This window comes from Lutra lutra, chromosome X (assembly GCF_902655055.1).
Source record: "Lutra lutra chromosome X, mLutLut1.2, whole genome shotgun sequence".
In the NCBI taxonomy this organism is placed as follows: Eukaryota; Metazoa; Chordata; class Mammalia; order Carnivora; family Mustelidae; genus Lutra; species Lutra lutra.
The window spans coordinates 84468614-84678993 of NC_062296.1; the positions used below are offsets into that span (position 1 = coordinate 84468614).

General features: G+C 43.6%; 1 protein-coding gene across 30 annotated transcripts; it reads left to right on the plus strand.

Moving 5' to 3' along the window:
• Window positions 1-62702: 62702 nt before the first annotated feature.
• ADGRG2 (adhesion G protein-coupled receptor G2) lies at window positions 62703-206433 on the plus strand. 30 transcript variants are annotated; one of them, XM_047715275.1, is made up of 32 exons: window positions 62833-63056; window positions 117816-117967; window positions 118134-118180; window positions 131827-131945; window positions 153584-153622; window positions 158255-158290; window positions 160868-160915; window positions 161021-161044; window positions 163096-163134; window positions 165103-165144; window positions 167621-167674; window positions 171132-171184; window positions 172026-172081; window positions 174977-175016; window positions 175510-175547; window positions 176815-176909; window positions 177417-177483; window positions 183859-183964; window positions 184064-184247; window positions 185980-186151; window positions 186351-186507; window positions 187404-187547; window positions 188557-188679; window positions 189331-189376; window positions 189497-189600; window positions 191162-191283; window positions 192832-193100; window positions 195765-195864; window positions 196419-196702; window positions 198873-198974; window positions 200779-200931; window positions 204682-206433. In XM_047715275.1, exons 4-32 carry the CDS (start codon window positions 131828-131830, stop codon window positions 204864-204866), a joined length of 3000 nt encoding a protein of 999 aa, XP_047571231.1. In that variant the 5' UTR covers window positions 62833-63056; window positions 117816-117967; window positions 118134-118180; window position 131827; the 3' UTR covers window positions 204867-206433. The 30 variants fall into 30 exon arrangements, with proteins under 30 accessions (XP_047571212.1, XP_047571216.1, XP_047571217.1 ...); XM_047715251.1 differs by lacking the exon at window positions 62833-63056 and adding exons at window positions 67498-67655; window positions 69334-69472 and having other exon boundaries at window positions 183859-184247; XM_047715247.1 differs by lacking the exon at window positions 62833-63056 and adding an exon at window positions 62713-62817 and having other exon boundaries at window positions 183859-184247.
• Window positions 206434-210380: the final 3947 nt, after the last annotated feature.

A 210380-nucleotide genomic window follows, 5' to 3' on the forward strand; every position in this document is an offset into this window, starting at 1 on the left:
TCTACCTTCTTCCACCTCCTCTTTATTGCCTTTAAGGTTCAAGACCTTCATCTTGATGGCTTTCCACTTCCAACTGTGTAGAAAATGAATTGGAACCATTTGGAAGATTCTGAAAGCTTCTTACTGCAAACACTGAACATAAAGATCCAAAAAGGTATAGGAACATTCATTTCCCAGATTAAGAATGTTACTGGTATATTGAAAAAAAGAAAAAAAAAAAAAACCCAAAACCCTCTTCCATTATCTCGCCTTTAGTCCAGTTAGCACATATAAGTCATTCTATTCTAGAAGACTCTGGTATCCATTGCTCACAGAGGGAACAATCCAGAAAAGAAATGCAAAAGGGACATTTATAGCACCTTCTGTGAAATTTCAGGACTAATTTCAGAACTACAGTAGTAAAGATCATTATAAGGCTCATGCATTAAAGCCTTGGGCTTGGAGGTTTTTCACTTCATTTTATGACCAGTAAAGATGTTTTTTGAGTAGCAAAGGAAAAATCATGTTACCTCCAAAGTGATTTCAAGGGGAAAAAGATCTTCCCCGAGCAATGGGGCTGAAATGTCAAGGGGTCAAACACGTTCATCAAGCACTTATTGCTATTTTGAACTTTCCTAAACTATTTGCTTCGATGTATCCTCTAGCATTTTTCAGAGAGGTCAAGGGTTTAAGAGGCCCTGTGGTTTAAGCTAACATTTCTTGGTTTACAAACAGATCTCATGTCAAAGGTTGAGTGTGCTCTAGCTGAACATAAAAGGGCCACATCTGTTCGGCTACCTAGTGATTTCACTCGCAGCATCCAGCCAATTGGGATATTATTACAGTGCTCCCGAAGTAAGAATCTGATTATAACCTGACTCTATTTTCTCTTGATAGCAATTAATACTCTGAAAATAGAATGAGTACCAATAAAGTGACACTGGAACCATTCAGACAGGCCACAAACTCTGCTTTAATGGCAAAAGGTATTGAGAATCATTTCTAGTTTTGGTACACATCTCCGCATAACTAAATACCATCTAACTATCAGATTTCTCCACCAGTGTCTTGATGTCTGTCTGTATTTATTTATTTATTTATTTATTTCTCTTTCTTACTTTCTCTTTCTTTCTTTCTTTCTTTTTCTTTTCTTTCCTTCCTTCTTTCAATATTTTATTTATATATTTGACACACAGAGAGAGAGATCATAAGTAGGCAGAGAGGCAGGCGGCGGGGGGGGGGAAGCAGGCTCCCCACTGAGCAGACAGCCTGATATGGGGCTCAATCCCAGGGTTCTGGGATCATGACCTGAGCCGAAGGCAGACGCTTAACCCACTGAGCCACCCAGGTGCCCTTGATGCCTCTTTTTTGTTGTTGTTGTTGTTTTTGTTTTAAGATGTATTTATTTATTTATGTATGAGAGAGAGAGACAGAGACAATGTGTATGCACAGGATAGAGGGGCAGAGAGAGGGGGAGACAAAGAATCTCAAGCAGACTCCCTGCTGAGTACAGAGCCCAAAGTGGGGCTCGACCTCAGGACCCTGAGAAAATGACCTCAACCAAAATCAAGAGTCTGATGCTTAACTGGCTGACCCATCCAGGCACCCCAATATCTGTTTCTAAAATGAGCCCTGCACCTTGAATTTGGCAGACACAGATACTTTACTTAATCAAAACAGTGAAAGATTTTTACCCTAATGTATTCATTTTAGAAAAGCTACTGCCCAAAGCACTCTGGACTTGTGCGCACAACTGTGACTGGAATAGATAGGGCACAACTCCTAACCCTTGTAATATGCTTTTTTTTTTTTTTTTTTTTTTTTTATTTGACAGAGAGAGATCACAAGCAGGCAGAGAGGCAGGCAGAGAGAGAGGAGGAAGCAGGTTCTCCGCTGAGCAGAGAGCCCGATGCGGGGCTCGATCCCAGGACCCTGAGATCATGACCTGAGCCGAAGGCAGCGGCTTAACCCGCTGAGCCACCCAGGCGCCCCTTGTAATATGCTCTTGATCAATATTTGAATACATGGGAAAAAAAGAAAAAGAGTGCTTTTAGACTGGACTAGGGTAGCAATTTGCATGCACACAGGCACACACACACACACACACACACACACATAACGGCGATGCAAACTTTTTTTGGCCATTGTGGGAATGAACCAGAATTCTTTGAGATATAAAGCCAAGGGGAACCTGGGTGGCTCAGTGGGTTGAGCCTCTGCCTTCAGCTCAGGTCATGGTCTCAGGGTCCTGGGATCCAGCCCCACATCAGGCTCTCTGCTCAGCGGGGAGCCTGCTTCCCCCCCTCTCTCTGTCTGCCTCTCTGCCTACTTGTGATCTCTGTCAAATAAATAAATAAAATCTTTTTAAAAAAGATATAAAACCAAGTTCTAAATAGGGACACCTCAGGTGATATTTAATTATTACGACAGCACTTCAAAAACCCCGGTGGCTTTCTGAATCTACAGGAGCACTGTCCTCATCCGTCCTCATCATGAGGCACAAACGCTTGATCTCTGGTATAAAATCTTTGAGGGCAGACACCTTGTCTTGCATCATCTTTTAAGTTTTCACAGCACCTAATTTGGGGCAGTGGCACTGAGTACACTTGAACATTGGTTGACCTGGACCTCACACGGTTTTAGAAAATCAGACACTAAAAATAAAATCCAGGGTTGTAGTATATTAGTGTAGTACACAGCAATCATCAATGTGGGGTATTCAGCTTTGCAAAGCATTTTTTAAACATTTTTTTAAAGATTTTATTTATTTATTTGACAGAGATCACAAGTAGGCAGAGAGAGAGAGGAAGAGAAGCAGGCCCCCCGCTGAGCAGAGAGCCCGATGTGGGGCTAGATCCCAGGACCCCGGGATCGTGACCTGAGCCAAAGGCAGAGGTTTTAACCCACTGAGCCACCCAGGTGCCCCTGCAAAGCATTTTCATAACTTCTGTTCTCACTCAAGCCCTCCTGGGCTGGGAGGGTGGATAAAAACAATACATTTGCTAAAAACAAAACAAAACAACAACAAAAAACAATACATTTGCTATCCTCTGATGTTGTAGGCACACGTGACTGTGTTGTCACACCACCAAGCCATGGGACTGACTTAAAGCAGACAACTGATCAGCTGGTTTCAGAACCACAGTGGTAGGGAGAACCCAGTGGTAGGTTATGCGGCAATGATCCATATTGGGCATTTTGCAGTTAATCGAGCTGAATGGGACTAAAACAACAGGTAACTTTCATCAAGCAGTTTTACTGTGTCAGCTAGTATTCTTTCAGACTCCCTTTAAAGTCTTTATTATACCCATTTTTCAGGTGAGCAAACTGAGGTTAAATGACTTACGTCATCTTAAGTCAAGGTCAGATAGTTAGAGATGAAGCAATGTTAGGGTCTGAAACCAGGTGATGTGGTACCTCAAGTTTCTCTATCTAAGGTAAAGTAGCAGAAAGAGAGCTACTACTTTTTGTTTTCTAATAAAAGTAAGGGAAATGGTGAACTATGAAATTACAATTCAAAGAAAGTCAGGTACACCTGGATGGCTCAGTCCGTTAAGCGTCTGACTCTTCAGCCCAGGTCTTGACCTCAGTGTTATAAGTTCGAGCCCTGCATTAGGCTCCACGCTGGGTGTGGAACCTGTTTAAAAACAAAAATAAAAATGAAACAAAAAGAGTCACCTACAGATCTCCCGTATTAGAGTAATGAAAAAACTAAATGTTCTAGATCTGCCAAGACACTGGAATGACTTAGGTGAAAATTGTGAAGTTGTATTATTTCTGTCTTGGGTCTACAAGATCTTGGCAAAGAAACGTAATCCAAGAGAGAGATTCAGTGGGAACCATTTGCTTTTCCCTCTCTGCAGACCCCACATTCTTTAAGTGACAAGAAAGATCTAAAAGGGAGCGGACTCCACAAAACTAAATAGTGGATGTCAATCTGAATGTGGCCAGTCTTCTGGAATCGCCTGAAACTCTCCAATGAATAGGAATGGGAATTTTCTTCTTGCCTGCTAGTCCTCCACCAGCTGATGCCTTATCCCCAGTCTCTCTTAGTCAGTGTGCTTCTAGGAGCTGGATGGAGCACCCTTAAAGAAATGGGGTTCCTCTACCTCACTACTTCCGATTATTAATATTAATCAACAAATTTGGGAAGGTTTCTGTAATCTGTAAAACATGGGCCAATTATAAGAGAGAAACTGAGAGAAAGACAGAGAGAGTGAGAGAGAGAGAAGATATGAAGTGACCTTGAAGGTCCTTGGGAGTGTACCGCCATTAGAAAGGCTTTTAAAAACCAATCACTAATTCAATATGATTAATTCTTTTAAAGCAGCTTGTAGAGTGTTTCCTGAGCAGCACTGGAGGTCACTTCAAACGAAGTAAATAAACCACAGCTCTTGTGCTGACATCTTAAAGAGAAAAAAACAATTGCTAAAAATGTCCATCCAATTTCCAGTACTTATTCCAGTCATTAGAAACAGGGAATGTGTTTATTGATCTAAAGTTGCTCAAACAGTATTTTCTTTATTCAAACGGATTTAGCCCGAGGGAAATTCAAGAGTTTGTCTCACAAGAGAGAAAGAGGAGGAGAGAAGGATTCTTCAGGTGAGAAGCTGTTGTGTCTCAACCCTAGGAGCAGCCCGCTTCAAAGGGATAACCGGTGTTCTAATTGCAGCCAAGCTAGTTTGCCTCTAATCATGATTAGTGCAGTTTTAGGTCCTTGAGACTCAAAGTAGATCTGGAATTTGCAACACCAGCATCATCTGGACACGCGTCCTAAACGTAGACTCTCAGGCCACACCCCAGACCTAAATGAATCAGAATCTGCATTTTAACAAGACGTTCCACGATCCTCCTCCATATTAGTGTTCGAGAAGCTCTGGTGGAGGCAAACACGAATGGTTATTGACACATTTGATAGAGAAGAGAGCTGGTTAAGCAAAGGAGAAAATGCTACGTGATGAAAGCACCATTCTTCAAAGATGTATTGGCGGTGATAAACTTGCCCGCAGTCCACTAATCCAGCCTTGAAGTAGAAACCCAGGGGGCTCTATGGCCACAGGGTCCAATGGATGAACACAAAAGCTGCGTGTGAGCTTGTTAAGTGATATCCAAAATGCCAAGTGGAGGCGGACTTCAAAGGACAAATCTTAATCTAATTATTATACAGAAATGATTTAAAAGCATTTTTAACGGCTACGGTTACCAGCCACACGGAGCTTGCCAAGGCGGTAGGAACCCTAAGGACTACGATGGATTTGGTCTCGGAGGGACAGAGTTTGGGGAAATTCAGCTAGAGTAAACAGCGAGTTTCTGTCAGCCTAGGCAAAGATGCCATCTCAGAAGACTGATGTGACACATCTGGACCAGCTTTGGCAGCCACAGTGCGAAACTGTTCTGGGGGGGGGGGAGGCTGTGTGAAAACGTTCACACCCACAGCATAATTGGGATAATTTCCCTCCACTCGTCTTTGTTTGGTATCAAGTGGCCCCATTTCATTTCTCTCTTTCGAGAGTTTTGTTCAACTGCCCTGTAAGAGAAAAATTGTTCTTCCCACCTTGCCGTGTGCGCTCCCCTCCAACACCCAATTGCTTATTTCGAGGCTTTATCTGGAATTGGCGAGAAGGGACTCCTCCCGCAGGATGAAGCAGGGCAGGCACTGGCTGAGGCTGCAGAAATAATGGGCAAAAAATTGACAAAGGAGGAGCGCCAGGTGGCTCTGTCCGTTAAGCGTGGGGCTCTTGATGCCACCGAGGGGTCGTGGGCGCAGGGTCGGGGGATGGAGCTCAGCGTCTGCCCAGCGAGGCGTCTGCGGAGATCTTCTCCCTCTGCCCCGCCCCCTGCCTGCTCACGCATGCGCACACGCGTGCTCTCCTCTCGAATCTTTTAAAAAATAATAAAAATAAAAATAGACAAAGGACCCATATCTCTAACCCTTCAGTTGACCATACAGGCTTGCCAACTAGAAAATCCTCCACAGGGGACCCCTTTTGCCTCCGGCAAACTCAGCCCAAATCTCTGCAGCAAATTCACTTTAAATTTTTTTATGAAAGAGAAAGCGTGCGTGTTTTAAAACCAAGGGGGAAAAATAAATATTTTCCTTCCCTGAAGCAAATGCACATTTTATTCTTTGTAAAACACTGAGCACTTCCATTTAAAAATCCCTGACTATAGTGACACTTTGCTTGTCTTTTCAGGCCATCTTAGAACAAGGGTTTAAAATAAAACGGACTACGCGAGGCAATACTTTTTTTAAATGCTGAAACTGGTGTCTAGTTTTGCGGGGTTGATGGAGACGGGCTTGGGCTTGAGAAATACAAACCTAACTTTCATTCTAGTCGAGGGACAACCTCGAAGAGGCAAACAAAAACTGCCTCAAGGTAATTCATTGGCGCCAACCTGGGATCTTCCTGGTGCAAAGGGTTACCGTCCATTTACCTGCTGGAGTGCCGTTTGCATTTGAGGAGCAAAGAAGTGATAGTGTTACCATGTTTGCAAAACTATGAGGGAAACGCAGATAAATAATTTATAGCCACCTTCACAGCAAAGAGCACATTTGTGGGAGCATCTGGAGGCTGCTGTTTGCACAGTCAGTTAACAATTCACAAGGTATGGTAGGTTGCCTCCGGGAGGGTCCCCAGGGATCCCCCGATATTGTGCAATCCATTTCCCTGGAGTGGTGGCCTGCCTGAGCAGTGACTTGCTTCTGACGAACAGAGTAGTGCTCAATGGATGATGACTTGAGACTTGGTGGTAAAGGGCAGTGAGGCCTCTCTCTCTGCTTCCTCCCTCTCCCCCTCTCTCCCTCATTCACCATCACCATTACCATCATCTGCTGGCTCTGGGGCTGCCAGGTGTGAGCGGCCCTGTGGAGAGGTCTGCGCAACTGGCCAACTGCCTGGTAAGTGTTTTTGGAAGAGGCTTCTCTGGCCTCCTCAAGTCTCAGATGCCTGTTGTCCCAGCTGACAACCCGAGGGTAGCCTTGTTGAGAGACCATGAGCCAGAACCATGCAGCCAAACCATCCATTTGCGGATTCTTTACTCACAGGAACTGTGAGATAATAAATGTTCACTGTTTTAAGATGCTAACTTTTGGGGTGACTGGCTACACAGAGGTGCATAACTAACACATAGGGGTATTAGGCTTTTTCTAGATGATTCAGCTTGTTATTTATTGAGAAACTAGCACAGGCCAGACACTGCCTAAGCAGAGGTTAAAGATCCACTGAACATAAGAAACCTATATTAAGGTACTCTTTGTTTCTGGGCACTATATACAAGCATACAGAGAAGGATTTTACCCTTGGAAATGCGTGTTCGTGGTAGTCATCTTTGGAAATTCAACCTACCACCTATGGTTACTACTATCAATTTGCTATTTATATATTCATGGCTCAATAAATACTCGTAGATTGAATGCTTCTCTATAAATTGTGCGCACTTATGTGCTTTGAAAATGGAGATGACACTACAGGCCTCTGTCCCTGCCGTGGACTGAATACTTGTGTCTCTACGCCCCCCCCCACCCTCCCCGATTGATAGAGTGAAACCTAACTGCCAAGATGATGCTATAAGGAGACAGGGCCATGGGAGGCAATTAGGTCACAAGGGTGGGAGCCCTGGTGCATGGGATTAATGCCATTATAATAGAAACCCCAGAGAGCTCCTTAACCTCTTCTACCGTGGGAGGGCACAGGGAGAAGACAGCCATTATGACCTACGAAGTGGGTTCTCACCAGATACCAAATCTGCTGGCACCTTGATGTCAGACTTCCCAGCCTCCAGAACTGTACGAAATAAATTCCTGCTGTTTATAAGCCACCCCGTCTAGACTATTGTGTTATAGCAGCCTGAATGGATCAAGACACTCCTTTACCTCATATAGCCACTCAATCACTAGATCTTTCCAAATTCTCCTTTCTGAACATCATTCATGTTCTTTCCTCTTTGCCGTCTCTTTTCCACTGTTTTGAATCAGACCATATCACGAGCAGCAGTGCCTTACTTTCTTGGTACCCCTGCCTCTAGTCTTGCTGCCTTCCCCTCACACTCTCCCCACACTGCCAACGAAGGCATTTTTCTAATATTCAAATCCTATTCTGTTTTCATCCTTCTTAGAACCACTAGATAGTTCTTAAGTTTTTGTATGGATTTGTGAGAGCTCCCTGTCCTGATATCTGCTTTTATCTCCCACCATTTCTCCTGTTGCCCTTTATACTCCAGGAATATGGAATGATTTATAATTTCCTGAATGTGTTCATCAGGCCTCTTTTGTGTTTTAGTCCATGCTATTTCTATTGCCTAGAACATTGGTTTGTCTACTGTTAGTGGAGAACGCTCATTCCCTACTACTGAGTTTCCTTTCCATGTGAAGGGACTTTTTTAAAAATATATTTTGTTTATTTATTTGAGAGAGACACAAGCTGGGGGTGAGGCAGAAGGACAGGGAAGAGCAGGGAGCAGGGGGCCCGACATGGGGCTCGATCCCAGACCCTGAGATCATGACCTGAGCCAAAGTCAGATGCTTAACAGACTGAGCCACCCAGGCGCCCCTCCGTGTAAAGGAACTTCTATTAGTATAACACTCCTGTGCTCTCTCCACCCCTGGGGTTGGGGAGGAGTTATTTACCTGATTAATGAGTTTGGGAAGGATGAATTGAACTGACCCTAGCCAATCTGGCCTTTTTTTTTTTTTAAAGATTCTATTTATTTATTTGATAGAGATCACAAGTACACAGAGAGGCAGGCAGAGAGAGAGGGGGAAGCAGGCTCCCTTTTGAGCAGAAAGCCCGATGCCGGGCTCCATCTCAGGACCCTGAGATCATGCCCTGAGCTGAAGGCAGAGGCTTAACCCACTGAGCCACCCAGGTGCCCCCAATCAGGCCATTCTTTAGTGGTCAGGTTCCTTTGCTTCTAGCTGAGAAAAGTAGGAAGGTGAAATATACATCACTGCCACCACAACTTAGCTACTACATGGCCTATTATAATGAAAGCAAGTCTTGGGACACCTAAGTGGCTCTGTCTGTTAAGTGTCTGCCTTTGACTCAGGTCATGATCTCAGGGTGGTGGAATCTAGCCCCGAGTTGGGCTCCCTGCTGGGCGGGGAATCTGTTCTCCCTTTTCCTCCACTTGTGCTCTCTCTCTCTCAAACAAATAAATAAAATCTTTATTTAAAAAAAGTCTTACACCAAATCCTAGCAGATGTATATGTATCAGCGAGTAGACACAAAAACAGTCATGCCTCATGTTCTTGTAAACTTGTGTGGAAGTTCCATTCTCGGTCCTTACACATTCCAACAAGCACCTCACAGGAAAGACTCACTCTTAAGATGAATACAACAAAATTCTGATGATGGGACTGGCCAGTCCTACGGTTTATCTCCAACTGAGTTCTCTGTGAAAAGGTGGGCGTAGAACCAAGGAGGCTTTAGACCCACGGTACTGTTCTAACAATATCAGACTGCTCGGCTTGCCAGATTCTTTTTTTTTTTTTTTTTTAAAGATTTTATTTATTTATTTGACAGAGAGAGATCACAAGTAGGCAGAGGCAGGCAGAGAGAGAGGAAGGGAAGCAGGCTTCCTGCTGAGCAGCGAGCCCGATGCGGGACTCGATCCCAGGACTCTGGGATCATGACCTGAGCCGAAGGCAGCGGCCTAACCCACTGAGCCACCCAGGCGCCCATCGGCTTGCCAGATTCTTATACCTCATTTGTGCAAAAGCAGAAAAGCAGTTGGGCCAGTATCATCTTTCTAATCTGTCATATAAATATCTACAATCAGTCATTTCATCGATGAAAAATTATTTCTAATGTATTTGTTAACAAATCCTCTGGATATAGCTTTAGATAACAATATTTGTAGTACTTAAACCTGTTCGGAATGTGCATTCCTGATTAGGTGTTTAAATGTAACCAGCCACCTCTAGGGATTACAGTTCATTTATGCATCTCTCTGTTTATACCATATAGGCAATAATGGACATGCTTCATCCAATCACTACTTCTTGGAAGCAAGCTGCTCCCAGGGAGCCCCCATTCTCTTCCAGACTCCAGAGGCAAGCTCTGTCCCTGCAGCGGGCAGGGTCTGCCTTGGTCCAGGGATGCTGGGTGGGTGGGTCCGTCTAATTCTGGGATTCAGCATTGGGAAGGCTGCTTGTTGGCAAGTGTAAGCCACATTCTCCAACATCCATTGTGCCAGGGATAAAGTTAATATTTTGGTCTTTAACTGCCAACTTCTTTGTCTTACTTTACAAGGAATTCAGATCTCAAGTTGGGGAAAATTATTGACTGGGCCCTTTCAAACACTCTAACTCCAAACTGACGCGCTCCTGGCCCCCTCTGAGAAGCCTTTCATGAGTCCTCCGGGGAAACCTATGAATTCCTGCCTATAGACTTTCTTCTACCTCCATTACACCTGAAAAAGCAGGCCCTGCCTCCACATTTCTGTATCCCCAGCGTCTGACAGAAACCTGCTACAGGGTAGGTACTCAGTGAATGTTTGTTTAATGAATGAGTCATTGTTAGCGGCTCCTCAAGGGGCTTTTTAAGAGGATTGGTCAATGGCTGTGACCTCATTAACAACCTGCTTGAAACAACTGAGATAGCCAACCTCCGATGATTCAGACAAACACAAAGAATTTCCTAGAAACAATGTCTCCCACAACTTTAGGCTTTGCTGATTTAACGTTTGTTTCCATACTTGTCTTTTCCATTATTCATTTAATAACAACTATATATATTTTTTCACCTGCAAAAGGTAGATACAGCATGTGAACTTAACCATTTATTCAATTGTGCCTGGGGCCTGGATGAGGATGAGGCCAGAGAGGCACTCACCTCAGGAGGGAAATTTAAGGGAGAGGGGAGGAGACACCAAAAAATTCAATAATCAAGAAAAATAGTATTTTAATGTAATAATCTTAAGAAATCAAATTAACGCAAAAAAATCCATGATGATTACTAAAATATTTGTTTGTTTACTTATTTACTTTATTTTTTTTAGAGATTGCAAGTGCATGAGTGGGGAGTGGTGTGGAAGGGGCAGAGGCAGAGGGAGAGAAAGAATCTTAAGCAGGCTCCCCGCCAACTACAGAGCCAGATGTAGGGCTCGGTCTCACAACCTTGAGATCATGACCTGAGTTGAAATCAAGAGTCAGACCGTCATCCAACTGAGCCACATAGGCGTCCTAAAATAACAATATTTTAAAGACTGGATCACTACCTCTGACCTTTCCTTTTGCCTCAGGCTCCAACATTGCTCGGCAGGGCATTGCTACTGACCTTGATTTTAATTTTTCAAAAAACATTGCATTAAAGTATTATCCACCTTGATTGTTGAGGCTTTTTTTTTTTTTTTTTTTTTTTGAGCCCTCTTAAATTTTGCACTGTGGGTGAGTGCCTCCATCTCCTCACCTAAGCCCTGGTCCTGTCACATACATTGAGTGAATGTCTGTCCTTTGCTAGATACACACTGTCAGGACATAGCAGCCTTTTCCTTCAAGGAGCTCACAGCTTCGTTTGGAAAAACAAGAGAGTAAGCAGAAATTAATTCGGACTGTGTGAAAGTGTTGGGACAGAGCTACACAATGAAAGCAATGAGATCAGATGCGATCATACGTACAAAAATCCCAGCATTTCATCCCAAGCCAGATGCCCTGGGTTCAAGCCCTGAGTCTGCCGGCTATAACTAGCCACGTAATCTTGCACAACCTATCCTCGAACTTCCCTGTCCTTTGCTTTCCTCATTTGTAAGAGCGAGAATAATAATCATGCCTACTTCCTAGGGTTGTGGGGACGAACTAAGCTAAGCCACCTTGAGTCCTGAGAATGGAACCTGGCATGTGATAAAAAGTCAACCTTATTAGCTATAACTGGAAAAGGCTCGTTTTGCAGCATGGAGAAGCTGTAACAGATAAAAATGAAAGCACAATCTCTTCTAGACAAGCTGGTAGGGATTATGGTGATTTTTGTCTTTGTCTGACTGATCACTTCCTGTCCCAAACCACTTTTCGTTAGTGCCAGGTGAGCAGGAAAAGCTCCTTTCATCTTTGGCACTTCTTTCAAATTCAGTAGACTGTGACTGGATAATTTGGAAAGTTGATGGACAATTCCTGGCTCAAGTACAAATATACAAGTCCTCATCATTTTTTTCCCTGAGCCTTTGATACAAAGAACAACAGGTGGATGCTGTAATATTCCTCTCTTAGAATATACAAGGAGAGGCATCTGGGTGGCTCAGTGGGTTAAGCCTCTGCCTTCGGCTCAGGTCATGATCTCAGGGTCCTGGGATCGAGCCCCGCATCGGGCTCTCTGCTCAGCGGGGGGCCTACTTCCCCCCACCCCCGCCGCCCCACGCCTGCCTCTCTGCCTACTTGTGATCTCTCTCTGTCAAATAAATGAATAAAATCTCTAAAAAAAAAAAAAAAGAATATACAAGGAGTCTTTTATTCACATTGTTTCAGAGGGAGACTGATATGAGCCCTTTGAGGTGGGTAGAAGTGGCTTTCTAGCACCTTACGAAATCCTGTGAACAGAAGCACACAGTGAAACTGGGAAGAACACTTCTGCTTTTTATTGAACTGAAGAAGTACAAGAAGATAATTTGCTTTTTCAGCTTATCAAGACTCCACAACCTCTAGTTTGGGCCAACTGGATGTTCTGAGGGGGTCTAAAAGGGCACAATTTCTGCTTCCCAAATTTTTCACTATAAACCTGTCTACTCTGGTGTTATAAAAAGGTCCCACTATCTAAAAAGTACTTCTGTTTTCCCAATTATCTAGAAATCTAAATATGGACTGAGTGATAGATAAGGTTTATGAATTGTTATTCATTTTATCAACTGTGTAATAGCATTGTGGGGTATAAGACAATCTTTTCCTTCCTTCCTTCCTTTTGAGATGCACATTAAAGTGAAAGGACGCGAGATTTGCTTTAGAGAAAACGGTGGAAAAAAGAAAAGGTGTGGGGTACTGGATAAAACAAGAATAGCAAAATATTGGTTGTTGAATCTGGGGTAAGTACAAAGTGGCCACTTGTAGTCTCCAGTTGTATGTAGTTTTGAAATTTTTCCCAATAAAAAGCACATTTTTCTGTTTTTAGGCACTGGTTTTCAATCTTGCCTTGGCCAGCTGGGCAACAGGCTGGCACTCTCTTCCTCAAAGGTATAAGGTGTTTTCTCCTGACTGTGGAGGACAGGTGTGGCTGAGATAAGGACCCCTCCGCCCAGGAAGCGACCAGCGGGGCCCTAGGCAGAGGGCGGGGCTCTCGGAGTGGCCAGTATTCCTGCACGGGTAACCTACCACCCCCCCACCCCCCCAGCAGTCTTATCTATCTACCCTAGGGTGCTGTTCAGATCATCACCTCGTCTTTGAGAACCCAGTGGAGAAAAAACACCGGTTCCAGATTGTTCCCATTAAGATGTAAATATCTCCTGGGAGCGGTTAACTCAGGGAGCTATTATGAACACTTAACACCTCAGGTGTTTCAGTAATGAGCTCTGGTGACTCTGACAGCTCAGTGACACCTCCCTCAGCTGCTGAGTGAGTTTTAGACCCTGGCTGAGACAGGGAGACGGACAGAGGGCGGTAAGGCCCGAGAGGGGGTAGGGGATGGGGGTGGGGGAGCCAGGAAGCCGGTTGCTGGGCTCCAGAATGAGGAGGTCTGAAAGGAAGAGGGAAGAAAGAAGCTCAGAAGTTAGAGCCTGGTGGTGGTGGTGGGAGGATTCATGGGCAGGGGTGTCCCCGGGAAACCCAAAAGGAAAAAGTCACACCTCTGATCTGCCTCAGAAGCAAGCTTCTTCTAGGCACCACATAGCTCTGTGGTGTAATAGTTCCACACGTAGAAGGGATTTGTTGCAAACCTGCCTAAGGCTTCTTTATATACACCTGAAATTAACCAAGTTGTAAAAGAACTGTGCTCAGGGGAATAGTTACTTTGAATCAATACCCCAGGTGAATTTTTACCCCTTTGTCATAATTTCACTGAGACCCACGGGTGGTGGGAGGCACACCAGCTCTGGACTGATCTCCTTTAGAGATTTTTCTTTTGATATAAGGAAGGAATACACTTCTAGCCCTTCAAGCCCCAGTTGTTTTTTTTATTTCAGTAATTCACTACTGAGCTGGATCCTAACTGATTCAGAATTCTACCAAGACTGGGAAGATCCTGGGGTTGAGTCCAGCTCTAAGGCTGCACCAGACACTTTTTTTTTTTTAAAGATTTTATTTATTTATTTGACAGAGAGAAATCACAAGTAGGCAGAGAGGCAGGCAGAGAGAGAGGAGGAAGCAGGCTCCCCGCTGAGCAGAAAGCCCGATGCGGGACTCGAACCCAGGACCTGGGATCATGACCTGAGCCGAAGGCAGCGGCTTATCCCACTGAGCCACCCAGGCGCCCCTGCACCAGACACTTTGAAGTGAGCCAGGGAAGCTGAGGTCTTTCTAAGCCAAAGGACACAAACAAAGTCCACAAAGTCTCCGGAATTGGAATGAGCCCAAAAGGAGCAAACGGAACGTTGGGGGGTAAGCTAAGAGTCCCTTCTATACCTTGCCTTATTAAGCATGGTGCATGAAGGTAGTTTGCCTTAAAGGTAGAGAGGGTAGGAAAGAGATTAGAAGGTAGGATTGTAAAGACTTTATGACCAATTAGGCCTCAGAGGTGAGGAGAAGGAAGAGTGAAGGAAGGATCACCCTAGATTTCTGGCTTGGGAACCTGGATGGATAATGCACCATTTTGAGGGAGGGCACTCAGGGGAGAGAGAAATTTAGAGAGAAGATAATGTTGGGAGAGGTAAGTTTTGGACCTGTTGGGTTAACGTGCTCGGGAGACCCAAGTGGAGATGTTCATTAAGCTGTTGGGTCTAGAATCCACCAAAAAAAAGAGCAGGACTAGAAAAGTCAATCCAGATTAGTCCGTCATGGCTAGGATTTGGTGGCCAGGGTGTGTTGAGGTTGATTAGGAGATTGTGTGGGATGAGAAGACCCCAGCTGACAGATTACCAATATCTAAGTATAGGAAAAAAGACAAGAAGAAGAATGGGAAGAAGTGGCAAGAGAAGAGGACAGAAGACAAGTGGGATGGTATGTTCTAGAATCCAAGGGAAAAAAGAATTTCAAAAAGAGTCACAAGTAATGTGAGACAACCCACAAAAATGTCTAATATAGCAAATGCTGTTCACACCAAGCCTATATTCCCATAGCCCTTACTAGTATAAGCAGCTGCACTTCCAAGTACCAGACCTGCATCCCTTTGATTCTGGACTTTTTCCGGCTTCCAGAGCCCGCTCTGCCCACCGACAGCAGGCTGGGAGTGCCAGGGAGTTAAGGCACACCGCTCCCCCTAAGCGACCTTCCACCCATGATTGACAGAAGTTGGTGTATGACTTACTCCATCATCTTGACCCGTGGGTGACAGAACTCTGAGATGCATGTTCTATGCCATTTCCCAGAGTTCCCTGGAGGGAGAGTAAACTCTGGTTGCCCATAGCACTAACTGGTGTGATAACGCACACTCTTGTTGAAGCCCTTCCCTTATATTTTCACTTCTTCGCTCCTTTACCTATATTTCCTGGGCTCATCTCCCAAATAAACTACTCATGCTGAAATTCTTGTCTCAGAATTTGCTGCCAGGGAACCCAAAATAAGATATCTAGAAAGATAAGGCCTGAGAAACATCCACTGGATCAGACTGTCCATTTGATTGGTGACTTGAATGAGGTATTTGCAAAGGAATAGAGGGGGACCTGATGCCGCATTTCAGGGAGGTAAGAAATGAATGGGAGAAGAAAGGTGAAGAAAGCAAGCCAGAAGCTAAGTTACCAACAGAAGACGCATAGTCATGACATTGTTTCAGTTCAATATGATTTCATCCCCCTCCCTAACAGGACCCTCGTAGTTTGGGGGCTGTCCTTTCTCCCACTCTGTCTTGTATTGGAGAGCGGTCGTGCCTGGCTGCCCCAGTAGAAGTTAACAGGCCAGCCCCCTCACCCTGATGGAGGCTAGACCTAGGCTAGATCATGGGATACCCTCACCCAGGTCTTTGAAACCTCAAGAATTTGAAGACTGGTTAGGGACCACTCAGTGTTAACCAGGGTTTTCCAAGCCTTCTTTTTGTCTCCCAAATCCTTGCAACAAATTAACTTTTGTTCAAGATTGCCAGAGGCAGTCTCCACGGCCAAGAATCCGGATTAATACAAGAGGGCTCTAAAATTTGGCACAGTGAGAGCAATTTGTTCCTACTCCGATTTTTTCTTTTTTTATGATTTATAATTTTATGATTTATAATTTATAATCTAAAGCTAGTTTTGTTGTACTTTAGTGTTTTTCTCTTTTTTCCAGCTTTATTGAGAGATGATTGACATGTAATGTTGTGTGAATATATATTGTGAAATGATGATCACAATAAGGTTAGTTAACACAACCGTCACCTCTCCCAATTACCTTTTGTGTTGTCTGTGTGTGTGTGTCTGTGTGTGGTGAGAATATTTATGATTTACTCTTAGCAACTTTTAAGTATATAATACAGTATTATTAACTATAGTCACTAGGCTCTGATTAGAGCCCCAGAAATTATTTATCTTATACCTGTAAGTTTGTACCCCTTGACCAACATCTCCTCATTTCTCCCACCCTCCGTAGCCCTTGGCAACCACCATGCTATACTGTTTCTGTGAGGTCAGCTTTTTTAGATTCCACGTGTAAGTGAAGTCATACAGTATGTGTCTTTCATTGTCTGATACATTTCACTTAGCATAATGCCCTCAAGGTCCATCCATGTTGTCACAAATCGTAGTATTTCATATATATATATATATATATATATATATATATATATATATATATATAAAATCACATCTTCTTTACGCATTCACCATCCATCAGTGGACACTTAGGTTATTTCCATGTCTTGGTTATTATTAACAATGTTGCCTGAACATGGGGTGCAGATATCTCTTTGAGATAGTGATTTAATTTCCTTTAGATAGATACCCAAATGTCAGATTGCTGGGTCATAGGGTAGTTACTTTTTTTTTTTTTTAAATATCTTGATGATCCTCCATATTGTTTGCCATAGTGGCTCTATGAATTTACATTCCTACCAGTATTGCAAGAGGGTTCCCTCTTCATATCCTGGAAACACTGTTATCTCTGGTCTTTTTGATAATAGTCATTCTGACATGTGTGAGGTAATATCTCATTGTGGCTTTGATTTGCATTTCCCAGATGATTTGTGATGTTGAGCATCTTTTCATGTACCTGTCTTCTTTGGGAAAATATCTGTTTGGGTATTTTGCCCATTTTAAAATCAGATTATTTGTTTTTTTTATGCAATTGAGTTGTATGAATTCCTTATATATTTTGCATGTTGACCCCTTATCAGATATTTTGCAAATATTTTCTCCCCTTCCACAGGTTGTCTTACCATTTTGTTGCTTCTTTCTTTCTTTCTTTTTTTTTTTTTAAGATTTTATTTATTTGGGGCGCCTGAGTGGCTCAGTGGGTTAAAGCCTCTGCCTCCAGCTCAGGTCCTGATCCCAGGGTCCTGGGATCGAGCCCCGCATCTGGCTCTCTGCTCAGCAGGGAGCCTGCTTCCTCCTCTCTCTCTCTACACCTGCCTCTCTGCCTACTTGTGATCTCTGTCTTTCAAAGAAATAAATAAAATCTTTAAAAAAAAGGATTTTATTTATTTATTTAACAGAGAGAGAGATCTCAAATAGGTGGAGAGGCAGGCAGAGAGAGAGAGGAAGGGAAGCAGGCCCCCTGCCAAGCAGAGAGCCCAATGCGGGGCTCGATCCCAAGACCCTGAGATCATGACTTGAGCCGAAGGCAGAAGCTTAACCCACTGAGCCACCCAGGCGCCCCTATTTCTTTTGCTGTGCAGAAGTTTTATAGTTTGATATAGTCCCACTTGTTTATTTTTGTTTTTTATCCTGTTGTTTTGTTGCCTATACTTTTGGTGTTCTATCCAAAAGATTCCTTGCTAAGGCCAATGTCAAGGAGCTTTTCTCCTATGTTTTCTTCTAGGAGTTTTGTGGTTTCAGGTCTTACATTTAAGTCCTTAATCCATTTTAAATTAGTTTTTGTGTATGGCATAAGATAGGGGTATAATTTCATTCTTTTGCATGTGAATATCCAGTTTTTCCAACACCACTTATTAAAGAGACTACTCAGATTTTTTTTCTTTTTCTTTTTTTAAAGATTTTATTTATTTATTTGACAGAGAGAGAGAAAAAGAGAGAGTACAAGCAGGCTAAGTGTCAGGCAGAGGGAGAGGGTGAAGCAGACTTCCCACTGAGCAGGGAGCCCGATGTGGAACTCAATCCCAGGACACAGCGATCATGACCTGAGCTGAAGGCAGACACTTAACGACTGAGCTACCCAGGCCCCCTTCTATTTAATTTTTCATATGATGGTTGAAGTTCATGGAACCGACTTCATAATCCACTACTGGACTCCAGTGTGCCATTTGAAAACACTGAATGAGGAACTGTACGAAGCCATGTGGTTTGAGAGTTGGAGTGAAGAGGGGTGATGTGGGAGTGCCAGGCTTCAGACACAGGCAGAGATGAAGGCTGTATCAGTCCTCTCGGGCTGCTGTAACAAAGTACCACAGACTGGGTAGCTTAAACGACAGGAATTTATTTTCTCACAGTTCTGGAGGCTGAAAGTCCACATCAAGGTGCCAACGGGGTTGTTTCCTGCCAAGACCTTTCTCCTTGGCTTGCAGATGACTGCCATCTTGCTGTCTATTCATAGGGTTGCCCATCTGGTACCTCTTCCTCTTATAATGATACCGGTCATAAGGGAGGAGGGCCCCACCCTAACAGCATCATTTAAACTTAATCACCTCCTTAAAGACCTTAACTACAGTTTAATATGGTCACATTCTGAGGTACAAGTGGTTGGGATTTTAACAGGCATTAACTGGGGACCCAATTCAACGCATAACAGAGAGAGGACAGGAGGGCATGAGCCTCGATGGTCTTCAAGGCGTAGGGTAATGGTGAGGCTGTGAGTGTTGGAGGAGGAGGGTGGCTCTTGTTGGCGGCACTCAGAGTTTGGGGGCCCCTCTTCTCTCCCACTCTTGGAGATTTAAAGGCCAGCAATGTACTTGCCCTTGGCTTATCAATATCTGGTCTCCATTTCAAGCTGGAAGTGTTTTGTTGTAGTGTTGTTTTAAGATGGTAGAAGCATGAATGTGTTTATGTGCTGGCGTAAGGAGCCTATGAGAATTTTAAAAAATTGATTTTTTTGAAGGATTTTAATGATTTTATTAACACAAATGTGATATGCACAGAAGTTGTCTGTTTATTTGTTTTCTTCACTGCGCTGCTGGCGTTGGGACTGGTGACTCGGATGGACAGCTGGGCTACTCTTTCCACAATGGCTTTGTGGTTCTTACAGGAGACACTGTGAGCAATCTCTGCACAGTTAGATTTGTCACACACCAGTGGCACCTCAAGCTCCTTGACATGGTGGACTAGGGACTTCCAGAAGCCACTGGGCCTCATGTGCTTTGCTTTCTTGTCACTCCCATAACCACTTTTGGGCATCGAGATCTGGCCCTTGACTCTTTTGCATACCCTGTTGTCGATGCCTCTTGTTTTCACTTGTTGCACTTGATTTTGACACATTGGTCACGGTGGTGCCAGATAACTTCTTGGTCCTCTTGTATATATATATATATTTTTTTAAAGATTTATTTATTTATTTGACAGACAGAGATCACAAGTAGGCAGAGAGGCAGGCAGAGAGAGAGGAAGGGAAGCAGGCTCCCCGCTGAGCAGAGAGCCCGATGCGGGGCTTGATCCCAGGACCCTGGGATCATGACCTGAGCGGAAGGCAGAGGCTTTAACCCACTGAGCCACCCAGGCGCCCCTTGGGACTCTTTTTTAACGATCTTGGGCTTCACCAGCGGTCTGAGGGCAGCCATGATGCTGAATAGGAGACGGCTGCCATCTCTGTAGGCAGCGCCAAGGAAGACAAAAATTACTTTTCTTTGTTAGCTATTCAAGCTACAGCAAATGAAACAATTTGGGGATTGGGAGATGAAGGGAAACAAAAATTCAGGGAGGAGAAATTGTACCATAAAGCTGGAGATGCTGATGGCTGTGCCCCAAACCTTTTGGTTCTTATATATTTAATAAGTACCTATGAGATACAGTGTACCTTTATGTTTAGGCAGAGGGGAAGAAGTGAATGCAATTAAAACCATAATTGTGGGTGCCTGGGTGGCTCAGTGGGTTAAAGCCTCTGCCTTCAGCTCAGGTCGTGATCCCAGGGTCCTGGGATTGAGCCCCGCATCAGGCTCTCTGCTCAGCACGGAGCCTGCTTCCCTTCCTCTCTCTCTGCCTGCCTCTCTGCCTACTTGTGATCTCTGTCTGTCAAATAAATAAATAAAATCCTTTAAAAAAAAAAACCATAATTGCAATAATAGTTGAATGGAAAAAGCATGCATTATTTTGACTTTGTGCAAAGCAACAATACAAAACTTAATATGCGCGTAGTAATGGTTTTTAGACTAAAGAAAAAATGAGAGCATAAATATGTTACAAATAAATTACTGCTTTAGAGTGAAAAGAAGTTGATTAGGTTCAAGTAGCAGATTCTGAATTTAGACTCTAAATGTATACGCTTGCTTATACTCATATCTAACAAAATCCTCACAGTTGTACTTGGCTTATAGATCAATATTTGATTCAAGGTTCACTTCCAAATGCGAACTGAAAGTTCTTTTGCAACTGGACAGGGAGGCTGTCTAGTCTCAATAAGCTATTTTGAGAACATTTGAAGACCAGAACAGCATTTTCTTTGCAAACATTAATTTGCCACATCATACAAAATTATTCCTCTTGGACCACCTGTATCAGGATGGTACCATCTCAGTTTTCCAGATACGAAACAGCTCAATTCTCTCTCTGAGGCTGCGTAAAAGCACCAGTGGCCCAAGCTGGTGCCAAATTAAGCAGTCCACTGGTTCTCATCCAACACAGCTAAACCAGATGGGCCACTTCAGTGACTTCCAGGCCAATTCCATCTATTTTTCAACCCACATTTAATAGATTTGTGCATTGCCTGCCTTTTAGGAGGGAGAAAAAGAGCACATTTTAAATACCTCCCTTTTGTAAGTATAAAATAATACCTCCAAGTTCATAGAAAATGGAAAAGAAATAAAAATGAAATATAGGGCATTCATAACCCTGCTTTAAGGCTCTGACATATTTTTTTTTCCAAAATCTGGAAGGCATTTTTTTAAAAGATTTTATTTATTTATTTGACAGACAGAGATCACCAAGTAGGCAGAGAGGCAGGCAGAGAGAGGAGGAAGCAGGCTCCCTGCTGAGCAGAGAGCCCTATGCGGGGCTCAATCCCAGGACCCCGGGATCATGACCTGAGCCAAAGCAGAGGCTTTAACCCACTCTAATGAAAATCGTCTTCTGTATACACAGATTTTTTTCATCCTTCATTACTTGATTAAGATTATATCCAACACGATTCCTATTCTACTTTAAACTCTTCCCAAGCATTACTTTCATGGCTACTAGATATTTCTTTGTATGAATCCAGTAGAAAGAGGGAGACAGCTCCCTCTTTCTTAAGCTGAGAAGGTAGTCCAAAAACAAGCCGAGGTAGATGAGTGATATGTCAAAAGGCCAAGCTGGTCATCAGGACAAGAGCCCAAGAGAAGGTCCAAAGCTGGTGGTTGATAAGCCATGGTGAAGAATGTCAGGGAGGAAAGACTTTGTTCTACTTCTCTCAGAATCTCTCTCTCTCTCTTTTTTTTTTTTTTAAGATTTTTAATTATTTGTCAGAGAGAGAGAGATTGAGCACAAACACAAATTGAGAAATTGAATGGCAGGCAAAGGGAGAAGCAGGCTCCCCGCTGACCAAGGAGCCCAATGGAGGGCTCCATCCCAGGACCCCAGGATCCCGACCAAAGCCAAAGATAGATGCTTAACCGACTGAGCCACCCAGGCACCCCTTCTCTCTTGGAATCTCAAGCTATGTTGCTGAAGCCACTTTATCACACCAAATGCTTTCTTCTCTAGGATCAATTATTTTTCAGGGGCCTTATGATCTCTCCCTACAAGCTGGCTTATGTTGGCATCCTCTTTCTCCCTACCAAGTCTTCCTGTATAATCTAAACTCCAGCTGTGGGCTTGAGTTAATGCTTTTTCTGCTCCAGTACCCATGTGTATGAGTAAATTCAGACCTATACTCCAAGGATGGGAACATGCCACATATTTGCATTTCTATTCTGGCCCAGCCAGGGCCTCTGCTGCCATGATTTAGCTGTTCTCCTGGAAAGGGAGTTTAGAGCATTTCATGATTATAAATAATACTGTAATAGCATCTTTTTTTTAAAGATTTTATTTATTTATTTGAAAGAGAATGAGTGAGACAGAGCATGAGAGAGGAGAAGGTCAGAGGGAGAAGCAGACTCCCCAAGGAGCTGGGACCCCAATGCGGGACTTGATCCTGGTAGTCCGGGATCATGACCTGAGCCGAAGGCAGTCGCTCAACCAACTGAGCCACCCAGGCGCCCCTGTAATAGCATCTTTTTGCATTAATCTCTGGTAGTCACCCACATCTCAGGTAATTTCTTTCAGGAAGATTCCTAAAAGTGGAATCGCACAGTCCAAAGGTATAAACTTTATTTTTTTTTAGACAGATAGAGGGAGAGTGCACATGCACATGAGCAGGGGTTAGGGGAGTGGGGCAGAGAGAGAGAGGGAGAGAATCTTAAGCAGACCCCCATGCCCAGCTCAGAGCCTGCTCCAGGGCTCGATCTCACCACCCTGAGATCATGACCTGAGCTGAAATCAAGAGTTGGACACTTAACCAACTGAGCCACCAAGGCACCCCAAAGGTATAAACATCTTAAAGGGTCTTGATACATAACACTAATTGCTTTCCACCAAGGTGGTTCCAGCATTCACTCCCACCTGCCACATGGGACAGAAGAAAAGGCACATCTTGGGAATACGTTCCTGTGTTTCTTAGGGTAGGAAGTGTGGAGGCTGTACTGACTGCTGGAGGTACAGGCAGAAGCCTTGGTTTAAATTCTGACTTGCCAACTATGTGACCTTGGTGGGTCACTCACTAAGACCTGGTTTCTTCATATGTTTACCAGGACTTATGACACCTTCCCAAAGATGATTGGAATGAATATGTGAGAAACTGCACATAGAAGGCTTAATTGACATCCCCTTTCATCTCCGCTTGGAGACTAGTCCTGGAACAGAATGAGAGTTTAGAATTTAATGGCCAATAATGGTCTAATGGACAACCTTTCCCAGCCACTTTCACCAGAACTAGGTAAGTGAGAACAGTTCTCTTCCTTCCTTTCCTCTTTTTTTCTTTGTGACTGACCAGGCATGGAGGCTGGAAGTGGGGGCTTACCCAGAACCCCCAGACAACACGGCCCCAACACTGCCGGCCCTGCTTCCCAGATGTGGAGGGCCTTGCCAACCCACCTTGGTAGAATAATAAGCCACATGGCGAATGCAAAACTTTGGACTAATATTTCTATTTTACAAATGGTTCCACAGTTTTGAATTCAGCTGAACACCACACTTGCCAACAATAGCAGAGTAAGAATACAATTCAGCACCTCATTAATCCCAACATTATTACGTGTGTGGTTTTCATTTCACATTAATATTTATTTATCTCGAAAGAAAGCCAGGACCAAGTTAGGCATGTTATAGTCATCCAGCCTTAAGGTCAGGAAGGTACTGGGGGAAGGGAAGAGACAGGAGTTTCTGGGGGAAGCAAAGACTACAGCTGACTTTAGTCCATGTCTTGTTGGGTAACACTCATTGATCATTTTTTAAGGCCTTAAAAAATTAGGTGAATTTTTGGACCAACTAAATTAAAATTATGAGCTGCTTGAACAAATTTAGAGTAGCCTCTGAGCCTTCGAATCTACCTACCTATTCATTCCCAACAAGTACAACTTCAAATCATGATAGCTTGTTAGTAGCATCTTAGCTCTAGAGTGGATATCAGGCACAACCTCCTGGTTTTTCAGATAAGGAAGCTGAGGCTCAGAGAAGTTTCCTGACTTGTTCAATGTCACCTGAGCTCTTAAAGGCAGAGCCAGGCTACAGCTGAGGCCTGTTACGTTGCTCAGTCCAACATAACACACTCCTTCCTTCTGTCTCTGCATCTGTGAAATATTTATTATTACAGTTCCTATTGTGACTTCAAAACAGAAGAGCGATTGGAAAATCAGGGGTTTAATTTTCCTGGAATTAAAGTTAATTCCAGTATAAGAAACTGCAGTAGGGCTCACTCAGTAGAACATGCAACTCTTGATCCCATGTTGGGTGTATAGCCTACAAGAAGGGAAAAAAAAAGGAAGGAAGGAAGGAAGGAAGGAAGGAAGGAAAAATAAAAGAAGGAAGGAAGGAAGGAACTACAGTAGGGCATTCACATGCAACGTTTCCTTCTAACGGGACTGATAGGAGCCCTGTATCTGGAATGAGAGAACTGGGGGAGGGGAGGGAAAGCTGTTGCTAATCTATTTACAGAAAATGTGTAAATACAAAAAGTACTTTGAAGTTCTTTTAAGTAGGATAAAGATACAAATATAATACCCAGCTGACTGTTCTCACCTTCCCTTAAGCTTTCGGATTCTACAAATATTTAGAATCTGCGAGCAGGATAGGTCAGCAGAGCCCCCTACACATTTAAGGGTTTGTGGGTCAAAGGCTAGGAAGGGGTATGGGCCAGATAATGAGAGGGGTATGGATTTTGTTGTTCCTACTCAGAACATGGGGTAATAGTAGAGGATTTCGAGCAGGGGGAGCAATACATCTGTCCATTGCTTTAGGAGGAAGGAAGATCTAAGAGCAATGTGTGGTAACAAAGGGGGAGAAGAGATTGCAAGCCCGAACCAGTTGGCAGATGTATAAAACCATCAAAGAGAGAAGCAGGAAAGACCTCACCCGACTTGCAGAACTAGGAATTATCTTAGTTTGGGATCCTTCCAGAAGCAGACCCGGAGGATTCAAGTACAAATAGTTTCTTTGAGAGGTGATCCCAGGGAACACTGGTTGAGGAGAGGAGAAACAGGGAAAGAAACAAAGACAGTAATGGGTGTGTTAGCAAGCCAGTTTCTAGTGTGGGTGACTAGAGGTCAATCAAAGTGTGAAACTCTGGAAGACAGAAGAGAGCATGCATCAGAGTTTTACCCTCAAGGAACCAGAAAGGTGAAGGATTTACTCACCAATTCCCCAACCGCCCTTGCTTTAGAACTGCTTCCAGAAACACTAACTGGGGCTTGCCTTGCCTATAAGCCCAATGTACTCCAACAAAAAAGATGCTCTCAGGAACAGAGTCACTGGAATCCATGGGGGAAGGGTCAATGTCAAGGGAACATGGGTAGAGCACTAACAGTCTGATATGCAGACACTTGTTTCTCTCTGGAGCTACTCAAGCAGTCCTGGATCCTGTCAACAGGACTTAGTACTCTACGAGTAACTGGGTGGGAAGACCTCTGACCCTACCTCTGAGCACCTTGTGCATTGTTGCCTGTGCCTGATTAGAGTTTTTAACCAATGCCCCTTTTAAAATTCTCCTCCACAGTACAGATTTACTTGAGGAACTAATGATGAGTGTGCTATGCATCTTTTAGGCAATTATATTTTTAAAACACTTCTCTAATGAGATTACAGAAGACTGGGAATTATAGTAATGAAAGTATTAGGCATGTGATACCCAAGGTAGGAAAGAAAAACATATGAACTCAACTTGTCTTAACTTACTTCAGTGAAGCTGGCAACAAGCAAGCTATCCATCTCCATCATTTACTAGAATTAATTCGAAGTCCGTCTAGGGTTCTATCCAGAATAGACATTTGCCAGGACTTCAAATTGGAAGCCATTTTGAAATTAAAACCAGCATGACATATTTTCTTTTCAGAACTACATGACTCAAAATTGAAGAAATTTGAGGAATTTCTGGAAAATTCCATAATGGGTTAGTGACGATTTCCTTCAAGAAGAGAGAAGCAGGGCGCCTGGGTGGCTCAGTGGGTTAAGCCGCTGCCTTCGGCTCAGGTCATGATCTCAGGGTCCTGGGATCGAGTCCCACATCGGGCTCTCTGCTCAGCAGGGAGCCTGCTTTCTCCTCTCTCTCTGCCTGCCTCTCTGCCTGCTTGTGATCTCTGTCTGTCAAATAAATAAATAAAATCTTTAAAAAAAAAAAAAAGAAGAGAGAAGCAACTTTCTTAGGGAAATGATAAGTTGCTTACATTTGCAAACCTTAAAACTGATCTTTTTGTCCTCTTTCAGTTAGTTTATTAAGGGGATAAGGGTGGGAAAGTGCTAACGGCTCCCAGGATAGATTTTTGAGTGCTGAGGTCCACCCAGTGAACTCCAGAGCCAAGTAACCAACCCTTGAAAATACATTTACATCATGGAAGTAGAAACGCCAAACCCCAGATGGCCTTCATGGGAAGGAATAAACGTAAAGCCCAGGATGAAAACGTGGCATCTCTGGGTGAGACAGCTTTTCCTTCATTTTCCTTTGCCCCTTTGCTTTGATCACAGACCCTTGCATACCTCAGGATTTGGTCTAGAAGGCAGGAGGCAGCTCCAGTTACTTGTACACCCAGTTGGAGGTGCTGAGGGGCTGACCCAGATCTGGGCGAATCCATTTCCTTGAAACTAGTGGATATTCATGGACCCCCTAGTAAGAGCAGGGAACCAAGTCAGAGCTTATGCAGTTTGTAAATATGTCTGCCCTGGAAGACCTTAGAATCTGGTAGGGGAAATTAGACTCACAGATAAGAGGAGGATTAAATGCTTCCCCCCTGCTTCAATTTCCCTTCATACTTCTAATGGTTTAAACGATCATAACAACAATTATAACAGGAACCCATTTGCAGAACACGCTCAGTAGTCTAGACTCTATGAGGTAATTATTATTACTATCCTATTTTAGAGATGTAGAAACCAAGGCATTGGCTCAAGTTCACACAGCCAGTTAGTGGTGGAGCTGGGATTCAAATCCAAGCAATCTGGGGTCAGAGTCCACATTCTTAACAACTGTACTATCTACCACACAGCAATTTTTAAATATTAAATTGTTCGTGTACACAGCTGTTTCCCAGTTACTCCAGAAAATTCTATGAGGTAAGAGACTTGTGTTTTTATTCTTGTGTTCTAGCACTTGGCACAGAGTCTGGTCCTGGAAGATTCTCGATAAATACTTATTGAATGAATGAATGAATGATCTGGAAACACAGGTGAGACTGTGGCTGTTTAGAGAAGGAAAAAAATGACATTTATTCACAGGTATGAAGGAAGGCGGTGCGGAAGAAGTAGCATTTAGTCTACCTCAACTGGTCGGTAGGACCCAGGGTGGTGGAGAGATGTTTTTCAATTCTATGAGGAAAATGCAGACCTTTGGTCACTTGGGAAGTAACTGGCTGGTTGGAGGGTCCGAGGCGTGTGACCTAACAGGCCTGCTCACAGGAAGGAATGGAGATCCCATTGCCAAGTGCCTAGAGTCATGGGTCCATCTGTCATGTTGGACGTAGAGATTTCTTTAAAAAAAAAAAAAAAAAAAAGCCTGGTTTAGGGATTTACAACTCTGTAAGGTTGATACATGGGGTGGGGGGACTATTGGGGTTCCGCATGGTTGTTTACCACTCGGGTGCTAAATGTGGATTGTGTGAGCTCCTGTGGAGAGCTGACTCTCTCAGTGTTAAATGGCTGGCCGTGTGTGCATAGGAAGCAGCAGGGAAAGGAACTGGAAAATCCCAGGCACAGAACATAGGCTACCTAGTTTGAATTCCCTATTTGATGACATCCCAGCTTGGCAGGATCTGTAAACCCAGGCGGGGTAGCTGAAGAGAACTAGAGGCACTTACCCAGAATCTTAAAATCTTCACCTCCACGGCCCCACTGTCCGACAGCATCCTCCCTCCCCCGCCATCCACAGCAACCCTTTCAGACCTTCACAGCACCCTTTGAGTCATCTACACCGGTAGGTGACATCCCACACAGCTCAGGGAATACAGACGCCCAGCAGAAAGCCCTCTCCTTCGCGCTTCCCGCCCAAGTCCCACACATTCCCTCTCTCCCTCCCTCCCAGCCTTCCCTCCATTTCTGACAGGGGATGTCCACCTTCCATCCACCTGGGCAGGGGTACCCCTCCTTCCAGTGCTTCAGTCACCGGATTCTCCTGAATTTCCAACCCCCACAGCTCCCCCTGCCTTTTCTTGTCTAGGGTTAAACACTTTCCAATCAAACCCTCTTATCAATCCCTTTCTTATCTCACCACCTGCCCATTTGTTTCCTTCTCACCTCCCATCCATTATTCAAATCACTGTGATTTTTCTTCAGTTCCCCAGCAAGCACTCACCCTAAGGCAGTGAAGGGCCTCCTGGCCAAACCCAATTCACACCACCGCACTGGCAACTGCCTCCTTTTCAGAGCTCTCCTCCCTTGACTCTCCTCCTGTCCCTCCAGATCTTTGCTTGCTCTTTCTTTGTCTTCTTCATGGGCTTCCTGTGGTGGCCTCCTCTCTCCTTAAATATTGCTGTTCCCGAGGGCCCTGCCCCCAATCTTTCCTTCACTCTCCTCCTCTCACTTCTGCTCCTTTCTCTGCATGCCCCCGCCCCTGACTTCCTCACTCCTCCTCTCCACTTTCCTCTATTCCTCCCTCTCTCCACCCAGTCTTTTCTCCATAGATCTTGAGTCCATTCCCAAGATTTCAACTACCAGCCATATTTATTTTTTGTTTTGTTCTGTTTTGTTTTGTCTTTAACTACCACCCATATTTAAGGGGCCCGCTCTCTGGAAATCTATATTCTCCTGCCTGGAACACTCTCCTGAAGTCCAGACCCATGGAGTCCAGATCCATCTGGACGTTCTCCATGGATATACCCATGCTCAGCATGTCTGACACTGAACTGAACTTCCACAAAATTCTCTCTCTCCTCCTCAGTCTCCCTTCTTGAGGAATAGTGCTAGTGCCCAGCCAGTACCCCAGGCCAGAAAACCCAGAAACCTGGCAGTCTTTCTTGATGACTCCCTCTCTTTCCCACCTACGTACATTGAGCCACCAATGTCTAGAGGGTCTACCGGTCCCCTCTGTCATTTTGACCCCCACTCTCCATAGCTTCTTTTCTGGCCTGGATCCCAGCATTGATCATCGAGCCGGCTGTCAAGGACTCTTGGAAATGGACATCTGGTTATATCATTCCTCTGCTTTCTATCTTTATGTGGTCCCAAATGGCCCTCACGATGAAATCCAAACCTCTCACTATGACCTCTGAGGCTTCTCTTCTCTGCCCAGCCCAAAGAGGCCACACTTGCCTGCTTCCCTCCTCACTCCCCTGCCATTGTTTCTACCTGAAATGTTCTCACTCCTTTTCTTCCTCACTTCCCATTCTTCAAACTTGATATCCTCTGGGAAGTCTTCTCCAGCCTTTCTCTCCTTCCCCCCTTCCCAATTAGGCCAGGGGCTCCCCCATCCTGCCTACAGCATCCATGCCCATTTCCAGGGTGATACTCAGCACCCCGCACAGTTCCCTTGTCTGTCCTCCACCATCGGTCTATGTGTAACTTGACTTTCTTAACTTGTGTACTGTAGCAGCAAGTACAATACTTGACACATACCCCATTGTTAGATCCATGCAAGAAAAATCCCAGACACCGTGCTTGGACACCACTGTCAGGAGGAATCCAGGGCTCAGCCTGGCACAGCACGCTCTGTGACCGAAAACATTTACTCTCATGACTCATCCTGTTCAGGCTCCGGGGAAATGCTTCTGCACACCTCTCACCCCACGTCCTTCATATAAAAGGCATCTGTGTCCCACCGCTGGAAGAGTTCGTGGTTGTGCAGCAATCTACCTAGAAAAACAGCTATAGCATTGGAGTACAGAGAAGATTTCAGTTGTGGAAGTGTTTGAATAAGAGAAAACGCAAGTCAATCCATTCACGTTTTCGTCACCTGGAATGAATGTACTAGATCCTTTCGTAACGAGGTATCTCTCCCAGTACTCATCCCAGGCATCCACTTTTCCCCTTCCCTTCTTGTTACAAGTTGGAGTTCCAAAGATACTCATGAATTACTGGTTGTACACAGTGGCTGGCAGACATTTTGCAATATTGAACAATTCATTAGTCTTAACTTTGTGTGTGTGTGTGCGTGTGTGCGTGTGTGTATAGACAGATGAAAAATGTGTGAAGCATGAATCATACTGAGTCCTTATATTGGCAAGGCTGAATTGCACTTTCTTTGTGGAGCACTCTGTTCTTTAGAAAAACCATTATTTTATCATTATCCTCAAATCACTTAGTTGCAATGACTTCTAAATAATTCCATTCATGTGCTGGTTTGTTATTAGTACATTTTTTTTAAAGATTTTATTTATTTATTTGACAGAGAGAGATCACAAGTAGACGGAGAGGCAGGCAGAGAGAGAGAGAGAGGAGGAAGCAGGCTTCTTGCTGAGCAGAGAGCCCGATGTGGGACTCGATCCCAGGACCCTGAGATCATGACCTGAGCCGAAGGCAGCGGCTTAACCCATTGAGCCACCCAGGTGCCCCATTATTAGTACATTTAAAAAAAAAATCTTATTTATTTATTTGACAGAGAGAGAGACAGCGAGAGAGAACACAAGCAGGAAGAGTGGGAGAGGGAGAAGCAGGCTTCCTGCTGAGTGGCAGGAAGCCCGATGTGGGGCTCAATGAGGGGCTTGGTGCAGGGCTTGATCCCAGGACCCGGGGATCATGACCTGAGCCGAAGGCAGATGCTTAACTGAGCCACCCAGGCGCCCCTTGTTGTTAGTACATTGTAATGTGCATGTGGTTAGTGTGCAATGTGTTGATATTAATAAATTCAAGAGTTTTTAGAGAATGGAGAAACAATAAAATCTGGTAAGTTTCTTAATGTTCTTTTAAAACATCTTCAACATGAATCTTTTTGAATCTGAAAGAAAACAAAGAAACAATTTCAATAATGAACTACGGCTTGCTACATCTTCTAGTAGTGACGAAAATCACAAACAGCCTGAAACATCCTTTGATATTGTGCAAGAATCCCAAGTTCAAAGTAAATAATTTGTAATTCTACAATTAAAAACCAGCTTGACGGGACGCCTGGGTAGCTCAGTTGGTTAAGCATCTGCCTTAGGCGCAGATCATGATCACAGGGATAGAGTCCAGCTTCCAACCACTTCTCTCTCTGCCTGCCGCACTCACACCCTCCCCCCCCTCGGCTTGTGCTCTCTCTCTGTGGCAAATAAATAAATAAAATCTTCAAAACAAAAAAAAAAACAGCTTGACTATTTCAACAAAAAATACCAGTAGCCTATTATTTCTAATGACATAAATGTTAGATGCAAATGGACTCAAAGTTGTATCGCTAAAATCTGAAAGCGCCAAACATGTGTTTTTGTCAAAATGGCAATCATGCTCTATTTAAACTCATGGTTCAGGGAAAAAGTTCGTCATTATCAATGAGGAAAATTTCGAAATAATATCAAGAATTATTCCCTAAGTAAAGCTTTTGAAATAGTAAAAGTGTCCCCCAAATATTCTATCAAAATATCAAAACAGCAAATGAAAAACATCTGGGAAACACCATGAGAATTTTAAACAATGTCACTGTGTAGTTAAAAGTAATCAAGCTTTTTCAGGAAGGAAACTTTTATGAGAACCTCAAGGAAAGAATAATATTGATATGAGCATATCAATGCAATCAAGGCTCCAAGCTCTTCTTATTATAAAACTGATCTAGTAAAATGAGGAAATAATTCTCAAGAAAACATATGAAACAGAGACACAAATCTCAATAATCATCTAAGAAAAAAAATCATCTAAGATTCTCCAACTATTTTGCATAAAAGCATTTTAATAATGTATTTAAATTATGAAATTCAAGTCTGAATAGAGTTTAATGTGTTTTGTTGATATTATAGAACCAAAAGGAGTAATAATATTAAACTCTATTGTTGGTGCTTCGAAGAATGATTTAAATGACAACTATTTACCAAAAAGAGCTTATTGCCTGATAAAAAGAAAGGAGCTTCAGCTAGAATTTTAAGAAACTTTCTGGATATTTTAATTTGGAAGTAAGTCACTGCATTCAGTTATCTTTGAATGTTGCAATAAAAACATAAATCGGTAAAATCTGGCTGATTTTGTATGGCCTACGAACTACAGAAGAAAAATATTTTGTAACACATGAAAATCACATAAAATTCAAATTCCAGTGTTTATAAATAAGGTTTTATTGGAACCCAGCCACACCCATTTATTTACATGTTATCCAAGGCTGTTTTCCCCGCTACAAAGCAGAGCTGAATATTTACTACTGACGCTCTGTGTCCTGCAAAGCCTAAAATATTTATCATTTGGCTCAGTACAGAAGAAGCTTAACAACCTCTGAAGCAGAACATTTAAAATCCTTTCTCCATAAATTTTATAATGTACTACCATACCAAAAATAATAATTGAAAAGAATTAAATGAAATAGCTGAAAATCTGGGGTGCCTGGCTGGCTCAGTTGGTGAAGTGTGCTACTCTTAATCTCAGGGTTGTGAGTTCAAGCCCCATGTTGGATATAGAGATTACTTAAAAATAAAAATTGGGGGGGTGCCTGGGTGGCTCAGTGGGTTGGAGCCTCTGCCTTCAGCTCAGGTCATGATCCCAGGGTCCTGGGATCGAGCCCCACATCGGGCTCTCTGCTCAGCGGGGAAGCCTGCTTCCGCCTCTCTCTCTGCCTGCTTCTCTGCCTACGTGTGATCTCTGTCTGTCAAAAATAAATAAATAAATAAAAATTAAAAAAAATAATAAAAAAATAAAAATTGGGGGTGCCTGGGTGACTCAGTCCTTTAAGTGTCTGCCTTTGGTTCTGGTCATGGTCCTGGGGTTCTGGGATCGAGTCCTGCATTGGGCTCCCCACTCAGTGGGGAGCCTGCTTGTGTTCTCTGTCTCTCTCTCTCTCTCTGTGTCAAATAGATAAATAAATTCCTTAAAAATAAATAATAAAAATAAAAATTGGGGCACCTGGGTGGCTCAGTCAGTTAAGCATCCAACTCTTAATTTTAGCTCAGATCATGATCTCAGTGTCGTGAGATCAAGCCCCTCAGTGTGTCGGGCTCCTGGCTTAGCAGGGAGTCTGCTTTAAGATTCTGTCTCTCCCTCTCCCTTTGCCTCCCCACTCCATGTTCCTGTTTTCTCTCTCTTTAAAATAAAACCAAAGCTTTAAAAATAAATAAATTTTAAAAATTAAAATTAATATATAGATTTTTTTTAATCAGCTGAAAATCTGGAAATTGAAGTAATGAACATGAGAATATTTGGATCTCCTGAAGCAGTCTGTAGGATTAGAAGCTGTAAAAGCAGTTTGGGGACAATATCTAGCCTTGTACAGTCACTTTCATAGAAATTATTAAATAGGATTAATTAAATATTTGGAAAATATAACATTTTTAAGAGATTTGGCTTAATCAATGGTATTCTTCCTAAGATGTCAATAACTTTTATCAGCTCTCCAAGAAAGAAATATTTTTATATTAAAGCTGGCAGATTAATATGATGAAGGCAAAAAGTTACTGAGTATATAAAACAAAATAAATCAGGGGCGCCTGGGTGGCTCAGTGGGTTAAAGCCTCTGACTTGAGCTCAGGTCATGATCTCAAGGTCCTGGGATGGAGTCCTGCATTGGGCTCTCTGCTCAGCAGGGAGCCTGCTTCCTCCCTCTCTCTCCCTGCCTGCCTCTCGCCTACTTGTGATCTCTGTCTGTCAAATAAATAAATAAATAAAATCTTTTTTAAAAAAATTATTTAAAAATTGATTTGTTGCTCAATGACAAACACAAAGGAAAAAAACACATAATATTGAAATCAAAAATTTGACCAAACGATGTTTGTGAATGTCTTTGGATTGAAGGAGAACAAAATTTTTAAAAATAAAACAACCAGGGCGCCTGGGTGGCTCAGTGGGTTAAGCCTCTGCCTTCGGCTCAGGTCATGATCTCAGGGTCCTGGGATCGAGCCCCACATCGGGCTCTCTGCTTAGCAGAGAGCCTGCTTCCCCCTCTCTCTCCGCCTGCCTCTCTGCCTACTTGTGATCTCTGTCAACTAAATAAAGTCTTCAAAAAATAAAAAAGAATAAAACAACCAATTTTATATAAAATTACAATAAGTGATTTTCAGTACTCAGTCATGAAGATAAGAAAGACGCTGAATCTACAAAATTCTCGAACAGAACAATAAGAGCCAGGAAGTCTTCCAATGTCAATGCTATAGGTTCAGCATAAGCTGGAAGAAGCATCAGCACTATGAAAAATATGATATTAAGATAAATTATCTATGAATTGAGACTACAAGCTACCTAATGACTCTCAAGTTAATGGCGTAGCTGTTAGCAGAATTTGATGTTTCTCCCTGCACCAAATCACCACTCCCTTGGAGGCACTATTTGGCAGTAACAGACCATGTGAAACAAAAGATGACATAAAGATTTTCTAAAACTCAACAAATAACAGAAACTGTTAAAACTATTTGACAAATGATTTTTTTTAAAGATTTATTTATTTGAGAAAGAGTGAGCGAGGGAGCACTGGATCGACAGAGGGGCAGAGAGAGAGAATCTCTAACAGACTCCCCACTTCCTGCAGAGCCCGACACTGGAGCTCCCTCTCGCCACCCCGAGATCACCATCGGAGCCAAAATCAAGAGCCAGATGCTCAACCAACCAAGCCCCTCAGGTGCCCCTTGATGAATGATTTAGAAAGCAGTTTTATAATATATAAACATATAGAGTTAGAGAATAAAAGGATTATATGCAGTTAATTTTTTATTAATATATAGTATGTATCAATATATCCAAATGTCTCTATCTCCATCTACAGATGTTGTATTTCTGTATCTGCATCTCTATATTACATACCTGTTGTTAAGTATTCTGACCATTGCCCTTGGGCATGACTCACATTTCACGCTGGTGTTCTGTCCTGGCTTCACCTTTTGGATGGCACACATGGAATTGACTTCCCAGCTCTGACCTTGGCTCCAGGCAGGAACTATTCTGGTTCTCCCCAGCAGCTGGCTGCACTGCCTCAGACTGCCTTGAATCACACCCCTTTTAGTTCAGCCCAGGCCTGGGGAAGCTTCCTTCCCTGGCACAGCCAGTGGCGAGCATTCCCACTTATCTTGCCTCTGTCAGTCTCAGCACGGCCTGGGTAGTTCAAGGGAGACCGTTCACTCTCGTTCTGCATCTATCAAAACTTGCTGCCCGGGAAGCAGCCAGACTCCTGGCCAATATGCTCTTTTCCCTAGGGTCATTTTTATTTCATGTCTTGACTTCAGTTGCAGAAGGAAAAGCTTTCTTCCTTTGCAGAAGAATTTCAGGCATCAGAGGCAGCTGGGGAAGAATTTTGGGAGCTGAAGAATTTCGAATGCTAATGTTTTATGAGTCCTTCTGCAAATCAAAAGAGAAAAAACTTGGACTTTTAACATACGATTTTTCCAGAGGGGGAAAGAAAAGTTCCCCTGCCTTCTTTTTTATCCCCTGCCTTCTGTTTTATCACTGAATGGATCATGTGAGTACACAGGCTTAGATGAGATGAAGTTACTGTCTGATACATCACTTATGTTATAAGATATAAAGTTATGAAGTTTAATAGCAAAAGACAACTCATGGATGCCTGGGCGGTTCGGTTGATTAAGCCTCTGCCTTTGGCTCAGGTCATGATCTCTGGATCCTGGGATCCAGTCCTGCATTTGGCTCCCCGCTCAGCTGGGAGCCTACTTCTCCCTCTCTCTCTGCCCCTCCCTCTGCTTGTGCTCTTGCACACGTGCTCTCGCCCTATAAAACAAAAAGATAAAATATTAAGGAAAAAAAAAGAGAGCTTAAAAAGAGATCTGTGTAAGCCAGTTCTCAGAATCACATTCAAGAGGTCTTAGATCTTTTTTTTTTTTTTAATTAAGCTCTATCCCAACATGGGGTTCAAACTCAGAACCCTAAGATCAAGAGTTGCGTGCTGTACCCACTGAGCCAGCCAGGCACCGCATGAGGTTTTAAATCTTTTTTTAAGATTTTATTTATTCATTTGCCAGAGAGAGACACAGTGAGAAAGGGAACAGAAGCAGGGGGACTGGGAGAGGGAGAAGCAGGCTTCCCACAGAACAGGGAGCCCCATGTGGGTCTTGATCCCAGGACCCCAGAATCATGACCTGAGCAGAAGAGAGATGCTTAATGAGCCACCCATGTGCCCCAGGAGGTTTTAAATCCTAACATCCATTGATCAACTGAATTTGATGATGAATTTGATGCTACCTCTATGCCAGGCATTGTATTAAGAATTACACACTCGGGGCGCCTGGGTGGCTCAGTGGGTTAAGTCTCTGCCTTCGGCTCAGGTCATGATCTCAGGGTCCTGGGATCGAGCCCCGCATCAGGCTCTCGCACAGCAGGGAGCCTGCTTCCTCCTCTCTCTCTGCCTGCCTCTCTGCCTACTTGTGATCTCTCTCTGTCGAATAAAGAAAAATCTTTATTTAAAAAGAAAAAAAAAGAATTACACAAGCACTGGAGTGGAATGCCGCTGCCTCCCTTGCCAATGACAGCCTCTGTCAGTCATCCCCTCGCCCGACTCCAGCTCTCACGGGGAGCTGGAAACACCACTTGTTTCTCCTCTTCTTTCCAGCCCAGGAGTCCTAAGAGCTTCCCACTGCTGCTGGTCTCTGTGTGTCCTGACATCTCTTGCTGGTTCCTTCAACCCTGTCCACACTTATATAAATGCGTCTTCCTTGAATTATCTCCACAGATTCCAGCCCAGTGTGCTTTCTGTTTCCTGCTGGAACTCTGACTAATACATTAAATCTGCCAAAGATCCTGGTCCATTTGATTTCTTTACTTAATACCTTCTTCTAAATGCTATGTTTTTGTTTGTTTTGAAATGGCTGTTTGGCTTTGCTTGAAGAGAACTAACTGGTCTTTGGCACAAAGTTACCTGTTTCTCAGGTGGGCATGGATTCACTTGACCTTCAAGTGTAGAAACCGTCTCCTATAGCCATATACACATATTTAGGGATCTCAACCCTCTTCATGGGATTACTACTTCTTATTCACAAAGGTGTAATTAAAAAGTCTCAAGGTCTGGTGTTCCGTGTGACACAACACACATTATAGTAACTGGCAAGCTATTTTTATCCCTTTATTTATTTATTTTTTTTTTAAAGATTTTATTTATTTGACAGAGAGAGATCACAAGTAGACAGAGAGGCAGGCAGAGAGAGAGAGGGAAGCAGGCCTCTTGCTGAGCAGAGAGCCCGATGCGGGACTCGATCCCAGGACCCTGAGATCATGACCTGAGCCGAAGGCAGCGGCTTAACCCACTGAGCCACCCAGGCGCCCCTTCTTTATTTTATTTTTTTAAGATTTTATTTATTTGGGGCACCTGGTGGCTCAGTCGGTTAAGCGGCTGGCTGCCTTCGGCTCAGGTATTGATCCCAGGGTCCTGGGATCAAGCCCCACATTGGGCTCCCTGCTCAGTGGGAAGCCTGCTTCTCCTTCTCCCTCTCTCTGCCTGCCACTCCCCCGCTTGTGTGCTTTCTCTCTCTGTCAAATAAATAAAATCTTAAAAAAAAAAAAGATTTTATTTATTTGTCAGAGAGACAGAGAGCAGAAGCAGGGGGAGTGGCAGGCAGAGCTGGGGGAGGGGGGAGCAGGCTCCCCACTGAGCAAGGAGCCCAGAACCCTGAGAACATGACCTGAGTCGAAGGCAGCCACTTAACAGACTGAGCCTCTCAGTTGTCCCAATTTTTATCCCGTTAAACCAAAATAAACATTTGGGGGCATTTCTGGAAAATGTGATTAGGCAACTTACAGCAAAATGCTGGTCGTGGCTTTAGCAAGGTCTGTGTGGAGAAGAACTTTCTTTATTGGCAGCTCAAAGGGTTCAACAGCTCAGTTGCATTCTTGGGAAAACGTGACTATTTATGATATAATTTCATATAATATATGGATAAATGTTCTTCTTCTTAAAAAAAATTTTTTTAAGTAATCTCTACTCTCTATGTGGGGCTTGAACTCCCGACCCAGAGAATAAAATCACATGCTATAAGGTCTGAGGCCTGCCAGGTGCCCCAGGGATAAATGTTCTTGGGTTTAGGCAAATTAATATGATTTTAAAGTAAGAGCAGATATTGGAAATAGAGACTCAAGTTGCAGCTTCACACTGGCTCCCAATTTCTTAGAGGTTAAGTAGGAAAATATATTTAGAAGCTTGTCCTGGTATCTGTCAATATCCTTAGGCATAACTTGATATCAAATGATGTGTAAGACAACCACACATAATAGATTTTAAATATCACATAAACGTAATCCAATTTTCCTTTTCCCAACCCTCATGATTCATATTTTCTTAGCCACTGGAATTCTTACGTATAGTTTCCAAGTTGATAGGGTTGTCTTTTTCTTAATGGTAGTGTGACTAAGCAGAGATAGTTTGTGGGTAGAACTCTGTTGCTCCAGGCGCCAGCTTACCACCTGGACATGCTCGGCCCTGGGAATGCACATGTGAAGATAGCTGTGACTTTATCAAAGTCCAATTCTAGGTTCTAATTTCCTCAGCTCAAGCCCAGGAAACAAATAGATAACACAGGTTGCAAAAAGGCATAAGTCTGTGTTGTATTTTTAGAAAAGTATGGGATTTTTATCCAAACCAATCAACTTGTTAATTAAATATCTATATACTTATTTTAGAGTATTCTTTTTTATTTTTTGCACTTAATCATTTAAATAAATGATTGCCTAAGACAGTAGCATTTTAGGGGCGCCTGGTGGCTCAGTGGGTTAAAGCCTCTGCCTTCGGCTCAGGTCATGATCCCAGGGTCCTGGGATCGAGCCCCGAATCAGGCTCTCTGCTCAACAGGGAGCAGCCCCCTCCGCACCCCCCCACCTCTCTGCCTACTTGTGATCTCTGTCTGTCAAATAAATAAATAAAATCTTAAAAAAAAAAAGTAGGATTTTAAATGTTATCTTACAGGTCAAAGAACATTGCAGAGTTGCTAAGGTAGAAAATAATTACAGGGGCGCCTGGGTGGCTCAGTGGGTTAAGGCCGCTGCCTTCAGCTCTGGTCATGATCCCAGGGTCCTGGGATTGAGCCCCGCATCAGGCTCTCTGCTCAGCGGGGGGCCTGCTTTCCTTCCTCTCTCTCTCTGCCTGCCTCTCTGCCTACTTGTGATCTCTGTCTGCCAAATAAATAAATAAAATCTTAAAAAAAAGGAAAATAATTATAAAACACAGCTGTTAATTTTATAGATATTAGATTACATTAGAGAGGGGATCTCAAAGTCCCAAAGAAAATCTAAGACCTCAAAATCCTATCTGCTGATTTCTGCCTGAAACTTTGGGATAGAATCTCCTTTTAGGTTAAACTCTCAATGCCTATTGAAATGCAAATACCATCATGGGAAGGTGGTAGTTTGTACTAGATTTGGCTGCAAGTAACAGAAAACCCAAAATAGCAGTGCTCAAACACAGTTTACTTTTACCTCATATATAATACTTTTTGAAGGAGGTAGTTCATTTTTTTTAAAGATTTTTAAATTTATTCATTAAAGAGAGAGAGAGCACAAGCAGGGGGTCAGGGTCAGAGGGAGAGGGAGAAGCAGACTCCCTGCTAAGCGGGGAGCTAGACTTGGGGCTCCATCCCGGGACTCTGGGATCATGACCTGAGCTTAACCAACTGAGCCACCCAGGAGCCTAAAGTAGGTAGTTCAATGTTGGGAAGGAAGTCCCGTGGTCATCAAGAACCCAGTCTCCTTTAGTCTTTTTACTTCACCATCTTAAGCACATGCATTCTGCCTCCAAGTTCCACTCAGGGTCCAAGATGGCTGCTGGAGCTCAAGCCTTATATGCACCTGCGTGGCTCAGTTGGCTCAAGCATCTGCCTTCAGCTCAGGTCATGATCCCCTGCTCCACAGGAAGTCTGCTTCTCCCTCTCCCTCTGCTGCTCCCCCTGCTTGTGCTTTCTCTCTGGCTCTCTCTCAAGTAAATAAATAAATCTTTAAAAAATAAAAAAGATAAAATTCACAAAGCATACAGTTCACCTATTAAAGTGTAAAAGTCCTTGTTTTTACATATTCACAGAATTATGCAACTGGTCACCATTATAAATTTTAGAACATATCATCACGGTAAAAACTAAACTGCAAGCCCACTAGCAATTAGTTCCCATTTTCCCTCCCTGCTTCTCTCAGCCCTAAGCAACCACTAATCTACTTTCTGTCTCTACAGATTTGCCTATTCTAGACATTTTGGATAAATGAAAATATGCAATATATAGTATGTAGCCTTTTACGACTGACTTTCTTCACTTAGCGTCATGTTTTCAGGGATCATCCATGTTGTAGCATGTCCTAGTCCCCTGTACCTTTTCATGGCCAAGTAATGCTTTATCCACTCATTTTGTTTATCCACTCATCAGTTGATGGACATCCAGGCCCTTTCTACTTTTGGGTTATTATTAATAATGCTGCTATAAACATTCATGTGCAAGTTATTGTGTGGATTTATGTTTTCATTTCTCTTAGGTGTATACAAAAGAGTAAAACTGCCTGATCATATGATAACTCTATGTGAAACGTTTTGAGAAACTGCTGCACTAGTTTTCCAAAACAGCTGCGCCATTTGCCATTCCCACCGGTGGTATAGGAGGGTTCCAGTTACTCGATATTCTACTCACAGTTATTATTATCTATCCTATTAAGTTCAGCCATCCTATGTGAGTGTGAAATGGTATCTCACTGGGGTTTCAATTTCCATTTCCTTGGTGACTAAGGATGATGGACAAATTTTTATGTGCTTATCATTGGTCATTTGTGTATCTTTGGAAAGATGTCTACTCAGATCATTGGCCCATTTTTTAATTGGGTTATCTTTTTATTATTGGGTTTAAGAGTTTTCTACATTTGGGGTGCCTGGGTGGCTCAGTGGGTTAAAACCTCTGCCTTCGGCTCAGGTCATGATCCCAGGGTCCTGGGATCAAGCCCCACATCAGGCTCTCTGCTAAGCGGGGACCCTCCCTCCCCCTCGCTCTCTGCTTGCCTCTCTGCCTGCTTGTGATCTCTGTCAAATAAATAAATTTAAAAAAAAAAAAGTTTTCTGGGGCGCCTGGGTGGCTCAGTGGGTTAAAGCCTCTGCCTTCGGCTCAGGTCATGATCCCAGGGTCCTGGGATCGAGCCCCATATCGGGCTCTCTGCTCAGCCGGGAGCCTGCTTCCTCCTTTCTCTCTCTCTGCCTGCCTCTCTGCCTACTTGTGATCTCTGTCTGTCAAATAAATAAATAAAATCTTTAAAAAAAAAAAAGTTTTCTGTATCTTCTAGATACAAATCTCTTGTCAGATTGAGGGGACCAGGATTTGCCACCCCAAAATATGCATTTTTAACATACTGATTATTTGGGGCTGATTATTTTTGAGAGACTGCAGACCTAGGAGAACATCTGGAGTCAGAGTGGAAGTTGCCTTTTTTTCTTTTTTCAAAGATTTTATTTATTTATTTGACAGAGAGAGCGCTCGAGTGAGAGTGCAGAAACTGGGGGTGGGGGGCGGCAGGCAGAGGGAGAGGGAGAAGCAGGCTCCCTGCTGAGCAGAGAGCCCAATTGGGGGTTGTGGATCCAGGGACTCTGGGATCCTGACCTGAATGGAAGGTGGACACTTAACTGACTGAGCCACCCTGGGGCCCTGGAAATTGCCCTTTTATAAGAAACATTTACATGTATAAGGGAAATCTCCATCTGTAAGGGTGTTTCCTTCTCTGTACCAGGAAGAGAAGGATGACTAAATCTCTAGAAACTCTTATCAGTGGACAAGGTAAGGACTTGGGTCTGCATAACAACCTTACCCTCCTTTACTGTGCTTTTCCTGGTCACCTCCCATTACCAGGTATTCCCACTGACAGCCCTCCCCCACCAACATCTTTTGTCTTTAGCTGAAGATGTTATTTATTTTAAGGTGGTTGCTCCAGCCATTTCTAGGAGTTACTCAGTTGTCTTGGGTTTCTCCTATGTGTACAGGAGGCATAAATGTTATTAAATGTCTGTTTGTTTTTCTCCTGTTAATCTATTTTTTATTACAGAGGGGTCTCAGCCCTCTGTAGAAGGGTAGAGGGAAAATTATTTTTCCTCCCCTACACAAATATTTTCTATTGCTCTGTACGTTGTCTTATTATTTTCTTTCTTTCCTTTTTTTAAAGATTTTTTTATTTGTATTTGAGAGAGAGAGAGAGAGCACGAGCAGGGAGAGAAGCAGAGGGAGAAGCAGGCTCCCCATAGAGCAGGGAGCACAATGAGGGACTCGATCCCAGGACTCTTGGATCATGACCTGAGCTGAAGGCAGACACTTAACTGACTGAGCCACCCAGATGCTCCTCAATTTGTTCTTCTGTTGCTTTTGCTTTTAGTATCATAACTAAGAGCCATTGCTTAATCCAAGATCAGAAAGATTTAGGCCTATGAATTCTTCACGAGTTTTATAGTTTTTGCTCTTATATTTATGTCTTCCATCGTTTTCAGTTTAGTTTTTGTATATGGTGCAGAGTAGGGATACAACTTAATTCTTTTGCGTGTGGGTATCCAGCAGTCTTGGCACCACTGATTGAGAAGACTATTCCTTTTTTTTTTTTTTTTAAGATTTTATTTATTTATTTGACAGAGGTCACAAGTAGGCAGAGAGGCAGACCCAGGTGGGAAGGGAGCAGGCTCCCTGCTGAGCAGAGAGCCCAATGTGGGGCTCGATCCCAGGACCCTGGGAGCACGACCTGAGTTGAAGGCAGAGGCTTAACCCACTGAGCCACCCAGGTGCCCCCATTTTATTTATTTTTTTAAAGGCAAAGTTCTTTTTTTTTAAAGGTTTATTTATTTATTTATTTGAGAAAGAGAAATCACTTGAGAAGGGGGAGGAGCAGAGGAGAAGAGAGAGAGAGAATCTTAAGCAGACTCCCCACTGACCGTGGAGCAGATGTGGAGCTTGATCCCATGACCCTGAGATCATAACCTGAGCCGAAATCAAGTCACATGCTTGACAGACTGAGCCACCCAGAGGCCCCAAACCTTTTTTTTTTTTTTTTAAGATTTTACTTTATTTTTGTATTTCTTTCTTCTTTGTTATTGTTCTTTGGTATGTTTTAAGTAAACTCTACCCCAGATATTGGGCTCAAGCTCAATCTCATGATCCTGAAATTGAGTTTCATGCTGTATTGACTGAGCCAGCCAGGCGCCCCATATCCTAAAATCTTTTTAACTGGTTTATGGGTTCTAGCAGATTATAGAGGATTATTTGGAATTTTCTATATGTACGGTCATGTTTCTATAAATAGAGGTGGTTTACTACCTCTTTCCTGGTCTGGCTGCCTTTTATTTTTATTTATTCATTTATTTTGCCTAAATTTCCATGGCTAGAACCTCCAGCGCAATGTTGAAGTATTGAGAGCAGACATCCTTGTCTTGTGCCTGATTTTAGGGGAAGCCATTAAGTATAATGTTAACTGTGGATTTTCCACAGATGCTCTTTATCAGACTGAGAACATTGCTTTATATTCCTAGTTTGTTGAATCCTTGTATCATGAAGAGGTGTTGAATGATTTTGATGATTTTTTGCCTCTTTTGAGATGATTATGTGATTATTTGTCATTATTTTATTAATATACTGGGTTAGAATAATTAATTTTTTAAAAAAGATTTTATTTATTTGACAGAGAGCACAAGCAGGGGAACAGTAGGCAGAGGGAGAGGGAGAAGCAGGCTCCCCACTGAGCAAGGAGCCTGACATGGGGCTCCATCCCAGGACCCTGAGATCATGACCTGAGTTGAAGGCAGACCCCTAACCAACTGGGTCATCCAGGTAACCCAGAGTAATTAATTTTTGCATGTTAATGAACCTGTGTTCCTGTGATAAACTGCTCCTTGTTGTGGTAATATAATACTTTTTATATGTTGCTGGATTTGTATTTTTTGATTTTTACATCTATTTATGATAGTAGTCTGTACATTTTTTTTCCTTATGATATCTTAGTTTAATTTTGTTATCAGGGTAATTCTGGCTTCATATAATGAGTTTGGGAATTTTTTGGAAGAGTGTGTGAAGAATTGGTATCAGTTCCTCTCTCAGTTCTTGGTAGAATTCACCAGTGAAACCATCTGGTTCTGGATTTTTCTTTGTGGGTAGGGTTTTTGTGTTTGATTTTTTGTTTCATTTTGTTTTACTTATTCAGCCTCATGTTGTGAGTGAGTGGCTTACATTTTTTTATTTCTTCTTTAAGCTGAAATGTAATTGACATCTACTTCTTGAGTCAGTTTAAGCAGTTTGTGTCTTTCTACAAATTTGTCCATTTTACTTAAGTTATTAATTTGTTGGTATATAATTGTTGGTAGTATTCTTTTATAATCATCCTTATTTATTTAAAGTCGATATAATGTCCCCTCTTTTATTTCTGATTTCCTTAATTTAATTTAATTTTAATTATTTTTAGCAATTTGATTTTTTTTTATTTTTATAGATTTTTAAATTTTATTTTTTATAAACATATATTTTTATCCCCAGGGGTACAGGTCTGTGAATCGCCAGGTTTACACACTTCACAGCACTCACCATAGCACATACCCTCCCCAATGTCCATAATCCCACCCCCCCCTCCCAGCCTCCCTCCCCCCATCAACCCTCAGTTTGTTTTGTGAGATTAAGAGTCACTTATGGTTTGTCTCCCTCCCAATCCCATCTTGTTTCATTTAAGGGGGTAAGAGAAGAGCAATTTGATTTTTTTAAAAGATTTTATTTCTTTATTTGACAGAGAGAGAGAGACAGGGAGAGAGGAACACAAGTAGGGAGAGTGGGAGAGGGAGAAGCAGGCTTCCCGCTGAGCAGGGAGCCCGATGTGGGGCTCAATCGCAGGCCCCTAGGGTCATGACCTCAGCTGAAGGCAGATGCTTAATGACTGAGCCACCCAGGAGCCCCATGATTTCAGTAATTTGAGTCTCTTTTTTTTCTTGGTCTATATAACTAAAGATTAGTCAACTTTTGTTGATCTTGTCAAAGAACAAACTTTTATTTTCTCTATTGTTCTTCTATTTTATTAAGTCATGCCCTAATAATTGTTATTTTAATGTTTTCTTTTATAGATGAAAAAACTGTGACTCTAAGAGACAAAGAGCTTTGTCCTAAAATATTAACTCATGGTGCCCCTGAGTGGCTCAGTCAGTTGGGTGTCTGCCTTCAGTTCAGGTCATGATCCCAGGGTCCTGGGATGGAGCCCCAAATTGGGGTCCCTGCTTGGCTCCCTGCTTCTCCCTCTCCCTCTGCTGCTCCTCCTGCTTGTGCTCTCTGGATCTCTCTCTCTCTCTCTGTCAAATAAACACAGAAAATCTTAAAAAAAAAAAAAAAAAAGAAAAGAAATTAACTCATACATTTCATCCTTCCTTTTAAACATAAGTCTTAAGCTTTGGAAGAATAAAATGCATCAAGTATCAAGGTTCAAGATGCACCATTAAGGGTTTTCATGTAACTCTGTCCACCAGAGTTAATTAACCTTGTATGAATGAGTGTGTTAGAGAGTAACTAGTTGGTCACTAAAACTAGATCCTCTTCCTCCTGGGTGCCTAGGTAGAATACATTCCCCAGCCTTCTTGCAGTTAGGCGGCCATATAACGCTAGCCTAGCCAATAAAATGCAAGCTAAAAGACAAATGCACCATTCAGACCTGTCCCAGAAATACACAATCTCTTTTCTCCTTTCCTACCATCTGCAGGGTGGATGTTGCCCTCAGGGCATTCTTGAAAGTCCCAGATTGAAGATGGTAGAGTCTTTCTTACTGGTTGTGTCTACTTTATTCAACAATACTCAAGAGACATGTAACCACGTTCCTTGGGGATTTTTGTTATAAAGAAAGAATTGAAACTTTCTAGAATTCAATCTAGAATTAGATGACTCTAAACACTGTAGATGCAAAGTCCTCATACTTGAGTCTGCTGTAGCTGCTGTGTGCCTGAATCTTTAAAATCTGCATGGTGTTTTAGGAGGTTTAAAGGGCTGTCATATGTTATCTCATTTAATCCTAAAAACAGCCTTAGAATATAACACCAATGAAAATGGCAAATGTGTATGTGCTGGTCACCTTCTTATCCCCAGCATCTCCCACAGTATCTGGCACATTACATACTCAGTAAATACTTGCTGAGTGAATGGATAGGCAAACTTGAGTAGGCTGAGAGCATGGAAAGAGAGGTTTACAAGAGCCCATCAGCAATTTAAACTATAGTTCTTATGTCTAGAGCAATACTGAATGTAAAACATTAGTGCCTGGTACATGTAAGTATTCAATAATATAAATTATTTATATATACAATATGTATGTGTTACATGTATCATACATTCCATGTTATATATGATAATATTAAATAGTTTAATATAGTATAATTTTACTAAATTATTTACATAAATATATGTTTCTCATCATAATTGGCATCAGAATAACTTTAGAATTTGACTGTATAGCTAGAGTAAGCCTGACAAATACACAGAATCCAGGAAGAGGCATTTCAGTGTTTCATCCTTCTGAGCTAGGATAACATTTGGTAGAAGAGTGAAGCTGTAACTAGATTGGGTAAATCCAATCAGATGCATCTCAGATTTTGTATGACTTATCAGATGAAAAAGGTAAAAGCAGTTACAAACGTAAGTAAACCTTGACTTGAATTTACTCAGGGGATTCTGAGAGCAAAACTAACCACACTTATGGGATCTGAACTTGGAGTTGCCCACTGAGATAGCCACTATGAAAAACTATGTGTGTAGCAGGAGGCACTGTAAGGCAGCTTGGGTTGTAAGAAAGATGCCTCTGAATGTCTGTAGATCCAGTTCTCACATTCTGATCAAATCTCAGCCAACTGAGAAGGTAACCTCAAAATTCACTTGGGGAGTAACTCCAAATCGCTTGTGACCATGTAATTCTCTTCTTCTTTTTCGTTCTTTTTTTTAAAGATTTTATTTATTTATTTGATGGACAAAGATCACAAATAGGCAGAGAGGCAGGCAGAGAGAGGAGGAAGCAGGCTCCCTGCTGAACAGAGAGCCCGATGTGGGGCTCGATCCCAGGACCCCGGGATCATGGCCTGAGCCGAAGGCAGAGGCTTCAACCCACTGAGCCACCCAGGTGCTCCTCTTCTTCTTTTTCTTCTTCTCTTAAATGGGAGTATAGTTGATATGTAATGTGTTATTAGTTTCAGGTGTACAGCATAGTGATTCAACAAGTTTATAGGTCACGCTGTGCTCACCACAAGGGTAGCTCCCACCTGTCCTCAGGCAACATTATTACAAAACCATTGACGATAGTCCCTGTGCCGTACCTTTCATCTCCGTGGCTTATTCATTCCATAACTGGAAGCCTGTACCTCCCACTCCCCTTCACCCCTTCTGTCCATCCCCCCACCTCTGGCAACAATCAGATTGCTCTCTGTATTTGTGGGTTTGTTTTTGCCTTTTCTTTGTTTATTCATTTGTTTTGTTTTTTTACATTCCACATTTAAATAAAATCATGTGGTATTTGCCTGTCTCTGACTTATTTCACTCAGCCTAATACCCTCTAGGTCCATCTGTGTTGTCACAAATGGCAAAATCTCATTCTTTGTAAAGGCTGAGTACTATTCCCTTGTGTGTGTGTGTGTGTGTGTGTGTGTGTGTGTGTGTGTGTATGCCACAGTTCTTTATCCATTCAACGATTGATGGACACTTGGTTGGGTTCATACTTGTATCCTTTTTTTTTTTTAAGATTTTATCTATTTATTTGAGAGAGAGACAGCGAGAGAGAGCATGAGAGGGGAGAAGGCCAGAGGGAGAAGCAGACTCCCTGAGGAGCTGGGAGCCGCATGTGGGACTCGATCCAGGGGTTCCCGGATCATGACCTGAGCCGAAGGCAGTCGCCCAACCAACTGAGCCACCCAGGCGTCCCATACTTGTATCCTTATATACTTGTCTCCTCGCCTTTAACCCAGGGTATCTCCCCCTTGGCACTATTGATACTTTGTACTGTGGGACTCTTCCTTGTGAGGGACTATCCTACACATTGTAGGATTATTTAGCAACATTCCTACTCCCTACCCACTAGATGCCAGCAGAACTTCTCCTCCATCTCAGTTGTCACCAAAAAGATATATATATTTCTGGACATCGGCAAATGTGCCCTGGGAGGCAAAAATCACCCTTTACTGAGAACCACTGCTTTAACCCTAAGAAGATTTATGGTTAAGTATAGGGATAGATGAATAAATCAAACCCATAGTATTAGTATTTTGGCATTATGTGTGGGAATTCTCCGTATGTATCTACTTGGCAATGTTTAAGGTAATTTTGAATATTTAATTATCTAATAGATTAGCTTTTATGTTTCTAATTTAAAGTATGTACAGGAGAAATTGATTTAGGCTTGAGACTATCAGCTTACCAAGTTTGCAAACAGTGTTAGTGATGAGGTGGTGGAATACAGGTGAGGTTCGGTGGGGTGGAGTCTGGAGCTGATGACCAAGAAAGAATTCTCAAGATGTATTTGGTGCAAAATGGTGGTTTATTAAAACATGGGAGCAGGACCCATAGGCAGAAAGAGCTGCTGCCCCAGGGTTGTGAGAAGTAGCTGATTATATACTTGGGAGTTGGGGAAGATAAGGAAAAAGATTTTTGTATGCTAAAGAAGGCTCACAGGATACAGGAGGCCTTGCTATTGTCAAGTTAGGTTGTTTACCCCCTTGTAAGGCATTAACAGTAAGATGGTTGGGAGCTTCCAGGAGGAACAGTACAGGCAGCTCACATCAAGTATCTGTCAATGGGCTGCAGATTATAAGGTCATTAAACTGTATCTATGTTCTTTTCTGGAAGGAAGGCCCTTGACAGAATGCTTTGTTCTTGTAAATTGCTAAGATTTGGGTAAACTGAGGGAGTCCCATGTCTTGTAGGATTGTGATCTCTATAAGTTAACTATTTATTGGGGTGCCTGGGTGGCTCAGTGGGTTAAGCCTCTGCTGTGAGCTCAGGTCATGATCTCAGGGTCCTGAGATTGAGCCCCAAGTTGGGCTCTCTGCTCAGCAGGGAACCTGCTTCCACCCACCCCTGCCTCTCTGCCTACTTGTGATCTCTTTCTCTCTGTCAAATAAATAAATAAATAAATAAAATCTTTTTTTTTTTTTTCTCAAAAAGTTAACTATTTGTTTTTCCTTTAAGACACCCAGGAGTGCCTGAGGAATGTCACATATATCCCATCTCGGGGGTAGGAGGTTGTGGGATGTCAGCTTCTGCTTTGTCCTCAGCTTGCCTTCTGTTCCCTCATCATTAGAACATTTGAAAGGACTTACTTAGAAGTTTTTTTTATTACATTTCTTAGAATCAGTGGCATTCATGAGGAGCTTGTTTGGTAGGAAACAACTGATTCACTTAAACAGAAAATAAAATATGTTAGATGTATAAAATTAGTTTAAAAGTATTTAAAAGGACTTCATTAACGAATTGTATAAGTCCCTGTAAAATTATTGATAAAACTCCGTTATATTTATAAAGAAAACAAGATTTGTAAGTTTAACTTAAAAGCTTAAGAAAGGGGCACCTGGGCGGCTCAGTGGGTTAAAGCCTCTGCCTTTGGCTCAGGTCAAGATCCCAGGGTCCTGGGATCAAGCCCCACATCAGGCTCTCTGCTCAGCAGGGAACCTGCTTCCTCCTCCCTCTCTGCCTACCTCTCTGCCTACTTGTGATCAGTCTGTCAAATAAATAAATATTTAAAAGCTTAAGAAAGATGTTTTTAAAGTTTTAAATTTTGTTAATTTAATGTGAATGGACTATGAGTTCCAAGAACCAAATTAGCCTCTGAATAATATTTTCTGTGTGCAAAAGCCATCCTTGAGGACACAAAAAAACTTCACACTGACAGCAAGAAGTTAGTTGCCTCATAAGGGGTGTGACGGATGCTTTTACACATGGTCCCTGGTGGCTCTGAGGAACAGTCTTATGTCCTTGCAAGGACCTATTTAGAAACTGTCCCTGCTCCCCTTCCGCCAGGGGATTTACTTGGAGACAAGTCCCAGAAACCAGCTTCCGGTAACAAAGCCCAGATACAAAGGTAGGTCAGGCCAGGTGGAGTCCGATCAGTGATGGGGAATGCATACTGTCTCCCTGGTTACCAAGGATTTTGGGCCCCACCCTTTGGGCGCTAATCCCAATCAAGGTGTAATAGGCTGGTTCAAATGTTTACTAGGGTAAATTGTAACTCAATTGGTCACCTAGCATAACTGTGGAGTTTCCTGTGTGTGTTACAATCTCATTGGCCACCTGTGCGTGGCCAGGCCCGACCGCATGGCCTTTGCCCTTAAAAGTTAGTCTGTGAAACAGAGAAGGGTCGCCCTCTCTTGTAAGAGGTGCGTCCCCAAACATTCGGTTAGATTCTTGATGCTTGGTCGAAATAAAGTTTTGCTTGACCTTCGCTTTATATCAGTCTCGCTCCTTTAATCACGGACCCATTACTGGGGCATAACATATGGGGGCTCATCCGGGATTAAACGACGAGAACTGAGCCAGCATCAGAATTTCTGGGAAAAGCCTCGAGGTAAGATCTCACAGATTTTACTCAGTGGGATCTGCCGATCTCCAGATGCTCTGTGAGATTGGTCGGTCTGTCTTGGTGGAGCTCCGGGTATAGCCCACTGGGGTGAAGCTGGACGCGGCCATGCTCCCCAGGGCTGGAGAGGATGTGGGGACGCCCCTTCCCTCCACTGGTAGATCGCCAGGGGGTTTGAGTCCCCCTAGACAGTCAGGGGGTTCGAGTCCCACTAGGCAGTCAAGGGGTTTGGGTCCCCCTAGGCGGTCACCTAGGCGGTCAGGGGGTTCGAGTCCCCCTAGGCAGCCAGGGGGTTCGAGTCCCCCCAGGTGGTCACCGGGGGTTCGAGTCACCCTAGGCAGCCAGGGTTCAAGTCCCCCTGGACGGCCAGAAGTTCAAAAAGTCCCCACTGGTGGCAGGTTCTGGGTGAGAACTGCTGGGCCCGCGGTTGTCTTTGTCTTGTCTTTTTGTTTTCTGCTGTGCTGTTTGTTGTGTTTGATGGAATGGGGCAAACAGAGAGTAAGGGGACTCTGACTCTTAATGGCTATAACTGGAGCCAACTGGGGGTAGTCTAACTCAAGACGGAGACTTTAAGGAATATTCCCAAGCAGCTGCCGAAACAACTTTGTTTCAGGGACATTCCTTGCCCTCTCTGGCCCAACAGAGACTGCCTAGCCCCTCCCCCTTGCTGGCGGGAAAGCATGGTGTGGGCTTCTCTCTTGGAGCTGGTGAGCCCTGGAACTGGGAACCCTTCCTCTGCCTTCTGGTGGCACCTTGTTCTGTTCTTCACTGTCGGGAAACAAGAAGAGCACCCCCTGGACCTAACACCCCCACGAACTCCGGATCTTCCCACCCGGGTCTCAGGTAAATATTCGAAGTGGAGTGGGCCCAGGTGGAACGTAAATCAGTATTTGAACTAAGTTAAGTTTGTTGAGTTAATTAGGATAAACATGTCTTTTGAGTTAACAGTAGTAAATATGAAACTTCAGAGTTTTTACTTAAGGTCAAAAAAATCTGTGTTGAAATCTGTTAGCAAAGAGATGACTAGAACTGATGGCTAATTGTCTGTCTCAAAATTTTAATGGGTAATTGTTAAAGTAGCTTTCAAAGTCTTTGCTAACCTGAAACTTCAACCAAATGGGATAAAATGCTAGAGCGCTGGTTGCTGGAACTAGGTTTGTGCTTTTGAAACCGGTTGGTAAACATGTTTTGTGCTTAACTGATTGATAAATTTGCCATCTAAAGAATTCTGTTGTAACAGTTCACAATTGGTTTATATTTAATCTTCAGTAGAGGTTAAGGTATTTCTAAGAGTACAAAACTCTGCTAAGTGTAATTAAGGCTGATGGAAATAAGGGAAACAACTCTGTAGAAAAGTAGGAAATGTGTTAAAAAGGAGAGAAAAATACTAGATGCCTGATCCTGTTTGAATAAGAAAGAAAAGGAGAGAAAAATACCAGATGCCTGATCCTGTTTGAATAAGAAAGAAAAACAGGCCCAGGGCCACTGTCTGAGCTAGATCCATTCCTAAAGAATGGAAGGGGAGACCCCATAGGGGGAGGTGTCCAACCTGTTTAAATCTGAAGAGTGCCTGATCGTGTGAATGTGTCTGTATGGCTCCACCGCTTCGGCTACGGAGTCTGAGTGGGCTGCACCCTGAGTCTCGCGGGGCGTCATATGGCATAACGGTCATCTACTCCACGGAATAGTCTGGTCCGGGGTTTATACGGACAGACCTTAGCTAAGACGCTCCTAAGTTCCCATGAGGGATGCGAGCAGGACAGCATCTCAAAGATCCCCCTCCCTTTGTCTGCGACATCATTCATGATGGGAGAGAAACCCAGAAAACTCATATCTTAAGACTGCATGCTTAAAAATAAAAAATAAAAAATAAAGGAAAGACACTGGTATAGAAAAGCTGGTTTTCTCTCTGTTTAAAAGGGTAAAGTTTTCTTCAGTTAATTGAAATGTAAATGGTTTTCTCTTTGCCTGCCCAGAGTTGTAAATGAGATCTCTTTGGCTCCTAAGGCTTCCTTGATATGCTAAGTTACCCACGGAGTACTGCTAAACCAATGACAAACCTTGGGTTACATTTTGTAGCTACTCTAGAGGTTCTATACAGTTCCTAGTGTTTAATGTTTTGATAAGGGTCATCACTTGATTTTTAACCATATCTATTCTGAGTTTTTGTCATTTGTAACTGTTTTAATTCTCTTGTAAGATGAATTCCGCCTTAAAGGAAATTCATATGGGAAGACTTTGATATGTTAAAATCCTGGGAACTGAAATGGGTAAAGATTTACGGAAGTAAAGGCTACATTCAGACTAAACCAGAATTAGTAACATGGGACTAGATGAATTGAAAGGTTGTAATGTTGTGTCTCTTAATGTTTTAAACATGACTGGTTCTGTAATGTTTGCTCCTCTAGACTAGGGAAACTTTTTCTTAAGTTACCTGTAACTTATAGAGATGTAAAGGTGTTCATTTGTAAACGAATCAAGACATTCAACTTTTCTCTCTATCTGAACCCTCTGAAACCAAAAGGGCTCAATAAGTATTCTTTCTTCCTTGGCAATCAGTCATTTGCATAAGTTCAATAAGAATATGTTCTCCTTGTAACAGGACAGCATTGGAAACACTGGTTATTTTACCAAGGCTTTGACTGGAACGTCATATTTGAAAAGACTCAGATATGAGCTTAAAGGAGCTAAGGTTGACTTTATAAAACCTGGAGCCGTAAAGCCCCTTGGCCTGTTGGCCTGATACCTTGCTTACAGAGTTCCCAGCAGCCTGACCAGGTGAGTAAAGAATGTCACTCCCTGGTAGGAGGAGGAGCCTCAGATTACTTTGGGTACCTCAGGGAGAGGAATTCGCCCAAATCGACAGGTATTGCAGGCATGTCTGATGGCAAGTACGTGGCTTGGCTTCTGGCCCGGAGAGGCTACTAAAAGTTCAACCCAGAGATTCCTTATAAAAAGTTCCAGCAAAGCAGATTCTAAAAGATCTATATGATTACTCACTGTTCTTGCTGAGCTTATGTAAATAATTAGGCCAAGTTTGTTAAAACTGGACTTGTTTCCCAAATGAGTTAGTCCTGATTTGGCTATCTCTGGAAATGAGGGTTATTTTAGAGAGAAAAATTATGTTTTAATAACATGGCTTTATGGGTGTTAAATTCTAGATTAGATTGTTATTACATGTTTGTTTACCTAAGCTAGACAATTTAAGGTAAACTTCAGAAAAGTTGCACGATAACTTGTGTAAACGATCTTGCTTTTGCCAGTCAGCCCGCCCCAGATATAAGGAGGAAACTTCGGAAAATTGAAGGATTTGAAAGGAAGAATCTGACTGAGTTAGTGGGAATAGTAGAGATAGCCGCTGAGGACTATGGGTCTTGCTTGCAGGGGACGAGAGCTCTGTTACAGACTCTGCAGGGAAAAGGGTATCAGGTGTCAGCAATGAAAACACAGCTTTGTCAGAGCCACACCACTTACTTAGGCTTTGGTCTCCATGAGGGAGTTTCTTGGGACGTTGGGCTACTGCAGGCTGTGGATACCGCCGTTTGCAGAGATGGCGCGACCTCTCTACGAACTGACTAAGGGAGGACTCACTATGGTAGAGTGGACAGCTGAGGCAGAAGGAGCATTTCGGGAATTACAAACAGCCTTACTGAGTGCCCCAGCATTGGCCATCCCAGATGTTACTAAGCCCTTCCACTTGTATGTGGATGGAAAGACAGGAATGACTGAAGGAGTTTTGACTCAGGCTCTGGGGCCTTGGCAAAGGCCAATAGCCTATCTTAGCAAGAAACTAGATCCAGTAGCGGCTGGGTTCCCCCCTTGCCTCGCGTAATTGCTGCCACGGCCTTCCTGGTCAAGGATCCGAGTATATTTACAGAAGTGGATTAAATTAGACTATAAAGGAGATTGGGCTAAGACTAGAAGAAAATTAGTAAGCCAAATACATCAGGGCACTCATTTGGGGACATGCAAGTTTAAAGAGCTTATGGGCAAGCAGTTCTAGGTTTCTAAATTTGGGCGTATGGCTCAAGATGTGGTTGATAGATGTGTTCAATGTCAGTTGGTAAATGCGGGAAAAACTAAAATGGGAAGAGGGAAAAGAGATAGAGGTTTGGGTTACCTCTTGCGATTGGGTCAGACAATGACCCTGCATTTGTGAGTTCAGTCTCACAGGTATTGGCCAAGGCCATGGGCACTAACTGGAAACTACATTGTGCCTACAGGCCCCGGAGCTCGGGGCAAGTAGAAAGAATGAATTGGACTCTTGAAGAGACCTTGACAAAGTTAATTCTGGAGACTGGCGGTGGATGGGTAGATCTTCCCTTTGCCCTCCTCAGGGCGTGATGTACACCCTACTTAAATAAGGTGACCCCATTTAAAATAATGTTCGGGAGACACCCCCCTCTGCCCTCGATTACAAGAGGTTGCTCTAGCAGAAATGACTGATCAGTCTGTATTCCAGTCACTGCAGGCATTACAGTCTGTCTTAAAGGGAGCCCATGCAGGGATCCGGACTGTCCACACTGGGCTGGAGACGGAGGTGGAGCCACATCCTCGCCAACCCAGGGACTTAGTTTGGATGCGCTGCTGCCAAGTGGGAGGCATGGAGCCTCGCTGGAAGGGACCGTTTACTGTCATCCTGACCACCCCCACGGCAATAAAAGTAGATGGCGTCAGGACCTGGATTCATGCGGGTCACGTCAAATGAGCCGAGGACGAGAACGCCCCCCCAAAGGTGGATGCCGCTGTCCATGGACCCCGCCGATCATGGACTAAAACTGAGACTCAAAAAACAATGAGTTCATTAAATTCATAGTTGGCCCTGTTGTTAAGATATAGGCGGGAGGTATAAGCAATTGCGAATAAAAAAGGGGGGGGGGTTAACTTACTGTTTCTGATAAAAGGAGGAGGGGGGCTCTGCATAACCTTAGGAGAGAAATACTGTTTCTGGGTAAATCATACTGGAGTCATTAAAACAGTCTAGCAGCGGTTAAAAGGAGGGTATACAACTGGCTAAAAAGTCAAAGATTTGACTAGTCTCCAAAGAAAAGGGGGGAATGTAAGGACCTATTCAGAAACTGTCCCTGCTCCCCTTCCCCCAGGGGATTTACTTGGAGACAAGTCCCGGAAACCAGCTTCAGGTAAGGAAGCCCAGATACAAAGGTGGGTCAGGCCAGGTGGAGACATCCAATTAGGAAAGCACCTCCCTAACCACCCAAAATTGTGGGCCCTGCCTTTTGGGTGCCAATTCTGACCAGAGTGATAGGCTAGTTCAAATAACTACTATAGGGTGAATTGTAATTCAATTGGCCACCTGTGTGTGGCCAGGCTCAACCACATGGCCTTTACTCTATAAAAGTTAGTCTGTGAGACTGGGAGGGGTCGCCTCTTTGCAAGAGACGGCCCTGGCTGGTCAGTTTGATTCTCGATGCTTGGCGCGAAATAAAGCTTTGCTTGACCTTCGCTTTGTATCAGTCTCGTCCTTTTGTCCACAGACCCTTTCACACAGGATCACCAATTTTGGAGATTCTGGGTTCCCTAAGAAAAGTTGACAATATTCATGAAATGATTCATCCATTCACTCAAACAAAATTTGTTCATCACCTGCCATGTGCTAGGTCCCAGATCCTGAGAATACAGCGATGAACATGATAGAGACAGCAGTTACATCTGAGAAAGGTGCTGCCCATCCTAACGCTCTAGATCTTAACTTCAAGAGAAAGCACGTGACATAGGCTTAGCCAATCATAACACTTCATCCTCCTTACCATACAGTGGTCCAAGCCAGGCCAATGAGAACCTGTCCCTGGCGTTATTATCTGCCAAACCGGAAGTTCTCTTTCTTCTCTGTGATTGTTACCTGGGCTGATGATACGCTGGAAGGGTCTAGCCATGCCTCATGCCGCTTAGTATGGAAGAAGTCCTGTGCAGAAAGATGAGATTGGAACTAACTATTGAGAGATGGAGAGAACGAAAGGGAAAGAGAGAGGGGCAGGGAAATCTGATGACATAATTTGAATTCCTGAATGCAGAATCCACTCCACCTCTGTCTTTCCCAGATATGTGAGCTGATAGATTCCCTTTTCTTTTTCATTTTTTTCCCTTTTCTTACTTAAGCTAATTTGAGTCAAGTTTCTGTCATTTGCAACCAAGAGAGCCCTGACTCAGACTTACAGACTCATTATATGAGCAAGTACATAAACCTCACAGTTCGTCTAATACTGTGACTCTCAGAGTGGGGTCCCTGAGCCAGAACCTTGGGGCCACTGACAACAGGTTAGAGATACAAATCCTGGAATTCTACCCCCCAACCTCCTCAATCAGTAAGTGTGAAGGGAGAGTCCAGCCATCAGTTTTAATAGGCCATCCAGATAATTTTGATCCGTACTGAAATCTGAAAAACTCTGTCCTGATACGTCTCTTTCCATGAGATGGGAAAACAGAAACTCAGAAATGGGAGGTAACTTGCTAAAGATTATCAAACTATTTAAAAGTGGCCTCAGACCCTCATAGTAATCCAAGGGCTATAGGGTTTGGAAAAGGAAGGTCACTTGGAGTTTTGGGGGAAGTAACACATGGATTGGCAAATAGGAGGGGGAAAATATTTTGGGTCAAATAATACAGTACGGTTGGAAACACTTGCTTTGTCTTTCCACAGGAGTTTGGAGAATATTTTACTCATCTTGGCTCCCCAGCTGAGCCAACAACAATGTGTTAAAGCTCCATGGCCAATGGCAGGAATCCAGGAGAGTCCTTTTTATGTGCCAGCAAAGAGGAATTTCTTAGAAAAGCTAGAGAAATTATGCTACTATCACATTTCGCGTTGTGGAGTGAGGGAATGAAGAAGTTGAAGCAAAAAACAAGGGACGACAGTTTTTCCCCAGTCCCACCTCTCCAGATGGGAGAAAAGGGTTTTATCGTTATTCTGGCCAGGGAAGAAGTTCCTCGGAGGGAAACTGGGCACCTAACCTGGTGACTTGGAGAACAACTTGCGTTTCTTGAACTTTCTTTTTCAGGTGGAGGGAGAGATCAGCAGCGTTCCACAGTGTCCCTGGAAACTCTATTTAGTACCTTACTTTCCGATGATTTGTCCAGCCTGCCCTGGGGACTTGGTCTATCCAGAGGCAAACCTAAGAGAAGAAAGGCCTTGGCACCAATGTTTCTGAAGCCTTTCTTAGTCTCTCCTTTGCTACTCGTGAGTAGACAGATGGTCATAGAAGGTAGCAGAGCAAAGGATCAAGGGAGGTTGCTGGTACTACCAATTGTAGAGAGGACAAGCTTTTATAGTCACTATATACTTTTCCTTTGGTACATCTACTCGGGCAAGGCCAATGCCCTCTAGGAAGATACCTGTTAAAAAAACCAACCATCACCTCCTCTCATATAAACCCGTGATTCACACATTCATTCCTCCATCTGTTCGCTTGTTTATTCATTATTTGTTGGATGCAACCACGTGCCAGGCAGAGGTCTAGGCACTGGAGACACAGCAACAGAAATAGTAACAAGCCCAGATGAAACATCCTTGACCTTATGGAGGTTGCTTTCTGTTTTTTGGGGGGAGACAGTTAATAACACAAGAAAGTAACATAAGTTGGTTGGCAGGGCACCTGGGTGGCTCAGTGGGTTAAGCCTCTGCCTTCGGCTCAGGTCATGATCTCAGGGTTCTGGGATCGAGTCCCTCATCGGGCTCTCTGCTCAGCAGGGAGCCTGCCTCTCTGCCTACTTGTGATCTCTCTCTCTGTGTCAAATAAATAAATGAAATCTTAAAAAAAAAAAAGAAGTTGGTTGGCAATTAGGGCTATGGAGAAAAAAATAAAGCAGGGAAAAAGCAGAGAGAGAGAGTGAGAGAGCTGGGTGTGGTGAAAGAGGAAATTAAAAAAATGTAAATAAATAAGTCAGGGAAGGCCTCACTGGAATCCAGTGTGGCCCTTGTCATCAGTCCTCGGGCAAGACCTCTTGAAGCTGGAAAAGACTCTGAGAAAAAGATTCAAACTATTAATTAAGAAATAACGCAAGGGGCTCCTGGGTGGCTCAGTGGATTAAAGCCTCTGCCTTCAGCTCAGGTCATGATCTTAGGGTCCTGGGATTGAGCCCCACATCGGGCTCTCCACTCAGCGAGGAGCCTGCTTCCCTTCTTCTCTCTTTCTGCCTGCTTCTCTGCCTACTTGTGATCTCTGTCAAATAAATAAAATCTTTAAAAAAAAAAAAGAAAAAAAAAGAAAAGAAATAACGGTGAGCGGCACCTGGCTGCTTCTGTCCATGGAGCATGTGATTCTTGATCTTAGGGTTGTAAGTTCAAGCCCCACGTTGGGTGTAGAGATGACTTGAGAATCTTAAAAAGAAAAGAAAGAAAAGAAATAACTACTGATAACTACTGTTGTATAGACAAATGTCACCAAATATTCCATACAGTTAGGCTGGAGTCCTAGGACTAATACTGGTCAATGAATTATGAGCATCAATGACATGATCACTTCTGGGCTGTGGCATTTAAAAGCCCAGGTGCCTCCTTTCCCCTCTTCTTCCCTGCCTCTGCCATCTTGGTGACACATGTTCCTGACGGTTTCCTTTGAAGATGGAGGAGGGTATCCTGTCCTGCCTCAGACTTCACATGAGGGAGAAATACACCTTTATGAAGTTAAGCCATCAAATTTAGGGTTGTCACTGCAGCCCGGCCTAACTTCACCTAACAAACACATCTACTACACCCAGATTCAGGGGTGAACACTCTAGGAGAAAAAGGAAATACCAGGGCATGCTCTTAAGGAACTTCTATTCCAACTGGCAACTATAACTGCAACTTAGCTTCAAAGTTCAAGGCCATGAGTCATCAGAGCTTAATGAATGGTGCAAACAATGAGGATTTGGGAATTCAGGGGAGGAAGGACAGCTCAAGCTGCCTGGCACCCTGGGGATGGGCAAATAATTGTAGAATCCATAGAAGGGAGGGCAGAGGAGGCTTTGAAGAACTTGCTCTTGAGAGAAGAGTAGGATTCAAAGAAACAGAGCATGAGGAAAGACAATTTGGGGGAGAAGTAGAGCAAGTGAAAAGAAAAAGTTATGGAAATGGGGCAAGGCACATTCTAGGTGGAGTGTGCAGGGATTCTGATCAGAACTGAGGATTCACATAGAAGACTAAGGTTGAGGAAAGATCCCAACTGGGCTATGAATGACCAGTGAAGGATTCTGAGCTGGATTCTGCAGATGGTAGGGAATGCTGCGGACTGGTCTAAGAAGTCATTTGGACTGTTCACAGTTGAGACAAAGGGGAGTCTGTTAGGATGTTCCATACACTGCATGTAGCTATGGGAGGTCTGAAACAGGGAAAGGGGGTGTAGTGCCTTCTTCAGAGTGAGGTCCATGGACAAGCAGCATCAGCATTGCTTAGTAGAAGTGCAAACTCTCAGGTCCCACCCCAGACCTACTGAAATAGAATTTGCATTTTAACAAAATCCTCAAGCGATGCTTGCACATTAAAGTTGGAGGAACAATTGTTTGGCAGACAGCAGCTGATGGTCCGCCCTCAACCCATTCTTCTCTTCGCCTAGTTTCTTTTAGGCATTCATCCGTCCTCCATGCAGCTCATGTGATTCAGGGTACATGGATCCTACCCCCAGCTGTAGAGTTAGTCTTGTGGATCTACCCCTCCGTTCTCTAAGTGTGGTTCCCGGCATCATTTGGGAACTTGTTAGAAATGTACAATCAGAGAAGTAAATTCTCAGGCCCATCCAAGATTACTGAATCAGAAATCCTGGGGCTGTCAGCCCTGCAATCTGTATTTTGGTAAGCTCTCCAGGTGATTCTGATTCAGGCTTATATTTGAGAACCGCTTGTCCTCACCAGTCATGCTGATCATATTCCCGACGAGAGCGATTGGTTCCTGAATTCAGGCTTAAGCCGATCAGTTTCTCGCGTTCTCCGGGCAGCTGAATCAGTCCAGAGATAGTCATATGACCTAAGCTGGCTCCATCGGACTAAAGAGAAGGCTATTTATGTTGTTGTTTTGTTTTTTGTTTTTGTTTTTTCCTCTCCTTCCTTCCCTTACGCCTCCTGATGGGCACAGGCGAGGTAGCCCGTTGCCGCCTTTGCTGCTGACTGCCAGCATACAACCACGAGAGAAACCAGGCTGAGGGCAGAGCTCAAAGGATCACAGCGAAGAGGAGCCAGAATCCTTGCACTGTGCATCTGATCTTCCTGTTTCCTGAAATAACACCTTTTCTTTTGGTTTAGTCTAGTTGGATTTGTGGTTTCTTGTACTTACGGCCAAAAACGTTATAACTACAGGTAAGGTCAAGGAAGTATGGGGCCAATGGGCATACCAAAAATATTCTAGGATGAAGGATGTATTTACTTACAATTTTTACAATTTACTTACAATTTTTTTTTTCACTAAGTTCCCCAAAACTAGATCCAGGTAGATTAACTGTTGTAACTTGTGAACAGCAACTTAGGACAAATAAAATGGAGGATTACTTCATCCAGAGGATCTCCAACTGGCGAATTGGCTACAAATAAATAGTTATTTTAATTTTAATTTTTAATTTTTAATTTTTTAAAAAATATTTTATTTATTTATTTGACAGACAGAGATCACAAGTAGGCAGAGAGGTAGGCAGAGGGGAGGAGGAAGCAGGCTCCCCGCTGAGCAAAGAGTCCGACTCGGGGCTCGATCCCAGGACCCTGGGATCATGACCTGAGTCGAAGGCAGAGGCTTTAACCCACTGAGCCCCTGAGGTGCCCCCAAACAGTTATTTTTAAATGGGAGGGGGACTTATGGTGTCTTCTTAGGTGAAATGAAAAAAAAAAAAAGGAGTAATATACAAGATGAGCCTGAAACATACCGTGGTTCCAGAAAGGAAGGAAGTGCTCAAAAAAGGAATGGACACAGGAGCCGACCTGAAAGAACTGGCAAGTGATCGACAAGCCAAGAGAGTTTGACAACAAAATGGTAACATTGGATTATAACCCAAAGGCTAAAATAATTATCTATGAGTCCATAGTGATATAAATAAATTGAATAATTGAATACATAAAGTAACAGGAGAGAAGGCATAGCTCTTCCCTATAGAAGAATCCCAGTGAATGCATGTAGAAGCTATGGGGGAAAGAGGAAGCTACCATGAGCACACCACAGTGGTCACTCTCGCGAACATGACCCACAGATGGATGCTAACATTAATAAGAGAAGGTTTGAGGAGAAACAGGGTATTGGCACAGTCTCAAAGTATCTTCCCCAAGAGGGAACATGGACATGTAAGACAGACTAGGGGGCTCTAGGGGTGTGTCTGTCCTGAGTTTTCTCCTGAAATATGCCCTGTGGTTTCAGAGACAGGTAAACCAGAGACTCGGTTTAAATTGCGTGGCTGGCAGGCACCTTGCTGGCTCAGGCTTGATCTCGGGCTTGGGGGTTCGAGCCCCACGTTGGGTGTAGGGATAACTTAAAAATAAAACTGTTAAGAAAGAAAGAAATTGCACAGCCAGGACCTCATGCGTTCTTCCAAGAAACAAACAGGGCCATCTTTGTTCAGAGAACTTTAGTCACGGCTGAGCTGAAGGTGGCCTGGCCCAGAGACTTGTTCCCTGTGTCACTTTGGAAGAGATGGGCTCATTTCCACCCCCTTCCACGATCTCTACCCCAAGGCCCCGGATTGATCATTGTCGCCAGGGTTGTGGTGAGTTACACAAGCTAATGCCAGCGTGCAGATCTACTGGGGTGCGTTTAGTTTCCTCTTGATTCTGGGATTATTTGTGTTGGCACGGGGCCATGCTCAGCTCTTCCCAAGTTGGGACACATTCTCAGAAAGGGCTGGTCCCACCATCCTCATCTTGCTAGAGGCCAAAGTCTGGTTTCATTTTTCATTAAACTGCTATTTGTAACTTTCATCAAACAGAATGACAACATGTCCAACTGTCTTCATTCAGTATTTTCACAGGAGAGAGCCTTTTGCCTCCCATGAGAACATGTGATTTATTTATCTCCTCCATTGTGCAATTGGTTCACCATCATGACAACTAACGCAATGTTCTAGAGAAAAATTTTGCTGTATCACATGGTGACATCACTCACATCGGCAGTGATTGGCTTTTCACCTAGATCCACCAAAGCCTACACTACAGGGATGGAATGGTGGGACCAGGGGCTTCTCTGCTTTGACTGTGAGTGCCTAGGGGGCTGGGATCACGTCTTGCTCACCTTCATCTGCCCAGGGGTCAGCCATGGTAGGTATGGTAGTATTTCTACCTCCCCACTTCCTGAGTCCTTAAGGGACTACATGCCCGGCCTTTTGTGCCTGGGGTCAGCTCTGAGAACGGTTCCAGCTGATGAGTAGGGAGCAGAAGCGTTGCAGATCAAGCCTGGGCTGAAGCTTGTGGTCCAGGCACTCTTACCCTTCTAACTGAGCAAGCAGGAACATTTAAGAGAAGGCCCCTCGGTCAGCCTGGGTCCCTGAGCGACTGTGGTAAGTGGAGCTCTCCCTTCTAACTTATAATGAACACGCAGCATGAGTAAGACATAAACGGTTGTTGTGTGAACTGTGGAGATTTTGAGTTGTTTGTTACTGCAGCAAAACGTAGGCTATGCTCACTGACACTATAGGCCTAAAATAGATATTTGTTACTGAATGGATAAATGATTTAAGCCAGAAAGGCCTTCTGAACAGTGGTAGCTCTAGAATTTCTAGAAAGGAGAAATTCAGTCCTGGTAATCAGGTGACACTTGTGTGGGAAGTAGGGGCCATGTTGGCTAGAGGACTTTTCATGTTTCGTTCATATAATACACTGGTTTTGTTAGATGCCTTTTATTTGGGGTGTTGGAATGTTGATGAGGTTATGAGGAGCCCAAAATACCCCAAAGCAGTCCTTGGCACTATCACTAGAGTTTAGACTGAACTTGTCACCTCCTATGTGTTTTACAGATGGGGAAACTGAGACCTAGACTCAGTGTGGTGTCGTTTCCCGATTCTCTATCTAGTGCTTTTTTTTTTTTAAGATTTTATTTATTTATTTGACAGAAAGAGATCACAAGTAGGCAGAGACGCAGGCAGAGAGAGAGGAGGCTCCCCAGAGAGCAGAGAGCCCGATGCGGGGCTCGATCCCAGGACCCCGGGATCATGATCTGAGCCGAAGGCAGAGACTTAACCCACTGAGCCACCCAGGTGCCCCTCTACCTAGTGCTTTTCCCACCCCAACATTGTACCTTTTGTACCTGGCCTTTAGACAGCAGGAGCTTGAGAGTCACACTCTGGCTGATTCTACTCCTGGCTCTACCACTTACTAGCTGTGGGTCTTGGGAGAGGCTGCTTAATCTCTCCGTTCCTCAGTTTCTTCAGCTGGACAATCCTGAGTGGGTTGCCATGAAGATTTGGTAACAAAGTATAGACTAGGGAAGGACCTGACATGCCTGACATGTAGCAAGTATAACGTTCATCCCCATCAAGGCCATTATCGTTGTTGTGGTTTCTCATCCCACCGTCCTGACTTACCCCCAAGTCCCATGTTCTCTTTGTGCTCATTTCCCTTGGAAAATAATAAATCTGTTAGAGACCATTGCGTGGTATCTTTGTAGACTATTTGGCCCCAGGGGAAGTTGCAATTGAAATTTTTTTTTTTAATAAAGATTTTATTTATTTATTTGACAGATAGAGATCACAAGTAGGCAGAGAGGCAGGCAGAGAGAGAGGAGGAAGCAGGCTCCCTGCTGAGCAGAGAGCCCCGATTGGTGGGGGGGGGCTCGATCCCAGGACGCTGGAATCATGACTGGAGCCAAAGACAGAGGCTTTAACCCACTGAGCCACCCTGCAGTTGAAGTTCTAAGGAAAGAACTGGGCCTTGAGCCCTGGTGAGCTGTCCTTTTCTGCCACCTCCCTCTGCTGAGAGCCCATACTCCGGGGTCCACCAGAGGGAGGGGACAAGGAGAACGAGGACTTGTGCCCTCCCTACTCAGGCTCTGCCATGTTTCCTGACGGACTGATGCTGGGGCTTAAACTCTATCACGGGCTCAAATATCCTGTGGGGTAAGATCCAAACGGCAGCCTCTGGGTTGTGCTCCCATAGATTTAAGATTGGACTGCAGATCGTGGGCACCCTCAGCCTTCTTCCTGTCACCAGACAGTGCCCGCGGAGGTGTGTGACCAGGGTCCTTCTCACTGAAAGGGCAGAGTGCCCCTCGGCTGGAGCGCCGGCCACCTCTTCAGTCCCAGCCTCCTTCTTCTTTCTTCAGTCAGGATGGCAGAGTTATGTTGACCCGACAGCGTGTGCCAAGGGGAATAGAATTTCGGCTGAAAGTGCATCAAAATCTGAATTTTAATTTCAGGCAAAGGAGTCTCTTCTCTCATTTTTGTGTTTTAGACATACTTCCTTTGAGTGTCCTTTTTTTTTTTTTTTAAACAGCAAGGTTGTTTAAAGGAAAAGCACATTTATTCTGGCATCACACTTACTTTAGAAATTTAAGCATCTTTTATTATTTTTTTAAGATTTTATTTATTTATTTGAGAGAGAGAAATCACAAGTAAGCAGAGGCAGGCAGAGAGAGAGGAGGAAGCAGGCTCCCTGCTGAGCAGAAAGCCCGATGTGGGGCTTGAACCCAGGACCTGGGATCATGACCTGAGCCGAAGGCAGCGGCTTAACCCACTGAGCCACCCAGGCGCCCCAGAAATTTAAGCATCTTTTAATATGAGGTAGACAGACTTGAAGTCCTTTCTTTTTTTTTTTTTTTTAAAGATTTTATTTATTTATTTGACAGAGAGAAATCACAAGTAGGCAGAGAGGCAGGCAGAGAGAGAGGAGGAAGCAGGCTCCCTGCTGAGCAGAAAGCCCGATGCGGGGCTCGAACCCAGGACCTGGGATCATGACCTGAGCCGAAGGCAGCGGCTTAACCCACTGAGCCACCCAGGCGCCCCTGAAGTCCTTTCTTGAAGTAAAACCTACATAGGGAAAGTGCACATATCACAGGTGCACAGCTCGATGAATTTTCACAAACCTAATACATCTACGGAAGTTAACACCGAGATAAAGAAACAAGACATCACCTTCTTATCCCCCTTGTAACTCCCGCCAGTCACTAACTTCTCCAAGACCGCTAATCTGATTGTTGGTTTGGCCTGTTTTACACTTTGCATAAACGGAATCACATTATGTGCATGCTTTCATGTCTGATTTCCTCTGCTCAGTATCGTTTATGAATTCCGTCTGTCCTCAGTGGTTCACGCTTTCTCCTTGCTGTTTGGCATTCCGTTTTGTGACTACACCACCGAAAAGTTTTCAATCCATTCTACTGCTGATGGACATTTGAGTAGCTTTCAATCTAGGGCTATTAGAAAGACCCTGCTTTGAACACTCTTGTTCGTATCCTTTGGCAAACATACACACTCCTTTCTGTTGGGTATACACCTAGAAGGGCAATTGCCGGCCGTGGGGTTAGTTGTATGCCCAGTTTCAATCGATTCTGCCAAATAGTAGTGTATGAGATTTTTGGCGGCTCTGCATAATATGAAGTCTATTTTCTAGTAAGTCGAAGATATACAAGTGTTAAGTTAATGCAAACAGAAACAATTAAGTCCTTTGGCATATCATTAAACCCGTTTATTGAAACCGTTTCCCCCCTTATCATAATTGTGCCTCCGACTTGTTATGTAACCTGGATGAGTTTCCTGACCTCTACTCTCTCTTAATCCAACCAGTCAAAAGTCTCTCTCAAAACACTTTCCATTCATTTATCCACCTAGAATGTTGTGAGTGTTAATAAGCTGGCGTTTGCAAAACAAATTCAACCCCTCCCGGAAATCCGAGTCCCTCTTAACCTGGGGTTGTGTCTAACACGGCAGAGTCAGCCAGGATGTGTTCTGTAGACCTGCATTTTATAAACACCTTCTCCAGAGCTGTGAATGCAATTCAGACTAGAATCTTGTTTTGGTGGTAAAGAACAATGGAATATTCTCCTGCGGGTTTTAACAAAGGAGAATGGTACCTTTAAAGTGATAAAGCGTTTTGCAAATATAGGAACTATTTGACTATAAAGGGTAGGGTGGAAGTGAATGGTTGGGCAGCAGTGGAAGGAAGCAGGGAGGGAATTCAGAGTGCTTATTTCCAACCCCCCCCCCCGCCCCGCCCAGTCTCTGTTTCTACAAGTAATTAGAATTGTACAACCGGGTCCAGGCCCTTAGTCCTCCATTTTCCCATCTGTAACATGGGGTACTTCGACAAGCTGGTTAGATGATTTGTAAGTCCTATCTAGATTTAGTTCTTAACTCTGTGAACGTGCACAGGGAGAAGATGCTAACAGAAAAGATAGAAGGGACCAGAGACAACTCACTCCATATACTCTCCAGCACACACGCACACACTCAGCAAGTAGAGTGCTGGGGATTCCAGTTTTTAGGTATCCGGTGTAACCTGTCATTCACCAAATAGCCGTGGACCTAAAACCTTTCCCAGGGAATTTTCCTTTTACGGATCTCTCCGAATCCCCCTCCAGTGGTTCGACATTATGATCTCTGCATTGGGAATCCTGTGGCAGAGGGGAGACCTGGGGCTCCCACCCATCACAGTGCACGGTGCCGAAAACAGTGAACCAGGCATTTGGGTCCCAGGGCGACCCCTAAAGGTGAGAGGATGGGTTTGGAGGTTTGGGGGGGTCTCCAAGGAGCGCGCCGGACCCGCCGCCGGGCATCCGAGGGTCGCGCGGTCCGGGGAGTCCCGAAGCGTCGCGGGGGCCTCTGCAGGGGTGGGGTGGACCGCCCAGCCCGCGGGCCGCGATTCTCTCCCCGCCCCCCTGCCCCGAGCTCCCCGCCGGGCTTTGGCCGGCCGCGCCACTGGCTCACGCCCTCCTCCCCTCGGCGCCCCGCCCGCTCCCCACCTCCGAGTCCAGCCTCCGCGCCCAGCCTCGCCGCCGCCGAGCGCCGGACGCGCCACGCCGCGCTGGGCTGCTGGAAAGCAGGCGGGCGAGCGGTCCCGGAGCGGCGGGGGCGGCTCCCAGCCCGCGGGAAGGGGGAGGGACGCGGCCGGAGGGAAAAGGAGGGCTGGAGGGCGCCAGCGGCCAGCGGGTCTGCGGGGATTGGCAGGTAAGCGCGCAGCGCCGGGATGAGGCTGTTCCCTCGGGCTCCTGAGACCCAGCCCGGGAGCCGACGGCGGGCGCGGGCGGCTCGGGCGGAGCGCCTGGACCTGGAGGGCGACGGGACAGCGGGGCGAACGCTCCCTCCGCCCCGCTGCGGCTCTGAGTCGGAGCCGGGGCCGCCCTGTGAGGCAGAGGCCGAGCCCCGGGGGCCGGCACCCCAACCGTGGGAGAGTGTGCGCCACGGGAGAGGGGGCTCCGGCGACGCGTTCTCGGAGGGGTGAGGGGGACGGCGTGTGTATCTAAAAGCTTCAAACGGACTCCAACTCTCCCCGCCCCTCCGGGAGACGGACTCACGCATCTCTTTCGCGCGGACGGCCCTCGAAACCAGACCCTTGGGGGACTCAGTTTACCGCTCCGGCCGTGGGGTGCGTTGGAGCTTGCGGAGCGCGAACGCGCCGCGGGCCCCAGACGGCTCCGCGCGGCGCTGTCTGGCGGGACCCAGAGCAGGTGGCGGGGGCCGCGGCGGGATGGAGCTGCAGCTCGAAGCCTGGGGGTGAGCATGGAGAGCAAGGAGGAGGCTGGGGGTCTCGGGTGAGCGCTTTCCGGCTGGGACTCGCCCTTTCGAGACTCCAGAACTATATACAAGGTGAGGAGGAGATGGGCTTTGCCCGCGTCAGATGAGGCAGGAGGCAGAGGTTTTCCGTGGCTGCCTGGATAGTGACACTTCTTAGTTTGTACTCTCCACGAATCCCTTGGGAGTCTTGCTAAACGGCAGATTCTGATTCGGTAGGTCTGGGGTGGGACCCGACAGCCTGCATTTCTAACAAGCCCCCACGTGATGCTGATGCTTGGGCTCCATGGACCACATTTTCTACGGTAGGCACAGCAGAAGTACTTTCTGTCCAACAGGCTGAAAACCTAAGAAAGTGAGAGACGGGGGGAAGAAATCCTAAGACTTTACCAGTCCCAGCTCCACCCCAAACACACACATGAAAATGATTGCTACGCGTTAAGAAGCGAAGTGCTTTACTTACTAGCTTACTACCCGAATACATTATCTGTGGGTCGAGTTGGCTTCGTGGGCATGCAACTTGTATTTTGGTCTTCACGCTTTGCTGTCGCTGTTGAAATTCTTAGTCATTTTTTGAGCGAGGGGCTTCGCATTTTCATTCTGCCCTGGGGCTCACAAGTTATGTAGTGAATCCTAATAGTCCCCGTTGGCAGAAGTAGCACCTGTTTCTTTGATCAGGGTTAGGAGCTGGTGGGTGATGGAGAGTGAAGGTTTATTAAGCCAAAGTCTAGCCAAATGTTGCCGTTCCTCCCGTCTTTCTTCCTTTCTCTTTGGCTATTTTAAGAGATAAGCCTGGGAGGGTAACCTCAGTTATACATGGTATGCCAATATGTATTGCTTTATTAATATTAATAATTAACGGTTTATTAAGAGCTTTGTTATTAATAGGCAATACAGTTTTAAGTTCGACCTCATAATTTGTAAAATAAGTGACAAAATACGTGTTATTCCCAAAGTATCTGGGGAGACCTGTTCAGTGTCTCAGAGTTTTGCTTAGTTAAGATCTGAAATGAGCTGGACATTGCTTGGTTTGGCTGCTTTTACAGCTCAAATGCAAATCTAGAAAACAAAAAGTGGCCAAATTTTGTAGCTGTTCAGGGGTATTGTTTTACAGGGCCTCAGCGTGATGCCAAGCCCTGATCGGATTCCCACCGCTTTTACATTCCCACATCCCTGCAAGGTGACTTTCCTTAAAAGGGGGATAGAGCAGATTCTGCTATAGAAAAACTGAAGGAATGCAGCGTGTTTTCCGTGTGAGTAATTCTTGCCCACAGACTCCAGGTGTGTTTGATTTTCTAGAAAAAAAAATGGTTGGAAACACAGAAAAGAAAAAGAAGCTGAACTTTAATTATGGATTTGATTTTGTTCAGGGGGAGAAAACATCTTGAGAACTGGAATTTCATTGGCAGGTTGGGCAGGGAAAGGAGAGCTGCTGTGTTTTTAGTACCATGAACAGCCTTCCAGAAATGGCAAAGTGAATTTGCTCAGGTGTTAGGGAGCCGGTTAAGAAGCTGCTTTTGTGTGGCCTATGTGTTGGTTCCAGGGGCTCTGGTGTAGTTGTGGCGTGGCTGAGTCTGATTTGGGACTCAGAGGGGGACATCACTACATAGATTCCTGGTGCTTTCACTGCTCACGAGAAACTGACAAACACATTTTTCCATTTTGCGGCCTGAGAGTGCCAAGTCCCTTTCAGATACTCCCTACAAATTGGGAAGAGCACCCTTAACAAAAAAAAAAAAAAAAAAGTGTGGGCAGAGAATGTGTTTCCGTGATGTTAATAATTTGGAAGCTAGAAATGAGATTCCGCCTTTAGCAAAAACCTAGGAGCTGCTTTTGAGGCCTTGATGAGAAAGGCCTTCCCTAGAGGGCAAAAAATTCTTCTAAAATGTGTATGGTGGAGTGCTGGGTGGCTCAGTGGGTTAGAGCCCTGCCTTCGGCTCAGGTCCTGATCCCAGGGTCCTGGTTCGGGCTCTCTGCTCAGCAGGGAGCCTGCTTCCCCCTCTCTCTCTGCCTGCCTCTCAGCCTACTTGTGATCTGTCAAATAAACAAATAAAATCTTAAAAATAAAATGTGTATGGTTTTTAAAATATGTGGGTCTTTAATCCACATGGAACTTGTTTTGGGAACATGGTATGAGGTGGGGGGGGCACTGGAAATTAAGAAATGGGCTTAACATTTGGTAAAAATTAAAATAAATTCTCTCAATCAAATAAGAGTCTCTGAACACTGTTCCATTTTATAAATCTAGTTAATTAATTCTTGAGTTGACTCCATGTTTTTGAGATTGAGGCATAATTTATGTATAATAATATTCACCATCTTTGTGTACAGTTTTAAAAGTTTTGACAGATTCATATGGCTATCTAATGAGCACCACAGCAAGACAGAAGAATTTGGTCACTCCAGAAAATTCCTTTTTGACCCTCTGTAGTCAGCTGCCTCCACCACACTCAGCCCCTGGCAACCATTGATTTACTTTCTGTTGCTGTAACTTTATCTTTTCCAGAATGCCCAGCGACTGGATTCATACATGGTGTGGCCTTCTGCGCATGGCTCCTTTCACCTCACGTAATGCATTTGAGATTTCTCAGTGTCGCGTGAATCAGTAATGTGTTCCTTTTTATTGCTGAGTACTATTCCACAGGTTTTCCATTCCCTGACTTTCTGTGCTTATGGATAGGGCCACTGTGAACGTTCACAGACAGCTTCCTGTGTGAACATACACTTTCATTCAGGTAAATACCTCCAAATAGGATTGCCGCTGGGTTATATGGTAAATCTAACTTTGTAAGAAATGGCCAGACTTTCCCCAAATGGCTACACGCCAGCGCACCGCCACCGGCCGTGTATGAGAGGTCCAGCTGCGTGGGCTGCTCCCCACCGGCACTTGGTATTGTCAGTTTGATTTTTGTCTTAGCCGATCCAGTGGGTTTGTGGTGGCCGCGCTCTGTGGTTTCAGTTTGCACTTCCCTAATGACTAGTGATGTTGAGCATCTTTTCATGTGCTTTTTGGTCATTTGTATATCTTATGAAATGTCTGTTTTTCTAGATTGTATTGGCTGAGTGAGTCATGAGAGCTCTGCATATATCATATATCTGGATACAGGTCAGATATCTATTGCAAACATTTTCTTTAAGTCTGTGGCTTGCCTTTGCATTTTCTTTCTTTTTGTGATATGAGAACTCTTAACTTGAGAGCTACCCTCTTAAATTTTTAAGTGTATAGTAGAGCACTGTTCACTATAGGTGTCATGTCAAGTGGCCGATCTAGTAGAATGGGTTCATTGTGCACAGCTGAAGCTTTATGCCCATTGAATGCTAACTCCCCATTTCCCCCTCCCCCAGCCCCTGGCAACCACCATCCTACCCTTTGTTTCTATGAGTTTGAATATTTTATTTGACTTATACATCATCAAAGTAGAATTAATGATGTTTTTTTGAAGAGTAGAAGATTTCTTTTTTTTTTTAATAAGAATAGCTTTGATCTTTTTTTTTTTTAAAAGATTTTATTTATTTATTTGACAGGTAGAGATCACAAGTAGGCAGAGAGGCAGGCAGAGAGAGAGAGAGGAGGAAGCAGGCTTCCTGCTGAGCAGAGAGTCCGATGTGGGGCTCGATCCCAGGACTCTGAGATCATGACCTGAGCCAAAGGCGGAGGCTTTAACCCACTGAACCTCCCAGGTACCCCAGAGTAGAAGATTTCAATTTGATAAAGTCTAATTTATCAGGTTTTGTTCCTTCTGTAGATAGCAGTTTTTTTTGTTTTTTTTGTTTTTTTTTTTTAATTTGACAGAGAGATCACAAGCAGGCAGAGAGGCAGGCAGAGAGAGAGGAGGAAGCAGGCTCCCCGAGAGAGCAGAGAGCCCGATGCGGGGCTCGATCCCAGGACTCCGAGATCATGACCTGAGCCGAAGGCAGCGGCTTAACCCACTGAGCCACCCAGGCGCCCCAGATAGCAGTTTTAGTAACCTGATAAATCTTTGTCTACTTCACCTTTACCAGGATTTTTTCTGGACATTCTATCGTTTTATCTTTTTATGGCTTCATTTCGGTTAACTTTTGTGTGGGTCAAGATTAACTTTTGTTCATATAGATAGCTAGTCCTTCCAATACGATTTGTTGAAAAGACCGTACTTACCTCCTTGTATTCCCTTGGTCCCTTTGTCAAAAATTAATTGACTGTATAATGTGTGGGTTTGTTTATTTATGTATTTATTTTAGAGACAGGGTGGGAGGGGATGTGGTGTGATAGAGAGGGGAGGAGAGAGAGGGAGAGAGGGAGAGAGAGAAGAGCATCTTAAGCAGGCTCCATGCCCAGTGCAGCCTGACATGGGGCTCGATCTCACAACCCTGAGATCATGACCTGAGCCAAAATCAAGAGTCGGACGCTTAACTGACTGAGCCACCCAGGCGCCTCTGTGTGCATTTATTTTTGAATTCTGTTCTGTTCCATTCATCTGTATGTCTGGCCTCATGCCTATACTACATTGTAGGTCTTACACATTCTTGCAAGGTGAATTCCTAGATTGTTTTGTGGGTATACTTTTTTTTTGTGGGTATACTTTTTATTGCTTTTAGAAATTGTATCATTTATTCCCATTTCGTTTTATACTTCCAGTACTGTTGTCTAGAAAGGTTATTTATTTTTTTGTAGGTCCATCCATATTCAAGCCATGCTACTGAATTTTTATTAGTTCAAAGTTCTTCTAGTGAGTTTCCTTGGATTTTTAAGGTAGACAATCAAACTTTCTGGAAATGAAACAATATAGGGATTTCCCCTCTCCACTCCCCATATTTTCTCTCATTTTACTTGCTTGCCTTAGTGGCTAGGCTTCCTTCTAGGGCACTGTTGAGGAGTATCTGATTTGGGTGGGAATGAGTCTGACGCTTTCCTACTGGGTATTGTGCTTGCTCTAACGTTCTGGCCTTATTCTTACTATCATCAGGAAGTTTCTTTGCATTTGGAGCTTCTAAACGTCTCAAGTTTTTTTTTTTTTTTAAAGATTTTATTTATTTATTTGACAGAGATGACAAGTAGGCAGAGCAACAGGCAGAGAGAGGGGGGAAGCAGGCTCCTTGCTGAGCAGAGAGCCCGAAGTGGGAGCTCGAAGTGGGGCTCGATCCCAGGACCCTGGGATCATGACCTGGGCGGAGGGCAGAGGCTTAACCCACTGAGCCACCCAGGCGCCCCTAAACGTCTCAAGTTTAATTTTAAAATTTCGTGTTCTGCTTAGATTCTTTTTTTTCCATCGAAAAAGCCTAACAGTTTAGAGGTGAGTCACTCTTCCCAGCTTCTACAGAGGGTCATATTTTGATCTCCCTGGAGGAGAAGGTTAAAGTGTAATACAAGTCAGTTGTTTCATTTAGACTATGAAGATACTACCTTTGGAGCTTTTTATAATGTCCTCCTTTGGGAGGATGCCAGGTACAGCAAGAAAGGGAGAAAATAAAGGGACAGATTATATAACCTACTTATGAATAAATAAGCTAACTTTTGGTAGTGTTTTCAAACTTTCTTGCCCGCCATCCATAGTGAGAAGTATGTTTTACATCTCAGCCTAGTATGAACCTACCTATATAAGATTGAAATAGGATCTTACAAAGTCTTATGCATTTTGGCTTTGTGTAGTGTCCTCTGGACAGTTTCATTTTCCTTCCGTCTGTTCTATTTCATCTAAAAATGATGATCATTTCCCTGTAAGTGGATGCAACCCTCTTTCATAAAACACTGGTTTGTAAACCTGTCCCTTTAGTGTCTAAGCCCCCCGACTGCTGCCTGGTGTCCTAGACAGATTTATTTCATATCAGGTCCTGCTGTGCTGCAAAGTGAGACATTTTGCTCTTGAATTACTGCGTTGCCTCTAAACCGGCATCCACCCTTCACCCCAAAGAACAGCTTGCAAATGCAGCCTCTGGAAACCCACTGCCCCAAACCCTCTAATAACCTCTACCACACTTCAAATAAGACCCTGGTTCCTCACTGTAGCCTCTGAGGCCCTATGTGGTCTTCACCCTCATTCTCACACTTCCCCCAAACACAGGGGCGCGTTTGCTGTGCTGCTCTTACGGAGCACCATTTAGTCAAATGTTCACATAACTTGTTGCTGTCCTTGTTGCTGTCCTTCCGAAACAACAACATTCCCTGCTAACCGCTGTGAATGGTCTGTGAATGGCCATCCCCACATCCTGCTTTTGTTTTCTGCCTAACGACTTGTTATCTGCAATTGTATCATTTAATTATTGGTTCACGGATTCCTTGTCTTCTTTCCCCTGCTGGAATATAAATTCCCAGAGAGCGAGGATTTTGTGTGTCTTGCTCAGTGCTGTGTTCTCAGGACCTAGAATGGGGGATATGGTAAGTGCTCAATAAGTATTGGTCAACCGGATGAATGAGGCTGCCTGGAATCTAGAAGAAATCAGGCCACTAATCCTAAGAGAATTTCAATGTACTCTCTGCTTTTCTGTTCCATTTTAGTATAGCACTTTCTGTTGGTTAAGGATGGAGTATATTCTAATATAAGCTGTTCGTTAATCAACAGACATCTGGTGTCTACTGCATTTCTGATTCTTCAATGGTAATAAGGATAGCTAGTAGCTAATATTTAATGAGCAGGCACTGGTCTTCCTGCTCTACACATATTCACTCATTTAATCCTTCCAACTTCTTGAGGCACGTGCTGCTATCATTTTACAGATGAGGAAACCGAGGCACAAGAGGTTAAGTAACCTGGCCAAGGACATACGAAAGGTAACTAATGGATCTAGGCTTTGAACACAAACCATGTGATTTCAGAGCCTACACAGTGCTCATGGCAACAGGGAGAATACACAGTTCCTAACTTTTATCAACACGTCATGTTTATGGCCTTTATTCTCTTACAGAGCGGTTTTTTTTTTCCTAAAGATTTTTATTTATTTATTTGACAGACAGAGATCACAAGTAGGCAGAGAGGGGTGGGGGAAGCAGACTCCCTGCTGAGCAGAGAGCACGATGCGGGGGCTTGATCCCAGGACCCTGGGATCATGACCTGAGCCGAAGGCAGAGGCTTTTACCCACTGAGCCACCCAGGCGCCCCATTACGGAGTGGTTCTTCACCAGGGCCGATTTTGCCTTACTGGAGACATTTCGCGAATTTTGCCTGTTGTGACTGGCAGAGGTGGGACTGCTACCGACACCTAGTGGGTGGGGGCCAGGATGTTGTTAAACATCCCATGATGCACGGGCCCCCCGCCCCCCATAATCCCCCACGGAGAATGATCTGGCCCCAAAGCCCACAGTGTTGGACTTGAGAAATCCTGCCTTAACACAGTAGTTCTGAAAGCTGGCTGCCCGCTCATATCACTTGGGGAGTTTTCAGAATCCATACGGATGTCTAGGTCCAGGTCCTGACCTTAGCAAACCTCGACGGCGCTTTCAGCAACGCCCAGCAAGCCTACTCTGCCTGGGTGGTAGGTTTCCTTGTCTCTTCGCCAAAACAGCTGTTTGGCCCCTTTTATTGTGTCAGTCCTCCTACACCAGCCGCTGACCCAGCCTCCTTAGATCCTCCGCCCAAACTCCCAACATGCCCACATTAGTACAAATGCGAACTACTCATGGTGCTCCCCACTGGTGCTGTGAAACCGAATGAAACGTGCCTGGTGTGTCAGAGACTGGCTGCTTTTCTGGGCTCTAGACCTCTTACCCTCTTTGCCTTCTCAAGGACATATTCTTCCCCTCCCCCCTTTTAAAAGCTTTTTATGTGGAAGGGCACAGGGCTGGCTGAGTCAGTAGAGTAGAGCACTCGACTCTTAATCTCAAGGTCGTGAGTTCAAGCCCCATTTCGAGTGTGGCACCTACTTAAATAAATCAAAGCTTTTTATTTGGAAATAATTTCAACCCTTGTAAGTCAGTTGCAGAAATAAAAATTGTACAGCGAACACCCATGTGCCCCTTGTCCAGATTCCTCTCTTCTTACCCAGTTTGCTCTCTCCTCTGCACTCCTGCGCGCCCACATCCCCTGTCTGAGCTGTTTGGCGGTGTTAATTGACGGTGTTAAATGCAGCGTGGCCTTTACTCCTAAGCCCTCCGGAATGGGTTTCTGAAGAATAAGAATATTTGCTTACGTAAACACAGCGCTGCTGTCAACTTCGGTAAATTTAACATGGATATTATGCTGTTACCTAATCTGCTATTTATTTTTGTCTGTTTGTTTACCTACTCTGCTATTGATCTTCCAAGTTAGACAATAGACAGGATAACATCCTTTATAGCATTTTTTTCCTTCTGGCACAGGATTTGCCCGAGGGGTGTTGACAGTGGTCTCCTCTCTTAGCATCTTTTAGTCTGGGATGTTTCCACAGCCTTTCTTTGTCTTTTATGACATTGGCAGTGTGGGGAAGGAAAAGTAATTTTTCCTCTACAAAACCCCCCTCCCCTCCAATACAAGGCAGATTAACAAGAGAAAAACAAAGAACTTGAATAACATGTGCACCTGGGACAGCTGAGTAACTCTGTGAAATGGCCCAAGTCACCACCTTAAGCACCATCTCCAACTAAGGCCCAGAGGAAATTTGGGGGCTGAGGGTGGAGAGGTGGTTGTGGGAGGTGAGCAGGCAAAGCCCAGTAAACAGGAGTAGGACTGTGATGCAGATTTAAGTCCTGCCTTCTCCATTGGGGAGAGATCCTAGAGATCTAGAGTCACCCCCCTCTTCCTGGGGCAGAGAGGAAGACACCCTTAAAGATGGACATTTCCCTTATACATGTAAATGTCTCCTACAAAAGTTTAATGTTGGTGGGTTTTCTGAGCTTCTCTTGCATCTGCTTTTCTTAGAAATAATCAGTTTAAAATCATCCTTAGGCCAAAGAAGCCCATTTTGGGGGTGGCAGATGGCTTCTCCCCTTCAGCATTTAGGATGCATGCAGACCATCTCCCTGTCTTTTTAAGAAACATTGGTCAATTTGGGTTTGTTTGATGTTTCTTGTGGTTAGATACAGATTATGCATCTTGGGTCAGAATACCAGATAGGTGATATTATGTCCTCAGGGTATCACATCTGGAGGCCCACAATCCCCAGAATCTGGTGCCTAAATGAGGTATCTCGATCGAATGGGGGCTGGCCAATGTGGGGCCACAATCAGGTGGAGGCCAATGGTGCAGGAGGTGAAAGGGTTCACCTGAGGCAGAACGAAGGAGATAGAAGTTTACTGGCTACACCCAGGGGGTGGTGGGCAGGACAGCAGAGGGGAGGCTGTCTGCAGTGAGGCAGTGGGTGGGGGCTGTTTTTAAAGGGGGAAGATGCCCAGGTATGGCGACATATGGAACTTTCCCCTCTTCTGGGAACTGTGCCTAGTTGTAAGTAGCCCATTGGCTAGTTAGGGCCTAGGGGTATTTTGAGGTGCGTGGCCTGATGGGCCTGTTGCATGCAGCAAGGGCGTCACTGTGGTCCTGTCTGCATCCTGTTGCTCAAGCCTCTTTGCCTAAAAGTGGCCTCCACGCAGATGTCCCTCTTCCTCTTTGGCGATGTTAATTTTGATCACCTGGTCAAAGTGTTGTCTAATTTCTCCAGTGTGTGGTTACTCTTTGTGAGTCATCTGGGGAAAGACACAGATAGCCCACTTCTCATCAGTATTTCTCTCTAGATTTAGCATTCAGTGGTGATTTTTGCCTGATCCAATCCTTAATATACCTGAAAATAATGAGTTTCCAACTCCGATATTCTCTCCATATTTACCAGTTGGCCCTCACCAAGACCCCTTCCTCCCTTCCCCATTTATTTTTTTATTTATGTATTTATTATTGGTATGGACTCCAGAATTCCTATTTTTTTCAGTGGTTTGTAATTCATTACTGTACTTAATTGTTTTTGTTCTCATGTTGTGAAGGACGTAATTCTTAATCCTGTCCCCCTCATTCTTTCCTGCTTCAGTGCACCCCTCTCTCTTGTCTGGATCATTTCCATTAGCTCACAGTCATGTTCTAATATAGAATATCTCTTTTGTCTCCACAGCCCCCTCCTGTCGTCTCCCCATTACTAGTCACCCCTTCTCAGAGGAGCCTCTTAAAAGACTGTACATACTTCATCACCACACATTCATCCCCTGTCTGATCTAATCATGGTCCTGTCCTGATTCTCAGTGGACGCCATGTTGCCAAATACAGCAGCCGCCATTTCTCTGACTGACTGTGCTTGACTCTGCAGCGGCATTTGAGAAGTCGGTCATCCCCTCCTTCCATGAACACCTCCTCCTTGTGGCTTCCATCGTTCTACATTGTCTTGTACTACACTTTCTACTCTATCTGGTAACTTATTCTAAGCCTTCATTTCAGACTCCTCCTCCTCTGCTCAACCTACAAAGGCTGGTGTCCCTCTAGGGCCGGGGACGCCTTTTCTTCTCTTTACAGCCTCTCCTTAGATGACCCCACCAGTCTCATGGCTTTGCATTTCATCCAGGTGCCAGTGCCTGCAGCCATGACCTTTCCTACCACTCAAGGGTCACTGATCCATATTTTTAAAAACGTTGTATATACTCTTCCCTTCTCCCAACTTCATTGACGTATAATTACCGAATAGGAATTGTGCATGTTTAAGGTGTATAATTTGCTGTTTTGTTGTAGGTATACATTGTGAAGTAATCGCCACACTCAAGTTAACTAACATCCACCACCACACACCTTTGTTTTAGTGTGTGTGTGAACAGTTAGGATCTACCCTTTTAGCAGACTTCAAGTATACAATACATAGTGTTATCTGGAGTCACCACGCTGTACACTGGACTCCAGAACTCATTCATTTGCACTGATTTTAGAACGTGAACTCCAGCCTTCTTAGCATGGCATTCATCCCGCACTAACCTCGGTGAGATTAAAATGTAGAGTCAATCTCATTGTCTCAGAAAATATCTGCAATTTTTATACTGGCTCAAAAATATCATTGAGAAATATTACAAAACAATGATGATAAATTGACCAGTTCTAAGAATGTTGAAAGTTTTGGGGGTAACTTAAAACACAAAAAGGCTCAGAAATGAGAAATGGGAGCTGTAGAAATGAAAAAGGGGGAAGAAAGCACAGAAAAAGTTAGGCCTTAAACACCTTGTGTTTTTGAAATATTAAAATTAAAAAAAATCTTGAAACAAAAAGACTTACTAATCCACATGGATATCTAATTGGAGTCCCGAACTCCATGTTTCCTCAAACTCCTCCTTTCCAAAGCAAAATCCTGATTCTCTACCACTGCCCCCCGCCACCAGCGCCCCAGACCAAACCTGATTCTCTCCCCATGTCTGTCTATGGCACCACCATCCACCCACTTGCCCAAGCCCCAAGCCTACAAATTTCATGCCCCACATCCAAAGCTCATCAGCAAATCTTGTCAATTTGGCTCCCAAAGTATATCCCAGGTGTTCTGGCTTCTCTCTGCCTTCACTCTATGTCAGTCTGCCACCATCTCGTTCTTGGATAATTGCAGTGGCTTCCTATAATCCATTTTCCATACAGCAGCTAGAGAATCTTTTTAGAAGCATTAATTGGATGTCACTCCCTTACTGTTCACCTGTCTGTGTTGAGGACCACTATCCTCCTTTTCATTCTTCCAGCCCATCAAGCTCCTTTTGGTCTTTTGTACTAACTCTTGGCCCTGGAATGTTCTCTTTGTCCCCTCCCCAATCTTTCTATGGCTGGTTTCTCATCATTTATATCTCAGTTTAAATATCACCTATGATCACTTGATCTAGAATAGCCAACATGTTACCCTCTGTATCCTTCTCATCTTGCTTTAATTCTCAACATTGCACTTTATCATTGTTCGTTTTCTTATTCATGTATTTCCCTCTCCTTTTCTCCTTCAGCTAGAATGTGAGCAGGAACGACACTTTATCTGTAGTGCCTAGAACAGTATTTGGTATATAGTAGGTATTCAATAAATATTTGATGCATGAATGATACATTTAAATTGCCTAACATAATTTCCAGCACTTTGAAGACAGAAAATGTTCTTTTTCTAACATAAGTGTCCATCTTCTTCTGGGGCTAAGTCCAGAAACATCTGGTGAGAACAGTGATTTGATAAACAGATGCATATGTGTTAGGATCCTAATTATTAGAGATTCCAGACAAAGGGGAATTACATTTTACTAAGGAGGGGGAACAAAATAGTGCTAGAATTCCAGGAATCAACAGTGTCAACATTTTTCAGTGTGGGACTTTCCTGGCCTTCCTCACTGTAAGACTGGGTGTCAGATTTTTAAGTTGACATGTTTGGGGTGCCTCAGTAGCCCAGTCAGTTAAGCATCTGACTCTTGATTTTAGCTCACGTCATGATCTCAGGGTGGTGAGACAGAGCCCCGTGTTGGGCTCTGGGCTCAGTGTGGAATCTGCTGGAGATTCTCCCTCTCCCTCCCCCTCCTCTTTCTCCCTCTCTCTCTCTCAAATAATAAATAAAACAGATCTTTGAAGAATTGACATGTTTACCTTGGCATTTAGACCTGTCAATTTTCTAAACCCTCTGGATATTCGTGAATTGAATATGTGGGAGAGGGAGAGAAAGATTGGGAGGATATGTGCTGAAGTAGTTTCCCTTTTAGGCATTGTTTGAAGATTCGCTGTGGGTCTTTTGTAAACTCTTATAGTTTGTAAACTCTTGTAGTTCTGAATGGTACTAAAGGTTCCAGGAAAAATCAGTACAAATAAACTCTACTAGTGATTTTGTTATACAGATGATTAAATTTTTGATAGAATGTATCACATATTTTAGGCTATTTGGAGAAACCATTACCCTTGACCCAGTAGGATTTACATTCTTTAAGCGAATCGATGCTCATTGTCCTCATTGTTCATACATGAGTCTGCAGCTGTGTACCGTTAGTCACTCTTGTGATATTTGTCACCTATGCATCATTATTAGTCATTTTCTTTGACTCATCAGCATCCATCTTTAGTGAGAGGAGACAAGTGTGTCAGGTACCATTTCATGGATATGGATATATTGGGTCTTACCTTTTTTTTTGGACTCATTTGTGAAAATGGATTAAGTATATATACATATATTTTTAATTTGTTATTATTTTTAAAGATTTATTTATTTTAGAGAGAGAGAACAAGAGAGGACACAAACGGGGAGGACCAGAGAGAGAGAATCTCAAGGAGACTCCCCGCTGAGCATAGAGCTGGATGCGGGATTTGATTACACAGCCCTGAGATCATCGTAACCTGAACCGAAGTCAAGAGTTGGCCGCTAAACTGACTGAGCCACCCAGGCATCTTTACATATATTTTTAAAATTCAACTTTTTTTTTTTAAGATTTTATTTTTTTTAAGATTTTATTTATTTGACAGACTGAGATCACAAGTAGGCAGAGAGGCAGGAAGAGAGAGAGGAGGAAGCGGGCTCCCCCCTGAGCAGAGAGCCCAATGCGGGGCTCGATCCCAGGACACTGGGATCATGACCTGAGCCGAAGGCAGAGGCTTTATCCCACTGAGCCACCCAGGCGCCCCTAAAATCCAACTTTTTTTTTTTTTTTTTTTGACAGAGATCACAAGTAGGCAGAGAGAGAGGAGGAAGCAGGCTCCCCGCTGAGCAGAGAGCCCGATGCGGGGCTCGATCCCAGGACCCTGGAATCATGACCTGAGCCGAAGGCAGAGGCTTTAACCCACTGAGCCACCCAGGCGCCCCCCTAAAATCCAACTTTTAATTGAAATACACATTATACGTATTATAAATGAGCAGCTCAGTGACTTTTCACAAACCGCACACACCTGCTACCAGCCCCCTACATGAAGAATTAGTACATGAGCAGCAACCGAAAGCCCCCTTCCATGTCTCCTTCTGGTCACCACCTCCCCAAATTAACTGCTCTTCTCATTCAAATGTTACAGATTGATTTTGCCCGTTCTCGAATTTCATATATATGGTACCACCCAGAACATCTGACTATCTTCACTCAGTCATTATGAGATTCATCTGTATTGTTGTGTGCACTCAAGTTGCCATATTCTGTTATGACTGTACCACGATTTATCCTTTCTGCTGTCAGTGGACCATTGGCTTTTTTGGTCTTAGGCTTTTATAAATAGTGCTGTGAGAAATACTCTTGGACATATCTTTTTTTTTTTTTTTAAAGATTTTATTTATTTATTTGACAGAGAGAAATCACAAGTAAGCAGAGAGGCAGGCAGAGAGAGAGGAGGAAGCAGGCTCCCTGCTGAGCAGTAAACCCGATGCGGGGCTCGAACCCAGGACCTGGGATCATGACCTGAGCCGAAGGCAGCGGCTTAACCCACTGAGCCACCCAGGCGCCCCTGGACATATCTTTTGATGAACACATGTGTGCATTACTATCTAGTAAATACCGTAGGGAAGGAAAATAATTTCCTGTCTATACTTTCAGATTCTCGGCTGAGACCTCCCCTGCTCCTCACTGGAATAAAAGACAGATTAACAGGAGAAAAACAAATTTAGTAACATGTATACCTCCTGCCTGCCTGGCAGAGACACAGGAAAACTGAGTAACTCCCCCAAATTGTGCAAGACATCATCTTAAATGCCATCTCCAGCTAAAGACAAAAGAAGATGTTGGGGTGGTGCGGGTTACCAGGAAAACCACAATAGACAAGGGTAAGGTTGTTATGCAGCTCTAAGTCCTTACCTACTCCATTGATAAGAGTTTCTAGAGATTGGGGTATATTCCTGGTACTGGAAGGGAAACTCCCTTACAAATTGATATTGCCTTTATAAATGTAGATGTGTCTTACAAAAGGATAACTTGGGTTTTCAGAACTCCTCCTGTGTCTGCTGTTTCTTAAAAATAATCAGCCTCAAAAAAAAAAAAATAATCAGCCTCAAGGTAATCCTTATGCCAAACAGGCACATTTTGGGGTGTCCTATTCTGCTTCCCTTAAATACATAAAAGAATGCTTTAAATACATAGTTAACCCTTGAACAACGTGGGTTTTTGAACTGTGCATGTCCACTTAATATGTGGGTTTTTTACAATATAGTACTGCAAATGTGTTTTCCTTTTGATTTTCTTTCCTTTTTTTTTTTTAAGATTTTATTTATTTATTTGAGAAAGAGAGAGAGAGTGAGAGAGCATGAACAGGGGGAAAGGTAGAGGGAGAAGGAGAAGCAGGCTCCCCACCGAGCAGGGAGCCCAACATGGGCTCAGTCCCAGGATCCTGGGATCATGACCCCAGCCAAAGGGAGATGTTTAACTTGCTGGGTCTCCCAGGTGTCCTGATTTTCTTTTCTTTTCTTTTTTTTTTTAAAGATTGATTTATTTATTTGAGAAAGCGGGAGCAGGGGGAGGGGCGCCGTGGGGAAAAGAGAGAGAGAGAGAGAGAGAGAAAATCTCCAGCAGACTGCTGGCTGGGTTCACAGCCTGACACAGGGCTCGATCCCACAACCCTGAACTCATGATCTGGACTGAAATCAAGAGCTGGATGCTTAACCAACTGAGCCACCCAGGCATACCACCACCCCCTTATCATTTTCTTAATTTTTTTTTTCTCAGCCCACTTTATTGTAAGAATACAGTATATAATTCAATATAGCATACAAAATATGTGTTAATTGACCGCTTATGTTATTGGTAAAGTTTTGGATCAACAGCTAGCTATTAGTCATTAAATTTTGGGAGAGTCAAAAAATTATATGCAGACTATCAGCTGTGTGTGTGGGGGGAGGGGATGGCCAAATACCCCTAAGCCAGGCATTATTCAAGGGGTAACCATTTCTAATCATTTTCACAGTTGTCAATTATTTTTTCCTCTGCATGTTGTTAGGATTAGTAGCCACCTTTGGACGTACACGTCTGTATCCGTATACAATATTGAAGCTTTTTATTTGTAACTTGAATTCAGTTTTAGCATCAGTTGTTTTTCTTCTTCTTTTTTTTTTCTAAGAAGCCTGTTTCTGTGCTCACTTACTCCCTTACTATCTATATGCAGTGTCATTTAAAAAAAATCCTAAGAATTTTTGGCGTGCTCTTTCTTTTCCTAACACACACACACACACACACACACACACATTTCGAAATGGAAAACACTCCTGAAACTGTTGAACGTGTTTTGCAAATGTTGAGGCAAAGGTTTACCCACTTGAATAGACTTGGAATGGTACAGGCTTATTAAGCACTGATTCCTAATTTTGCCAAGAATAAAAAAGGAAGGAAGAGCAGAAAGAAGTAATTGAAAGATTTTGGAAAACTAAAGTTTGCTTTATTTTGTTGCGATTACACCCAGGTCGGCAGGTTTTGCCCCTAGTTTCTTCCACTGTCCCAAGTTGCATTAACTTCCTCCCTTCAGCATATCTGAAGTTTATTCCACAAATTGGAGAGAGCGAATATAGACTGAAGGCACTTAGCTTCCACTTGATTTTGGCGGGAGACGCAGACATTGAATGAGCTCTGTGTGGAGAACTGTTCGCGAACAGTGTTATCTGTAGCAGTGCTTTCCAGACGTACCAACTAATCACCTGCAGATGCCGATTCTGTAGCTCTGGGATGGGGCTGGAGATTTGGGGGAAAGAGGACCATAATGAATAGCGAGGCTTTGGAGCACGGTTGGGGATTATGTGGAACCTTTGTCCATTGCCCATTTGCAGATGATGAACATCCTGGCCCAAGTGCCTCTCGGCTAGTCCTTCTAGCGCTGGCCCGAGAACCAGCTCTGCGCAGTCCCTTTCAGAGGGGTAGACAAAGCCAGTGCTCTTTGAATGCTTCTTTTATCCTCCAGTAGAAATTAACCTCCCTCATCTAGTCTCTTCTCAAACGTTCCAGACACCCAAAGAGAAACTGCTGAATGCCTCAAACACACGCCAAACCAAAACACACGCACACGCACACACACACACACACGCACACGCACACGCACGCACACTCGAAATCCCAGCTGCCGACCTGAAGAAAGGTGTGAAGCAGGGTAGGCATAAAACCAAGCTCTTCTCTCCTGGCTTCAACATCTCGTACTTCCTCATTCGTTCCCCAGAGACCGGGTGTCCATGTCGACATCCCCGGCCCCCCAACTGCTTCGGTGCACAGCAGCCCCCTTCCAGGCGGCAGCTGTGCATCTCCCTGCCCCAAGTGCACTCTGCCTGCCCCTGGGGTTGGGTAGTTGGGAGAGCCAGGGAATTAACACTCCCCATCCCACCCCTCGAGCCACCTTCCACCCCTGCCTGATGACAGTCGTAGATAAACAGTCCAGCTCCTTTGCCCGCAGGTGGGATAACGGAGACAGAAGGGCGTTCTCCACTGGCCCCCCAAGTTTGCCAGGATTGAGGTTCAGTTGACCCGGGCAGTAACAGGGTGGGTAATGCACCCGTATTCCCGGATTCCTGTTCCCATCTCACTTCCCCATTCTCCTGTTCACTGGGATCACATCCTAAGTCACCTAACTACATGCCCTCGAATCCTTCCGCAGTCACCTCCTGGAGGAACCCCAACTATGGCAAGGTTCTTCGAGGCCAGCAGTCAGGAAGTACTTTCGTTTGTTTTAATAAAACTCCCATTACAAGAAGACAGCATGGGACCCCCATGGGGTTCATTCAAGGAGGTTTTACCAGGGTCTAGTTCTTTTGTTGGCCTGGCACTAACCATTTCCATGGCTGGAAATACACCCAATCATGGAGAGAATGCGTCTGTGTTTCTGGGCTGGTTGGGGATCATGTCTGCAGAGCTCTTGACTACATCATATGGCCCCCACAAACCTCATCCTGGCTGTATCCTCCTCCATGCTCCTCTCCCTGTGATTTTCTGTTGTGGGCTCTCTCTCCAGTCCCTTGGACAAGAAACTCTTTCTTGGACCTTCCTTTTACCGTGAGGGCCCTGGATGTTAAATTTCAAGGATGTACCCACACCTGTTTCCCAAGCTTTGCATCAAGGATCTGTGTTCCTTCTAGCCACGCCTTCAGCTGCTCCCCCCACTCCCCAAACTGGATTTGGGTCTGAGCCTTAGTGTAATTCAATCCCACAAGGTATGCGATGACCCGGCCTTTCCCCCTCAAGACCTTGTAAGCAGAATCTCCCTTTCTGTGGCTCCTTGCCTGGTTGGAACTTACAACGCACAGGGATGCTCGGGAGGGTAGCCTGACTGCCACTCTGGACTGGATTTCTCACAATCTTGCTGTACCTCTGCCAGGGGCTGCTGCCTACCAGGGGAACACCCATGTATTTGTTTGGGCCTCCTGGGGTTCCCTTAGTCCTTTAGATTTGATATTTTAAGGGTACATGCTACATCAACAGGGCTAGCTTTGTTTGTTTATGTAAGTAATTTTTAAGATTTTTTTTTAATTAAAAAAATTTTTTTAAAAAGATTTTTCTTATTTATTTGACAGAGGAAGATCACAAGTAGACAGAGAGAGAGAGAAGCAGGCTCCCTGCTGAGCAAAGAGCCCGATGCGGGGCTCGATCCCGGGACCCCGAGACCACGACCTGAGCTGAAGGCAGCGGCTTAACCCACTGAGCCACCCAGGTGGCCCTAATTAAAAATTTAAAAAAATTTTTTTTATTATGTTCAGGTAGCCAACATAGAGTACATCATTAGTTTTTGATGTAGTGTTCAGTGATTCATGAGTTGCATGTAATACCCAGGGCTCATCACCACACTGTGCCCTCCTTAATGCCCATCACCCAGTTGCCCCATCCCACCCACCCCCTGCTGTAACCCTCAGTTTGTTTCCTGGAGTCTAGAGTCTCTCATGGTTTCTCTCCCTCTCTGATTTCTATCTATTTTTAAGATTTGTATTTATTTGAGAGAGAGACAGAGAGAAGAACATGAACAGGGGGAGGAGAGGGAGAAGCAGGCTCCTCAGGAGCAGGGAACCTGACGTGGGGCTCAATCCCGGGACCTTGGCATAATGACCTGAGCCAAAGCAGACTGACGCCTAACTGACTGAGCCACTTGGGAGCAGGGCTCCCTTTAACATAAACATTTGTAAAAACATCAAGGAAGGATGGCTAGGCAACTACTTCCCTGTGACTTTAGGCTCTCTTCCTGGCTTGCCAACTGCCACCTTCTTGCTGTACCCTCACATGGTGGTGGGGGAGGTGGAAGTTTGAGAGAAAGAGAGATCTTTCTCTCATAAAGCCACACCCAACTGGGTTAGGGCCCCACCCTTATGAGTTCATTTAACATAATTATCTCCTAAAGAGCCTATCTTCAGATACAGTCACGGGGGTGGGTGGGGGAGAAGGTGGGGGCAGCGGTTAGGGCTTCAACATAAGAATTTTGAAGGTACACAGTCCGGTCCGTAGCAAAAACTGTGCCCAGCTCCACCCATCCCCGCCACCTCAGCATTTCTCCTATTCATCTCAAAGGATCCTGAAATTTCACAATTAGGGAGTCTTTCTTTGGTTTATAGAATTGTTAAAATGTAAATGGACATAGCATTTGATTTATGTGCTTTGCTGTGAAGTCTTCTAAGAGCAGGTAGGGGCTCAAAAAGTATGAGGTCACTGGACACCTGTAGACTAGGGATGGGCCCCACCGAGAGGACAGAAAGGGTACTAAAAACGAAGTTGGTTTTCTCCAAGCAGTGTCTGTCCATTGATTTTTGCCAAGGCTTGTTCAAGTCCTCAGAATTATTTTCTTATCGGTTCCTGTAAAATAACCTTAAGATAAGAGAATTGAGTATTTGACCCTGCTTTCTTGGATGTGTGAGTGATTTGATAGATACTGACTTTTATTTATTTATATATTATTATTATTTTTTTATTTTTATTTTTATTTTTTTTAGATTTTATTTATTTATTTAACAGACAGAGATCACAAGTAGGCAGAGAGGCAGGCAGAGAGAGAGAGAAAGGGAAGCAGGCTCCCCGCTGAGCAGAGAGCCCGACGTGGGGCTCGATCCCAGGACCCTGGGATCATGACCTGAGCTGAAGGCAGCGGCTTTAACCCACTGAGCCACCCAGGCGCCCCTATATTATTATTTTTTAATTGAGAGAGAGAGAGAGAATGTGTGTGAGGAGGGGCCTGAGAAGCAGAGGGAGAGAGAGAGAAAGAGAATGTTAAGTAGTCTACTTCCCCAGTGTGGAGCTAGACTTGGGGCTCAACACAGGGCTCGATCTCACAACTTTGCGATCATGACTTGAGCCAAAGTCAAGCATCAGTCGCCTGACTGAGCTACTCAGGTGCCCCAAAAGACACTGTCTTTTAAAGAAGGAGTTCTATTGACTCTGTGCAAAGGGAGAGGTGGAAGTACAACTTGGCATTGGCTTATCCAGCCTTCTATCAACACGGACATTCTATTAGCCAGAAAATTATGTCTGATGACAATAGATGTTTTCATAAGGCCTCTTACGTGCTCCTGGAGTCTAAAGTACTTTGTGAGTTATTGAAGATTAAATTATGTATGGGATGATTGTCATATTAACTGTGGTTTTGATGATCTTTGTTAATGTTTGTTACTAAATGGTAATCCTTTATTTATTTTTAAAAAGATTTTATTTATTTATTTATTTATTTATTTATTTATTTATTTATTTAAGAGTGCGAGAAAGCACGAGGGCAGAGGGAGAAGCAGGCTCCCCGCAGAACAGGGAGCCCAATGTGGGGATCCATCCCAGGACCCTGGGATCATGACCTGAGCTGAAGGCAGACAATTAACCAACTGAGCCACCCAGGTGGCCCTAAATGGTAACCCTTTATTAACCAGAATATTTCCACTTTGATAGTCCAGTTTCCTCCCTGGCTAGAACCAAAATGGTACCTGAGGTGAACTGAGCCCTTCTTGTGGGTTATTGCTGGGGTCAACTGCTTATGGAAAATTGGCTCAGGTCCTCAGAACACTGTGTATATCAGTCAGGCACACGGCTGTGACTGCTATGTGGCCTTTGCTCCTTTGGGGACCCACTGAGGGAGGGTCAGTGCTGGCTCAATTCTGCTGAGGAAACTGCATAGAATTCTGTCTCCTTTGGACCTGCTCCATCAATGGTGTCATCAGGAGGTCCTCAACCTGGCCATCCACTAGTCTTAAAAAAGTGCACAGAGGTCAGCACTATCCTGAAATTGGTGTTTATCTTTTCATCCTATATTTCCTCACACTTATCCTACATAGGTATACTTCCCTAAATAAAAGAGAATGCTACTTGTGTGCTTTTAAGCTTTATTTTTTATTTATTTATTTTTTATTTTTTTTAAAGATTTTATTTATTTATTTGACAAAGATCACAAGTAGGCAGAGAGGCAGGCAGAGAGAGAGAGAGGAGGAAGCAGGCTCCCTGCTGAGCAGAGAGCCCGATGCGGGGCTCGATCCCAGGACCCTGAGATCATGACCTGAGCCGAAGGCAGAGGCTTTAACCCACTGAGCCACCCAAGCGCCCCTAAGCTTTATTTTTTAAAAAATGTTTTATTTATTTATTTGATAGAGACACAGCAAGAGAGGGAACGCAAGTGGGGGGGTGGGGTGGGAGAGGGAGAAGCAAGCCTCTCGCCGAGCAGGGAATCTGACACAGGGCTCGATCCCAAGACCCCAGGATTAGGACCTGATCCAAAGGCAGATGCTTAACAAATGAGCCACCCAGGTACCCCACTTTTAAACTTTATATGACTGGTATCTTTTTACTGTCCCATTCTCTGCAGTTTTCATTTTCAAACATGTTTTGTGAGCTATATCCTCGTTGTTACGTGTAGCTCTAGGTCATTTCTGTTTCTCTGCTCTGTGTTATTCCATTATGTAAATATGTATTTATACATTCTTCTATTGATGGTCATTTAGGTTGTTTCAGATTTTGTTATTAAAAATGAAGCTGCTGGAGCACCTGGGTGACTCAGTGGGTTAACCCTCTGCCTTCGGCTCAGGTCATGATCTCGGGGTCCTGGGATCGAGCCCCGCATCGGGCTCTCTGCTCGTCGGGGAACCTGCTTCCTCCTCTCTCTCTGCCTGCCTCTCTGCCTACTTGTGATCTCTGTCTGTCAAATAAATGAATAAAATATTTTTAAAAAATGAAGCTACTATGAACAGCCTTGAACATACTTCCTTGTATTGATTTATGAATGTTTCTCTAGACATTATATTTAGAAATGGAAGTGCTGGATGGTAGGATATATGCCTCTTCACCTGTACTAGATATTGCCAGATTACTTTCCTAAGCAACAGAATCCTTGCCAACACTTAGCATAGTTAGACTTTGAATATTGCTAAGATGTAGGTACGATATTGTATGTCTTTTGTTTTTTTTTAAGATTTTATTTATTTATTTGACAGACAGAGATCACAAGTAGGCAGAGAAGCAGGCAGAGAGAGAGGAGGAAGCAGGCTCCCCGCTGAGCAGAGAGCCCGATGCGGGGCTCGATCCCAGGACCCCAGGATCATGACCTGAGCCAAAAGCAGAGGCTTTAACCCACTGAGCCACCCAGGCGCCCCTGTCTTTTGGTTTTGATTTGCATTTCTTTTTTCTAAATATTTTATTTATTTTTTTGACTGAGAGAGAGAAAGAGAGAGAAAGAATAAGCAGAGGGAGAGGGAGCCTGTTATGGGGCTCGGTCCCAGAACCCTGGGATCATGACCTGAGCTGAAGGTAGATGCTTAGCCAACTGAGCCACCCAGGTGCCCCTTAATTTGTATTTCTTGAGTACCATTGTTCACTGGCTGTTTCAGCTTCATCTTTATGAAATTTTGGTTCCAGTTTTTTTGCCTATGTTCTATCAGGTTGTTAGTATTTTTTGTATTGATCTGTAGACGGTCTTTATTCTGGAAATTAATTTTTTTTTTAAGATTTTATTTATTCATTTCACAGACAGAGATCACAAGTAGGCAGAGAGGCAGGCAGAGAGAGAGGAGGAAGCAGGCTTCCCGCTGAGCAGAGAGCCCAACGCGGGGCTCGATCCCAGGACCCTGGGACCACGACCTGAGCCGAAGGCAGCGGCTTTAACCCCCTGAGCCACCCAGGCGCCCCTGGAAATTAATTTTTTGTGATATGTGTAATTGACAGTGACCCCCAGCTGTGGCTTATTTTGTCACTTTTTATGGTGTGTTCTGATAAAGTTCTTTTAATGTAGTTTCTGCTTTTTTTTTCTTTTATGATTGATTTGCTCTTTCTTTTTTTTTTTTAAAGATTTTATTTATTTATTTGACAGACAGATCACAAGCAGGCAGAGAGACAGGCAGAGAGAGAGGAGGAAGCAGGCTCCCTGCTGAGCAGAGAGCCCGATGCTGGACTTGATCCTGGAATCCTGGGACCATGACCTGAGCCGAAGGCAGAGGCTTTTTTTTTTTTTTTTTTTTTAAGATTTTATTTATTTATTTGACAGAGATCACAAGCAGACAGAGAGGCAGGCAGAGAGAGAGAGAGGGAAGCAGGCTCCCTGCCGAGCAGAGAGCCCGATGCGGGACTCGATCCCAGGACCCTGAGATCATGACCTGAGCCGAAGGCAGCTGCTTAACCCACTGAGCCACCCAGGTGCCCCGAAGGCAGAGGCTTTAACCCACTGAGCCACCCAGGCACCCCTGATTTGTTCTTTCTGTGTTCCTCTCCTGAATATCTAAATATATTGTTCTGTATTGTCTACTAAAAGTTTTAAATGTTGGCTTTTACACTGCATTGTCTAATTGAAATTGAGGAACGAGTCTGGATTGTTCTTCATTTGGAAACCAGTTGTCCCAGGATCCTTGCCCTCCTGAGCTGCTTTTACCCTCGCACTTCCTTTATTAACCAAGTGCCCTTATATGTGTGAATCTGCTTCTGGGTTTGCCCAAATTTGCCTTCCCCGCTGTATTTGTCTAATTGTGAGAGAATACTACACTGCCTTGATTGCTACAGCTTTCTAATGAGTCTTGGTGTCTGGTAGTTGAAGGCTTCCTTTCTTGTTCTTCTTTGTTAAGTCGTCTTGGGCATGCTTTTATGTATACACCTTAGAATCACCATAGAGTTCCATGAAGAACCTCATTAAGATGTGAGTGAAACTGCCTTGAATTTGTAGCATTATACATTTTTTAAAAAGATTTTATTTTTTTTTAAAGATTTTATTCATTTATTTGATAGAGAGAGACACAGCGAGAGAGGGAACACAAGCATGGGAGCAGCAGAGGGAGAGGGAGAAGCAGGCTTCCCATCTTCCAGGGAGCCCAACGTGGGGCTCGATCCCAGGACCCTGGGATCATGACCTGAGCTCAAGGCAGACACTGAGCCACCCAGGCGCCCAAGATTTTATCTTTAAGTCGTCTGCACACCCAAATTGGGGCTCAAACTTACAACCCTGAGATCAAGAGTCACACGCTCTTCTGACTGAGCTGGCCACATGCCTCTGTGGCATTAGACGTTTTTTCCAAAATTACTTTGACATAGATAATCTCATCTGCACCTTGCAACCACTTGGGAGGTAGGTTAATATTACCCCCATTTCTCAGAAGAGGAAACATACTACAGAAATTAAATGCTTGGCCACGGCTCACAAAGGTTGTCAACAGCAGAACCAGGGCTTTTTTTTTTTTTAACTTTTTCTTTTTGTCTCCCTTTTTTTGGTTGAGAAATAATTCATATACTATAAAATTCACCCTTTTAAAGTGTATCATTCAATGATACTTTTTCATCATCCAATGAACTTTTTTAAAGTTCTATTTTGTAAGTAATTTCTACACCCAACATGGGGCTCGAACTCACAGCTCTGAGATCGAGTCTCATGCTCTTCCGACTGAGCCAGCCAGGTCCCTGCAATTCAGTCTTTTTTAAGTGTATTCACAGGGTTGTGTAACTCTCACCACCATCTAATTCCAGAACATTTTCGTTACCTTAAAGAGAAGCCCTGACTCATTAGCAAGCACTCTCCATACCCCGCCCCCCGCCCCCCATTCTCCCGCCTCAGCCCCTGGCAATCACTCATCTACTTTCTGTCTCTAAGGATTTGCCTATTCTGGACATTTCAGATCAGTGGAGTCATGCAGCGTATGGCCTTCTGTGTCTGGCTTCTTTTTGCTTCGCAGCATGTTTTCGAGGGTCCTCCCTGTCATGAATCAGAACCTCATTCCTTGTTCTTTTCCTTCTTCAGTTTTTCCTTTCCTCATTCTCATCATCTTCTTCTTCTTTTATTTTTTTAAAAGATTTTATTTATTTATTCGACAGAGATCACAAGTAGGCAGAGAGGCAGGCGGAGAGAGGAGGAAGCAGGCTCCCCGCTGAGCAGAGAGCCTGATGCGGGGCTCGATCCCAGGACCCTGGGATCATGACCTGAGCCGAAGGCAGAGGCTTTAACCCACTGAGCCCCCCAGGCGCCCCATCTCATTCTCATCTTCTTTCCTTTTTCTTTCTATTCCTTTCCTTCATTCCTTCAGTCCTTCAGCCAAGTCCTTTGACTCTGGGTGCAGCTCCGTTTCACAGTTGCCATATTAAACCAATCAGTAAGTGGAAATTTATTTCTTCAAGAAGTTAAAGGCCACAGTGAAGTGATTACTCATGAGCCGAACAGCAGAGTCCTTTAGCCTCCCCGTGTGCTTGCAGGGTGCGCCAGAGTAGGGGGTCAGTGGCAGAGCTCTTTTAGAAGCGTCTTGCCAGTTTGTTGGCTCTTTGCCAGGCCAGACTTTCGCTAAACAGTGTGTCTGGGCAGCTGAATACTGTTCGGGTCGTGAGCTGTGCACGAGACATGCACACTTGCTTTGGGCGCTGCGCAGTAGCACTTTCTTCCCGAGAACATCGGGTATCGCCTTCAGTGCTGCCGTAGAGCTTGGTTCGAAATTCAGGCGTGAAGCGTCTCCTGCAAATAATTGTCTCTGTAGGGGCGCCTGGGTGGCTCAGTGGGTTAAGCCGCTGCCTTCGGCTCGGGTCACGATCTCAGGGTCCTGGGATGGAGCCCTGCATCGGGCTCTCTGCTCAGCAGGGAACCTGCTTCCTTTTCCCTCTCTGCCTGCCTCTGCCTACTTGTGATCTCTGTCAAATAAATAAATAAAATCTTAAAAAATGTGTATTAAAAAAAAAAAAGAATCCTCTCTGTAGAAACGTGCCTGTTCTGTGAAGCGGCATTTTGCTGTTAACTGGAACCATGAGCTTGAACTGAACTATGAAGAACAAGCAGAACAGATGACAGCACCACTTGCCAAGACCTGAGCCAAGCTAAGGACAAATGTGTGTGTTTCCCTGCATGGTCCGCTGAAGTGATTGCTCACTGCTCCCGAGATGGCTCCCCATGAGCAACTGACGTGCATTTGCTAGGGTTGGGGGAGAGGAGGGTTTACACACACACACACACACACACACACACACTCTCTCTCTCTCTCTCTCTCTCTCTCTCTCTCTCACAATCAGTTGAGCTCCAACAAACCTCCAGCTATTCTCTTAGCTAAACCTAAATCAAGCCAAGAATTCATTCAGATTTTAACTAGCTGTTTTGGAGATCCTCTGGAAGGCTTCAGTTCCTCCAAATGTTCACAACCCACAAAATTGGTTTTGGAAGTACAGGTTTCCCGTGCTGTCCGAAAGCAGAGCATGCCCGTGAAACCTTTTATACGTCGAAGTGGTATAAAGCCGAAAGGGGAAAAGCAGCTAGCATGACAGAAGTGACGTGGTGGAAATTTCTTGGAAACCGGAATCCTGTTATTTCCTTTTGCCTGTGAGGAACAGCAAACGAGTTGGAGTTGAGTTACAGTAGTTTTTCTTCCCCTAGGCTTTCAGATATTCTTTGTTTCCTTTTTTTTCACTTGCCGTGGATTTGCCCTTTCCCCCAATAATATGTCCAACTTCTTCAAAATCGCTGTGTTCCTTCATCCATGCTTTCTTTCAACAAATACTGATAAAGTTCCTACTATGTGCCAGGCACTGGGGACTCAACAGTGAGCCAAGCAGACAAAACCTCTGCCTTCAACAAAGCTTATTTTCTAGTGGGGGAAGCAGATAATAAATAAATAAAATAGACATTATGTTAGATGGTGGAGGAAAATGAATCGGAAAAGAGGCACAAGGAGCATGAGGGATTGCAATTGTAAATAGCATTTCTCTAGATCAGGGGTTGGCTAATTATAATGGCCTGTGGCCCTCTACGTGTTTCTGTAAATAAAGTTTTATTGGCACCAGCCACACCCATTCATTTACGGCTTGTCGTGACTGCTCTCTTGCTACAGGAGTAGAGTTCAGTAGTTGCAAATAGAGACCAGATGGACTGCAAAGCTTAAAAATTACCGTCTGGCCTTTTAGAGAAAATATTTACTATCTGGCCTTTTAGAGAAAATATTTACTATCTGGCCCTTTGCAGAAAAGATGCTATTTTTATATGTTACAACTTTTTAGAATTCATGTCCACGGTGTGCTCTTTAGCTTCCAAACATTTCCACAAATGCTGCCTCATCTGCGCGTTGCACTGGTGTTGTGAGGTGCGTGTCAGTAGCTTTGTTTTATGGGTGACTGACCCGTGCTTGGGGAGGTTACTGCGGTTGTCTGGGGCTGCAGACCTTGTCAGGTGGTGGTGTTTGACTCTAAAAGCTGTTGCTTTTTCCGGCTTAATTTTCTGCTCCTGATGATAAACATGACCTAGGTTTTAAACACCAGGAGCTTCCTAGCTTACAAAACACAGAAAGGCGATACAGAAAGGGCATGAAGAATGAGGGCTCTGCAGATTGGCCATCCAGATTCAAATCGTCACTCTACAACTTACCTCTGTGGCCGTTACTTACCTTTTTTAGATTTTAGTTATTTGACAGAGCTTGAGAGCACAAGCAGGGGGAGTGGAAGAGGGAGAAGCAGGCTCCCCACTGAGCAGGGAGCCCGGTGTGGGCTCGATCCCAAGGTCCCAGGAACATGACCTGAGCCGAAGGCAGACGCGTAACCAACGAGCCACCCAGACAAGTTATTTAACTTCTCTGTGCTTTGCCTCAGTTTCCTTTTCTATAAAGCAGTTATAATTAATTGTATGCCTTCTGGGTGGCATAGTGATACCTTTGCCTGAAGCAGCCCTGATTTAGGCCTGTTTTCTCTGCATTAATAGCATCTCCTTTTCCTCGTCAGCACCCCGGTGTGGACAGTAAATTATGTATGTTCCCTTACTAGGATTGCTGCAGGGATTGAGTTAGTACGGACACAGCACTTAGGATCCTGCATTCACTAGACGTTGGCTTTTGTGTGTTTTAGTACCATGCCAACCCATCACTTCATTTTCCTCTGACTCGCTCGGCTCCCTTAGGTCCAGGCTGATTCGGGTCAGAAGTAATGCTGCGTGTCTGGGGAGATCACCACGCAGGGAGCCTGCTCCCAGGGCCCCGGGAATTCTGTCTGCAGCGCTCAGCCCCCAGCGAGCCTCCAGGCATCTTTCACAGGCCACCTCTCAAAAACTGTCTTCCCTGCCGCATCCACTTTATACCCCTCCCTGGCTTTGATTTTCTACTTGAGACTTACTCCTAATAACGTGTAGATTTAAATGAACAGTTAATAATGTTTTTAGTGTAGTTTCGTTTTGCTGTTACTGGGATAAGACCCCTTCCCCTGAAATACACAATTCCTGGTTTGTTTGTTTGTTTTTAAGATTTTATTTATTTATTTGACAGAGAGAGGGAGACAGTGAGAGAGGGAACACAAGCAGTGGGAGTAGGAGAGGGAGAAGCAGACTTTTGGCTGAGCAGGGAGCCCGACACGGGACTTGATCCCAGGACCCTGGGATCAGGACCCGAGCAAAGGCAGATGCTTAACTGATGGAGCCACCCAGGTGCTCTGACTTTCTTTATAATATGGAGCAAGTTGCACATTCTCTTGCTGTCCCCATCTCCTCTAGGACTGTGATCCATCTGCTGTGTTGGTTCCCAGTACTCTTTAAAACCTGTCATTGTTGCATATATTTGTCTATTTCCATTTTTATTTGTTTGAGTGCCCCACTGGCATGTAACTTCCAGAAGGGCACAGTTGTATCTGTCTTGCTTACTGGTGTGTTCCTAGTGTGTCAGGGAGTGCCTGGCATGTGATACTTACTCACTAAATATTTGTTGAATGGGAAGGCTCCTGAGGAGGGCCTCGCACGCTTGCCCTCCGTGCGGTGTGGCTGTCCTCCACCAGCATCAGGGTGGGGACGACCCCATGGGCTGCGCGAGAGTGAAGCCCCCCACAGTGGCCCTGGCCCCTCAAATACACTTCTCTTCTAGTCTCCGAATGTCTTTAGCGAATGACAAAGTCCACAATTCGACCATCAGAGTGGGTTTAAAGTGCCAGTGCCTTTGGAGTCAGGCAGCTCGTTAGGCTTTCACACTCGGGGTGGAGAGTGGATGTCAGCTAGGTTCTGGGGGTGGCTGGAGCGGAGGGGCTGGGCGGGGTGGGATGGTCCGGGAGGAAAGTGTACAGACAGGGCAGCGGGCCCACCGCTGACAGCCTCTTCTGGAGAAGCACATGTGCTTTCCCCCAAGCCCAGGCGTGTGACGCATTTCGCGGGGTGCCAACACACCCCAGCAGTTACAGCCCATTCGCACCCTGAGCTGATATTCTTTTTTTTAAATTTTATTTTTAAATTTTATTTTTTATAAACATATATTTTTATCCCCAGGGGTACAGGTCTGTGAATCGCCAGGTTTACACACTTCACAGCACTCACCATAGCACATACCCTCCCCAATGTCCATAATCCCAGCCCCCCTCCCAACCCTCCTTCCCCCATCAACCCTCAGTTTGTTTTGTGAGATTAAGAGTCACTTATGGTTTGTCTCCCTCCCAATCCCATCTTGTTTCATTTACTCTTCTCCTACTCCCTTAACCCCCTATGTTGCATCTCCTCTCCCTCATATCAGGGAGATCATATGATAGTTGTCTTTCTCCGATTGACTTATTTCGCTAAGCATGATACCCTCTAGTTCCATCCACGTCATCACAAATGGCAAGATTTCATTTCTTTTGATGGCTGTATTCCATTGTGTATATATACCACATCTTCTTTATCCATTCGTCTGTTGATGGACATCTAGGTTCTTTCCATAGTTTGGCTATTGTAGACATTGCTGCTATAAACATTCGGGTGCACGTGCCCCTTCGGATCACTACGTTTGTATCTTTAGGGTAAATACCCAGCAGTGCAATTGCTGGGTCATAGGGTAGTTTTATTTTCAACATTTTGAGGAACCTCCATGCTGTTTTCCAGAGTGGTTGCACCAGCTTGCATTCCCACCAACAGTGGAGGAGGGTTCCCCTTTCTCCGCATCCTCGCCACTGAGCTGATATTCTTGAGCACGTGCTGTGAGCCGGGTTCTACGCTGAGCGCTTTTCCTGTCCTTACTCACTCTTGCATACGAGGACTTCAGGACACAAATACAGTGATTATCCCTGGTTTATGGGTAAGGGATCCGAGGTAGAGAGGCGTTGCCTATCCGTGACCACTGCGTCCTGCGACTTGAGATAGGCTGACATTAAATACTGACCATTCTTCTCATGACGCAGTGAAAGCATCTTGCTGTCTCCCTGTACCTCCCTTTTTTCTGCAATATCCTACATGTGAAAATGCTTTGTCAAGTTTGTCTGTAATTTGGCATTATTACTATAGAATAACTAAAGGCAGTTTATAATACTTCTGAACGTGAGTTTTATGTTTTTACTTGCATGTTTTTACCTCTTTATTCAGGCAAGATCATTTTTATATCAAGTGTTACTTTTCAATCCATATTTTTTTGAAAGATTTTATTTATTTATTTTAGAGACAGAATGAGCAAGGGGAGGGTAGGAACAGAGGGAGAGGGAGAAGCAGACTCCCCGCTGAGCAGGGAGCCCAATGTGGGGCTCGATCCCAGGACCCTGGGATCATGACCTGAGCTGAAGTCAGACACTTAATGACTGAGCCACCCAGGCGCCCCTCAATCTATATTTCTAACTATAACGACGGTAACTACTCTTTATTGAACAATTATTATGTGTTAGGGGTTGTTTTAGCTGTTTTTTTTTTTTTTTAAGACATATGGACTTAGAACATGAGCACAGGAGCAGGAGTATAGAGGGAGAGGGAAGGAGACTGTTAAGCAGATGCAGCGCTTGCTCTCACCACCCTGAAATCAGGACCTGAGAGGAGTGAAACCAGGAGCCCCCTGGCCGTTGTTTATGTGTTTATACATTTATGTGTCCCAACAAGTGTGAGATGGGCACTGCTGGTAGTCTCTCCATTGTACAGATGTGGAAACTGAGGTGTAGAGAGAGACTGACTGACTTGCCTGTTCTAGGGGCAGCAGGTGGCATCTTGAGAATTCAAAGGCAGGGGCTCATGTCCCTTGAAACGACTGCCATTTACTTCATGAGTGGGCATAGTGACCTTTTTTCACTATGGTTAACATTTCTTGACAGTTTACAGGGAGTTAGTAAGTTAGTGAATATTCCTGATGAAGCCCACCAGCTATAACCTGACTTTGCTGTTTTGGTCCATTTCCTTTCAACCTGACCCTTTCCAAGAAGAACCTGGGAGACTGTCTGAAATACTGTTTTGTATTCACCCTGAACTATTTTTGCTGTAGGATTTTCCATCCACCTCCGAGACTAACCTGTGTGACTGTTACACTTCAGATGAGAGAAATAATGTTTGCTTTTTCCCTCCGCATTGTATTCATCACTCTTGTTGAGTCACTACTTTTACCAGTAGAAGGTTTTTGGCATTCCATACGCTGACGAGCGAAGTGTGGATTATTGGTCAACGTCTGGATGCAGAAGGACTTGGAGTTGCTTCCTTTGGAGAGTGGCCTTTCTGCAGTCAAGTTTACCGACCCCTCCTAAGAGTTCAAGGTCAATTGGGGAGCCTGGGTGGCTCAGTTGTTAAGCATCTGCCTTCGGCTCAGGTCATGATCCTGGGGTCCTGGGATTGAGCCCTACATCGGGCTCCCTGATCTCTGGGGCACCTGCTTCTTCCTCTCCCAGTCCCCCTGCTTGGGTTCCTTCTCTTGCAGTCTCTGTCAAATAAATAAATAAAATCTTAAAAAAAAAAAAAAAGGGAGTTCGAGGTCAAACTAGATGGCACATCTGTTACCACACTGCTTTCTCTGCAGTGTATTAAAGTGACTTACAGACCTTTTAACCAGTGGGCTCAGTGCATCTCACAGTTCATGGAGACTTTGGGGTCTCTCTGGTGGTAGGTGATTAGCTTTGAAAGTCGCTTCATTCATGACTTATGCTCCCATTTTCCCCAAATATCTGGGGAGTTTAGACTCGTACTGCAAGGGAAAAAAAAGTTATACTCCCACTTGGAACACCTCAGTTTTGGAAAAATCATTAAAAAAATACTGTGAAGCCACCCATGCTGCATCAGTGCTGGAGGGTCATTTGGGAAAAGGCAGTGTTCAGACACTTGTGGGAGGTAGGATTTTTTTGGGCTATTTGTGTGTCCAGTTTCGCAGTCTAGAGAGGACTCCATTGGGGCTATCAATGAAAACCATTGAACCTGTCAAGTTGTTTGCCAGCTCTCCTGGAAAAACACACCAACAAATCACAGCACTGGGTGGGTCAAAGAGGATAGTACTAAAAAAAGAAGAAGAAAATGGATGGCCTGCTCTGGTGTGAGGCCAGGGCTTGGTGCCACAGCCAAGTTCACTGGTGAGAGAGGAGTTTCCACCATCGCTGGCTTTCCCCACCCTATCTTACACCATCCAGTCTGCAAAAATAACTCCACTTCCGGAGAGCCAAGTAGTCATTTGAGGGCCCCATGAGCAAAAGGTAGTGTTGATGCTTTGAGAGACATCCTGATGAGGGAGGAAACAAAATAAAACTAGAAGGCCAGTCTCAAATGGGAGATTTTCCTGGATGGACAAGAGCTGCTTGGAATGGCGTTGACTTCCAGTTTCTTTCTTTCTTTTTTTTTTTTTTTTAAAGATTTTATTTATTTATTTGACAGACAGAGATCACAAGTAGGCAGAGCAGCAGACAGAGAGAGAGGGGGAAGCAGGCTCCCCGCTGAGCAGAGAGCCCGATACGGGGCTCGATCCCAGGACCCTGGGATCATGACCTAAGTCGAAGGCAGGGGCTTTAACCCACTGAGCCACCCAGGCGCCCCGACTTCCAGTTTCTAAGGAGCAGCCGAGCAGACCTGTACTATAGGCAAGGCCCCTTCTTGGGAATCTCTTCCCCATCCCTCTCCTTTTGTCTTCTCCATGTCAACAGGATGTTCCCATTTCAATGCTCCTGTGTTGTCCATGGCTAACCCTGCTGGGCCCTCCCCAATCATTGGTGCCTGTGGTATCCCTAGTCACCATCGAAGCTGACGTGATCAGATGAGTCACACTTACCTGTTGGTGACCGTAGTAGTTGAGATTAGTGTTCTGTAATGGGTTGCAAGGCCTTACAAAAGAGTCCTTGAGAGGTGGTGTTTCAGATAGCAGTTAAGAACTAAGAACTTTTAGGGTAGGAGAGGAGTCCTGCTCCAGGCAGTATTTTACACGCCTTCCAGATCGCCGTCATCTTCAGTCTCTCTGATATGTACATCTTGGCATCCTCACAGCAGTGTTCCTGTGACTGTGAGCATGTGGTATGACACCATTGATCCATGCGGAGGAGCTGCCTAGAGATGTTTCTTCCCTTCTCAGAACATGTCCCTCTGTCCTTTCCCTGTGCAAACACACACTAGCCTCCATTTTGAAGAGTCTTAATTGGAAGCCACAACTAACTGCAGATGATGTGATCAGCTGTCCAAGGCTGCTGAAAGGACAAGTGGAGGGGTGACGGCTGGGTTTGGTGAGGTGGAAGTCATGGGTGACCTTCATAGGAGTGGCCCAGAAGCCTGACTGAAATCCATTCAAGAGATGCTGGAGGAGAGAAGTGGGGAGACTGAGTATGGCCCCTAAGTGGGTTCTGTTTAAGGACTAGCTTAGGAAAATCTTTGCTTCCTTGAAGGACTTAAAAATTTTTTTTTTATTTTTGAATAATCTCTATACCCAATGTGGGGCTTGAACTCACAACCCTGAGATCAAGAGTTGCATGCTCTACCGACTGAGTCAGCCAGGTGCCCCAACCTTGAAGGATTCTTTTGTTTTCTTCTCTTCATGGATAAGAATTCAGAGTGGAATATGATTGATTTCTTTTTTTCTATCTGGGCACCAAAGAGCCACCATTTGCGGTTTGATAATACAAAGAGGAAGGGCTTAGGACCTAGTTATCTGTTTTCTAGTTCCCCTCCTTGGTTGACCTCCTTCTCTGATTTTTTTTAAAAGATTTTATTTATTGAGAAAGAGAGAGCAAGCCGGAGAGCAAGCGGGGGAGGGAGAGGGACAAACAGACTCTGCAACGAGCATGAAGCCCAAGGAAGGGCTCTATCCCAGGACACTGAGATCAAGACCCTGAGATCATGACCCAACCTGAAATCAAGAGTTGGATGCCCAACCAGTTGAGCCACACAGGCACCCCCTCCTTCTCTGATTCATATATTCTCCTTGAAACTGCTCTTCTTTTTGCGGGGGGGCATACAGAGTGCCATTTTGTCATCTGTGGTCTTGGTTGTTAATTACCATCACCACCACCACCTTCCTTGGCCAAACTAGCATCTCTCTTCTCAGATACAACCATCCCTTCCTCGTCGGTATAGAGCCGGACCAACTACCGCCTCTGGGCCAGATCCCATTAGTCCCTTGGTTTTGAAACTAAATATTTGTGTAATTACTTTAAATCTTCCTCTTTTTCTGATCTCTTAATTCCGTTTGTGTGTGTATGTGTGTGTGTTTATGACATAAATCTGTAGTTTCCACTTCCTTGATTATACATCTTACTTTGGACTTTTTTGTTTTATTGGATTGTTCAGACCTTAGAACAGTGTTGGAGATGGAGAGCAGAAATCCCAAACTGAAACCCCCACTTCCACTCTGCACCCCTGTAATCCATTTTCCACTCAAAAGCCACAACAGTCTTGTCAAAATGTGAACATAGCATCCTCAGTTTAAAATCCTTAAGTGCCTTTCCATTGCTCTGAGAACGAGACACGAATCCTCACCTTGGCCACCAAGAGCCACTCTAAGCTGAGTCCTGCCTGCTCCTTCAGCCTCATCCCTGAGTGCGCCCTCGGCCCTCTGTGTCCTGGCCTCTCTGACATGTCTTAGTTCCTCGCATGGGTTGTATTCTCTCCAGCCACAGTGTCTTTGCACACACTGCTTTTACTTAAATGTTCATTTCCTGCCTCTTTTCTGGGTTAAGTCCTCCCACTTATCCTTCGGGTTTTAGCATCACTTCCTCAGGGAAGCCTCCCTCACCCCCTAGGTCAAATCCCACTGTCTTCACTCAGAGAGCCACAGGCTTTTCTTGGTGGCACTTACCACAATTGCAGTTTTGCATTTCTTGGTGTTAACTTTTTTAAAAAAGAATTTGTTTATTTATTTGACGGACAGAGCACAAGTAGGCAGAGAGGCAGACAGAGAAAGGGAGGGGGAAGCAGGCTCCCCGCTGAGCAGGGAGCCCAATGCGGGGCTCAATCCCAGGACCCTGGAATCATGACCTGAGCTGAAGGCAGAGGCTTTAACCCACTGATCCACCCAGGTGCCCCCTTGGTGTTAATTTTTGGTATCACATCTTTGTTTCCCTACCGGACAGTACACTTCTTGAAGGCAGGACTTAACTTAGCTTTGCAGTGTACCCCCACTACCTAGCATGGGGCTAGGAGTTTGCCTGGCATCTACTCCGTAAACGTCTATGGGTCAGTTGGAATAATGGATGTAAAAGCAGATTCCTTATCATGAACCACCGTACAGATGGAAGGGGTTATTACTATTAGCAGATGGGAAGGAGCAAAACTAATTCTCTCTAAATGGGAAGGCTCTATAGACAGTTTTAGAACATAGGAAGGGAAATAATGCAAGATGTTTGAGGCAGCAATATTTCTCTGCTCTGCCAACAGCAGCATTAAGAAATTAAGAAAAATCTTAGAAATCTGTACCGGAGGGTCTGCTTCCAATTTACACTCCTGGATGGAAACCGTTAAAATTCCCATCCACCTGATATTTTGGTGCTCAATTCAGAAGTACATTCACGCATGCACCTAGAGAAGAAAAGAACTCCAGGGAATCCTAAGGGAGAGAGTTCCATTGAAAACATCTCTCTCTCTCTCTCTCTCTCTCAAACACACATACACACATGAATATTCATCCAACCTGACATCTAATTTGACCTTTCTAAACATTAATGTTTGACCCACAAACAAATGGTAGGTTCCAGGCCCACAGGGAAAAGTAAGCTTTTAAAAAGTCTGAAAAAACATCATTCAGGGGAAAAATAAATTAGAAAGGGAATAAAGTGCACACTATAAATATGGAAGTGGGAAAAAAAAGCATTTTAAGAAATGACCTTCTGGCTTCTGGGTTGTACTGAGTGCTTTGATGTCATTAGCAAGATGATCCTATTGATTGTCTTTATTCTTGTAGTAAACAAATGGAAATCTAAGCATTTTACCACTCACAATGCGGTGTTTCCTGTAGTTATAAATATATTTTCTGCTTACTTAGCCTGAGCAGCCATTTCGGAGAAGGGGTCTTGGGCTATGCCCTGTAACTGTTGCGTGTCTGGCTTGAAAGGTCCATTTTCTTTCTTTCTTTCTTTCTTTCTTTCTTTCTTTCTTTCTTTCTTTCTTTCTTTCTTTCTTTCTTTTTTTTCCTTAAAGATATTCATGAATTTATTAGAGAAAGAGCAAGGGGAGGGGCAGAGGGGGAAGGAGAGGGACAAACAGACTCCATGCTGATCTGTGGAGCCCAACGTGGGGCTTGATCCCATGACCCTGAGATCATGACCTGAGCCGAAACCAAGAGTCGGATGCCCAACACACTGAGCCACCCCAGTACCCTGAAATGTCCAGTTTCTTATGACACTTCCACTCTGGTGGGTAGAGGGGAGGGCTAGAACTGAACCTCCATAGCCTACTCAACAGGTCACAGTGACAGATGACTCCTGCAGGGAGATTATCATCAGCAAGTGTTCAGAGATGGGCTGGAGACTCTGCCAAGGGTCTGCCTTATGGCCTGCTCGTCCCTAGAAACATCTTGCTGAATCACTTTCTGAGAGAGTGGGGCCATCAACCTTGCAGGGTCTGTGGAGTCGGCTTGGTGGGTTTCAAAAGGAGTGAGTTAGAGGAAAAAAGGAGGCAGGCTGTGAATTAGAACTAGCCCAGGCCAGTGGATAGTACCAATGGGTCCGAAATGGGTACTTTGTAGTACTTGTATCAGGAAAAGAAGAAAGCAAGAAGCGTGGGGGGAAATAATGAAAGGAAGGCAGGGTAGAGAAAGGAAACAAAGAATGAAGAGGAAGGAGAGGAAGAGAGGATAGGTACATAAATTAGCTTTTCCTGTGTAACAAAACGCCCCCAAATTTGGTGGCTCAATAGAGCCAGGTTTCAGGAACAGCAAGACAGCGCAAACTTCCATGCTCAAGCACTTTTCAAGCTCTTGCTTGTATCACATTTGCTAATGTCCCATTGGGCATAGAAAGTGGCAAGGCCAGCCCACGTTCAGGGGCTGAAGCAAAAGACTCCACCTTTTGATAGCTGGACCTGTGAAGTCACTTTGCAAATGGACAAGCATACTGGGATAGCAAGAATGCATGGCTAGTTTTATAACCTACCACCAAAGGGAAGGACTAGAAATTTCTTTTGTGGCCATAGTTGGCAGAGACACAATAGCATAGAGGTTGAGTGTGAGGCTCTCGCACTGGATTGAAAAATGATATTAATGAATCACCAGGTTCCTATTTTCCACACTTTATTTGTCAATTAGGGCTGGATAATAATGTAAATTCTTACTCATTTCCAGTGGGAACAATGAAATCTTTATGGGCAAAAAGTTTCTTTGTCTTTTACTTCCCGAAATTGGACTAAGGAAAAGTTAAGTGGTTAGTGCATCTCATGTGGCAAATATTTTTGGAAACAGAAAGATTTTAATGCACTAGACTTTATTTCTAGCCCCAATGTAGTATCAAGTGTACAACAACTTAACAAAGGAGAAATTGATGTGATAGTTTCTTAGTTGCTTGGTGGAATCCCTCCTACAGGCACAATTATTTTGTTTTTATCCTCATTTATATATGTTTTTGTTGTATTTTATTTCATTACTGAAAGTACAATATCAAAACATAGTTTAAGTAGAGAAAAATGTCCAGCATTTGTCACTACCCAGTGGGAAGAGAAGTTAAGAGAAAATATCAGGTATGACAACTGGGATTGATTTAAGGCTGTGATAGTTACCTAATTTCAGTTTTCATGGTGACATGTTTTCAAAGAAAGGGATTGCATTAAATGTGTAGATTGCTCTAGGCACCATAGACATTTTTCACAATGTTTGTTCTTGCAATCCATGAGCATCGAATATTTTTCTATTTCTTTGGGTCTTCCTCAATTTCATGAGTATTCTATAGTTCTCTGAGTATAGATTCTTTGCCTCTTTGGTTAGGTTTATTCCTAGGTATCTTACGGTTTTGGGTGCAATTATAAATGGGATGGACTCCTTAATTTCTCTTTCTTCTGTCTTGCTGTTGGTGTATAGAAATGCAACTGATTTCTGTGCATTGATTTTATATCCTGACACTTTATTGAATTCCTGTATGAGTTCTAATAGTTTTGGAGTGGAGTCTTTTGGGTTTTCCACACAAAGTATCATATCATCCGCAGAGAGTGAGAGTTTGACTTCTTTGCTGATTCGGATGCCTTTTATTTCTTTTTGTTGTTTGATTGCTGAGGTAGGACTTGTAGTACTATGTTGAATAGCAGTGGTGATAGTGGACATCCCTGTCGTGTTCCTGACCTTAGGGGAAAAGCTCTCAGTTTTTCCCCCTTTGAGAATGATACTCGCTGTGGTTTTTTCATAGATGGCTTTGATGATATTGAGGTATGTACCCTCTATCCCTACACTTTGAACAGTTTTGATCAGGAAAGGATGCTGTACTTTCGTCAAATGCTTTTTCAGCATCTATTGAGAGTATCATATGGTTCTTGTTCTTTCTTTTATTAATGTATTATATCACATTGATTGATTGATTTGCAGGTGTCGAACCAACCTTGCAGTCCAGGAATAAATCCCACTTGGTCATGGTGAATAATCCTTTTTTTTTTTAAGATTTTATTTATTTATATGACAGACAGAGATCACAAGTAGGTACAGAGGCAGACAGAGAGAGTGGGGGGAAAGCAGGCTCCCCGCTGAGCAGAGAGCATGATGTGGGGCTCCATCCCAGGACCTTGAGATCATGACCCAAGCTGAAGGCAGAGGCTTAACCAATTGAGCCACCCAGGTGCCCCGAATAATCCTTTTAATGTACTGTTGGATTCTATTGGCTAGTATTTTGGTGAGAATTTTCGCATCTCTGTTCATAAAGGATATTGGTCTGTAATTCTCCTTTTTGGTGGGGTCTTTGTCTGGTTTTGGGATCAATGTAATGCTTGTCTCATAAAATGAGTTTGGAAATTTTCCTTCCATTTCTATTTTTTGGAACAGTTTCAGGAGAATAGGTATTAATTCTTCTTTAAACGTTTGGTAGAATTCCCCTGGGAAGCCATCTGGCCCTGGGCTCTTGTTTGTTGGAACATTGTTTTTTTTTAAGATTTTATTTATTTATTTGACAGACAGAGATCACAAGTAGGCAGAGAGGCAGGCAGAAAGAAGAGAAGGGAAGCAGGCTCCCTGCCGAGCAGAGAGCCCAATGCGGGGCTCGATCCCAGGACCCTGGAATCATGACCTGAGCTGAAGGCAGAGGCTTTAACCCACTGAGCCACCCAGGCACCCCTGTTGGAACATTTCTGATGACTGCTTCAGACTCCTTACTGGTTATGGGTCTGTTCAGGATTTCTCTTTCTTCCTGGTTCAGTTTTGGTAGTTTATACATCTCTAGGAAGGCATCCAGTTCTTCCAGATTGTCAAATTTGCTGGCATATAGTTGCTCATAATGTGTTCTTAAAAATTGTTTGTATTTCTTTGGTATTGGTTGTAATCTCTCCTCTTTCATTCATGATTTTATTTATTTGCGTCCTTTCTCTTTTCTTTTTGAAATTCTGGCCAGGGGTTTATCAATCTTATTAATTCTTTCAAAGAACCAGCTCCTAGTTTCATTGATTTATGCTACATCTCTTTTGGTTTCTATTTCATTGATTTCTGCTCTGATCTTTATTATTTCTCTTCTTCTGCTGGGTTTAGGCTTTCTTTGCTGTTCTTTCTCCAGCTCCTTTAGGTATAGGGATAGGTTGTGTACTTGAGACCTTTCTCGTTTCTTTTTTTTTTTTTTAAAGATTTTATTTATTATTCATTTGACAGAGAGAGATCATAAGTAGGCAGAGAGGCAGGCAGAGAGAGAGGAAGAAGCAGGCTTCTGAGCAGAGAGCCCGATGCGGGGCTCGATCCCAGGACCCTGAGATCATGCCCTGAGCCAAAGGCAGCGGCTTAACCCGCTGAGCCACCCAGGCGCCCCCCTTTCTCGTTTCTTGAGAAAAGCTTGTATTGCTATGTACTTTCCTCAGGACCGCTTTTGCTGTGTCCCACGGATTTTGAACCATTGTGTTTTCATTATCATTTGTTTCCATGAATTTTTTCAGTTCTTCTTTAATTTCCTGGTTGACCCATTCATTCTTTAGTAGGATGCTCTTTAGCCTCCATGTACTTGGGTTCTTTCCAACTTTCCTCTTGTGATTGAGTTCTAGCTTCAGAGCATTGTGGTCTGAAAATATGCAGGGAATCATCCCAGTCTTTGGGTACTGGTTGAGACCTGATTTGTGACCCAGGATGTGGTCTATTCTGGAGAATGTTCCATGTGCACTAGAGAAGAATGTGTATTCTGTTGCTTTGGGATGGAATGTTCTGAATGTATCTGTGATGTCCATCTGGTCCAGTATGTCATTTAAGGCCTTTATTTCCTTGTTGATCTTTTGCTTGGATGATCTGTCCATTTCAGTGAGGGGGTGTTAAAGTCCCCTACTATTATTGTATTATTGTCGATGTGTTTCTTTGATTTTGTTATTAATTGGTTTATATAGTTGGCTGCTCCCATGTTAGGGGCATAGATATTTAAAATGGTTAGATCTTCTTGTTGGACAGACCCTTTAAGTATGTTATAGTGTCCTTCCTCATCTCTTATTATAGTCTTTGGCTTAAAATCTAATTTATCTGATATAAGGATTGGCACCCCAGCTTTCTTCTGATGTCCATTAGCATGGTAAATTGTTTTCCACCCCCTCACCTTAAATCTGGAGGTGTCTTTGGGTCTAAAATGAGTTTCTTGTAGACAGCATATTGATGGATTTTATTTTTTTATCCATTCTAAAACCTAGTGTCTTTTGATTGGGGCATTTAGCCCATTTACATTCAGGGTAACTATTGAAAAGATATGAATCTAGTGCCATTGTATTGCCTGTAAGGTGGCTGTTACTGCATATTGTCTCTATTCCTTTCTGGTCTACTACCTTTAGGCTTTCTCCTTGCTTAGAGGACCCCTTTCTCCTTGCTTAGAGGGTGCAATATTTCCTATTGGGCTGGTTTGGTGTTTGCAAATTCTTTTAATTTTTGTTTTTTTATCTCTCCTTCTATTTTCAGTGATAGCCTAGCTGGATATAGTATTCTTGGTTGCATATTTTTCTCATTTAGTGCTCTGAATATATCATGCTAGTTCTTTCTGGCCTGCCAGGTCTCTGTGGATAAGTCTGCTGCCAATCTAATATTTCTACCATTGTATGTTACAGACTTCTTGTCCTGAGCTGCTTTCAGGATTTTCTCTTTGTCACAAAGACTTGTAAGTTTTACTGTTTGATAATGGGGTATGGATCTACTTTTATTGATTTTTGAGGGGGGGGTTCTCTGTGCCTCCTGCATTTTGATGCTTTTTCCCTTTGCCATATTTGGGAAATTCTCTACTAGAATTTGCTCCAGTACCTTCTGCCCCTCTCTCTCTTTCTTCTACTGGGAACCCAATTGTTCTAAATATTGTTTTGTCTTATGGTATCACTTATCTCTCGAGTTCTCCCCTCATGGCCCAGTAGTTGTTTGTCTCTCTTTTGCTCAGCTTCCATATTCTCTGTCATGTGGTCTTCTGTATTATTAATTCTTTCTTCTGCTTCATTTGTCCTAGCAGTACGAGCCTCCATTTTTTTATTGTACCTCATTAATAGCTTTTTTGATTTCAGCTTTGTTAGATTTTAGTTCTTTTATTTCTCCAGAAAGGGATTTTATTTCTCCAGAAAGGGTTTCTCTAATATCTTCCATGCCTTTTACAACCCTACTAGCTAGCACCTTGAGAATCATCATTCTGAACTCTAGTTCTGACATATTACCAATGTCCATATTGATTAGGTCCCTAGCCATTGGTACTGCCTCTTGTTCTTTTTTTTTGTGTTGAGTTTTTCTGCCTTGTCATTTTATCCAGATAAGAATATATGAAGGAGAGAATAAAATACTAAAAGGGTGACAAAGACCCCAGAAAAATGTACGCTAACCAAATCAGAAGAGACCCAAAACCAGGGGAGAAAAAAGGAGGGGAAAAGAAATTTTTAAAAATTTATATGTGTGTGTATACATACACACACATACATACATACATACATATACATATACATATACATATACACACACATATAGGTGCATAGAACAGAGCCACCCACTTGATTTAGGGTGTATTCTGGTCTCTTAGAAGAAACTACCTTCCAAAATTTTAAAGAAAGAAAAACTTATATACATACAAAAACAAGGGTAAACATGATAAAGGGATGGAATATGACTGTAAAGATGAAAATTAAAAAGAAACTCTAAACAAGGAATTGATAAGTTAGTTGGAAAAAGAAAAAAAAAGACAAGAGAATATGCTCAGGCTGGAGAGTAGAACAAAGCCATGTGCCAGATTTAGGGTATATTTTGATCTATTAGAAGAAATTGTACCCCAAAATTTTTTAGGGAAAAAAAACTATATATAAAAAACAAGGTTAAATACAATGAAGAGATAAAATATGACTATAACAATAAAGGTTAAAAAAGTTTTTTTAAGAAAGGTATTGTTAAGATAAACTAGTTAGAAAATGTTAAAAGAGGAAAGAGGGAAATTTAAAAAATAGAATAAGAAAAAAATTAAATTAAAAAAAAATTTTAACTTTGCAAGAATAAAGGATCCTGGGGGAAAAGCCATGAATTCTATGCGTTGCTTTCCCCTAGCTCTGGAGTACCACTGTTTTCCTTGGTTGGTGAGGTTGGTCTTGGCTGGATGTTCTTGTTGATCTTCTGGGGTAGGATCTGTTGCCGTGATTCTCAAATGTCTTTGCCCGAGGTGGAATTGCACCACGCCCCCCTTGCCAGGGGCCAGACTGAGTAATCTGCTCGGGTTCGCTCTTGGGGAGCTTTTGTTCCCTGAATGCTTTCCCTATGGCTTTGGAGGATGGGAGTGAAGATGGTGGCCTTCCAGTCTCTGGCCAGAGGAACCAAGAGCTTGGGGCCCCACTCTGCAGTGCGCCGTCAGAGAAAAACAGTCAATCCCTCCTGTCTCCCTGGTCTCCGGCCTCACTCTGAGCTCACCCAGCCTGTGACCGAGCATTTCTGTCTCTGGCGCACAGCCCTGTTTGGAGTCTCCAAGCCCAGCAATTTCTTGCTGCGCTGCTCCTCCCGGAGATGGAAGGTGCGTCTCCCCAGATCTGCCACTTGTGGGGTCCCTGCTCAAAGAGCAGTGGCCTGGCTGTGCCTTAGATCATGGTTTAAGGTAACCCCAAGCTGAGAGCTCACTTCTCGGCTCCATCTCTGCAGCTGGCTTCCCCACTCTGATACCTGGCAGCTCTGCCACACTCAGACACCCCTGATCCTTCTGTGACCCCATGGGTCCTGAGACCACACTGTCCCCACAAGGGGTCCACTCCTGCTTAGCCTCTGGAGTCATGTCCCTCAGCGGAGCTGACTTCTAAAAGTTCGGATTTTGTGCTCTGCTGCTCTACTGCTTGCCAGGATCCGGCCCCTCCCCCCATAGTCTATCTTCCTGTGGCTTTGGATTCCCTCCTCTGCATATCCTACCTTCTGGAAAGTGGTCGATTTTCTGTTCCTAGAGTTGCTGCTCTTCTTCTCTTCTATCTCCTGTTGAGTTTGTAGGTGTTCAGAATGGTTTGATAACTAGCTGACCTCCTGGGATCTGATGTCATTTCAATCTGCTACTCCTCTGCCATCTTGCTTTTTACCAAGTTGTGCCCTTTTTGAAACACCTTTACTCCACCATGTCTGGTGGAGGTCTGTGGGCGCATCCCTCAGCAGGTTGGGTCTGGTTATCAGGGAGTCATTCCAAGGTGGGTCTCTCATCATGTGGTCTTCAGTACTGTTTCTCCAGCTCTGGACAGAGGTAACCATCCACATTCTAGGCCCTGGGATAGTTGGGCAAGTGTCAAGCTAGGTAAAGGGAGAGAAGGAAAAGAGGGAAAACCATAGGATGAAGGAGAGAGAGAGTACGGGTATACATCAGAGATACTGTGGTTTTGGTTCCAGACTCCCACAACAAAGCAAGTCAAGTGAAGTTTTTGGTTTCCCAGCACATACGGACGTTATGTTTCTACTATAGTGTATTCTATTAAGTATACATTAGCGTTATGTCTTAAGAAACAATGTATATACCTAATTCCACAATACTTTATTGCAAAAAATGCTAACCATCATGTGAGCTTTCAGCAACTTGTAATCACTGATCACTATAAAAAATACAATAATAGAGAACAAGTTTGAAATATTATGGAAATTACCAAAATGGGACATAAAGACACAAAGTGAGCAGACGCAGTTGGGAAAATGATGCTGAGAGACCTGCTTGTGGCAGGGTTGCCACAACCCTTCCATGTGTTAAAAAACAAAAACAAGGGCGCCTGGGTGGCTCAGTGGGTTAAGCCGCTGCCTTCGGCTCAGGTCATGATCTCAGGGTCCTGGGATCGAGCCCCGCATCGGGCTCTCTGCTCAGCGGGGAGCCTGCTTCCTCCTCTCTCTGCCTGCCTCTCTGCCTACCTGTGATCTCTGTCTGTCAAATAAATAAATAAAAAATCTAAAACAACAACAACAACAACAAAACAAAAAACAAAAAAACAAAATCCACCAAAACAAAACCAAAAAACCACAAAAGACTCCCACCAAACCCCATTGTATCTCTGAAGCACAATAAAGAGAAGTGCAATAAAACAAGTTATGCCGGTAGAAGGGACGAACAGAAGAGAACAGTGGGGGAGAGGGGAGGAGAGAAAAGAAAGCCCTAGCGCTGCAGAGAAAAGTGGCCCAGTGCTGATGGTTGCAGGAGGCCCACCAGGTACTTTTCCTCGCCTGGTTTGTTCCATCTCAGCACAAGGCCTCACCGCAGGGACTATGAGGTCATCTTTTTAGACGTTTCAGAAAGCAATTCCAAAAGTGCTCTCATAGTCACTTCTACAGTAGAATAGTGATCAATACGAGGACATTCTTCCTCCTGATTATCTTACATCTGGGGTTATGGTTTAAGCCACCTTTTTGACATCCTCTCTGCCCGTGATAGATCTGGAGAACACCTCGCCGCCATTTTCTTTCTGTGAGGGCCCTGTGTAGTTAGCAGCTGTTTTCATAATCCACCACAACCTCCATGTGGATGTGCAGTATGACTTTTCCCCAGCCTGGCCAGATTATATTTTTAATATGTTCCGTTGCTTTTCTGCTCCATCTCTCCTGGTCCTTCCTAGTCATCCTCTCCACTTCACTCTTCGTGCTTCACCCACATCCAATGGATTCCAAGTCCTGCCCACTCCATGCCGGTTGTTGGCTCTGTGTCTTGGTTTAAGCTATTTTTTCTCTGGAATGCTCTTTCCCATTTTATCACATAAAGGGCATTGTGTATCCTTTGGGATGCAGCGTGACTGTTACCTCCTTGAGGAAATGCTCCTAGATCCATTTCCCTGCACTGGTTTACTGCCCTTCCTCAGAGCTCCTGCAGTGTCTGTGACAGAGCCCACAGCTGTTCATATGGCACTTCCAGAACTTGACATTCTGGATTCAGGCTCTGTTGATTCTCTTGGCCACAGTGCAGGCTGCACAGCCATACGGATTGGCCCTGTTATGGGCATGTAGTAGGCGTTCAGTAAATGTTCACTGAGTGAAGTATCTTTAGAATTTCCCAAAGCCAAATGGTGGCATCCAGAATGGAACACATCAGTCTGTGTAGGTAATGATCTTATTAGGTTGGGTCTGACTAGCAATGGAGCCACCAGAAAGTTCTAGAATCACTCCTGTTTGTTCTTTGAGGGTAATATGTACTACTCTACAGTCAAGAACCTGCATATCCCTGACTTTCTCCTGTATATGCCCACAAGCCTAACCTTCACCGTCATCTCTATCCACGCAATTTGCTTTTCCTACTAGCATGGAGAAGGTTCTCTTTGTTTCTTTCTGCCCTTGTTCCCAAATTATCAAAGCCTCTTTGTTCTCAGGTTGTTTCTTCCATGGTGGTGTGAACACCAGGAACTGTCGGCCACTCTGCCCCTCAGTCTGGGCCACTCGTTAATCATTAGGCTTCAGATGAAGTGCTGAGTCTTTCAGGATGCCGTATGTCATCAGCATTTTCTTTTTGTTTTCTTTTTTTGATTTTTTTTGTCTATTTTTTAAATTGATCCTTCGACCAGCATTGTATTACCCCAGAGGGCAGGGGTACAACTGCCTGGGGCTGGCTGGCCATTACCTGTGTACTTGGCCTGTTTTGCTGATTATCCCCAGGATGCTTGGGCCCTGTGGCCAGCACCAGGGCCTCTGAGGAGTGTCCAAGCACAAGAGTCCTGGTTCTTGGGGAGCAAGGCTTGAACTGCACACAGAGACCACTTACTTCCCACCCAAACCACTTGTACAGTCTGCTTGCCCTTTTCCCCCCTCCGCTCACTCTGGTGTTACCCTGGCTTTTAGCCAGCTTGATAAATAGAGGAAGTTGGATGCCTTTCCAGCCTCCCTGATGTCATGGTTTGGGGCCGTCTGCACCTGGGGGAGGTTTCAGTTAATCCTAGCAGCTGGTGAATTTGCTGTTCTCTGAGCAATTTCTCTGTTCTGTGCCATGTCTTACATAAGTCGATACAGTTCCTTTTACGACTTGCCCTTTCCTTTCAATGATGTAAGAAGCTCAAACATTGGAGTCACTAATGTTTTGTTCCTGGAGGCCGGGGCTCATTGGGTCCTGATTCCTGTTTAATTTCTGTGGGAGATAAAGGATGGTGCGTGTGTGGTGACAGTGCCCAGGAGGGACCCCAGGGGCTGGAACTCTTTCATTAAGTGTAGGCCTCTCTGTCCATCAGGCCTTGCACATCATTGCTTTTGACATTCTTTTCCACAACTTGCTCAAGTGAGTTCCTGCTCCCCCGCTGGGAAGCTGGTTTCTTGGCTCTGTGACCAGAAGGCTTCGTGCTTTCAGTGAGGCCTTTCTAATTGGATTAGGGCAGGGCCAGGGGAGATGGCCTCCCATTGAGCCAGGGACGGCTTTACCTCCTAGTTAGTTTCCTTCTGACCTCAACTTGGGAGCTCTTTTTGGAGAACCTGGATGGCGTGGCCCACTTTCTGACTTCTGCTTTTCTTTGCTAGAACAAATATATTTAATTACATAAGTAAATACACAGATATGTGTCTTGTGTTCTCTTGGGCTTCATATCCAACCCCCACAAACCTCCAATCACCGCCCCCCTCCTCGCTTTTTGTGGAGACTTGTGGATTTCCCTCCAGGCTTTTTTGTGTGCATTCTTAGTCACTACATACACCAGCATATATATGTATTGCTTTGCTTGTTTTTTAACAGATCTTACTATACGTATTATTAAGAAACTTGATTTTTTCTTTTGGCTTACATGTATTCACAATCTCTATGTCAGTACATATAGATCAACTTCATTTTCTTAAGCATTGCGTAATGGTCCATGATATGGATGGACCATCATTTATTTAACTATTCATCTACTGATGGAGACTTGGGCTTTTTCCCCAGTCATACAAAGCTGCAATTATAGCTTTTTTGGTGTGTATTTCTGTGGGGACAACTTCTGGAATAATTTCTGGATCAAAAGGTATGCACACCTAACATTTCAAAACCTAAACTATTCTCTCAAGGTTGAGGTTTCTGTTCTTTTCTTTCTTTCTTTCTTTCTCCTTCTTCTTCTTCTTCTTTTTTAAGATTTTATTTATTTATTTGACAGAGCAAGTGTGAGAGCACAAGCAGAGGGAGCGGCAGAGGGAGAGGGAGAAACAGACTCCCCACTGAGCAGGGAGCCTGATGTGGGTCTTGATCCCAGAACCCCGGAATCATGACCTGAGCTGAAGGCAGATGCTTAACCAACTGACCCCCCGGGTACCCCAAAGCTGATGTTTCCACCAACAGTGTATGTGAGTGTTCATTTCCCCACATGCTCTACAGCTTTGGGTATTAGTAGCCTTTTACATTTCTTTATCCAGTGGGCAAAACAAATTTTATTGTGGTTTGACTTCTTTTTCTACCTGAAAGTACTCCAAAGGAGCAAAGAGAGCCTCGTGTTGTTTATTAATAAACTTGGTGACCAGGAACCACGAAGTGTGCTTCATTGTGGCTGTCAGGTTTTGAAAAAGTAATGTGTTTGAGGTGTGAAATTTCATCAAAAATCCCTAAGTAGAAAATCTTTGTTTGCACAAATATGAACTGAAATTATTTCCATACTCAAGTAACAATCAATTTGTATCTTTGATTATTTGGATGTTTTTCAGTTGTTAATCCTACATCCATTCCACATTGAGCTTTGGGCCGTATGTTTGTAATTTGTTCATCCTAGGACAGGACAACTTGGTTGGCCTTCATTTTTGTCTTCTTTAAACATTGGTTAATGAAGTTTTTCTGACATATCAGGCTTTATTAGGAACTTTTTAAAAGATTTTATGTTTAAGTACTTTCTACACCCCAGATCAAGAGTCACATGCTACAACTAAGCCACTCACATGCCCCAAGAACTTTTTTTTTTTTTTTTTTTTGGTAAAGAACATATCAGGGTGTCTAGGTGGCTCAGTGGGTTGAGTGTCTGCCTTCCTCTCAGGTCATGGTCCCAGGGTCCTGGGATTGAGCCCTATGTCCCAGCTCCCTGCTCAGCGGGTTGTCAGCTCCTGCCTCTCCCTCTGCCTCCCTCCTCATGTGCTGTCTCGTGCTGTCTCTGAATAAATAATCTTAAAAAAACCCAAAAGGACCTATCACGATCAATAGAAACTCATCATGACTTATTTCTTCTTTGAATTCATATCTTAGATTCCTCCTTGAGAATTGACCTTCTGTGTATTGACTGAAGCCAAAAGTAGGTCATTTGGTTCCAAAATCACCTATGGACTGTTTTCTTTTACAAGTCTTGATTTGAAAATCGTTATGCCTGTATTTCACATTAGGGGATACCATTGTGTGACGGGACTGTCCTCTTCGAGTTAATAGCTATGCCAGTGTTTCGGTTTCGAAGTAAAGCACAGTGGAATATTCTGAAAGAACCAAGTCGGGTTGTCAGCAATGTGCTCCTCCTCCGGTGGGCGGGGTCTTCCCTTTCACCGGTACGCATCCGCCTTGCCCCTCACTCTTGTCATGCCGGTACCCCCACCATTCCCTTGCACCTCTGAGCCAAACTTAACACTCATTAGAGTTATTTATTTGTCTCCTCTGTGGAGAAAGAATTCTGCCTCTGGTTTTAGGGGCATAAGAGACATAAATGACCCGATTGTTGCTATCAAGGAGTTTAGGTTGTAGGGAAGTTAAGTCCCAAAACCATGTAGAAGTGTCTAACAAAGCATGATCTCTCAAATGGTCTACCTCGTCCCCAGATCTGATCATTGCACTGTCCAGTGTCGCTGCCGGGCTATGAACGCGCCCTGAGACTGAGCAGTGGTACACGCTCCTAAAACACGAACACCGTCAACCCCGACACCGGCTTCGGACTGGCCTTCCGGTTTAAAATGAGTTCCTGAGGAGCAGGGTTTGCTTCCTCCATTTCTTTTCTTATCTCTGCTTCCACGTTCAAGTCCTCGTATTTAGCTGTGGGGTCTGCGGGCCACAGTCAACAGGCTGACAGTAGCTAGAAACGTTATGGTACCAAGAAGGGCCACTTTCCATTAATATAATTTTCTTTTTCTCATTTTCAGATTTGTACAGAGTCTCTCCATCTTCTCTTTTGAATTTCCTGCTGCAGGTGAGTGAGGCTTTTTTTTTTACATGATAATGTAGCAATAACATGTTTGGTTGTTCCCCCCCCCCCCCACAACGTCTCTTCCTTTCAGATCCCTATCCCCTTAACCACTGTATGTTTTGTTTCATTTCGTGTTGAACTCCTCACAACTATTGGAGCCTTCTTTCTTCTTTAGACATTTTCTTTTCCTTGGCGATTCTATTGTGGACCCATTTCTTCTTGCTAATCCAATTGTTTAAGAAATTTCAGAAATGGTTACACATTTTGAAGTGCAGTAAAATCTGGGGAAGGAAAGTGATCATTTCCAGAGAACTCTTTGGGATTTGGTTTCACTCTTCCTCTTTCCTTCTTTCTCCCTTGACTGGCTTCCCTGTCTCCAACAGCTTTTCTTATGCTTTGAAATGGACTGTTTAACACACACACACTCACTCTCTCTCTCTCTTTTTTTTTTTTTAACACATTTGGGTTCTTTTTTTAAAAGATTTTATTTATTCATTTGAGAGAGAGAGAGAGCACAAGCAGGGGGAGTGGCAGACAGGGGAAGAGGGAAAAGCAGGCTCCCTACTGAGCAGAGAGCCCGATGTGGGACTCGATCCCAGGATCCTGGGATCATGACCTGAGCCAAAGGCAGACGCTTAATTGACTGAGCCACCCAGGCGCCCCTGAATGGTCTCTTTTTTACCTAAAGTGCTGTGCCTGTGCAAATTCCAAAGTCTGCTCCTAACCAGATTTCTGCTCCCAACTCTTCTTCTACACAGAAATTTTTAAACCACTACTAACTTACACTTCTCTTTCCTTTGAGACTCATAAATTGGCTATTTCTGAACTTCACTGGTATAAACAATAGAAATCTTGTAACCAATGCACGTAGTTACTGCAATTAATACAAATTATAAGAAATCCTATCATAATTTAAATGATAAATAACAACACAGTTATTAAGTTAAATGTCAACACATTATTATTATAGGTAAGGTTAAAATATCAGAGCAGTGTCATGCAGCTAGTAAATGGCCAAGCTGAGACTTGAAGCAAGAGTTGACATGGTGCGGGCACCTGGGTGTCTCAGTGGGTTAAAGCCTCTGCTTTCGGCTCAGGTCATGATCTCAGGGTCCTGGGATCAAGCCTCACATCGGGCTCTCTGCTCAGCGGGGAGCCTGCTTCCTCCTCTCTCTCTGCCTGCCTCTCTGCCTACTTGTGATCTCTCCCTCTCTCTGTCAAATAAATAAATAAAATCTTAAAAAAAAGAGTTGACATGATGCAATGACAAAAGCAAGGAAGGGCACAGAATATTGGTAGGCAGTTTGCTTTTCTTTATACCTCATTTTTAATCAAATATGATCTTCTAATTTCACAAACCATGTACTTCTTCTGCCCCATCCCTGTCCCCATCCCCCAGTGTAGATCACCACCTTGAGGATGCTTTTAAGGAGTTTCCTATTTTTCTCCTCTACATATTGATGGAATTATCCTGCAGCAAGAGATTTCAGACCAAATCAATTAAAAAAAATCTTTTTTGAGTGCCTGCTGTGGGTGGAGTTGCATGCTGCTGGGCTTGGGGTGAGGCGGAGACCAAGTCCATAGAGGCGAAGATACTGTGTTCTTTTGCCTTGGTTTTGTTTTTAGGCTGAGTTGAGTCTCGTGGACCATGAAGTTCAAAAGCTAAAAAAAGTCACTATTTATTTGGCTACACCAATGACCAATGAATCTAAGGACATAGTGGCTGTAAGTTCTCGAGGGCAGGAAAGATACCTGTCTTGTTCATTGTATCCTAAGTCCCAAGCATAGTACCTTGCATGTAACAGAACTTCAACACAGTTTTGTCAACTAGGTGAACGAATGTGGGAACTAATTCTCAAATCTGTTTACATTTAGCATCAGAGTATACTGTAAACTTGTCTTATAATTCTGCTTAGAACACCTAACACTTGCTGACTATACTAAGACCTTCATTATAGTACTTCCTTTCATTTCTGCAGAACCCTATGAGGTAGATGCTGTCATGACCTCCAATTTTTAGATGATCCAGAGAGCGTAAGGGACACATGAAGGTTACACCGTAAGTGGTAGAGCCTGGGTTTGAAGGCAGGCAGATGGCTCTACCAGGCATGTTCTTATCCAACATATTTACCATGTACCGGGAAAGGAGCCTGAAGAATGAGGGGAGGGAAGAAGCTGGCTTTCGCTTGGCCTTGAGTATTCACACACTGGGGAATTAAGAGGCTGGTCGACTGCAGGTAGGACTGGAGAGGAGTTTGGACATGAGTGATGGAGTTGGAAAATATCAGACCTTCCACAGAGTTTTGCGAGTATTTGTTTACTTTAAGTGCATGATTTATTTCTAATCTTGCACATCTGATATTGATTCTCTTGTTTTATTGAATAAAGCTTTCCCCACCCCTGCATTAGAAAGCACTTAATGCTTATTAAGAAAATCACTTTGCCCTGCAAAAACCAAACAAATCAGGTCCTTCCATTTGCTTCCAGAGACATGAAAGCTTCATATTACCATCATGCTGGATGGTTCCCCGTTGACCTGACCTTGTGCTATGACAAATGATACACAAAGCTGCCATTTTGGAGTTCATATGCAGCACTTACCACTTAACCCAGTTTGTCTTGTTGTTAGGACATGGGCTTTTTGGGGCATATGAGATGTCATTCTCTTACTACAGCACTGCTGGCTTTAGTTCTTGCTGACTTCATCTTCAAAAAATTTTGTTGCTGAGGTTCGGAATCGTTGCTTTTGTCCTATATTTATTCACATTACCCCCGTTCACAAGATTTGAAATTTCTGCTAGACATTTCTGTGGGCAGTCCAGAGACTTCTGTAAATAGTTTCATTTGATTTATAAAATGGGTAAAATGTGAGGATTTTACTTGTTAGGTTTTGGCACCATGGTTATCCTAGCTGGTAAAAATGAGTTAGGTTGTGCTCTCTTTCTCTATTCTTGGAGTTTTTGTGAGACTGGAATTCCTGTTTTTTAAATATTTGATGGAATCACCAGTGAAAACATCTGCGACTGCACTTTCCTTTGTCTTTGGGAAAATTTTTGAGACTTTTAATGATTATACATCTATTCCTGTTCAGGATTTCTTCTTGATTCCTTTTTGGTTAAGTTTTGTGTTTTGCATAGGGATTTGCCCATTTCTATCTAGATTTTCAAAATTATTATTATTATTATTTTTTTTAAAGATTTTATTTATTTATTTGACAGACAGAGATCACAAGTAGGCAGAGAGGCAGGCAGAGAGAGAGGAAGGGAAGCAGGCTCCCTGCCGAGCAGAGAGCCCCACGCGGGACTCGATCCCAGGACCCTGAGATCATGACCCGAGCCGAAGGCAGTGGCCCAACCCACTGAGCCACCCAGGCACCCTAGATTTTCAAAATTATTGAATAAAGTTATCCCTAAGATCCTTTTATCTTGTATGCTTATAGCATTTTCATTTATGTTGCTTTTAAAATTCTTTCCATTGGTTAATTGCTGGGATTCTCTCTCTTTTCCTCCCCCTTCCCCTCCTCCTCCCCTCCTCTTAGTTTTGCCAGAATTGTCTCTCCAAAGAACACCCTTGACTATGTTAATAACTTTTATGTCTTTTTCCTATATCCTTATTTTATGTTTTTGTCTTTATTATTTCCTTTTTATTTTTGTAAAGATTTTATTTATCTTGAGAGAGAGAATGAGTAGGGGTGGGGTTGGGTGAGTAGGGGTGGGGTTGGGTGAGTAGGGGCGGGTTGGGTGAGTAGGGGTGGGGTTGGGTGAGTAGGGGTGGGGTTGGGTGAGTAGGGGCGGGTTGGGTGAGTAGGGGTGGGGTTGGGTGAGTAGGGGTGGGGTTGGGTGAGTAGGGGCGGGTTGGGTGAGTAGGGGTGGGGTTGGGTGAGTAGGGGTGGGGTTGGGTGAGTAGGGGTGGGTTGGGTGAGTAGGGGCAGAGACAGAGGGAGAGAATCTCAAGCACACTCCCTACTGAGTGTGGAGCCCGACACGGGGCTCCATCCATCGTATGACCCTGCGATAATGACCAGAGCTAAAATCAAGTGTCCATTGCTTACCCAGGCACTCCTAAAAGATTTTATTTTTAAGTAATCTCTACACCCAGTGTGGGGCTCAAACCCACAACTCCAAGATCAAGAGTTATATGCTCTATTGACTGAGCCAGCCAGGCACTCCTCTAATGTGTGCATTTAAAACGTAAATTTCACTCTAAAGATCTTTAGTTCTATCCTACATGCTTTGCAATACAGTCTTTATTACTGATCAAGTCAAACATGTTTTAATATATGTTATGACTTCTTCTAAATGTAAATTGTTAAATAACAATTTACCTTTTTATTATGGTTAAATTATCTTGTGGTCAGAGAACATGCTCCTTTTTCCTTCTCTAATTCTGTAAAATATTTTTGAGACTTGTTGCATGACTTGGTTTTAATAAGCACTCCCAAGTGGAATGGAGGGTTTATGCCTGATCTCTAGGTCAGGTTGGTTAAATGTGTCATTCAAATATTCTGTATCCTTAGTGACTTTCTTATTTGAATTTTACCAGTTGACGATAGAGATATTAATTTGTCATCTTCCTGTTGAACTTAACCTTTTATGAATGAACCATTTTATTTACAGGTAATGCTTTTTGCTTTAAAGTATAATTTGTCTGATATTAGTATAAACATATTTTCTTTTGATTAGTATTGACATTGCATATCTTTCCCATCCTTTTTTAAAAGTTTTTTTAAATTAATTATTTTAATTAACATGTAATGTATTATTTGCCCCAGGGGTACAGGTCTGTGAATCATCAGGCTTACACATTTCACAGCACTCACCACAGCACATACCCTCCCCAATGTCCATCATCCAGCCACTCTCTCTACCTCCCTCCCCCCAGCAACCCTCAGTTTGTTTTGTGAGATTAAGAGTCTCTTATGGTTTGTCTCCCTCTTGATCCCATCTTGTTTCATTTTTTCCTTCTTTACCCCCCAAACCCCCCACCCTGCCTCTCAAATTCCTCATATCAGGTAGATCATATGATAATTGTCTTTCTCTGATTGACTTATTTCGTTCAGCGTAATACCCTCTAGTTCTATCCATGTTGTTGCAAATGGCATGATATCATTTCTTTTGATGGCTGCATAGTATTCCATTGTATATATATACCCCATCTTCTTTATTCATTCATCTGTTGATGGACATCTAGGTTCTTTCCATAGTTTGGCTATTGTGGAGATTGCTGCTATAAACATTTGGGTGCACGTGCCCCTTTGGATCACTACATTTGTATCTTTAGGGTAAATACCCAGTCGTGCGATTGCTGTGTCATAGGGTACCTCTATTTTCAACTTTTTTTTAAAAAAGATTTTATTTATTTATTTGACAGAGATCACAAGTAGGCAGAGAGGTAGGCAGAGAGAGAGGAGGAAGCAGGCTCCCCACTGAGCAGAGAGCCCGATGCGGGGCTTGATCCCAGGACCCTGGGATCATGACCTGAGCTGAAGGCAGAGGCTTAACCCACTGAGCCACCCAGGTGCCCCTATTTTCAACTTTTTGAGGAACCAAGATCAAAAACTTTTGCACAACAAAGGAAACAGTCAACAAAACCAAAAGAAAACTGACAGAATGGGAGAAGATATTTGCAAATAACATATCAGATAAAGGGCTAGTATCCAAAATCTATTAAAGAACTTACCAAACTCAACACCCAAAGAACAAATAATCCAATCAAGAAATGGGCCGAAGACATGAACAGACATTTTGGCAAAGAAGACATCCAGATAGCCAACAGACACATGAAAAAGTGCTCAACATCACTTGGCATCAGGGAAATACAAATCAAAACCACAGTGAGATACCACCTCACACCAGTCAGAATGGCTAAACTTAATGAGTCAGGAAATGACAGATGTTGGCGAGGACGAGGAGAAAGGGGAACCCTCCTACACTGTTGGTGGGAATGCAAGCTGGTGCAACCACTCTTTCCCATCCTTTTACTTTCAAATTTATTGTATCATTATGTTCTAGGTGTGTCTTTATAAATAGCATATTTGGATTTTGCTTTTTTTTTCTTTTTTCAGTCTGATAATTGTTGCCTTTTCATTGAATCATTTAGTCCGCTTATATTTAATGAATCATTTATTCGTGTGTGTTTACATTTACCACCTTCTATTCTTCCTAATCATTTTTGTTTCTTTTTCTCCCTTTTGGAGCCTCGTTTCAAATTGACTGAATATTCTAAACACCCTCCCCCCACACTTATTAGGAAGTTACATACCCCACTTCTATTTTTTAGTAGCTGCTATAAAAATCACAATGTCAGCCCAACTTTTCAGTGTCTATAGATAATTCATACCTTTAGACTCCTCTAATACAAGGACTTTGGAAGACTTTAATTTCTTAATTTCGTTTCCTAATTGAGATATATATATATATATCTCCATATATAATGTATATGTAAATAATATAGTTGTCATTTTTCTTTTGTCTCACTTATCCCTGCAAGATATTATTATTAATGTTTTATGTAATCAACATTCATTTGTTATGCTAAGTAAAATAATTCAATCAGAGCAAGACAATTATATGATCTCACTCATGTGGAATTTAAGAAACAAAACAGGATCGTAAGGGGAAGAGAGGAAAAAATAAAACAAGATGAAATCAGAGAGGGAGAGAAACCATGAGAGACTCTTAATAGGAAACAAACTGAGGGTTGCTAGAGGGGAGGGACCCAGGTGGGTCTTCGGGATGGGGTAACTGGGTGATGGGCATTAAGGATGGCACGTGATGTAATGAGCATTGGGTGTTATATGCAACTGATGAGTAACTGAACTCTATATCTGAAACTAATGATATACTATATATTAATTGAATTTAAATAAAATGAGATAATTAGAAAAAAACATTAGTTTGTATTTACCAGTATAGAGTGCCACCCTTAGCTCTGGCAGTTGGGGCCTTTGGCCTGTGTCTCATGCTTTAGAGGTCCTCTCTCTGGCCTTTCTCTAGTCATACCCTTCTCTAAGGGTGAGAAGTTTATGACACAAAGAAATGATGCCCGCCTGGAACCTGTATCACTCTGCCCCCAACCCTTACTCCTAGATCTTGCTATGGGACCCTGGGACCCTGTAATTCCCTACTCAGGCATTGTGTGCCTATTTTTTTTTTAAAGATTTTATTTATTTATTTGACAGACAGAGATCACAAGCAGGCAGAGAAGCAGGCAGAGAGAGAGGAGGAAGCAGGCTCCTTGCTGAGCAGAGAGCCCGATGCGGGGCTTGATCCCAGGATCCTGAGATCATGACCTGAGCCGAAGGCAGCGGCTTAACCCACTGAGCCACCCAGGCGCCCATCATTGTGTGCCTATTTCCAGGACCTGAGCAGGCCTCTTCCCCACAGGCAAGTCATGCTGCAGGTGTCCTCACCTTTAGACCTAAACGATGACCAAGGGGTAGCTGCTTGCAGGAAGAGAGGGTGGTTTGGATGTACAGGCTGGGCTGTCCACATACTTGTGCACAAAACCTCTTGTATTTTGAGATGGAGTCTTAGTGGAAGAATAAGGGCAAATTGTGCCTCCTTTTATTTATTTATTTTTTATTTAAAACATTTTTGGGTACCCCTGGGCCTCCTTTTAAACTCTTAACCTGTATATCACAAATGTTAAGGATAGGGCTGATCACAGGTGAACCACTTTCTTTGTTCTTCATTCCTTGTGACATCTCAGAGCTTACATCTTTTGCCTGAGTACATCTTTCAGGATTTGCTTAGGGAGGATTTGCAGTTAGTGAACAATATCACAGTTTTTGTACGTCTTCTGGCTTCCACTGTTCATTCTGAGAAGATAGCTGTCAGTCTATCATGTGCTCCTTTGAAGGTTAACTGTCTTGTTCTCTCTGGCTACTTGTAAGGTTTTCTCTTCGTCTTTGGTTTTCTTCAGTTTCACTATTTTGTGTCTAGGTCTAGATTTCCTCTTATTTATTGTAGAGAGTCTTTAGGTTTCTTAAATCTGTGGATAGATGGTTTTCACCAGTTTGGGGTCATTCAGTCATTCCATTTCAAACCTGACTCTTTCTTCCTTTTTGAATAAAAAAAAATTTTTTTTAATTTATTTGTCAAAGAGGGAGAGAGAGAGAGGGAGAGCAGAAGCAGGAGGAACAGCAGGCAGAGGGAGAAGCAGGCTCCTTGCTGAGCAGGGAGCCCAGTGCGGGGCTCGATTCCAGGACCCCGGAATCATGACCTGAGCCAAAGGCAGACGCTTAACTGACTGAGCCACCTGGGCATCCCTCCTTTTTGAATTTTTTTTTAAAGATTTATTTATTCGACAGACAAAGATTACAAGTAGGCAGAGAGGCAGGCAGACAGAGAGGAAGGGAAGCAGGCTTCCCGCTGAGCAGAGAGCCCAATGTGGGGCTCGATCCCAGGACCCTGGGGTCATGACCTGAGCTGAAGGAAGAGGCTTTAACCCACTGAGCTACCCAGGCACCCCCTCCTTTTTGAATTTTAAGTGTATGTTAGACCTTGTATTTTTTTTTCTCCATGTCTCTGAACTTTTCTTTTGTATTTCATATCTGGAGCTTAGGTTTACTTCAGTTAGGCCCATTACCTCAGGCATAAGTGGTTCCTTTGTTTATATTACCTCCCTGAGTTCCTGCTTTCACTTTACCTTTGGCCTGGTGATTCTTTTCTATCTTGTCAGCTCTTTGATATATGTAAGAAAATCCTCTTAAAATTTCACTTGTAATTTTTGATTGTCTTCAGCAGAAGGTTTGGTCTGAATAACTGAACCCAACATATTCTTGGAATACTGAAGAAATTTTTTTTTTCTGAGGTGTTTGCTTTATCAGGGTCTTTTAGTAGAGTTCAAGTAAAATTTAATAATGCAAAAAATTTAATTATGCTTTTACTAACAGTTTCTGGATTCCTTTTTTAGAATAGTTAAATACATAACCAGAGATTCCAGGGGGGAAAAAAAAGTAACCTTGGGATTCTCTGACTTCTTTGACAGTTGAATGTTCTAAGTCAGTTGTTTTATTTGCACTGAGAACCTCTTCAGTACCTCCTTTTTAAATTTCCCCTTGTGCAAGTCTGGTTAACCAACACTTAGACTCAATGTAAATGTCTCAAAATCATAAAGTTTTCAATCATAAAGTTTTCAATGAGACCTAGGGAACAATTACCACACCTCTTGTTACTTTGGTCAAAAATATTGATCATTGCATATATCCCAGCCGCCCTGGTATAACCAAATTATGCCAGTTAATTAGAGGTAATAGAGAATAACCTTTACCCAGACTTGCCCTGAAGTGATACCACACTATTATCCCCCCTTTTAAATTATTCTTTAATTATTCTATATTTAGATAATGATACATTTATTGTGTATTGCCATTCAGGTTTGCACTGATGACCTATGTGTCTTTAAAAATAAGATAAGTGATAGTATATCTAAAGAAATTGAAAAGATCTAGAACAACTTCTTGGAGGGTTACAAGCAAGGCCATGGACTACAGTCGTGTTGCTTGTGTACCATACAACCCCAGAGGTTGCCAGGTACATCAGAGTTCGCAACCATAAAAGGGGGCCCAGAGCCATGATGAACCTTGGGAAAATCTTCTGTGAGAGGTTGTGTAGCATCAAGGGCTAGGCTTTACTGTTCAAATGCTTGCAGATGGTTTTCTTTGTAACTGATGTGATCTTACCAACCATCCTCAGCACTTTGGAAATTTGCTAAGAATCAGTGGCTGTTTAAGTCCTCTTTCTTGATAACCTGGTGAGCATTTGAGCTAACCCAAGTTAGGTGAAGAAAATTTCCAGCTCAGAAAGGTATGAATGACTTTCATGGATAATGAATAAGGCTTTCAACAAAATCCACTGCTCTCCCTCTTTGATCAGTGATGGTAGGACTTTAAGGCTTAGCAGGATGTCCTCTAGCTGATACAGAAGCAGTGGGAGCTGTGTTATTTTAAATACCATAAAACTTCTCCTATCAAGAAATATATATTCAGTCTTTTTTTTTTTTAAAGATTTTATTTATTTATTTGAGTGAGACAGTGAGAGAGCATGAGAGGGGAGAAGGTCAGAGGGAGAAGCAGACTCCCCATGGAACTGGGAGCCCGATGTGGACTCGATCCCGGGACTCCGCGATCATGACCTGAGCCCAAGGCAGTCGCCCAACCAACTGAGCCACCCAGGCACCCCTCAGTCTTAAGGAAAGACATGTCAGGCTTGATAACCTAAAGGTCAGTGGCACCTGGTTTGTAGTAAGTCCTTCTTGATCCATACTCTCTTTCCAAGATGACTGCTTGCATCGCCCTTCATTCTGGCCTTTCCTCCTCTCATTTGGGAGTTGAGTACAAGCTCTCTTCAGTGAAAAGGCATGGTTTATTTTGATCAGAGGCCCAAGTTACAGCACATAATAACCAGTCACTGTAAGCTGTGACTAATTTAACTTTGACCATATCTTATATACTACTCAGGAAGTCTTGCCCTAGGAGTTAGCAAAGCTTAAGAATGAGTTTGTAGAAATTTTGATATTATTTTTTAGCATTTTGAATTTGTTGATTTATTTCACCTGATGGATTTAGAAGTTTACTCCTAAGGAGACACATTCTCAGGAGGCCAGCACTGTGGCCTGGTAGAAAGAGAAGGAGTCCCACCAAACAGCCAAATGACCTTGACCCATCTCTTGGAGCATGTTGGACCTCTTCCTTCGTGTGTAGAATGAGGGTTTGAAGAATGAGGGTTTGAAGCTAGGTGAATTCTGAGTTCCTTTTCAAAGCTAACCTGCTCTGATACTCTTTCCAGATCTAAAATTAGGTACTTGTACAGTCAGTCTTCTAAATCAGTTCTGCAAATTCCAGGTAGAGTTGAGTCAATGCGTTTGTAGAGGAGAGAGGTTTATTTTGTTTGTTTGGTTGGTTTTTGTTTGTAGAGGTCTGGTTCACTAGATATAGATTTAACAAAAAAATAACAGTGCTTTTGGAGGGGGAACTGAGTTCAGAAATAAAAAAATAGATTGAGTTAAACTTTTAAAATGAAACTTCTTGTGGCATACACTCACTTGTATAATAAGATGAGTTTCAGGAACCAAACACATCTGTGGAACCGGCACACAGAATGTTATCTGTACCTCAGAAACCCCTTCGTGCCCCCTTCTAATTATTATTATTATTATTTTTAAAGATTTTATTTGATCCCAGGACCCTGAGATCACGACCTGAGCCGAAGGCAGGGGCCTAACCCACTGAGCCACCCAGGCGCCCCCCTTCTAATTTTTACACCTGCACCCCCTTCCAAGGATAACCACTCTCCCTACTCCTCGCTCCATCGATTGGTTTTGTCTCCTTTTATACCTCGTATGAATGGAATTCTGTGCACTATGCTTTCTTTCATGTCTGGCTGCTTTCTCTGACTTTATGTCTCGGAGATTCATCAATATTTTGGTATGTAGCTCTAGCAGATGCTTATATTTTCCTCCAGAGACATTGTTACATCTTTGCATTCTGGTTTGAGTGACTCATTTGGGAGGGTCAATAATCCACCAATATGAACAGAGAATAAAAGTGCTGAAGAGGAGAGCCAAACCAGAGGCATGTGATAACTTATTAACGTACTGTATTATTAATATATAATACAGTTTATTGATTGAGAAAAAAGAAGCCCTCTTTGGAAGGAGAAGGACTTACCTCCCGCCTAAGACCTTATCACGCCACGTCCAAGGAAAGAATTCCCAGGTGATGGTACTGGTGATGGCTGTTAAGTTATAGGACCCTTAAAGATTGCCAGTTTTTCCTTGAGGCTGAGAAATTGTGTTTTATCCCCATCTTCCTGTGCCCTTGTCTCCATAGTCCCTGCTCTGTTCTACCCTGCACGTGCTGGGTGCAAAAGACTGTCTGTCTCCCGAAGGAAGGAAGAGTACAGCTAGCGTTCACAGTGGCTTCACAGGGCTTTCTCACCACAGCAACACTCTCTGGTTGGTGCTGTTGTCACGGTTTGCTAGATGCGGAATCCTGGCCATTGGAAAGAACTTGTCCCAAGTCACTCAGACATTGCACGGCAGAGCCAGAACCCGGCAGTGCCTGCTCGCTAGTCTTCGCCACTGGGCATGCACACTTGATCGTTCTGAGGCTGGCAGAAGCCGCAGTGGAGGCTGGGTTCGTGGGTGCTCTGTGGTCAGGAGTTCTGCCAGCTGAAAACATACAGCCTGGTCTGCCTTGGCCGCACGCCCTGGGGCTGTGCAGGGGGAGCCTGCTTCGTGGGATCTCCCTTCCCCATGCTGGTGCCTGCGCCCGTGGGCTGATTGTGATTTCCTGGCTGGCTTGTCCTCCCTTGGCATCCCGTGCCAGCCACTGCTGCTGGTGCTGACTGCCTGTCCTGGGGTTCTGTTGGCCAGTTCCTCTACCGTGAGAGGAACAGACACAGCTTCAGGATTTGCCATTCTCTCTGGGTGCCGGGCTCCCTCCTTATTTATTTTTTATTGCCTCTCAAGAAATATTTGTTGAATGAATGAATCCATGAATGGCGAATGGGGCTTTGAAATTCAGTTTTGATGCGAACTTTGCTTTTTAAAAAATGTTGACTCTGTTGTCCTGACCACTCAAGATCAAGCAATGATAATGGATTTGTGTGTGATAAAGAGGAAATTCTTCTGCAGAATAAGACAGAAACAGGAGTAGAATGATTTATGGGATTCTCTGACGCCTTCTGATTCTTAGTATAGTTTTGAACCAGGCTTTATATAGTGGTAATAATTATATGTGTAGCGTTCACGTTTTTCATTTCTTCTCTTGATATTTTGCGTGTATTGATGTTTTCCGTAAATTCACAGGGACCACCTTGCTTATCTTTTTATTTTTATTTATTTATTTATTTATTTATTTATTTAAAAAATTATTTATTTATTTATTTGACAGCGAGAGAGAGAGAGAGAGAGAGAGAGAGATCACAAGTAGGCAGAGACAGGCAGAGTGGCGGGCGGGGGGGACCGGCTCCCCACCGAGCAGAAAGCCCGATGCAGGGCTTGATCCCAGGACCCTGAGATCATGACCCGAGCCGAAGGCAGAGGCCCAACCCACTGAGCCACCCAGGCGCCCCCTTGCTTATCTTTTTAAAAAAATTTAATTTTAAGTGAAGTATAGTTGACATACAGTATTAATTAGTTTCAGGCGTACAACAAAGCAGTTTGACAATTCTGTACGTTATGAAATGCTCATCACGATAAGCATAGTTGCCATCAGATGTCATATGAATTTAATGCAATATTACTGACTGTATTTTTGATGCTGTACTTTTCATCCCTGTGACTGACTTGTTTTGTAACTGGAAGTTTGTACCTCTTGATCCCGGCCACCTGTTTTTCCTGTCTCCTCCTTTCGCAACCGCTAATTCGTTCTTTGTATTTGTGAGTCTGTTTCTGTTTTTTTAAAAAATAATTTTCAATGTAATATGATACCCCACTGGGTGGTCCTCCCATAATAAACAGAGGTTTTGCTTTTAGTAAACACCCGTGTCCCATCTGGCATTGACAGTTCTCTGGAACCAGAGTAATTTAAAGGAAGCAGGAGTGCAGGTTGCCTTGGTAAAGTGACTGACCTCTTGGGTTTTGAAGAGGTGTTGTGATTATGGCGTGCCGTGATGATATGTTTTCGCCTTATTTTATTCCAGGATGTTTTTCTCTGGCAGACAGTGTGGCCATGTTGGCAGACCTGAAGAAGTTTTACCGCTCTTCAAGATATTTCTTATCATCATTTATCTTCATGTTGTCCTGGTTACATCCTTGGAAGGTAAGGTGCCTGCGTTTTGTCTTGTCTTGTTTTTTTCATTCTTTCCCCTGTTTTATCTCTGTGTACATGTGTTTATTTAGGATTTTTTTTTAAACACTGTGAAATAAACATAACACAAAACTTCCCATTTTAACCATTGAACTGCTGGCATTAAATATATCCCCAATTATGTACAACTATCACCACTACCCATTTCTAGGAAATTTCATCTCAAATAGAAACTCTGTACATGTTATACAGTAGCTCCCCATTCCCTCTTCCCCCTAGTCCGTGGTATACTCTCTGCTTTCTGTCTTTATGAATTTGCTGTTCCAGGCACCTCATATAAGTGGAATCATACAGTATTTGTCCTTTTGTGTCTGGCTTCTTTCACTTAGCATGTTTTCAGGGTTCATCCATGTTATAGTATGTATCAGCATTTCATTCCTTTTTCAGGCTGAATAATACTCCATTGCGTGTATAGACCACATTTTGTTTATCCATTCAGTGTTGATAGACGTGTGAGGTATTTCCACCTTTTGGCTATTGTAAATAATGCTGCTGTGGATATTGGTGTACAAGTACAAGTTCAAGTCCGTGCTTTCAGTTCTTTTGGGCACATATGCCTGGGAGTGGAATTGCTAGATCACATGGTGACTCTGTGGTTAACTTCTTGAGGATCTGCCACACTGTTTCCCACAGTGGCAGCACCATTTTACATCCTACCAGCAGGGCACAAGGATTCCAGTTTCTCACCAAGACTTCTTCTTCTTCTTCTTTTTTTTTTAAGATTTTATTTATTTATTTGACAAACAGAGATCACAAGTAGGCAGAGAGGCAGGCAGAGAGAGGGGGAAGCAGGCTTCCTGCTGAGCAGAGAGCCCAGTGCGGGGCTCCATTCCAAGATCCTGGGATCATGACCTGAGTTGAAGGCAGAGGCTTTAACCCACTGAGCCACCCAGGCGTCCCTCACCAAGACTTCTTATTTTCTGTTGTTTTGATAATGGGTGTGAATTGGTACCTCGTAGTGGTTTTGATTTACATTTCCTTAATGATTAGTGTTGTGGAGCATCTTTCATGGACTTATTAGACATGTTTGTCTTTTTTTTAGTGATGTGTCTACTCAAACCTTTGGCCTATTTTTGAATTGGGTTGTTTGGGTGTTTTTGTTGTTGTTGTTGAGTTTAAGAGTTCTTTATATATTCTGGATATATTAAATCCTTTACCAGTTAATGTGAATTGCAAATATTTTCTCCCATTTTGTGTTATCTTTTCACTATCTTTTTTTCTTTTCTTTTCACTATCTTAATAGTGCGCTTTGACGCACCCAAGTTTTTATGTTTGAAGAAGTCCAATTTATCTGTTTTTACTTTTTTGCCTGTGCTTTTCCTATCTTATCCAAGAAACCACTGCCAAATCTGATGTCATGAAGATTTCTCCCACATTTTCTTCAAAGAGTTTTAGAGTTTTAGCTCTTGTGGTCAGGTGCTTTGATGCATTTTGAGTTCATTTTTGTATATGGTGTGAGGTAAGGGCCCAGCATCATTCTTTTACGTGTGGACTTCCACTTTTCACAGTGTTATTTGTTGAAAAGACTGTCCTTTCCCCATTGAGTCGTCTTGGCATCTTTGTCAGAAATCAATTAACCACATATGTGAGGGTCTATTTCTGGTGTTTATTTGTTCCTAAAAGCATCCATTGAAGGTACTTCTGCATGGAAACGTTAAGGGAGGTAGAGAATCAGCCAAATGAAGCAGCATGGTTTTCACAAGAGAGGATCTTTAGAATGAAATAAAGAGAAAAGTTACCTAAGGAAGGCAGCAAAAAGGCCAGATATCCTGGCAGCAAAATCTGTAGGTACAACTGCCAAAAAAAAATACAGTGCTATCCAAAGGGTAAGAATCCTCACCAGGAATGTTATTTAAGAAGAATTATCAAGGACACACAGAGAAATGTCTTTCTTACTTGGAGGAGAGTGGCAGGATCAAGGAATCTTTGGATAAAGCAAATACCTACTTAGAGCCAACAATGACATGTAAACAAAACAGACACTCACGAAATAAATGGAAAACTTCCCAACAGGTTAAAACCCAATTGACAGTCCTTCAAAAAGCAGGCACCAGGGCCTGTCAAGAAGCCACAATACTTTACAAAAAGAAGTGGTAAGAGTCAAACGTGTCCTGACTGCTTATGATGGGCCGGGTCCTTCCTGCTTTACACATACTCACTCTCTTCAGCTCCTCAACCACATCTGTGAAGGAGAGGTCCTAAAGTTAGCCTCATTTCCCAGGTCAAGAAACTGTCTCTGAGAGATAAGTAAGTTGTTCAAGGAAGTGGCTGACTGGAATTTGTAGCCAGCTCCGAACTTTGTGGTCATAACCCGCAAACCAGAGTTCTCAAACTCTGAAAACATCAGTTCTCAAAATATAAGAATCCCCTGGAGGGCTTGTTAAAACACAGATTTCTGGGTCCCTCCCCGAGAGGCTTCATTAGGTATAGGGCTGGACCTGAGAATGGACATTTCTAAGAAGCTCCCAGGTGCTATTGTTGTGACAGACCCAGAGACTACACTTTGAAGACCACTGCCCGCAGTGTGAGTCTTCAAAGACCACAATGGGCAGAAGGCAGAAGTAGGGAGAGAAAACTTCTCTAGATAACCATCACGGGGTATAGAGTCTGCTGTGGTTCTGTGATGTTACTGTCAACTGTGCTCGCACGTCATCTTCTTGGGGCATGAAAATATCACTGTGGGATCAGCAGAGCAGAAATCAAATGTCCCCACTCTACTGATGACTAAATGTCTCCAGGGGCATGATGGGTTGGGAAGTGGTGGAGTCAGACTAGATACTAGATCTTCAGTCTCACGTTCCAGTGCCTTTTCCACTGCGGGGGTAGCTGAGGAAGGAAAGTGAAACATAAGGGGAAAAAAGTCATCAAAATGAAAGCAGCTCGGGAGAAATAAGTCTTTGTGAAAAATATATTTAAGAGCGATGAAAATGGGGCAGGTAAACAGGAAAGTGCCTGCGTGCTGATGGCTCCCATGGCCCTCTGATTGCAGATGATTTGTGCCTAGACATCCAAGCGTGGCCTGTTCTTGGAACAACCCAGAAGTGCCAGGGAGTTAACACTCCAAAAGAGTGAGGGATGAGAGTCGGTGTTGACCTATGCCAGCTTCCTCGTCCCTTGATGGGCTGTGTTCTACACACCTAGTAGATAGTTGGGTTGTGCCCCAGTTGCCCCCCGGTTGTAATCCACTCATTAATGTACCCATTATTGGCTTTACTCGCTTCCCTATCTTACTTCCCTACTCCCTCCCTCTGCTTTCTGGGGTCTCCCCACTTGGAACAGTATGAACTGTCCAAGGTCCAGCCCAATATTACTACCTCTATAAAGCCTGCCCTGATCTCTTCAGAAGAAAGAAATCTCTCTCCCCGGGGCTCTTTTTTCTCTTTATCCATGTCTTTTTATTCTTGAACCCTTCTGTTACAGCGTTAGGCATTTCCTTTGCATCACAAGTCCTTTCAGCACATTGTCAGTGCCAGGTGAGAAGGCAGAAGGAGGGTTTGTGAGGCGGATGGGAAACGAATGGGTGGAAACGTAATGAGGACAGGGAACTTGCACTGGGCCACGCCCTGCTAAGTGCTTGCTGTATAGCATCTCATTTAATCCTCACAAAAACTCATCATGATAGATAATTTTAGTCTCAGTTTATAGATGAAGAAATGGAGGGTCAAAGAGATTAAGTCATTTGTGCAGAGTCTCACAGCTCAGAGGATTCCCTTCAGCACATAGCTTGTTCTGTTCATACTCGACCAGGCTGTCTGGTAGGTGTCTGAAGACTGAATGAACAGGTCACTGAGGCGAGGGGAGAAGATAGAGAAGGAGCCGGGCTGTGCTGCTAGAGAGCAGCCATTCCCCCAGACTCTGGGGGATCTGGACTGCAAACACAGTAGCTTTACCCTGGAAGCCTGAGAGATGACTCAGTAGCTCTTGACAGTAAGGAGAAGTAGGTCTGACACTCCCTTGTTAGGCCACTGGCCAACAGAGAGAACTCTTAGACCTTAATACTTTCAGTTGTGTAATTTGGCAATGCGTGAGGGAATCATTCTTGGTCTACCAGAAGCCCACATGAGCTTTGGTAGGTGACTATACTTCTCTCTAACCTCTAGCTCTCCTGGCCCATGCTAATGCCTTTTTTCTTTACTTTTTTTTTGGCTTTGAAGGAGGTCTTCTTTTAGGTACAACTATTTTCCAGAGGGTGAGATGACACAATAGTGGAAGATGGTTATAATTTCATCCTTCTAGAGTTGTCTTCCCCATTTGGAAACAATTACACATTTGAGCCAGTTTGGTGAGCTCATGAGCTATAATCCCCCAACCTTCTCTCTGGTCTGGACCTAGATCTTTCTGTGCCGCAGGCATTTCCAGTGATAGACTCCTCTATAATTCCTGTCTCCCAAGGCCTCACTCTCTTGTTTCCTCTTACACTCTCATGCTTTGTCCATCCAAGTCTTTGTTCTTCCTTGTACATGGTAAAGCTGTAGGAGGGTAGACTGTAACGCTCCTGAAAGGCAGGGAACCTGTCTTGTTTGACTTTGTCCTCCAGTACCAAACCACGTGTGCACTCTTTCTCTCTCAACTTTCTGTCTGTGCAAATGAAATTATGACTACCATGACATTGACCTGATGCTCAGCCAGTCTTATAGCCTCCCCAATTCCCGCTACCCCCACACAGGCATGAGGTCACTGCTAGCAGACCCTGACTCTTTCCCTGACAGATCAAAGTGCTGACGGGGAATGGTAGAGGCTCTGAGTAGGTGGAGGAGGAAACTGAAAGCAGAGGACATTGTGTCCCACTTAGCGCTTAGAACTCCTGGTCAGAACTCATAGCAGCCTGTACATCAACAGGGAGGCCATGGTACAGATGAAAGATGGTGGCATAGTGTGTCTAGGCAGAGAGAAGACTGGAGATTGTGTCTTTTTCAAGTCTTTCTTGTCTCTTGTGGGCAGGGGATGGATTCTAAGTGGCCCTCATGTTCCTTGTGGGTGACTGTGTTGTGAGCCAGGAGCAGGGACATGGCTGCAAAAGTGATGGTGTGGACAATTTAGACTAGGGGTCTGATGAAGGATGTGACAGACACTCAGAGGTGAGACCTGAGGAGACCTGGGTCAGCAAGAGAGGGACCCCAGGCCAGGGAGGGCTACTGAGAGCATAGACCATGGGAGCCAGTGGGCACAGTCTTTAGTGGTGGGTGCCAGCTGGATGCTCAGGAACCCCACAGGGGGAGGGAGATCTCTGGAGAGGCCATTGAGAACCCAGTGTTCAACACAGGGTGGGCTCACAGAGCTGGACCCCTTCTCCCTGCTGCCAGAAGGAAACTAGCGCCCCATTCCCAACCTGGAAGCCATCTTGACTACCAGATGGAAGACGAGGCAAAACAGAGATGGTGCATTTATCCAAAAGACATTGAGTTAGCTGGAGATCATTTCAGAGCAAATGAAAGAGCCACCTTAAATCATCGGGTCTAGGGATCCCTTTCCTGTACCTCTGGAGTGGAGGCTGCAAAATAACTTGGAAGCTCAGGTAGTTTCTTTTTAATGTATTTGTTTATTGTTGCTATTATTTGTGCACCTAAATTCTATTTATAAATTTTAAACTAACTCTAAAACGAATACATATTAAGATGTGTTAGGACACTCTGCTAGGGATTGTTGAAGGTGATCATTATAACCTGAATTCTGCTCCTCCTCCTGGTTTTATCTTTTCATGTATGAAGAAATACCTAGTCAGGTCCTTGAGGGTAAGGGGGACAACCCTTTCCTCTCTCTATCCTCCATAGTCCAGCACATAGTAAGTGCTCAGTAAACTGGTTGCTTGACTCGCTTTGATTTTTGACTCTAGTGTAAAGCCTAGAGATACTCTAAAATGTGGGCCTCTGCCTTCAGCTGACTTACATCACCAGCAATACCCTCATCTGGACCCAGTGATTTCTTATACAACATCCGTTACTCCTCTAACATTTTGCATAGACCTCAATGAAGTGGCTGTCGGTTAGCTAGATTACCTTTAAAGAATGGCTTCCTCTCCTCCATATGATGAAGGGGCTCAGCTGATTGCCTATTAGGATTCCTTCACACACTCACATTCTGTGAGTTCAATTACCCAGCAGGGAGAGTCTTCGGATTCCTAATTCATTGTCCTGGGTGACCAGAGATCCTTGGGGTCTTCTTCAAAGTGAGAACCACTCTTCTGTGCCATTCCATTTTACGACTGGTCTCCTATTCAAAAATTTTTTAAAAAAATTCTTTATTTATTTTGAGGGGGGGAGAGAGAGAGAGAGAGAGAGAAGGAGAGAGATCCTCTAGCAGACTCCCTGCTGAGCACAGAGCCCGATGCGGGGCTCTGTCCCAGGACCCTGAGATCCTGACCCGAGCTGAACTCGTTGGACACTTAACCAGCTGAGCCATCTCGGCGCCCCTCCTATTCAAAATTCTTAATGTGAAATTGGAAACAATTGAAAATACTTTTTTAAACCACTTTTTTTTTTAAACATAATGTGATTTCAGAGGCCTTCAAGTTACAGAGAAGCCAGTGAATCTCTTTGTTTGCTAAATTGATAAACGTTCCAGAAGTGGCTTTTGCTAACTGGTCAGTCAATGGGTCACTGGTGCTATCCTTGCCTTGCCCTTCATGGAAAAGTCCAGGGCCTCTTGTTAGGATCCAGTAGCAACAGCTCATAGGACTGAGCATGAAAAACAGCAGTGGCGGCAGCAACCCAGCTGGATATTTGTGTAGTCTTTATGGCTTACAGCGCGCCTGCATGTAGATCATCTCCCTGTGTCCCCACTGGGGTAGGCAAAGAATGTTGTATTATCCCCAACTTTGCTGATGAGAAGATTGAAGCTTAAAGCAATGGAGTAACTTTCAAAGTTACTCAGCAAGATACAGTATCAAGCTCCTGGAAGCAGCTCACCAGATCTCTGTCCTCTATTCCAGCTCATACAATGTGCTTGCTTTTGGCCAATTGACTCTGTTGTAGCCGAGATCCTTAACAGTGGTGATTTTAATCATAAGGAATGTCTTTTTGGAGCAGGGGTTGGCAAACATTTTCCACAAAAGCCAGATAATAAATATTTTTGGATTCATCAGCCATACACAGTCTCTGTGGCAACTACTCAGCTCCGTTGAGGTAGGCAAAGCGGCCATAGGCAATATGTAAATAGGCGTGGCTTGGCACCAATACGGCTTTGCTACAGACTCGGTTGGAGGCCAGGCTTTGGCCCATGGGCTCTAGTTTACAGATCCCCGATCTAGACCCAACAGAGTGGTGCAGCACATACTACTGATCATTTATATGACGACCATTCCTTGCTTTTTACTTGTTTGGCCAAGCCCTGGCTTCATAGGGTGCTTACCCCTTTCCACGTGACTCAGGAGTAAATCCTGATTATTCTAAGCCAACTATGGAAATGCTGTTCTGCCAGTTTGATTTAAGAGCGGCCATGTGACTCCCTTTTGACCAATAAAGACACATGGGAAAAGCTGCTAGGGGACTTTTAGGAAAAATTTCTCCACTCTTCGGGTGCGACTCAAGGAGAAACAGTTCTTCCTCTGGACCCGCGCTGTCCCATATGATCGCACTAGGTGGCACATGTGGCTGTTAAATTAATTAAAATGAAATGAAATGAAAAATTCAGTTCCTCAGTCACACTAGCCACATTTTAAGTGCTCAGTGGTCACAGGGGGCTAGTGGTTGCTGGACTGGACAGTACAGGTGTAGAATATTTCCATCATGGCAGAAAGTTCTGCTGTATAGTGCCGTATCTCAACATTTTTATCTCTGAATTTGATGTCTGGAATGGTGGTAGCCATCTTTTTTTTTTTTTAAAGATTTAATTTATTTATTTGACAGAGATCACAAGTAGGCAGAGAGGCAGGCAGGGAGAGAGAGGAAGGGAAGCAGGCTCCCCGCCGAGCAGAGAGCCCGACACGGGGCTCGATCCCAGGACCCTGGGATCATGACCCGAGCTGAAGGCAGAGGCTTTAACCCACTGAGCCACCCAGGAGCCCCAGTGGTAGCCATCTTAAAAACACTGAAAGGAGGTAGCAAGTACCAGTGGAAAATGGGGATAACCTGAGATTTTGAAGGTGTTGAGTCCCTGGAGGAAAGAACAGAAGGATTGAAAGGACCTGGGGGTGGGGTGGCAGGGGGGCTCAGTCATTAAGCTCCTGCCTTCAGCCCAGGTCATGATCCCAGGGTCCTGGGATCGAGCCCTGCATCAGGCTCCCTGCTCAGCGGGAAGCCTGCTTCTCCTTCTCCCTCTGCCCCCTGCTTTTGTTCCCTCTCTCGCTGTGTCTCTCTCTGTCAAGTAAATAAAATCTTTAAAAAAAAAAAAAAGAAGGAAAGAAAGAAGGAAAGGACCTGGGTCTCCCCGAGCTGTGGGACCACTCCTAGAACTGTCTGATTTTGGATTTCTTGTTAAGTGGGCTCAATGAATGTCCTTAATGTTTATGATACTTTCAAACGGGTATTCTCTGACTTGCCTCAGAAAGCATTCTAATGAATATAAGAGTTAACTTTACAAAGGTTTACAGTTCCTTCTTAAAAAAAACAGGGGGCTTAGGGGTGCTTGACTCCTGCACAGTCAAAAATGCACTATAATTTTGACTACCCAGAAGCTTCACTACTAATAGCCTACTGTTGTCCAGAAGACTTACCGATCACATACACAGTCGATCAATGCATATTTTGTATGTTACGTACATTATCCACTCCATTTTTATGATAAAATAAGCTAGAGAAAGGAAAATATTATTAAGAAAATCATAAGGGGGACGCCTGGGTGGCTCAGTCAGTTAAGCGTCTGTCTTTGGCTCAGGTCATGATCCCAGAGTCCTGGGATCAAGTCCTGCATCGGGCTCCCTGCTAGGTGGGAAGCCTGCCCCTCCCTCTGTCTGCCACTCCCCATGCTTGTTCTCTCCTCTCTCTCTGACAAATAAATAAATAAAATCTTTAAAGAAACAAATCATAAGGAAGAGAAAATACATTTGCAGTACTGGCTCTATTTATTGAAGGCACCCCTGTGTAAGTGGGCCCATCCGGTTCAAAACCACGTTTAAGGGTCAGTCATGCTACCTGTCATGTCGTTATAAATGCTTCATATGTTACCTTAGTGGATCCGTAGCAACAGTCAAATGTTAATCCCTTACTTCCTCGATGAGGGAACTGAGGCTTTGCACAGTTTGAGTTACTTCCAGGTTCACACAGCTGGAAAGTGGAGGTGGTGGGATTCTAGAACTTGTGTCCTTAACCACTTCCTCTGTGTTAGTCCCTGAAGCTGTTGAAAATGGTTTTTCTGCAACTTGGACTGAAACTTAGCCATATTCATTTATCCTGAGGTGGATTTGTATCCCCAAAAGACCAGATAAAGATTGAGGGAGATCTGAAGAGTAAAAGCAGTAGCTTCACTGATTTAGTCTATTAGGGAGTAAGTTGATAGTCCAAGAGAACATACTGTTGTGGGCGCCTGGGTGGCTCAGTGGGTTAAGCGTCTGTCTTCAGCTCAGGTCACGATCTCAGGGTCCTGGGATCGAGCCCCATATCGGGCTCCCTGCTCAGCAGGAAGCCTCCTCCCTCCCCCACTTCCCCTGCTTGTGTTCTCTCTCTTTCGGTGTCTCTGTCAAATAAATAAATAAAATATTAAAAAAAAAAACCCATGCTATTGAAATGTACCTTGATGCAGGCGTATCCTTACTCAAGGAAGTCATAAGAAACACATTGATCTTGGCAAGAAGTCTTGTGTTCATAAGATCACAGTGCTGTAAAAAAGCATCAGTATAAATCGCAGATGCTTTTGCGGTGACGTCTGTGGCAATTGTGTTATTTTCTTTTAGGAGTACACAAAGCTGAAAGGAGAAGTTTCTCTCTTGTTGTTGTAGTATTCATAATAGTGTAAAATTTTGTTAAAGAAGAGAGAAGTGGAAAATGTGAAATGGGCAATAGTCTTCTTTGGTGAATAAATTAGAATTGCTTATAATTATCTCACTAATTGAATGAGTAAGAACTGAGCACGTGGCTCTTCTTATACTGTGTTGTATTACACCTACATAGTCTTTCTCCTAATATAATACATGACTTGTTATTACTCTGATTTGGATCCACAGTAAAGTCTAACATTCTGGGTTTTAGTGGGCAGACAGGAGAGGATGTATTTGAATTAGCGAAAAATTTTCAGTTATAGGATGTTTTCGAAGTAGAATTTTAAAACTCTCAAGCGGGTTGCATAACATCACTAGAAAGTAAACTCTGTTTGAGGCCAGGGGCTTTGTGTTATTCTCTGCTGTAACCCCAGTCCCTGGCATACACAGTAGGCCTTAAAAAGTTGTAACAAATGGTGGTGCCTGGGTGGCACAGTCAGTTAGGTGTCGGACTCCTCATTTCTGCTTAGGTCGTGATCTCGGGGTCTTGAGGTCAAGCCCTGCATTGTGCTCCGTGCTCAGCGTGTCGTCTGCTTAAAACTCCCCTGCCCCTCCTGCGCATGCTCTCTCTCTCAAATAAAATGAATAAGTTGTTAAAAATAATTGTAACAAATGAATAAACTTTGGGCAAATCCCTTCATGTTTCTGAGCTTGCTTCCTCACTTACAGCCCGCAGGGGATGGACTAGTTTGGTTTCTAGTCTTTTCCTTACCCATGATATATTTTGTAATTCTTTTCTTCCAATGAACTCCCAACTCCTAAAAGATACTATCTTTCAAATGATTTATTTAAGAAAGAAATTTTTGGGTTGCCTGGGTGGCTCAGTTCAGGAGGTGCCTTCAGCTCAGGTCAGGATTCCAGGGTCCTGGGATCGAGTCCTGCATCGGGCTCCCTGCTCTGGGGTAGGGGGACTTGCTTCTCCCTCTGCCTGCCACTCCCCCTGCTAGTTCTCACTCACACTCTCTCTCTCTCTCTCTGACAAATAAATAAAAGAAAAAAAAATTTTTCCCCATTTTTGTGTTGAGCAAAGACATATATAATCGTATCCAGTTTTTGTGATCAGCAGTAGACAAGCAATATGGATATAATTTTTGAAAAAATCACTCTGTTTTTCTCATGTGGTCTATCGTGGATAAGTAAACAATTTTTGAAATAATTTTATATAGTCCAAGTGACTACCTAGGCCCGGTTTCTAGATTTACAAAATTGTACTAGGTCGTTCTTCAAGTCTCTTTCACCTCTGAGATGGGTTTCTATGAACTTCTGTTTCCTGACATGAAATGCAGAGATGGAACCCCATGATCTTTCTAGAAGATGCCTTCCTATGGTCCTAAGCTATGGAAAGTTGACAGTGTTATAATAGATAGTCCCGCTAATTAAGCATTAGTGAATAGAGAAGAATGTTTTATGGTTAGGTGGAAATCACATATGTGCAAATTTTGGACAAAAACCAGCTTCACGATTTTTTTAAAAAGATTTTGTTTATTTATTTGAGAAAGAGAGCCAGGGTTGGGGAGGGGCAGAAGAAGAAGGAGAAGCAGACTGTGCTGAGCACAGAGCCCGACCCTGTGTTCCATCCCGTGACCCTGAGATCATGACCTGAGCCCAAATCAAGAGTTGGAGGTTCAACCCAGCTTCATGATTTTTTAAGTTCCCCTCTGTGAGTTATTGATCTGTTTGCATTAAGGGGAAAAAAAACCCAACTAGATTATTACATAAAAGTGAACTTTATCCAAGAGCACAGAATCATAAAATCTGTATTAGTAACAATTACAATTTATTGCTGAACTATGATAAAATATTTTATAAATGTAACTTTATGCAAAGTAATCACCCCCATTTTACCGATGCACAGATACAAGCAGGGAAATGTTAAAAACTTATTTAAGGCAGAGCCAGGATTTGAATGCAATTAAGTCTCCCTCAAGAGCCCAGTCTCTCTCTGCCTCTTTCTTCTTTTTAAGATTTTATTTATTTATTTATTTATTTGACACAGAGCGAGTGAGCACAAGGAGGGGGAGTGGCAGGCAGACAGAGAGGGAGAAGCAGGCTTCCTATTGAGAAAGGAGCCCAATGCGGGACTCGATCCCATGCACGTGAGATCGTGCCCTGAGCCAAAGGCAGATGCTTAACGACTGAGCCACCCAGGCGTCCCAGGAGCCCAATCTCTTAATCACATTTAAAGCTTGGCTAAGGAGGCATGCTCATTCATCCATTGGAAATAAAGGGACATGGGCACTTTATTCATATGGAGGAGATTACCGCCAAATCAGTCTTTCAAAGCTCATGACAAGCCACAGAAAATATATGGTGAGGACATTAGAACACGAGCCATTAATGTACACAGGCCAAAAGCCCTGCTGAGAGAGTTCTATCCAGGAGTGCTACAGCAAAGGGTAAGGTTTACACAGCCTCAAAATAGAGGCAACTCAAAAATACAACTTTTTTTTTCTTTGATTTTTAAAAAAATGTCCTTAAGTAATCTCTCTGCCCAACATGGGGCTTGAACTCACGATCTGGAGATCAAGAGTTGCATGCTCCACCAACTAAGCTACCCAGGTGCCCCCAAAATGCAGCTTTTCTAACTTAGGCTACAACAGGAGTATCCGTACTTCCAGCCTTTGTTGGTGGCTTTTACTAGTATGTGGCTGTTTACAGAGATGATTTGTCATATGGGAGTCCTACTCTTGAGTGTGATGAAAAAAATCATAATATGGAGGTTCGCTGGGAGCAAAACTAGGGAGGCAAGGCATAAAGAAGGGAATTCATTGATTTAGCTGCAAAGCGGCAGGGACCCCTCCTCCTCCAATTCCTCTTGATTCCTTGACTTTTGACTTGTCAATATCATGGCAAAGGAAAAGGAAATAGTGGTTGGGGAGAGTAATTTTAGCATTAATTTAGTCCCATCATTAGTTTAATGGATATTAATTACTCCACAGCACTCAAATTAAATCAATGTGGCAGAGACTGGTTGGCAGCTCACCAAACTTTAATTTTTTTTCTTCATTACCACACAGCTAGACTCCATCACCCAGCCTCCCTTGCCATGAGTTCTGGTTAATAGGTGTCGGCGGAAAGAGTGTTTGCCACTTGCAGGCTTAGCCATAAAACTCTCCCACCCGATTTCCCTCACTCTCCCTTCCCCTGTTTGCCGGCTGGATTTTGCTGTCCAGAGCAGACTTGGAATTTTCATGTTGAACATAGCAGTGCCTCTGTCTTCTTGGGCCCCTCAATGACTGCATGGAGTAGATGCCCCTCTCTCTGCCCTACCCTTCTCTCTACTCTAGGTGGCCGATTGGACTTTACACATGGAAAAGAAACTACTATTTTTTTTTTGAGCCCCTGAGATTTTAGAATTTAATTATTGCAGCAGTCTGCCTTACCTTAACTAATACATCTGTGACCCTGCTCGCCAGGGTTGTTGGTACATCTCGTTCTGCCATTGGAAGGTGTGGTGGAGTGGGGTAGGCATCTCTTCTTTCATAATTTCTTTTTTTTTTAAAATATTTTATTTATTTGAGAGAAAGAGAGAGAGAGGAAAAGCACAGAGGAAGAATGAGAGGTTGAAAGTAGGCAGAGTGGCAGGCAGAGGAACAGAGAGGGAGAAGCAGACTCCCCACTGAGCAGGGAGCCTGATGTGGGGCTTGATCCAGGACCCTGAGATCGTGACCTGAATTGATGGCAGACACTTAACCGACTGAACCACCAGGTGCCCCTTCTTTCTTGAGATCATTTAAGAACCCAGGTCCGAGCTGGGGGAGGCTGTGATGGTCGCTACTGAGAGGCTCCTCATCCAATCAGGAGAGAGTACTTTGAGTGCGGGAGGCCCACCAGAGCCATCCACTTCCTTTGCTCCAACTTGGGCCACTGGGACTTTCACAGTTTGGCATATGGTGAAAACTACAGGTTCTGGATTTTCTGGGGTCAGATCTTACCTGTACCATTTATTAACTCTGACTCTAACACGGTATTTACTCACTGTGGTTCAATCTCCTTATCTGTAAAGTAGCAGTATCTCTCAAGAATGTCTCACAGATGGGGCATCTGCATGGCTCAGTGGGTTAAGCCTCTGCCTTTGGCTCGGGTCATGATCTCAGGGTCCTGGGATCGAGCCCTGCATTGGGCTCTCTGCTCAGCAGGGAGCCTGCTCCCCCCTCTCTGTTCCTCTGCCTGCCACTCTGACTACTTTCGATCTCTCTCTGTAAAATAAATAAATAAAATCTTAAAAAAAAAAAAAAAGAATGACTCGCAGATTAAAGGAGGTGATGCCTGCGGAGATGCCTGTAATGCATCTGACACCGTGCGGGAACTCTGTGAATACCGGCCGGTATCCCTAGAGACCAACACAGTGATGGAGATTTTTCCAGCAATGGCAGGGTTCTGTATCTGTGCTGCCCTACACAGTAGCCACCAACGCCATGGGGCTGTTGAGCGCTTGAAACATGACTGAGGAACTGGATTTTAATTTTATTTAACTTGAATTAACATAAATTTAAGCAACCACGTGTGGCTAGTGGCTATGGTAGTGAACAGTACAGCTTAGACCATTTGTTCTAATTGCTTCGGAATTTTTCTCCTTTATATGGATGGAGTAAGTCACGGTTCAGTCACAGGAGGAGAGTCACTAGGGAGGGACACACACACACATACACACACACACTCTCTCTCTCTCTAAGGAATTTGTCACAGGGATTTGACCTTATACAACCACGGGAGCTGGCTGAGCGGCCTCTGTAAAGCTGTTGTCTTCACATCTGGTGCCAGAACTTGCCATGTATGATGGGTGGGCAGCAGGGAGGCAAGAAGAAGGGTGACAACGGGAACAGGTTGGAACCCATGGGCGTGAGTTGTAGTCACGAAACAGACTGAAACTCACATCCGTTCTTGTTACCTGTGACCTTGGTGGTATGGTTGTCCCGCAGAAGCTGGGCCCTTAGCACAAAATTAAATGTCCACCCCACCCGGGAGTTGAAGAAGCTGAAGCGGATGTGGGGGGTGGAGGGTGGCTGGAGCAGTTGCAGGCTGGCAGCGCCCTCACACGGATGCAGGGAGGCACCTGCTGCTCCGCTTCTGTCCAAGTGTCCCACAGGAAGCGCTCTCATGAGCTACGCTCTCCAGAAACCTATAGAAAAGGGGATTCTGGGAATTGCAGCTTAGCCTCGTCATGATGCTCCATTACTGAGACACCGCACATACTGGAACGCTAACGAGCTCAATTTTGTATCTGTTAATAGTTCTAAGTAAAACATGATGCTAACATCTCCCAAGGCTCTATTTAATTGTTTCTGTTCTGCAGCTGGCCCGAAGATATTCCGAAGAGCCTTACAGCCAGCCAACATTATCTTTGAGTAGAAAGAGTATGAGTATTTTTTTTAAGATTTTATTTTATTTATTTGACAGAGAGAGAGAGAGAAATCACAAGTAGGCAGAGAGGCAGGCAGAGAGAGGAGGAAGCAGGCTCCCCACTGAGCAGAGAGCCCGATGCGGGGCTGGATCCCAGGACCCTGGGACCATGACCTGAGCCCAAGGCAGAGGCTTAACTCACTGAGCCACCCAGGCGCCCCGAGTATGAGTATTTTTTAAAAGTTTTTCTTTCCACTTTTCTGTGGTTTAGAATTTTCTCCACATAAACCCACATTATTATTGTTATAATTAGAAAAGAAACTAATGTTAATTTTTAGAAGCCTGTCAGTGACCTCTGGGGAGACCGGGCATCCCACTAGAGGGCACTCTAATAACATCACGATTGGATGTGCCCTTCACTTTGGGCCTGAAACTGTGCAGGGTCTAGACTTTGTGCAAGAACTTAAGAAACCGGGGCGCCTGGGTGGCTCAGTGGGTTAAAGCCTCTGCCTTCGGCTCAAGTCATGATCTTGGGGTCCTGGGATCGAGCCCCAACTTCGGGCTCTCTGCTCAGCGGGGAGCCTGCTTCCTCCTCTCTCTGCCTGCCTCTCTACTTGTGATTTCTCTCTGTCAAATAAATAAAATCTTTAAAAAGAACTTAAGAAACCAAAGATACAGTCACCTGATCTCCTGAAACCCTTTGACTTCTGCTTCTTTCCTTACATTTCCAAAGAGATTCCAAGGGTATTTGATAATCAGAAGCAAAGGGTAGAAAACGGAAAGAAAGTGAAGCGGAGCTCTTGTTCAATAGAAAGGAGAAATCATTTTTAGAAAGGTCACTAGGAAAACGAGGAACAGAGAGCACAATCCTGCTAATTACAGACATGAGCAGGGTTTTCTGTGTGCTCTCCTCATACATACCGATGAAGTATGTCCTATTGTGATTATTGTCATTCCTGTTTTCCAGAGGGGAAGCTGAAGTGCAGGTGGGTTAATGATGTTGTCCAGAGTTACATAGTGGTAGATTACAAAAGTTGTGCGGAATTAACAAGTGGTGTCTTTGGACTTAGGTTGTCTGGGCTTCACAGTCTATGTTCGTTCATGACCTGCTTACCACACCTGAGGGATTCAGGGCAAAGTCACATGGACTGCTGGAGTTGACTCCTGTTTCCCCCACACCCCGACATCCAGGGGAACCCCCCCCCATCCTCTCGTCTTACCTTAGAATGTCTGTTGAACCTCTTTTCATGCCAGCTTCCCAAGCACAAGTTCAGGTCTCATCGCGTCCTGCCTGGCCAGTCTGCTGCAGCAGCCTCCTCTCCAGCCGCAGTGTTTATTTCAGAGCTGTGTAAAACAATACATATCGTTCTGTGGTAGGGGCTGGGGAGAGTGGGGAGGGTGTTTTGCACCCAAGTCCTTATTTTAGCCTCTGTACCCCCAGAGAACATAAACCAAGATGCTAAGTGGATCACTGCTCAATTGTGAGCTGGCATAGAGTGGTGTGATCTAAAGGAGACTAGGGGTGCCTGGGTGGCTTGGTTGGCTAAGCATCTTCCTTTGGCTTGGGTCATGATTTCAGGGTCCTGGGATTGAGTCTCCAGTTGGGGGTTGGGGGGGGGGGTCCCTGCTCAGCAGGGAGTCTGCTTCTCCCTCTCCCTCTGCTGCTCCCCTGCTTGTGCTCTCTTTCAACACCCCACACCCACGTAAAATAAATAAGCAAAGTCATAAAAAAAAAAAATTTAGAGGAGACTAGAAAAAACTCTGTACCCTAGCCAGTAGCGCCCTCACCCTGCATTTCCAGGTACTTCTGCACTTAAAACTACAAGAAACTCTTGCTAACCCATAAATTAGAGTTGCTTTGGCGCAAAAGAGTATGTCAACTGCTCACAGTAGAATTACCCTAGGCAGAAGTGGGAATCAGGAGAAGGGCAGCCAAGCAAATGTTGCTTTCCTTAAGCCACATCTCTCCTGGGAATAAGTGGAGATAAGTGTTGAACATGCATTCTCTCCTGGGACAGTATTGCCCCCAGGGGAGTGAACATTGGGTTTCGGAGGCTAAAAAAAAGTCTTAACCAATTACACAGGCCTGGGACTACGATGAGGCAAGTGAAGGGTCTGGAGCACAAAATATTAGGAGATGCCCACTCTTAGCGCCGCCTATGTGAGTGTGCACAAATAGAAAAACACACGCATACATAAATGTGTACATACTCGTTAGATGGAACGAGAAAGAGATTGGAAGGGTCAGGCAAACGGGGAAAAATGTGGGGATTTTAAATTGAGTGGTCTGGATCAGCTTCTCAGCGAAGCTGATGAGCACAATTCCAAGGAAGCACCAGGGCACAAACCAGGGGGCTCCTGGGAGGACAAGTGTTCCAGGTGGAGGGAACAGTAAGTGCGAAGTGTGGATATGGCCCGTGTGTTGGCAGAATAGCAGGGAGCGCCCTGTGGCTGAGTGAGGGGACAGTCAGAGTCAGAGATGAGGTCTGGCTAGAAGGGCATCTGTTCCATGGGAATGCGGGGAGACTCCGTGAAGAAGCAAGAGTGTACTGTCTGTCTCAGAAGCGTTCACTAAAGGCCAAGGCCCACCAAGAACTGCTGATTGTTTGCACTTTTTTTTTAAAAGATTTTATTTATTTATTTGACAGAGAGAGATCACAAGTAGACGGAGAGGCAGGCAGAGAGAGAGAGAGAGAGGGAAGCAGGCTCCCTGCTGAGCAGAGAGCCCGACGCGGGACTCGATCCCAGGACCCTGAGATCATGACCTGAGCCGAAGGCAGCGGCCCAACCCACTGAGCCACCCAGGTGCCCGATTGTTTGCACTTGGGGAAGTTCCACCAAGTCGCAGCTGAAGTCTTCTCTAATGATGTCATTATTAATCGTTTAATAAAAACGTATGTCAGAGACCTTCCTGAACAGCATGACATGAGATGGTCACAGCTCAAGTAAACACTTCGGGCTGTGCCAAAGGAGAAATGTTTTCGTTCATTTTGTTGGTTATGTAGTAAAATCTGAAAATACAGTTCTTGGAAGAGTATTTGTTGTTCCAAGCCCTGAAGAGCCAATGTAATAACAAAACAATATTGTTTTGTTTGGGGTTCCCATATAGGAGTGCCTAGGCGTGGCGCCTAGTTTTGAATCATCTCTCCATGGAATAGTAATTCAATCCAGGGAAGGAAGGCCACCAGATTACGAGTTTCAGCTGGGTCTAGAATATTCCTGCAAGGGAGGGCTGGTTGTATCTGTTTCAGATGCACTAATCAGAGATTAAGCCTTAATCTTTCCCATTCAACTTGGGGCACGTGTGTTGGAAGGAAATCTTCATTCGTGTTCCTGTAGTCACAGGTCTGAGACAAGCAGCTGCCTCCCATTTTAAGTTGTATTGGGCCCCCATGGCATCCAAGAGTGGGCAGAAGAATGAAAACATCAGAAACGGTCAGCCGTGACCTCACCTGACTTGCATGCAGGTCGTTTGCTGGGAAGGTGATTTCAGGAATCAGGAGTGAAGGAACAGGAAGAAGGCATTAGAAGAAATAGAAAAGCCAATAAAGGGTATGTAACTGAGGTCATTGTTGTAGGCAGTGAAAGCTCAGGGTCATTGAATTTTTTATGTTGTTCATGATATGTATTTGAATGGCCATTTTAGCACACATTTGTAAGATCTGTCTGCTGTGATTGGTAATTATGATTACTATTCCAAACTTCAGATTCTGAATAATAATTGTCCAAGAAATACTTTGAAGTCTTTCCTTCATAGACTCTGCCTCATGGCTCTCAGATCCATTCCCTGTCTTTCCTCTGCTGTGACTTGTACCCCAGGGTCCTGACTCCTTGCACTATTTATGTTAAATTCCTACTGTTGTACTACCTACCACTCATGGGTTCCAGACTGATCCCTGACTGAGGGAGACTCCTTAATGATGTCATCAGTCAGTCTGAAAATATTTTTTTAAAAGATTTTATTTATTTGAGAGAGTGAGAGCTTGAGAGCGGGGAGAGTCAGAGGGAGAAGCAGACTCCCCACCGAGCAGAGAGCCTGACTCCAGCAGATGCTTCAGTGACTGAGTCACCCAGGTGACCCAGTCCCAAAATATTTTTGAACATCTACCAGATTCAGGGCCCTGGACTGTCGGATTCCTAGAGGATAATAAAGCATCAGGTCGCTTAGCGTCTAGCTGGGAAAATGAGATATACAGTAGAAGAGTTAAATAGATAAATGAGATATACAGTAGAAGAGTTAAATAACAGTGCCCCACAGTGTGTCCGACAAGTAGCAGTGAGTGCTGTAGTCAAGGAATAAACCTTCAGATAAAAAGGAGAGAGCCACCTCTACTGACTTTTGTGGCCAGAGCATGCTCTAAGGGGTCAGAGGGCTGACCCAAGGAGGTTATCTTCTAAAACTCCCAATTTGGAAGAGGTGAAAATTTGGAATTCCATTTGAAATCACCTGATTTCTAAATGTTGGTAAGTAATTCAAACTTTCAAAAAATTTAGTGTGATTTCCACTTGCCTGGCCAGTGGGATAGAGCTAGCCTGGCAGCTAAACTGGAATCGTGAGCCAGTGGTATGCATGTGTTGAATGGATTACTGCAATGGGCAAGAAGGTGAATGTCAAGAACATTAAAGATCCTTTCCAATGAGAAGATTCTGGAGTTCTAATATTTCACTCACATATGAGGTGATCAAGGCCTGGCCTTAGAAGGGGACAACAGCCATGGGAAGAAGGGACAGATAAGAGAGCAATTAGGGAATATTAATAATACCCTACATTTATATACTAATTTATGGTCAAGAGAGTTTGTGTTTGGAAGCAGGATAGAATAGAGATACAGGGTTGGCTCTGAAATTGGACTGGCTGCGTTCAAATGTCAGCTGTACAGTGAGTTGCTGAAGGGGCCCAGGGCACCTTGTCCAGACTGTTTCTCAAGCACTCAAATGGACTGATGGTGATGAATTCACGTATCTCCTGGAGTTGTAGGGTCATTAAATAATAAGTGCATATTGAGGCATTAAGGCTGGCTCATAGGAAGCACCAGCCACTGCTTATCACATGGATACCATCTCACTTTAGTCCCTTGCAATAGCCCCATGTTACGGGGGAAAAGAGTACTGGGGCGAGGGGGAGGGAGGAGTCAGGTAAGGATCCAAGAGTGAGCGCGTGATTTATACACTCAGCTTTACCGCTGAGACGAACTCTAGGTTTCCAGGCCCTTCACCTGGGGAATTTTTTTCCCCCCATAGAGGGTGGTTTCTTGCAGCTCATACTTTCTTTTTAAAAAAAGATTTTATTTATTTATTTGACAGAGAGAGAGACAGCAAGAGAGGGAACACAAGCGGGGGGAGTGGGAGAGGGAGAAGCAGGCTTCCCTCTGAGCAGGGAGCCCAATGCGGGGCTCCATCCCAGGACCCTGGAATCATGGCAGATGCTTAACGACTGAGCCACCCAGGTGCCCTACATATTTTCTTTCTTTTCTTTTCTTTTCTTTTTTTTTTTAAATTTTATTTATTTATTTAAGAGAGAGACAGTGAGAGAGAGCGTGAGAGGGGAGAAGGTCAGAGGGAGAAGCAGACTCCCTGTGGAGCTGGGAGCCCTATGCAGGACTTGATTCCAGGACTCTGGGATCATGACCTGAGCCAAAGGCAGTTGCCTAACCACCTGTGCCACCCAGGTACCCTGCATATTTTCTATAATAATAATTAAAAAAAACAGTTGGATTTCTGAGTATGATAGGAAGAATAATGGCTCCTCAACGATGTCCCTGTCCTAATGCCTAGGATCTGCAAATACCTTACCTTACATAACAAAAGGGACTTTGCAGGTGTGATGGAAGTAAAGTAGTGTGAGATTATCATGGATTACCTGGGTGGGTAGGATCTAATCCTGGGAGTTCTTAAAAGTGGAAGAAGAAGGCAGAGGAGTGAGTGAGAAGGATGCCCCAGGTGAAGGAGTCTCCCCTTCCACCCCATTCCACTGTTGCTGTCTTTGAAGATGGAAGAATGAGGCATGATCAAAGAAATGTGGGTAGCTTCTAGAATCTGGGAATGGCTCTCAATTTCCAGCCAGCAAGTAAATGAGTTACCTTGGTCCTACAACTGAAAGGAACTGAATTCTGTAGTGACCCAGATAAGCAGGACTCAGTCCCTCCTAGAGCCTCCAGAAAGGGATGCAGCCTGTTGATACCTTGATTTTCATCTGGTGAGACCCATATTGGACTCCTGACACAGAACTCGAACATCACACATTTGTGTTGTCTTAAACCACTAAGCTCATGGTAATATGTTACAGCAGCAACAGGAAGCTAATACACTGAGATTTCCATCTTAAATTATTTGGCAGATGTTACCAGTAACACCATCAAATTCAAGAACTCAAAAGGTATAGAAATGATGCCTGGTGATAAAGGAGTTCTGAGATATATGGAGTTGGAGAGGCAAAGACAATAAGGCGTTCACTTGGCAGTGCTTAGAACACACTTGGCCTCATGGGATTGGGGTTGAGGAAAGAAAGTGCCAGGGAGGTGACGGAGGGTAGTAGACTACTGAGGGGTTCGGTTTCTTGAGATTCCAGTTCCTGTCTTTGACTTTCATTGTAAGCATATGCATGGACATCATAATTGGAATGTATGCACTTGGTTTAAAAAAAATCACTAGATGGGGCCCCTGGGTGGCTCAGTGGGTTAAAGCCTCTGCCTTCGGCTCGGGTCATGATCCCAGGGTCCTGGGATCGAGCCCCGCATCGGGCTCTCTGCTCAGCAGAGAGCCTGCTTCCCATTCTCTCTCTCTCTCTCTGCCTCCCTCTCTGCCTACTTGTGATCTCTGTCTAATAAATAAATAAAAAATCTTTAAAAAAAAATCACTAGAGTCATACTGAGTAAATTTTATAGACAGATCATAATTTTATTTATTAATTAAAAAAAAGATTTATTTATTTGAGAGAGAGAGGGAGCACGGTGGGGAGGCGAAGAGGGCAAGGGAGAGAGAAATTCAAGAAGACTCCCCACTGAGCGTGGAGCCCCAACTGATCCCACAACCCTGGGATCATGACCTGATGAGCCGCCCAGGTGCCCCCAAGAATCTTATTTATTGACTTAAAATGAGAGCTTAATAAATGAATAATGCTTTAAAATGTGCTCTTTGTAAGTTTCCAAAGGAAAATCTGAAAAATTTAAATGTTTTTCTTTTCTTTGTTTATGAATCCTTGTAACAATGGAAATGTTTTGTCTCCTAAGAATGGCATGGAGCTCAAGTATATGACTCAGTGGAAATGACGACCACCTCTTTGGTTGTAACAAATGGGAAGTGAGTTAGGAGAGAGCCCAAGAGAAACAGGCTGATAGTCAGGAAAATGCAAGGCCTATGGGGGTGTCTCTATTTTGGACTAGAAGGCGTGATGTGGAGGATTGTAATGAGAGACAGAAAAAAGTGAATAAAATGTTAGTCACTAAGCAATCAGACCCCTAGAAGAAAAAAAATGCTAAAAGAAAAAAAAAAAGGACAATAACAGTTTAAAAATCTCTGGCTTTTATTAGCCAGATTTCCTCCCTTCATCAGTGTAGATCGTTGCTGGGAGCCCTGCACTGTTCCAAGATGGAAGAGGCCAGCTCTGCCTACGGGTCAGGGGATTTGGCAGTGAAGGAGGCTGGAACCATTGGCAGCTATGGTCAGCCCCTGGGCAAAATTGTAGAGGCAGCAGTATAAGCCTCTGCTGGCCTCAGACATCACTCTCCACCCCGCTTTTCTGTTATCGAACTCTTCTCAGTGCCCTCATGCTCTTCCCGGCCCGTGCCACATCCCCGGCCCACTCCACCTCCCCTGCCCACACTGGTAAGTGTCGTTCTCAGAGGAGCCCATACTGAATGTTGATTCTTCCCAGTACTTTTCAGCATGGCCCAGTATGGTAGGTCTTTACTACACGATCAGAAGAATTCAGCCAACTGGAGGTAATTCATACCAAGGTGTGAACAAGTGATTTTCCCTTAGTGCTCCCAAGAGTATTTAAAAAATTAAGCTCCTGTTAACTTGACAGACTGTTTAAAGATTTAATTTATTTATTTGACAGACAGAGATCACAAGTAGGCAGAGAGGCAGGCAGAGAGAGAGGGGAGGAAGCAGGCTCCCTGCGGAGCAGAGAGCCTGATGTGGGGCTCGATCCCAGGACCCTGGGACCATGAACCGAGCCGAAGGCAGAGGCTTTAACCCACTGAGCCACCCAGGTGCCCCTCAACTGACTCTTTAATTGGTGGAATATTAAAGTAGCCTGAGGGAGATACTGAAGGACAGAGAACTAAGAGGAGGCGCTTCCAATTAATTTGGGGCATCGAGGCACTAACCACTCTGCATACATTTGCCTTGTTGGCTGCAGCGCAGTTGGGAACTTGAACACTCAATCGGTCTTGCTTTTAAGCCGAATTGTGTTTTAATGATCCCAGTACCCTACCACCACTTTGGAAAAATAGGCTTGTGGAGCCTACCAGGTATGTTTCACTGTGCAATTTTAGTTTCCAAACATACGTATTCTTTTTTTTTTTTAAGATTTTATTTATTTATTTGACAGAGATCACAGGTAGGCAGAGAGGCGGGGCTGGGGGGGGAAGCAGGCTCCCTGCTGAGCAGAGAGCCCAATGTGGGGCTTGATCCCAGCACCCTGGGATCATGACCTGAGCTGAAGACAGATGCTTAACCCACTGAGCCACCTAGGCGCGCCCCCCCCTTTTTTAAAGATCAATTTATTTCTCTTAGCGAGAGCACTTTTGAGCGGGGCAGAGGGACAAGGAGAGAGATCTCAAGCAGTCTCTCTACTGAGCGGGCATGGGGCTTGATCCCACAACTCCAGGATTGTGACCCAAGCTGAAATCAAGAGTCAGACGCCCAGCCTAGTGAGCCACCCCAGCATCCCCCAAACATACATATTATTTTTAAAATTATATTTCAAGATACCTCTATAGAAATAATCTTTCCTCCCTCTGTAATTAAAAAAATTTAAAACTTTCAAGGTAATACCACATATGGATGAGAGTTCGGGAGAGTAGCATTCACGGCTGCAGAGAGCTGTCTAAATTGGTTTGTTTTCTGTAGGGCATTTTGGCAGCCAAAATCAAGGAATTTATTTTTAAAAAAAATTTTTTAATTTTTTATTAACATATAAAATCAAGGAATTTCTGAGGGATGCAGCCAAGTATGTATTGCAAAAATTTAGCCAAAAATATATTTTTTAAAGATTTTATTTATTTATTTGACAGAGGAAAGCACAGCAAGAGAGGGAACACAAGCAGCGGGAGTGGAGAGGGAGAAGCAGACTCCCCGCCAAGCAGAGAGCCCGATTCGGGGCTCAATCCCAGCACCCTGGGGTCATGACCTGAGCTGAAGGCAGATGCTTAACAACTGAGCCACCGGGGTGCCCCTAGCCAAAAGTATTTATTACAACATTGTTGATAATCATGGAAAACTGTACCACTAAAATGAAATTTGTGGTATAAATTAATGGTATATCCAATCACTAAAATGCTATACAGTGACCACAAGTTAAGTATTGTGGAAAATTGTTTAATGATAGAGAAGAATGTTCGGGATATACTGTCATGAGAAAAATTGGGATACAAATCGTTGATGTGATATGAACTTTCTCATACATATAAACAAATAATATATACACATATATCCATAAATCTATATACGTAAGTAGATATACATATAAACATAGAGCAAAGCATATATGCCAAAATATTAATGTCATTTAAATTTGGGTGGTGAAATTATAGGTGGTTTTAATTTTCTTTTTTGTTTATTATCTGTAATTTATCTCGGGTTGTGCTAGTAAGTGTGTGTTGTTTTTCAGAGAGGAAAAAATAGAATTCCTTTTAAGGGATCTGAGCATCCTCTGAAAGTAGATAACAGCAGTTCCTGTAGTTTATAAACCCAGAGGCGTCTGATGGGGTTTAACTCCTAAGAAAGAAGTAGCGGCTTGCTAGGTGTAACAGGAAGGCTGTGCAGATAGGCATACAAGGAAGCACAGTTAATGGAAGTTTCATTTATGCATATATATACCTTTACTTTTTTTTTTAAAGATTTTATTTATTTATTTGACAGACAGAGATCACAAGCAGGTAGAGAGGCAGGCAGAGAGAGGGGAGGAAGCAGGCTCCCTGCTGAGCAGAGAGCCCGATGCGGGGCTCGATCCCAGGACCCTGGAATCATGACCTGAGCCAAAGGCAGAGGCTTTAACCCACCGAGCCACCCAGGTGCCCCTATACCTTTACTTTCACAAATTGTTTTTCGAAAAAGATTTTTTTTTTAAAGATTTTATTTATTTATTTGACAGATAGAAATCACAGGTAGGCAGAGAGGCAGGCAGAGAGAGAGAGGAGGAAGCAGGCTCCCCGCCGAGCAGAGAGCCCGATACGGGGCTCGATCCTAGTACCCCGAGAGAGATCATGACCTGAGCCGAAGGCAGAGGCTTTAACCCACTGGGCCACCCAGGTGCCCCTCAAAAAAGATTTTTTTTTTAACTTTTTTTGTTTTAGAGAGACGGAGAGCCCAAGAGGGGAGGAGCAGAGGGAGAGGGAGAGAGAGCATCTTAAGCGGACTCCCCGCTGAGAGGGTTGGGATTGATCCCACTACCCTGAGATCATGACCTGAGTGGAAACATAGTTTGACGCTTCGGTGACTGAACCATCCGGACGCCCCTTTACTTTTACAAATTTTAATGAATACCAGCCAACAACTGAAGTTCTCAGTCATCATTTTCAGTTTCAAATATACTAAATCATTATATGACAGAATACAGAGAGCACTGTCACAGCTTAAATTGGAAGAATTGCTTCACCAGAGATGTGTCTTGAGAGAATTGAGTCCAGAAGTACTGACGACAGGCTGTTGGAAATAATCGTCAGGTCATACAGTGCCCTCTTTTGGTAGCTATTTGCGATTCATTTTCCATTTGCTCCTGTTAAAGCTGTTCATCTACAAATTCATGCACAAACTAACTTTAAATCACCTTTTTCCTCAACAGAGAATGCCGATAATTCCAGTCTGTTATCACCATCTGGTAAGACTGTTATTTCATGGCTTTGGGGAATTTCAGGAAAATAGTCTCAATGTTCCTCACGCAATAGGGCATGAGGTCAGGTACAGCAAAATTGCTTTTCTCCACGCAGGTTGATTTAATTCTGTCACTAAACCTACACCTGAAAAGTCAATAGTACACACAGACAAGAGGACAGGCAAATTGGTGCCCCCACATTTATGGACGAAGCTGAGGAATAAATTGTGGGTTTTCGTTTGGGGGACTGCTTAAGTTCTTCAACGTTATTTTTAGTATTCTCGTTCATAGGTCTCCCGTAGAGTATTAAGAACATAAACCTGCCCAGTGTTCCTGTATATTTGAGGCATGAGATGTTCTCTTCAATATATTTCCTCAGTCACTTCTGAACAAATACTTTGCAAAGGATTTCTGAGGGCTTAGCCCTCCTGAGAATGGGAAGGCAATCAAGAGAAATTTTTCACTAGGACCCTGTTGGCAGGAACCAGGACTAGAACCCACATTCACGACTGCTAGCTGGAACCAGAACCGGAAGTCAGGGATAAAGTGGTCTAGCCCCATACGGTGAGAGCTGATGGGATAGTGAAGCCCCAGTAACTTAGCCAAGGTCACACAACTCCCTGCCCCCACCAGGCACAGGCAGCACGTGGCTTTTTTGCCTCCTCCTTCTGCGTTCTTTCTGGTACACCATATATCGTAGAACAATCTTTTACGGTAAGGAGCCAGTCAATTCACATTGTATCCTTAGTTGTATCAAAATGAGCTTCTGCTGTTAATTCATTTAAATGAAATTAGTAACAATAGCTGTTAACTTCTTGTGGACATACCACATGCTTAGGAGTCTCCATACATCTCGTTCAGCTTCCAGTCTTGCAGTATAGGAATTACTATATCCACATTCTAGACGAGGAAACTGAGGGTCAGAGAGGATAAAACTTGCTCATGTTCACACATTCTGTGGAAGCAAACTACTTGTGTTTGAGCTTGGACACCACCCTCCACATCCCACTGCTTAGCTGTGTGACTTTGGGCAAGTTTCTTCACCTTTCTGGGCCCCAGTTGCTTCATGTATAAATCGGGGAATATAATAGTATCTGCTTCATAAGTAGTCATGAAGGTGGAAGGAGATGACCTATGCACCTGGCCCAGAGTAAACCCTCAAGAAGTAATAACGATCATTATTCTGAGTGATAAGGGGATGGGGTGAAGATTCAAACCAGGACTGCAAGCCTCCGAAGCCCAAGCTTTTTGGACTGTGCCAATTTGCCCCCTTGCTGTTAAAGGTTCCTAGGGTGCAACGAACCACTGTATTTTTCTCCTAGTACAGTAGCCATCATCTGACTTAATCATGGTGATATCTTAGCAAAATCCTGTTTGCATGGAAATAGAGGATATGGAGATTTGAAGGCAGCCACTGGTTCCAGTCAAAGCCTGGGTCCTGGGTTCCCTGGGGGAGAGCCACACTAACTGGAACGGAACAGCCGGAACACATCCAGGGACCAGCAGGGGGTTGTGCATACTGGCCTCTTCTCACCACTCATCACCTTTCAGAAGAGCGGATACTCACTCATTAAAAAACCAGCTTTGGCTAGTTATTTTGTTTTGTCCCAACAGCAAAGGATTCCATACCCACACTTTGAATCTTATTGCTCAGAAACCGTCTTATTTCTTAAGAAATATCCTTGGTGATTAAAAAAAAAATGTAGTCAATGACAAAATATGAAAGCAATAATGTAACACAGGGTGTGTGTGTTTCAGCCAATGCATGAGCAGTCTAAGACAGGCCAGCCAAGCACCTTGACACACCCAAATGTTGTCCTTACCCACTGACTATATCAGTCTGCCTCCTGCATCAGAGCTTGTGTTACTTGTAAAATGTTTGCATTTACTTTTCCTGTGTGTATGTAGAAGTCAAGCCATAGGATCTTTTTAATACTTAAACATGCAAAATGTGTGTAATAGATTGACCTCTTAGCTTAAGTGTATTTACTCCATGGGAAGTTTAGAACTTGATTGTCTTAATAGCAGCCATATTTTAAAATAAACTCCAGGAAGATGTGTTAGGTGGTACTGTACTGAGTGATAGCAAAGTTTTTTGTTTTTTGTTTTTTAAATCAATTCACAATGGGAAAAGTGCCAGGCATTACTAAAACAGAGTGGAGCCAATGTGCTCATATATTTCATAATTGTAGTTTGACAATTATTCAAAGTATAAAATGTTTTCTTGAATTCTCTGGCTGAAAAAATTTGGAAGTGGTATGTCACATATTTTGCTGTGGTTCCAAAACTTATTTCCGTAATATTCCATAGGTAGGAGCAGGCTTTGAGGGATGAGTCTCAAGTTCTTTGTCTGTAAAATGAGACAGCTGTGTTCATTTCATTTCTCGGGGTTCTTTCTCTGCAATTCTCTGGTTAAGTGTATAGTCTCTGAGAGATTATGGGGCGTGGAGATTCATATTGGTCTGATAGCATGTTGTCTACTTCTTTTCATAATTCTATCTCAAAAGTTTTAACTCCTTAGAATCCAATAAATAATTGTTTCAAAATATTAATTTGAAAATTTTTTGTTTTTTCCTCTTGCAGTTGAATCGTCTTTTGTTGGTTTTGTCCCCTACACCAATGGTACTCCAGGCAAGATTTTGAAAAAAATTCAAACCTAGTTTTAGCCCAATTTGTTAAGTTTTGGATTTAATTATGCCTTTTATTGGTTCCTTCCCCCCCGCCCCGGGACAAAAGAGGTTGAAACTACAAGCCTAAATGGTAAGAATTTTTCTGAAGCAAGTGAAAATTGATAACCCTTAATATGAATATAAGTATAATGAGTGGTGTTGAAGGTTTTCATATTCAAATATGCTGAAGGAAAAACACCCCAAATCAAACAAATCCCCAAATTTGTTGACTCTGGAGAGTCCCCTGAAGTTCTTGGTTAAAGGAAAACATTCTTATGGAGGGAGGCCAGCCCCCCACCACGCTAACTGTTCTGTGAAAAAGAAGAAATGCTGATCCCATTCTGAGTACCCTATTTCTCTTGCTTTCCAACACAATGCCAGCACATTTTATATGACAGATTGTTTAAATGTGGAAAGCACATCCAGTGACTTCAATGATTTGGCATGGAGTGTTCAAAGGCCGCCCCCTTTTTTCTTTTTTTAAAGATTTTATTTATTTATTTGACAGACAGAATCACAAGTAAGCAGAGAGGTAGGCAGAGAGAGAGAGGGAGAGAGAGAGAGAGGAGGAAGCAGGCTCCCCGCTAAGCAGAGAGCCCGATGTGGGGCTTGATCCCAGGACCCTGGGATCATGACCTGAGCCGAAGGCAGAGGCTTTAACCCACTGAGCCACCCAAGCGCCCCTACAGATGATTTTATCAATTCTTAAGTAGCACGACATGAAGAAAATAACCCAGTTTCTTCGTCACGCCAGAGAAGTGGGCTATGTCTGAGGGAGGTGGACCCGGCACGTTCTGTGCGTTCCCCGCTGTGGGTAGGCAGCCTTCATCTTTGTGCAGCCCAAACCTAACCCTTTCCACAGTCCCTTACTTAGTTAAAATAAAAATCTCATCACAGTCTCTTACTTAGTTAAAATAAAAATCTCTTGGTGATTAAGGAGCCAATGGATCCTAGAAGAAGTTCACACTGATCGAAACTGGTTTAAATTCATATTTGGTTTAATGGGATGGGCTAGATATTATTTTTTTTTATATTTAATTACTTTGTAAAGATTTGCTTTTTTATTTCACAGAGACACAGCAAGAGGGGGAACACAAGCAGGGGGAGTGGGAGAGGGGGAAGCAGGTTTCCCACTGAGCAGGGAGCCCCATGTGGGGCTCGATCCCAGGACCCTGGGATCATGACCTGAGCCGAAGGCAGATGCTTAACTGACTGAGCCGCCCAGGTGCCCCTACATTTAATTACTTTTTAAAGTGAAAGAACATCTTCAAAATAGCTTTGGCAGTAGTTTTTAGATCCATTATATGTGGATTTTTAAGTGTGATAATATGTGTCTTTCCCCCTTAAAGTTTCATCCAGAATAATAAATGATACCATGATTTCTATTTAAAGAAATAGCAGTTAGAATAGATTTTCAATGGAATTTTAAGGGGAATAAGATCAAAATGAGTTTTTTTTTCTAAAAGTCAGTTAAATATAATGTTTAAGAAGTTTAATTTTAAGCTAGAGCTACTTAAAGATTGCTTTGTAGGAGTGTACCATCAGGCATCCGCAGGGCTGTATATTAAAGTTGGTATTAACTGGAAATATATCCCTTAGAGACTTGCACTATAATGGAGTATAAAAGGGATAAAATATTAAACAACATAAATGAATTTATTTAAATCTAATAATCATAGAAGTGTTGCTGTATTTTAGACATATCACCTGTGTTTGGAAAACACATTTTAAAAGAATGAATACTTGGGGCACCTGGGTGGCTCAGTGGGTTAAGCCACTGCCTTCGGCTTGGGTCATGATCTCAGGGTCCTGGGATCGAGCCCCACATCGGGCTCTCTGCTCAGCAGGGAGCCTGCTTCCCCCTGCCTCTCTGCCTGCTTGTGATCTCTCTCCCTCTGTCAAATAAATAAATAAAATCTTTAAAGAAAAAAAAAGAATGAATACTTGTGTCTGGGGTTTGGAGAATGATTAGTGTGTGGCGGGATGGGCAGCAAATACATTCCATAGTGTCAGCTGGCTTTTGCAAAACTCTCTAGCTTCTCTAGGATTTGGGGAAAAGTGAAATGTTTAAGGAATCTAGAAGATGCATGTGTTCATTAAGCGTATCAATAATTGGGCTTAATTTTCATTACTTTATTTCAGATGCTACTTCGAGTGTATTATCCACTTTAAACAAAACAGGTAATACCAAGTTCTTTCTAAATATAATAGCTCGTCCTCTGCCTTCTTGGGTTTCTCACTTGTGTGGTCAGCCTTCTGGGTTGTTAAATGTTGTCTCCTTGCCTACTTCCTATGCCTTCAATTGTTGATTTACTACTCATTTCACTTTGATAGTGTCATTCTGTTGTTATCATTTTCTTGAACTCCCTCCATTTAAAATAACATTTAAAAAGTGTAATTTTTAATTATTTTGTTATCTTATTTTTGTTATCTTCGCTCATAACAAATGGAGAATATAGAAAAATATAGTGAAAAAAATAGAAATCATCTCTAATGTTACTTTTCTAAGACTGTTACTGTTAATCATTTGGTATATTTCCATTCATGATCATATATACATATGCAGTATGTGTGTGTGTGTCTTTTACGCAATAGTCATAGTGCATATAGATTTTTATGTTTTGCCCTTTTGATTTCATATTAAATTTTAAGTATTTTCTGCTGTCCATTACTATTAATGACTTGATAATATTCCATTGTGTACCATATGTTGAACATTCTTAAAGCTGTTTCTACTTTTTTAATAGAAATTGTTGCAATGAACATCCTTGTGCGAACATTTTGCATTCATTCCCGATTTCCGTAGGAAGCATTCTAAGGATTGGATGTAATGGGTTAGCAGTTGGCGAGTATTTTAAGGTCCTTGATAGATACACTGCTCAGTTACCCTCTTGAAAGCTTGTACCCAGCAACATTCCTGTCGGCAGTGAATGAGGATATCCGTGTCACCGTACCTTTGCTGAGAGCTGAGACTATTTCACATATAATCGGAGCTTTCAATTCTGTAGGTTCTGTTTTACATTCTCGATTAGTGAGGTTGAACATTTTTCCCCAAAAGCACTTTTGTTTCTAGAACCAGAAGTTCATTTCATAGATGTGTTTTGTTTGCTCTGGGAAGGATAGTATCAGGGCAAACCAAATACTATATGATAATGCAAAATACTGTCAGCATCTGTAATTACCACCAGCCATTACCCATGAGTCAGTCACAAACTAAAACGGGAACTCATCAGTCACACATAACACAATCGAGGTTTCAGAAGCTGGTAATGTAACGTTATCATTCTTAAGTGCTTCTCTAAGATCTGAGCTTTGTGTTCTTTTCAGAATTTGCCACTCACCCAGGCAGACAGACCTTTGCAAATCTGTGCCCCTATCACAGCCTCTTCTAATTGGCCATCCAGTCCCGGCCGGTTAGCTCAGTTGGTTAGAGCGTGGTGCTAATTGGCCATCCTTAAGGCAAGGATTTCTAAACCTGGTTCTCCGTTATCTGAGAAATGAACCCAACATACTCTGGGGAAGCCATTTCTAAGGTTTGCTTCTTCAGAGCGTGTTCCTATTAGCCTGCAGTTTGAACAGTTCTGTCCTGGTTCTGCTGTGAGGTTATTGTACAACCGTAGTCGAGTGTTTCAGCCTCTTTGAGAATAATCATATCTACGGATGTAATAGCGATAATATTATGTTAGCTCCTAGAGAAAATAGCAGGACATTTTCTTGATTATAGAGTATGCAGTATTTTAGATCTTGTGTTTCCATTAAGTTTTATTCTGAACCACCTTTTCTTTGCAACCTGTCGCCTGAAGGTCCTGAGAGTGGCTTAATTCTACATATCTGAAGTGTAACTCTACATTAATTTGTCTAGCAGCAGCACGTGGAAACCACAGTAGAATGGCACAAACAGTGGGGTGCGTAATGGGTGGGAGAGAACTGGGTAAACACGGGAATCCAAAGCCCACACCCACCCTATTTCAGTGCTATAGGATCTGGGTATGTGATTTCCCTTTATTCTGCTGCCGGGAAGAGCCATAGTGGCCAAAAGGTGTCAACAGTATGATTTTCTTAGCACTTCACTAAAATGCTACTCATGGCAAATTGTTTTTTAAAAACAAGCAACAGTTCTGCTCTAATATTTAAATTGCTTCTTTGCAGAAAAAACTAAAATCACTATAGTAAAAACCTTCAATGCATCAGGTATGATTTACTATCAATATCAAGACTTTTTTCTTTTTTATAACTAAAGTAAAATGAAACAAATGGCTGGTTTTTATGTTTTCTTTCTCTTTTCTCCTACCTTTTAAAATGAAATCTGTTCTTAATGAATAGATGTTTATGCACTGGGTACCTGAAGTTGTACTAAGTGTCTGGGGCTATATACTCACGATGTTACACAGTGCCCACCCTTCAGAATCTTCTAGTTTGGGGAGAGATAAGGCAGATAAAGAGATAACTAACACAAACATGTATGCAGATAAAGGCAAATGATAACACAGGTGTTTCTGACATGGTTAAGAAGCGTGGGAAATAAAAGGGCTGGTGCTAGTGGTTATCAATGGGATGTAATTTATGAGGGAAGGTTTCTTTTTTTTTTTTTTTTTTTTTTTTTTTTTTTTTTTTTTTTTTTTTTTTTTTTTAATTTTTTTATTTTTTCAGCATAACAGTATTCATTATTTTTTGCACCACACCCAGTGCTCCATGCAATCTGTGCCCTCCACAATACCCACCACCTGGTGCCCCAACCTCCCACCCCCCACCCCTTCAAAATTCCCAGATCGTTTTTCAGAGTCCATAGTCTCTCATGGTTCACCTCCCCTTCCAATTTCTGAGGGAAGGTTTCTTAGAGGAGTCAACCTCAAACTCTTTTGAAATCAAATAAAGGGATGTACTTTTAAGTACCTAGTGCAAGAGTAGGAATACGCGATTTGCTTAACAAAGGCTTCTGGTTGATTTCAAATAGGGGTTGGCAAACTGTGGCCTGCAGGGCAAATATGGCCCACTGCCTGTTTTTGTAAATAAAGTTTTATTGGGACACTGCCATGCCTGTTTGTTTACATGTTATCTATGGCTACTTTTCCAGTACAATGAACAGGAGAGTCGAGTAGTTGTGACAGAGACTATATGGCCCACAAAGCCTAAAATATTTATTTTTTGACCCTTTATAAGGTTTTCTTACTCACGATTTAAAGGATAACCTGTGGCCATGTACTCGGGGCCATGTACTCGGGGAAAACAGATAAGCCCTAAGAATGGGAAAGAAAATTCTCAGGGTTCTTGAGCAGCTAAAGACGCACATCGCTGGAAACAAAGGTGCCAAAAATTTAGAGAAAGATGAGAGATGGAGGGTAACACTGAGTGAACAGTAGACCAAGGATTGTAGAGAACATTTAAAGCATTACTACCCACCATCTAAAGCAGGTATATTCAAAATGAAATTTCTATTTTGGCGTGGGTAACATTGCTGTGAAACAATATAGAATTCTACATGTCGGGGTACCTTGTGGCACCTAAATTCAGTTTGTTCACAGAATCAAATCTCTTAGCTGAAGCATGATACCTATATAACAAACGTCACCCAGATCGTTCTGGCAGAAACCATTTCACATGCACTAACACAAGTTCTAATTTTAGTTTGTGTCCAAACTTGTTCTCTTAAGAAAAAAATTATGCACTCCTAAAGTACAATGGAAATAAAATAGCAATCGGGCATTGCATACATACTTCTGACCAAGCCAGACCTCACAAGGACAGCAAAATATTCCTTAACGTCACAGTCTTCTCCCCTTGGCACTTTGCTTAATGTGTTATCAGCATTTGCCCCTCATTTACTATAGATTTCATGTACTTCACCAAAAGGATGCAATTAAGGCAAGATTTTTAGGGGAGTAAACCTTGAGCTCTCTTCAAGTCAAAAGAAGAGATGTACTTCTCTTTTCACCAAAGGATGCAGTGTTTTTTAGGTGACTATGTAGGAAGTTTTTGGTTCTAACATGGCTTATTTCATCTCCCATTCGTCCCTCCCTCCTTTGTATGCCTGTGTGGTCTCTTGTCCTGGCCTTCCCTCCATTTTGCCCTCACTCTAACTTTTTATTTCCCGGCCGCCATCACTTACTAGACTGTAAGCTCGATGAGGGCAGGGTCTATATCTGCAACCTTCCAAAACCTGTAGAATATGGTGGTTGTTGAGCAAATAGTTTTGAATTTCATGGTTTTTGCCTAGGTGCGATGACATCGTGACACTGCTGTTCTTTCTTAATATATTTGCATAAGGAAATAAGACCAGCATTAGAGTGTTCAAGGACTCCCCTTCCCAGGAAAGGAAGGGCTATTGCATTTAAAGTCTCTATGCTCGATTTGCCTTCATACTGTTCTTTTTATGTCAGACGGGAGAGGGATTAATTGGGAACAGGACAACAAAAATTTTGAGGGAGGAGTAGGGAATTAGACAGTGACATACTAAGGAATAGTAAAGAGTCAAGCTGTATAGCTGGGCAGCTACGAAACGAAAAGTCTCTTGTTCCTCTAGTCTTTGTGGAATTCATCCAGCCAATGATACCCAACTTGCAATATTTTTGGTCCACATTTGATGCCTAAATTTGTGAATTCTCTTGACAATGTAGGATGTAAGTGTAGGTGTTGACATGTTTAACCGGCTGGGTTGTTTTCTTTGCAGGAGTCAAACCCCAGAGAAATATCTGCAATTTGTCGTCTATTTGCAATGACTCAGGTTAGTTCTTGTATACATTACATATTACCAGATAAATGAGCTCCAGAGAGAGAAAAGGTTTATTTTTCTCCTGTTGAGGATGTGATGCGTATCTCTCTGATCTCTCTCTTTTCACATCGCCTGGCTAGTAAGAAGTCCCATATGAAAACAAAAGCGAATTTTAGATCTGCCTGAAATGATCTCCCTGTTGCTTAGTGAGATGGCGATGAATTTCCTTAATATGAGAACATGAAGCTCTACACCAAATATTTTTCTCCATAGCTTTAAATCCATAACTAATATCCTTAGAGTTGATCTGTGAGTATTAACTAGTAATGAACTTAATTATTGAAAGCCACTTCTGGTATATCAATCCCTCAAGTTTTTCCATAGGCCCTTAAGTATTATAGCTTAGAAAGAGGGTGTTGTCTTTTGCTAAAAGTAAAATAAACCGCAGTACCGGAATGTTGAAAACCTCACGTATACCTAGTTTAATTGGATGCTAATTCCAGTAGTGCCCAGAGTGTACTTTGCCATCCTTAACCCAGACTGTGCCCACTATTTTTTGAATTGAAGATGGAAATCTCTTGAGAACACACTGTTTTTGAAATGGGAATAGTTTCCCTTCTGCCATGGGCCAGAAGGAATGAAACAGCCATTTTTCTCACGTTGGTTTGGCTCTCTGGGTTTCTTTCCTTATTAAAACCAATGAAAGCAGATGTGAAAAACATAAAAACATGGTGTGGCAGGTCAGAACTGGATCATGGGAAGAGAGAGGAGGAAGGTAGTGAATTGTAATATTAAAGTCTTAAAAAACAATCCTTATAGGAATATTTCCCATTTCTTCGGTTCCTTTTGTTCTGTTTCCTTTAATAATTTGTTTTAAAAACATAGGAAACAACTTCAAGTAAAAGAAGTTAAGGTTGGATAGTATTAGAAAAGAAGAAAACCTTGTATTCAAAGAATGGTCCCCAAAACTTTTCTGCTTGTGTGAATGTGAGATTTACGTATATGAACTTTCTGCTGATAGAATGCACCAGGTAGAGTGTAGTAGGCAGATATTAGCTGTTTTGATTAAATGGAAAAAAGACTGGTTAGATATATTTCACTTTCACATATGTTGTAATTCTTCTTCTTCTTCCCTCCCTCTTTTCTTACCCTTCTCTTACTGAATTCTCTGTCATTTCATTATTTTTACGCTTCATCTGTGTTTTGGACTGGTGACTAATGTCTAGTTTAGTGTTGTGTCTACATGATGTTTGATAACTTTGCAAATTGAACATTTAGTTTAAAAAAAAAAAGGTCATCTTGAATAACAGATGCCAGGAAGCTGGTTGGAGTAATGTTTTCCCCAATTAAGTGACTGAATTGACCATTTGTTTTAGTGTCTGGTGAAAACAACGTCATCAGGGAACCAACTCTTTTGGCACCGGAAATCCCATGGTATCCTGCCAGAAACTAGAAACCTTCACTTCTCTCGGGTTCCAATCTGAGACCATTAAGGGAAACGGAGGCTGGTGGAAAAACTGGGAGCTGACCAGGCAGAGTTAGGCTGAGGGTCAGAAGCTTCCCAATTGCTCTGCTACCTCTGGGCTCTGGGCACGCTTCTGAAATTCAGCGTGCGTTCCACAAGACTGAAGGATGAACTTGGAGAACCAAGGGGGGTGAGGGAGAGAAACTGTGGGTGTCGGCATGCACTCACTAAATACATTTTTAATAGCTAAGTCCCCCCCCCCAAATTTAGAAGTAATTCTATGCATATATCAAGTATCTTTACTTTTAATAATTCTATGCTGCATTAATTGAGATTTCGGTATCAATACGCCAAAGTTGAGGTTCTCAGTAGGGAAGTTGCTAAAAGAGATAAATCCTGTTAGTTACTGGGCCTGTGGCTTTGTCGGCCATTTTAAGTGGAAGTGGACCATTAGGTTCTTGGCTATGGGCATCAGTGGTACTTTGGGTTGCTGTAAGAGATGGCTGAGAAGGCATTTAAGCCTCCAGCTCAGGAGTTGACAAACGACTGTCCATAGTCTAAATAATGCCTGCCACCTGTTTTTGTAAATAAAGTTTTATTGGGACATAGCCATGTCATTTGTGTACATATTGTTTGGCGTCTCATGCTACAACTACAAAGTTGAGTAGTTCTAACAGAACGTATGGCCCACAAAACCTTAAATGTCTGATCGGATACCAGAAAAATGGCTGACACCTACCCTAGTTTGTATGACCTCTTTGCCTTCTGCTCAAGAGGCCAGTTTTGTGTCTCTGTAGATTATGAAGTGCACACAGTGTATTTGTGTTAAGCAGTCTCTATTTTCTTTCTTTCTTTCTTTCTTTCTTTCTTTCTTTCTTTCTTTCTTTCTTTTTTGATCGACTTGGAGCCCCTCCAAGTATACCCTGTAGGAAACGGGTTGACTGAAATTGAGTTCTGTATTTTCCCGAAGTGCGCATTTTAAGAACAGAGTTTCTGGCATTTCTGGAACAAAAGACACAGTGAGTTGTTCAACTGAACAAAGGATTTTCCCTGCATACTATTCAGGTTTCAAAAGCAAAATCTTAACTTTGTTCTTGGAGAGAGATTGCACTTGGTAGCTCTATTTCTAAAAGGAAGAAAAAGGGGTGCCCAGGTGGCTTATCCGTTAAGCGGCTGCCTTTGGCTCAGGTCATGACCCCTGGGTGCTGGGATCGAGCCCCACATCGGGCTCCCTGCTCAGGGGGAAGCCTGCTTCTCCCTCACACACTCCTGCTTGTGTTCCCTCTCTTGCTGTGTCTCTCTCTGTCAAATAAATAAATAAAATCTTAAAAAAAAAAAGGTCAAATGACAAGGAATAATTAGACTGTTATACGGCTGCTTAATTTCTGAGAAACGCTTTTTCTCTCCCTCCTTTTTGTATGTAACTACAACCAGAAAACCCCAAAAGATTATTTTTTAAAGATTTTTATTTTATTCATTTGAGAGAAGACAAACAGAGTACAAGCACAAGCAGGGGCAGAGGGAGAGGGAGAAGCAGGCTCCCCACCGAGCAGGGAGCCTGGGTACAGGGCTCCATCCAAGGACCCTGGGATCATGACCTGAACCAAAGGCAGAAGCTTAACTAACTGAGTCACCCTGGTGCCCCCCAAAGTATTTTGTATGTTAGAGCCAGTTCCCCAAGTTAGCATCTTTATGGGAAACGAGGCTCTGATGAGCAGCATGTAGGATTAAAATTTCTTGACCAGGAGACAAGGTTTTTCTCTTTCCACATTCCCACACAGAATTTATTGTTCACATTTTCTGAAAATTGTACTGATGGTCATTGAGTACGGTTCTGACAGAAAAGACGGTAAATGTGAGTAACTGCGAAGAATTTGACGAAACCATTTATTTTATTAGTTTGATTATTAATTATTAATCTGATAATCTTTTCCTGTGTTGTATTATTATCCTTAAGCTCTAAGGATGCAAGTCTCAAATTTTGTTTTCCAAATTTATTTTTAGCATTCTTTAGAGGTGAAATAATGTTTCCATATGAAGAAAGCAATGGTACCCAGGTAGGTTTTAAAAGATTTTTTTTTAAATTGTAATTTTAAAAAGCAAGTGCTTGTGCATTTAAAGATTTGTTTAAGGTTCAGATTATTCGTGGTATTTGGCATATTTACTTTTAGGACCAAATTTAAGTAAAAACGTGTTGTTGAATCACTAGCTTTGTCAAGAGGGTTTGTCTTCATAATAATCACGGTACTTTGTTAATAAGTATATTTCAGTTTTCACTAAGCTTGCTGCTGAATGTTTATATGCTGGAATCCTATTGCCTTTAAAAGATTTTTTAAATTATAGTAGAAACTTCTGGCAATAAGAAATATATTGAATCTAAGAGGAGTCTTATGAATCTGATTCTGTTCCAGCCCACAGGGGATTTAGAGACAGTAGTGTCAGTCTTCCCATGACCTAGATCGGGTCAGAGGATCCCAGCCAAATGTGGTTTGTTCTTTTAGTGACTATTTCCTGAGCACCCACTATGCGCCAGGTGAGGAAGAAGGTGCTAGAAATGCAGTGGAGTCTGCTACCAAGTTCCCTCTTTACACTGGTATCCTTACTTACGTCTGGGACCTTTTAAGGTGGAGAGCTTTAACGTGTTCTTCTTGGGGAACCCTTGGAACAATGAAATCAGTGAGCACATTGGACTTGCTGATTCAGAATATTTTTTAAAGGAAATATAAAAACAGAAACCAGCTCAGTCAATAGGATTTGATCTTTGGTTATCATTCCGTTTTAGGGTGTATTTCTTTGGGTGGCCAACGAAACTGAAGAACAACTTCTTGTTAGAGAATGTAAAAAAAAAAACCCACAACAGTATTTGTTATATTCTTAATGATTTTGTGCCCCTAACAGAATCAAAATGCGGCTAATGGCACCTTATCGGGCATCCTGTCTCTAAGGGAATCGAGGTGAGTAATCTGCTGCTTGATTTAAAAGTTAAGACATCAGCCACGGAAAGATGCTTGTTGAGTGGTCTTTACTTTTGGAAACTGAGAAGGGGAAATAGACCCAAAGCTTATAAAGAATTGGTTCTTGACTTCTTAGTGGATAGACGGTAGTCACCCGTCATCAAATAGCCCTGTGAGGCTCTTCTCCTTGACACTCCGTAGATACGTTAAGAGGTCAGTTTGAATTGGTATTTGAGCTTTAATATGATTTGGTAGAAAGGTTGGAAGAGGAGTTCAAGGTGGGATGCTGTGTGTTCCATTTGTTCGTGCTTTCATGAAGCCTCAGTCATTCAAAAGTCAGAGAGGTCTTCGTGAAGTAGGTACCAGCTTCCAGGTTCAAGCATGGACAGTGAGAAATACATTACAAATACAGGTGCTCCCAGTCAGACACGAGGTCAAAATATCAGTCTAGGCTTGGAGTCAGTCTTACCTGAGCGTCGCTGGGAGCAGAAACATCATGTCTTCATCCCCGCGCTTGGAAGCAGCATCGGAAATAAAATTTACCTGCTCTCAACCTTGCTACTACCCCTCAAATGAGGTTTGCATCAAATTTTGAACTAAATCCAAAATGCCCGGGGAGTATCTGTGATGATATTGAACTAGGTCAAAAACAAAACAACACGAAACAAAACAAAACAAAAAAGAACACTCTTTAAGGGTCATCCTTTCAATTAGCATTTTGACCTGGCCGCTTCCCCTGGGTTAGCAGTGCGGAGGTGGAGGGGAGCCTTATATCTCTTATATCTGATATCTGGGGGCTATCAGACATCTGTAGGGCTCCCCTAGTGAGAGTGGTGAGAACTGGGTGAGAACTGGGATGGACAGGAGTGGTGTTTCTGTCCTTTATTGCTATTTTTTGAACTCCTAATAAAAACGTAGCTTTCCTAGCTATTCAGAGTATATGTATGAAATAAAAAGCAGAAAATCTCAATGTTCTAGAAGTATCTTAAACTTTAGATGGGAAACAATGTGGATAAGATACATTTTTTCATTTTTTCAACTTTTAAAAAAGATTTCATTTATTTTATTTGAGAGAGAGAAAGAGTGAGAGAGAGAGAGAGAGAGAGAGCACGAGAGGGAGGAGAATCAGAGGGAGACTCGGACTCCCCAGTGAGCAGAAAGCCTGGTGCTGGACTCCAGGATCGTGACCTGAGCTGAAGGGAGACACTTAATTGACTGAGCCACCCAGGCGCCCCAAGATACATTTTTTTAAACTCACAAATTTGTAAATAAAACACAAATTTGCATATTTACAATTCATCTGAATTATTAGATTTGAAATACAGAGGAATTCATTTAAAGCCACAAAGCATTTGTTGGGTTCCTACTATGGATTTGGCCTTTGGGATAAACCCAACACTCAGGATGGAAAACTGTTCTAGAACAATGGTTCTCTACCCTGGCCACATAGTAAAATCACCTGGGGGAGCTTTTAAAAATCCTGATGTCCAGGCACACTATAACAATTAGATCAGTATTTGGGGGCTGGGACACAGAAGTTGGTACTTTTGAATGCCCCCTGGTGGTTCTAGCCTGAGGCCAATTTTTAGAACCAGGAGTCTAGAGTCTGGTAGAATAGACCTAGGATGCAAACAAATAATGATACAGTACAATCCCTACAATGAATGCGATATGTCTAGGGCACCGAAGGATGTTCTACATATCTAAATACAGAGCAGGCAGAGTGGATGGACTTGAACCCAGGAACCAGGGAGATCCCCGGAAAGGTAGCCTCTGAGCACAGTTAAGGAGGAGTGGCTCCTGCCAAATAGAAAAGCTAGCTGATTACTTATTATTGTCACAATTGTTCTCTTCTTTCCTCTAGACCTTCCCTGGAACCACCTAGAACTATTGCCCATTCCTTGGAGCTGGGTTTCTTAGCCTTGGCACTATTGCCATTTTGGACCTGATCGTCCTCTAGTATGCGGGGCTGTGTTTGCACTGTAGGAGCTGTAACAGATCTATGACCTCTACCCACTAGGTGCCAGTAACACCCAGCCCCCAACTGTGACAATCAAAAACATCTCCAGATATTGCCTAATGTCCTCTGCGGGACAGAGTCTGTCCCGCCCCCCCCAGTTGAGAATGGTTGCCTTAGAGTGAATTCTCCTCCCCCTCCTCCTTTCCCCTCTCCTCCTCCTCCTCTTCTTCTTCATTTATTTGAGAGAGAAGGGCAGAGGAGGGAGAAGCAGGCTCCCCCTGAGCAAGAAGCCTGACATAGCCCATCCCAGGACCTCAAAATCATGACCCATGGCCTGAGCCACCCAGGCACTCCTAGAGTGAATTCTTTAACTAGGTTTCTTTTATCCTAACCTCTCGTGAAACTCTTCCACATTGAAGAAATAAAGGTGTTGTTTGAGAGGGATTAGAGGAAAGGCAAGAGGGAGATTCTGGAAGAGGAGTGCTGAGGAGGGGAATGGGGGCTGGAGAGTGCTAGAGGGTGGTGGGGTCAGGTGGAGAGGGAGTGAGGAAGAAATCAGGGGTGCAGGGCCCCACGGTGATTGGTGAGCCCCTCTCAGAAATTTTGCCTTGGGCTGGCTCTCCCTTGGGCCCTCTGCCAGAAGAAGCTGCCTGGGGGTTGCAGGAGCCTAATGAATAACAAGATCGTTCAACCATAATTTATATCTTGCTGTTGGATAGAACTGATACAGCTTCTGTCTGGCTAGTTTCCCTTGTCATATAAATAATTTATTTTTCTCACATAGGAATCTCTTAGTATACCCAGTGTTTCTTCAAAGTGAACACTGGAAACAGTAAATACCATAGGCTTAATTTAATTGCTAAAAATCTAACTTGTTTTGAATTTAACGTCGCCAGTGATCTCCTTCACGTCAATTTCTCTTGTTTTATTAACAGACGATCAGAGCTAAACAAAATCCTGCAAACCTTAAGTGAGGTAATCAGAGAACATCCTATGCCTTGTTTATCATTACTGTTTCTGTTTGGGGGAAAGCATGGAGTTCTGCGTTCCTGAGGAGAAATGTATTCAAACTTCCCCAAATCTGTCATAGAGAAAGATTGACTAGACTAATTCCGTTGCCCCAAAAATTCGAACTGGATGGATCCAGAATCAGAGCTGGAAATAACCATGGGTGGATGTTACAGGGAAAGTTTCCTAAAACGAGGGCCCCAGAATGAGCTCCCTTGTGTGGTAGTGAGTTCTTGACGGTAGCAGGATGCAGGCAAACCTTGTTTGCCCCAGTAGCTTTGACAGTTGGGCGGAAATCCAACAGCAATGTGAATTGGATCGTCCCTAGGGGTTATTGTGATTCTAAGGTTCTGTGAGGCTGTGATAAGTGCTGGGTTGTTTTGACTGACATTTACAACTGTCAAAGGAATATATATATATATGTGTGTGTGTGTGTGTGTGTGTGTGTATTTTTTTCCAGACTTATTTTACCGTGTGTGCCACAGCAGAGGCCCAAAGGTTAGTCATTTTTAATACTTTTATCCATATTATTTCGCTACTCATGAGAAATAAGGTATTGAGGGGTTTTAAATGTGTTCCTCTAAAATAAATAATATTTAAAAAATAAATACATACATATGCATACATTTTGGATATATGTTTTTGGTCTCTGAAACACTCATCGCTCTGTTACATGTGTCTTCCCGTTTCTTTGTGGATTGCAGAGGGGTGGGTAGGATTGCGCCATTTGCCTCTGGTGCTGTGATGCTAAGAACTGTCAGTATCCTTAGCCACAAGGGCCACCAGTATAACCAAGAAATGGCTCCCAGTGGTCCAGTCTAGTGAAGGCAAGACAGAGAAGGAGGAACATAATATGGTGCTTGGGAGAAGGAGAGAAGGGAGGAAAAGACAGGAATGCAGGAGAAGAGAAGAAATTAAAAAGAGGTGCAGGGGTGAATCAGAGATTGCCAGACAATTATTTGAGGTTGCACAGATGATCTTGTTACATTGTGTCCATCAGCTGTCCTGGCTGCATAAGCTAATGGCTCACATGGGTCAGTAATGTCGTCACCTGAATCCTGAGCATTCTGTGATAGCACAGGTCCCAGAAAGTGACAGTTTCTGCTCATCAAGCTGTTCATTGGTACAGATAATGGCAATTGCTCATAAAACTGTAGATTGAATCCCTATCTACTAAATATATATATATATATATATATATATATTGAGTTCTTGTCATTTACCACTTTTGGTTATTTGCAACATTAACATGTTTTCGCGTAAATCAAGACTAAAGAAAAAAAATAAGCGATAATGTCTTAAATTGCTAGTTATCCAATGATCTAGATTGAATTGCCAGAGAAGTTTTGGATTTAAGAGACCTTGATGTTCATCCAGGCTGGTATGTGACAGGGCTCTCATGATGGAAATTCAAACACCGACAGATAATAGACAAGTAGCCAGCTAGGGGTAAGACTCTAGATGTTAAGATGCTTGTCTTTGCAAGCAAGTTGCACCCCTGCCAGTTCCTAGTTCCTGCAGGCAAAATGAATCAACAACAGTTGTGTGTGGTCACAGGGTCTCTGGTTTGCAACCTCTGAGACCGTAAACCTCTATAAATGTCTCATGGTCAAAGTCATGGGTGTTCGCAAGCTCATTGGGGTGTCACCAAGTTCATAGCATCAGTGTCTCCTTTCCTCACTCCCAAGTTTGAAAAAGCATTTACTAATCTGTAGGTAGATTTCCAGTTTAGTAACATTCCGATTATCTATATTTCTCTTCACAGCACATTAAATTGTACATTCACAATAAAAATGAATAAAACAATGAACATATGTGCTGTAATGGTTGCTTTGAAAAGAGCAAAGATTCATCCGATGGGTAAGTTGTCTCTATCTTTATTGCTGTGTTCTTTTTCACATGACTTCGATGTGTTCTTCTTAAAACTGAAAATATAATAAATAAATTTAGGTATGTGATAGCTTCCATTTTGACTCTTGGACAGTTTTTAGTGAGCTCTAAAAGGTGATTCTCCCCGACCCTTCAGTAAAGTTTCAGTATACTGTATTTGAAAATAAGATAGGAAAAAAACCCTACTGAGAGGGACTTCTGTCTGGAATGTTTGATGCATTGCTGCTGGGTGTGTTTACTTCAGAATTTTTAGGAGCTGCTGAAGAGTAATAGCTATAAATATTTTTGAGCACCTGTTATGTACATGTATGATTGTCAGTATAATAGTATCCAGGGTTTTTTTTTTAATCACCTGTTTTAGACAAGGCTTTATAAAATGCAGCCACTGTAGAAACCATAATACTTGATGGATCTGAGCTTCTGCCTTGCCTTGTTCTTGACCATGTATTTTCTTCTTTCTTTTACTGCTGTCTCCAGAACAGTGCTGCTGTTCTGTCAGGATACCATGCCCTTCCTCGCCGGAAGAGTTAGGAAAACTGCAGTGGTACGTAGCAAACAGGATGACCTTTTTCCTAAAAGTAATAATGATAATAATAATAACAATAATAATATTTAATTGCCATGTTGGCTAAGGAATTCTGGAATTTTGACTGTGAAGAAGGGCTTTCAGTTTTAGGGGAAATGCAGTTTTTTATTGTATCAAGTTTCCACTTGGACCATTACTTTGAAATAATGGTTTGCAATCTTGGTTGCACATCAGAATCTCCTGGGGAGTATTAGAAATATTCTGGCCACCTCCCTCCAACCTTCTAGCCTCACCAACTGAATGTCATCATATTTTTAAATTCTTCTAGTGTGGTAGTTGAGAAAGGGCAACTCAGTGGTGTTTTAATTTGCACTTCTCTTATGAGGACTGTTTGAACATTTTTCATGTATTTGGGGTCATTTTTGTATCTTTCTTGTTAATTGTGCATTCATGTCTTTCCCGCCTTTTCTACTGGATATTTTTTTTAAAGATTTTATTTATTTATTTGATAGAGAATGCACGTAAGTAGGCAGAGCGGCTGGCAGAAGGAGAGGGAGAAGCGGTCTTTCCGTGGCGTGGGGAACGTGATGTGGGGCTCAATCCCAGGACCCTTGGGATCATGACCTGAGCCAAAGGCAGAGGCTTTAACTCACTGAGCCACCTAGGCACCCCTGATTTTTTTTTAAGATTTTATTTATTTGATAGAGAGAGCAGGTGGAGGAGCAGAGAGAGAGAGGTAGAGAGAGAACATCTGGCAGATTCCCACTGAGCACAAAGCCCAACACAGGACCCCATCTCACGACCCTAAGATCCTGACCTGAGCCAAAAGCAGGAATAAATGTTTATAACCCACCCTACCACCCAGGCGCCCCTGATCACCTGATCAGTTTTTAAGAGTCCTTTATATAGTGGGGATATTAACCCTTTGTGGTATATGTTGCAAATATTTTCTCCCAGTTTGTCAATTATCTTTTGATTTCATGTTTTTGTCATGCGAATTAAATTTTTAAAAAATGTAGTTAAGGGGCTCCTGCCTGGTGGTTTAGTTGGTAAAGCATCTGCCTTCCATTCAGATCATGATCTTGGGCTCTTGAGATCCAGTCCTGCACCCCAAGCTCCCAGCTTGGCGGGGATCCTGCTTCTGCCTCTTCCTCTGTCTGCCTGCCACTCCCCTTGCTTTTGCTCAAATGAATAAATAAAATCTTTTTTAAAACCTGTAGTTAGGGGTGGCTGGGTGGCTCAGTGGGTTAAAGCCTCTGCCTTTGGCTCAGGTCATGGTCCTAGAGTCCTGGGATCAAGCCCTGCATCAGGCTCTCTGCTCAGCACAGAGCTTCTCTCTGCCTGCCTCTCTGCCTACTTGTGATCTCTCTCTGTCAAATAAATAAATAAAATCTTAAAAAAAAATTGTAGTTAAATTTGCCAGTCTTTTCTTTTACTGCCTGTGGATTTGAAGTCTTCGTTAGAAAGCCTTTTCCAATGCCCAGGTTATAGGGGAATTCACCCTTGAGTTTTTCTGGTATTTATTTGGTTTCTTTCTTTCTTTCCTTTTTTTTTTTTTTACATTAAATACACTTAGAATTTATTCTTATGTGTGGGAAGAAGTATGGATTTAACTTAATCCTTTCCAAAATGTCTAGCTAGGGGTCCTGCACCATTTATTAAAAAGTCTGTCTTTTCCTCAGTGATTTGAGATGCCATCTTTGGAATATGTTAAACATTGATAGCTATTTGGTTCCAATTCCAGACATTAGATGTTAACATCGAGGGAAGCTGAGTGAGGGGTATAAGGAACTCTGTGTTATTTTTGCAGGGTTTCTATAAGCCTCAAATTAATTCCATTGAAGAATTTTTTGAAAATCCTGATTTCCAGTCTCCCACCCTCAGCGATTCTGATTTAATTGATCTGGAACACAGTCCAGGTATCCAGGGTTTTAAAAGCCCCCTCAGTGATTCTAATGTGCAACCAATGTTGACAATGACTGCCTTAAACTCAGCCCTGTGATGGAGGGAAGCTGGGAGGTAGATGACCCCAAAGTCATGGATGACGTGATCATGGGTGTATATAAATATACACAGAAAAAACTCGGAAGTGAATCAATGAAAATAGTCACGGGGTTCTCAATGACTGGCCTGCCTACTGTCATCATGGGTGATATTTTGCTTACTATTCCTTTTTTTTTTTCTTTGTAGCATTTTCTGTACTTTCTTACAATTGGGTAAAATTTGTATTTGAACAAAAGGACATACATTTTTCAATGTAAACCTTTTCATATGGGAACAAAAGGCAAACTGTGACCTGTCTGCCCGGTGTGGGCTGTATTTCAGGGATATAATAAAACATTGGACTCAAGGTATAGCTAAAGGACTCTAGTTTAGGATTTATAGCACTTTCTGTAATAAATAGTAAAGAATATGTAAGTTTTAGCTTAAAATGCACCATGAAGCTGGAGGGTTGAGGCCCATTCGAGAGATGGAATTTCTAGAAGTACTAGATCAGATGAAGAAATCATAGCTCTTTTGAGGAAGCCCCACAGACCGCTGGGGGTTGTCCATTCAAATTGCTGTGAGGAAGAAGCCGCAGGACACAGAGAAGGGGGCAGAACATGAGCTCATTTTCTGGCTCGGGCTCTGTCCTCAGCTCACTGTGTATCCAGCGGTTGCTTTTTTATCCGTAGAAATAAGCCTCAGGTTCCTCCTCTGGAAAATGAGGAAGTGAGCCCTGTCAGCACTTCTCAGAGGTTACTGTGCATGTCAGTCACAGAGGATCTTGTTAAAATTCTGATCCAGGAGGTCTGGGAAAGACCTGAGATGCTGCATTTCTAACAAGTCCCCAGGTGAAGCCAGTGCCGCTGGTTCAGGGACCTAACTTTGCCTAGTGGGGTTGAGCCCACAGAGCAGTGCTTCTCAGCCCTGGATGCACCTTGGAATCATTTGAGGAGTTTTAAAAACGCCCCTTCCTGCCTCCCACTCTCAGTAATGATGTTATTATTGGTCTGGGGTATAGCCCAGGTTTGTGGATTTTTTTCAGGATTCCTCAGTGGGTTGATTTTTTCTTTTTCTTTCTTTTTTTTTTTTTGAGAGCAACTGAGAGCATGAGGGGTGGGGGAGGGGAGCAGAGAGGGAGAAGCAGACTCCCTGCTGAACACAGAGCCTGATGTAGGGCTTGATCTCACAACCCTGAGATCATGCCCTGAGCCGAAGTCAGACGCGTAGGCAACTGAGCCACCCAGGTGCCCCATTTTTTTATTTTTTAACAAGATTTTATTTATTTGAGAGCAAGCACGCAAGCAGGGGGAGGGGCAGAGGGAGAGGGACAAGCAGACTCCCCTCTGAGTGGGGAGCCTGTCGTGGGGTTCAAGCTGGGGACCCCGAGATCACGACCTGAGTGTAAGGCAGACAGTTAACTGACTGAGCCACTTTGGGCCCTTTTAAAACCTACTGATATGTCAAGGTGGCCTTCCTGGGTGCTGGAAGTGCTCTCTTTTCATCTGGGTGGTGACGATGTGGGTGTATACGTGTAAGAATTCTTCAAGACGAGCACAGTGTATCGTATGGAGGCTGCACGTTGGAGGAGAAGCGCGTTGCCCCAAACACGGATACCCGCAGCCCCCCCGGGAGAGTCCACCCGAGTGGGCTGGGGAAGGGAGCCCCGCCCCAGGGCTGCCGCGCTCTGAGGTTCCTAACGTGTATCGGGCATTGCCCGCCGCCGTTCTGCCCCTCCCGGTGTGCCTCTGTCCACGGAGCCAGGGCTCCGAGTAGCCCAAGTGCCAAGAGCATCAGAGAGAGAGGGTAGCCTCTTCCTGGCAGAGCCCGGTGAATGGGAGCGCTCGTGCTGGGGGATTGGGTTGCCACAGACCCCCAGACATAAGAAGAAAATGTCATTTATACTTTGCAAAGCACCTTTGCCATGACTTGGCCCAGTGAGTGGCTGCAGTATATGGTTCAGAGAACGGAGTCTCAGAGAACTGGGGTGGATCGCCTAGAGGACTAATGAGAGCCGGAGCCTCAGCCAAGGCTTCTCGACTCCTCAGTTCTGTGTCTGTCTGGCGCCCTTTCGTCCACACTGCCGCCCTTAACCTCAGGCTGCGTTGAGAGGCCTCCTGCGGGTGTCGGGCCAGACTAGACCAAGCCAGCATTTCTTTTTACGGGTAGGACCCGCCTCGGGTTCCTCAACACGGTATTCCTGCCTCCTCTCACCCCAGACAAGCTCTGAGGACACGTTCTAGAGGGTGCTCCTAAGTCACCACCTAAAACTGGATCCGTCAGAGGCTTCCCTAGGTAATAGTTTGTGGCCCCCTCTGGTTGCTCTTACCCCCCACCCCCCAGGACCGGTGGATCTGGAGAGTATATGAGTTCTTCTCAACCTTGCATGCCATGAAAATATATGGGCCTGGGGGCCTCACCCCTGCACCAAGACAAGCTGAAGCAGCCGCTGAGGAGTAGGCCACGGAAATCTCTGTATATTTTTTAAAAGTCGCCTGGGTTTTCTCATGCATGGCCTAGGTTGAGAACCACTGAGCTAAAGCAATACTGAGGCATAGCTGATTTTATAAGCTGCGGATCCTATGGCCCCTGCTTAATTCTTGTTTTTTTTTTTTAAGATTTATTTATTTATTTATTTGACAGAGAGACAGACAGACAGACAGACAGTGGAGAGGGAACACAAGCAAGGGGAGTGGAAGAGGGAGAAGCAGGCTTCCCGCTGAGCAGGGAGCCCGATGTAGGCTTGTTCCAGGGACCCTGGGATCATGACTTGAGCTGACGGCAGACACTTAATGACCAAGCCACCCCGGTACCCCCTTAATCCATTTTTTATTCAACAAACATTTCCTGGCCACTCACTATGTGCCAGTTAGCCTCACACTGCACTATAGTGGTATAAGATCAATTCAGACAGATTCCGCTCTTCATCGGCTTCACAAAAGTTTATGTATTATTAACTTCAGTTTAAGATTTTCTTGAAACGAGGGGTGCCTGGGTGGCTCAGTGGGTTAAGCCTCTGCCTTCGGCTCAGGTTATGATCCCAGGGTCCTGGGATCGAGCCCTGCATCAGGCTCTCTGCTCAGCGGGGAGCCTGTTTCCTCCTCTCTCTCTCTCTGCCTGCCTCTCTGCCTGCTTGTGATCTCTGTCTGTCAAATAAATAAATAAATAATCTTAAAAAAAAAAAAAAGATTTTCTTGAAACAAATCAGTAGGTCTAAGGAAAAAAAAAAAGGCAGTGTGATTTACCGATCCCAGCCAATATCACACCGCATGTGAGTGAGCTAACTTAGAGGTTTCATGGCAAAGAAAGGCTTACTTGTGACTTACTAGGACCAGTATGAGAATTTGCTGAAATCAAAAAGTCCATTATCCAAATCAATAATAATTATTTTTGCACATTTTTCTAATATGGGTCAATACACAGAAGATTGTAAGTGTAAGCGACAGAATTATGTACTTTGCAAAAACTATGGGAAAAATCTGAAAAACATTTTATGGTTATTGGTAAATTTGGAGCTGGTTTTTCAATTTATGCCATGCCCTTTTGTACCCTGTGTTAATACTGAGTTGACCTAAGAGTTTGTGAATTTATTATGGACAGATACGGTTTTGAAATGGAGATGCTTTCACTTCAAACTAAACTCAATTGTTCGAAAAATGATGAGTCAGTTTTATTAATGTAGATTCAAATAGTCAAGGAAAATGATATTTTGGTATTTAAGTTTTTAGAAAACTTTTTTAAAGATTTTATTTATTTATTTATTTGACAGAAAGCAGGGGGAACAGCGAGGGAGAGAGGGAGAAGCAGGCTCCCTGCTGAGCAGGGAGCCCGATGCAGGGCTTGATCCCAGGACCCTGGGATCATGAGCGGAGTGGAAGACAGACCCTTAACTGACTGAGCCACCCAACCACCTAGTTTTTAGAAAACTTCCCAGTATGTTAAGAACAGTTTGGGCGTGTGATTCTGTTTTTTTGAGAATACATTTTGTAAAATCTAAAAAAAAAACCCTAAGACAGGTTCCTAATACATGAACATCAACTAGGTTGGTAAGAGCATGTAAGAGCTCCCCTCCCCCAGAAGCACATAGAAGTGTTGTTACAAGATCTCTTCAACTGAGTGATAAGTAATAAAGGATAAGAGCCTGAGAGCAGTGGTGAATGAGTCATCCAGAACTGGAAATTCATAAAACAGCATCCCTCCTGGCTAATTCCTCTCTCAGGGAGGAAGTGGTGGATGCGGGCAGGGGCAGGGGGCCAGTGGCAAGGGCACAGAAAGTATGCTGGGCAGAGGCTGGGAGTGGCAGGTCCCTGGCAAAGCCAAGTCACCTTGGTGGTGTCGGATGGTTGCTAGAGGAGATCAGCCTCTCACTCTTCTGTCTCTCATGTGCCTCTCTCTGATTCTTTCTTTTAGTGACCTGCAGGATCCCGTTGTATGTCTTGCTGGTCATCCAGATGGCTCACCAGTTTCTTCTAGCAATTCCATCCCTGTTGTTCCTCAGGCCACCATTCTGTCCCAGGTCTCCAGTGCCTTCTCTTTTCCTGAACCTCTAAATCATCCACCTATAACCCAGAGCCCTCCTTCTCCAACACAAGTGATTTACCTTCCTTCTCCCCAGCCTTCAGCTCCCCTAGCTTCGAGCTCTGCCATTGATACGCCCCCCAGTTCTGGAACTATCTCTTCCCCTATGCCCCAAACTGATCTTTCCCACACACTGCCACCTGTGAAATCCTCACTTTCCTCTCCCACCTCGTCTGCCCCTGTGGATGCCATCACGGCCACCTCACCTCCTGACAATACAGGTAAGTATGGCGGAGCCAGGCTGCTGCTGTTTGTTACAATCTGGCTTCTGGAAACGCAGGAGCTAGCCTGCCTAATCAAGTTACCTGTGATAAGACCAGGTTGACCCTTTCTTTTTATGATGTCTGCTTGATTTTGAGAGCTTTCCTCCAGACATTCATAGAACATAGATATGGCTGAGTTTGATTGTTTTGAGCAAGAGAGTGGAGAAATAGCTCTGAGGCAAACATACCCCATTTTATCAAGATGAATTAGTTCACAGGTTGGTTTCTTCCACAAAAGGTTATGAGGTCACTGTTTCCAACATTCTGAAGAGGAAAATTTTGAACTTTATTTACTGTTTTTTAAAGATTTTATTTATTTATCTGACAGACACCGAGGGAGGGAACACAAGTAGGGGTAGTGGGAGAGAGAAGCAGGCTTCCCACTGAGCAGGGAGCCTGATGCGGGGCTCGATCCCAGGACCCCGGGATCCTGACCTGAGCCGAAGACCAATGCTTAACCAATTGAGCCACCCAGTCACCCCTCTTTTATTTTTTTAAAGATTTTATTTTTACATAATCTCTACATCCAGTGTGGGGTTTGAAGTCGTGACCCTGAGATCAAGACTCGCATGCTCTTTTATTTTTTTTTAATTTTTAAATTTTTTATTTTATTTTATTTTAAGATTTTATTTATTTATTTGACAGAGAGAGAGGAGATCACAAGTAGGCAGAGAGGCAGCCAGAGAGAGAGGGGGAAGCAGGTTCCCCACTGAGCACAGAGCCCGATGTGGGGCTCGATCCCAGGACCCTGACATCATGACCTGAGCTGAAGGCAGAGGCTTAATTCACTGAGCCATCCAGGCGCCCCTCGCATGCTCTTTTAGACTGAACCACCTGGGTGCCTCTGTTGGGTTTTTTGAAGTATCATTTACATACAATAAAATTCATCCAGATCTGTGGATAGATGAAATTTTTATAGTTACACAAGGTTGGATTAAATACCCAGACCCGCTCAACCACCATCATGATATGTAACATTTTCACCACCCCCAAAGTTCCTTCATGTTCCTTTGTAGTCAACTCCTATCCACTACCCCCAGCCCCTGGCCACCACTGACTGATCTGTTTTGTTTTCCTATACTTTTGATTTTTCTAAAATGTCTTATGAAGAGAATCCTAAGATATGCAGCCTTTTGGGTCTGGCTGCTTTCAGTTGACATAATATATTGGAGAATTGGAGATCTGTCTACATTGTTGCAATTATCAGTGTCTCCTACCTTTTAATTACTGAATAATAGTCCACTGTACAGAGGGTTCACAGTTTGTTTATCCATTCTTTCTTTCCTTTTTTTTTTTTTTAAAGATTTTATTTATTTATTTGACATTCAGAGATCACAAGTAGCAGAGAGGCAGGCAGAGAGAGAGGAGGAAGCAGGCTCCCTGCTGAGCAGAGAGCCCAATGCGGGGCTCGATTCCAGGACCCTGGGATCATGACCTGAGCTGAAGGCAGAGGCTTTAACCCACTGAGCTACCCAGGCGCCCCCATCCATTCTTTAGCTGATAGATCTTGAGTTGTTTCCAGCTTGGGGGTATAATGAAAAGCCTCTATAAACATTCACAAACAAGTCTTCTTGAGACATGTTTTTCTTTCCCTGGGGCAAATACCTAGGAGTCGTGGAGTCCGTCGTGTTTCTTTATTAGTGATTTTTCCAGTACGTGTTCATAAAATGATTTGGCTTCTCTGTCGCAGAAATGGTTTATACCAGCAGCATCAGTGATTCTGATCTTGAGAGTCAAGTGTCCCAGATGGAAAAGGCTCTGTCCTCGGGTAGTTTGGAGCCTAACCTCGCGGGAGAAATGATAAACCATGTCAGCAAACTCCTTCATTCCCCACCTGCCTTGCTGGCTCCTCTGGCCCAGAGGTAGGTATTAGCAAACTGATGTGCGCAGGAGAGGGGACCCTCTAATGACAATGATACTTCTTATCAGGATTAATTACAGCCAAGTATTTTTCTCACACAGAAAAGGTTCATAATGTTTTGTTACATTGCTACTGCATATTCTGCTTCGAGTGGGGAAGACAAGGTGGGAGTGTTGAATTTGAACCACTTGTCTTTACAGATTGCTAAAAATAGTGGATGACATTGGCTTACAGCTGAATTTTTCCACCAAAACCGTAACTCTCACCTCCCCTTCCTTGGCTCTGGCCGTAATCAGAGTGAATGCTAGTAATTTCGACACAACTACCTTCGCTGCCCAAGACCCTGCAAATCTTCAGGTACATCCTAATTCTTTGTGAAAAAAAAAAAACCTTTTTTTGTCTATGATTATAGCCTCCGTGTACTTCGTGCTGGAGGCAATTACTGCTTACAGTCAGGGGTGATACTCAAAATATTTAACATCTAGAACAGTGCAGCAACGCAGAATCAGAAACAGGACATTGGTCTTGGCTGAAGCAGGATCTGAGAGGTCCTTGGGCCCAGTGTTAACCTTCTGGCACCTAGATTATGGAAGTTTTGCAGGGAGGTGGGGGGCTCAGGTGGGGAGAAGTGTCCAGTAGAGGGTTCTGGGCAGTTGCAAGAGAGCAGGGACATCAGCTACTTACCAACCCATTTCAATATTTTAACAAGCATTTGGACTGCACTGGTGTCAGTAGCGGAGCTGAGTATCAGTCCTGTTTCTAGCATTTTCTATCCACCTATTAGAGGGATTAGGGGCTGGAAAAGCCCAAGTCAGACCAAGTCTTGCCCTTTTTGCCTCTTAACTTGATTTGTATAGTTTTCCCTTTTCAAGTTTAGTGCATGCGGTTCTACAAAGACTTTGCCCTAACAGGCGGCCAGTTGGTGTGTCTGGAGTTATGGTTTTCAGCACTGCTCCCCACCCCCCTGCCGACCCAGCCCCAGTTTTGTTGAGCTATAACTGACACAGAGCATCCTACACTTTCCGATGGTTTCTATATATCTTTAAAATGTTTCCTTTCCTGCTCTGAGGACTTGTCTCTCTATTATACATCCTCTCCAGTTTCATAGCGATCAGAGAGACAACAACCGATTTGACAGAGGTTGCCACAAATAAATGCCTTTACAGGATCCTCCTCCTTAATTAGTCCTTACGTTTTCCATCTATTCATTATACTAGCCCAGGCATTTTTATTATCTCTTACTTGATTTTCAGGTTTCTCTGGAAACCCGGCCCCCTGAGAACAGTATTGGTGTTATTACGCTGCCATCATCACTGATGAGTAATTTACCAGCTAATGATGTGGAGCTCGCTTCCAGGGTTCAGTTTAACTTCTTTGAAACACCTGCCCTGTTTCAGGTAAGGTTAATGCTAACTGCTTTGGGTTTAGGTTTTATTTTGGTGGGGGGCAGTTTCGTTTCTTTTTCATTCTCCATGAAAGCAGCAGTTTTTTAAATTTATTTATGGTGTTCTGCAGCTTATTTTGATTTATTTATTTCAGAGGTTTATTTATTTATTTGAGAGAGAGAGAGTGTGCAGTGGGGAGGAGCCAAGGGGGAAGGAGAGAGAAACTCTCAGCAGACTCCCCGCTGAGCACAGAGTCCAACACAGGGCTCGATCTCCTGACTCTGAGATCATGACTTGACCGGAAACCAGGAGTCAGGCGCTTAACCACCCGCCATCACCCAAGTGCCCTTCCAGTTTGTTTTTAAACAGGACCTAAGGATAAATAACGATAACTAATGTTAGCCTGCTACTGTGCACTCAGAAATGTTAACTTTTTTTTTTAAAGATTTTATTTATTTGACAGAGATCACAAGTAGGCAGTGAGGCAGGCAGAGAGGGAGCGGGGAGGAAGCAGGCTCCCTGCTGAGCAGAGATCCCGATGCGGGGCTCGATCCCAGGACCCTGAGATCATGACCTGAACCGAAGGCAGAGGCTTTAACCCACTGAGCCACCCAGGCGCCCGGGAAATGTTAACTTTAATCCTCCCAACGACCCTGTGAGGGAGAAACTATTCAACGACTATGCCAGCTTTGCAGATGAGGGCAAGGAAGTGCAGAGAGCTTAACTTGCTTGAGAACACACAGTTTAAGCAACTTCGAGTTCGATTCTCTTGACAGTTCCTGAGGGTCCTGTTCTGTCGGTCTGTGAAATTTCCGTCAGTAGCTAGAGCACGGTATGGCGGAACAGGCTCTGTTTCTAATCGTGGGCCCACCAAGGAATAAAGGGACTTTCCCAAGGGTTACTCCTTGACCCTCAATTTCAATTTCTCACCTGGATTATAAAATCAACCATGTGAACTTAACTGTTCTTTAGGGTCCCTTCCTGCTCTAAAAGCCATCTTGTTGATTCTTTGGTGTGCTAGGACCCTGCCCTGGAGAACCTCTCTCTGATCAGCTACGTCATATCGTCCAGCGTGGCAAACCTGACAGTCAAGAACTTGGCAAGAAACGTGACGGTCACCTTAAAGCACATCACCCCAAGCCAGGTGTGGGAGGCCCGTCTGGTCTCTCCTTGGACCAGATGCACTTGCACAAACCACGTCTGTCAGACTTGGCCTGAAAGAAGGAGATGGAGCGGAACCTCACACTCGGTTTAGGCACTGTGTGAGGCTAGGATCATAGGGTCGCTCTGCTGGGTTTTAGCGAGCCTAATAACTGATCACCTCATTTCCAAGAAGGTGCAGCGCAAAAGCCAGCTACTGTCCAGTTTAGTGCATTGAGATCTGCGGCTACAGGTCTGATTCTCACCCCCCAAGGGAAAACATCTCTCACTTCCGTTCAGATTGAGCAGTACCTGTGACCATACTACTCAAAGTCTGGTCTGCAGGCCTGTACCTTTGGCATCAGCTGGGCACTTGTGAGAAATGCCCACTTTGAGGCCCCACTCTGATTCCTGGAATCAGAATGTGCGTTTCAGCAAGGCCTCAAGGTGGTTCCTGTGCACAACCGCTGAGTTTAAGAAGGAGTGCTGACCTATGAGGGACTCACTTGCTGCTAGGGACTAGAATAAAATAAGAATTCTCCCAATATCAAGAATGAGATTCTGAAATTTGAAATTTTCATATTGTTTTTCCAATTGCTTTTCAGTTTTTTCAGTTCCGTGAATTGATTATTTGTCACTTATCTTTCCACGGCAGGATGAATTAACCGTGAGATGTGTATTTTGGGACTTAGGCAGAAATGGTAGGTACCGGTCGTACCTTTTTCAGTCTCGAGTGGGCAGGGGTGGAGAAGAGGAAGAAGGGGCAATCATTGAGACCGTGGCCTTGCTGACGGGACAGATACTCTTCCCCAAACCACCAGGGGGCCGAGGAGGCTGGTCGTCGGATGGCTGCTCTGTGAAAGACAGGAAGCAGAATGAGACCGTCTGTACGTGCAGCCACCTTACAAGCTTTGGCGTCCTACTGGTAATGACCCCACGCTACATGGCTTTTGACTCTGGGTCTGCAGGGCAGCTGGGCGTCCCGACATGATGTCTAATGTGATGGATGAATTTGATCAGCAGATAGGATATTGTAGCAAACTTACCGAACAATGAAATTACTCCTCCAATGAGCAAATGCACTTGAAACATAATACTTGGGGTACTGGGATGGCTCAGTCAGTTTAGTGTCGGCTCTCAGGTCAGGTCATGATTCCAGGGTCCTGGGATCGAGCTCTGTGTCAGCCTCCCTGCTCAGCGGGGAGCCTGCTTTTCCCTCTGTGGCTCCCCCTGCTTGTGCTCTCTTTCTCTCTGTCTTTCTCTCAAATAAATAAAATCTTTAAGAAAAGAAAAAGAAAGATCATATTTGACAGTGGAATGCTTTTTTCCCCCCAGTCTATTTTTATACATAAATTTTCCTCTTTTAAATAACAGGGCCTAGGGGATTCAGATTAAAATGGGTAAGAAAAATTGTTTAGTTTGCATTGCCCTTTAAACCCTCCTTTTTTTTTTTTTTTTAAGATTTTATTTATTTATTTATTTGAGAGAGAGAGAGAGAGCAGGAGCAGACAGGAGAGGGAGAAGTAGGCTCCCTGCCCAGCAGGGAGCCCGACACAGGACTGGATTTAAGACCCTGAGATCATGACCAGAGCCAAAGGCAGACGCTTCACCAACTGAGCCACCCAGGCACTGCACACTTTAAAATTTTCATAAAGGGCGCCTGGGTGGCTCAGTCATTAAGCATCTGCCTTTGGCTCTGGTCATGATCCCAGGGTCCTGGGATTGAGCCCCACATCCGGCTCCCTGTTTGGCAAGAAGCCTGCTTCTCCCTCTCCCTCTCCCCCTGCTTATGTTCCCTTGCTTGCTGTGTCTCTGTCAAATAAACAAAATCTTTAAAAAAATTTCTTTTTTCATAAAATGCTCTGTCATCAGTTTTCTTATGTAATCTCTCCAACAGTCCTACGAGACAGGTGGAATGGGGTGTTGTTACTGTTATTTTAGGAAGTTGGAATTAAGACTTTGGATGGCCAGTGTCCTAGTAATAGAACTAAGAAATGTAAGAATCTGAAGCCAAATTCAGGTCTTTAGGCTCCTAGCCTAGTGCTTTTCCAGTGCATCGTAATGCCACCGTGTCACTGACCGGACAGATTCTCTTCCCAACGCTGACAGCTGGCCAAGGAGGCTGTTCGGGTGGCTGCTCTGGGAAAGACGGGAAGCGGAACGAAACCACCTGTACCTATCACGTACATGGGCTTTGGAGTCCACCAGACCAGAATTTGGGTCCCGGCTCCTCCATTTCATACTTGGGTGCCCTTGGGCAAATTATCGACCCTCTCTGGGCCTCGGTTTCACTATTTTTATGTGATGATAATAATTGGGTCTACCTTGTAGGTTTGTTGATTAAACTATGGATGGGCACTTCGAACACTCTAATAATAATATTATTATTATTATTGGTTATTATTGGTTTACAATAATAAATGTAAACCATGGCTCTTTAATGTATTGAAAATATTTGGTCTTGAAAGCAGTGTTTTATTTTGCAGGATCTATCTCGGACATCCTTGCCACCTTCTCAGATGATGGCTCTGACGTTTATTACCTATATTGGTTGTGGGCTTTCATCAATTTTTCTGTCAGTTACTCTGGTAACCTACTTAGCCTTTGAGTGAGTATCCACACCAGACACTTGGGGTATAGGATGCAGTACCCGTCTCTACTGCCAAAATGTATTAATTATATGTGCTCTTTGGGCTACATTATCCTATATACCATCCAGTGGTGCCACCTGTATGTGAAACTTCGTGGGACTTTTTGGTTAAAATGCTCACTTCCTTCTACTAGTTTGTACACTTACTGAAGGCAGAGGTTGTGTCTTTTTTTTTTTAAGATTTTATTTATTTATTTGACAGACAGAGATCACAAGTAGGCTGAGAGGCAGGCAGAGGGAGAGGGAGAAGCAGGCTCCCCACTGAGTGAAGAGCCCGATGTGGGGCTTGATCCCAGGACCCTGGGATCATGACCTGAGCCGAAGGCAGAGGCTTTAACCCCCTGAGCCACCCAGATGCTCCAGAGGTTGTGTCTTAATCATCTTTTTACCCTAGAATGATGCCTGCTGTCTAGCTGACATTAGGTGTAAAATGAAAGATGGAGGCAGACCTTGAAACTCAAGAGCTTCTGATCTGATGATAGACCATAGCTTTGCGTACAGTATAAGAGCTCTTTAAGTTACTGAGTTTCTAAGTTATACTGAGTAAACGAAAGATTAAAAACAGTAGCAGGTATGGGGATGAAGAAGAATAAGAGGCATAAGACCTCCCTGAAAAAGATCGATATTTCATGAGTGCAGTTTTGTAAGTCCAACCAGAATGCATTACAAATAATGGCATCTCCTTCTTGGCTTACGTGAAGGGTCCCTTTGGTCATTTTGGGATGTGGGGGGGTGGGGGGGCAGATTCCAACAAATTCTGTTGGGAAAAAAGAAAATAGGCACTTTCATTACATTAACTAAATTAAAGAGTATGTAAGTTCTGGGGTTTAGATTTTGGACACTGCTTAGAAAATGTAGAAATTTACTTGCAGTGCCAAACTAAGGGTCCAGCTGTAACTATAGATCTTCTAGTGGACCTTTGGAAGTATGATTAATGAGACTAAATGACCATCAGGCCAGCCATGACTCAGAATGATTTCACCAGATCCAGTTTCTCACACATAGACATGCACATGTCATCAGTTCGCTCTGATTTCCTCTGCCTCTTTCATTTAGCTATAGTTTAAACTCTTCTCTCCGTGATCTAATTTTAACTTATAGCATAATAGGGGATCTGGCTCTGTTTGAAGATCTGAATGTAGGAGCCTGTTGTAGGAGAAGCAACAGCAGTGCTTCTCGAAGTCATTTGGGGAGAAATTAAGGTGGACGCTCAGTCGATTTCACTACAAATTACTTAAAAGGATGGGTCAGCTGTCAGCATGTGAAAGGTTCCCCTGAAGAGATTTTCCATATTGTTAGGACAGCAGATACTCTGTTTTGAGTTTTCCTTTGTTGCTGTTTGGGTTGCTGATTTTTAATGTCTGCCCTAGCCCCACTGGGACACACACAGGGAAGAAATTGAGGCATATAGACGTTGACCAAAAAACACAAATACATTTCTTAGATATGCTCACATAAGGCTTGTCAGATTGCGGTGCTAATTCTTTTCTCGTCCTCTCCTTTTAGGAAGCTTCGGAGGGATTACCCTTCCAAAATCCTCATCCAGCTGTGTGCGGCTCTGCTCCTGCTGAACCTGGCGTTCCTCTTGGACTCGTGGATAGCTCTGTACGACATGCGAGGCCTCTGCATCTCCGTGGCTGTATTTCTGCACTATTTTCTGTTGGTCTCATTCACCTGGATGGGCCTGGAAGCATTCCATATGTACCTGGCCCTTGTGAAAGTGTTTAATACTTACATCCGGAAATACATTCTCAAATTCTGCATTGTTGGTTGGGGTATGTATAATTTGGCTTGCACATGGCCTGGGCTTTCTCCAAAGCTCTTGCCCTGCTGTTCTGGTTTTTCATCAGGTAGAGACAATGGTAAAGCGGGTCATACTTAGCAGGTTTCTTAAACAGCTGTATTGTCCTTACATGGTGCCCTGCCCAAAGGGCAACCTTGTCCAGTCTCTCTCTCTTTTTTTCTTTTTTTTTTTTTTTCAGGATTTGTTTATTTGTTTTAGAGGGGCGGGCAGAGGGAGAGGGAGAGAGAACCTTGAGCAGACTCGGTGCTGAGTGCGGAGCCCAGTGTGGGGCTCGGTGTCATAACCCTGACAGGTAATCTAACCTGTGCTTGAACACTTCTGTTATTAGGGAGCTCATTATCTTTGTTAAAAAAAGAAAAAAATTCAACTGACTAAATTTTAAAGATCTTATTGGCTCTATTCAGAGAATTCATGAATCAACAGCATCCAGTCTAGCAGACAGAAAGGAGCTATACAGGGGCTCCTGAGTGGCTCAGTGGGTTAAAGCCTCTGCCTTCGGCTCAGGTCATGATCCCAGGGTCCTGGTATTGAGCCCCGCATCGGGGGCGGGGGGGTGGGGTGTCTCTGCTCAGCAGGGAGCCTGCTTCCTCCTCTCTCTTTGCATGACTCTCTGCCTATTTGTGATCTCTGTCAAACAAATAAAATAATAAATAAAATCTTTTAAAAAAAAAAGGAGTTGTACAAAAGGAAAGATGTTGATAGGCAAAGGAAACAGGAATAACCAAGTTATGCTAGGCAAAAAAGCAAGTTCGTTATGGCCAGGTTCCTTTCCTTTAGGGGATGACAGAAGTGTCCATCAGGCAGATTACCTAAACTAGCGCTAATAATGTGATTCCCGGTTTAAGATTCCATTTCTGGGAGAGCTGAAATTGTAATTAAGTCAAGTCTCTGTTTCATGACCCGGGGCTTGCCATAAATGACTCAATTCTAGGTCTGTTGTCTGGTTTTTAATACCTTACAAAGCAGCCAATAACCATTTTCTAAAGCCCTACAGCTCTGATTTCCCATTAAGTTCACTTGTCTCTCTGACGGCACTCACCCAGTGGTCTTATTTTTGCTTTATACGGCAAAAAAATAATAAGCTGACACCTCTCTGCCAAAGAGCCCTTTAGATAATCTACAAGTAATATATAACACTGTGAAAAATGCCCTGTTTTTCCATGTATTTTCATACAAGTAACCCCACGAAAGACAAGCCGGTGAGGTTATCACAAGGCAGTTTATTGCTAACATCAGGTAAGGAAACCGGCTTAAAGCGATGACGTGATTTACCCAATTCACATAGTTTGAGAGCAGCCCCGCCTGGCTTTCTGATTTCTCATGCGTGTCCTTTCCACTGAATTAGAGCCGCCATCCCTCCCTGTCTTCTTTTTCAGGCTAAATATTCCTTCAGCTATCCTCTACACAGCAGTGCCGCAGACCCTTTACCACCCTTGTCACCCACCTGTCATTATATCTCTGTCAAGAATAACAGAACACCTTTCCAGAGAGATGAGTCGCTTCTTCCTAGAAAAATCAACCACTGCTTCTGACATTGGGCATGGATTCAGTCTTTGTGGAATACCAAACGGCCCCATTCTTGGTCCTAGACAAGCTCCACAACCCCAATATTTTATTTTTAGGAAAGTGTTTCACTTAGGAAGTCACCGTATATTAGTGTCTCTGTAAGGTACAAATACAAAAGAATTCAATGAAATTTTATATTACACTGTACCAGGCACCCCAACTTATGAGGAGGAATTGTTTTTTATTTACCAGAGACTTGAGATTGGATGTCAGGCTGGTCTTTGTGCACAGAGTGTGAGCTGTCTGCATGGAGTCTGCTGAGGGGTGACGGGATGGGGGGTGAGAGGGACTCTTTCTCAACCAAATGCCATTTTAAACTGGGAAGAGCCTTCTCATCGTGCTGCTGCTTTGTGGAAGCACCAGTAAGTCCTTGAAAGAGCCAGTATGGCGGCAGTCAGTACCCACAGATCAACCGGGTCTGCTCCCCAGTCCATCACTGGGTTCCAGGTAATCAGTAGAGGATTTGGGGTTCATAATGGAAGATTTGCCAGGAGTGGCTGATAACCCTACTCCGTTGTTTACATTTTCGAGTCCTTTACTTTGCTGGCCACCTGAACCTCAAAATTACATTCCAGGTGTGTGTAAGTCAAGGGTAACTCTAGCTACTGTAGCCAACCAAAAACAACAACAACAGAAAACCTTAGAAGAAGATAATTTCTCACATACAGTCCAGTTAGCAAGACCAGAGAGGTCTGTGGTCTCGAGGTTAGTCAGGATCCAAGCTATTGAAAACTCTCCCTCAGGATAGGGCTTCCAAAGTTGCTGTGAATTTGAGAGAAGAAAGAGTGGAGGATCTCATATAGGAAGTTTCTGTGGGACAAGCATAGAAGTAGAGCAGATCACTTCTGTCAATATCCCATTGGCCACAACCTGGTCACGTGGCCACATACACCGAGCTGCAAAGCAGGCTGGGAGAGGTCCAGCCACGTGCCAAGGAGAAGAAGAAACAGGGTTTGCCGAACAGCTCACCAGTCTGCTACCTGCAGAAAATAAAATGTGATCTCCAGTCTTTCTTTTCAATACCTTGGTTACTAGAACTCAGTGTGACTGATGTTTTCCCATCTCCCAGGGGTACCAGCTGTGGTCGTGACCATCGTCTTGGCTATATCCCCGAATAACTATGGCCTCGGATCCTATGGGAAATTCCCCAATGGCTCACCCGATGACTTGTGAGTAGTACAAAGCCCCTGAGGGAATGTTAAGTGAACTGGAAAACAGAATTCTCCAAGAAAGTGGAGTATGTAATCAGCATATCGACTCTGACTCTCATCCTAATAAAATCCAGTCTTCTCAGTTATGTGTGTAATGAGATAAGCTAGTCAGAAATGCCACGCTCCTACTTAAGTATAAAAAAAACGAATTGGAAGTATTTTGAAAATACTTTTCTAAGCCTCTGATAAAAAGGAAATACCAGCTACATTATATTAGTAAAGACTCATGGATAGAGTTGCTAAGATTTAAAGGGGGTAAAATCCTGAATGTTTCCAAAGAATAGTTTTTAAATACTTCTAATCACCAAGCGTCCTAAAATAAACTCCTAGTATTTTGGGTTTTTTTTTCCTTTGAGCTTTAAATGGTTGTTGGAGGGCAGTTGGTTTTATCTTTTTGTTCTCTTATACTTTTAGGAGATGTCTCAGTAAAACGATAAAGATTCATTGTATCATTTTGAACCATATTTCAGCACTGTAATATGTTCCCCATTGTTTTTCCCCCCAAATTCCAGTTGCTGGATCAACAGCAATGCTGTATTCTATATTACAGTTGTGGGATATTTCTGTGTGATATTTTTGCTGAACGTCAGCATGTTCATCGTGGTCCTGGTTCAGCTCTGTCGAATTAAAAAGAAGAAACAACTGGGTGCCCAGCGGAAAACCAGTATTCAAGACCTCAGGAGCGTTGCCGGCCTTACGTTTTTACTGGGCATTACTTGGGGTTTTGCCTTCTTTGCCTGGGGACCAGTTAACGTCACTTTCATGTATCTCTTCGCCATCTTTAACACCTTACAAGGTGAGCTCTAGAGCACCAACCGGGCATGAATGATCCCAGTCGGGCTAAAAATGTCTTAAGAGTTAGAGTATCTGTGAGGTGGCTAATTTCGGAGCTTAACACTTCCTTGTTGAAAACAGATTCATCTCCGAAAAAGGGGGCTTGGAGATCCTTGGAAGAAACGGGTACTTTTTTCCTCCTCCTCCATAACTACAAATTTCCCAGTGACTTCTGGCTGCGCCTGCCTTCTAGGTCTGTTTGATATGAAGACAATGAGAAACCTGAAGTCAAAAGATAGAGCCAAGTGGCCACAGCCTGGCCCCAGCGACTCTTATTAACTATATAAAAGACTTGTCAGCTCTAATTAATTTTCAATGGAGGTACTTGGGCATTAAATGCTAAGCAGGCTAATAGGTTTACATAACAATAACTATAATTCATGTCCCTTGGTTTCCTTTTATTCCAAATCTGCTGGGATGCCTTTCCATTCATCCTGGTCTCCCAGTTTCATCTTTTCCTTCCTGTTGTTTTTAGCTCTCACAGGGTCCTCCCCACCCTCCCGGTAGTTCTTTCCAGCAGTAGATGGTTTTCCCGGTTTTCAAAGAAATCCCAAGCTGAGATTGAATTCAAATGCCTAATTTGGAGGAAGCCACTTAATATACTTGTTGGTTACATGGTTTGTTAGCTTTTTAAAAAAAAAAGATTTTGTGTATTTAGAGATTTATTTCTTTATTATTTGAGAGAGAGAGAGAGAGAGAGAGAGAGAGAGAGGAGGGGCCGAGGCAGAGGGAGAGGAAGGAGAGGAGAGGAGTGGAGCACGATGCGGTGTTTGATCACGGGATCCTGTTATCAAGACCTGAGCCAAAATCAAGAGTGGATGCTTAACTGACTGAACCACCCAGGCGCCCCTGTTAATTTTAACTCACAATGTATCAGTTCCTGAATAAGTATATCCAGGTGTTATACTACATAGTATTAAACAGGAAAGTTTTATGTGCCATAATGGCGTGCAAAAAAAAAAAAAAAAGAAATATGCCCAAATCACACTAATCACAAACACAAAAGCAAGGTACCTATCCTCATGTTTGTTGCAGAAACCAATCCTGCCTCTCCCTCTTCATTTCCCCCAGAATGTCTTCTCATTAGAATAGGAATAGATGAAAAGAACGTGTCCCTTCATTTACAAAAGGGAACTGAAGCCTAATTCACTGGGCTTTGGGGTTAAGGAAAGCTGAGTGTAGGTTCTGAGTTGGGACTTAGGTAGGCCCATCTGGATCTCTCTCATACCTGCCATTTCTCCTCTTACGCAGCCATCGGGGGCTGCCCAAGGGTGGCTGATAAACAGGGGTGAGCGGTAGTCAAGATGGCAGGTTTCAGGATGGGCACGTGTAGTGTACTGGAAGGAATCTTGACACTTAAAAGGAAGATTTTACAAGATCGATTGGGGTTTCAGGAGAGGGAGAATTCAGAAGTCATCCATTCATTCAGCAAATATTTATGGGCAAAAGCCTTGAGACGTGGTAGTAGCTTGGGGCCCTGTATTGCAGGACCAGGAAGAAGGTGGCTTAGGAGGCAGAACCTGAGTCCTTCTTCACGTCTGTAGTGTTACTCTCTTTGTGGCCAGGACAGCAGTGGAGAATTTCCTTGAACAGATTAGAGGGAGGCTGAAAAGCAGACAGGGACATCACTGTGGGGCACCGGGCTTGGGAGGAAGAGGGCAGGGCCCAGGCAAAGGACTCTGCCGAGGGCTGGAGAAGAGGAGCCGGGGCTTTGAGACCAAGGAGGATGTGGCACTTGACAGGGCATGAAGACAGATCATAAACACGGAAGCGTGAGAAGGAGGAGCCTAGGTCTGAGCTGGCATCCTGAGAGAAGTGGAGGACTTGTACTTGGAAAGATCAGGAATGCCAAGGATGGGATATGAGAGGAGAGACAGTTGAATTTTGGAAACAGGGAGTTATCGTTCCTCTCATAAGTATTTTTTATCTTACAAAGAGAGTCCCTTCAGGGTGCCTTCCAATAGCAGACTTTCTAAATGCTTTGGACTTTCTTTTTTTTTTTTTCCAATTTGCAAAATTTCACTTTGCCTACGGCTGCCAAAGATTTTATCTTTGTGCAAAGGAAGCTCATGACATTCAGGTCTCAGTCTGGGATTACGTTACAGGTTGGTTTGTTTGTTTTTCCTCCATAGGATTTTTCATATTCATCTTTTACTGCGTAGCAAAAGAGAACGTCAGAAAGCAATGGAGGCGGTATCTTTGTTGTGGAAAGTTTCGGCTGGCTGAAAATTCTGGTAAAGATTGACCTTTTTCTCCTCTTAAATCTTGAGGAAAAGACATAAGTTAAGATCTAAAGCAATGCATGCCAAAGGGCTGTCGGATCAGGAAATCAATGAATGGATTGCAATTGTGAACATTAGGGGGAAAAGCCATGGTGAATTAAAAAATAATTGCTTATAATCTGGGAATTTTGTGAACAATAGGATTAACGGGCTCATTGGTTCTTAAATGAAACAAGAGGTCAATTTTTTCCTTTTGAGCTCAGGTTTTCCATTTGTCCAAAGTCATTTGTCCTATTTCCCTTCAGAACTTGGTAAGCCTTGGCTCAACCTGGGGGGTGGGGGGAGGGGTGAAACAGGTGATGGGGACTGTGGAGGGCACGTGTCCATAATGAGCTCTCAGCACGTGTGGAAGGGCTGAGTCACTATGGCGTACCCCTGAAACTAATAGTGCACTATATGTAAACGAACTGGACTTAAAAGCATTAAAAGGGGCGCCTGGGTGGCTCAGTGGGTTAAGCCTCTGCCTTCAGCTCAGGTCATGATCTCAGGGTCCTGGGATCGAGCCCCGCATCGGGCTCTCTGCTTAGCAGGGAGCCTGCTTCCGCCCACCCCACCTCTCTGCCTACTTGTGATCTCTGTCTGTCAAATAAATAAATAAAATCTTTTTTAAAAAAAGCATTAAAAGAATTCTATAATTCTTTAATAAAGCATATTAGTTTCTTATTTAAAAAGAGAAAAAAAAAGCACCTTTGGCTCAAATGTTTTTTCTACAGGTCCTGATTGTCTGTTGCTCAATTTGTTAGTGGGCCAGACGTCGTGTAGGAATTTTAGCATACCTTGGTTATTTTGAAGTTATTTTCAGGCGTGCCCTGTGTTGCAGAGCAAATGGCTCCTTTTCAAGAAGATAAGAAAATTGAAGTACTGTTTGGAAACATAAATTCCTTTTACATGAATACCACCTTTACCATATGGCAGAGGCCTGTTGGCAGGAGATCTGCCCTGAGAAAATGGCAGTACATATAGTCTGATCCTGTTAAGTCATATAAGAGCCACCCGTCGCCACAATACAGTTGTTGCATTCTTTTTTTTAAGATTTTATTTATTCCTTTGAGAGAGAGAGTCAGAGCACACACGCAGGGCGAGCTGTGCAGGGAGAGGGAGAAGCAGACTCCCCACTGAGCAGGGAGACTGATGCAGGACTCCATCCCAGAACCCCAGGATCATGACCCAAGCTGAAGGCAGATGCTTAACCCCCTGAGCCAGGCAGGCAGGAGCCCCATCTTGTGTTCTTCTTCTTTTTTTTTTTTTTTTTAAAGATTTTATTTATTTATTTGATAGAGATCACAAGTAGGCAGAGAGGCAGGCAGAGAGAGATGGGGAAGCAGGCTCCCCACTGAGCAGAGAGCCCGATGCGGGGCTGGATCCCAGGATCCTGGGATCATGACCTGAGCTGAAGGCAGAGGCTTTATCCCACTGAGCCACCCAGGCGCCCCTAATCTTGTGTTCTTCTTAAGACCGTCCTCAGCTCTGGGGCAGTGCCTAGTTCAGCGGATATCTGTAGACACAATCAAATCAGCGTGGCCTGAATGTAGGCTACTTTTAACTAGGTGGTCCTTTAGAGGACAAAAAGGTAAATAGTCTTACATGCACACACAATTGATCACACAACTAATGAAGTATGTGACTCCTTTGTAAGAAGAGGGAGTGAGATCTGGAAGTGAGATCAGTTGCGAGAACGAGTTCCACTGTGACCTGTCTCTTGCATTTGAGCTTCAACTTTCCGCCCTATTTCTCTGAAATGCTTATTCTGCTGTAGACTGGAGTAAAACTGCTACTAATGGTTTAAAGAAGCAGACTGTAAACCAAGGAGTGTCCAGCTCTTCAAATTCCTTACAGTCAAACAGTAACTCCACGCACTCCACCACGCTGCTGGTGAATACCGATTGCTCGGGCCTTGTGAGCGGGAACGGTACGTATCCCTCAACGTAGTACTTCTCAAGCCAGGGTTTGTTTTATTAAAGTAGTTTTCTCCTTTCGCGGCATTTTTGCTAAGCAAAGAGAAAAAGTACCTATGACGAGTGGATCGAAATGTGGCTCCCTTACGGAACAGAAAGTTTACTGACTCAGATGTATTCAGTTGAGAGCAAATACCGCAAAAGCAGTTTTTTTAAGGTTTAGTTTTTCATGATGGGACTTAATGATGACCTAAAATGTTTCACGTTGCAAACCCTAATTTAAGGTCTGCCCAGAAACCTCAGTGCTGTGCTCCTGCTGTATGAGCTGTACTGAAAATAGTTAAGACCATATTGATTTTTTTTAAAGATTTTATTTATTTATTTGACAGACAGAGATCACAAGTAGGCAGAGAGGCAGGCAGAGAGAGAGAAGGGGGGAAGCAGGCTCCCCGCCGAGCAGAGAGCCCGATGTGGGACTCAATCCCAGGACCCTGAGATCATGACCCGAGACGAAGGTCGAGGCTTAACCCACTGAGCCACCCAGGTGCCCAAGATCATATTGATTTTTATAGTACATCTATAATCATACATATTTTCAATACTTTTAAACCTTCCTATTTTTTGCTTGTCGTGTTTGTCCATTCTTTTCCACAGCATGGCTGCCTTGTGGCAGTGCCCAGATCCCCATTAATGTATCAAACACTGCCAGGATGAATTGAGGCCAGTTCTGGGGACCATGTATGTCACCAGTATATGAATAGATTTTCGCTGCAACGCCTCCTTATACTAATTCTGACATTTCTAGCTGAAACTTCCATTACATTTTCTTTCTTTCATACACTGGGGCTGTCCATTACTCATAAAGGCTTATGTACTTCATTCGTCTTTGGCTTCTTAATACATCTTTTGCATTTTCATAAAAACGTCTATTTCTGCTCATATACTTTCGCCTTCCCTGGAGAATTTGCCTTTATTCATTGTGTTAGGATATTAAGTACTTAATCAATTTAATTTAATATAATTATTTTAATTATATTCTAATCTCCTGAAGATGGGAGGTCCTGCTGGTTTATAGAGAATTTTAAAAGTACAATAGAATGCCTCTAAGTCGAGGTTTCTCAACCTTGGCACAGCTGACATTTGGAGCTAGGTAACTGTTTGGTTTTGGGAGGGGGGAGCCTGTCCCATGCGGTTGGGGGTTGGGGACGTTTAGCAACATCCCTGGTTTCCACCCACCAGATACCAGGAGTACCTGTCCCCTCACCTCCAGTTGTGACAAGCAAAAATGTCTTCAGACATTGTGAAATGTCCCCTGAGGGGTAAAATCACCCACCCCCCCTTCACTGAGAACCATTACTGTAGAAGAGGAAAAACACCTACCATTTGGCCTTAGCTCCTTACTGTAGTTGTCAGGGTAAGAGCGCTGGGGGTCTAGGACAAATGGCTCTATGGGGAATGACTATAAGTAAAGAGAGCAGAGGCAGTAGTGATTAAGACTGGCTGGTAAGTTAGCATGAAAAAGCAGGTTCAAAGCCGAGAACTCAGAGGTGTGAGGTAAGCCATCATGAATCCTTACAATCACAACATGTTAGAAAGCCTGTTGGCTTGGACAGAAATGTTTGGTGCTCTTAAAGCCAGAGTTTTCCATATTCTAGAAACAACTCACAGATGAAGCCTCACTTGCCTAGCCTGTGTTGCCATATTTCGGGCAGTCAGGTTTGACGGAAGCAACACATTTTTGTGCAGCTGTTTGACATGGCTGATTTGACACAGCTGTTTTTGGTGGCCGACAGCGAGGGTGGGGGTAGATTTTTCGCCACCGGAACGGCCGAGTTTTTAATACCGTGTAACAAGCTCATCAGATGGGCATCCCTGACTCCTCGGGCTGCACACCGGGATCTGCGATGGATGAGGGACGGGATGGGCCACTCCAAAAAAGAAGGTGGAAGCTTAATGGTTCATTTCACCAGGTCAGATTGTCCCTGCACCAAAATGTCCTCAAACCAAAATGCCTAAAGCAGGACAGCTGGCCTCAGATGGTCACACGCCCTATTTGGGCTGTGTTGACCATATCCATCACCTAGTTTATGCGAATGCCACCTATCTGATTATGCGTGAGCAGCTATCTCATTCCACACAGCAGGGAGGGGGGGGCATCCACAAGCTCACATTTTGAAAGAAATGTCACATGTTGTTGACTCCGTCAGTTCTGAGCCACACAAAACCTTGTACAAAACACTTGATTTCTGAAACCTTAGTTTCATGGTCGGTGGAATGGGGATAATAAAAGCACTCAGCGTGTAATGTAATGAGATAATACTTACACAGTTGTCAACACTGTTAGTCATTATTGTGATGATTATAGCATGAACTAAAAAATGGGCTTCTTATTCAGCTTTCTGTTTTTAAGATTTATTTACTTATTTTAGAGATAGGGAGAGCATACAAGTGGAAGGGACAGAGCCAGAGGGAGAGAGAATCTCAAGCAGATTGCACTGAGCGTAGAGTCTGACATGGGACTCAATCTCAGAACCCTGAGATCACAGCTTGAGCCGAAACCAGGAGTCAGTCACTCAACGGACTACACCCCCCAGGCGTCCTGGCATTTGGTTTTCTACGTTGTCTTCTAGTAGGATAATGTTCAGGAGGATAGTGCCAAGTAGCCGGAGGGTCTTAGCAGCTATGGTTTCGCGCTTCCTGCACACACACAGTCGAAGGCCTGCTTGCTGTGTGGGAGGCCCAGGTCAAAACTACGATGTCTCTAGAATGTCCAGCTGCACCCTGGCTTGGACTCTGAGGTTGTAATAAATTGGTCGTTTCCTCGTGGGAATCAGTCCTGACCTGGTTTAGTCAGAGGGGCTGTTTTAGTCTACCAGAGCTAGTTTTGTCTTGCTCATGACTATTTTTGCTCTCAGTTTCTCTGGTACAAAGTTTTATTTTATAGAAATCTTTTTTTTTTTAATTTATTTATTTGTCAGAGAGAGAGCGAGCGAGCGGGAGAACACAAGCAGGCAGAGCGACAGGCAGAGGCAGAGAGAGAAGCAGGCTCCCCACTGAGCAAGGAGCCCAATGCGGGACTCGATCCCAGGACTCTGGGATCACGACCTGAGCCGAAGGCAGCGGCTTAACCAACTGAGCCACCCAGGGGTCCCAGAAATCTTTTTTTTTTAAGACTTTATTTATTTATTTGAGAGAGAGAGAGAGAGAGAGAGACAGTGAGAGAGAGCATGAGCAAGGAGAAGGTGAGAGGGAGAAGCAGACTCCCCGTGGAGCTGGGAGCCCTATGTGGGACTTGATCCTGGGACCCCGGGATCATGACCTGAGCTGAAGGCAGTTGCTTAACCAGCTGAGCCACCTGGGCACCCTATTTTATAGGCATCTTAAGGAACCAAGAACTTCATAAGGGGACATATGGGATCTCTGTTAACCTTAATCTTTTGGGGGAGACCAGAATATTGCATTAGGTCATGCTGTTCAGAAGCTACTTCTTGATAATATGATTAACCAGAGTTAGGAAATTGGCCTTTTCCAATCAAATATATTATTTTCCTTCATACTTGACCATTTCATTAAAAAAAAAAATTGCTATAGAGAACAGGTTTCTGACACATTCTCTAGTTTCTATATAATATAGTATTATATATTTAAAAAAGAAAACACGTACTACATGTGCCTACTTCAGAGCAAAGGGATTTAACTGTGTTTATTTTTTAATTGTTTTTTGTGGATACTTTGTGACACCAGATTTGTTTTTCCTTCTATAGGGAATGCTTCAACAGAGAAGAATGGTGTTTCTTTCAGTGTTCAGAATGGAGATGTGTGCCTTCATGATTTCACTGGAAAACAGCACATGTTTACTGAGAAAGAAGATACGTGCAACGGTAAAAGCCGTATCGCTCTCAGAAGGACTTCAAAGCGGGGAAGTTTACACTTTATTGAGCAAATGTGATTCCTTTTTCTAAAAACAAAGCACGATGCTTGACAGTGTGAAAATGTCCAATTTTACCTTTTACACAATGTGAGATGTGTGAAAATCAACTAATTTTATACTCAGCAACCTCTGGAGGAACATATGCTAATTGAGGGCAATGGTTATTGGAAGAGGAAACCCAAGACATTATCCATGGTTTTTAGACATTTGCCATCTGGTTTTTAACCTTCATTTTAAAAGAAGGCTGGGTTTAAACGATACAGTAAGAATAAGACTCGTTTAAAATCAAAGTAGTTCATTTCTAGCTGTATTCTAAAGAGGCCGAGTCATCTATGATAAGGTCCGATAAAGCAATTATTGACTTCAACCTGTTGGTGAGTTCAGTTGTGCATGCCTTTGTTGTAAATAAGCTAAATTCTAGTGATCCCATGTCAAATATCTTCAACATTTCTTGTATTTATTTTCTACTGTGTAAATTAATTTCTTTGTAGAATCGTGGTTGTGTTATTGTGTCTAATGTGATAATTCAGAAAATCCTTGCTGGTTCAGTGAATTCTAAAGCTCCTTTTGGAGATTATATGGGATGTGAAATACAGAAGCTTCACTGAAATCAAGAAATAATGGTGCCAGCTCGACTGGAAAAAACGTACGCAGACAGTGCCACAATTAGCTCATTAGTGCCTTTGAGCAAGTTGGAAAAATGTGTCCCCCCCCCTCCCCGGGCAGACACAGCCCCGAGCGCTTATGGTTTGGCAGACAAAGTGGGGGCCATATTTTAGCCCCACGTATCCTCTTGGGTGCACCCTTGTGCAGGGCACCACGTGTACAACAAACGTGGCAGCCAATCCCAGTGCCCATCTCCTGACCTCATTCCTAGTAAGCAGATTATGGAACCTGCACCAAGATGTTTCACCTAGTACCTTGGCCACAGAGAGGGATAGAACCGTAATCTAGACCATCTGTCAGCAAAATTGTGACTGTGGAGGAGATCCATACACTGCCACTTCTCACATCCCCAGAGCCTTTCAGACAAGGGGAGGAGAGTAGGATTGATTCCCTTTTAAAGGAGAGGTAGATGAGGAAAAAAAAATCCTATTGCTCTTCTTTAAAAGGCAACTGCATAGTACTTTAGTTGTCATGACTGGTACACTCTGGCCCAGCCAGACTTGTGATTATTTTTTAAAAGGTGTCAAGTCTTGAAGAATGTATAGTGACAAGGGGGAGCAGCTGTTGGGAGCGTGAACTATCCTGCAATGCTGTCGTTTCCATATGTATCAAACCCTGATTGCTCCTAGTTAAGGAGGGTTTATCGTGCTTCCCGCCTATAGCTGCCTGAGCTACTCCTCAGGTGTGTCCTGATGAGGAACCTTGCAAGACCCCGTAGTTAGGTCTTTCACTAGAGTTCCCTTGCATATATTTCAAGGGAAGGTCATAGCTCCAGCTAACCACAGTAATAATGTAATACACCTCTGTGAGTGCTGATTTGCCTTTGCGATATTTCTTCTCTGATTTATTTAATTGTCTTGTATTTATGTCAAAATCGACAAAAATGTTAAGATCGCCAAAATAAATTTGTAGTTCAGTCCTTTGAGTTTGAAAGCTTTCACTGAGAGAAGGCGACCGTGATCTCCTTCCCTGGCGGCGTGGCGTGTGAGTGGCCTGACACGGAGGAACGCGACGGGAACATCTTCTAGCAAACAGCAGACACACAGTGACTGTGAGGCTAGAGCAAGGTTCCTCCCCACGGGATCAGTTTCTGAGGTCTCTACAGTCTTTCCAGCCTCCCTTTTTAACACATGTTGCCATCGGCCTTCGCAGCCCCGGATTTGGATCCCCTCCCTCCATGTCTCCGCATCCTCAGCATTGAGCAGTAGGATTTCGAGAAGGGGAAGACAGGATTTGGGGCTTCTGGGGGAGCTGATGAGTATGGGGGAGCCACAGCTGGGGGAAGTTGGCCTTGATTCCGTAAGAGGTCTTTGAGCAGTCTCTCCTGTGATGCTCCACTGCCTCAAAGATGTTGAAGATTAAATTGTTGAGGAAGGTGGTGAGATACCTGAGATTTGGGTGTGAGATCTCAGAGACAGAATCTCAGGGAGAGGATGTAATCAAAGTATATGCCAGAGGATGCCCAGTGGCCAGTGTTCTTTAGATTCTGTCCATGCCCCCTCATTTTCCCTCTTAGGTTTTGTGTTTGGGCTGTGGTCCTTAAGCCAAATTCTCTTGTCTCTTTTTTTCCTTCACACGGATAAGGGGCAGGATAGAGAGAATGTTCCTGAAAAACAGCCTTCTTTGAGTTTAAAATTGGTCTCACAATCTGAGACTCCAATGAAGGAGACAGAAGTGCTAGTATGAGGAGGCAAGGCACGTCACAGCAGTGACCAGTATTTGAAGAAGAATTTCCTCAGAACATTCGAGAAGTTTTTCCCCCAAACACACTGCAATCATTAATCCCACAGAGTAGCTCTTAACTTCAGGGAGCAGCATCAGGACTAGTCTCAGCAAAAATGGTGAAATGGCTTCCTTTGGGATACTGGTTGTATCTAATGAGGTCATCTAGAAAGGAGGTTAGTTTGAAGGTCATTTTGACAAAGATCTACTTTACTAAATGAACAGTTTTCTGAACGGACTAGTGTGTTAACATTTTTTTTCTCCATAACAGCGTTTTAGGGACTATTCAGTTTGTCTCTGCCTCAGTTTCAACTGATGTGGTTGGAGTCTGAAGGACAGGAAAAAGGAAGCACTGGGTGGACATAAAAACATAATCTTGAATGGGCAGAATTCTTGTCAGTAGATTCTTTTTTTCTTTTCTCTAGGTACAGCATCAAAATGTTGGGCAGACAAAAATTGAATACATTCTTCCAGAATATATTCTTTTAAATATGTCTGTATATTCTTCACTGAGAAGAAATCTTACACTCCCTGGTGTTTCTACTCTTTACCTATTAGTCTCAAACTAGCAACAGGAATCTGGAACAGAGACAAATCGTACATTCTTTAAAATACTACAATAAAGATGATTGCCAGTCAAAAAAGATTTGTCATAGAAATAACAAAATTCAGTACATTGGCTCTTTCCAGAAAATTCATTCAGAATGGACCCTCTCCTTTGTGTCAAAGATGGGGTGCTCTTCCTTAGGGTCAAAAATTTGAGCCTTCCAGAAGAAACCCTAGATAGTTTCTACCTTGGTCTGCTGACATGGGCCTCTCTGGGAACTTCGTAGACCTGAACCGCAATGACAGGACAATGAGGCAGACCCTCTGGATGAGGTCAGAGAAGTCCTGTGTGGACCCTAGAGTCCACTTTTGGGCTTTCATATCTACAAAGATCATGAATCAGCTTCAGGAAGAACTTACCCCATCATGTTCCATATCTGATTCTTGACGAATATTTGGGAAATGACTTGGAGACAGGTTTCTGTCTATTGGATCACAGCCAGAGAAAGGGTTCATAGATACAGAAACCAAGTGATGGAAATTTTGCATCTTACGGACATAGGGATACTAAGATAGGAGACTGTTGTTTATATAGCGCAGCTTATGGTCCAAAATATGCATGGAAATTTAAAAGCTAAAAATTAGTAGCTTTCCTTCTTGGTTTTATCCTTGAATTTCAAGCTTATGGAAAAATGTAGCTGATACGATAATATTCATTAAAGCATAGACCAAAGCTTAAGAATGTAGGCTAGGTATTCATCAAAAGGGGCATATGCGTGCATAGAAGAATTTACTAAGAATGGGATAAATGGAAAATGTCTCTATACTGGATGGAAATGCCAGGTAATGAGCAAAGGTTATCCGTCATTTCCCCCTATGGCTGCAAAATGGACTCTTGAAGAAGCACTCCATGTGAACAAAAACAGTAATGAAGAAATGATCCCATTCTGGCTTTTTGATTCACAATATATGAATTCTAGTAAGATTACATACTCCGAGTCCAAAAGAGATTCAATGGTCATAACTTAATGTCTAATTTTATTTACCCCTAGACTATTACAAATTCTGCATGGAGGCACATCACATAGATTGCTGAATAATTTAAGAGTCAATAGTAAGAAAGTATGTGACATGTGGGTTTGGGTGCTATAGTTGAGTGACAGATTTATGATATGGAATTTCTAAAGTGAATTCAGTTAAGGGGACCCAGTTAGCAGGACTGATTTTCTTTCATTCATTCAACACTGAGTTACAACTACATGCTCAACACTGCTTCAGACATGGCAGGAGATTTCAAAGCCTTTTTTTTTTTTTTTTAATTTACTTATTTGAGAGAGCACAAGCAGGCAGAGGGAGAGGGAGAAGCAGGCTCCCCTCCGAGCAGAGGGCCCCACATGGGGCTGAACCCAGGACCTTGGGATCACAACCTGAGCTAAAGGCAGATGCTTAACCAACTGAGCTACCCAGGCGCCCCAAGACTTTTAAGATTTTTATTTATGGTTGGGGGCAGGAGGGGGAGGAAGAGACCATCCTAAACAGACTTCATGCTGAGCTCTGAGCCCTAGGGGGTGGGCCCTGGATCTTACCACCCTGAGATAACCACTGGAGTGAAAACCAAGCCTCAGCCCTAAACCAACCAAGCTACCCAGGCACCCCTCAAAAGGCTGTTTGAATGAGTATCTTAGAATCCAAATACAATACAAAAGCATGCCTCATCTGAAAACAAAAATAACACATGGAAATACATTGTCAAATGACAGATGAAAATAGCTATGATTTATGAAATACTTCTCTATGAGCTAGGCATGGTGCTCAGTGCTTTTCATTCATCCCCTTGATGTTAGCCGCCTTTGGAAGTAGGTGGTATTATCCCCATTTTACAGATGAGAACGTGAATTTCAAACTGCTGCAGTGGCATTGCTGAAGCTCACACTTGTCAATGGCAGAACCGGAATTTGAATTTAATTTGCACTGACTCCGAAACCTAAGTTTTTACAAAGAAATTAGATGGCAATTCAGAGAATAGGGAGGGCTTCTAGGAGGGGGGAAGTGAGTTGACCCTTAAAGGATAGGCTTCAGGGGTGCCTGGGCGGCCCAGGCGGTTAAGCGGCTGCCTTCAGCTCAGGTCATGATCACAGGATTCCTGGATGGAGCCCCACAAGAGGCTCCCTGCTTAGCGAGGAGTCTGCTTCTCCCTCTTTCTCTGCCTTTCCCCCTAGCTCATTCTGTCAAATAAATAAATAAATAAATAAAATCTTAAAAAAAAAAAAAGATAGGCTTCAGATAGGCGAAGAGGAGGAGTGGCCTACTTGGTCAAGCTTACAGTAAATGCATGGAGACTAGCAGAGGGCTTCTGAAAATGACATTAGCCGAGCTGTCCAGTGGAACAGATTTTGTTGGAAAATGAACACTGGGTCAAAGACGGAACTGTAGGTAATCAACCGCTGCAAAAATGCCAATTTCACGTTGTAGGCCTGTAGGAGGTGGACTGCAGGCCTGACTTGCAGAACGGTGATCTGGGGCAGGGCCTACAGGAAGCGAAAGAGGGAAGGGGGTGTGCCCCCTTTCCTTCCCTGAGGGGCCACACTACTCGGCTTG

Coding starts and splice junctions, on each gene's coding strand:
- ADGRG2 (XM_047715256.1), top strand. CDS start 131,828: ATGTTTTTCTCTGGCAGACAGTGTGGCCATGTTGGCAGACCTGAAGAA. Junction 187,548..188,556: donor AAACACCTGCCCTGTTTCAG/GTAAGGTTAATG, acceptor TTGGTGTGCTAG/GACCCTGCCCTGGAGAACCT. Junction 188,680..189,330: donor AGCACATCACCCCAAGCCAG/GTGTGGGAGGCC, acceptor TTTCCACGGCAG/GATGAATTAACCGTGAGATG.